The 288,358-nt window shown below is 31.8% G+C and overlaps 4 protein-coding genes across 10 annotated transcripts; 2 read left to right on the top strand and 2 right to left on the bottom strand.

Annotated features, from left to right (window-relative positions):
- The first annotated feature begins 1,313 nt into the window (after nucleotides 1-1,313).
- Nucleotides 1,314-75,635, top strand: LOC118194910 (endoribonuclease Dicer-like). 6 transcript variants are annotated; one of them, XM_085819401.1, is made up of 14 exons: nucleotides 1,314-1,439; nucleotides 9,710-9,793; nucleotides 16,033-16,195; nucleotides 24,081-25,468; nucleotides 37,246-37,394; nucleotides 38,606-38,750; nucleotides 40,565-40,640; nucleotides 44,077-44,213; nucleotides 45,961-46,140; nucleotides 51,251-51,461; nucleotides 56,936-58,707; nucleotides 64,840-65,011; nucleotides 66,260-66,335; nucleotides 75,237-75,635. In XM_085819401.1, the coding sequence occupies exons 2-13, from the start codon at nucleotides 9,710-9,712 to the stop codon at nucleotides 66,292-66,294; spliced, it is 4,512 nt and encodes a 1,503-aa protein (XP_085675527.1). In that variant the 5' UTR covers nucleotides 1,314-1,439; the 3' UTR covers nucleotides 66,295-66,335; nucleotides 75,237-75,635. The 6 variants fall into 6 exon arrangements, with proteins under 6 accessions (XP_085675527.1, XP_035222012.1, XP_035222013.1 ...); XM_085819400.1 differs by lacking the exon at nucleotides 1,314-1,439 and adding an exon at nucleotides 1,526-1,781; XM_085819402.1 differs by lacking the exon at nucleotides 1,314-1,439 and adding an exon at nucleotides 14,939-15,382.
- Nucleotides 75,636-84,132: 8,497 nt separating this feature from the next.
- LOC118194911 (uncharacterized) lies at nucleotides 84,133-87,166 on the bottom strand. Its single transcript, XM_035366123.2, has one exon. The coding sequence runs from the start codon at nucleotides 87,039-87,041 to the stop codon at nucleotides 85,689-85,691; it is 1,353 nt and encodes a 450-aa protein (XP_035222014.1). The 5' UTR covers nucleotides 87,042-87,166; the 3' UTR covers nucleotides 84,133-85,688.
- Nucleotides 87,167-87,243: 77 nt separating this feature from the next.
- Nucleotides 87,244-184,115, top strand: LOC118194912 (P2X purinoceptor 4-like). 2 transcript variants are annotated; one of them, XR_004759174.2, is made up of 12 exons: nucleotides 87,244-87,687; nucleotides 101,447-101,627; nucleotides 110,466-110,537; nucleotides 127,112-127,184; nucleotides 131,929-132,028; nucleotides 141,190-141,279; nucleotides 157,234-157,366; nucleotides 160,185-160,312; nucleotides 172,003-172,150; nucleotides 175,727-175,825; nucleotides 176,151-176,299; nucleotides 179,319-184,115. XR_004759174.2 is itself a non-coding variant. In XM_035366124.2 (11 exons), the coding sequence occupies exons 1-11, from the start codon at nucleotides 87,554-87,556 to the stop codon at nucleotides 179,409-179,411; spliced, it is 1,251 nt and encodes a 416-aa protein (XP_035222015.1). In that variant the 5' UTR covers nucleotides 87,244-87,553; the 3' UTR covers nucleotides 179,412-184,115. The 2 variants fall into 2 exon arrangements, 1 of the variants encoding a protein (XP_035222015.1); XM_035366124.2 differs by lacking the exon at nucleotides 176,151-176,299.
- Nucleotides 184,116-187,638: 3,523 nt separating this feature from the next.
- Nucleotides 187,639-242,169, bottom strand: LOC118194914 (uncharacterized). Its single transcript, XM_035366126.2, has 4 exons — nucleotides 241,934-242,169; nucleotides 204,503-204,847; nucleotides 194,825-195,219; nucleotides 187,639-189,356 (listed from the first exon to the last, which is right to left on the bottom strand). Exons 1-4 carry the CDS (start codon nucleotides 241,934-241,936, stop codon nucleotides 188,954-188,956), a joined length of 1,146 nt encoding a protein of 381 aa, XP_035222017.1. The 5' UTR covers nucleotides 241,937-242,169; the 3' UTR covers nucleotides 187,639-188,953.
- Between the last annotated feature and the right edge of the window lie 46,189 nt (nucleotides 242,170-288,358).

Below are 288,358 nucleotides of genomic sequence, written 5' to 3' on the forward strand. Positions count from 1 at the left end.
AGATAGGCGGCAATAAAAATCACAAAGATCCTCTATTCATAACTCTTTACGAATTTGGCTATTCCGAATGTACCAGGGGGCATTACATATCATATGCAATACCCCGTTTTGGGCAGCTTGTAACTGCCTTCTCAAACTTTTGCACGAGTATGCCCAGACGGGGCATGCATAACTAAGAATTGAACGCAACATGGTTTTGTAAATGAGCAACTTATTATCAATAGATAGAACACTGTTTCGAGCAATTAAGGGGAAGAGAAGGTTGGGAGTGGGAAAGTTTCAGTTCAGAGTTTTGGTTTACAATTAATTTGATTGGACAAGAGGTATCTGCATTAACACGTTACGTAAGATAGAAAAATCTGGAACCTGTGAAAAGAGATAAATTTAGGAGCAGATCATCAAATTTAGAATGTTAATTTTGAGGTCGCCAATTATTTTTTGAAACAGCTATCATATTTTGTTATATATAAATATGATAGCTGTTTCATATATATATATATATATATATATATATAGGCTATGTTCAGAGGAGCCTTAATAACAACTGGTTAATTAACATGAGATACTTCGGAAATCTATGTGCAAAGTGAATACGAGAAACTACCAACCTAATTTATGCGCTGTTTCAAAATTAAAGAGACTAGAAACTCACTGAAACATACTGGAATGATTAGAACTCAGGACTTAACAAATCGCAACTTGACCTTTAAAAATGTTGTTTATTCTAAATTCTATGTTTAGATAAAAATATATTTTGCTTTGGGAAAAAAAAGGGGGTCTTTGATGAAAATTAGAAGGCCTTTCACGCCTAAACAACAGTTTATTTAAGAAAAGGATTATGCAGTAAAAGCCACGAAACATCTTTGTACATAAAACATCTTCAAAATCACTTTTTATCTGTTACCTTTGCTACATGCAAAAAACAAAAACAACAACAACAAAAGATAATAATCTATTATTTGTTGTAGTGCTGGAAGCGGCTATGTGCATGTTGTTAACCTAGATACAGCTATGAGATGAACGCTTGCATTTTATAAAACAGTACTTTATTTACTAATAAGTAATATTTTCAGAAGAGCGCGTTTTCTGTTACAAAGGCAAATAACCTTTTTCAATGAATCCAATAAAATTTAGAGACACTAGCCAGAATTCAAATGAGGCAAACATGAGCAACTCAGATAAGCAGTTAAGCATATAGAAATTATTAAATAAAACCTCTGATAACGATTTATTGTAAAACTTAAATCTGCGGCTTAGCCTTTACATATCTACATGTTGACTGAATTTGAGACTTGATATTGGCAATAACTCAAAGCAGCACCTGATTTAAAGGTTTCGGTTTGGTAATAAGAACTGAAACTGTAGTTATCTAAACCTTGAGTGTTTATAAATCTTCATGTTCAAAGTGTACTTAACTGATTCATTGTATTTGGTGAGAAGTAAGTAATATTTCATCTGTGTTAAGATGTAATACCATCTTTTTCAGTCTAATTTCCATTCGTTGTATCACGTTACTTTTGTAGGTTGTCTTTAAGATTTTTTTATTTTAAAATTTATATCGTAATAAAATATTTGTAAAAAAAAAAAAGAATTTTTTTAAAAATATTTATCAGTCACATGCTCATCAGGACTAAAGTTCCTTTTATTTTCTTTTAACTTGACCGAATTCACAGACCGGCCGATTTGATCGTAACAATTGAAAAATAGAGCTAATTCTTATGGAATCATTAGTAAAAAAATATCCGATTTCTGATGTTATTTTGGGTAATCTTTGAAATATGGTAAGTTATTTTATTTGAAAATTATTAAAGCGTATACTTTTACCCAGTAATTTATTCTCTAAAAATTGTTTTTAATGAATTATTATTATTTCAAGAGAATCTGATGTAAAGAATAGGAATAATGTAATCATGTTTAATCTTTGCAATTTCATAATCTGAAAAATAATAAAAAAAGCATAATCTGAAATATGTTATCATGTTTATGTTGTATTTTAAAGTTATTATGTTTATATTGTATTATATCATGTTTATATTGTATTTTAAAGTTGCCAACATAACAATTTTTATAATACTTAAGTGTGGCTTTATTTTTCATTATATCTAGCTGTCAAGAATTTTTTGCTTCAAGTGTCTTTTGTAATTAAACAGAGTAATGAAAGATTTTCAATTTATGTTTAAATTTAATTTAAAATTAAGTGTGTCATAATTGTATTATTTATCTGTTATTAAGAATGAGGGCTGGGGAATCTTTAGTTTCATACATAAAAAAGTAATGACAATTTACAAAAAAATTTTCTAAAATATATTTTTCTTTCTATGATCTCAGAATAAAATAAAACAAAATATATTTTTAGGTATCAGCTTCATATTCTTTTACTGAATATGTTCCATATTTATTTCAAGTTTTTTTCCAAGATATAGATTGTTTGAGAATACAAGATGCACAGTATAAAAATGAAATCAACTATTTTTCTATTCTAACATTTTTTTCGAATTAAAACATTCTAATTTGATTAATGAGTAGTTATACAATATGTGTTTCTTCTGCATATCAGAATGTAGTGTATGTACCGCATACTCTTTATAAGCAGTTTTTCCTATCATAGACATTTCAATGTAGAATTGCTCTGATTCTAGACTTTTAAATATTTACATAAAATAATTACTTTGTGTACAGGAGTTTGATTTAATTTCATAAAGTATTCACAAAAGTGTCAGTTATCTATGAGTAATAAGAATCTTTACCTAAATGGTCTGCCCAGTTCCATATATCTATATTAAATAGAACAAAATATTTATGTTATGTAAAGCATAATAAATATATGTTAAGCATATAAAAACATTGCAGTAAACAGTTTTACAAAAACAGCATTGAAGTTGTGCTTTTTTCCACTTCTAAATTCTGCTCCTGGTGTAACTGCATTGATTGCATTGGCTCTGGCATCCACTATGTAAAAAAACTTAGAAGGGGCAAATATATTAATTCCTTTAATTACCTGTATTATATGTTAACATATTAAACATAAAATCATAATCAATGTTTTGATTGATTATGATTTGTTTTGATTGATGAACAATTCAATCAAAAAAATTGAATCATTATGTAGTATCAGTATATTATTTAACTGTACTGTGTACATAAAAAGGTGGAGTCAGGCCATTTCATAAAATATCATTTTAAAATCTATACTTCTAATTACAGAGTTTCTCAAAATAAGATACATAACTTCATGAAAGTCTTGTACTGGAAACTGAATTTTTATATACTGGTAACCGAGTCATTTTTATAAGCAGAATATTGGAGTTGTTGAAAGTTGTGCTTTTTTCCACTTCTAAATTCTGCTCCTGGTGTAACTGCATTGATTTCATTGGCTCTGGCATCCACCATGTAAAAAAACTTACAAGGGGCAAATATATTAATTCCTTTAATTACCTGTATTATATGTTAACATATTAAACATAAAAACATAATCAATGTTTTGATTGATTATGATTTGTTTTGATTGATGAACAATTCAATAAAAAAAATTGAATCATTATGTAGTATCAGTATATTATTTAACTGTACTGTGTACATAAAAAGGTGCAGTCAGGCCATTTCATAAAATATCATTTTTAGATCTATACTTCCAATTACAGAGTTTCTCAAAATAAGATACATAACTTCATGAAAGTCTTATACTGGAAACTGAAGAATTTTTATATACTGGGAACCGAGGCATTTTTATAAGCAGAATATTGGAACTTTTTATACAGTCCCTCTGAGCAGGAACTAAAATGTCCATTATTGGCTAAAACAGCATTATTAAATAAGAGCTGAGCCCAAGAAACTGTCAATAACAAATATTTTGTATGTAAATATGTGGAATCTTTTGTATTTGTGAAAGAATAATGAAAATTTTACTAATTATGCAATTTTGCTCATTTTATTTAAGAAAGTTATTTTAATTATTCTCAGTATTTCAGTGATTTTAATCAGCAGATTGGGAGGCGGGTATATTATGCCCAAAGGGGCATTTTTTCTAACATTTTGTGTGTTACCTTTATTTATTAAATATCATGTTCTTTGCACTTAAACCATAAAAATTCAATTCAACAGCAATATGGCAAAATAATTTAAAAAGCACATATCTTTAGAATTTCTGATGCACATTCTCGAGTACTGGAGATAAAAGTGGTTATTTTTTTTTGTACAGTATTGCCATTTCTTGCTTTGAAATCATTCAGTTTCTTAATCAAAAACTCATAATTGCTTGACAAATTATGAACTAGATAATAAAACAAATTCTGGATTTGAGCTTCCAGATGCCCATAATCGGTGGAGACGTACGTTATTCAAAATTTGATGGCTGTAAATACAGTTTTATCACAATACGAGAAACATACATACATTTATGCAGATTCTTCATTATTTAATTTCTGTAAATATGAAACAGGGCTCTAATATTTGGAGGCATAAATTTAAAAAGTGATTCGCCATTTATAGTGAACCAGTGCAAAATGCCAAAACGAAATTAATAGTCCTTCTAGCCAAATTGCCCCTTTGGACTAAAAATTCAGTAATTAAAATCTGATATTCTCTCATTTTTTTTTTTAAATTTACGGAAATGTGTTAAATGGAACTCTGATATACACCCTAATTTCATCAACTGTGGCGATATGTCTTCTGCGCTGGTTTTTGGCGCGATTGCGTGTTGTATGGCAAACCTGTTGGCGTTGAAAAAATCTTTTGCTGGAGCTCTTTGGTTTGTGAAGATAGGGGGAAGAGATAAAATGGTGGAAGTTGTTGAATTGAAGTTCGGCAAAAGAAAATATCATTGTGGTCATCCTGTTGAGGGGCAATGGGTATTTGGAGGTGTGGAAAGAGGGTCTGGGAGATTATTTTTAGTGGCTGTGCATGATAGAAGTAGGGATTTGTGATTTTATTTATTAGTGAACCATAGTATGAATTTTCTGGTTAGTGTGCCAGGCTGTCATATAAATACGATAGTGATTACGTGGCATGTTTTTTTAAGTTAAAACATATGTACATGGATTCTTGTCCAGTATTTTTGGTTAGAAACTTTATGTTTTTGCTATCTAAATTTTTTGTTTTCGTTTCGGATTTTTAGTTTAAATTGTATGTTCAAAATGTGGTTTTTGCATGTGCAAAAACCACGTTTTTGGAGACATATTAGGCTTAAAGTTCGAAATATAAACAAAAATTTAGATAGTGATATGGCAGCATGGAGTTTCTCCCCAAAAATGTTTGGCGAGAAATTTGGCGACTTGAGAGCGTATATTAAAGTAGTTCCAGGTAGTCTAATGTTTTAAAAGAGATTTGGATCTCTGAATACAAAAATAAAAACTTTTTAAAGAAGCAAAACTTTGCAACCACTCGGAGTGATATGCTGCAATAACACTTTTCCACATAGAAGTCTCTCTTTTGTGATGATTCGTTGGTAATCCAAAGCCCAGGCCATCATTTTCTTCACCTAAGTCTTTGCATGTCCAAATTTTGGGTTATAAAGAAGATGTAATTTGTTCGATGGACAAGTGTGGTTCAAAATCTTACCCCGTGATTCTCAACTTATTTTGTCCTAAGAACCTTAAAAATCCTACAGCAAAAAATATGGTACTCTTCTATTATGAGGACCAGATTCAGAAATGTATATATGTAAGTATGTGCTTGTCTGTGTATACACGCACATACATATGCACATATATACATGCATGCATGAGCACACATCCATACATACATTTCTGAATTCAATCCCAATAATAAAAGAGTACCGAAAATGTTAAGTACCAAAACTTAAGTATAATTTTTTTATATTCATAAACTGAAACTAAATACTTAAGCTAAATAAAAGGCTGGCCATTACATCACATCTAATAAATTAATTAAATTATTTAAAGCTAGATTTGATCATAGTATATTGTTCTTGATGTTAAATTTATAGAAAACATAAATTATTCTTTTTTTATGAAAGTACCTAAACATTTGATAGCTTCTAGAGACTGTTGGGCTATTTTTCAGAGTAGGATCTTGCTCTACATCTGGTAGGTTTTTTGGATCAACCATGACCTCTCCAGGATTTGGAACACAGGTCTTTCAATTGCTATCTGATTGTGCTACTCATTTATGCATGGCAGCATGCACACAGGATTCTGATAATTCTGTATATTTTTTCCTACTTAAAGGGTGACTGGAAAGAGGCAGAAGACCCTTCACTGACAAAAACTATGTCGTTACAAGTTGTTATACATCACACTTTTAGTTCAAACATCCCCATACAACAGCTGGTAGGTTTTTTTGGGCAAGGAACTAAAAGAATTAGCTGCAGCCTCACCAAGATTCGGACCTTGGATCTTGCAGTTAACAAACTGTATGTGCTACACCATCATGCACTAAAGAAATGCAATAATTCCATGCAAACTTATTTAAAAATAATTTTCCTTTCTTGAATCCTAGTTTCTGTTCAATATCTGCAGTTCTGTGTCACTTCTTTTAGTCTTCCCAGAGGAGTGTGTATGCATTTAAAATAAAGAAAATTCACTAAATTTATTTTTCAAATTAGTGTTTTATTCTTGACTCAGATGGGAAACTTACATTATTGTATCAGTAATGTTCATCATTTCTTCTTTCAGTTTCACTTTATTTAAGGTAATACCGGTCAACATTTATAAATGAGTAAGGGGAGGAAGCCAGACGGAATTGCTTGTGTCTAAAAAAGTATTCTGTTGCATTATGTATTGTTTTCAAATTTATGCATCATAGGAACATACTTTCCTGAATATACAGCAGAAGAAATAAGAGTTATTTATTTATATTTAATTATATACAATTTTGGTAAAAATATATTTATGAGTGCTCCTTGGTGAAAATTTGTGATTTTTGGTGGTACATGGACACAGAGTTTGTGCAATTCTGTGACTTGTTATGCTGGCTTTCTTAAGTGGCACTTTTTGGTATAAAAATCTCTGCTATACAAAGCCAAAATAACAAGTCAAAGAACTGCACATACTCGGTATCCATGTGCTCATCAACCTATCTTCACTTAACCTTCCAGCAAGCGCGTATGCGCAAAATTTACGACAAATTCGATTTTCAATGCACGTTTTTCGCATATTGAAGCTGAGACGTTTGAAGGTCATTTCTATTCCTCCTTTTTAACCTTCCCCACATCATGGAATGTGCCAACAGGAAGTCATTTGACTTTTTTTTTTTTAACTGGGCTTTTGTACTAAGTGGCAGCTTTTTCATAACAGTTATGACACACGCATGGTCATGTTTTAAAATTCAGAAAATATTTTTTTGACAAATATTTTGCATTTTTGTGTTATTAATTGCCATGTATTATTTTAATTTGAATACATTTGGCTCTGTAAGTTTTATATCGGTTTTCGTGGCAAAAAAAATATGTGCAACCAGTTGATTTTGCTTGGATTCTTCAAGAATTATCTGATGAAGAAAAGGAAGACAAGGAAACCTTTTGATGGGAGAACAATAGCAATTTCCATTCCTTATTTTATTTTATTTCTATTTTTTAAAAATAAATAAAAACATTAAAGTTAGTTTAAAGTGCATTTTTTGTAATCAGTAAGAAATAAATTTCCTAGCAGAAGTAAGTAATGCTAAACTTACTTTTTTCCTACCAAGGTGTTTTCCTTTTTTATTGCCTATACTTGTCTTTGATGAATATTAAAATTAGCTTTGATTTTAAAATATAATTATTAAATAATAAATTTAAAATTTTCTTTAATGAAATACATCATTGCATTTCCATCTCACTAACATAAGAACTTCAAAATAATTTACTTATATTTGAATGTGATATCATTTGTATTTTGCAATAATAAGATTAATATTTTATTTCTTAACAAATTTATTATCAATATTCATTCATTTCTGTCATTTTTTGTGCCCCAAATGGTAAAATAATGAATGTTGTAAAAAATACGATGCGCGTATGCTCATGTAAAATTGCCATACACGAGTGCTGGAAGGTTAAAAAAAAATCAGAGAATTGTGCAAACTTGGCATTTTGTACTCTCTTGACTTTGTCCATGTACACATCGATCTATTTTCACTTAAAAAGTCAAAGGATCAGTCAGTTCTATACTAGACCCAAACAAAAAATGTATAATCTCAATAAACTACATTTTAAATCAAACAGTGAAATAACATGCATCCAAGCACTACACAAAGGAAATACTCACTTACCTTATTTGAAAATTTCCATGTTCTTCAGTTTGGCACACAGAATGTCTTAACAGCATCCAAAAACTTCCTAAAATTATCTGAACTAGAATCTGTATGCTGGCGTTGCCACATAAATTCACAAAAATAAGAGTAAAAAATATCTTCTGTAGTGCCAGACTATCAGTGACATTTCTTTCATGAACCTGTCTTGTGACAAACCCATTAAAGGCCATCTGAACGATCTTTACATTCAACCATACACATTTCCTTCATACAAACAGGACACTTATAATGGCTACTAAGTAAACCTTCATTTACACACCAGTCAGTTAATGCTTTTTTTTCCTTTCGTTCCAAATCGTACAGAAACTTCAAATTAATCTTACCACACTCATTCATTTTACCATGTAGACCACAAAATAAGTAATATACTTCCTGACCAACATCCAACACACAAGCAAGCTCTTACAAATCTTTTCTCATCAGTCTTCACCACATTCACACAACCAATTAGTCTTAATAGGGTTTCCATAACATTCAACTACTCAGGCTACCATAAATGAAACAACTTGGTGATAAATGAAACAACAACTTGGCCTGTAATCCAAGGGGCACCCTTAGATATAGGCTTATTAAAATTTTTAAAATTTTCATTAATTTACTTCAGGCTCCTCATTCAAAACAAACTTGTTCAACTAGATTTAAAATAGTGTAAATACAGGCTTTCGACTATTAGAAAATTTAACTGTGCCTATTGAACTTTCTTGAATTCTAACATTTAGCTCCTCCTGTCATTAATCATGAAGTTCGTCAAAATATTTAGATATTCAAAATAACCTGTTTACCCAAGCCATATTTAATGAAACAATAGAACTGTTTTAAATAGATAATTGTAAATATGTTGGAATTCCCTTAAATGCTGTATAAAAACTGGGCAATCTTCATCCAAATAGTGGAAAAGAATTATGACATAATAAACAAGAATATTCAGCCAAAAGTTTTTAATTTGGCATTCAGATGAAATGTAAACCTCTTACTTTGTTTGAAGCCAATTTCCTTGTTTAGGTAAAATCCAGGAGAATAATTGTAGTAATTGTTGAAGTTTGAAAAGATTTTGAAAACCTTATAAAGCATGCATGAAAATATTTAAAACATGATATAAACAAGCAGTACCATCACAACATTTTTTAGTGTATATTTTAACATTCAAATATAAAGCCTTACTTCTTGTGAATGAAAAGGAATAAATATTAGAATTAGCCCCTTCCCCTCAAAAATTGTGCAGATGCATTTTTCACCATTACATTAAAATTCAAAAATAATTAAAAATTTATTTTTGAATTATTAATTCGATAAATAATTAAATTATATTATTCTTGCTCCACCTTGAAGTTGAACTAATAGAGCCAGCGGGTCACTTTTGACTGGTGGGAATTAATAGATCTTAGTGCATAGGAGTGCATGCAAATTGTTTAATGCATGAATGTTAAAATTCATCTAAACATATATTCTGTACTTTTAGATGGCTACTGAACAGTCCACTGAAGAAGTCAAAAGATACAGATATCATGATATTCATAAGACATTTACTCCACGAAGCTACCAGGTCTGATGTTTCATTCTTTCTTAAATTTAATTTTGTAATGCTTGTTACATAAATTGTGTGATTTATTAAAGTGTTTACATATTAGACATCAACCTTGGAAGTTGACCTGCTACATTTTCTCTCTTTGTAAAATGGCTTTCATGAATTTTTATTATTTGGTTAGGCAGTTGTACTGCAAATTCTGTTTACAATGCAAGTAATTGTTCCAGCCTATTACTGTTTTTTGCCTATGTTCAGCTGATGGTATCATGTCCATTAATATACACTTTTTTATGCTAGGATATCATAACTTTGAAAATAATCCCTTGCTTTCTATTTTGCTGAAAGCAGTCCAAAATTTTAATAATTTTTTTTGAATTGCAAGGGAAAAAATACAGCAATAACATTTAATTTTTATTCTTGTTGAGTTTTTCATCACCAGCTTATAACTGCATGCGTTTAAACACATAATTGACTAAAATATATTATCTCTCTCTCTATATATATATATATGGGTACTTTGGTATTGTCCCAAGCAGCTTGATGATTTTTTACCGATAAGAAGGCAAAAGTTACTTATCATGTGTAAGTTGATGATTTTTCATGCCTTTTTTTAAGAAAGATTCCCAAACTATTTATATTGATCATATGATGATAAGCATTATTAACATGTGGAAAGAAAACGTACTTCAGGAGTTTAAAATACAAATTTGATATATTAAATAAGTTTTACATAATACATTAAAAAAATAAAACACATTCATCTTCAAAATCTTTCTGTATTTTTTTGCCTCATTCTTCTTCCATAGAACACAGTGATCTGTTTTTGTTAAAAAAAAAAAAAAAAAAAGTCATAGAATTGCTGTAACTCAGCCTCATGCAACATTCAGCAACAGTGGCTATCTAAGAAATGCATTTCCTTATTGTTCCCTGTAGAAAATTTTCAGCAAGTTCTGTATCCCTGCAAAAATTTTACTACAATTTTTCCGTTGCTGGCAAATTCCCCTAGCTTATATGTTAAAACTAAGTTTAAGGCAAACAAAATATGATGATTCATTTCCAAAAAACCATTTGAACTTGGAATACAGCGAAAAAGAATGCAGACAAAAATGGTGGCATTGCTTGATTGAAGGGCTGTAAGAGCATTATTGCTGGAAGAATGGTTAAATGCATGGTTCCCAGAGTTTGGCACATTCTGAAAATTTGGTGACTTCTAAGGTGGTTATGATAATACCAAAGTACCTGTATATGTGTGCAAGACAAAAACAAACAAACAAGTAAAAAAAAAAGACATAATAAAAACTTATTATCATTATTTATAATAGCCATTTAATTCTTTTTAATTTGAGTATTTCCTTTTTTTTTATTTGATTTAATAAAAGCGGTTCCTTTTTTCATCCTAAAAATAGTACCACTTTTATTAAATCACTAAATTGCTTCCTTTCAAAATTAATCTTTCTTGTGTGATTCTTTCATAATAGCAATGAGCAGATACTCGAATAATGCTTTAGCCAGTTATAATTTCATATTTGTAAATTGGCCAATAAGAAGCCAATAAGAAAAATGTAGAATTTTACTGAACTTTCATTTGTTAACTAAGCATTGCTTTCTCTGCTTCTGATTTATGCAAGCTTACTGCTTGTTTCTGCATTTGCTTTCTTCAAGTATTAAAATCATAAAAATTTGTAGTACTACTCGGTTTAGAGGGCTGTAAAAATCCCCAAACTATTGTTGATGGCAACTCTAATAATTGCGGCAAGAAAGGAAGTAAATAGTAAATAACTATCTAAGATTGATGTTTTGATTTAGATGAAAGGTTAATTTCATATAATACTTTTTTATTATTATAATTTATATGAAAAAGGCTAAATATGACTGAATGGAAGCATAAGAGTAAATAACTATTTCAGATCATTATTATAATTTATATAAAAATTGCTAAACATAACTGAATGGATGCCTGCATCGCTATTTCGCTATTGACTTATCGCTAAAACATAATTTTATCTCGTTGGTTGTTCAAACATAATTTTCTATAATGAATGATACCTTTTCTTTGAAAATATTCTCGGTAAAGTGCAGAATCGCTCACTTATTTGTTTTCCGCTTTTTACAAGGGTAAAGATAATTGAATTTTTGTCAATTTTCTTGTGAAAATAGGTCGATGTGTACATAGATAAAGTCAAGAATGTGCGCAGTGCCATTTTTGTGCAATTCTAGCTTTTTTTTTTAAAGTGAAAATAGGTCGATGTGCACATGTATACAGAGTATGTGCAATTCTTAAAAATGCGTCAAGCAATGGGTGATTCTGCGTTTTACCCAAAATTCTATTTTCGTCATGTTCAATTACCAAATTGTTAAATCCGTAGGATATAAAAAAGGATTAAAAAATTAAATTAATATGTCAATGGCGTTTTAAGAAATATAGGACTATATAAAAACTAACGCAATCTGAAATGTAATCGTACGCTAGATTTGGCGTTCTGTTAAATGGATGCGTTTGCTAGATTTGGCGCTTGTGCACATACATTTTTGCTGCAATTTTTTTTACGGCCCTCAATACCGAGTAGTACTGAATTTGTTTAAGAATGAGTGCACTTTATCTGTGTCTTCGTCTAAGATAAAAGCATTGTTTTGTTAAGAAATAAAAGAGTCTCAATGACTGCTTTTATGTTTACAAAAGAAGCACCAGCCTTAATGACTATTATTATCTTTATGTTTGAAAAAGAGAATAAATTTTTTCAAAGTGTTGTTAATAGTCTGTGTAATGATTCCTTAGATAACCTAAATATCAAAGCATTTGAGCAGTTTCCTTATTTCGAATGGATAGAACTTAAAAACTTCGCATGCACAGAAACTGAATCATCCATTGCAAAAACAAAAGGAAAGCTACTGTAGTAGACATTGATGGTAGTTTAATAAAGAAGCTAAGTTAACATTATTTAATAATGCACATCAAATCTTCAAAAATTGTCAAGTATTATTCGGAGATTCTGAAAATTACTTTGTTCTTCTTTGTCATTCCTTTTCATAATGTAACTGTAAAAAGAACATACTACAGAGGCTGTTCGCACATTTTTTAGACAATTTTGCTTTGCTATGGAAAAAAAAGAAAAATCGTCTGCTTGGAATTTTTTTTTTTAAATGCAACTATATTTTTTAAAGCATAAATTATTGTCTGCTTGCTCGACAGATTTGTTTTTATGCAAAATGTCACTTTTAAAGAAGCAGTAGATGGAAGACTATCTTCTTTCTGCAGAAAATTATTAGTATCTAGTTATTAAAAGACATTATAAAAGGCGTGGTTATAAAATATCTAAAGCTATGATAGTTGTCAAAAACAAAGGGAAAAAACATCAAAGTTTAGCGTCAAGTGGAAAAATTGCTTCAGATACGAATCCAAGGTAAAAACAGAATGTTTCGAATGTTTAATGTTAAAAGAAAAATCTGCCAATTCAAAGACAGTTGCAAAATCATTAAAATGCTCAGTGTCAGCAGTAAACAAAGTGGTTAATGCTGATATGAAACTTAAAAAGGCAAAAAAACATAATGTGCATCATCTTTCTCCAGGATATATCACCGAATGCAGAACCTGTTGCAGAATTCCCTATGAGAAACATTTATCTGGATAAAAATGGAAAAATGTTAGCACAATAGATGAATCTTGGATGTACTTAAATGTCTGCAATAAAAAGAGATCCATTTATTATCACCAAAGAGGATAAAAAAATCTAAAAGTTTTTCTAAGGGATTTATGATTGTTGCTGGTTTTTTATATAACAGCAAATTAAAAATAAAGAGAGTGAAGAAAAATGTTGTAATCAAAAACAGATTTTATACTCAGTTTTCAAATATGAAATACCTTCTCTTTTCACACAGTGTGATCAATCAGTAGAACTGCATCAAGACAAAGCAAGCAACGACATGTCAAAGTCTACTATTAATTTCCTGGGAAAAAATGAAACAAGAAAAGGTATCAACCCTTTAGTCATATCCTTACTAAATCTCCTGATCTATCACCTATTATTTTTGCACTTTTAAAGCGTGGGTTGTCCAAGCGTTGACCTACACCTCCTTGGATTTTGGAAAGCTGTTCAAGGGGAATGGTATAAAATATTTCTTTGTATACTACAAAAGGCTTAGAAAGATAGTAAAGAATAAGGGTTGTCAATTATAATATTTAAAACAAAAAATTTTATTTAAAATATTTCTGTAATTACAATGAAAATCATCTTAAAAATGTGTAAACAGCCTCTGTAATTAAAAGGTAGTGTTCTAAAAAGAGTAATTGCTTTTCTGTGAAAAGATCAGTGTATTGAGCAGATTAGTTAAAGATTAGTTATAGTAAGCTATAAATTTTTATCATTTCAGATGCTAAGTATTTTGTACATATTTATTGTGACACTGATGTTTTAAAGTATCTCAGATCAATACAAAAGTATTAATAGGCTGTTTAAATGAAGTCACGCTCTCTCAAAACATAAGTGATTAAATAGTGGAGTTCATTGATGCAGTTTTTATGTGCTTATGAAGCATAGACACATTATAATATTTTAGAAAATAGTTATCGAAATATGCAGCATCTTAAACAGATTTCATTTTAATTGTTTGAAACCAAATGGTTATCTTTCCCTGCATGAAATTTTTTTGTATTTTATTTAAGATTTGGAGAATCTAATTGGTATGTCCTTAATTTTATGTTTCAACACTATACTGATATTCTTATTTTAATGTTTCAAGATACGGTAATCCTAATTTTGTGTTATAAACAGTAATAAATTATTACTGCTGGAATTACCAAATTTTTAATGGGTAGTATGCAAAAGCAGTTAACAGATAGTTTTTTTTTGTAATAGTGATGTTTTTATTTTTATTTATTTTTTCATTGCACAGGAGTGAAAAAGCAATCATTTATCATAATAACTGTATAAATGTGAAAGTGTGTTAGTTCATGATGTATAAATAATGGCATAAAAACAAGCATTTATTACTGAAATTTATAATTGTAGAAGTGTATAATTTCATATGAAGTTATCTCATAGGTAATGTCATATATTGAACTAGGTTTGAAAAAATAAGAGAAACTAAGGTACTAGTTTAATCAATTATATATTCCCCATCTGAATCAATAACACTCTTCTAATGCTATAATACATTTTCTTGCAGAAGTCAACTTATTTATTGGAGAAAAAGTCTTGAAGATCTATTTTAAGTGTATAAAAGAAAATTACATTCTTTTTATCAATGGAATTTTGCAAGCTTCAAATCATTAGTAAATGGATGCTTAAAAAAGGAGGATTTTTTTAAAGAGCAGTACAGTGCTAGAGTATAATAAAGCATAATGAAGAGCAGTGCGTGAGTTCCCCGATACTGTTTGATTAGCATCTTTAAGTTCATGTAGAACCTGCTTTCCAAACTTAGAATGCAATTTTTATTTGCTCAAAATGGTAATGGACTGTTAATAATTATGAATTAACATCTTCTGCCAACTTTTCAACATCTGCATATGGATATCTTTCAGTTGCAGCTTTCAAAACATTATTATCAAACAAGATAGGGTGCCTACAGTGGTTTAAGGTTGCATTATTGAAATTTACAGAATTTACACTTGTGAGTATTCAAAATGCCTTTAGCACACACTTCTTCGAGTTATTTTAACAGCATTTGTTGCACTAATTCCTTTGTATTTATAAAGCATGATGTGTCTGATGTATTTGTTTGTGACTACCATTTTCATGTTGCTATTAAAGCAACAAATTCATTCAAACATGCTCCCATAATTTATTTGAACGAAGCTGTCTTTGTTTAATAATATTTAAACACCAGGAAAATGTTTTTGTTTAAATGTGTTAGATTATGTTTTAACATATCTTGTCAAAAAATAATGCTAGTTATAGGATGACCTGACATGTATAGATATAGTGATATTAATTTTGCAGGAAGTAATGCATGTCCTAAAAAGTAATGGCTGAAAGGGCAGACTGAAACTTTAAAATTTGAATTAAGTATAATAAATGAGTAAATAACGCTTGTGTACTGTATTTTTTGTTAATATTGGTAAGCAATAATGTGTGTAAGACACCCCACTATGAAACAAGTAAGTGTTTTATTCTAACTTTTTATTTTTGTTTTTGACATTTTTGTATAAATTGTGACTATGAAATAAACTGATATTGGGAAAATAACAAAACAATTTATAATTTACATATTTATGAATCTGTTATACTAATTAGCTAAGGATGGATACATTTTCCTTTCAGATTGAAATTTTGGAAGCTGCAAAAAAAGGGAATGTTATTGCTTGTATGGGTACTGGAACCGGGAAAACATTTATAGCAGTTTTGCTTATTCAAGAAAATGCTGATGAAGTTCGTCTGCCCTTTTCCAAAGGAGGGAAAAGAATATTTTTTCTAGTACCAACAGGTTGATTTTTCATGTATTATACTTTTCGGTACTTTTCCGTTTTGCCGCCGCAACCAATAAAGTCACCAGTAATGACACAACCGATGCCAACGAAACACAACGAAATATTCTCGCTGGTAACCTTTTACTTTAACTTTTACATTTTCAAAACAAGTCGCAGCCATTTCTTATCAGATTGATTGTTTCTTTGAATCCTGGCATTTATAGAATTACATAGAATTTTTACCAGATAGTTCAATTTTATGCCCTAATGTCTTTCACAGGTGGTAATTAAGTCAATTAGGATGCAATCACACCCCTCACCTGATGGGGAAAATATAGAAAAGGCAAAGTCAAAGGTTAAATTCATCAATTCTAATGAGAATGCACTAGAGAAGTAAAGCACTGCGGTTTTAATATCTGAGTAAGCTATTCGTACGAATTGAAATAATGCTTGCATTTAAACCTTGTATTCCAAATTAAGATTTAACTTAAAATTAATGTAGATAATTACTGCAAGAATTAGATTTTTATAGCGTAATTTTCGTGAGATGAGATCACTCGGGGTGATGTGATACGAACTGGTGAATCAGGATGTTGTACGATGAAAGCATAGTGAATTCTTAAATTAATGTCTTTTAACAAATTTATTGTCTTTATTTATTGGCTTTTTTACAAAATTTTCAACAACATTAAAATGCTTATACCTTCAAAATAAAAATTTCTTGGAACTAACATTTGTCAATACTTTTTACGTGTATACTGTGTGTTTTTGCCAATAAAGTCTACTTGGCGAGATTTGCGCCGGCGAAACTGAAAAGTACCTACTTTTCTTATTAAAATGTTCTTTGTGTACATGCATGTGCATAGAGATTAATGCTAATATAATTACATATTTCTAAAATGGTATGAATTTAGAAATACTGGTAGATAAATTTAAAAAAAAAAAAAAAAAAAAAAACTTTGTATTATATAAGATTATTATATTGAAAATTGTTTTTGAAGAACATTTTAGTTTATTATAAGTTTTTTTTTATCTTGTATACTAATCTTTGTGTTACACTTAGAGACCTGTTAGTAAATAGAAGATTATCAGCTTTGTTAGAAGTACACTCACACCTTTTTTTTTTTTTTTTTTTTTTTTTTTTGTGGATACGGACTGCACAAAATTGCACAACAGTTCATGAGTAGCTGTAAAAAATAGTTTTTGCAACACAATTAAAAAGTAACTTTTTTATGTGGTGAATAGGGACTGTATAAAAAAGTCTCATGTAGAAAATAACTCAAAACCTTATGAAATAACTAGGAATAACTCTTTTAAATGAAATCAAGATGAGGCTTGGCAGCTACTTGGAATCTCGTCAAACCTTTTAGAATCTGATTTAGAAAATACACATGTAAACATTTTAAAATATTTTATTTGCATATGTACTTAACAAACTGTTAACAAACCACATATGTACTTAACAATATGTACTTATACAAAACTTTTTAAAATGTATAACCATTATCCTTCGTAGTTTGACAATACGCGAACTTTCTTGTGGTAAACTGGTTCAAAATCACTTTTGCACTTGAAGATGCTACCTCACACTCGTTTAGCGTTGACTTTTTTTCAGTTACCATGTAGTCAGTGATCAGTTTTTGTGATGACTGTTGTTTCACTAGATGCTTGTATATATCTATATATCTGGGTACCCAGATGTACAAGATTGTAGCTCTTTTTGGAATTTTGAAGTTCTTTCATAATTGGCCTCGATTGCAAGAAAATGACATTCTAATTTATGGAAAAGTTTAAGTCCTGCGTAGTTTTTATCTTCTGTCATATAATCATACAATTATGTTCCAATTTGATTGAAATTTTGATATACAGCACAAAGAAAATTGCGCAAAACAAACTTGTAGAAATAAAAAATTGCACGAAAAAAGACCACTCAAAAACAGGTTTGACTGTAGTTAATTTCATAATGTTGGACTAGAAAAAGCTATTTCGTGCATTTCAGAGAATAAACATGCAGATTCTCTTATTGTCAGGAATAAGAAAAGCGCATAATTTGCCTCTGAAGTAGCATTTTATATTAGCAGTTGAAATTTATTGTAAAATTTAAATATTAGATTGCTTATATATATATATATATAATCTTGGTATGGAGTTATTATACTCATTATTTACAATATATGCTATTTAATTACATCACATTAGATAAAAATAATAATAACAATCATGAGATGATTTTTTGTACTATTCGAATTCGAGGGCCATAAAAAATCGCCAAACTATTGTTGATGCCAATGCTGCCAAGAATAGTTACGGCAACCCTAATAATTGTGGCAAGAAAGGAAGTATTATAGTAAATAACTATGTAAGATTGATGTTTTAATTTAGAAAGGTTAATTTCATATAATACTTTTTTATTATTATAATTTATATGAAAAAGGCTAGACTGAATGGAAGCATAAGAGTAAATAACTATTTCAGATCATTATTATAATTTATATAAAAATTGCTAAACATAACTGAATGGATGCTTGCATAGCTATTTTGCTACCGACTTATCGCTAAAGCATAATTTCATCTCGTTGGTTGTTCAAACGTAATTTTCTATAATGAATGATGCCTTTTCTTTGAAAATATTCTCGGTAAAGTGCAGAATTGCTGACTTATTTGTTTTCCCGCTTTTTACAAGGGTAAAGACAATAGAATTTTTGTCAATTTTTTTTTTACTTTTTAAGTGAAAATAGGTCGATGTGTACATAGATAAAGTTAAGGGTGTGTGCAGTGCCATTTTTGTGCAATTCTAGGACTTTTTTAAAGTAAAAATATATTGTGTGCACATGGATACCGAGTATGTGCAATTCTTAAAAACGCGTCAAGCAGTGGGTGATTCTGCACTTTACCCAAAATTCTATTGCCGACTTTTCATCATGGGCAATTCCAATTGTTAAATCCATAGGATTTTAAAATTAAACTAGTATTTCAATGGCGTCTTAAGAAATATAGAATTATATAAACTTACACAATCTGAAATCAGTGCGTACACTAGATTTGGTGCACTGTTTACATGGGCGCGTTTGCTAGATTTGGCGCTTTTACGGTCCTCAAAGCGGAATAGTACCGATTTTTTTTTTTTATGATAAAACATTGATACTTAAATATTAGTTGCTAGCAGGAATTTCATCTTGTGATAACTTGGCAATGAATGACTATTTACTTACTCCAACCATGCCTTCAGTCTTTACTTAATGTTTCTAGCCACATGCTTTGCTATTGCTTGTAATGTTAGCTTCAATATAATCTGTGCTTTGATATGTTTTGAAATTATTATATTTTTGGTACTTCTTTGTTATAGTGGCCTCCAATCGTATTTGGTGATTTTAGATTTGTGCCAAGATCTCAGCTATAATTTTTCCAAGCTCCTGAAGCACAAATATAAAAATAAACAACACTATATATAATAACAACAATAATACTCGAATATCATTTTCTAAGAATATTTTTTTGAATCCTTATCGTTATCTTTACAGTATTTTATCCTATGTAATTGTTCCAGTCAACTGCAGCACTTGCACACATATGTTAAGTTGTTTGGTATATAATTTCATAGATATGAAATCATCTGGCCAAGAATGTAATAGCAGTGACAAACATATGTACATCTAATAGCAGTGACAAACAATATTCTGGAACCGCTGAATCAATTTCCAACATGGAAGCTCTTCTTCATTTTGTAATTTTTAAAATTGCACCTCTAAATGGTTTTGTCGTTACATAAAGTTTCATGTTGTGGTCACTTTTGCATACTCGTTTGTGAGGTAAAAGTCCTCTTTCTTGAAAAAATTATATGACATCCACCTCATTTCTTGGTAAATTAAAGATTATTAATGTCATATTCTCTCTCACACACACACAAAACCACAAAACCCTACAATGAATATATTTTGAAATAAACATTCCGAATTTCAAACCCTCATAAAATGAATAATATAAGAACATACAGTGAGAGCAAAAATGCAACACTGTGCTAATATACGATTATGTCGTGAGATATAAGAACACATAACTGGTGCTAATGTATGATCACTTGGTGATGTATAAGAACACACAAACAGATTTTGGCGAGATATCTCGGTTGATTGGTGATTCAATCTCAGGGGCTGCTGTAACAAAGAAGTACTTTTTTTAATGGGTTATTGGAACTTACCAATTAATGAAGCAGAAGTTATTCACTTTTTTCGGAACAACTGACTAATCAAAATGTTCTAATTCTTTTACTATGAAGTTATGCTGTATAAAATTACACATCATCTATGGAAATATGTTCGGGAAATAGAATATTGAAGCTATTTTTCAAATTTAGTTATGTGCAGTCCAACAAAAATAATGAAATAAATTATCTAGGCCATCACAAATATTAGTTTAGTGTGAATTAAAGCATCCAGTGCTCAGTTTGCTGCCAGAATCATCACAGTACTTGAAGTTTTTGGTAGTGGGATATATTCTTATATAATTATTCTGATGACTATCAGCTATTTTTGTATTGCTATTAAATCATTAATCCTTATAAATGTATGAGCATCAATACATTATTGCTAGCAGTTTTGCCATGTATCCCAGCTTGCTTATAAGTTGTGAACACACATTCAAGGCAGCTTTCATATTTTTTAACAATTTCAAAATTGTATCTTTGGAAAATTTTCTCTTTGGTTTAATTCCAAAGGATTTGAGCAAGGGAAACAAAAAGAAATCAGAAGTGGTTATATCTAGACTATAGGAAGGTTGGGAAATTATTGCCAGAATTTGTTTCGTCGCAAAATGTCTAGCTAGTAGTGATGCATGGGTTAATGCATTGATGTGCTGAAAATCTCAGTGTTGGTGATTTCTGAGCAGATGTATGCTGTTCTCTTCTTGAACGTTTTAAAGTATTTCCATGTAAACTGCAGTGTTGCTGTTTGTTTAAGGAATATGAATTCTTTACGAACAGAACCTTTAGAGTGAAAAACGAGAATAAATATTGATTTCATCTTTGAATCTTCTATGGTTTACAAGACTCAATGCTGTGCCACTTAAAGGTCTGTCTTTTCATTTCTGTACTATAACTCAAGGACTTAAATTTCATCATTGATTATCATTTTTTGGAAAAATAAAAGAAGCAGTTCACTCCTCACATAATTGAAAATCTAATGAAAAATAGACACATTTTTTTTCCTGTTCAACTAATTTGGGACATAACTGTAGTTCTTTCATGATGATTTTATGTGCAGTGGTTTGCAGTGGATTTTGGAAATGCAACTTCCTCTGGTATGAATCAAAGGCTTAGACATTGGTCAGAATACTAAACTGTTTTCAGCTTGTCCACATTCTTTGAAGTGTGAGATATAAACAAGTATTCTGTGCATTATTAATCCTTGTCTTTCTGCTCTGAACATTTTGTTCCACTGGAACACTTACATTTCAATAATTTTTCAGTAAAGCATAATTCTTTTGGATTTCCTGTATCGTAAGTATGTGATTGTTATGCAACACTCAAACAGGACTCTATTTCACAAGTGATCCACACTCAATAAGAGTTCAGAGCCAGCTGATGAGAAATCGACTGCTTACCTAATATTTCAGATCAAATGTCACACCCAGATACTCTGCCTTCTGGCCCTTCTGATTGGCCTATGAAAATCAATTTTGTTGCTTCATTGCTAAACTTTATAAATCAAGAAACTTTATAGGAGCTAAAAGGTCATGAGAATTTGTTTGTTTAGTCTCTTGCCAAAAAAATCTATTTTTGTAAGTACATGATATGTATTAAGTCATCTAATTCATTATGACTGAAGACTGTATCGTAGAAGCTGCAAAATTATTTGGTCAGAGATTAGTCTGAAATTGAGCAGCTTTAGTAACAATCACATTGAAAATTGCTAGATTTTTTTTTTTGTATTGATCATTAAATTATGACTTTTGTAATTTCAAATAGAGACATTACTGGATAAGTTATTATTACATGCGTATTAATCTGAGTATGTTATCTCTCGCATATTTAATTGCTCAAATATATAGAACTGTTTAGATTGAAACTTAGTAAAAATTTATAAAGATTATTATCTTAATATGAATCACTCTGTCTGCATCCCTTTAAAAATGGCATAACTTATGTAATTTTATGCTCTTGATTTCCAAGTTAAAAAATTAATAAAAGAAGGGGTATGCATGTATAACTATTATGTCTATAAAGAATGTTAAAAAAGTAGCAGCAGATTTTATTTTCTTAAATTTAGAATTTCTTATATTTATTTATAAAAATCGTAGCTTTTGGCACTTGAGCTAGTAGCCATCTTTTTTCCAGTACTTTTGGTATTGAGTGCAGAGCAGGTGTTTTAATGTTCTTTGTCCATAGATTATCCAGAGTTGCAAAGAGAAAACATTGTAGAATTTCTGAGTAAAGAGATAAAGCAGATAAGTATTGAGAAATCAAGAGGTAAAGATAAGCATTGAGGCACTCGTGTGCAGTTAAAAGAAAAAATGGTGCCATTGCTGAAGTCCAAGGAGAATCAAAGATATTGTATCTCATGTCCTGGAGATATTGCCAAGTCTTTCCATGAGCTTTTATGCACAAATTTGAATCACAAATCTTGCTAAATTCCATATTTATCAATCTTCTTAAATTTAGTTGTATATTTTCAGTTAAACAGTTTCTTAAAATATAAGGTGCTGAATTAGCTAAAAGCAGAAAATTCGTACCTTTATGTACAAAATATATCCAGTAAAAACTTTCACTAAAAAGAAAAAGGGCAGTTAACACATTTAAAGATACTTGTTAGACCAAAATGAAACTTTTAATTACTGAAATGCACTCCTTTTGTTTTCTAGTTGCTACTTAAATTTTATCTCAGAAGTTTTGAATGTAAAGTAGTAATAAACATGGAAAAATTACAGAAGTATTAGACAGTTAGCGAAGGTAGTAAATTTCTTTCTCAAATATCTGTGTGGGTTTTGCTTATAAAAAATATGGAACCTTCTTTAGAGTATTTTTCTAACTGAAATTTCTGAGAACATTTGAAAAGAGTTAGATTTTATTTTTACAGAATCTTGCTACAGTGTTGACATAGTTTACATAAAATATTTTGTATTATAACTGAAGTACATGTGTAGGTCAATATTTAGAGAAATAAAAACTATAGCATACTTTTGTGAACATGTATGTATCATAATGCTGAAACTGTCGTAATGGGTGTTTAAAAATAAAACAAAACTTCTAAACTTTAATTATAATATGTTCCTGTAAAATGTTTAATTTTACTTACTCAAAGCATAGAAAAGTTAATAAGGTCCTGCTAGAGGATATTGCAGTATTGGAAAAAAATAAGAAATCAGTGGAAACTGAGTTATATTAGTTTCATATTTTTATTATATTTCCTGATAAATGATTACATACTCAATCCTAATAAAAAAAAAAAAAAAAAAAAAAAAAAAAAAACCTTAAAATACAAAATAAATGTTGATGGAATTTAGCTGGTTCACACACATTTGAAAAATCCACTTTCTAAAAATTATTTAGATTGAGAAACTGGTTATTAAAATTGAATGTGTATATGCGACAATAATATTACAGTATGTGTATATATGTTTGCTATCATAATGTATTTATAAAATTTAGGCATGTATCTTAATGTTATACTTTATCAATGTTCTTTCGTAAAAACATATGCACTTACATTGTGAATACAAGTATGTGAGTGTATGCATATATATTTCAGTTAAATCGATTTTACTTCTCAAGAGGCTATACCAAAGCAATATTTAATCTAAATGTAGGGTTTTTATGAGAAACATTATTTTTAGTCGTATTTTAGCATGAACTTACTGAAAGGTTTTCTACTTGACATAAATTAATTTATACTTTTTCTCTTTTCTGAGTTCCCTTGGTGCTGCAACAAAAGAAGGCCATACAGAATCATACAGACCTGAAAGTTAAAGGCTACCACAGTGAAGTACGTGTAAATTCATGGGAGAAAGAATTAAAAAGTACTGAAGTACTAGTAATGACTGCAGAGATATTTCGGATGATAATTGATCATGCTTTTATTCCATTAAATAAAATTAAATTACTAATTATTGATGAATGTCACCTGGCACAAAAGGAACATCCATATAAGCAAATAATGGAACGCTTTATGAATATAAAGTCTTCTGAAATGCCAAAAATTTTTGGTTTAAGTGCATCACTGTTGAAAGGAAAAGTTAAACCTGTGCAGTTAGAGACAAGTATGCAGGAATTGGAAAAAGTTCTTAGAAGTATTATTATTACTGCTAGAGATATAAACGACTTTAAGGTGTATGGAACAGATCCAAAAGAAATATCTGTGTATTATCAGGTGTTAGAATTTACAAGTTCAGATCTCAGAACTGAAATTCTGAATTTTTCAAGCCAGCTTAAACTTGAAAAATCAGAATTTGATAGAAATGATGAATTTTTTTCAAAAAATGAGATATTTTTTGATAAACCGTTACGTTGTTTGAAGTCTTTACTTGCCATATTAGAAAATTTAGGTCTTTGGGGTGCACATACTGCAGCCAAGATTTACTTGAAAGATGTTATCTTTATGCGTGATCATCCATTTTCAGATAAGTGTCAGAATATTCTTAAAAAGGTGCAGAAATTTCTTATAAAATTGATTAAAAAATGCCAAATTTTATTACGGGAAAATGGAAGTCATGTAACACATAAACTAAAAACATTACAGGCAATATTTTTGTCCATAAAACAAAGAAATCTTAACGAGACATCTTCTATTTCTGATACTACATTTGAATGTGATATTGAAAAATATTTCCCCAATATCGAACAACTACGTGAATATTTAAGCGTTTCAGACATAAATATGTGTTCTATTGTTTTTGTAGAACAAAAAATAACTGCTTATGTTTTATATAAATGGTTGATTGATATGAAGAAAAAAATTCCTTCTCTTGCATTTTTAAAGCCTGAATTCATTGTTGGTCATGGTAGGACTGATTTAAGTGAAACCACAATGTCACTGAGGAAGCAGAAAAAAATTCTCTCTCGGTTTCGCCAAAAGAAATGCAATTTACTGATTGCAACTAGCATTTTGGAAGAAGGAGTGGACATTCAGCAGTGCAATTTAGTAATTCGTTTTGATTTGCCTTTAGATTTTCGTTCATATATTCAGTCAAAAGGAAGAGCCAGAGCTAAAAATTCCATGTATATTTTGATGGTACCTAAACATCCTGCTACTGTTTCAGAATTTTTACAGAATATGTCTGATTTTAAAACTATAGAAAAGGTGAGATTTCTTTCTTGTTTATACAGTCAAAAGTCGTCAATCTGGACTCTTCGGGACATCGGCGATTCTGGATTATCGATTTTTCCGGATTATAGATCATCAGTTTAAATCTGGTAAGATGGCATGCTGAAATTATAAAATTAAAAATATGAAACCGTAATTTATGAAATAAAGAACAATTATGATCTAAAGGGTATAAAAATTTACAAAAAAAAAAAAAAAAAGCTTAATATTTATTTGTTTACTTTAGTAAACATTTATTTCAATGTAAGATGTTTAAGTTGCTTCGTTTTTTATGTGATAATACATTCTCTTTAATTCTATAAACAGACATAATTTCTTGTTCAGTTACAAAGTTCCGCTGTTCAAGTCCTATAATTGCTGTGTCAAGAATACCGACTAATTTGTCAATCGAAATTTTTTCATTTTCAATAGCCTCTGTGTCACTTTCTTCACTATCGGAAGCGAATTATAATGACGAGGAATTTGATTTAAATCATGTCAAAGATGGAGTACATTGAGATGAAATACTACATTTAGTAAGAAATTGTAAGCCAAATAAAATAAAAACATCTTCCCTGAAGATAAGGATAGTGCTGACAGATCAACTTCCAAATCATTGCGCGCTGCGGCATGAAATTGATAAACAGATTTTGGAATGGTTATAGAAAGGAAGGGTATGCCTTTATCCATTTTTTGCAGCAATTCCACTTTTTGTTTAATGGACTTCGAAACATACTTTCGCTTTGTAGATCCTTTACATATTAGTAAATATATATCAGAAATTCTATGTGACATAATCAAAAGTTCAAGCTTACTTTTATAAAATTGCTCTAAGAGTCTGCAAAAAATAATAAGCCGGATCCAATTCGAAGATTAAGGAAAAACGCAATCTGCAACATTAACTGAATTAGATAATTTTAGCTTAGCTTATATCATCCATTATACATTAAACGCGCATGCATAAATGCATTATGTGCATGCGCACACACATATTCGCAGCCGTAAATGTCTTACGCACATGCGTCAACACGACGCATGCGCAGAAAATTTGTAGCTTTGAGGTCCGGATTATAGATCAGTCCGGATTATGGGTGTCCAAATTAACGACTTTTGTCTGTATTGATTTAAAAATTGCTTTTAAATCTGTCTTCAGTTTCAGGATAATGTATCTCTTAATGTTTTGTAAATATGTAATTAAAAAATTTTTATTATATAATAACATTTCTTCTTAGACTTTTTATATTGTAACAACAGCGAGTGTTTGTTATATAATACTTTTGATTTAGTAAATGAATCAAAAGTATTAAGCAAATCAAATAACTGTTAACACTGCATTTTATTAAAGCTGAAAGCTGAAATTAAAATTTATCAGGATTACAACAAATTTTCTCCTTTTTTAAATTTGTTTATTCACAATTATAAAATCGGTTATTGCATGAAATAGCAAAAAGTGTTATTCAGTTTTATAATTTTCTTTAAAAATTTTTTTAGTTTGGGATGTATTTAATTAAGATTAAAAATTTAAAGGGCTATTGCCAATTTAGTTAGAAAATTTGTTCCAATTAAATTTGATTTGCTAATAATTTTTTTTTTGTGTTTTATATCTTACATATTTATACACGTACATACATGTACATTGCGTGGGGGGGAGAGAAACAGTTCTATATCTTTCGTTCTACTGGACCGATTCACGAAATTCGTATTGCGTTTTTTCATGTCTCCAAAGTGCGACTTAGTATATACATTAGATATGTAGAGAGAGAGCATTGTTCTAATACAGGTATTTTGACACAAAATCAGTTTTTCTAAAATGACATACCAATTTTTTTCCATATTTCAATTTTACGGTTCAAATTATGCCTAAATATTAAATTTTGAAAAATTTGATGCGAAATTTACAGAAAAGTTCAAAAATTTATCTTGAGGTATTTTTTTCAATTTGTGCCAAGAATCATATGTTTATATATTACAATATATTGGCATTGGTATGTAAGGAAATTCACTTGACGAACCTTTTAATTTACAGCAACCTATTTTCCTTTCCATTTTTTTCATTGCAGACAAGCAGAAAAAAGTCATCATTCATACTTTCAAATAATTTTAACAAAGTGCAAAAATCACATTTGGTGTTGTTATTGCTTATAACAAATATGCCAAATTTCGAACCGCACCAATATATAAATTCATGTATATCTTGAATATATTATATATAGTATATTTTGAATAAAAATCTTGTAATTTTTTGCAGGTGTACCTAGAAATATATCTACTTTAAGATGATGTAAAAACCTGTATAGGTTATAAATTCAAAATTTTTTCGAAAAATTTATAAAAATTATTTATAAATAAAAATTAAAAAAAAAATAAATCATAAAAATGGTCAAATTTTATTTGGAATGAACCTAAATTTTGAAATATGAAAAGAAGAATCAAATAAGTTTAATAAAAAAAGAGTGATTAATAAATACATACCAAATTCAATTAACATTGGGGAGCTAAAGTTTTGAAAGTTAATTTTTTAAAAACTTCTCATGTGATTTTTACAAAACTTGGCAGTTTGGCATAATTTGAGATGTAAAATGGAAAACAATTGGCATTTCATTTCAGAAAAAGTCGGATTTATTTAAAGCATTGTTCTAATATAGGTTAAAATACCTATATTAGAACAATTCTATATATAAATCTAATACATATCCTAAGTCGTGCTTTCGAGACATGGAAAATGCAATTTGAATTTCGTCAGTTGGACCAGTAGAACAGGAGATGTAGAACTGTCACCCCCTTTTTTTTGCGCAGTGTACATACATGGTGTGTATGTATTTTTTGTTAAAAAAAGATATTATTATAGGTTTACAAATGAGACTATTTAAATTGCATAGAAAAATAAGATATTTAAATTGTAATATAATAGTACTACATATGAATTAAATATAAATATTGTTGTTGCGATGCATGCGTTTGCTACCTTTACAAGTAACTCAGAATTAATGAAAATTAGACTGTAATATTACTATTTTATTTTTCACTTCTTATCATATGCGAGCCATCTTTCCAAGCAATGACTTACTCAATCAACACCCACCCCCCAAAAAAGAACCCACTAAATGAGCATTACAAGGTTGCTGCAAAGATAATGCGTGGCATGCAAGGTGCCGAACTAATTTTAGAGCTAAACTGTCCTAAAGACACGACATAGCCCCTGGCATTGAAGGGTTACTTCAATAATTTTGTGCAATAATGTTCATAGTAACAAAAATTTTACTATTATGATGTTATACAATGTAACAATACAATAATCAATTTTCAATACAGAATTTTACACTCAATACGGCAAGTTTTATAATCATGAGCTAACATAATTAACTAAGTGAGGAAGCTTCTGCCTGGGGTAATATTGCAATTTTTGTAATTGTGCGCTTAATGATGCCTCTTGCTGTTTGAATTTCTGTTGCTCTAATCTTCTTCAACTCCAGGAAAGTCTTGTAATGCGCCCTAACACCCATCTATTTACAGAAAACTCATCTTCCTTAACTAGTACTAGCATCTCAATTTTAGTAGTCATTCATTCTGCTTTCCGTTTTGAATGCTGTTGTAATGTCATTAATTAGTCCCTATGTCAATGGTTCCATATCATTTGGACTAATCTGGTAGTTGGTTTCCATCTTGAGAGTCTGCTTTAATGTATATGAATTAATTCTGGTTCTACAGTAGCATTCAAGAGTCTTCCAATGAGAAAATGTCCTGGTGTTAAGGCTTCTAGATCATCTACATCGGCAGATAATGGAGTAATCAGATGAGAGTTTAAAAGTGACTCTATTTGAGTCACTACAGTCAATAATTTCTCGAAAGTTAGCCTTACATTACCTACAGTTTGGTTTAAGTGATATTTCACTGATTCAATTCTGGATTCACATAGCCCACCAAAATTAGGGCCTGGGGGGGAGGAAATAAATTCCCAAATAATTTCTCCTTCAGCTGAATAATCTGCTAATTTTTCATCAGAAAATCTAATTAAATTGTTAAATATTTGCAATTCGGCATTTGCCCTGAACAGCACTATCTGAGGAAATGACTGAGCATTTTCTGCATTGAGCAATAAATCTTAAGGTGGTAATAAAGGCATCCATGGTAAGGCTAGTTTGAGATGCACTGCCTTTGTTATAAAGCAAATAAAAAGTGCTAAATATACCTTATGGAAAGGTTCTTTCCTCGATTCCTTGTACCTAAAAAAAATGGGTCGCAAAAATCGGTGCTTATGTGGTTAAAAGGTGCATTGGGATTTGCATACTCTATGGGTAATGAACCCATTATTTGTTTGATAGTGACAATTTTTACTACAAGTTATATATTCATGAGTAATTTTTTAAGTTAAATTCCTGCATTGTAATGGCCAACATTTCCACCTCATAAAACACAATAATGCTTGCGAACCCACGTGTAAATATTTCTAATGATAATGTTCGCTGATCACTTTAGACATTGAGCAGGCAGAATTAATGTTTTTACAAAAATTTTAGAATGGCCCCTTAAAAAAAGGAGGCAAAGAAAGCAAATGGCTTTTATTGTTAACCCATTAGCCGCTGGTGTTGCGTTGACACAACGGTCAAAATAAATGCGTATATAAATATAACTACGTAAGATATTTTATACCAGCAGATGATTTTGTGTAGGGAATATTATGAAGATTATTTCTGTAAAAAATATTTGCCTTCAACAATCATTTTGTTTATAATAATTAATCTCGTACTTTAAGCAAAATTTTCGACCGGGTATTTTTGCTGAAAATATTTAACGAATGAATCGCCATCTTTATGAGTGATCTATTTCTAGTCAAGGTTACCATTTATCAGAATATTACATCAGTCAGATGTTTATATTTGTGATGGGAAGGAAAAGAAAACAGGTGTTGCGCTGATGCAACGTCAGCAGGAAACGGGTAGTCAATCTCCTTTTTCACTCACTCCTTTCGATGTTCTGGTTATTTAAAATTGTCTAGAACGAGGTATTTTACATTAGAAGAAGCCCTTCAAAGATTTTTTGATGATGATAATGTTAATAATGACCAGAATGAAACTGATATTGTTGTTGTTCCCCCAGAAATTGCAGAAGCTAGTGACAAAGAAGCAAAGGAATGGCAATGTTTTAAATAATGATATTTTACCAAATGATGCTGCTGGGGAAGTTGAAATTCACGTAAGAAGTACGTTTCAGCCTTCTAAAAGCAGTTATAGTCACACTAAAAAGTTTAAAAAGCAGAAGACTGAAATCTTGAAGTGGTTAAAAAAGGAACTGTTAGTTATGTCTCAGGAAGAACATGAAGAAAGAGATAGAAGAGAAATTATAAAAGAAAAAAATAGTGCTTTCGATTTTCTTTTTGGTTTAGCCATTTAGTCTCTTCTCGTTGAACAGACAAATATATACGCTCAAAATAATAATAATAATAATAATGCCCAGAATTTATTACATCTGAAGCCTATATGAGAAGATTTATTGGAATATTATTGCTTACAGGATATCATTCTTTACTTCAAGAAAAACTGTATTATTCTTTTGATAAGGACATTTCTGTTCCTGTTGTACGATAATAGATATCACGTTTGCAGTACAGGAATATAAAGCAGAATTTGCATTTGACAATAGTCAAATTGACAATACTGATAAATTATATGTGGTGAGACCGTATCTAAACTTACTAAATATCACCACTTTTTACTACTGGAAATATAAAGTCTCTTTTAGATTTCAGATGCGAGAATGCATTATTCCTTTTGCAAACTCCTATTGAGAGTGTAGAAATAGCCAGAAATAGATCAGCAACAGGAAGACCTAGTAAATTCAGCATTCAAAAACCATTGCATGGAGATGGTAGTCATTTTATCGTAAAGTCCGTTGATAACAAAAGACTTTGTTGTAAAGAGTATCATAGCCAGACTGTTTACAGATGCAAAGTATGTAATGTAGCTTTACATCATGATTGTAATCAAGCTTTTCATGCTTGAATCTTTCAGTTGAAATAATCTGTATTTTTAAAAGAAATACAATGTATATTTTAATATTAAATTAATTACAAGTAAAGTGATTTGTATATTTATAAAACGTTATACAGCTAAAAAGTAATCCTGCGCTCCACTCAAAAGATACATCACACGAGTACAATCCTACTCACTAAACATCTGTAGTCTTATTCCACTGACGTTGCGTAAACGCAACACTCGCTTTTTCCACAAGTAAGAGCATTTTTTTAAATTTTCAATGTAAATTTATGTTATAAATGCTTAATTTAATATTTGCTATTGTTTTCATGAGAAAAGAAACATTCCTTGTAGTTTTGGCGGTTAATGGGTTAATGCATTTACCTTGTGTTAGGAAGTTGTAATCTAAGTAAAAATTACATTCTTGAACCCCTCTTACTAATAAAAGTTCTGCCTCATTTAGTACTTCATTTAATTCTTTTGAACTCACCCATCCCATTCGTTTCTATGTTCCTTTCTGTTATGTATGTCTAGAGTTCTAAAGGAACGTAAAAATATAACTAATACTACACATAATAATTGTGAGTAATTGTTAGTGAGATTTAGAACATAATCAATAAATTGTGAAGGCGAAGTGCATAAATAAGCAATGTCAATTCTTTTTCTCAGTTCACTGGAAACCTTCTTCCTGACTCTTCATGTTTTTTTGCTTCGTGAATCCATTCAGTTTCCCAAAATCTTCTCAGATTGTTTTTTGCTTCATGAACCCATTCAGTTTCCCAAAATCTTCTCAGATTGTCAGATAAATAACCCACAGTTTAAATAGCCTCACAGTAGTTATCAATATTGCCTTGTTGTGGCACACATATTGTAAAAAGAGAAAACATGAAGTAATTTTAGAGCTAAACTGGCTTAAAAACACAAGATATAATAATAAGTTAAAAAAATTAGTTCCTTCCATTTGTTCCACTTTTTCTGGCCATAATTCCTGTGTTTAAAAAATGTGTCAGTATGCCTGAAGCAACTAATGGAGTTGCTTGTTTTATAATATCTATAATTAAAAAGAGTTGAGGAAAGATTCTGGAAACGCCATTTTATGACTTTTCGAAGCAAACTTGAAACTTGAGTAAAAAGAGCTAAATATAATTTGTAAAAGGTATATTATTCAGAATTTAATAATATTCAAAATGTGCATTAATTACTTAATGCAGTGTATTAAATTTTGAAATCTGAATTTATATGCAGATACATTTTCACCTTCTAAGTCTAACATTACATTCAAACTGATGAATCAATTCTTGGTTTTCTTTAAAATCTTATTCATGAGATATCTTGGAAAACTCTATTTTCTGCTATCTGTTTGTTCTAAATGTTAACTCGGTACTTTTCCATTTTGCTGGAGCAAGAGATAAAGTCACCAAAAAATGGTGCAATTGAAGCCACTTTTTCCTCCTGGTATCTTTTAATGCCTCATTATAAAAAAAGTCGCATTTTATTTCGTGTCAGATTGATTGTTTCTTTCAATACTGGCATACAATTACATAGAAGTTTTACCAGATAGTTCAATTTTATGCCCTAAGGCCATTCTCGGTAACCAAGTCAATTAGGATGCATTCACACCACTCACCCAAAGGCGAAAATATAGAAAAGGCAAAGTCAAGGGTTAAATTCATCAATTCTAATGAAAATGCATTAGCGAAGTAGAGCACTACGGTTTCACATAATTTCTGAGTAAGCTGTTTGTACGAATTGAAATAATTCTTGCATTTAAACTTGTATTCCAAATTAAGATTTAACTTGAAATTAATGTAGATAATTACTGAGAGAATTAGATTTTTGTGGCATAGTTTATGCGAGAGGAGATCACAAGCAGACTTTATTGGACTCGTCAGGACTTTGTCGATTCCGGATTAGGGTTTTTTCTGGATTATAGATCATTAATTTAAATCTGGTAAGATGGCATGCAGAAATTATAAAATTAAAAATATGAAACCATAATTTATGAAATAAAGAGCAATTATGATCTAAAGGGTATCAAAATTTACAAAAAAAAAGCTTAATATTTATTTGTTTACTTTATTAAACATTTCTTTCAATGTAAGTTGTTTAAGTTGCTTCATTTTTTGTGCTAATACTTTCTCTTTAATTCGATAAACAGACATAATTTCTTGTTCAGTTACAAAGTTCCACTGTTCAAGTCCTGTAATTGCTGTGTCGAGAATAGCGACTAACTTGTGAATCGAAATTTTTTCGTTTTCGTTTTGTCTCTGTCACTTTTTTCACTATTAGAAATGTGCATGCGTAGTGGATGCGTGCATTAAACACGCATGCGTAAGTTTGTGTCTTTGAGGCCCGGATTATAGATCATTCTGGATAATGGATGTCTGGATTACAGACTTTGTACTGTAGTTTCAATTGAACAAATCATGCCTAGCATATTGTTACTAAAATCAAAATTACTATATATTTATTAAGTTTGGGTTGCAGAATTTTAAAACACATAATAACAATAACCTCTAAATGCTATATTTTGCAGTACAGCATAACTTTTTTGCCTTTTCTAGATTTTAAAATGTATCATACTGCAAGTCTATGCTTTAAAATATGTTATCTGATTTCTTGTAAGATTCTTTTGACCAATAAAATTTGCCTTTTGCTTCACAGTTGTGCTACACTAACATACAATTGCATAATTTTTGCTTTCCTTTTCTGATCTTTTTCTTCTTTGGTAAATTTTTTCTGAATAACTCATTTAAGGCTTCTTAATTTTTTTTTTTAAACAGCAGACATATTAATTAATTTCTCTGTGCACAGTTTATCTTTCTGAAGCTAATAAAGAAAGACTACATTTTCCTTCACTCACTGAAGATTGAGAGCTTTAGTTTTGGAATGCTGCCTCTGTACAAATTGCAGGCACTGGCATGCATAAATAGCTTTCTTCTGAATTCCTTTCATCATTATTTTGTAGAACTATTTTATAGTTGGCATATCTCTAAGAGCAAGATTGTGCAGTTTTTATTACCATTTAATTAATTAAGACAGCACAGGGTGTGAATATTGCATTTCTTTTTTTAATAAATAATAATAAAAAATAATAAATTAATAATAAAAAGACCTACTTCCAAGTGATAATAAAAAACTATTGTGTTTACATGTTATATAATTTCCAGATTTATCTTCTTTCAGGTGATTTGCTTCCATTAACTCCATATTTTTTATTAATATAATTAGCACTTTTTACTGTATATAAATTTTATCCTTGTTATGTCACATAAGACATATTTGTATACACTTTTCATTTTATTTTATTCAATCTCTGATTTATTATTTGAATTGTAAAAGTATCAAAATAGAGCAAACCCTTTCTAAGATGATCATTGATGTTTTCTAATGATCTGGTCTTCTCTGGAGGTGATTAGTTTAAAAAAAAATTATGCTTAGCACTAATATTTTATTTATGTTCTCAGAAAGGTTGTTCATTTTTAGATGTGCCATCTCAAAAAGGTTAGTATACTAGAAAGTTGACTGCAATAAAATCAAGTTATTTTTTATTTTACTGTTCCTCCAATTTTTCTCTCTGTGATAGAAATTTTCTAGCACCCGATACTGATTATTCAAAATGCTTTAAGTACATGGAACATTTCTTTAAGACATACAGAAAAGGTATTTTCTTTCTGCCTTAACAAAGGTCTAAAAATCTACAGGAATTCTCTTAATTTATAAATGTAGACCCCCTAAAACAGTTCTTTCTTATTTACGTATACGATGTATATGGTTGTGAGATTATTCATACTTAAAAGGAAGGAAAGAAGCATTAAGAATAAATGCCAACCTTTGTATTTTCTTGTGGGAAGTCAAATTATAATTTAACAGTCATAATTGAATAGTTTTCGAATAATAGCAATATGCAGTATCCTGAATTTTTAGCCTTGAAAGACAGTTTCATTTCGCCATCTGAAATCTCTTTGAAGCAGTGGTAAGTACTAAAAACAGTATCTCTATTTTTTTCCTCCTTTAAGAAATGACAGCCTCATCATCATAACTATCCATTAGGCTTTCCTTCAATATTTTAGAATTCTAAACTATTGCTTATAATATCTTTCTAGTATATATGATCTCAAATAAATTAAGTATTGAAAGAAGTTTTATTTTTTTGGTTTTAATTATTTTTCTTAATTTATTCCTTGGAGTTGAAAAATAACTGAACTATTATTTTCATTGCATGCCACAGAAGTTGAGGTTGCATCTAATATTTTTTTCTTTCAATGTTCACAATCACACCTTAGAAATGTCTTTGTTCTCTGACCTTGTATTATGTTTACTAGACATTCTGCCCATTAAAAGAGAGTTGTACTATCTTTTGTTACTATCTGAAGTAAAAAAATGGGAGAACCGTTTCATTTCTCAAAAGAGAGATGTAAACCAGAAATATAGCCATATGAAATTCTGTTTTGATGTTTTATTATATTTTGATGAATGATTAATGATTGAGCAAAATTTCTAAGTTAAAAAGATCTTAACAATTTAAAGCAAAAAGTTAAATTTTTCAATGGCAAATTCACCCATTTTCCTAATATTTTAGCATAACAGGGCATCTTTAAAATGTGTGGCTTCAAATATAGATGTTGCAGGATTCTTAACCACTTTGTTCCTAGCACAAGGAGAGTGAACTTTCCATGGGCCCGTAATCTAGGAGTGCTGAAGAACTCTTTTATTAATTTTTTAAACTTAAAATACAGTGTTCTATTTTATCATATTAAATAGACACAGGGTGGGCCAAATAAGACCTACTAATGTTAAACACGGATAACTCTTGTATTAATAATTTATTTTGATTAATTTTTTATACATTAAATATATTTTATGGAAATTATGTATGAAATATATCAGACAATTGTCCACCATTTTTCTCAATACAGAGATTCACTCTTTTTAACACGTTTTCCATTACACCATGTAATGTTTCTGTTTGAAAGCTCAGTATTTCATCTTGAATATTCTGCTTCAGCTGTCTAATAATCTCTGGTTTATTAACATACACTTTGTCTTTTAAATATCTCCATAAAAAAAAAGGATTCTGCTCCGCCATTGGCCACAAAAAGTTTTCAATCATTGTTATGTAAGAAGCTCTGGAAATCGTTTCCAGCGTTCTATCCTCATTCTCGAAGAAATAATGGGCCGATTACTCTATTAGCCATAACAGTGCACCAAGCAGTACACTTGAATTAAAATATTGCCAATATTTATGCTGTGTCATAACAATTGATTGTTGACAAAAATAGAAAAGCTAGATAATTGTAATGCATTGTTTTGTACTGTATTGTTCCATAATAAATTTCCAAGAATTCAATTATAACTTACAAAAAGAAAAATATAATTATATCGAAAAATAAAAAAGTTATTTGTGTTTTACACTGGTAGGTCTTATTTGGCCCAACTTATATAAAATGAACATTAGTTATTCTTCTCTTGTGTATCACATTTGATATGGTGGACCTGTGGTAGGAAATGGAAGTATGTCATACATCATATGCTGAGTGAAAAGCCATTCAGGTTTGTATATAGAGGAAAAATGACTACCTGCATAATTTCTGTTGGCATTTTAGAACACAATTTCCTTTAATCTATGTATGTAATGAATTAAATAAAGATGATTAAATATAGTGTGTATTTATAATTGTTTAGTATTTTATAAATTTCATATTTTCCCATTTTGTAAATCATATTTATCATTTAGTTATAGCTGAAAGTTATGTTTTAAGTTATAAATTATATAAAGAATTTTTGCTTTTCTTTATAAAGATGCTGCTAGAAAGATGTCACAATCGTATAATGCCAAGTGAAGAAGAAATTTCAGATCATATGGCTGATGGTTTGATTTCTGCTTATATGCCTTATGGTCCTCAAGGTCCACGTGTCACAATGTCTTCTTCCATATCTTTAATAAATAGGTACTACATTTTTGTCATTTAAAATGCAATTTATGCAATTTAGAGCTGAGCTTGTTCAATATTAAACTGTTGTGTATTTGATAAAAATATCGTACTTCTAGTACAAAGTACTTTAGAATTAGCAATACTATCTCAGAAAGAAGCCAAAATATTTTACTATAATTTGTATATTATTATATATGTGTATATTAACAATTTTTTAACATTGCAGATCTTCAAAATTTCATTTAGTGAATTTTCCCTTTGATGAACAGACACAGTTTAGCTATATTTTTGTGGTTTGGCATTAAAATCTTCTGAGGTAGTGTTGCTAATGCGAAACTTCATATATCTCTACCATTAAATTCTTAGTTATAATGTTACAGAAAATTTTGTGCAGAATAATTTTTTTTAGTGTTGGTTTTCTTTCTTTTTAATTCTGAAGGTAAAGTTTTTTCATTGCATTAAATTTATTTTATTTAAAACAAATTTTAGAAAAAAAATAAAATCTAATTTTTTTATGAGAAGAAAATTTATTAAGATAGTTATATTTTTTTAAATTTAGGAGTATGAATTTATTTATTAATAAAAAATACGTTTTGACTAAGATGTTTTATTGTAGAAGTTAATAGATTAATTAAAGTAAGTAATTTTTTATTTTATTTCATTAAAGCAAATTATTTTGCAGAAAAATAAAAAATCAAAATAATGTACTTTTGATACAAATAACAATGTGTTATGGACTTGTGCATGATAATTATTATATTAATTTTATCATAATATTATTTATGTATCATAATTATAGCATATATAAATTACAAAATTGGATATCTTTTATTTTCAAACTGGAAGAGAATCAGGCCGATATAACCTTTAAAAGTAGACAAAAAAAAAAAAAAAAAAAAAAAAAAAACAGCTTTAGTTTGGCATATATTTGTGAATAAAAACTCTTGATTTGGAACAAAAACTATTTTGCTTTTGAAGAAGGCAAAGTGTTTTTGCTCATGAAGAAGAAGGACGTGTGCATGATCTCTCTCAAAACTAATTCGAGTTTTATTCAAAATCTATGCCCAACTGAAGTTGCTTCTTTGCATGCTTTTAATTTTTTTATTTTGTAGAAAAAACGTTTATAACTTAGAGTATGAGTTGTGTGTTATTTCATGTCAATGCTGTAGTATGTTATTTCATACAAGTATTGCATTGTTTTATATTTTGTATTTACATATTTGCAGATATTGTGCAAATTTACCATCAGACATTGCTACCAAGTCAGAACCACATTGGGATATAAAAGTTGTGGATCCTGATTCTAATGAGATTCAATATGTGTGCATGTTACATCTGCAAATAAATTCATCTTTAAAACAAACCATTATTGTAAGTTATATTGTGTATAGGTGTATTTTGTCTTATGATTATTTAAGATGATTTGATTTACTTCAAATGTTTTACAGCGCATCTTAATAATAAATATGTAATGAATATGCAAGTTTATGAATTAAAGTTTTAATTTTATCTGAACTGGTGCTTGACTTTTTACTTGTGGGATTTATCTCTTCCTGGTGTTTTGAAGTGTCCTGTGGTTATATTTAAATGAAAAGTGTTTGTGGCTGTCTCTAGAGTTATACTGAAATGTGTTTTTAGGAAGGAGAGCTGATATAGTTTTATTTTAGAATGAGATAGCATTTATAGAATTAGAAAGTGAATCACATTTTTGTAATTCATTGAAAAATAATCTTTTGAATTTACCAAAACACCAGGGAGGATATTATCTTTTCAGTATTGACTTAAAGAGTATAAGATTTGAAATGATAAACTTTATTTTACTCTGTTGATGATTTATGTAATTTAGTCTAACTTAAAGTCTTAGTTTTACATTCCAGTCACTTAAAGAGTTCATATATTTTTATGAGAATTTAGTGGTTATTTTACTTTTTTTTTTTTTTTTTTTTTTTTTGTCTGGCACCAGAAAGACAAGTTAAGGAGTCAGTCAGATAGTTTTAAAATAAAATAATATTAACAAACTTTAAATGTAACACCAGCATGGACAGGACATTTAGCCAACAATACATTTAATCAATAGGACATTTATCTGACAACATGTTTAACTAATTGCGTGTTTAGCCAACACCATGTTTAGCTGACAGCATGTGCATGTTTACAAAAAACATGTGACAGCGTTTCAGTAAATTTGTCCATATTTATCTGACAAAAGACTGTTTTCAGAGTACACATTGAGAAGGTTAATGGACAAGTACTACAGTTTTAACTTTATTTAATGTTAAAGCAGACTATAAAAACTAAACAGAAAAGCAACCTTATTTTGGCCATCTACTAAATATGTTGTTTGTTAAATGTACTGGCAGCTAAATGTCTTGGCTAAATGTCCTTGTTGGCTAAGTGTCCTGTCAGCTAAATGTTTGCATCTGTGTCAGCTAAGTATCAAGCCAGTTGACCAAATCAAACCAGTTGTCTTAATTGCCTTAATGTTAGGGCATTGTTATTATAAATTGCAGTGGTTAGTTTCTCACATAATCTCTGATAAGCATTTACAGTTTATTGCTTTGTGGTAGACTGTATTTATAATATTAGGCAATATTTAGTTTTTTCTTCCGTATGTAATAATAGAAATATATAATTGAATAAAAATGAAAATTAGAAGCAGTAGAGAAAATATTTTCATTTTGAACTTCTCTTAGCTCATCCCACTGATTATAGAACTGTGGTAACTGTTATTTATATGTAGCAGTGCTATCGCCATAATTATATAACTTAAAAATAAATTCATATAATGTTTGATACAAAATAAAGGTACTTTTTTATTTCAATTTCATCGTATTTGTTTAATGAGAATTATGAAATAAAATATACATGGTCTAATATACATTGTCTAATGGCTTTTTTGGTCAAATTTTTCATTGGAAAATTGTACTTAGATTAAAAAAGTATTTCCTCCTTTCATCTTTCTTTTTCTTCCTTTCAAATAAAGTTTAATTTTTATTAAATATTACTAAAAATCATTAAATCAAAAAAGGCTGGTCATTATATTGTTGAATCTTGTCTTTTGTACCACAAGTAATTACAAAAATTTGCTAACAGATTAATTTGTATTGAATGATTTAATAATTTATAAATTTTATCATTTTTGTAGAGCTTCTAAATTAAAATGTTTGTTTTCTTTTTAACTTAAGGGTGAAAATATGAAACAAAAGAGGTTAGCAAAGATGTCTGCAGCTTTGAAAGCATGCAAGTTGTTGCATGAGATTGGTGAGTATATTTTATCATTCAAATACTGTGTGCCAAAAGTTATTTCTATAATTATTAATTCACTCTTTATAAATAGCTATGATTTTCCATTTTGCTGTGTGTGTCACATTTATGAAATTTTAAAACAACCAAACATAGCATTTATTTTCGTTATAAATTTAGATTGATTTTATGCATTTGAAACTGGCAGACATTTTAAATGCTGTATGGTTAACTTTACAATATGTACTTTAAATGAAGTTATGATGTATTGAATGAGAGATGTTGGAATGCATCTATTTTTTTCCTATGCTGTTAGCAAATTTTTTTAATGAAAGTTTCATTTGGCTGCATAGATTTTCAAGAAGCTATAAATTTGATTGGACTCCATATGAAAGCAGTACCTCATTAATAACAAATGAAAATAAAAAGGTCTTTCTTTATTTGTTTAAATGTCTTTAGTTAGTAATATATATAAAAAAATTTCATTAAGAATGTGCATGTTATTGCCAACATTGCCTATCATTACTGAAAATTTTTGGCTGTTACAACTAACAGTGTGTATGTAGAGAGTTATAAATCTTGGTTTTAAGATTCATAAATTATATAATATTGAGCTTTAAATCTATGATGTTAGTTCATTTGTTTTGCTTATCATCTTGCGTTCATATCTTTTTTTTTAGTTTTCCTTTTCTTCCTTTCTTAAAAAAAAAAAAAAAAAAAAAAAAAAACTTGAAGAAAACCTCTAAGATTTACATTGCTTTCAATTCATTGATTTTGCATCTTGAAAAATTTTGAATTTTGCATCCTGTAAAAATTTTGAAAAGGATTACATTTTCAAAAGATTGGTATTAAATTATTATTATTGAGGTGTGCATTATTTCCATTAAGTAGATAGAATATCCTAACAAAATGAAAAGTATTATTACTTACATTTGTTGCAATTCTCATGTACTAGCAATTCAGTGTCACATCTCCTGGGTATTAAATAAGTACTCAAGTCTGTATATGGCATTAACAGTGAAATAACATTAGAGCAAAAATACTTCCCTTCGTTTGGCTCTGCCTTTTTGAATAGCTCAGTTTAAATATAAGATTTTATATTTTGTATTTTTGATTTCTGGGAGACTAATTCCTAAACAATACATGTATCATAATTGCTTAGCTAAAAATTTATTTTGGGTATTAATCCACAATCTACACACTAAAATCAGATTTTAGTTTCTTTTTAATCTTATAATTTAAAATTTTTTTACCTTCCCTTCAGCAGTATTTTGAAATTGTAATCTTAAACTCTTTGAAGTATTAATATAAAAACTGTGATTAAATTATAAAAACTGTGATTTGTAGTTTTCAAATTGTAATTTTTTTTTAAATAAGCATTTCAAGAATCATAGACTTATATATCATACCTATAGATTTCAGCTTTCCATAGGAAATTCCATTTAAGAATTTCCAGAGCACTAAGAGCACATTCTTTTTACTAAAGGCTGCTCCTCAGATGTAGTCATTTGGCTAATGGATACATTGCATTGTATATAAAAAGTGTCATTTCCTAGCATTTTGATTATTTATCTTTTTCACACATTACTGTTTAATTCAAAATGATTGTACTTCTTAAACTGAAATTTTGTGTAAGTAGTAAAAATGTGCAGAATCAAACTCATGATTATTTTTAATTTTTAATTTTTTTTTTTTTTTTAATGTTAGAAATACCAATACAGTCAAAAGTCTTTAATACGGACTCGTCGGGACTTCAGCGATTCCAGATTATCTATTTTTCCGGATTATAGATCATCAGTTTAAATCTGGTAAGATGGCATGCAGAAATTATAAAATTAAAAATATGAAACCATAATTTATGAAATAAAGAACAATTATGATCTAAAGGGTATCAAAATTTACAAAAAAAAAAAAGCTTAATATTTATTTGTTTGCTTTATTAAACATTTCTTTCAATGCGTGCATGCATAAAGCATACATTACGCATAGTCGAAATTAGAAAATTGCAACCAGAAAACTATTTGATATGTATTCGTGATATTTATAATGAATTTGATTTAAATGATATCAAAGACAGGGTACATCGAGATGAAATACTACATTTAGTAATGAATTATAAGCCGAATAAAATAAAAGCATCTGCTTTGAAGATAAGGATAGTGCTGACAGATCAATTTCCAGTTCATGGTGCGCCGCGACGTTCCCCTTCCCCGCAGAGCAGCTTGAAATTGATAAACGGATTTCAAAATGGCTAGAGGAACAAAGGATATGCCTTTATCCATTTTTTGCAGCAATTCCACTTTTTGTTTGATGGACATCGAAACATGCTTTCGCTTTGTAGATCCTTTGGTAGCTCCAGCATCGAAAATTCTATTTGACATAATCGAAAGTTCAAGCTTACTTTTATAAAATTGCTCTAACAGTCTGCAAAAAATAATAAGCCGGATCCAATTCGAAGATTAAGGAACAATGCAATCTGCAACATTAAGTGAAATAAATAATTAAATAATTTTAGCTTAGCTTATACCATCCATTATACATTAAAAGCACATGCGTGCACGTTTATGCGCATGCCTAAACGCATATGCATATGCGTGAATGCATTAGGTGTTGACGCATGCGCAGAAAGTTTGTAGCTTTGAGGTCCGGATTAGAGATCATTCCGGATTATGGGCGTCCTGATTAATGACTTTTGACTGTATATAAATTAACAATATAATTCCATGATATGAAAAACAAAACAAAATATTGCTTTGCAATGCTTGTCTTATTAACTAACATGGGACATTTTTCATAATATGTAAGACAGAGATGAAATAGGATAAAAATTAGCAGTTTTTGTTCTTGGGACTTTCTTACGGCTTTAAAAATTATCAACATTGAATTGTATTTCAGTTTCAACCAATTTGAAGATACCATCTTTCAAAAAATTTATATACCTATGCAAAGGAGAGAATTATAGTTAAATTACTGCAGCAGTTTGAAAGGCAGGATTTATAACTGAAAATGAACTGTTAGGCTTTTCTATGAAGTTGATATGGGTTTGATTATGTATGTCTGAAATAAGTTATGGATCTTCTTATATTCTAGAAGCATGAAATATGTAACAAACTGTGATATTGTTGCAAAATCTTTTGAATACGCTTTGGAAAAAATTGCTTCTCATAGTAATAATTGAAAGTTTAAACTATATTTCTCTTATTAGATTATTTATTAGGTATATATAGATTTTTTTGAAATTATATTGCGGCCTATTATTCTTACTAAAATTACATAAGTGTTTTTCTAATCATTTTTTTTAAAAATTATATTGTGGCCTATTAATCATTTTTTTAAAATTATATTGTGGCCTATTATTCTTACTAAAATTACATAAGTGTTTTTTTAATCATTTTATAACAGGGAATGGTATTTTTTACATCTCATATTATATGTTTTATTTTGGTTTTATTAGGTGAATTAGATGAACATTTAATGCCTGTAAGTTGTTCAGTAGACAAAGCATTAGTTGAAGAATTAGGTCTCATTAAAAAAAATATTGATGAAATTCTACCTGAAAAAAACAGGAGGAGACAACCACATGACAAACACGTAAGCAACTCATATAACTTTTAAATAATATATTGATTTATGTAAAGAAATTCTACAAATTGATCTGTATGTGTACTATATTCAGTTAGAATGTATAATAATGGTTGTAGATAGATTCAGATGGTTCAAATGTTCATGCTTCTATGAAAGCATGTAAGCAAGATAATTAAAATGTTAATGAAAATTATTTACAATTTGACTTCATTTTTTGAAGAGTTATTTTAATTATTAAAAAAGTACTTAACCAAGCAAGCAGTCAATTTACACTACATTCACATGCAATAAATGCTCTAGTGTCTTTAATAAATTTATTTATAATATTAATTTTGCACTGAAGCTTGTCTTCAAAGTGCATAGAGCTTAATTTATGTCATTATATACATAATTATATTGTTATATGTAAACTGATGTGCCAAAACATTAGATACAACATTAAATTTCTCTTTTCTTTCCCTTCTTGGAAATGTTTATGTGACGTGACATTTAGAAGTGTTGTTTTATCACAGTTACTGAATAAAGATTTTACATGATTTATCACTATTGGCTACTGAAAATTACTGAAAATAGAAGGATTAGCTGGTGTCTGTCTGCAATATGGCAACTGCTCTTGAATTGCATGAACATGTGTAGGAAGAATATAACCTTGAATATGTGAGTTCTTAAAAAACATCAGGTGCACTTGAAAAGAATGGGCATCTACAGGTTTTGATGATAAGATGGTTTGCATTTCAGAATATAATTGCCCAAAGAAAGAGATGATTCAGCCAAATCATATTCTGTTTCAACACTCATAATTCTGAAGCCCTTTCTTTTAATGTCAAACAATCAACAAACAAATTGAAATTAATATGATTAATTGAATTATTAATTAATTGAATGTCAATTAATCAGCAAACATGGATATATTTCTTGTACCCCTAGCATCAGGTAATGATTCTCTCTCTCTCTCTCACACACACACGCGCCCCCCCCCACCGCACACGCACAGAGTTTTAACAGCTGTGGGGGGAGTCAGATATAAAAATATCTTAGAATTTTTTTATATTCCATTAATAATTTTAATTTTTTGAAAATTCTGTTTAGCTTATAAAAGATGTCAGTTTTTTTTCCAGATTTTGTTTACGAGCAAGATTATAGTACAGGATGATTCCATCCATAAGAAAATGTTATGAGATGATTTTGCCATGCTGTTGTTCATGTTTCATTTATGCCTGGTAATGAAATGAACTGCAAACATGGCATTTGCTGTAATTATTACTATTACCAGTGGTTGAAGTAATTTTCTCTGTCCAGTTACCCACTTTTGTCAAGAATAGGATTGAAGTTGTAGCTGCTTAATAAACTGTGTGTCAGATCTAATCATTGATTAACAATATGTGAAATTTCTAAGTCTTATTAACAGCAAAGCATTATGCAGATAATCCTTCACTCGTATACATTAGCAAGCTTATACATTTAAATAAATAATGTTTGTAATTAAAGAAATCACATTATAACTAAAATGCTATAAATAGAAGAGTAGCTGGAATGTTTTTAGACTTAGTATTATTTTTTAATAACCTTTTGGAAGATAAAGTGAAAATTTCTCAAATTGTCATTTCCCCCCTGCATTTAAGGGTTAACTAATTTTCTTTTTCTTTTGTGTAAAACTGGGAATTGTATTCTAGAATAAGTTTAAATTTATGTAGTTGTTTATATCTCTGTTAGTACCTTATAATTATTTCTTTTGTTTATTGATATTTTATAGGTGCCAATATTTCTGAAAAATGCAAGACCAGCGTCAGGGATTCCTTGCTATTTGCACGTTTTTGAGATGGATCTTATTGAGCCTTTGCCAAAGTGTCTAAACCCTCAAAACAGGCCACTGTTTAATCCAATGACTATATCGAAAAGTGTTGCTTTGTTAATATCCAAGATTTTGCCTCCTGTAAAAATTTTGAAAAAGTATTCTTTTTCTGATAAATTATTCAGTTCCTTTTCCAGTATCAGTATTTTAACGTTGGGAAAAAAAAAGTAGGGGAGTTACTACTGCTGTTTGTTTCTGTTGCAGTTGAGATGTTGTTAAAACTTAGCTAACAGACCTTAAGGCATTAGGTAATTTAGAAAATGCATGTAATTAATATCCTCCACTCTATGAATATTTGCTTTATGCCATTTTGGTTTTATAAAAGGTTTAATTTAGCACCATTTTTGATTAACGAAAGAAATTTGAAGAATATTTTCATGTTTACAAAGAAGGGGAAAAAAAGCAAGAATATTCTTCAATATTCATTTTATACAGTGATTGAAGAAAAGGTTTAATTAATTATAAAATAACATACAGGTTTAAGGTAGTTTTGCAAGATATTTTTAGTGTTCTGTAAGGAATTGCATGGCAAGAAAAAAATGTATGGGCCTTAGTAGTCAAATATGCCTTCGTACTTTCAAACCTTTTAGAAAGGTCAGAGCAAATGACAAATCAAGATTTTAAGTTTAGAAGCTCAAGCAGGCTGAAAGTTGATAAATGGATGATCCCCCTTCTGCATAGTGGGCCTTACCTGTCCCACTGCTGAACCTCCAGTGGCTCACTGAACTATTGTTGCTTACCATCCTTATGGTAACTTAAAATTACAGTGCACTTTTGTTATCAAATATTGTATATTTGTGGTGCTGCCCAGTTGGGATTGTGGTTTGTGACATTGATTGCCATATCGAACAGCATGTGTTCAAATCCCGAAAAAGGCGTGGTTATTTGTAAGTGTCTATGCAGAAAGGGGCACTCAAAATACACGGCAAACCAAAATCCTTTCCCGAGATTGGTAATAGGAGATTCTCGGAACACACCCCTGGGTGTTCTTCCTTGAAATTCCATCCAGGGTAGAAACTTCACAGTTAGCAAGGCTTGAAAGTACCTAAAATTCCTACTTGGATATAAGTGCTGCCCTTTATTCAACTTATAACTATATTTCTATAGTAAATCCCCCTCCTTTTCTCATTATCTACGCACAGCAGTACATTACAAAAGTATTTTGATTGATTGCTGATGGCTATTAATTATATTGCATGAAAACATCTTATTATTTAATGCACGAGAAATTAAAATTTAGTGCAATAGCTTCAGTTTATTATATTTGTTGATTTTACTGGTGACCACCGATTAATTGCGAAGTTTGGCAAATTTTATTGCCAAACTATATACCGAAATCAAGTAACAAGTGTGAAACAATTATAGTTTTTTCTAAAGTGGGAATTTGTATTTTTGGAAATTATGCAAATAATTCCTGTTTTTTTCTTTCCTTCTTTTTAATTGGAATTTCATTATGCAAATAATGCCTGTTTTTTTTTTTTTTTTTTTTTTTTTTCTTTCCCTTTTTTTATTGGAATTTCATTATTTAAAAGCTATTTTGGGGAGGAGCAGTGGAGTCTAAAGTGCATAAACTCGGTGAAATTTTTCCCTTCACACTTTGGTCACAGGTCAAACCGACCAAACCTCACTTTAACAGTTTAAGTAGCTTATTTTATTTTCTGTTTAAGAAATGAGTGGCATGAAATGTAATAACCAGTTATAAACAATTATATATGAAATGATGCTTATGCAATATAAATGTTATGAGAACTATATAACCATTTATGGCAAGACTAATTTAATTATTTTCAAGCAACACTTTTTCTACTTAGTGAAATTTGAATTCACACATGCTTTTATTTCTGTTCTATTAGTATTAAGTATTTAATCTAAATTTTTCTTATTTATTTTTTAGTTATCATTAGACATATTATTCTGTAGTAAAACTTCTTTTTCTTTCTGTGTAAACAATGAAATTTGATAAAAATGAAGTTGCTGGAAAAGCATTTTAGAAAGTTACCAATGATTGTTAATTTTATTGCATTAAAGCATCCATTTTTCAATATTTTATGCTTAAAATGAAATATTGGTAATATACAGGACATAATACACTTTGGTTTTGGTTACTGGAGCAAGTGCATAAAGTATTATTTGCACATAAGCTCTAGAGAGTGATTTGGCCTGTCAGATGAAAAATCTGATGTGTACCACACGACTTCCTTGTACGGAATATTAAATCATACACATTTTTTCTTGCATTTCATTTAAACTTATTGGATTGAATTAAATCTACTTCGCCGACAGTGCATAAACCACAATAGAATAAATGCATTCTTTAGAATTCACTCTAGTACAGTCAAAAGTCTTTAATCCGGACTCGTTGGGACTTCGGCGATTCCGGATTATCAATTTTTCCTGATTATAGATCATCAGTTTAAATCTGGTAAGATGGCATGCAGAAATTATAAAATTAAAAATATGAAACTGTAATTTATGAAACAAAGAACAATTATGATATAAAGGGTATCAAAATTTACAAAAAAAAAAAAAAAAAGCTTAATATTTATTTGTTTACTTTATTAAACATTTCTGTCAACGTGCGCATGCGTAAAGCATACATTACGCATATTCGAAATTAGAAAATTGCAACCAGAAAACTGATGTGTATTCGTGATATTTATAATGAATTTGATTTAAGTGATATTTATAATGAATTTGATTTAAATGATATCAAAGACAGAGTACATCGAGATGAAATACTACATTTAGTAATGAACTATAAGCTGAATAGAATACAAACATCTGCCCTGAAGATAAGGATAGTGCTGACAGATCAACTTCCAGTTCATTGCGCGCCGTGACGTTCCCCTCCCTCGCAGAGCAGCGTGAAATTGATAAACAGATTTTGGAATGGTTAGAGAAACAAAGGATATGCCTTTATCCATTTTTTGCAGCAATTCCACTTTTTGTTCGATGGACATTGAAATATGCTTTTGCTTTGTAGATCCTTTGACAGTATCTAGCATCGGAAATTCTATTTGAAATAATCGAAAGTTCAAACTTACTTTTATAAAATTGCTCAACAGTCTGCAAAAAATAATAAGCCAGATCCAATGCGAAGATTAAGGAACAACGCAATCTGCAACATTAACTGAAATAGATAATTAGATAATTTTAGCTTAGCTTATACCATCCGTTATACATTAAAAGCGCATGCATAAACGCATATGCGCATGCGTGAACACATTATGCGTTGACGCATGCTCAGAAAGTTTGTAACTTTGAGGTCCGGATTATAGATCATTCCGGATTATGGGCGTCCGGATTAACGACTTTTGACTGTATTTGTTTACCATAGCGACACTCTGGTGCTAGATTCACTTAACAGTATTATATTTCGTTCATATTATAACTCATAATGCACAAAATTTATATCATTTAAAGAATAGAATTATCTAATCGTTGCCACATGTTCTATTCAAATACTATAATAAAGCTAGAATGATGTATAAAGGAAATTAAGTGAATAAAATAAAAAAGAAACAGTTTTTCACAGACGATTGAGTATTTCTCATTCAATTAATTCAGTTCTCACTTCGCGAGAAGGCAAAAATACATAAAAACTCAAAATATCTATATTAAAAATGACGAAGTAAATCTTCAACACTTATTTCCTCGAAAACATTCCAGAAAGGATTAAGCATGATTTAATTGGCAATAATAAATGAAGGCGTTATCTTTGTTGTTGCGAAGCTAAGTTTCTCTAGATTGGCAACAAATCCACTAGTCTGCTGTTTCAAATGTAAACAATCAATGGTTGCCATTAAAAAAAGGCTTAGTGGCACTTAAACAACTTTAAAATTTTTGATAATTCTAAAAATATTGCATGCAGATTTACTAAAGGCATAAAAACCTTAACCGGAAGATAAAAGCAACGTAATTCAATCATTTTTAAAGCAAAAAATTGTACAATTTACAAACATATAAGAGTAAAGAAACTGAGATCACTGAGACAGGTAACAGAGTGGATATATATATAAATATATTTATATACGTTTGGTGCGGCCGATTGCAACCAAAATACAACGTGCACATCTACATGTTATAGCAGTCCTATATACAAAATTTCGACGTTCTGAGGCTATTCGTTTTTGAGTTATGCAAGATACTTACGTACGTTCATACAGACGCCATGAAAATTTCTCTTCAGAATTAATTTTATAATTTTTTTGGAGGAAACGAGTCTTTTATTCTGTCCTTACATACAGATATCACACAAAAACATCGTTAAACTGCATTCGATAGCGGTCAAAATGGATATTTTCGTTGAAATATGCTGCCTGAAACTTTTTGCGATTACAATACTTCCTTTTTACTTCATACAAGGAAGTAAAAATGAAAGGACTTTCGGCTCACCACATATTTAGAGTGCCACCATGCCGTGCCGACACTAGACATTTATAAACATCCATCCCTTCTCCGGATTTTGAACTAGGGCCCTTCGGCTTAGCAGTCAGCTACTCTAACCACTATACCTGTGGCGGCTGAAATGATTGTATTCGATTTTAGTGAATTTTAATAATTAACATTAAATTATTATTTGCAAAATTACACTTTCAACAAAACTTATTTACTTTTCTAATACTGCTATACCACTATACTAATTTACTTTATACCAGTTGTCAAATTTTCATAAACATTGATAAATTAACAATTCTACAGCATTTTTCAGAATTTTCATGTATGAAAGTACAATTTCCTGATGGTTGTTTTGATGCACAATTGGAAAACCAGCATAAAAAATAAGTTTTCTTTTTTTACTTCATACAGAATCCTTTTCAGATGTAAAAAAATTCCTGTCATGAACAAGGTAATATGATAAAAAGATGGTGAAATGGAAGTTGATATATTGTAAAAAATTTTAATATTATTTACAACTGCATAATATTTAAAAGTTACTTTTTAATTTCATACTTGAAGCATTACTGAATGTAATTCTTTATTATTAATACATGTAATATAACTCTTTATTATTTATAATTCTTTATTATTAATACAAACAATTGGATTTTAAAGATAAAAATAAATTAGAAAAAAATTAATAATGCAATTTAAATCGTAATATGTAGTCGTAATTTGTGTATTTATTAGGTAGAAATTATTTTTACCGTATTTCAAATTTAACTTAAAAATTATTTCATTTTATTTGCAGGTTAACCCATTTCCCATTTTTACAAAGTCTGGAAAGATCTTGGTTAAAGTAAATGCGCTCAAAAATACAGTTATCTTAAGTGCTGAAGACCTGAAAAAAGTAGAAGAATTTCATAAATTTGTTTTCTCTGATACTTTATGGCTAAATAAAAATAAGAATTTTTCTCCTGCCTGCTCTGAGTTTTCAGCCTACATTGTTCCTGTTAATAAAGGTATGTTTTCTGGACTGTGTCTTATTTTTGTCTATATTTATTTGTCGGAAAAGTAATTATTTTAAGTCATAAATAATAAAATATATATTTAATTATGTTTATAGCATTGTAATATGCATAATTGTGTAGCTGTTATTAATAAATTGTCCAATTGTAGTGCTATAAAATGGATTGTAAAAAAACTTTTGTCCTTTTAAACACCTAAGTAAAAAAAACTTAAAGAATGTTATTTGAAACACCTCGTAGTGTTTGTGTGTATTTTGTAATTAAATTGTTTAAAAGTTTTGTGTAACTATTTGATTAAATAAATGTTCTGGAATTCATTGTTATATATTTCATAAAAGCTTAGATAAGAATTATCGTATGTAAAAAATATGAATACAGAATTTATTACTTTTGTTTAAAAAAGTTTTCATTGAATAAATTTTAGATTTATTGCATATTAGCAACAAATTAATCTTCAGTTTCAAGATTTAATAATCATTAAACAAGAGAATTAGAAAGCAGTTCAAAATAATGGTAGTGTTAAAGATGATCTGTTGATGGATCATAACTCAAGGGATTTTATTTTTTTTGACATGAAAGTATTTGACTAACAGTTATGAGGCCTACTGATAGGAAATGGGAATATATATCACTTTTGTAGATGTCACTTTTTGTGAGGTTGACAAATAGTTGTGAAACCTTCTGATAGGAAATGGGAACGTATATTATTTAAATAGACTTTTATGTAGTAATTTTTAAAATTCTTTTATTACCTTACTTATTAATAGTCAAGCCTAGTTCCTATGTGTAGTGCTATTCCTATGCATTCTATATAGTCCAATTGATGTTTTAACTGTCATTCAGAATACTGTTTGGAAATATTAACATAGTTGTGAAATATTCCATTCTTTTCATATTTAACAAGATTATATTTGTTCCTTTCTAAATTATTTTGTTGTAGCCTTTTACTAAAACAAATTCTGTAGTCTACATGTTCTGAGGGCCACATAAATATAGCTTTGAAAATACTGAATATTGGCAACTCAATTAAAAGTATGCATTCATAACACACGATTCATTTTTGTCTGAATTATCAAAAGCATATTGGAAGGCCAAAAACTCTTAAGTGTTAAATAGTGGTTAAGAATTCCAATGCTATTTAAAATTATCATGCCAAAAATATTGCTGGTACTAACAAAATTTGGCATTTTTCCTCTATGCACCTGCCATGCTTTTCGATGCTTATGAAAGAGAAGCCAAACACACACCGAAATGTTCATATCCAAGGATAGCATGCTACCTGGGGATCAAAGCATTTATGGATTCACACACACATACACACAAATGCCTGGCTGGTGCATAATGTAAAAATACTAAAAATTCTGTTATATCGCGCTCTCATTTTTATTATATACATAATTTGTTTGCTAAAATTTTTAATATATATTAATACGTACTTTTATCCTAGTGACAATTAAAATGTAATGATATCTTCAAACATGTTGTTTAATCAGATGAATTGTATTTCTAAGCTCTCACTGGTAGTAAAAATTTCTAAATGGTTTTGTGAAATACACTGATGAGCAAAACATTATGACCATCCCCACATTTTCGATGGACTCATCTAGATCATGTGGAAAGCATGTAACTAAGTGTAAATGGTATTTAACTGCTGTTGGAGAAGGTAAGGAATCAATCTTGCACTTACTTTTGTGAATGATGGGAAATGCTGCTGATCTAATTGAGTTTGATAGAGAGCAGTTTGTAATGGCCCAAAGACTCGGAACGAGTATCTCTGAAATTGCAGGACTGGTAGGCTGTTCATGATCTGCCATTGTTAGTATTTATACAAAGAGGATAAATGATGGTAAAACTAGCAATAGACAGCAAGCTGTTTGTACCTTTGTTAACCAAGCCTCGTTGTCAACTATGCCTACAGTGAGCCCGGGAACATCGAGACTGGACCATGGATAGGCGGAAGACAGTTGCCCGGTCAGATGAACCACGATTTCTCATTCATCACATTGTTCGTCATGTCAGAGTACACCATCTTGCGCGTGAACAGTTGCTCCACCTGTGTATAGCAGGTCATACACAGGTTGGTGTTGGTGATGTTCTCATGGGTGGTTCTGGGTCCTTTATTTGTGGTAAAACAGACCATGAAAGCTGCGAACTATCTGAACATAATTGTGGTGCACCCTTACATAGTGTTTGTCTCCCCAATTGGAAATTGAATTTCCCAACAGGACAACACCTTATGTCACATGCCTCGAATTGTGTTGGTGTGGTTCTTGGAGCATAAGGGATGAATTTCATGTAATGTCCTGGCCACCTTACTCGCTGGATCTTAACCCAATAGAACACATTTGGGATGCCATGGAACAACAGCTCAGAGCTCAATCACAACTATTTCGGAATATCTTGATTTTGCATGATCGCTGCTTAGACATTTGGTATAACCTGTATCCAGTCATCTACCAAGAATTTGTGGCATCCATGCCAAGATAAGGTGCAGCTGTTTTGCAGGCCAAAGGTAGTGCAACGCTTTTGAGTATGTGGTCATAATGTTTTGGCTCATCAGTGTATGATAGTAACTACTGTATCTACCTTTTGCAGGTAGTCACATGCGAATTCGACTTGATTTGATTTAAGTTGTATAATTGCTGTTATCAAATCTTGGAAATTTCTGCCTTATTATAATGTATGTGGCATGGTTCAGTTGGATTTATATAATGATAAGTTATTCTTTTTAATAACTATGTTAATTTTTACTTGAGAAACATAGTTATAAACATTATTATGGAAGAAAAGCCATTACTGAAATCTACTGCTTTCTGTAATATCAGCTCACACTGACTGTTATTTCTTTAGATGATTTTCATTATGTAATTTGTCGCATGTCTGTGCATTTTAATGAACTTTGTCTCCTGAACTTCTCAGTTTATCAGTTTCTGAGTGTGCGCTGACCAGTATCAAATTTTGAGATTACAGAAATTTTTCATAGATTGCAAATCAGTATCTTTTTTCCTATGTCTCTACTGAACTTCTCTCAAAAATTCAGAAAAGCAGACTTTGATAGATCTCTTTTCTTATTAGATGGTGCACTTGTGAGTTTTTTTACATTTTCAAAATCGTCAAGCTTTTCAACCAATTCTAAGGGTAAAATGATATTGATATATATTTGTCAAAGTAATATTGTCTGAAATCTGGTGGAGCTCATTTTCATATTTCATTGATAACAATTAAATCTTTTAATTGATCAAACACTGTTATTTTTAATCCCGACTTCCATCCTTCAAAGTACACAAACTATTCGTGATTGAAATCATGCCTGGTGTCTTTTGGTGTGAGGTGAATAGTTCTCAGAATTTCTTGGAGGTTAATTTAAACATTTTCAACTGCAGTTCTTAAGAATATTCATGCTATCTGAACTTATCATGAGGTTCCCAAGTTATTAGTTGATTTATTTCATAGGAAAAGAAGTTCCAAAAGATATGTGAACCTATTCTTGCTTTTGTAAGGAGATGGGACAGATTTACCTTTCAAAAAGAACTAAACCCAAATTTATATCTGCATTCATGTCAAATTTCTGAACTAAATTTGTAAATTATATGCTAGGTTTGTAGCATCTTCTATTCAAATCTTCCCATTTTTCTTACATTCAGCTTCAGTTTTCAATTTTTCAAGCTCCAGTTGCATTTCACCTTTTCCTCTCTACTGTACGATGTGATTGATTCTTTTCATCTGTTCTCTTTGACTGTTTCTTTTCTTACATTTATTATTGTGTTTAACCATTCTTTGCAAAACTCTTTATCGTAATCTTCACTACTAAGCATTCTTGAAATCTATAATTTTGAAACGTGGTTGCATTTCTAAATCTGAATTATCAGCAATAAACTAGTTTAAGTTTTCAAATTTTGACATTTCATTAAGTGCGGCATTTTGGACTAAAGTTAGTTTAATTTTAAAAAATTAACTTTCAAGCCAAATCCAAAATCTAAATTAACTTGCTATTACTGAAGAATATTTTACAAAACTCAAAACATGTAAATAGTTTAATATCATTTCGTATTTTATCTTCGGCTGAACGCACAAAAACACATGTAGTATGGTCTGGTTAGAGGTGTTTTACATAGTGATAAGTCATCTTCTTAATAACTACATTTATTTTTACTCAAACACATTTATAACAGAAACACTTACTCTTGCAGAAGTAAAACCCTTACCGAAGCCTGTTGCTTTTTATAATATTTTAGGTATTTTTATAATGTTATAGGTAATAGGGACAAATTATGAAGGGATAAAATTTCTGCTCTATTAGAATAGTTATGTTGTATATTTGGGAAATAAAAGTGTAAAAATGATTTAATTTGTATTTTTTTAACATTTCTGTTAAAAAAATAAGCAAAAAGCAATTTTGTAATCTTTGAAAATTTCAAAATTTTATAACGTGCATTTTTGGATATTGAAGTTTTAAAGTAACAAAAGTATCATCATTTGAAAAAAATTAGTATCAGTTAAATAACATTTGGAATAATTAAATTGGAACAAATAATTTAAACATTTGGAATAAACTTTATTTAAATGTTCCCCTATCCCTGGTTTATCTAAGGGTGCTCTCAATGAACAAAGGAATTCTGGGATAATTAGTTCCCTAATTGAATGAAGATTCATACAATTAAAAAAAACTGAAAGATTCAGATTTTAAAGGTCACCCAAAAGGGTTTGTTAAGGTTTTTTTGTGCTGTCCCTCAGCTTGCAGTCTATCAGTCTGCTCTTGTAATATTCTTAAGAACTGTGTTTATTACTTTTACATTGCTTAGTTTATTATTCAGTAGCCTTCCAGATTAAATTTGGAAGTATCTTAGGATTTAATAAATGGCAATATGCTGGCACACGGAAAATTAAAGTTCTTTATGGACAGCCAATGGCAACATATGGCTTTCATAAATCTAAGTTTGTTAATTAAAATCTAAAGTTTTATTTCGAACAGGGTTAATTTCTCTTGCTTTCAAATTGCTGAATTTATTAATCAAATACAAATAAAATACAATTAAAAGTACTACAGGACAGTAATATTTGGAGAATCTGAAAAGTGAATCAGCCATCTGAAGTGAACCGACATTTATAGTTATAAGTCAGAAAATTCCGTTTTGAGATTAATAGCTCCTTTTGGGCTCATAAAAAAAAAAAATAAAAAAATCAATTAAATAGTAAACTGAAAAAATATAAATCGAATTAAAAAAAAGAAGATGTATACATTTATCATTATGTACCACCTAGCCATCTCTGTGCTGTGTAAGACATACTCTGGCTGTGTAAGACATACTCTGCTGTGTAAGACATACTCTGACAAACTAGGTTTTTTTTTTTAATACATTGTGTTAAAAGTAACATAATTTCAGGTAATAAGGTTTTCAACTTTTAAAAAATATATTATGATTTTTAATTATTTTAGTTTTATAGATTATAATTTTTTTTCCTTGCAGTTGAGACAGCTAATTATGACATTGATTGGTCTTTCATTGATGCCACTAAAGCTCATCCATATAATGATCAGAAGTACAAGACTTTGGCTGTAAAAAGAACTCATTTTGATGAGGAATTATTTAAGGATTCTGTTTTGATTCCTATTTATAAGATTTCTGAGTGGGAAAATGCTTGCCCAAGTTTTCATCATGTTATAAATATTGTATACAATATGTCACCTGAAAGCAAGCTGGATGAATCAACTGTTATCACGTTTAAAGACTATTATAAAGCTAAATATAATATTCAAATATTAAATGATAAGCAGCCATTAGTAGAAACAGTACAAAGTGGTGTTGGTAATTTTTGGAAGCCACTCTATGTTTCTTTGAAAGATACTTACGAAGATGTACCAAAAGTGAGAAGTAAACAAAACCATAAGTGTCACAATGAATATCTAGTTCCTGAGCTATGTATAATACATCCATTTCCTTCTTCATTCTTTAATAAAGTTATTTATTTACCAACTATGTTATTTAGACTACAGTGTCTTTTACAAGCAGAGGAAATCAGGCAGAATGTTGCTAGTGAAGCAAGTGTTGGATCATTACACTTAAAACATATCTGGCCAGATTTCAATTTAGAAAAAAGTGATAAAGTACTGAAAGAAAAATTATTTAAAAAAGGCCATATTAAAGTATATGCTGATAGAAATGACTTTGTACCTAGCGATGTAATCAAAATGCATGAAAAAATTATGAGTTTTGAAGCAAAAGTTGAATTGTTAGATCATCCTGGGCCCAGTCCTAGTTTAATCCTCCAAGCATTAACATCAAAAAGTGCTGCAGATGAGTTTGATTCAGAATGCCTAAAAATGATAGGTAACTCATTTCTCAAATATGTTATGTCTGTCAAAACATATCATAAATATCCTAATTTTGATGCTGGAAAGCTGTATACCTTAAGAAGTGGCCTAACTAAAACACGTAGCTTATGTCATGCAGCTAAGGAGAAAAATTTAGGTGAATATTTGATATGTACTTGTTTTAACTATAATACTACATGGTTGCCACCCTGCTATATTGTTAATGAAGTGATGAGTCAGAAATCGTTAAGTAAAAAAGCTAGAAAGAAGAAAAGCAGTGATAAAAATACAATTGTAGTTCATCACTATTTTACTAAACAGTTAATTTCAGATGATTGCATAGCAGATAGTGTTAAAGCTTTGATTGGTGTGTATTTATTGTCTTGTGGCCAGCAGGGTGCTCTTCGCTTTATGAATTGGTTAGGGTTAAACACGCTATCAAAAAATACAGACATTTGTAACAAAGATTTCATATCATGGCTACCTGCTGCTCCTAATCCACTCATAACTAGTGAAATGAGCAATGAATTCCTTCAGCAACGTCTGTCTCATCTCACAAGTGGGTTTGACAGATTCGAAGATATTATTAAATACAAATTCAATAATATAGCTTATCTTTTGCAAGCTTTCACTCATTGTTCATATTCATATAATAAAATAACTGATTGCTACCAAAAGCTAAAATTCTTAGGTAATGCTGTCTTGGACTATATCATAACTCGACAGCTTTTTGAAGATTACAATGATCATTCATCTGAAATTTTAAGTGATCATCGTTCAACTCTTATTAGTAATGCATTTTTTGCTTCACTGGCAGTAAGATACAAATATCATGAATTTTTAAAGGTGTTATCTCCATGGTATTTTAAATTGTTAAATTGCTATTTAGAAGTTTTGCAAAAGAGTGATGCTTTCAAGTTCTTTGAGGTATGCATTGCATTTTTTCACAATAACTTATTGTGAAATGTTATGAATATTTTTATGAATGAAAGGTCTGCAGTATATTTCAACATCAATTTGGCATGCTTTTCTTATATTTATTATTTTATTAAGGCTGTATTGTAAGCCTAAACTGGTTACACATACCTTAAAATTGAATGCAGTTCCGTTTTGTAGGTGAGAAGATTGGTTTGAATGGGAAGAATATTGTTTTAAGTAATTTAGGGAAAATATTTAATCATAGAAGCTTATAATTTTTAGACAACAGTTGTAATATTTCATTCATGAGTTCAGATGTCAAAATGTTCATTTCTGCACTTTTTAAAGAGTATACAATTGGTTTATTATTTTAATCTAAAGCATATGCAACTAAATGTGCATATGCTTTAGATCAGTGCTCCGCAACCTTTTCTCACCTGCGACGCACGAAAAATCTTTCTGGAATTTCGTGGCACACCAAAGAGTTCCGAGTCATCAAGGAAGTGCCGAAAAAATTCAAATGCTGACACACTTACAATCCCACACAACAGTGAAATATATAAAAACATTTAAAATAGACATTATTAAGGAAAAAAATTGTCATTGTGTATTAAATACATGATAAAAAATTGAAAATGTTAAATACATGTATTTGATTGCGGCACACCTATATCCTACTCATGGCACACCAGTGTGCCGAGGCACACCGGTTGCGGAGCACTGCTTTAGATTGATGACAAGAAATTGTGTGGGAAAACTGGAAATTCACATGTAAATATGTTATTACATAATCTGTATATGCTACTAAAACAGCAGAAAGAATCTTTGAAATATTATCATAAATATTACCTTGAATGAATAGAGATTGTATAATGTGCTAGCTTGACTAAAATAGTCAACAGAAAGTATTTTGTAAAGATAAGAATTTCCCTCATAGTTAGGAATTAATGTTTCTCTCATTTGCTTCGAAATCCAAAATTGTGAAATGGCATATGAGTGTATGTTCATTGTATGTAAATGGTACATGTTGAAAATGCTTATAATTAACATAAATATTATGTCTTATGTAAATAATACTGCATACATTTGTATGCGGTTTAAAAATATGAAATCAGCAATATGTGATTATTGTCAGAAAATGATACTTTTTCTAATTTTCCTTTTTTACATTTAAATGAGAATTAATTGGGGCCTTTTCTCTGTGCTTAACTGATGAAATACTTGACATGTTATTAATCCAAAATCTGTATTCCAGTGTATATCCAGATAATTTAAAATGAATAGTTTTCTTTAAGTTTTTCTCAGTATTGTTTTAAGACTTTCACAGCAGAACAGCATCCATTTATATTATTCTCTTACATCAAGCCAGATTGCGTAGACGATAGAAATGGTTCATTTTATTTCAAAATTTTTCTTTTAAACTGCTTTTATTAATCACATAAAGGAAACCTTATGATATCCTTTATTTAATTTAAATTACTTCGAATATTTTAATTTGCATATTAATCACAATTATCCATTTAACTCTTTCACATCGAAGGTGCCCAAAATGCCCAACCATTCAGACATTGGCAGGTCGCCTGAATGCATGAATTATTTTCTACCTGGTGCTTTTCCCCATCACGTTAGAGCATGGCTCATTGCTTTTGGGAGTTCTTGAATGACACGCCAGTCATTCTTTTCAAATGACTAAAAGTAATTCTGTTATTTTGTTTAGTGTCAATGTTTAGCTATTGATGCCCGAAGTTGCAATCCTGTCCTAAGAGAAAGCTACACACAGTGGTGAAAGCATATGAAGATCCAAAGGGAGTAGTTGTCGCTTCACTTAAGTAGGGTGTTAGTGCTGTTAAGCATTCTACTTGGCATGGGGGAAAAAAATTCATTCCAGCAAAAATAAATATGTATAGGCGTCTCAGTTGTTTGAGTGAAATAGATTTTATCCTCTTCCAGATAAATATAATTTTGAGAAGGGGAAAAAATCATAAAATTTTAAATAAAACATTTTTGACCAATGAATGTAAAATTTACTGTTCCAATTTTGGAACTACTCTTATATGTGCCTTCAGGTCGCCAAATGTGGCGACAAATTTCTCACCAAACGCTGCCATATTACTATCTAAAATGTTGTCTACATTTCTAACTTTAAGCCTGAAATGTCTCCAAAAACATGGTTTTCACACATGCAAAAACCACATTTTGAACACACAATTTAAGCTAAAAATTCGAAATGAAAACAAAAAATTTAGATAGCAAAAATGTAAAGTTTCTAACCAAAAATATTGGACAAGAATCCATGTATACAGCGATATGTTTTAACTTAAAAAAAATCTATGAATTGCACAATTTAGGCAACGAACGAATCTACGAACTATGCATACCTCGCCTTAATAAATTAACACAACAACAATAAATTTCAAAGAATACCATGTACATAGCATCCTGTTTAAACTTAAAAAAACATCTACAAATTGCACAATCTAGGCATTGCACACAAATCAACAAAATCAACTAAAATAACTAAAATTACAAACAGATCAAAAAACAACAATAACAACAGAAATTCAAAGTAAAAAAACAATGATCATAACATTCTACAAAATAAAAACAGTAAAATAAAATGCACTTACCATAATTTAATAAAATTTTGCCAGTCACACAATGTCTATGAAAAAAAGTGCCACAATTTTGCTATATCACATGTCTTTTTGCGACTGAAAATTTCGAAAGTAATGATAGAAACTTCCTCCAAAGTTAACTTAGTACACGAAACTCATGGTCCAAACTTAAACTCCACTGACAGCCACATACTTTACCAGCAAGCATTTGACTGCAAATCCACACAAGAACTATCAAAAACGCCCTTCTTCGTCCGAGTTCTAATAGCAGCTCCGCATTTCGGACTCCGTTTTAAAAGTCCCACAAAAATTCCAAAAATACACTTCGATCCTCATAAACACACCCATGAACAAAAGACTCATTAACAACTCCAACATCGTACCTTTTAATACTAAATTTACTTTCCACACAATCTAAAATACATGACTGAAATCTTGCCACCACGTCTATCATTGCAATATAGACTATTTTAAAACACGCACGACACAAACCAATGAGCAATTAAACCACTGCAGCAAAAGAGTTAAGTTTCAATGTCAAAAGCGTTGCCATACAAACAGCATCGTCCCTAAAACCACGACACAGGACCGAAATCACACCAAAAACCAGCGCAGAACATATATCGCCACATTTGGTGATCTGATTAGGGATCTGATCATTTGATTAGGGCTAATATAAGAGTAGAGCCGAAATCTTTAGTCCAGTTTTAAAGTTTACAAGTTAATGTTTTCTTTAAAAATATTATAAATAAATCTGAAGTCCTAATTCTTGAAGAAATAATTGTAAAAATTCAGTTCTTGAAAATCTTGCTTGAATGTCATAATGTAAGTTTACAGTCCTTGTCTTGAAAGTCTTTTTTTATAGAAACTGTTGTATTTATTACAAAACCAAAGCATCTAATTGTAAAGAAATGTAAAATGAACTTTAAATTAATATGTAGAAAAATACATAGAAATTAATAACTTAGAAAACTAATGAAATAACTTTGATAAAAAAATAGGCAGGTCCTCGAGGAGCGAATTGTTGTAACTACTTGCTGATGGCTGTAGCATGCTTAAATGCAATAGCACTTGAAAACCTCTGTTCCTTACACAAGTTAACTGGCTTTTAGCACTGTATAAATATATCAAAGTTACTAATTATGAAGTATGGCCATACAATTCTTCAAATTACCTAATTGAAATAAAAACAAATATACAAAAATTCAAATTAAGATGAGTTAACCTCAAGTTAGTTCCTACAAATTTAGTGAATAAAAAGAAATTTTACATTACCCTACAATAATAATTTAAAAAAAAATAGATAGAAAAGAATGCAGATTGACAGAAAATCAAATTTGAGAATAATTTATCACAATTTGGTTTAGGATCTTAATAATTTTATTTGTTGAGGATAGACTATCTAAAACTTCACAAATATAAAAATTTTACAACACAATATTACAAATATAAAAATTTTATGCACTCAATACGTATTTTGGATAATCACAACAAATTTCAAAATTTTATAGCATAATTAATTTTCATTATTATAACTTTCATTTTAAAATTATTTGAAATAGTGCTATTGAAATTATGCTTTTTCTTAAGACATTTTTAATTTTCTTATTTTACACAAAACTGGAAAACCCCACAGCTTTCTCCAATTATAAACATATCTATGTGTTTAAGCAAATTACATTAACTAAAACTTGATCTAACATAGTGTTTCTATTAAAATTGATATAATAAGTATTTTCAAAGATTAAGGATATGTTCCATATCATTTTAACTGCACATTCCCAATGCTTTTGAAGGTTGTTAATCTCTATTTAAAGAATGTGCTTCAAGTTTGTGTGCAATAAATTTCTTTTATCTTCCTATTTTTATTAGTATTATGTTCATCAATCAAAAATCTCAAAATTACTATCTCCTATAGAAGTTTATACATAATAGAACTACATAATTACCTTCTTTCAATCATAATGTGTTAAATTACAGTCACTGCAGTGAAACAAAACTGAAATAGTGCTATGGATTTTAAAATTTTATGTTAAACATTTTATGTAAAAAGTAAGGTTCTAATTAGCGTAGCTAGAATTATATTATCATGATATCAAAAAATGCTAGCAAGTAGTGCCATTTAAAAATTTATGTTGTTTTGTTATTGTACTGAATTAAAAAAAATTAACATTATTTTGTGAAAATGATTAAAATTTTATGGTATCAAAAAATTTAATTTTTCACAATTACGTTTAATGATTATATCTGTTTAATAATTATATATTTGCATTTTTTTTCATAGAATTCATAATATTAAAGCTGAAAAAATTACTCCATTTACTAAATATAACACTATATTTGTTTGAAAATTTACTATTTTAGCAGCAAATTTTTAAAAATGCCATGCATACTGAAGAAGATATATTAATTGGGAACATGGTTCTGTTTGGGTGTAGTTGAAGAGGCTGCACTTCCTGCTGCCAGAAACTGAAATTTTAGTTTATAAATTGGATACAGTTGTAAAAACATTGGTTTTAAATAAAAGATACAGTAACAAATTTTAAAGATTTGTAATTATTTTATTTAAGGAAGGTTATTAAAAATTGCTATATTAATAATTATATTTTTAAATTATTGTTTAAAAAAAAACCTTTGAATTATTTTAAGAAAAAGCAAAATGTAAAAAATAGGTAATTTTGAAAAACTGGTACAGAAAATAAATATAAAATTTTGCTTTGAAATAATGTAGGAAATATGAAATGTTTTTATATTAAATATTGTTATGAATTTTGTGCATATGTAAATAATTTTAGTTAAATTTTATGTGAAATTGTGTATTTTTCTGTATCATGTAATATGAAAATCCAAAGAGCCGATGCTTTGCCAAAAAAGTAAGAATACAGGGGCAAGTCTATTTAACATTGAATAAATGGCTGTACTCGTTCCGAGTTCATTACAGTCTCGCCTGCCTTCTTTCAAATTAACTTAGATCAGTAGCCTTTCCCATCACTTGCAAAAGTGTAAAAATGATTCCTTACCTTCTCCCAAGCAGCAGTTAATACCATTCTTACTTATTGTCCCTCCATGTCATCCACCCGAGTTTGTAATGCACTGTACAAATTATATTTTTTCAGAGCTTGAGTTCATTGTGTTTCATTATGAGGCTACTTTTACATAGCAGATTGCTTCTCAAATACTACCAAAAATAAATTCGGTTATTTTTTTGTGTGTGTGCAATTAAATACATGTTTAAAAAATAGGGTTTTTTTTTCTTTTCTGAAAACAGAGTTTTAAGTTTCAAATATTTAAGAACATTATAATGCTGTCGTTGTTGTTTACATTTTAATAAAATAATTTATTTCTTATGTTAGTTTTTATTAGTTATGTATTATAACAATGCATATTATTTTGTCTTACTCTCTCTCTTTTTTTTAAGTTGTAAGAATAAATGTTGCCTAGTACTTCTGTTATTTTTAATTAAAGGAAAATTTTACATATCTTTTATTAGCTTATTTTATCAAAACTTCTTCATCTTTTATTCCAGAAATATGGATATTATCATGAAGAAGTTAACTTTTCAGAGTTAGAAAGGGATGAAGTTCCCCAAGTTTTAATTGATGTTTTTGAATCAGTAGCTGGTGCTATTTATCTTGATAGTGGGTCATCTCTTGATACTGTTTGGAAAGTCTATTATCCAATGATTGGATCAGCTATGAGTGAGTATATTTAAATCATTTCAAAGAGAAAAGTAATTTTCATTCATTTCATAGTCTTTAAATATAACCCAATGATAGAATAAGCTAATTAGTGAAAAAATAAATAAAAAATTAGAAATAATTTTTTTTCCAATTTAGATTTTATACAAAAATTCACAAAAATTCTTTAATTTTACTTTTTAATTGAAGAATTGTTTAATTCTGTAATTATGATAAAAAATGATTTAGCGATTTTTACGAGATTAGCAAAAATATTTAAAATGGAGGTATTATTAGATCAAGTATGCATCTTGATTCAGTTTTAAGTTTGGTACTAAGGGCATAAGACAGTTTTGCTTCACATTTTGTAGTTTTTCAAAATATTTTCCACCACACAATGTAGACTTCTTCATCCATCAAAAACTGTCTTTGAAGAAACCTTCCTTGTTCCCCAGAGATCTGATGACAGTCTTCATCTTAGGCTGTTAGGAGACCATACTCACTCTCCAGATGCCTCCTTTTCAATTTGTTCTTCAATTGGGGGAACAGCCTAAAGTAAAACATGCGATCAGTAATTAAGGGAGGATATTGTAAAAGTTTTGTTCTAGTTCTGAAAAAAAAAAAAAAAACTAAAATTTCATAGCATCATTTTTGTACCCCTTGGATGCTATGCCTGGGAACAGATGCTCCTCTTTTCCCCCTCCTAGCTGCGCCACTGTTCACCAAGAATTATCATTTTATTAGGGGTAAACCTTACATGTATGAGACATTCATTCTGGAATAAAGGGGGGGGATGCATGAACTTTCCTTTGGAACCTATACTTTAATTTGCTTTTGCATTTATAAGCATTGCATTTATTTATGTAGTATTAGTGTACTTTTTATTAATTATATTTCAACATATCCCCAGTAGGCCTTAAAATGTATTATCCGTAGATACGGGAGCAGTTCTATATTTAATGTTTTATAGCTTTCATTATTTAAAGGTGCTTATTATAATAGTTGCAGAGCATTTTATAAACTGTGATGGTGGACATTAGTTTTTAAACCTTTATTTGAAATAGTCATTGTGTTGATATGTGGTTTACATCAGATTTATGCAGGATGATTCTATAAGTAGATCAGAAATCTGCTTATTTTTAAAAAATCTGCGATTGCATTGAATATGGTGTTAAAATTTAAATGAAAGCTTCTTTTGTGGATAAAAGTTGCTGTGATTTCGTGTTTGAGAGTTATTCTGTAATAAAAGCTTTATTTATTTTAAAACAGATTTTTTAAGAGAGCATATTCAAAGTTACACATAAGAAAAAACTGTCTGAAGATTTTTAAAGTAAAATATCGTTAGGTAAGTCTTTTAATATAAATTAATTTTCTATCACATTTGAAGAGATGATTTATTTAATTAACAAAATTTCTGTTTTTATTGCTTTTATGCATTTAGTTCTGTTCAGTAAAGAATGTTGAGGGAAAAAGGGAATATTTTATATGTTATCTTGGTTATATTTTTATTAAGATTAATATTTAACAAAATAACATCTTAGTAAAAATAAGCAGAATTAAACTTTTTTAAGCAAGTTTGTTTAAAATTTGTTATTAAAACCGTTAATTAATTAATTTTTTTCCCAGTATCTAAAATATGGTAAATTTGTGTGATATTATTAAAATCTTGAGATATGCATTATAAAGATGTAAATGATTTATCTATGATGTAGTTACTGTTTTCATTTTATTCAAGTTATTTATGGAATTTTAATATAGTTTGAGAGACCTTCAGTTGTCTATTGCATCTCTCCTTTCCTAAAAAGTAATTAAGAAACTTAGAAAGAATTCAAAATGAGGTTGTAATGTACCTTTTAAAAATATGTACTCTTTTAATTATTAATTTCATAACTTATACATGCATAACTTTTATAAAAGTTTTTCCAATATATTGATGAAAGAAAGAATTAATAGACGTTAGTTTTAGATGGGATTGTTGTGTATTAAGTATAGAACAATATAACATAATTCATTTCACATTGGTGCAATATGTCAACATCACTGTGTAAGTAATATTATAGAATAATTAGTGTATTTCTGTTCAATATTGAATTTGGTAAATAGCACAATATACATTTGAACATTCTTCAAGGAGTATTTCAGGTTAGTGAAAAATGCAAGAACGAGGTGTGCACAAACAATATAACAATTCTGAAACTTTTAAATACTTATAACAATTATTGCATTGTGTAAGCGAAACTAAACCCAGTAAATTAGAATATATGGTCCAGTGTCATAAATTAATTAAAATTAAAAACAATATAAATAAGTAAGAAAAATCAATCTAACATTTATTTTGTGACAACAAATGTTTAAAGTTACATTTTGTGACAACAAATGTTTAAAGTTTTAAAATTGGAGGTGGCGGTCATCAAAGTTAACATTAGTAGCTTGTTGCAACTTATGATCTTTTTTCTTATTCTTATTATTTACATTTAACAATATTGATAAGTGAATTTTTGCTTACCTTTCGTGATGTCTATCCACAGGAATGCTTGGAATTCCTTTTCATTTTTATCACACAGAAGCTTTATTTACAGCTATGTACAACAATTGTCTGCTTACATTAGAACATTCATCATGTTTTTTTGGTTGCCACTACATCTATCTCAAAAATCCGCAATGCGGTAAGAAAAATAAAACAAGCTAAAAGTAAAAAATGCTGCGCCCTCTCGTGGCCAGGTACATAAACTGTAACATCCTTCCCCTCGATTAACTCTTGGTTCATCAAAGGATTGGATTCTGAAGTTATCTTAAACACTAAATGTTTTTTCATGTTCTACAAGTTTAAATGTTCATAGGTGCAGTGTTCGCAATTTAAGTTCATTGTATTCAGTTCAAAGAGTTCAAATCATTTCTAATGGGTACAATAACTGCACAGGACAACAAAGATGAGTTCCAGATGCACTGCTCTGGTTACAGCGCATGTATACAGAGCAATATAAGCTTTCCCAGTTTCATCCTTTGTACTCATAGGACCAGCAAAATCAAGTCCTACAACTTCGAAGGGATTTGCCTCTGTTATTCTTTCGATTGGTAAAGGAGCGATATCCTGACTTAGTGGCTTAGCTTTAAATCTGTAGCAAATCACACACTTGTTAATATTACTCTTTACACGCTGTCGACCCTTAAGTATCCAAAATTTTTCCCTAATTTGAATTAAAGTTTCAGCTACACCAGCATGTGCTTGCGTTTCGTGACAATCTTTAGTGATATGATCTGTGAAATGAGACTTCTCAGGTAGTATTGCTGGGTATGTTTGATTATAGCTTAACCCAGCATTTTGAAGCCTTCCTCCTACTCTGAGTATTCCATTTGAGTCTACAAATGGATTTAATGTAAATATTTTCGAACTATGTATGCTTTGTTTCATCTTTGATTTCCTTATTTCTTCTCAGAATTTGTTATTTTATCATCTTCATTAAAATTTCTCGAAGATCTGGGCCAAACGTTGTTATCTTTGACAAGCCAAGGTGGGCCATACCACCACAGTTCATTTTTTGAAAGGGTTTCTACCTTCTGCCCTCTCGTCAAAAAGTCCAAAGGATTCTGATGGCTGAGACAATAATTCCACCAATCTGGATCAGTTTTCTCTTGGATTTCTAGACACCTATTTCGTACAAATTGTTTCCATTTTGTCGGATCAGCCTTGACACAATGTAATACAATTTCTGAATCTGTCCACATATAAATCTTCATTTCTATTTTTTCAACGAATGTCGGATGTATGTAATAATTCGAGCTCCTATGACTGCTCCTAAAAGCTCCAGTCGAGGTAACGTAACCCTTTTTATGGGAGCAACTCTTGCTTTGTACATAATAAATGATGTTTTTGTTAACTCATTTTCATTATATCTCAAATATACAACGGCACCATATCCCTTTTAGCTACTATCTGTAAAACAGTACAATTGAATGTTTGACAGATTACCTTTTGACAGATTGTTGAAATAATGTCTTGGAATTTCAACATTTTTTAATTTAGGAATTTCATTATACCAGGTTTTAAATCGGTTCTGCAATTCTTGATCAAGTGGTGCATCCTATTGGTATCCTCTTTGGCAACATTCTTGCATCATCATTTTAGCTGCAACAACAAAGGGAGATATGAAACGGATAGGATCGTATAGTTCGCCCGCAACTTGAAGAATCTTCCGTTTTGTTATTTCCTCAGCCGTATCCTTGAGTTATTCATCTTTGATTCGAAATTTTCAGTTTATCTGCTTGATGATTCCAAATATATCCTAACAAAGTGCTATTCATTCCGTCTCCATTAAACTTCGTATTTTCAGCTGCATTCCAAATCGCATGTAATTGGGTGTTATTGCTCCTCCACTTTCTCATATTGAAACTAGCAAGCATCATAATCCTTTTCACATCTTCATGAATTTCTGCAGCTTCTTCTTCATCATCTGTACCATGAATCAAATCATCCACGTAAAAGTTTTCTTCAAGAAGCTGACAAATCTTCGAATATTGTGCTTTCAACTTTCTTGCGTGATGCTTTATAGTTGCTGCTAGTAAAAAGGGGCTACAGGTTGCTCTGAATATTACACGTGTCATTCTTAAAATCATCGGTTGCTCCTTTTCCTTTGAAGTCCAAAGAAATCTTACTGAATTTCTGTCTTACTGCATTTCTGTCAACATAATTTGTAGAAAAGCAGCTTCGATATCTGCAGCAAATGCTATTTTGTGTTGACGAAATTTAATTAGCAAATCTAATAATTCAGGGTTTAAATTTGGTCTTGAATGTAAGCAATCATTTAAAGATAGACTGTCATGAGTATGCGAGGAAACATCAAATACGACCCTTAATTTCGTAGAATCGTGATCTTCTCTGATTACACAGTGGTGTGGCAAATAATATTGTTTTCTTCAGAATTCTTCGGAGCCTTTTTAGCTATTCCTTTATTTAGATAATCTTCAATTACCCTTGAATACTTGTCATAAATTTCAGAATTTTTCTTAAACCTTCTACGTAAACTGCTCCATCTGTTTAAGGCGATGTTATAATTACTACCCATTTTGTTCATATTGTCCTTCCTTCCAAGGTAATGAAACTTCATAACGTTTGGCTTTATATTCAATAGCTTCTTCAAATCTATGCATAACTTCAGTGTCATTTTCATTTGTTGAATAGTCATGTATTCTAATTGCATCTAAATCCCATAGCCTTTTTAGAGCTGCACTAATTTCCAAATCATGTGCATGTGAAGTATTCTCAACAACATTCATTACCGTAATTCTGGAACGAAGTGTAGAAACATTACTTAATGCTTCAGTTCCACTTATAGTGTAACCAAATAAGGTTTCAGAGGCAACAAGACCCTTTGATAATCTTTTAACTTTCCCCGTGACTATTTTCCAGTAATAATCATTACCAATTAATACTGATATTTGAGAGTTATGGACACCTATATCTGTAGCATCAGCAAGTCTTATCGAATTTTCCTTACAATAATTAAGTATTTCCTTTCCTGGCATACCAATAACAGCTTGAATAATTTCTGGAGTTTCAAGAGCTTCAATTATTATTTTCCCAGGTCCACATATATCTTTAAGAATTACATTAACCTTTTTTAGCCTTTTAACTGTAGGCTTAGTAGAGCCGAAGGTGTAAATCTGAAGTTCTTCTTCCCCCCACAACACTTAATTTTAATTGTTTTGATACTTCTGTCAGGATGAAAGATTTATGAGAGGCAGAATCGAAAATGAGTCTTACATTTTTTCTTCTATTCTGACCTAAAGCTATTGCATTTGCAGTTTGTAAATAAACCCTATTTTTGTTATCTCTTTCCGAAATTGACGCCACCACTGTGTCTGTTTTAAGCTCACCTTTATTTTCCTGTTTATTTTCAAATTTATTATCATGTAAAATAGTATTATGCCTTAATGAACATAAATCACAGTGTATATCCGAGCTGCAACGGGCAGATGTATGAGACTTGCAAAAGCATAAATAGCATCTGTTAGCCATTTTTAATTTTTTTCTTTTTTCCTCAATTGGAATTGCGCAATTTGAAGTAGAATGTTTCAAAGATTCATTTTCTATCTTCCCACAAAATATACAATCGGCTGTTGATGTATTCTTATTCAACGACGCAACTGCTGGAACAAAGGCAGTATGATATTTCTCATTTTTAATCAGGTCTCGCGATTGATGTTTATGTTGTTCAGTTCTGATGTTAAACTCGGAACAGTTTGGTGATGTTTGGAAAAATGTACGCTCTCTGCTCTCAACTTCCTTCTTCAGAAATTCCAAAATGTTAGTCACTGTGGTTTCTGTGTCAGGGGTTAAAGATCGATTAAACTCTAAAACTAATTCGCTAGGAAGTATCCTCATTAACAGTGGGCATAACAAATAGCTGTAAGAATTCGAAGTAATGTTAAGGGAATCAAGGCTTCTAATTTCAATTTCTAAGCTATCATATAAGTTAAAAGCAGCTTCGATATCTAATATCTTCGATTCTATATATAATATCTTCCATTTTTTTTACTGACTTTAAATTCAGCAGATGATTCATATGTGCATTTATTAAAATGTCCTTTTTACAAAACCTTTCTTTCAGAATATTTATTGCCTTAGCATAATTTTCGGCAACTAACAATAATCCCTTTATTGACATTAAAGCTGTGTCCATTAGTAAAGATGTGAGGTAATTAAATTTGTCTACATCCTTTAAAGCAGGGTTATTATGTATAGCAGATTTGTATTGAGCCCAAAAACTTTGAAATTCACATATTTCGCCTTTATTTATGGTTAGTTTCGGAAGTTTAGCGCCATTTGTATTTGTGTTATCTACCGTATCTATAGTAGCAGAATTAGATGGCATCTCATTTAATTTAACACATTTTCTATTTCTAAATATTCTACTGATCTTCGATTTACACAAGGTAATTTTATTTTTATATTCCAAGCTATCCTGTGTTTCAGTTTCGAACTCTTTTTCATCTGTTAGGATATATTCGATTTCAGTGTTCAATATTAGTATATCATTTTCATTTTCATTTAAGATGGATAAATCAAATTTAATATTATCCGATTCTATTTCCCTTTCCATTTTAGCTATCAGTCTTGTTACTGATGCTCTTAGCATTCCTCACTTCTTTTTTAGTACTTTTAACATATCCATCTTAATCAATATTCAATCACTAATCGAACAATAATAAATACTTAAATCACAATATATCTAAAGGTCCCTGGTTCGATCCTGGGTTTCGGCACCATGTTGCAACTTATGATCTTTTTTCTTATTCTTATTATTTACATTTAACAATATTGATAAGTGAATTTTTGCTTACCTTTCATGATGTCTATCCACAGGAACGCTTGGAATTCCTTTTCATTTTTATCACACAGAAGCTTTATTTACAGCTATGTCTGCTTACATTAGAACATTCATCATGTTTTTTTGGTTGCCACTACATCTGTCTCAAAAATCCGCAATGTGGTAAGAAAAATATAACAAGCTAAAAGTAAAAAACGCTGCGCCCTCTCATGGCCAGCTACATAAATTGTAACATAGCTGGCACGACAATATAAACAGGCACATACCTTTATAATTGATTAACATTCTAAAATTAGTGGAAGGGGCCCTCTTCTAAAAATTTTAGCAGACTGGAGTTCTTTCCAATCATACTCTGCATAGTGCAGGTTGTCGGATACAACACAGGTGAGATATCTGTAAAGACAAAAGAAAAGTAAGTGAAAGTTATTTAAATGTTGGCCATTGGGGCAGTGGCCTGGAACTCTGCCGTTTCCTTCCTGCAGACTCCCAGGCTCCTGGTTCCAACAAGTCATTCTTATTTCGGTGAAAAAGACAGCCTTCAGCTTAGCAGAGGTTTTCCAATGTTTGTATATTGTGTTTTAGCCTCCAAGGTTTGGCTCTCTTCTCTCACTGAGCAGCCATGCCATCTTTCTCATCTCAGGAATTACCCTGTCTTCTCAGTAGGTTCTGTCATGATCACGCTGCGAAGCTCTTTTTTGTCGCTCTCTGTCTCTGTACCAACTACACAGCAACTCTTTTTGTTCATTGGCGAGATAACGAGAAATAAAAAAACGCCGAGCCCAACGGCCTCATACGAAAAACTGAGAAATCTTCAAGGGAAGAACTTCCCAGACTACCAGAAGTTGGCACAGCTCACTGTCAAGCAGTTCAGCCCTCCAAAACCACTGCACGAGGTCAAATACTCCATCCCAGAAGGAATGGGGGGGGGGAACTAGCCTCTCTCGGGGTCTCGATCTACTATAGCAAGCAACCTAACGGACAAGCCTTCACCCCCCGAAAGCTATCCCCCAGCAGAACATTTCTCTGCAAGTAATGCTTGAGCAAAAGGGTGCAGAATGCGCAAATTTTACAGATGGTGGACTACTTAGCAAAACAATTCGGGGTGCAGCAATCCCCAGATAAGGAATTCTGAGAAGCGAGTTCCAAGCCAACAGTATTGGGACGGGAAAAATTACTGAACTCGTGAATAGAATATTCAACACAATTAATAAATTTAGCACTGTAAATATACAATTATTTGACAGTTAAGTTCATTTAAATGTAATACACTCAAAATAAAATTGTTTCTTCGGAAGAAATCAGTATACATATTTATTTTCAGGATTGAGTTCCTTTTACAATTCATTGACCTTACCACCAGTCAGAAAATATGAATTTGAGAAACTGTTATAGAACGAGTGGTAAAATTTAAGCTACCTTAATAAAATTAAAATTAAAACCAAAAGTGCAGTTAACAAAACTTCAAAATAATTAAAGTTAAAAGTTACATAACCTTAAGGGTCAAAATAAACTTTACAAAACCAAAGTAAAACTTTTAAGTTCCTAAACAAAAATTAAATAACTTCACTTAAAGAAAACTTATAAAGCTTCCAACTTAAATTTAAAGTTTACCAAAAGCTTACAGCTTAAAACTTACAACCAGCTTTAAACAAACTAAAGAAAAAAAAATAATAATAATAACCTCAATTACTGATCAACTGAATAAGAAGCACATTAACTTAAAGCTTGAAATTAATAGCAATTAATACATAACAGGATGTATAATTTTTACTTTTTACAGTAATGTATTTATAGATATGTGTATTTTGATATTCAAATTAAAAGAACATTTTAAGAATCAGTTTAAAATTCTATTAGAGGATTGAAGAATATGTACCTAAACATTAAAAAAAAAAAAAAAAAAAAAGACTTGGGCGAATGCATTATAAAAATGGATTCCTAAACAGTTGTGCTATCCTAGAGTAATTGGTGTTGAGTCTATTTTCTATTGTGTGTGTAAGATTGGTAATTAGAGCAAACCTGTATGGATATCAGTTGATTTTAAACATGATAGCAGTGCCTTAAATGGTGGCAATAGCATGCCCAAAGCATTTCTGAGGAAATGGAATGCAGAAAATGTTCATTCATGTGAAAAAAAAAAAGATATTCATTATCTTGTTTAAAATTGAATAATGTTGTATATTATTGTTTCTATTTTAAAATTACATGCAAAATTTCATAAATAAAGGAATAAATAAATCAGAAAATTTTATCTGTTTTTGAAGATATGGTTCAGGTTTGCAAATGAGTATCAGCTATACAAGGTTAAAAAAAATCTAAATCAAAATTCTAAATTGCTGTAGGTAATTAACTCTTCATTTTAACTTAGTTTTCCCCCTTTTTATCTGTCCTAGAAACAATAATTCCTTATAATTAATTTTTCTAAATCACATCATTTCAAAATTAATGTTGCTCACACAGTTCTTTCATAATGTTTATGGCACAGATAAATGCATAATGCTTCAACTAATACTAATTTCAAATTTGCAAATTAAAACTTAAAATTAACCAGTTAAAATAAAACTTGCACAAAACTAAATAACTTCATTTTGAACCAGAATTTCATTCTTTGAACATGTTGCATTCTTTCTCTTACTTTTCTACTGCTTCCTCTATTTTCAGATATATTTAAGAAACCAAAAGGTACTGATGTAGGTATTCAATAACAGGCATGTTTACTGCAACAGCTCATTAGTGATGTATCAGTACTGTTCATCTGCAATAAAAGCATTGTTTTGTTTAAAAAAAATGCATTCAATCAGCCATTAATATTGCATTATGTTTCATGCCATTAACTTCTAAATCATCACATATATGTGTATCTGTATGGAGAAAGAATGTAGAATTTATTTTATAAATGAATATTTCTCCATTTCCAGCGAACCTGTATAGGAAAGTAATAAAATGCAGATCAGAGTTGAGCTGAGGTGCTACAGAAATTTTTTAGCTTTGGACATAAGAAAAAGTTACCAGTACATCAGGTGTTAAAAGGACATTTGTATATTTAAATCTGAGAGAATGAATTGTTTCTTTTTATAACAAAATATATGTTTTATGTTATAATATTTGTGTTTATTGAAAATGCTGGATGGTTGTAAGAATTGATTACTTAAGGAGGGTTTTAATGCATTCTTCCTGCATTGGTATCTTTGTACAACTTTCAGGTGTTCATTTGTTTTCATTAAGAGGATTTTCTGTCATTAAAAAATAAAAATATAATCAAGACTTGTGAGAAACATATAGTACAAGATATTAAGTAAAATAAACACATAAATGTCTCTTGAGTAACTTTATTATAAAATGCACAAGTCTCTGTGTGGCATTGATACAATAAAATAAAATTATAGGCAAACATTTGGTTGTTTAAGTATAAGATTATATGTTTTAATATTAGAATAATATCTGGGAGTTTAATCCTTAAACTTATTACTGTGTTTATTCGTGTAATAGATGCACCCCCCCCCCCCCCGTTTTGAAGCAGAAAAAAATCGAAAAAATTGCAGATTTCCTGGTATAATAGTCTCACCTACACTTTCACAATGAAAAACTGGCAAAAAAAGTGCAACTATTATGCGAGTAAATACATTATAATCAATAGTGAGCTATAAGGAAGTTATATGAGCCCCTTTTATTTCTTGTTTACTTAAATAAATTAATTTTATGTTAAAGAAGTTTAAAAGATTGAGAGCACAAATTGGAGAAAAATCGCTGACTTACCTAGGGATGTCCTTACAAAATATATTATAACCATAAAGTAATTAAAAAAATTAAATAGTGAAGAGCTCAATGAAGAAAAATTGATGATAATTTTTAAAGTTTGTTATCCAGAGATGTGGTATATGGAAGAAGAAAAATGCCCATATTCAGAAGGAGATAAAAAGATACAAGCAATTTAATTTCATATCAGAACATGAATTAAAAGTAAATGATTTTCAGGATTTGTTGAGTTTGCTTTCTGTAATACTGCTTAAAGAATTCCTTACAGTATATAGAAAGCTAATTCAAAGTTAATCCTAAACAACTTAAATAACAATTTTTGAAAAATCACCACAAAGCTTTAGATTTTACTTTATCAACTACTGTACTACTACAGTTAAAAGAAGGAAGTAATGTATGGCAACTTATGGGATACATTATGTTGCATAGTTAAAAAACTACTCTTTATTTTATGTGATATTTTCTTAGATTTTTTTTTCATGCACAGTTCTTTGTATTTTCTATTTTTGTAAAAAGTAAAGCATTAAAATGAGAATTTCATATCTTGTTTTTTTACAAGATAGAGTAAGCTACTGAGTATAACTGCTTAGCTAAAAATTTGTTTCACGTCTTAAACTGAAATGTACATGCTAAGATCAGATAGTAGTTTCTTTTCTAATTTATTTAATTTTCAGAGTTTTAACAAGATGAACAAGATATTATTTATTACATTTGTATATAATTATTTATTAGAATGAAGTTACTCACGAGGTTACCATTTATTAGATTTACTTTCATGTACATGAAACCTTGAAAGAAAACATCTACACTCTCATTATTTTTATTTAATGTATAATATTGTACTTCAAGACAAGAATATATGTTTGCCTTATTAATAAAAAAGTATTGTGAATGTTTATATATTACATTCACAATACAATTTTTTAAATTGTATTTCTTTGATACAAGAATTTTATTGCTTAGTAAGCACATGGCCAGCACTAAACTTTCTGCTGATGCCTTTCCTGAATTTTGTCATTTCGTGTGGCACAGCCCCGAGTAATATTTAGAATTTTTGCATTTTAATTCTAACCAAATTTTTTTTTTTAAAGTTTTTACTTAATGAAAAAGAATTATTAATATTTATTGTATATTATAAATGCAGAATATTTTTGATTAAAAATTAAATACTTGTTTATTAAGGTAGATAATGAAAAGTAATATTTGTGAATGTTTTTTGTAATCAAGACATAATCTTGAAGAATATATGTATAACTACTCTATATTTCAAGTGATAATTTAAAATATTTATAATATTGAGGAATAAAAGCTTATTTGTGTTAGTAATTTCTCAACTGAGAGAAAACTCATTTGTCTTTTGATCAAATCTTGTCAAATATTAAATTTAAATTTCATTTTGAAATTGAATGATTTTCTGATTTCAAATCTCCAACATATTGATGAAATCAATACAATCAGTGAAAAGCTGCAAAGTAGATTTATTCTTTTTTAATGTTTGCATTTAAAAATGATTCCTTAACACTTGAAATTTATTTAATATATATTCCATTAGGAAATAGATTAAGGAATCTCTTTTTAAGGTAAAAAAAAAAAACATCCAATTTTGTGATTTGCCATGAATGGGAGATACTACAGTGGTATATTATATACAGTTAAGTTAAAAAATTTTTTTAAATGGCATGTTCATCAAAAGTATAGAGATGTGCAACATCAGCATCTAGGACTGCCTGTATGAATGTTCAGACTGAATTACAGGCACTTCCTGGTAGGAAAAACATCACTTTTCAGATTGGTGTACTGATCTTTTCAATGTAATATTAGCACTGTGAAAACAGCTTGCTGAAATTACTTTTTTGGCATATTTTTATACCCTTTTAAGCTTGCCTTCCCATACAAGTTGCCTCTAAATTTGGCACTCAGGTATATAATACTAAATTTTTAAATTGTACTTTTATTTAGAATTAGAACTTAGCTGCGTAGATTGCGGACTAAAATAATGAAACATTAAAATAATAATAATAATAATAACTAGGACAACTTCACTTTAATACATTTTTGCATGAGATATGCAGCAAAGGAATTTTGAAGAGATTCAGTTCTTCAGTATGCTATCTGGGTATTTCACATTCTCAAAAATGATTGTGTTCAATAATGTGAATAATATGTACTATGCCTTCACAATGTATGCAGTTTCAAACATGAACAAGTTATGCAGACATTAAAAAGGGTTTGAAATATAATGAACTTAAAAAAAATATTAAATTATGAATGTACTATTAATTCAACTCGGCAAAGATTACATGGAACCTCGAAAAATATTTTATAAAACAATAAACTGCATAATGCTAGATTTTAAAATAATAATGTATCACTCATGAAGAATGTTTGATTATGACGAAGGTAATTTTTAAAAATTAACTGGAAATTGTCACTAAATTTGATTTTATAGTTGCAGAATGTTTGCTTCATGTCCTGACACCATAGAAAAAAAAAATTTTTATTTAGATGACAAGCTACAAAATTAAATTATTCATGATCTTTCTGAAGGTGTTTTAAAAGAAAGGGAGAAAAGATTAATTAATCCAAATACCGTTAATTCAAAGAAAGATGGAAATGTTTTTTCCCTTAATACTATCTTTTGTGAACTGGGGCACAATGCCATGTATGTTGATGGATAAATAGCCCTAACTATGTAAAGATCAGTTTATTTTAAATTTAACACACGTTTTGTAAGACATTTTCAGCCAAGTGTTCCGGAGTTCAAATCCCAGCAAGGGTATTGCTGATTTCTCATGTTTTCCAACTACCAAAAATTCTGTCTACAACTTCACTAGATAATGGATAATATCTTTACATAAGAACAGAAAGAGTTGTTAGAACTCTACTGATAGTTCAATAGAATTTTAAAACAACAAAAGTCAGATGTTACAACTTCCAAAAAGTTAATTATACAGGAAAAATATAAACTAGTAGATATTTTGAAGTAAATGTAAAACTATTTCAGACTTAAGCCACATAGAATTGTGAAATCATACTATTGTTGTTAGCTTTATATATCATAAGATACCAAAACAGTGGAAATTCATGAGCATGTGAAATTTCAGTCTGTGCGTGATGTTATTTGTCAGGGATATTTCAATGTGTTATAAATTATTTCAGTTACAGAATATCAATATTTTGCATTCATAAAGGCAAGCATATAACAGTTAAAATTTGAGAGACAAACTAATGAATTCCTCCTAAAAGAATCTCTGAATTATTCATGTTTTTTCCTTCTTAATCACATGTGTTGCTCACTCATTATAGTTGTCATTAGTGATTGAGCTAAATTTTCATTTAAAATAATTATTTGGAGAACATGCATATAAGGCACAGGTGTTATATAGCTATTTTTCAGGCAGAAAAGTAGTTTGAAAAATTGCTAGAAAATATCATCAAGGAAATTTATGATGCTCCATCAGAAATTACATTATATAATAAATATATCAGTTCCAGAGTTTAAAGTAACAATAAAATTAAAAAGAATCAGGTTTGTAATTGATTCAATGTGCACAGAACTGATAATAGTTTGATAAAATTAATTTTTTCCCCCAAAAAATATTACAGTTCTGGAACTTTTCACAAAAGTATTCGGCAGCCCTTCTCAGTTTAATAGAGCACAGTCAGTAGTTACACTTGTAACTACTAAGAATGTTAAAGCCTCAATGCATAAGCTTGCACAGTTATCTCTTGGTGCCTATCGTATTTTATTATGAAAAATAGTGAGTAACAGTTACATATGGCATACAAAGTGACAGTTATATATGGCTGGATATTGTTACAATTAAATAGTGATGGGACCAGTTTAGTTATACCAACTGGCCGAAACAAAATATCATCACGTTTAGTGATAAAAATTAGTTGCCAAAAGCATCTGCAGCTTAGAGCTACCTCACTAATTTGGCAACATAGCTATTTACTTCAATCTATGGACTTGCCCCTGTATGTATTTTACTGGCAAAGATTCACTCTTTTGATGCCTTTCTTGTTACATTACACAAGATTCTACAATTTTACAAATAATTGGTCTTGGTATACTATTTACATTATATACACTATGAGGACTGTGTACTATGGCCTTAATAAGGGGCTAGTCTGTCGTATTGAACAATGTTCAATAGAATCTTAGAATCTGATGACTTGGAACTGAACTACGATGTTGTTCAGCCTGTTTAGAACCGTCCCAGGGTGACTGGACTTTAGGAGAAAGTCTCATGTCATATTGCATCATTTTCTGTCGCCGAGCTGACTAACTGTTGTGCAAAATTTTGTATCACTTCAAACCATGCTTGGAGATTTTGAATGAACTTCTCAGGCTATGAAGGTGCATCTGGAAGGCAACCACATAACAGATCATCAGGCAGACAAGGATCAGGACTGAAGAGTATTTGCGATGGGGAATAGCCAGTAGTTTCATGAACAGCACTGCAAAAGGCCAGTAAGAACAGAGGCAACATCTGGTCCCAGTCCTGTTGGTTTCCAGAAACCATCAGCTGAGGTTATTAAGAATGATTCAATTAAAACTCTCTACCATGCTGTGTGACTGGATGTAAAGGCATTTGAGTTTGTTGCTGAGTAGTTTACATAATTTTATAATTACACTCGCAATAACATTCCTCCCTGGATCAGAATGTAACTGAAGAGGTACTCCAAACCTGTATCATTACCTCTGCTACCGTGAGAGCTTTTTGATTAGAAAAAGTATATGCTTCAGGCCACTTGGTTAAGTATGAGAGTCACTCTGAAATTTTTGACATATACATAAGTTTTTAAAGTTATGAAATTTTAGGAGTGTTCAAACTAGTCTCCTCCAGTATCAGAGTGCTTCTGTAGGCAAATTTTCCAAAGATTAAATGCCTCAAGCCATTCATTTCTTGGAATCAATGACGAAAATTCTTTTATAACATCGTCTCATCTGCAGAATGAAAACGATGCCCACAAAAGTTCTTTTTAGATTAAAATATAGACAAATGTTGTTACATATAGATAGATCAGGTGAAAAGGGTGGCTTTTCTATCCCTTTGATGGTTTTTGTTCAAGAAATTCAATTATAAATCTTGCTAAATAAGAGCATTGCCATGGTGGAACATAAGTCCTCTAACATTCACTTCTTGAAGAATTCCTGGAAGACACTTAATGGTGTATTAGTTAGCTGTGACTGCCCTTCCAGCTTGATGGCTTTCATCAGTCATACTTCTGAAGAAAACTGCATACATTACTCTTTTCATCATTGGTGGGTATGGGATTATCTTCAAAGAACCAAACTTTACTTTACTAACCAAACTCGATGCATTAGAACATCAAAAATTGATATGTACGTTTCATCACCAGCTACAATTTTAGAAATAATGTGGTAGCTACTATCTTTAAGTAACTTATGGGGAACCCAACGGCAAACTAGTTTTTTCTTATGCAACTCTTCATAAATAATTTTGTATAAGGAGGCAGATCCAGCATTAAGTTCTTTCTGTATCATTTGGTAGGTGCAGTGATTGCCATCAATTAACATTTTCCTTATGGCAGACACATTATCCGGCATTACTGATGACAACGGCCTTCTTGTGTGTTCTTCATCCTGAGGAAAGTTGCGACCTTTATGAAATTCTGCAAACCATCTGAATACAGTAGCACGAGATGGATATTCATTTCCAAATGCTAATTGTAGATGTTGAATGCATTCTTCTTGATTTAATCCCACTTTAAAATCATAGCACAATAACGTTCTTGGAGGATACTCAGATAACCGGCACTTGGTGAGGTTCCCGAAATTGCATTTACCAACTTGGGCGATAGGCGCTAAACAGTGGAAAGATTGTTTAGGTTGCTAGCTCAGATAGGGAAACGAAAAGGGATATTTTCTTTCTATATGTAGATGCTTTGCAGATAAATCTTTGTGATGATGAAAACATGACTTTATCAGTAGTCGTTTTGAATTCACTGTTTAATTATTTTCTAAATAAATAAATTACACCTGTAATTAGAGTAAGATAATTTTTATAAAAGAAAATTACAAAATATGCTCCTTTTCTGTACTTATGGCTCACAATATCCCACATGTAATTAATTTTAAAATTTTGCATTATAGACTTAAAGCAGTTTTTTAACCCTTCATAATCAAATTTATTTTCAAATATAATTATTAAAAATGCAATAAAATGATAATCAGACTTTGGAATGCTAATAAATTAGTAGTGCTATATTAAACAAACATTATTCTGCTATTTTTTCTGCATCAAGCATATTTCACTGATTTCTTTATATAGAGGATTTTGTGGATTAAAAGTTAGTTATATCTGTAAAAAATCTAAACCATTAGCCAAGTTTATTTTTTCACAAAATAATAATAATAATAATAATAATAATAAAAGTTCATTAAATTGTATCTTCAGATCTTTGAACAAGATTTATATTTATAGATTTTTTTCAAAATTTAAAGAATTGCACGTCGTGAAAAGCCACAGAAGTGCTTGTTACGAATCTTGTTTCCCTGCAGGTATGCAATTCAGGATTACATTTCTTTGTTTACCTACATGAAAACCATTTCCACACTTAAACAAGAATAAAAATAACCTCTCTTGACCTTATTAAGCAAAATTATGTGCATAAAAAAATCTGGAATGTCCAATATAAACCGGACTGGATAATAGATTGAATAACCTGGAATGCATTTTGAGGATGTAATATTGTGGAAATACATGCATATTTTATTTATTAAACCTTCTATCTTTAACTATGTGCTATGTATTGCATTTTCATGATCATTACTGCATTTATATAAAGAACATGTTTTCAAACATGTATAACCATTATTACAGATAATTGCTCAAATTAACAGTAAGAATTAAAAAAAGAGAAGCATAAAAGTTAATAATGCTGAAGTTATATACATTATAATCTAAAATACTAAGATGGAAAAAATATGTAGATTTACTTAATTACAATAACTATCATTTACAATTTGTTCTATGTGTATGGTTTACTTTCTCAACGTCCTTATGCGATTTTCTCCCGATATTGGGCCGAAGAGTGAATTTTTGGCACATCAAGTGCCTTTTGATGCTACTTCCCTCTTGGCATCAAAAAATTCCTCACGATGATATGGTGATTTGGTAAAATCCTAGTATACGGTGCAGCCTTGGCACGATTTTGAAAATTATCGCCAACACCCCAAAAAACATATATGTATATATAGTGATAGTATACTATACACCATGTACTATCACTATATACATAGTATATACTACGTATAACTATATATATTCTTTGAATACCCGTTTGCTACTCATTGTATATGTTCCGTTTTTACTGCTCATCATAAAAGTCGCCAAAAGTAGCCAAATCCCGTGTGCACTGAATACTAGGATTAAACCGGTGATTTTTTGTAATTCAACACAGTGGAAAAAATTGCGCCAAGTGCCGCTTACCTGAAATTTCCCTGTTCTTGCATTAACTCCATTTTTCCTTCTGCCTAAAATTTATTCTACACTAAACTACTTGCAACCGGCAAATAAAAAATTGCCGATTTAGGCTAAAATAGTTCATATTTTCAAATCTAACCGTTAATTTCTTCTGTCACTTATTGTTTGCAGGTATCTATAAAATTTCAGAGTGAGCCCAGTATTACTTTTTAAAATACATTAATACTTTCACTTAAGTACTCGAAGTATCCAGAACTGTTTTTCCTCAATAGTCCTCAGGTAATTTAAACTTGCTGCTGGAAAAGATGAAAATGGAAGTATTAGAAAAATACGGAATTACAACTTTGATCATATAGAAATTCTATTTTGTTCTTTTTTCAGTTATTAATTTTCATTTAAGATAAAACACGATGGACAAAAAATAAAATTCTCCCAAATGCATTACAGTAAGTATATATATATATATGATCTAAAGAATTGCTCAAGACAGCTGAATATCCAAATTAACTTGTAAAAGTGGAATTTGAATTTTATATTGAAATATTTAAAGTTATAATCCCAAAATGCAATGACGCATATAAGCATTATTAAAGACAACTGATGACTTTTTTAATCTAAGTATTTTTATATGTTTGATATTTGTCTTAAGGATTTTCAGTAGGCACAGAAAATAAATATGTCAAATGAAACATCAAATATGAAATTTGCACACTTAAAAAACAACATTAATATATTACGGTTTATCGAACTTTTATGGCAATTTGTCTTGCCACCTGAAATATAGTTAAGATGGATAGGAAATCTGAATAATTAATATAACACGTTTAGTGTATAAATTTCATCTTCAATATCTCATTCTGACACTAAGAGTTCAAAACATTTTGTAGGAAATAAGTAATATGATTTGTCATTAATAAACTTTATGTCATTATGGCTTAATTTGCAAAAATTCTCAATGAACCATCAGCTGAAGATTAATCCAAGCTTTGCATAAAATTTTATACAATACTACACTCATTTAAAAACTATGTCCAATGTTAACATGACAAATAAGGCAATCAACTTTTATACATGAGAAAGCAATTTTCCTTAATATCTAACACATGGCTAAAATTTAAGAAAGATGCAGCATCCACTTTTAGGAACAGGAATACATTATTTAAGAAACTTATTGCTGAACCTTATAATCTCAAGATAATTTTTAGTAAAATCAATAGCATTTAAGTAATGTTTTGGAATAAAAAAAAAAAAATAACCAGAAAGACATTTTGCCTTCGCGAAAATAATTCACATGCTGCCAAGTGGGATTGGTCAATAAATATATATTTTACCTTGCATGATTTTTTTTTTAGTAATAGCTTATTTTATTAAATTTTCCTTCTTTTAACTTAGACATGGAAAATCTTTAACAAGCATTTTACATCATTAATATTTCTGCATAAATTCCATAGAATTAACTAAACTAAATTTATACCAATAAAAACATACATCAATATGTCCAGAAACTTTTTCTATTCGAATACAAAACATACTTTCTAAAAATATTTACATATTTTGTAAATAGAATTGAAACTCCTCAGGCCCAGATTATTAAGCAGTCACAACTAAGATTTAGTAGATATTATGACTATAAATATATCTATTGATATTAGACAACATGCAAACGATACATACATTTAAACTGCACCATGACTTCAAGCATTCAAAAATACTTTATAAATTATGATTTCAATGTTTTCATTCACACAGATTGTGAATGAAGCTCACCTTGAGAACAGCAAAAATAGAGAAGCAAGCACTCTTTTCTTTTTTTGTCTGTTATTATCTTCAGATAATTTTCTATAACAATATTAGAAAAGATAACCAATTATGCTGAATAGTTAAATTCCCATTTTATGGAAACCAAATCTACTAAATGAAATCTAGCACAATTTCTTAAGCCAATTTTACATAAACTTTATAGTTTACATGTAAGCATAAACAAAGCTCACTTGAATCTGATTATGCAATCAGATTGATCAAATGAGTGTTAACTTTCTTGCCAAAGTATATTTGTTAACTATTATGCCAGTATCTATATGAAATTAGGTAAATAAGTTTTCTCACAGTACGTCATCTATAAAAAGCAAAATTACAACAAAAGTCAGGTATAGTTAGTTATAAGGCATTCTCCACTAGAGTGCTTACACTACCATGACTCAAGAAATGTTGTGCAGCTAATTCTTTTTCTACAGCAAGACAACACTGATAGTGATCTTGATAGGAATCATGGTCAGTGAAAACTTTGTTACAATTATCACACGCATAAGGCTTGTTATCACTTGTATCGTTTGCGTGAGTTGCAGAATGTCTTCGAAGTAAAGTTTTTGTAGTAAAAGTCTTTGGACACAGATTACATGCAAAAGGTTTCTGACCTGTATGTGTTGCATAATGTTGCTTTAAATGACCATCTTGCACAAAACCTTTTTTACAGATATCACATGTAAAGGGTCTTTCCCCACTGTGAGTCAGATAATGCCGCTGGAGTGTTGCATTATTAGAAAAACCTTTATCACATATATCACAAATATGTGGAATTTCAGCATTATGAGAGATATAGTGCTCTCTCAAGTGACTTTCTTGAATGAAACCCTTTCCACATATTTCACAAACATGTGGTTTTTCTCCAGTGTGCAAGAGAGAATGGCGACGAAGAGCACTCTTGTATGTAAATCCACGCTGACAAACATCACATTTATGAGGTTTGACACCAGAATGGGTAAAATAATGTTCTTTTAAATGATGCTCTTGAATAAATCCTTTACTACAATATTCGCATATATATGGTTTTTCTCCTGTATGAATTAAATAATGACGATCAAGTGTTGACTTATTTGTAAAACCTCGATTACAGACACCACAAACATGAGGCTTTTCTCCAGTATGTATCAAATAATGACGAGAAAGCAACGTTTTATTCTTAAAAGATCTATGGCATATGTCGCATTCATGAGGTTTTCCTCCTGTATGCGTCAAGTAATGTCCTTGAAACAGAACTTCATCAGCAAATTCTTTACCGCACTTAGGGCAATTATACGGTTTTTCACCAGTGTGCTTCATCATATGCTTCTTATAATCGCTCTCTATCATAAAACCTTCTCCACAGACATCACAAACATGAGGCTCTTCTCCAGTATGAACTAAGAAATGCTCTAGCAGATATTTTTTCCGAGTAAATCCTTTCTTGCAAACAGTACAAACATGCGGTCTTTCTCCTGTATGACTTAAAAAATGCTGTTGAAGATTAAACTTTTTAGAGAAAACTTTGTTGCATATTTCACAAACAAACGTTTTTGGAGGATTGTGAGTTGTTTTGTGCTTCCGTAACTCACTTTTATTTTCGAAAGATTCTCCGCAGATATCGCAAGAAAAATAACCACCATGCGTAAACATGGGAATGATATCGGAAACCATTTCAACTTGTATTTCTTCACCATATGAAGTCATCAATGCTTCTTCAGCAGACATCATGTATATTATTTATGAGAAAACGAAAAAGACTAAAGAATAATTATCACTGGGACCACTTTTCTGTTGTTTTGAATACAACATCAAACATGGCGGTTGAAGAGGAGTTGAGAGAACGGTTATACGCGTTGCCAGTTTAATGATTCTGCAGTTATCAGCGTGAAGACAACTCAGCGTGAACTATCAGCGCCATTCTTGTTGTAGTTGTATACGGAAAAATATTTGTTTCATTAAATTAACTTTAAAATTTACCAAAAAATATTTTTATGTATATTTTTTTCCAAAATTTTTAATTAATAGGAATTAACATGCATACAATTTTTTTCTTTCTTTTTTTAAATTATGATATCTGTTCTAAAAGCACTTATCACATGGAGGGACGCATGTTTGGAGATAACGAACACGTATAAAAATTGATATTTGTGAGAAAGGTATTCTTTCTCATACGATTTTACATTTGTAAATAATTAAGTAATTATTATAATTTTACATTTTCATTTCTATACCACGTAATAATGTCAAAAAAAGTGAAGTTATTTTTTCTTAATTTATTTGAATATTACACTCCAAAAATAGTTCTAATACGAAATATTAAAGTTGGTGTTTTGTACAGAATTGTTCAGTTAGCTATCATTTCTTATATTATTGGGTAAGTGTAAAATAATATTACAACCATAAAAAAATAATTCTGTGTGAAAAACTACTGACATGAATTATTAGTTGTCACAATTCACGTGCAGAAAATTAAATGTTCAGAGTTTTAGAGCAGTTTTACAGACTTCCAGTTTGTTGAATATATCAGTATTTGTTAAATTCCGTTTCATTTTATTATTTCATTTATCTCTGTAATATTTGGTAAATTGCATTATTTTCAGTAAAAGTAACTTTTTTTTTGGAATTTTTTCAGTTACGTAATATGTAATGTATTTTACTTTTATTTGTTTAAGCAATAAAATCTCAATATTTTGTTGTATTGGACAGAGTACCATTTGAAATTTAAGCATTTACAGGCACTAAATATATAAAGTGGTCAAAATAATTTAGTAGAGAGGTAATAGATTAAATAAGTTTGTTTTATTTTTTTTTTTTTTAATTTTATGTAATGCTAAGAATTGTGTACATTTTAAAAGCAAAGAATTAGCTGCTGCTTTTTAAATTGCCCAGTGCAGGCTAAACTTCATATTCTTTCCTGGCCTCCATATATAAGAAAAGTTGTTAATTCAAAGGGAAGTACAAAGTCTATCATATTCTGTTGGTAAAATCTACAATTTTACTTTGAATTAAATTATTTTTTCCCATTTTGAATCTAGTAGTTTCAGATAAGTATTTTTCATAAATTCATTGCTATTTCCTTGTCATCACATGCTATCCCAGTTTATCTGTACGAAGAAGAAAAAATGGTGAATCTTCGGATTATTGTAATTTGGCAACCAACACTGCTACAGCAACCTGCTAGTTTTTTTTTTTTTTTTTTTTTTTTTTTGCACGCCATTTTGTTTTTACGAAGTAAAGGCAAGTTTTTTTGTTTTTTTTCCTTTTTTTTTTAACTCAAAATTTTTTGCAACAATCTGCTAGCCGAATTACGCTTATGCTAGAACTTTTATGGAACAAACGTGCTTAATCATGATGAAGATTAGGTGCGAAATTGGGAGAAAGTGCAGAATCGCCCACTGCTTGCAGTGCTTTTAAGAATTGCACATACACGGTATCCATGTACACGTCGACCTATTTTCACTTAAAAAAAACGACGCCGACGTTGGAAGCGATCACTTTTCTTAGTGAATTATGTATTGCGTGAGCGTCATTCAGTCAGCTGGCATAGAGCCAATTTTCATAGCATCAGTTAGATTGTCTTTTAAAACAGCAAAGCAAGTTTTAACAACTTGCAACCTCAAGAATTGAGAGACTCGCATGGACACGTGCAGTGCATGTTGAACTAAAGAAAATACATATTCTCGTATAAAACAAAATCAGTTTAATCCTAGTATAATAAACTATGGAGGTTAGAATAGCCTCCATGATACCTATTCTAATCTTCATGTACTTTACACGCAGGATTTTGCAACATTATGATGAGCAGTAAACTGGCCATTTTGGTGTTGGTGGCAATTTTCAAAATCGTCCCAAGGCTGTAGCGTATACTAAGATTTTATCGCAAAATCTTTTAAACCTTTTCTTTTTAATAAATGCCGTAGTTTTCATTTTGCAGTAAAATAAAAAAATAGTAATCAGTCACCTAGACTAACCATTTAATATAATTGCCAAAATATCATTGATTATTCTAATTCAATTTTTAGGTCATTATCTTTATTTTAATGTTATTCATATCATTTAATGTTACCTCTTCTCTCTAAATCAATTTATCATTAGTAAATAATACTTTCAAATTTCAAGAAATTTTCTCTGGCATGATCCTAAAACTAATTCTAGCAGTATAACATACCATCACGAAATTTAATGCATATATTTTTTGCTTATGTATTCTGCTAAATAAATATAAAATATCTGACTTTATTTAAAAATATCATTAAATAGATTTCTTTCTTTCGTTTAGCTGAAAAATGTCTGTAAAAAAAGACATTTTAAAATACAGATTGGGCAGATTCTAATCTCAATCTTCAGTGGAGAAAACAACTCCTATTATAGTTATAATAGTAATGCTTTGGGGATTATGTATATATATATATATAAGTTAAATGTAATTGGCAATTTTTTTTATTTTCAAGGGATATCGTAATTAATTTACCTTTTAGTGTAAATTTGCCAACGTGCATTCCGTGGATAAAATGGAATTTTCTTAAAACACTCCCGGAAAACCTGAAAAGTCAGGGAATTTCATTCTCCTGTTTGAGTGGCAAACCTGATACAAGCATAAAATATTACACCTATTTAGTCCAAACTGGAAGATAACATAATTTCAAAATGATTGATGTCATAGAAACTAAGAAGTAATATGTTTTTCTGACCTTGTGCTATTTTTTTGTGACATCGATCAAATTAAAGGAAATATTTATTTTGGTATGATCACTTCCCCTCTTTATCCATTTTTTATAAGTTTATCAGAGTGTATCAATCATTGTTGTACTCATTAATCTGCAAATTTAAATACCAAGGCAAATTATGCATTAGCCTGGGAATTTAAAATACGGTAAAGAGTTATGATTAAGTTGGCAGCAAACTGATTTTTAAAAGTTTTGATTCTCATGGCTGCAATTTCAGCTTTGGTACCTTTTACTTTAAAAATTAAGCTCTATTTTGTAACAATAGCAAATGCAGAAAGGTTGTGCATCATTTTAAGAAACTGATTATATTGTTCATTTTGATGTACAATTTTACTATTTCTCCCAGATATACATGTAATAAAAATAAACTTAGAAGTAATGACCAGCAGAATTTTGATGGCGCAGAAGTGTTGATTCATACTGAATAGGAAATTGGAGACGAAGGCAGATTAAATCTTCATTTTTTATTTAAACAAACACGTTGTGGCCACAATCAAGTTGGCACATTAAATGTGCGTATCCCATTACATTTTAGGTAAATTTGCAGTAAGAAAGAAGGAGCAGACAGGCAGCAGTCCGGCTAAGCGTAGGAAGCAAGTGCATAATTTTCAAAATGAAATCTTTATTCCGACTGAGTTAGTTTTGGTTCTCAATACATTTTGACTGGATACTTAAATATTGCTATAAAATTACTATTGGTTGTTGAGTTTTAGTTCCATTTACATCACCAGAATTATTTAAGAGTCATGTGACATGGATTAGTCTAGAAATGACGCAGTGCAGAGAGGGGTTACTACTTTTAGAATAGAGAAGGGAAATTAATTTATGCTGCTAATTTGATCATTTACATATTCTTTATTTTTCTTACATACATATCTTGTAAAGGAAAAATATAGATATGTACTAGTGATTGATTTCTTTAGCTTCTTAGATTTTCTTTACTATTAATTTTTTTAGCTTTAAAGAATAAAAAATACCTAAGAGGTGGGAAAATAAGTACAGTCAAAAGTCTTTAATCCAGACTCGTAGGGACTTCAGTGATTCCGGATTATCGGTTTTTCTGGATTATAGATCATCAATTTAAATCCTTTGGCAGCTCCAGAATCGGAAATTCTATTTGACATAATCAAAACTTCAAGCTTACTTTTATAAAATTGCTCTAACAGTCTGCAAAAAATTATAAGCCGAATCCAATTCGAAGATTAAGGAACAACGCAATCTGCAACTTTAACTGAAATAGATAATTAGATAATTTTAGCTTGGCTTATACTGTCCGTTATACATTAAATGCACATGCATAAACGTATTATGTGCTAGCATAAAGGTAATGTGTAAACGCATTATGCATTTACGCATGCGCAGAAAGTTTGTAGCTTTGAGGTCCGGATTATAGACCATTCCGGATTAAAGACTTTTGACTGTATGAGTTAGTAGAATTAAGGTGGTTGAAATGTGGTAAATGGTTAAAATTGGGCAAAAATTTGCAATATTATCTGATTATCCATACACCCACCAAAAACAAGCAAAAAAGGTATTGAAGCAATGCACTGTGTATCAAAATATACGTGTACGTGTACTATCCTCCGTAAGGGTTCTTCATATATGTGGACAATTTTGCCAGTGAGAGTGCATCTTTCCTACGGAAATTTCAGTGCTTTAACATAGTGTTGGACTGCATACTGCTATTTTCATCATTTTCGACAAAATCTTGGACTTAGTTTTCTGCATGCATAGAGTGGTATAAAAGATATGCCTCTTTTTTTTTTTTTTTTTTTCCCCTTCTCATTTTAGGATTTTAATTCTGAGGATGCTGAGTTTGTGGAATTCTGATTTTTTTAGTGGAAACCAATACATGGGAAGAACAGTGCAGATGAGGAAAAAAAAAAAAAAACAAGAATGTAAAAAAGCCCACAGGAATAATGCTCACAGGTATAAATGCTCACAGGAAAAAGCCCACACAGAAAAAAGCTCACATGGAAAAATGCTCACTTAGAAATATGCTCACATAGATATGTGCTCACATGGAAATAAGCCACTGATAAATAAAGTACGTAGAAATATCCTTACATTAATCAATCAATAATTAATCTGAACATCGTACATGTTCTTAATTTTTAAAATAAAAATTATTTAATTGTTTGAAAAAATTATTGGACAAATGCTCACATTAACCTTTCCAGGGGCGGTATATAAAACAATGCAAACTATAGTAAAATTTTGCATGTACTACAATATTTTATATAGTAGTGCCCCTGTACGACATTTTTATTCTTGTAACATGCCAATAGTTGTTGTAATGCCAATAGCCTTGTAACCTGCCAATGGTTAATTTTTTTTTTTTTAACTCTATTTTTGCATACTTTTGATGTGTGTCTACAGGAATTGATGTTTAAATGTAGTTATTTAAGTTTGGAGCCAAAAAAGAAGACCACAGTTTCCAATCAAAGTGTGGAAGCATTATGAAGCAGCCTTCGAAAAATCTCCTAAAACCACAAATTGTTACGAAAGCCTTCCTTAGGTACTAAATTCATTATTTAATTGTAGCCATCCCAGTATCTGGTTTTAATTTGATGGACTGAAAAAAGATTTAGCCTGTCAACGTTTATTATTAGCTATTATAAATACAGAGTGTGCTGAAGTTAAAGAAAAATGAAAATACAAAAACATACATTTGGTAATCGCGAATCATGCAAGAAACTATGATGAAATCTATGATAAAATTAGATATTTACATATACAGTCAAAAGTCGTTAATTCGGACACCCATAATCCGGAATAATCTATAATCCGCACCTCAAAGCTAAAAACTTTCTGCGCATGCGCCACGTAGACACATGCGCATAGGCGTTTACGCGTGTGCGCAAGACCTTTTACCACTGCGCATATGCATGTGCGCAAGCGCAGAATACGTTTTTGCGTGCGCGTTTTATGTATAACGGACGGAATAATCTAAAATTATCTAATTATCTATTTCAGTTACTGTTGATGATTGCGTTGTTCCTTAATCTTCGAAATGGATCTGGCTTATTATTTTTTGCAGACTGTAAGAGCAATACTATAAAAGTAAACTTGAACTTTCGATTATGTCAAATAGAATTTCCCGATTCTGGAGCTTCCAAAGGATCGTACGAAACGAAAGTATGTCTCGATGTCCATCAAACAAAAAGTGGAATTGCTGCAAAAAATGGATAAAGACATGAAGAATGTGACAGAGAGGTTAGTGAAAACGAAAAAATTTCGATTGACAAGTTAGTCGGTATTCTCGGCACAACAATTAATGGGACTTTGTAACTGAACAAGAAATTGTGTCTGTTTATAGAATTAGAGAAAGTATTATCACATAAAACGAAGCAACTTAAAATAACTTACATTGAAAGAAATGTTTAATAAAGTAAACAAATAAATATTAAGCTTTTTTTTGTAAATTTTGATACCCTTTAGATTATAACTGTTCTTTTTTTCATAAATTAAGGTTTCATATTTTTAATTTTAGAATTTCTGCATGCCATCTTACGAGATTTAAACTGATGATCTATAATCCGTAAAAATCCGGAATCGCCGAAGTCCCGACAAGTCCGGATTAACGACTTTTGACTGTATTAGCTAATATCCAGTAATTTTATGTATTTATAACTTTTTGAAATGTATATTTATGATTTATATATAACAAGGTATTTTACGTAATTTAAATGAAATAATTATTTATACTTGCTTATCCTTTTAAATGTTTATACAGTCAAAAGTGGTCAATCCGGACTCGTCGAGACTTCGACGATTCTGGATTATAGATCATCAGTTTAAATCTGGTAAGATAGCATGCAGAAATTATAAAATTAAAAATATGAAACTGTAATTTATGAAATAAAGAACGATTATGATCTAAAGGGTATCAAAATTTACAAAAAAAAGCTTAATATTTATTTGTTTACTTTATTAAACATTTCTTTCAATGTAAGTTGTTTCATTTTATGTGATAATACTTTCTCTAATTCTATAAACAGACATAATTTCTTGTTCAGTTACAAAGTTCCGCTGTTCAAGTCCTATAATTGCTGTGTCGAGAATACCGACTAATTTGTCAATCGAAATTTTTTCGTTTCCAATAACCTCTCTGTCATTTTCTTCACTATCGGAAGCGAATTATAACGACAAGGAATTTGATTTAAATCATATCAAAGACGGAGTAACATCGAGATGAAATACTACATTTAGTAAGGAATTATAAGCCAAATAAAATAAAAACATCTGCCCTGAAGATAAGGATAGTGCTGATAGATCAACTTCCAATTCATCGCCCCCCTTCCCGGGCAGAGCAGCGTGAAATTGCTAAACAGATTTTGGAATGGTTAGAGAAACGGAGGATTATCCATTTTTTGTAGCAATTCCACTTTTTGTTTAATGGACTTCGAAACATACTTTCGCTTTGTAGAAGATCCTTTACGTATTACTAAATATATATCAGAAATTCTATTTGATATAATCGAAAGTTCAAGCTTACTTTTATAAAATTGCTCTAACAGTCTGCAAAAAATAATAAGCCAGATCCAATTCGAAGATTAAGGAACAACTCAATCTGCAACATTAACTGAATTAGATAATTTTAGCTTAGCTTATACTGTCCATTATACATTAAATGCACATGCACACACGCATATTTGCAGCTGTAAAGGTCTTACACGCATGTGTCAACGCGACGCGTGAGCAGAAAGTTTGTAGCTTTGAGGTCCGGATTATAGATCATTCCGGATTATGGGTGTCCGAATTAACAACTTTTGACTGTATTATAAAATGTGTAACTAATATTTACTATAATTTTTTTAATTCAAATTGTAATAATTTTTCACTATATTCTTTTTCATTTTTCTTCCTTCCTAATCTCCTTTTCATAATTCAAAAATGTCCATTTGCTTATCTTATATAGCAACTGAATCTACACATAAGCTATACAGTTTTTGATATACTATATACCATAGATGGTTTGGTAATTTAGATAATTTTTCTTTGAAAAATTTGATTAGGTGTACGATGTTCAAATCAATTAATTATTGGTTGATTAATGTAAGGATATTTCTACATATTTTGCTTATTATTGGGGCTTATTTCTATGTGAGCTTTTTTCCGTGTGAGCATATTTCTAAGTGAGCATTTTTCTTATGTGAGCTTTTTGCTGTGTGAGCATATTTCTGTATGGGCTTTTTTACTGTGAGCATTTTTACCTGTGAGCATTATTCTGTGATCATTTTTTCTGTGGGCATTTTTCTGGTGACATGTAAAAAAATATAATAAAATAAGTTACGTAGGATGCATTTTTGAAATAGATGTAAAATACTCAATGTTTTTCTTCAAAACTGGAGCTTTTTTGATTGAACTGGAGATGAGATTGTAACTTTTTGGTGGGTTGTGCAGATAATCAAAAAGTACCTATTTAACTTTATTATGCTGTTAATTGTAGGCAAATGCCATTTGCATTTTGAGAGAATTTGACAATGATTTGAGTAGCTCTCAAAGTAAGCAAAGTTATTTGCCTATTTTTGCTGAAATGTATTGCTTAAATAAGTAACAACAAATTTATAAGTATATCAGAACCATGCTATTCAGAAAAGATAAAAAGGAGGGAAAAGAAGAAAGTAAAGCTTTGAAAGTTAGGATTGAGACTAAAAACATTTCCATAGGCATGATAGGTTTTGATAAATTTGAAAAACTGCAAGAAACTATTATTCATCATTTACAGATTACTTTGCATAATTTCATGAGGCAAAAAATTAAAAGAAAGTTCAAAGGACCAACAGTGATTAATGTTGGGAAATTTATTTACTTCTTTTATAACATATGATTCATGTTCATAATGCAAAATTTCAAAGCTTTCATGGTGTAACTACTGAATGAAGGAATTAAAAAATTTAATCCGGGTTTTGTTAACTTTAATGAGTGTATCTTAGATAGAGGAAGTAATCAAAGAAAAATTAAGTATATTATCAATTTTTTAGTGGTAGGAGGCAAAAATTGTATGAAACTGAATTACTTGTTTTTCTAAACTTCATCTTTTTGTCATTTGAATATTGCTGAAAGCTCAGTGTATCTTAGAATTGCAGTTTTTTTAGTAACTAATTGTTCTAAAATAATTAATCTAGATCAGTAATTTAAATTGATATAGTCTTTTTCATAAATCAAAGTCAGTTATTAGGAAAGAAACTTAATGTATGTATTTTAATGTTCCTCCCCATTTCTTTTATCTTTTAAAGCTCTACTTTCCCTTTATTAGCAGAACTGAAATTTAAAGGTGACATCTTTGACCAGTTTCTTTTTAGAATTTAGAAAATATAGTAATGGTAATAAGTAAAAGAAGAGAAAATGCAGCTTATAATATTAAGATGGGTATTTACGTAAAGTTTTATCTAAAAAAAAAAAAAGAAAGAAAGAAAGAAAAAGCTTTGTAACAGCAATTGAGTGCTTCAGTTCCTGTCTAAGGAGTAGATCTGGAAGGATAAACATTAAGGTCATGGAATTTTATGTTAATCTTTCATAATGTGTGCTGTTATAAAAATATAGCAATAACACTTTTTTTTTCCACTATTTAAACTGAATTTTAGTTTTCAAGTGCTGCAATTATCAAGTATTTTTCTTATCTCTTCTTTTCAGGCTTTGTTTAGAATTCATGTAAATAAATTGGCATTTTGGTGTATTCACTTAGTTGCAAATTGTGACATAAAATGATAATTAATATTGTACTATACTGTTACAAAATGTCCAGGCGTGGTAAGACAGCTTTTCCCCAAAGCAGGTTCAGGGTTGCCATAAAATGGCAGGGGAAGGCAGGGTTGCCACATTTGGCAAGAAATCACCCATTTGGCAACAAAATTGGCGATATACCATAGACGGATGGAGAGCCTTCTGGAACAAATTTTTTCGGCCAGAATGTTCTCGAACACAAGCCGAAAGCTATGTAAACCCTGCTGGTACGTGGAGAGTCAATCAGTTAGTGAGAGTCCATCGAGTTGATAGACAATCAGTGAGTGCCAAGTTGGCCGTCGAGTGCAATGAAAGGGTCTCTTTGTGTAACACAGTTAGTGCATCATCGAAAGAGTGTGTTGAGCTCTGGGAACAACTGAACCGAGGAGTCGAGAGCTGTAGTGTATTGTCGAGTGCATCGCAAGTTGTAGTGTGGAGAGTCTTGAGAGTACGGGGAGTTCCAAGAACGACCGAGCAGAGTCAGGAGCTATACTCTGGTGCTTTGCAGTGAAACTGTCTTCATTGTTATAGCCTGATAACCAGAAGGCTGTGTCGCTGATTATTCCAGGATGTTTGTAGTAGATCTTTGACAACTGTAAACGTGATTTTGGAGCTGTCTTGGATAATACTGGCCAATAAAGTGCGCTTCGATACTTCATTGAGTGTTGTCATCGTTATTCACTCCAAATCCGCATGAACCCGTACTTACGAACATGAAAAGAAAAAAAAAATATTATGTAACAATACTTTTCATTTCATATGAATGTATGGGTTTGGGAGGGAGTGGAGAGGAGAGAGATGCTTTAATTTTAAACAGTGGCTCACAGTATTGTATATTCAAATGATGATGAAACAAGATTTACTTAGAAATCCGTCAAATGAAGCTGCTATGTTGTTGTTGCTAGAAATGATTTAAGACTTGAATGAAAGACATGTGCTTAATAATTACACTGATGACTGAAATAATCTTATTTGATTAGGAGTTATTTAGTGTTAATAATGAAAATAATTTCTACTTTTATAAAAACATTGCAACAACTTTAAAAAAGAGTATTCTAAATTGTTTAGGACCTCATCCCACTGGCATAAGCATTTGGGAGGAAAAAAATGAATTCACTTAAATAATTGATCATTTCATGAAATAGTTAAATGCAATTAATCCTCTGAGCAGCACGGGTTTTTGGATCTGTCATGAAGACCTGTATTCAAAGACACTTTATTAGCTAAATTTGTATATTTACTTACTTTAGACTCTATTTTCATAAACTTACATTTATTAAGATGATATTTATATTATTAAAAAAAGTAAGAAAGCAAAATATCATAAATTATAAGATAATGTATAACAAATGACAAAAAATCTCATGACTGGATAAAGCCGGCCATAATGCTCAGAGGGTTAACAAATACGTAGGTTATTTATATCTGAGTTACTGCGCAATGCATTTTTATGTGGACATGGTTTTTTGTTCTTTTGTTATAAATAATTAGCTTATACTGTATATTATTATTAGATATTGTATATTCCTCACATTGTGGAAAAACAACAGTGCCTATAGCCATCAAATTTTGAATACATATTACCTGAAAATGTGTTGCTTTGAGCTGAAGTAAAATACTTTTAACTTCCATATGCCAGTATGTTTCCATTCAGTAAAGCATAAGATGTTTAACTTTTAAGTTGAGTTACAAACTAAGTTATTTAAAAACAATAAACCTAGTTCTTTAGAAAAAATTTTCTACTTTTCAATTTGATTGATTTAAATAAAAGTGCATTTAAATCATGAATTGTCTAATAAATTTCACTAGTCTTTAAAATCAGTAATTTTTTTCCTTTTTTTTATGATAAATGTTTTATGCGGCTGGCCGTGCAAGTGGCTTTTATTTTATATAGAGAGATGATAGATGACTAAAAGTTAAGTCTATTAAATTTTTAAATAAAGAAATAAAAATGTCTGACATTAAGAAAAAAAACATCATTGGCTATATTTTTGGAGTGTATGGTATCTTTACAGTATAGGGGCACATAAAACATTGTTGAGTGAAAATCTTTTTGAAAAGTAGAGGAAAGTAATTAAGACACAATAACACGCCGAACAAACACCAATTCAGAAGTCAAACAACAAAAATCAGCGTTAATTTACAAAATTTTCACAGGACAAGTTTCGATGGTTTTACCGAACCATCATCTTCAGCTGCAAAACCGCAAAATCAAATCTTTTTGCGGTTTTGCAGCTGAAGATGATGGTTCGGTAAAACCATCGAAACTTGTCCTGTGAAAATTTTGTAAATTAACGCTGATTTTTGTTGTTTGACTTCTGAATTAGAGGAAAGTAGTTACAGAGCCTTGATCCATAACCCTGGGGCATTCTTATTGAAAACTGAGATGGAACTGGACAAATTCATTCTGTCACATATAAGATGCCTTAGCCAATGAGAGACACAACCCATGCATCTTGGCCACAGTAAAATCTGTGTATTTGATCTAATGTTACTGTCAGATATAATGAAAAGTCACAATAACAACAGAAGCAATTAATTTAAAATTATGTTGTGTAGTGAAGAGCTCTGTAAAGGGTTTATAAAAACATATTGCACATAAGACAAAATTGAATAACATCATGGAAAATCAAAGAACACGAACTTGTATCACAAAATGAAATTATAAATAAAATTTGTGATATTAATCATCCCCAACTGCTTGATCATTCTTACAAATCTTTTTTTTTTCCCCCTTAATAAAATTATTTTACTTTTTTCTTTTCTTTTTTGTATTCCTATTTTTGAAATGGATTCCTTTTAAGACATTTATCATATTCTATCATATCATATTTATCTAAAAACCTGTGCTTTGAAACAAATTTTAAACTTTATGTTTATCTTGATTAATTTTATTTTGGTTATAATAGATAGCTTTGTTTTAAAGTTTTATTTTACATAAGTTACATATATTTTACATAAGTTACACATGTCTTAAGCAAAGTTTGGGAATTTTTCGTACTTAAGATTTGTTTACATACAACTTGTTTTTTAACATGTTATCTTTTATCATATTATTTATTCTGTTAATATACTAAACATCGGGCTAATTTCAAAAGCTCCATTAGTTAATGAATTTTACATTTCTGCTAATGTTTTATATGAAACTAAAATTTCTTTTGTATCTTTATCATAAGTCCAGAGAGGCTTTGTCCCTGAAGGATTATTGTTTTCGTTTTGCGAGTTTGCATTGAAAACTTTAAGAGGCTGTATCACTTTTCAAATCCTTGCTACCAAATACTATCGCCCTGTATTATATTTTAAGAAATTAAATAATGAAGAATCTGCATAAATGTGTGTATGTTTTTTGCATTGTGATAAAACAATGGTACCTAGAGCCATCCAATTTTGAATGACGTAATCCTACTGCGAATATGGGCATCTGAAAGCCCAAATTTGAAATTTGTTTTATTATCAATTTTATATTTTGTAAAACTTTAACAAATTTTTAATTAACAAACTCTATGATTTAAAAGCGAGCAATGGCAACACTCTACGGGGTAGGGGGAAACGTTTTTATCTCCAGTGCATGGAACTATGTATTGAATATTCTAAAGATATGCTTATTTTAAAATTATTTTGCGACATTGCTTTTGAACTGAATTTTATAATTTAAGTGCAAAGAACATGGTATTTAATAAATAAAGGTAACACACAAAATAATAAGAAAACGCTCCTTTTGATGTAATTTAAATATGAAAACTTTCAGATTTTTAAAAACAATTTTCTAAAGTTTTATTTCTTTTCATATTTGTCTATAATTATATCATACGCACATGTAATAAAAAATAAATAGATGCTGCTTTCATAAGTAGCATATACCCTAGTCGTCTGCTGAATTTTGCAGTAACTTTTTATAATACATGTACTCTGTAGCAGTGGTCTGCATACAACTGGTGGTCTGTGAGAATTTTTTTAGGGTCTGCAGAAAAATTGGGACATTATTTATGTTTTTATGAAGATTCAGTTTAAAAAAATGAGGAGTAACAAAACCTATTTTGGAATATGTATTATACTTTTTTTTTTTTTTTTTTTTTAATTTTAGCTACTACTTTTAGCGAATTCCTTCTGAATTTAGCTACTTTTGCAGGTGTATCTAGCGACATTTGAAAGTGAGAGTTGGTATCCATAGATATGTTGCTGTTATCAATAATAGCGAGGACTTTAATTCTCTTTCCTTTTGAATTACAAACTTATGCTATTGTGGTCGTTAATAATACAGCTTTTCTCCGTGCCAATAGGCAACTTGATGGATTTTTATGAGAACCATCTGCATTCTTATTTATAATTGCATCACTGGAAGTTTCGGTTTTCGTTTTGTCTAACTGTTGATCGATGGTGCCATTGCTGAGTAAGCGGTGATTATTATGTTTAAGATTATTAAAAATTGGCAGCATAACACTTTCAGTTTATTGATATTACTTTGCTTTTGCCGGTTTGTTCTTTTAAATTCATATTAGTGGTCCGCCAAATATAAAATTTTATATGTAGTGGTCCATGAAGTTCTAAAGGTTGACGATCACTGCTCTTAAGCAGTTGAGGATCACTGCTCTTAAGCATTTCATTCATCAGTTTGAAATTAACATTTTGAGTAACTTTTTTTTTTTTTTTTTTTTTTTTTTTTTTTTTTTTTTTTAGGTATGCTATAATTTGGAATAAAGGTTATCAGGAATTTAGCACAATTGAAAGTTCTGTTACAACAAAAGTAAAAGGAGTAGTACTTACCAATTTCTCTCAAAGGGAATTCAATCCACAAATACAGAATATTGATGTATATCGCAGAATATGGGATACAGCTGACTATGTTGTTCCACCATCAGTAAGTTATGCTTTATTTAGTTCTTACAGTTTATTAATTCAGGAAATTGTGCATGTAATGTATGTTTATAAAAACTGAATATAGCATTGATTTTTAAATTCAAGGAGAAAATTAAACATTCATCTTTCGTAAGAGGCATGCTTGGTTGATCTTTACATTATGGTAACTTGGCGAAAATTTGGCGACCAACTCTCTTACAGCAACCCTCTATTTTTTTTTCCCGCCGCCATTTTGTCTTCACGAAGTAAAGACATGTTTCTTTTCTTTTTACCTACTGAACACTTCTTCCAACAATCTACTAGCCGAATTACACTTATCCTAGAAATTTTATCTAACAAAACTGCTTAATCATGACAGATATTCACTGCAAAATTGGGAAAAAGTGCACAATACCATACTCCTTACGCGTTTTTCAAAATAACACATACACATAAACCACGTACACGCCGACTTATTTTTACTTAAAAAAACATCCCAGAATTGCACAAAAATGGCATTGCGCACACTCTTCACTATATCCATGTACACTGCTTTTTTCTCATAAATTAGAAAAATTTCACGAAAATACATGACAATTTTCTCAATCTTTAAACCCGGTAAAAAGAACACATATGAAATTACCTGATCGCGAAAAAGTATTTACCCTTTCCAAATATAAACATTTCCACATATAAAATGAATAAAATATCCAAAAACTTTTACCTCTAAATCATCTATTACATTATACACGTCACCAACGAATTCATACCGCAAGCATTACAAATACTTAGTATCAAATATTTAAATTATTTCCATGCACATTTACTTCAACTTAAACGTGTACCAAATTCCTACAAACATAAAATTCACAAAATAACTATCATTTAATTAAAATATTACTAAACCATGTACGCGTCGACTTATTTTTACTTAAAAAAAATCCCAGAATTGCACAAAAATGGCATTGCGCACACTCTTCACTATATCCATGTACACTGCTTTTTTCTCATAAATTAGAAAAATTTCACGAAAATACATGACAATTTTCTCAATCTTTAAACCCGGTAAAAAGAACATATATGAAATTTCCTTATTGCGAAAAAGTATTTACCCTTTCCAAATATGAACATTTCTACATATAAAATAAATAAAATATCCAAAAACTTTTACCTCTAAATCATCTATTACATTATACACGTCGCCAACGAATTCATACCTCAAGCATTACAAATACTTAGTATCAAATATTTAAATTATTTCCATGCACGTTTACTTCAACTGAAACATATACCAAATTCCTACAAACATAAAATTCACAAAATAACTATCATTTAATTAAAATATCACTAAACCATGTACACGCCGACTTATTTTTACTTAAAAAAACATCCCAGAATTGCACAAAAATGGCATTGCGCACACTCTTCACTATATCCATGTACACTGCTTTTTGCTCATAAATTAGAAAAATTTCACGAAAATACATGACAATTTTCTCAATCTTTAAACCCGGTAAAAAGAACATATATGTCAGATATTTATATTATTTCCATGTACGTTTACTTCAACTAAAACGTATACCAAATTCCTACAAACATAAAATTCACAAAATAACTATCATTTAATTAAAAATATAATTAAATTCAAAAACACTACTTAAAATATAAATGAGCACATACATTAAATTAATACATACATAAATACCCATTTCGAATTCACTTTAATTACGGCCATGGGATCCAAAAATTCACGAACACTGTTTCACACAACACAGAATAAAGCCAAATACAAAATTTCCAGATTTTTCCCGATTTCCCCCCTTTTCCGATTAAAGAACCGTAATTCGTCCATTAATATCACATGACATATCCCATGATCTCTCATTTCCCTCACACAAAATAATGCGTAATCGGAACTGAGTACTGCTCACATTATTACCAAAGTGCCAGGTAGTAACCTTTATCGCCTCCAAAATGTCGCCAAACTACCAGTTACCATATTGTAAAGATCAACCTTATGCTTTTATTTAATTTATCTTTTCATATGCATTATTTTGAATTATCTGTACATTTTGTGATTTTTGAATCTGCAGTTTAATTTCTTACTAATTGAATTGATTATTTATTCCTAATTTTGTTATATTTTCCGCATGCTTAAAAAAAACTTACTTGACTGTTGTAACCAGGGCCAGATTTAGACTCGATAAGGCCCTAAGCTATTTGAGATTATGGGGGACTTTATAAGTCTCTTGTACTATATTTTAATACTACATTTATACTAATTTTTTGGGGGAGAGGATGTCAGAAAATGTGGGAAGCTCTAAGTCCTAAGCTTATGTAGCTTATACGTAAATCCTGCACTGGTTGTAACTAACCTGTAACCTCTTCACTCCCAGCATTTCATATAGTACAAAGTCCAAGATCCGGACGCCCGATATCTGGAATGATCTAAAATTTGTACCTCAAAGGCCACTACCAACTATTTTTTAAAAATTTTATTATATTTTTTTGTAAGCTAATGCAAGCACATTTGATTCCCTTCCCCAGAATAAAATGACCATTACCCAAAACAAAGCCGAAAACAATCATCAGTATACAAAAAAAAGTATTTATTTTTATGATTATACAAGAATTATATTAATTGCATTATTCGATTCTTCCAAAATATGCAAATGTCCTTGAGAATTTCCTTAAATTTATCCTTTACTCCTCTTCTGCACATAAATTCGGTGAGGTACGAATGCATGTGCTGACAGGGAGTGGCCCAGTGTTTTTTATTTCTTTATTTGGCATTGTCCCAAACTCATTAGATTTTTTGCGTACTTACATCAGTGTTGAGGTCGACAAAATTATACCTGTGGTTGACTTAGAAATGCTGTAGACCTGCTTCTTCGATTTTAGTGGTGCAGTAACCCTTCCAGGAATTGGAATAAACAGTAGATCTTTCTTCGATATGGTCTTTTATCATGTCTAAGAGTACTGGTAGAAAACAGTTTGGAACCTTAACTAAGAAGCATTCATCGGTTTGGTGGGAAATACCACCCAATATCCATTATTCCAGAAGAATTCTACCAGCTTGGGTTTTTTGTTTGGTAAACAAGCTTTCATGATTTCAACGATAATTTCAGGACCACTGATTTGTTTTTGCTCATGTTCCACTAATATTTCTACCCAAACTTCTCTCAGATAGTTGTTCCAATCTACAGTTGCTGAGTGATTTGTCCTCAGTTGTTTTTCACACCATTTGATGTCACTTCTTTGTTCCGAGTGTAAATAAATCTTAAATATGTTAGAAAACTTAATCTGGACTTTTCGAACTATGTGTTTTTACGAATACTCTTCTTGCTGCAACAGGTAGAAACATTGCAATGCCATCTAACTCCATCAGAAAAATAAAGTTTCATTTCACAATTTTGATTACATGTTGAATTTGTTGCCATGAAGTACCAAATTTTCAGCATTTTTGAATACCAAATTTAGGTAATATTAAAAATACATGTTACCTGTTTTAAATGACTTCTGGAAATGACAGCGAAGGATTCCTGTCAGGCTTATATGCAAGTTGGTACAGGTTTGAATTATTTGATAACTTTCTGTCCTCTTGTGCCCGACTAACCAAAAGTATAAATTTTTGCATAACATTTTGATGCAAATAACTTGCCTCTAGCCAACAATAATTTTAGAGAGTTATTTATTAATTAGTCAAATGATATCGAAATTGAAACTAACTCATTCTGATTAAGGTTTGGTTTCAAAGACATCACACTTGCTTCTGCTTCTCTTGCTAATTAACCATCTCAGCATTGCAGATGGGAATTTCCATATAGAAGGGTGGCTTTCATAATCTTTACAAATGAACATGAAAATTTCTGCCGGGTTTTAATGTATCCGATTTCAGGTTGGATATATATTTGAAGAAAAGAAATAAAAGTGAAGAACCATTTTTAAATTAGAATCAAGAAAATACTATTTATTTATGACATTTTGAAGAACTTTGAAATTTCAGGGCTAAACCATAAGGTTCAGAAGGTTAAATGTGCTTGTTTTGTAGAGGTTCTGGCTTCAGAGTCAAATCTATGTATGTGTTTCCTTGACAGGAAAGTCAGGAAGTAAGAGTATATGTGGCAAGATGTAGCTGCCAGTAAATGTTAAACAATTAGATTGTGAATAAAGGATCCCTTTCACTTTCTGTATCTGTTGCAGAGCAAGACTTCTGACAAAGAATTATCGGAATGCTTAGGAAAGGGAGCTTAATATTATTTCATTGTAGGAGGTAACAGGTGCTGAAGCTTTGTAAAAAAAAAATGTTTTGACTTGGAGCATGGTGGCATTACTTGTTTAAATGGTTCTTGGACTGTAAACAACACTTTATGAAAGGTTAGACAAACTTGTATTGCACTTGAGAGATAATTTATCAGGGTGTTATAATGGTCAGTGAGCGATCTCCTCTGGTGAACGAGATGAGGGAAAAAAATCCCCTACTCACCTACTTTTGATGCAATAGGGTTATTGTGTTTCTGTTTATGAAGTATTATAAGGAATCTGTTTTGCACTGATACTTAGATAACGATTTAGAATATTTGTTTCTGACTTGGCGGGTCTTTCTGTCTATGATGTGTAATAGACTGTTTTGAACTAATATTTAACATGATGAAGAGGATATCTTCCCTCTACAAACAATAACAAAGACTGTTAATGATTGTGCTAAGGATAGATTACAGTAATTGATTTGCAGGCTGACCCTCCATGTTATCCTTCAGCATTGCACAAGCTTGTTTTAGATTCTGGATTCCTGAAGTCTGCTCATGTAAATATTCTTCAACTCCTCTTAGTTTGTAGACTTAATTATATTTATTTTACAAATGTCAAACATTAGCACCTAAGCGGCAGTTTTAGCATTCATAGGCTTTACAGCACTTTTTTAACAATTCCTCATACTGTGAAAGCGCAATCCAGTTATTTAAATGTTAAAAATCATAGCCTGATTAGAGTCACGCAAAACACAGTTTGGGGAATCCACCACTCTAATTCTGTAGATGTGGTCTTGCAAACAGTCATGCATAGTCAGATGTCTAAATAGAGCCACCACTGTCTTTTTCTAAACTGGGAATGGTTTTCTCTTATCCATAGCAAGTTAAATCATATCCTGTTTAAGAATTTGTGGTACAATTCGGTTTCGTGGGCCGAATCTGTTTGCACTGATACTTAGATAATACTTACTTACTCTTGATACTTAGATCAATCTGTTTTGCACTGATACTTAGATAACGATTTAGAATATTTGTTTCTGACTTGGCGGGTCTTTCTGTCTATGATGTGTAATAGACTGTTTTGAACTAATATTTAACATGATGAAGAGGATATCTTCCCTCTACAAACAATAACAAAGACTGTTAATGATTGTGCTAAGGATAGATTACAGTAATTGATTTGCAGGCTGACCCTCCATGTTATCCTTCAGCATTGCACAAGCTTGTTTTAGATTCTGGATTCCTGAAGTCTACTCATGTAAATATTCTTCAACTCCTCTTAGTTTGTAGACTTAATTATATTTATTTTACAAATGTCAAACATTAGCACCTAAGCAGCAGTTTTAGCATTCATAGGCTTTACAGCACTTTTTTAACAATTCCTCATACTGTGAAAGCGCAATCCAGTTATTTAAATGTTAAAAATCATAGCCTGATTAGAGTCACGCAAAACACAGTTTGGGGAATCCAGCACTCTAATTCTGTAGATGTGGTCTTGCAAACAGTCATGCATAGTCAGATGTCTAAATAGAGCCACCACTGTCTTTTTCTAAACTGGGAATGGTTTTCTCTTATCCATAGCAAGTTAAATCATATCCTGTTTAAGAATTTGTGGTACAATTCGGTTTCGTGGGCCGAATCTGTTTGCACTGATACTTAGATAATACTTACTTACTCTTGATACTTAGATCAATCTGTTTTGCACTGATACTTAGATAACGATTTAGAATATTTGTTTCTGACTTGGCGGGTCTTTCTGTCTATGATGTGTAATAGACTGTTTTGAACTAATATTTAACATGATGAAGAGGATATCTTCCCTCTACAAACAATAACAAAGACTGTTAATGATTGTGCTAAGGATAGATTACAGTAATTGATTTGCAGGCTGACCCTCCATGGGCCGTAAAAAATTGCAGCGAAAATGCATGCGCAAAAGTGCCAAATCTAGCAAACTCGCCCATTAAACAGCACAGCAAATCTCACAAGCTTGCTGATTTCAAATTGCGTAAGTTTTAGATAGTTCTGTATTTGTAAGTCGCCATTGAAATACTAGTTTAATTTTTTTAATTCTCTTTTTGATAAAGCTATGGATTTGACAATTTGGGAATTACCGAGTGAAGAAAAGTGCAGTAGAATTTTTTCAAAAAAAAAAAGGCGTCATTCATGATAGAAAATTATGTTTGAACAATCGAGATGAAATTATGCTTTATCGATAACTCGGTAGCAAAATGGTGGTTCAGGAAAGAAACCTGTAATGAGAAGAAAGGATTGAGAACTCAAAATTGGTTTGAAGGATCGAAAATCCCCTTCCTTACAGCCGTTAGGTTCATCTATTTTTGGTGTCAGGAAATGACATCTGTTGAATGTTGTGAACTCCAGCTCAAGATGAACCACAGTACAGTTGTAGACTGGAACAGTTACATGCATGAGGTGTGTGCCTCAGATTTAATTGCTCGGCCTAAGTCTAAAATTGGCGGATGTGGCAAAATTATTGAAGTAGACGAAAACCTTTTCAGTAAAAGGAAGAACAATGTTGGACATGTTCTTCTACCACAGTGGGTTTTCGGCGGATTATGCAGAGAATCAAATGAATGTTTTTTTGGTCACTGTTCCAGATCGATCGGCGAAAACCTTATTGAACATCATAAAGGATTATATCGCAGAAGGAAGCGTTATTTATACTGACTGCTGGAAATCATACAAGTCAGATGAACTGCAAGATGCCGGTTTTGAATACTTTACTGTCAACCACAACTACAATTTTGTGGACTCGGAAAGTGGGTGTCATACACAAACAGTAGAATGGCTGTGGGGCAGTGCTAAAGGGCATAATAAATGCCATCGGGGCACTGCTCGACAGCATTTTGATTTGTTGTACATACGTTTGCCCAAAAAACTTGAAATTTCTTCTGCTATATTGGAAGACCTAAAAAATTTTATGCCACCCGTTTAATTGCAAGTATATTTAGCCTTTTTTTCATAAAGTAATACAAAATTGTATTATATGAAATTAACATCTCATCTAAATTAAAATAAAAATCTGAAATAGGTATTTACTATTATGTTTCCATTCAGTTATTTTAACCTTTTTTTATATAAATAATAATAATAATAATAAATTGTATGATGTAAAATTAACCTTTTATCTAAATTAAAATAATAATCTGAAACACTTATTTACTCTTATGCTTCCATTCAGTTATGTCAGGGGCGTAGCTAGAGGGGGCAAGTGGGGGCATCTGTCCCCGTTCGCTGAATCCAAGGGGCGCCAAACTGATGTTACGACATTTTAGAATTAAATGTTTTCCATCTTTGTCAAGCAGTAGGGGGCACGAAATCTTCAGTTGTGCCTGGGCGCTGAAAACTCTAACTATGACTGAGTTATGTTTACCCTTTTTTATATAAATTATAATAATAAAAAAGTACTATATGAAAGTAACTTTTCATCTAAATTAAAACATCAATCTTAAATAGTTATTTACTATTATATTTCCTTTCTTGCGTTAAGGTTGCCGCAATTATTAAGAGTCCAGTTAACGAACAATTTAGTCAATTAATGTATTGCTTTATCGAAGTTCCTTTCTTAGCCAATGTATCAGCTTTTTCATTGCCCATAATTCTACAGTGGGCTGGAATCTTTTGGAAAGAAATTCTGTGTGCCAGTGTCTTAAGACATCAGTAGTAAAAAGGCTTGTTAATAAGTAGAACCTAAAAAGCTCGCTATGGATACCTGCTCCAGCACTGTGCACTCTTTCTAACATAGAGCTGCTTGTGTAGACACACATCCACTCATTTTGAGGATAGCAAACTTCAGTAGTCTTCATTGCAGTAGATCATATTTTTTCTTTTTTCGTAATGTATCAATTGCCAAATCATGGTTAGGTCTATGAATTTATATATGTTAAGGGAAAATTATATGCATCCTTAGAACTATTGATTTTTTTTTAATAGCAGAAAAACAGAAATACTTCTTTAAATTTTGTTATTTCAATTAGATCCTGTTTTCAAAATGTATACCATATTTTCTCTCTTTAAAAGCTTTAATGAGTACATTTTTGTGACTTACAGAATCATTTTTAGATATTCTGTGCAAACCCATGCATTAATTTCACAGGAATAATTAGGACTTCAGTGTAAAAGTATTATAACTGATAAATTATTGAAATTTTAGTTTTAATGTTGCTTTTCAACATCCTCCTTATGAAGATATTATTTTAATGCACTTTGATGATGATAAGTAGAATTTTCAAAAGTCTCATTGAAGCAACTTATTCTTCAGTATTGCCAATTTTAGCATAGTACTTTCTTATTAGCAACAGCATCTCAGGAAGGCTTTAATATGAAATTGCAAAAAATTGTTAAATGAAATTATGAGTTGAAAAGAAAAGTTGTCAAATGCAGGTTTGAAGATTTTCAGTGTTAAATAATGTTTACCAAACAAACCATTTTGCAGAACATTTTGATAACTTTCTGACATGATTTTGCTAATGGGAAAAATACCTTTTATTCTTTTTATTTAATATAACCAGATTCAACATTCTGTTATGTGCTTTGGAGTAGTTATCTTTGCATTTATCAGTGTGATTTAACAGCTTGTTTTATTTTAGGAAAATAATGCATTTTTTGTCATAACAAACATAGTGATCACCTCAAATCAGACCCAGGGCAAATGTCCAGAGGTAAATTTTATTTAGTTTTCAAATCATATACCTTCCCATCCTTTTTAGTTTAACAGTGTCTATTAATGTGTTTAATTCTAATAATTTTGCTGCAATTAGTGATTGATTATCAAATGCTTGCATTTACTATAGAGCTACCTTTTACTTTATCAATATTTGTTTTTCATCATTTTTTTTATACTAGGCCTGCATTAGTTCTGCAGTAGTGCCTCTTTTCCAGTGGCGTAGCGAGCATAACTGGCGCCCGGGGCAAAATACCTTTTGGGCGCCCCCCCCCCCTCCCGAAAAAACACAGTAATATGATGAAAATCTTGTTTGGAGATCATTTGGCACCCCTTCTGCGAGCGGCGCCCGGGGCATCATACACCCCCTTGCCCCCCTCGCTACGCCACTGCTCTTTTCATTAATGAAAGAAATTTGGTAAAAACTCTAGGTTAAGATTCGTAAAGTGAAAGTATGATTAAATATTAGTTTTGTTTTGTAATTGCATAAATCAGTGATTTTAGTTATGAAAGAATATGCTAGTTTAGAGAAGTTTGGGCCTGCTGATTAAAACCGGTTTGGCAAAAATTAGTTTCTGGCCTAAAAGTGGTAGAAATTTATAAAATAACGAAAAGCAGATCAAAGGACTGTAAGTAGTGCAAGGGAGTGTATTTTAAAATAAAGCAGAATTTTAATGATATATATTCAAAAAAGTTTTTATTATATTTTATTCAAAGTTTACATAACAGTAATTACAAGTTACGTATCACTATTCAGGTTTAGCTTGACTTTTTCCATGAAGTAGTATATAAGAAAAGACAGTTACTGTTTCACAACAAAAAGAATTTCTCACTTTATTGTGAATAAGTAAAACGCCGTAGAACATTCCATCAAACCTAGCAGCAATTTCTGACAATAATACCACTGTGCAAACAAAAATTAGAAAATCTCCATTTGTAGTTGTTTTTCTTTAAACTAGATTATTATATAAAAATTGAAACATTTAGTAAGATTCAATGGAGAAATATACAGAGAGAAAAGAAGTTGATTTTGCTTGAAATGATTCTGTATCAGGCATAAAATGTGTGTTTATGTCATGAAATAGTACCCTAATATTTTTTGTTGCTCACTTGGCAATTTAGATGCCATATACTTTGAATGAAGCTTATAAGCTAGCATATGATACTGAATAATCGCCTGATTGAGTCTGTAGAATTTTATGCTTATTAACCCATTATCCAATTATTTTTATCTTTGTTACTTCTTTTGATGGTGGAGATATGAAAAATGAGCAATGCCCTCGCTGGGACTTGAACTTGGACCTCTTGAATTCGCACCGAGTTTGCTACCGTTACATCACTAAGGCATGCTGGAAGGAGGGAGAAAATACTTTATATATTTCCCATGTTAAAGGGCAACTAGGAATTTGGGAACTGAATCACTAAATCCTGGTGGTTACGAATTATTGCCTACCACCTTTTAGTTTGGGTGCTACTATAGAGACATTAGATTGAAACTGCTGTTAATAGTACATCGGGGGGGGGGGTGTAATGGATGGCTGCTTTAGAAATAGAAATAAAGCAAATCATCAAGTGTTGTATTTACCAATATTTATGAAAAATGGTGTAAATGACAGATAAGTAAAACAGATTGACATAAATAGAAGACTGCATATTCCAGAAAATGGTTTGGCTATTTGAATATATCAAAGCACAGAAGAAGTTAGCTGTCTAAAGTGAGGGTTGTCTTCATAGAGGGCTTTCTAAGGGAAACTCGTTTGTATTCCCATTATACACTGAGATAACCACAAAAACAACTATACATCCACCCCATTAATCTGAGATGACTTACCAGTATTCAGCAGTCTTTAACCACTTAGTTACTAGTGCGGCTGAAGTCATATGAAATTAAAACAATGAATTAAAAATATATTTTTATTGATATTGTGTTAAAATAATGTACATAATTTTCACTCAATTTCTACATTTTTCTTATGTAAAAATTCTGATATATGCTAAATGATCTTAAATTGCAGGAAAATGGCTGTTAGAATAGTATAGATGTAAATATATAGTGTTATATAATGTGGACTTGCGAAATGCTAATTTGAGTTAATGCATTTTCTTAATTGTCTTTATTTAATTTGTCTTGTGCGAGAAGTTCATTTAAGCATGGTACATTGCAGAGCATTCAGCATATGGCACTACTGACTCATTAGTTTGCTCAAAAGCAATTCTTTCTTTTGTGTTTTCATTTTGGCCATTTCTATAAGTGAGCTCAGTCATAGAAAAAAGCATAATCTTATTTGTCTGCTGACCTTCTCCTTTACAAGAGAACATCCATGTACACAAATGGCAATATTGCTTGGCTTTGCCTGCTAGGTGAATGATCCAGGCTGAGTTGCTATCATTGCACTCTCATTATCAGAGCTGTTAATCATATATTTATACATGTTTATCTTCTTCTTCTTTTGCCTTTCCATGTCTTTTAATTTAAAAGTTCAATATGACATCTAAAAGGAGGAATAAAGTAGCAAAAAAAGTGCAAAGTTTTAATTTATCTCAGAAAATTAAAATTTTAGATAACCTGAAGAATAGTACATGTATTTTATTGTCTGCAAAGGAAAGAATCAAGAACAATATGGGAGAATGAAGAAAATACTCGGTCTATTGTCAAAGCTTCAGGTGATACTTCGGCAAAGGTTGCTCAAGTTTCAAGAATTCCCCAATTGGAAAAGATGGAAAAATTGTTAATAGCTTGATTGGAAATCAACTAAATGAAAACGGTTCAGTTGTGGATGGTGCTGCTATTTAGAACCTTTAAATTGGTTTTAAATAAAGACAATGATTCTTCAAAGAAAATTAATTGACTTTCAGGCAAGTGAAGGTTGGCTTGAAAACTTTAAGCTTCATTTCAGTTTGCACAACGTAAAGCTTCAGGGAGAAGCTAGGTGTGCAAATAAAGAAGCAACAAATAAATTCAGACCCCAATTTTTGAAATTAATTGAAGCTAATTTTTACATTCAATTACAAGTTTCCATTGTGGATGAGACAACCTTATTTTATAAGTGCATGGAGCTACGGACCTTCATCACAAAGGCACAAAAGTTTGCACCAATTTTTAAAACTTTTAAACTCACTTTGCTTGTTTGTGGCAATGCAGCAGATGACTTCAAGTGCAAGCTTCCACTCATTTATCGATCTAAAAGGCCTCTTGTATTGTAGGAAAAAAATTCTGAGCCATTGTCAGTTATGTAGAAATGTAAAGAGCTTAAGTAACAGAAGCCCTCTTTAATGACTGGTTTGAAAGTTCAAGCATTAAAGAAGTCAAATATTCTTCGAACAGCAAATCCTGAACTTTAAAGTTCTTCTAATTGTCGATAATGCTCTAGAACACAGGGCTGAAGCCGTCATAACATTGCATCCAAATGTAGGAGTTTTATTCCTTCCACTCTACACCACTTCTGCAATCCAACCTATGGATTAAAAAAATATAAAAACATTAAAAGTTTATTATTTCAAGCATGTTTACATCTCTGTAAATAAAATACCAGAAAAAGAAAAACACAACACACTTATGACATTTTGGAAGAAATTCAGCATAAGGCACTACATAGAAATGATTAAACTTGCATGGGAACAAGTAAATTCATCAACAAATAATGCTTCTTAGGCCTCAACTCTGGCCAGAAGTTCTTAACAATTAAAAAAGTTTTTGAAGGTTTGAAAATGGAACCAAGGAAATTGTACAACTTGCAAAAGCAGTAGAGGGCAAAGTATTTTCAGGCTTGGAAAAAGGAGAAGTCAAACATTTAACCTTTTGAAGCCGGGGCTTTGGTAGCAGTAAAAGCTACCAAAGGACAGGGAATCTTTAACTGAATGCTTTCCCCCCTTTAAAAAATCACCTATTTGCAACAAAGATTCTTGTGTGAAGTTTAATTGATTCTCAGAGGGGTGCATCTATGTTGCAAAAGGAAGACCTTTGAAAGAGATAAGTGGTTAAAACCCCAGGGACGTCAAATTTGACATTTCACCTCACTTTTCAGCCTGGAAAATGGGGGAAAAAGACATGGCCACTAAAGTGGACAACCCCATCTTTTCAGAGAGAGGACTCTATGGCCACTATAATGGCCATCCCGTCTTCAATAGGTTAATCCAGAATAACCCCTTTTACCCTTAGGTTAATCCGTTAAGGTAACCTTGGTGTGTACCCTTTGGTTAACCTAGAGTTTGCTGTAATTGCAAAATTTTTACCACCAAATGTTTCAAAATGTCGCAAAAGGAAGACCTTTGAAAGAGATAAGTGGTTAAAACCCCAGGGACGTCAAATTTGACATTTCACCTCACTTTTCAGCCTGGAAAATGGGGGAAAAGACATGGCCACTAAAGTGGACAACCCCATCTTTTCAGAGAGAGGACTCTATGGCCACTATAATGGCCATCCCGTCTTCAAAATGTTAATCCAGAATAACCCCTTTTACCCTTAGGTTAATCCGTTAAGGTAACCTTGGTGTGTATCCTTTGGTTAACCTAGAGTTTACTGTAATTGCAAAATTTTTACCACCAAATGTTTCAAAACCTGTATATCTTAATGGTAAACTCTGAATGTTTTGATAAACAATGGAGGAGGGGTGTCTTACTTTGCCAAGGCAATGAGTGGGAAACACCAGTAAGAGACTTCTCGTATCTTTCCTTCCTCAGTCTCACAGTTGCAGTTTGCTTGTGGTCTGGCAATATCTGTAGTTTGCTCAATCTCTCAAAAGAAAACTCTGAAATTTGCATTTAATGTAACAACAAAATTGCATTTTAAAATGATGTTAAAATAATAATCACTTAAGACGCTAATACATAGGACATTAAAATTGCAAATATAAATAAATCAAATAAATAGATAATTTGTAACTGTATACCACCTTCTTCCCCCCTCCTCAGAATTATTGCTGCTTAATTACCAATGCAGGCTGACAGTTTTTTCCACAATATTAAAATCTGTCCAGAAAAAGAGGCAAACTTACTTCAGATTTATTTATATTATTACACTTACATTTTATTCATGAAATTATATGCACTGCTTTTCTCCATGTCACAGAATCTAAGGCAGTGGTTTCCAAACTTTATTCTATCACGGCTCCCTTAAAAATATTTGATCATATTGCACCTCCCTTCCATTTTATAAAATACTACAAACACAAAAATTTTTAGTACTAGAAATTTATTAAGATACACTCTTATACACAAGAAAAAATGAATAACAATGTTTTATTATTATCTCTTAATGAGATGGATGTGCTTGCCTATTAGTGCAAAGTTTATCAAATCTCGGTGTCATTGATGAGATAGCTACATGAAACTCCTTTTTCACAACCAAACAAGCACGATATTTAGATTTTATTGCAGCTAACGCAGAAAATCCTGTTTCGCATAAAAAAGATGTTTCGAACGGCAGCAATACCTTTAAAGCTTTATTTGACAAAATATTATATTCACTCTTAATATCTAGCCAGAATTGAATCAGAGATACATTCTGAAATTTTTGTTTTAAAGAAGTATCACAAGATAGTTCAATCAAGTTTTCTTTCTCAATACTTGTTAATTCAAATTCGTCATCTCCTTCGTCAATAAATGGATTCTGTATCCACGCATATTTTGTAAAATCAAGATCATCAAAATAATTTGAAAAATGAACTAACAAACCATCCAAGTGTTCAACAAATAGATTTTTGTTTGCTTTAATATTAACTTGGGCGCATAAATTTAAAAGTGGAAACATGTCGAACCTATTTTTTTCCAAATTTGTCTTCCATATCTCCATTTTTTTTAATGAATGCTTTCACTTTATCTTTTTGAATAAATAAATGCATTTGTGACCCTTGCATCAATTTATTCAAAACATCCAATTTTCCAAAAATTTCCCCCAAATAGGTAAATTTAATAATAAAATTATCATCCCTAAACATATTTGCATCCTCATTATGATTTTCAAGAAAAGTTGCGATTTCTTTGAGTTCAAGTACTTTCTGAATCACTTTTGCACGAGATGGCCAGCGCACTTCACAATAATACAAAAGTGAGGTGTAAGCAGCTTCCATATCTTCACACAGCTTTGCAAATAACCTAACTTTTAATGGACTGTTTTTTATGTAGTTTACAACTTTCGTTACTTTTGTAAAAAAGTAGTTAAGTTCCTCAATCATATTTTTTTATATGAGAGCTGCTCTGTGGAGCATGCAGTGCATCCAGAGAACATCGGGTGTTTCCTTTTAATTAGTGCTTGAAGGCCAGTTTTGTGTCCTGACTTTGACTGTGCACTGTCTAGTGATGGGCAACTTCGGTACATTCTTGTACCCAGTACAAAATACCCGTTACTCAAGTAACCGTTACTTTGAAAAGTACCGAAAACCGATTTCAAGTACCGAGTACCCAAGTAACGATTTAGAGTACCGAAGTAACGAAATACCGGAGTAACGGTTTGCTGTACCGGAGTACCCTAGTAACGGCTTACTGTACCGGAGTACCCTAATAACGATTTGGAGTACCGAAGCACCCTGGTAACGATTTGGAGTACCAAAGTACCCTAGTAACAATTTGGAGTACCGAAATACGCAGCTAACGATTTTGCGCACTGAAGGAACTCTGCCACGTCACCACGTGTTTGATTTTATCTGTACGGAGTAAGATTTTGAATATCAGAAAACATGTCAACTACGGAAGTGTCTGAGGAGCAGACCATTCATTTACACAAGGAGCGCATATCACCATTTCGCAAATACAACCAGATACTACTGTCCTCGTACCAAAACCGAAGTGAGCTGAACCCTCATCGATCCTCCAGTAACGAATACCGAGAAGAGACGAATATTTTCGTTACAAAGTAACGAATACCGAAAAGCACCCGTTTCGGTACAGAAATAACGAATACCGAAAAGTACCCATTTCGGTACAGAAGTAACGAATACCGAAAAGTACCTGTTTCGGTACAGAAGTAACGAATACCGAAAAGTACCGATTTCGGTACTGAAGTAAAGGGTACTTGGATGTACCGATTTTCAGTACCCGTTACAACGAAGTACCCGTTACAAAATACCCGGTTCAGTAGTACCGACTCATCACTAGCACTGTCTGTACAAAGCCCAATGCAATTATTCCACAATATGCCGTTCTCATAAAAAAAATTTTTGATTATATTAAAAATTTCATTGGATGTGGCATGATCGATTCTTCTGCCAACAGTGTTATCAGCAAGCGGTATTTGTCGCAACTGTTTTGCATATGATTCGTCAAACATTGTTTTTGACCATATCAATAGCTGCTGGCAAAACTAATGTTTCTCCTATTGTGTGTGGTTTTTTACACTTTGCGATTTTGTAAGATACTAAGTACGATGCTAGAAACACATTTGATGGAGTGTGAACTCTTTTTTTTTTTTTTTTTTTTTTTTTTGTACGTTTGCTTTTGTTTAGTGAACTTGTGCAATTTTCTTTAAAAAAAATTCTTGGGACTTGCCAACGTATTGAGAATGCATAGTTTCAATGTGGCGTTTTAATTGTCCGCGTCTTATACTATCACCAGCCAAATCTTTCGAACAAAACAAACACATTGGTTTTTCCACATTATCAGTAATAACATGTAAATTCGAACGATAAATAAGACAAATCATATTTTCTTGTCTTGGAAGTTCTTCCTTCCTGATTCCTACTACTTGTGCCAACACCAGATTCTTCATTATTAGAGGATTTTCTCTTATAACCAGTCAAGAACTTATCCATTTCTCTAAAAATATTAGGATAATTAATTTATTCTTCTTAAAAAATTAAACTTAATTAAATTATTTACTATTGTGATCAGTGAGTAATTAGGTATGTCAAAATAAAATAATAAACACAATCTAACACTGCTGAGCTAAACTGAAGTTGATAATGTCTCGACTTTTAGAGAATTAGTGGTCGGCCGAGCAGCATAGTAGTTAATATGTACACTGCTCAAAAAAAAAAAAAAATGGGACAGTGCTATATCTCCCATTCTACTGGGCCGATTGACAAAATTCAAACTGCGTTTTTCATGCCTCGAAAGCGCGACTTAGGATATATATTAGATTTATATATAGCACTATTCTAACATAGGTATTTTGACACAAAATCGGACTTTTTCTGAAATAACATACCAATTTTTTTCCATATTTCGATTCTACGACTCAAATTATGGCAGAATACCAAGTTTTGTAAAAATCGTACGACTAGTTTTTAAAATATTAGCTCTCAAAATTTTAGCTCCTCAATGTTAATTGAATTTGGCAAATATCTATTAATATCTCTTTTTTTATTAAACTTTTTTGATTTTTTTCTCTCACATTTCGAAATTTAGGTTCATTCCAAATGAAATTTACCCATTTTTTGTGTTTTATTTTTTAAATTTCTATTTTTAAATAATTTTTATAAATTTTTCAAAAAAAATTTTGAATTATAACCTATAAAATTTTTACCATCATCATAAAGTAGGTGTATTTTTAAGCATATCTGCAAAAAATTAGACTTTTTTATTCATAATTTTCTAAGATATACACGAATTTACATATTTTCGCGTTTTGAAATTTGGCATCTTTTTTTTTGAGCGATAATAACGCCAAATGTGGTCTATGGATTTTTGTTACACTGAATTGCCACAGCTATTTTTAACCTTAAATTTCAAGTAAAATTTTACGGAGAATTAATTATATGAATTTTTTCCCCTCAATAAGGCGTAATAAATATTTATTAATATTATATGAAAAGCTATTTTTTTTTAATTATAGATGGTATTATTAAAATTTTTTAAATTTTTTTTAAATTTCTCTCTTTTTTCCTTTTTTTAAAAAAATAAGAGTACATTTTTCTAAGAGTAAATTTTTACCTTCGGAGTTTTATCGTCTGCTACTTTAATTCGTTTAAATCCAATTGTCTAAAACTGAGAATTTTCGTTTAATGTTTATTTGAATTTTATGACATTAACTGCATAATTTATTTCTAAACAAACTGTTGCTTTTGAAGTGGCTGAAAGAGCGGCAGATACTACCATCCATATTTTTAAAGCACAGTATATTTTTATAGAAACATAAGATTTAGAATAATCATTTATATAAGTCAAATTATGATATAAACATACAACCCTCTAGAGACTGAATTAGTGGAAGTTCAATGGTTATGTAGAAATGATCTGCAGCTATATAATGGCTGGATAAGTCAGCAGCTTCTGTGGACAAGTAAGAATAATTATATAAACGACACACAACATTCTGGATTCAATTAACAACGAGGATACGATGTTTATTAAATTAATTTAAGAAGTTTTAACACATAAAAAAACCAACTCATTTTTTATCCTAAAATGTATTTTTGTTCGCAGCGTATTTTCATTATATCCTTAAAATTCAAATTTAGAATGTAATTGTCAAGAACTGAATCTTAATCATCAGTAATATAATAATTATTACGGTTATTAATAAATCCTTCTTATAAAGTAATTGCAAATATTTCAAAAAACTTTCTCTCTGAATGCAAATATTTTTCTATGCAAAATTTTAAATTTTATATTAATCAAGATTGCACACGATATTATTTATTTGCACTTCAATTTTTACCGTCAGCTCTAGTAGAAGTTACAAATCAATTATATTTAATTAAGGATTGGATTGGATTATTTAATGATGGCAAAGCACACGAGGGCTATAAGCCTAAAGGGAGGGATGCCTTCGTGGAAGACTTTCTAAGGTAAACTGGCTCGTATACACGTTACACATGGGGAAAACCACGAAAACGCCCAAGCAGCCAGCCCGTTCGCGGGATTCGAACTTCAGACCGAACTACCAGTGCTCAGCGGCTTTACCGCTCGGCCGCTGGTGGGCTATTTAATTAAGGAACGACCATCTAAATTTAGAAACAGCGTACCGTAACAGCAAGTCAAGTACTGGCGCCGCATCTTTCATGTTACTTCCGATTGGCAAGCTACATGATTTTTAATGAGTATTCGGGTTTTGCTAGTAACTTCATTTGGAAATCGCGCTTAAACCAGGTTAGTTGGTTATTTGAACATAGAAAGAACATGGGAGCTATTTGGTTAAGATGCTTTCATAGAGAACCTTTGTAAAGAGAGCCTAGAAAACTACGAAACCAACCATGCAGCCTGGGTTAGACTTCGCAACAAACAATTAGTATTTAACAATCTTCAAATGCTAGGCAACTGGTGAGGCTCCAATTAAATCTCCAATTTAATATTTCCTTTGTAAATATTTAAAATATTGTTGTATACTTAGACACAAAAAGCAGAATTTAAGTTTTGTTAACTCGTTAATAAACTACCAAGCCGTAGTGCAAATGAATATTCAATTTCTTTTGCAATAATTGTATTCACTTAATATTCTTGGAATATGAGCTAAAGAAGGAACGTTCTCGGAAGATTAAAGAAGTGTTTAAATCCAGTGATATAAGGTTTGTCTTAGAAGCTCAGGATCAAAACGATTCTGCAATTGCCCCAGTAGTTGACTTGTAAATGGTTGTGAATTAAGCGGATGACTTTTAATCTTACGTTTTCAGTCAGACAACGTATTCCAAATGTTTTGTATTGCATGACAATGCGTCTTTTCATTATTCAATAACCAGTCGGAGAACCGCTTGTGTTCCGAAAATAAGTATGTGTACTCAATCGTCCTGCATGTTTTTCAAATTTGTCTTCTTGTGATTTTTTTTCTTTCCCAAAAACTAAAGTTGCCTCTCAAAGGAAAGTTTTTTGATATTGAAGAGACAAAAGGAGTATGACATCTACTTTTAGAGGCATGTCAAAAACAAATCTCTACAAGCCTTCTCTTCCATTACATGTTGTGCAGTCAGACAAAATGTTGCATCAGCGTAAATTCTATAATCTATTTTATTACACTCTGATTACTTTACTAACATACAGTGAATATATACTAAATCTTTTACTTCAGCTTAAGTAATTCGGAATTTTTGACGGAATTCTTGTCGGAACTAGGACTTAGAAGATAAGTCAAATTAAATATTTCGATAGCCCAATAAATTCAAGGTCGAATTTCAAAATTTTATTTTCGAAGGAAGGAGAAATTTTTTCAGTTTTGGTCCATTATCCTAAGTATATTTGCTTTGATTCTTTATTTTTCCATAAAAGCGAAAAATTTACGTATGGTATACATATAACGCATAGCTTCAAATGAAAATTTAATAATATACGGAGTGGTTATAATTAAAGTGTTACATTGAAACGGTCAGAAAACGAAAATTACTGGATCAAATGTTATCAAGCTTGGTAATCGTGTAAAGGAGGTCATAGGAATTTATTTTCCGGGAAAAAAAGGAAGTTCGAAACCTCACCACCAGGGGGAAAATGGCGCTGTATGCAATATTGTTAATAGAAATATGGGTCGGAATCTAACTTAACCTTTTGTTACACGGGTTTAATATGACCCTTAAGAAACTTTGAAGTAAGCAAATTACCATTTAAAGGCGTTAAATTCGATAAACGTTGAGTGCGCCATCCGTGTAAGTGAGAAATTCGTCCGTGAAAACCACGAATTAGATTAGAAAATGTGAGATCGCAAATCACTCGCACAAGTCCGTACAATCTGGAAATCATTTTCTTACAGATCGCTAATTTGTAATTTTTGAAGCCTGAATTTGGCCCTAAAACATAAAGATACTGATTCAAAACGCTTTTAATCGATTTGGGCCAAAGAAATCCCTCATGTTATATATCTAGTTCCATTGCATTCTCCTACTGCATTCGATTGCATAGCAGTCATTCCACACTGTTTAGTGTTGAATGACAGCTACTGTTATAACCGCCAACACTTCCCCTCTTCCCACCAGTCCTCAACCTCTGTGGCTTTTAGCTATGGGGTTTTCTCAAAAGCACTGTTTATGGTGATAATCTAAATAATTTGGCAGAAATGAAAAATGTGATACACTGACATATCCGTAACATTCCTCCTGATATGCTAAGAGCTGCTGTTGAGAATGCAGTAACAGGATTTAACTTGCTTTCGGAAAATGCTGGACGCTACATTGAACATGCTTTGTAACACGTTTCGGAAAATATTAAACATATTTTAAACAGATGTTTTTGTGTCTTATTTCATTTATCAATCTTGTATACAGCGCCATTTTCCCCCTGGTGGTGAGTTTTTGAACTCTTTATTTTCCGCGGAAAATAAATTCTCGTAACCTCCTTTACACAATTCCCAAGTTTGATAACATTTGGTACGGTAATTTTCCTTTTATGGCCATTTCAAATTGGAACTTTAATTATAACCACCATGTAAATTAAACTTTAAAAATTTGACAGTTTGGTTCAAGTCCCAGCTTTAAAAATATATATATAAATATAATCTTTTATATTAATCCTCTTAGAAAGAATGTTTTTTTTAAGAAGCTAATTTTTCTCTCGCGTTATAGATTGTATAAAAACACATGATCTTTAATATGATTTAGATTGTTTCAGCTGATATAAGAATCGGGTTACTCGGTGGTACAGAATAAACCCTGCTGGACTGTTTTATTTCTTTGTCATTTAGCAAAAATCTTTTAATTAAAATATTTATCCTTTGGACTTCGCTTTAAACTTTATTTATAGTTAAAATGACTAGAAAATGAAAAGCTGTCTTCAACTGAAACGCAATTCATGTAATTGATATTTTTAAAAATTGACAAGAATGCAAAATTTATGGAAGTCTAGCAATCGAAAAATCTTAATTTTCTTGTGTGTGCACTGAAAATAACTGTAGAAGGAAAGAAAAAAATTAGGGAGAAAAGTAAGCAAAAATTTGCAGGGAAATTTGGCTGTCAGACATACCAAGATGTTTCAAAAAGTTGGACGCTTTTGAATATACTTTCAGGATATTTCAAAGAATTTAGGTGTTTAAAGAAAAAACACTTGAACATGTACACCAGCAAATACCATCAATTGAGCTTGTGGTTAACAGAAAAGACAAAAACGATATCATTGCAGATTAAAGTGAAGAGCGACTGGTTTTAGACTATATGGTTGTATAAATTTAAATTACGTTATAGAACATCTTATCGTATCATAAATTGAGAGTCCCATGATTTTCTCATTCGAATTATTTGAATATTCAGGAGTTTATCCAGTGATGTATGTGGATGTCACCTAAAGACGTTTTTTTTTTTTTTTTCCCCTCCTGATGAAACAGCGGCCGAGCGGTAAAGTCGCTGAACGCTGGTAGTTCAGTCCGAGGTCCGAATCGCGTGAACAGGCAGGCTGCATGGGCATTTTCGTGGTTTTCCCCATGTGTAACGTGTATGTGAGCCAGTTTACTTTAGAAAGTCCTCCACGAAGGCATTCCTCCCCTTAGGCAGATAGCCCTAGTGTGCTTTGTCATAATTAAATAAACCAAAACCTCTTTATGAAACCAGTCTTTCCTTTCATCTCATACCTTCAAAATGTTTAGCCTCTAAAGACTGATAAAGGCTCTGACCAAATATTGATGAAATGGATTGAATTGAATTATTAAGTTACATCAAAGTAGGGCTATCTGCCTAAAAGGAAGGATGCCGTTGTGAAGAACTTTCTAAGGGAAATCAGCTGGCATACACGGTACACATGAGAAAATACACGAAAACGCCCATGCAACCAGCCCGTTTACCGGGATTCGAACCCCGGAGTGAACTACCAGTGTTCAGCGACTTTACCGCTCGGCCGTGTGTGGGCCTTTATGAAATGGAAGGCGATAACTTTATTTAAAATGATTGTAAAAATATCAAGATATTCCGAAAATTTGGATGCTTTTTAATATAGTTGCGGAATGCCTAAAGAAAAAGAGCAAGAATAAAGTAGAATGCCTGAAGAAAAAGAGAAGAAAAAATAAATTTTTGGGTAAAATTTAGTATTTGTATTTTTTTTAATTTAAAACTTTTTAATCTTATGATATTTGATTCTTACGATTTCAAAAATAAAATATTTGACTAAAATATGAATAATATTTAAGAAGCCAAATGTAGGATAAAATTGTGTAAAGCAATGGGCACAATGATAAAACTGTTTAAAGCAGTGTATGCAATTCATCCTAAGTTAAAATGTCGGTTATACATCTCTCTTATTTATATATATCTTTTCTGAACGGAACATTGAAAGACGTGTTAATTGTGCTTTACTGTATTTTCTCTTTTAATATATGCGGTTTTCAAACGCATCGTAGTCCGGGTTACAAAGTATTCCTCCGAAAGAAACGCAATTCAAATAAATAAAATCAAATTCTGGAAAATTTATAATAATAAATATATTAAAAATGCTCAATTCGAAGGAATAAATAGAAAATTTTAAAACAATTATCTGAAGAGACAATGCAACACAACCAATTAAAATAAAAGTATAAAAATTTAAAAATTACCTAAAATAATAACTATGACGAAAAAATATATAAAGAAAACTATTTGAAAAAGAATAAACGTTGCACCTTTATTTACGCAGTTCCAATAGGTAAATAGAAATTTTTAAAACAGTTATTCGAAAAAAAAAAAAAGTGCAACTTAAACAATTAAAATGAAATTCGAAAAAGAAAAAATTACTTAATAAGTTATAATTAAAAATATAATATAAAGAACATTATTTGGAAAAAAGGAACGATGGTGACTTTTTTTCCTTTCACGGGAAAGGAAACTAGGTTGCCATATATTAAGAAGTTCGCCAAGTGAACTATTCTTGGCGCAAACTGACAAAAAAGTGCCAACATAAATTTGTGAATTTCTCCGTAAATTTTGCTCCAAAATTTACAAAATTTCATATTTAGGCGTAATTTGAGTCGTAGAATTGAAATATGTAAAAAAATTGGTATGTTATTTCAGAAAAAGTCCGATTTTGTGTCAAAATACCTATGTTAGAATAGTGCTATATATAAATCTAATATATATCCTAAGTCACGCTTTCGAGACATGAAGAACACAGTTTGAATTTTGTCAATCGGCCCAGTAGATCAGGAGATATAGGACTGTCCCATTTTTTTTTTTGAGCAGTGTACCTATATGTTACGTATTATATTAGCTGCACCTGCACCAATTCTGGCTAATATTCGTGCTTCCCCTTAGACTAATCCACGCCTCCCAGTTTGGAAAACACTGATCTAAGGTGTTGCAAAAGGCATCAGTAAAGTAAGGTTTTTAGGAAATAGTGAACTCTTTTTTTTTTTTTTTTTTAATGAAAAGTAATAAATAGGTCATTGTTTTGAGTAATTTTTCTGTTACTTGCTTGTTGTTCAGGAATTAATCTCTCCCTTTAATCATAAATGAATAAATAAATAATAAATCTACCACACCTTTTATTGGATTTTTTATGAAAAAAATATTTAATTACCTTGCATCTCATTGCAGAAATAATAAAACATTTATTTTTAAATGAAGTTAAGCTGTTGATAGATTTATTCTCTTTAGCAGCCCTAGGAATGCATCATTGGTAATTCTACCTCCTTACCCACTTATTTCTACTCTCCTGACTACAGTAGATGAAACCCAACCATGTTACTAATTAAATAAATTTGGTGTGGTGACCAAATGGCTTCCTTGTACAGCATATTAAATTATACGCATATTTTTGCTGCACTTCATTTAAACTTTCCTCAGATTATTTTAACTTAATTAAATCACTCAAGGAAAGTTGAAAAGGACATCAAAAACAGCAAATTTTATTAATAATTAAATATCCTGCCAATTTATGGGAGTAAACTTCTTAAAATTTTATTTTTTCATTACTCTCCCAAATATGGAACTGGGAGATTGCATTAAAAGTTAGATTTCACTATTTGTTGAAGATTAATTTAAAAAAAAAATTGGCAGTGCTGAAATATGAATATTTTCGTCATTTGAAACACTTTTGTAATTGTATATGACTACAACCTTCAGTTGAAAAAATAAAGGCCAGTAAGGACTTTTAAACTTGTTAAGTGGGTGGATATATATGTTTGGTACTACCGATTTCAATAAAAAAGGGAGGGGCACAACTAGATGTAGCAGTCTCATACACAAAACTTCAACATTCCATGGAAAATAAATTTTGATTTATGCGAGGTACATATACACATAGGTACGTTTAGATATCATAAACAAATCCCTTTTTGAGTCCATTATAATCTATTTTACAATCCGTTTTGGAAAAAAGCAATACTTCTTTTTCTTCTTACAAGTAGGTAAACAGAATGCTATAAAAGTTAGGTAAGAAACAATAGATTTGTAAGCAAACAAATCAAGCATTAAGGCATTATGTTGTTTGCTTGTAGTGCGGAAAATTTTAATGTCTATTTTTTTAAAAAAAATTTAGCTTTTTTATCCTTAGTTTTCACTTTAAAAATACATATGTGGACTGACAAACTCAAATATCAATCAGCCTATTTCTTGTGATCACAAAAAAGTATTATATGTTAAAAAAAATAACCGTATTTTGTAATGTGTTTATGAATTTGTATTTCAGTCAAGGACTTAAAGCCATGCAGTTAAACATTTAAAATAGGTTAAAACCAATTTTTTAAGCGTAAGTGAGACACACATGCATTGAAAGCTGCTGTTGAGTGTTACTCATGTTAATAAATGTGTACTCTCTTTTAAGGATCCAGAGGTAGGCACTTTGTGTCAGTCTGATTCAGACTGCCGTCAAGGCTTGTCTTTCATCACAGGAAATGGTATGTTGGGTAAATTTCTTCAGCTTTATTTATTTGTGCTTTACTTTTTGTAGGGAAAATGTTACAGTTCATTTGCATAGATGAATTATTCATAGTTCAAATTTATATGTGGGAGCATAAATAAAGTCATTTAATGCTCATTTTCCCAAGTCTTTGCAGATGATGATTAGCAAAGAGGAATGTACCATATTTTTCAGCACAAAAATTGGCATGGTGTTCGAGTCAATTCTAGGATTTTATCCAAATAACCGGTAAATTTAGGTATATTTGGCATTTAGGTCTTACTGTCATGCCGTGCCTATGAAGGGAGAACTAATCCAAGAAAGAAAAAAAAACAAAAAAACATGTATTTGAAAGTATGCTGAATTAATCTTAAATCGGTTAAATGCCCGAACAAGGCAGGATTTGAAGACGGTATGGTGAAATGGATTTTAAGAAATTCAAGGAAATGAGTACATCATCATATACATGCTTTTAAATAGACCGAGTGCAGTCTAAACATTAAAAGATTTTAAGAGTACTGTTTGTTGGCATAATTGATATATGGGAAAGTAATATAAAGTGGAGTAGTAGCTAGAACAAAAGATAAAAAATGAAGTAAATAAAGGTTTTAATTTCAGATGAAGATGAGGACTGTGGATATGCAAGTCGGTAAGAAATAGTTAAATTGCATAATTTTTTAAATTAAAAACATTTCTTGGAGTACAGAGAACTGCCTTTCTCCTTTTCTTTGGGGGGGGGGTTTGTAAGGGTTTGTAAGTTTTTGTAGGGGGGCATTTATAAAAATTTTAATCAATAAAAATAATCTTCTTTTAATTAATGTTTTAAACTAGGGTAAGACTAGTCACTTTTATTCAGTATAATTATTAACTTTATTAGTAAATGTCAACTGAAGTTGATACTGTATTTTATAACCCATTGTATTAATGAATTAGAGTTTTTAAAGCATACTTTTTTTGGACCTGAACCTTGATTTATATGCTAGAAATATATTAATTAGAATAGTACTTATTTGTTTACTTTTCAAGTATGTTAAATCAGTTTTATGTACTTATTATATAGTAATAAATATTTCCTTAAAAATTTTTTAACATTACTTCCACGAGTCTTGTTAATTCACAATGTACGGCTATTCTTATGATTTCTTTGCTACAAGGTACTGTGTTACTTCAAAGACTTAAATGTCTGAAACACTATATTGTAAACTATTTTAGGTTTTTGAAGCATTTTAAATTCAGTAATTTTTGAGCGGATGACTCTTATATTCTGTCGTAGGTACAGCAAGATAATATATTGATTAAATTTTCATGATTCACTTTCAAATGTATGTTAAGCAGCTTGTTTTCCTAAAAAGAGCTTTTATTTAAAAATACAAATTTACTAAATAAACCGATACAAAGTTATGAATAAATCCACTGTTCATTATTTTATTATAAGAAACATATAAGTTACTGAGCATTGTGATCTGTATTCTTTAATTTTGTTTTCTGTGTAATAATCTTGATATAGTACAAATTCCGTAATCCGGACTCGTCGGGACTTCAGCGATTCCAGATTAGGGGTTTTTCTGGATTATAGATCATCAATTTAAATCTGTTAAGATGGCATGCAGAAATTATACAATTAAAAATATGAAACCGTAATTTATGAAATAAAGAGCAATTATGATCTAAAGGGTATCAAAATTTACAAAAAAAAAAAAAAAAGCTTAATATTTATTTGTTTACTTTATTAAACATTTCTTTCAATGTAAGTTGTTTAAGTTGCTTCGTTTTATGTGATAATACTTTCTCTTTAATTCTATAAACAGACGTAACTTCTTGTTCAGTTACAAAGTTCCGCTGTTCAAGTCCCATAATTGCTGTGCCAAGAATACCGACTAACTTGTCAATTGAAATTTTTTCGTTTTCAATAACCTCTCTGTCACTTTCTTCACTATCGGAAGTGCATATGTGTAAACGCTTTACTCCCTATACGCGCATGCGTAAGTTTGTGGCTTTGAGGTCCGGATAATGGACGTCCGGATTACGCACTTTGTACTGTATTATGATTTGTTGGGCATAAGTAGATATAAATATCTGGAAGGGGAGCATTTAAAATATAGCTTGTTATCGGAATTACATGGAGGTCACTCTGAAATGTTTTAGATACATGCAGACGTTAATTGTAGCAGAAAAAACTAATGATTAAATTTGAAAATATGAACTATTTTAGCCCAGCAGAGGATTTTTTTTATTGGCCAACTGCAGAGAATAAATTTTAGGCTGAAGGAAAAAAGGAGTTGACATGAGAACATTATCCCACTATGATCTTAAAGTGTAAAAAGAAGAATGCTTTCAATGTCTGTAATTAGCATTTGGAAATAAAGATCCATCTGGTGCTGATCTGTTCAGATGGTTTACAGAATTTCACAGAGTTTGCAATGTTGAACTTTCACAGAGTGTTTCACTGTCAAGTTCGCAGTTTTCACAGAGTTCACAAAGAAGAACACATGGGAAGAGCATTGTTAGCAGTAATCCTGGATAATGTGTCTGCCATACGGAAAATGTTAATCGATGATAGTCGCTGCACCTACCAAATGATACAGAAGGAACTTAAGATTGGATAACATTTCAGAAATTCTTCAAGAAGTAAATGTTGAAGGATTCATGCTCAGCTATGACAATGCATCTTCTTATTCAGCAAGATTGATAGCTGAGTTTCTTGAACAGAAACGCTTCAAAGTGATAGAATATCCACCCTATATTCACCTAATCTAGCTATGTGTGACTTTTTGCTATTTTTGAACTTGTGTGGATGTCATTTCTTTTTGATGATGAGATTTATGAGGTTATAAATGCATCTTTTTCATCGATTCCAAGAAATGAATGGCTTGAGGCATTTAATCTTTGGAAAATTTGCTTACAGAAGTGCATTGATGCTGGAGGAGACTACTTTGAACACTCCTAAAATTTTGTAACTTTAAAAAGTTATGTGTATCTCAAAAATTTCAGATTGACTCTTTTAGTAATATGTGAACAAATAGTTTTCATTTATAGGGAGCATAAAATAAGATTAAAAAATGCCGGAGTAATGCATTTTTAAATTATCTTTTCTTCTTCCCCCCCCCCCTACTGTAGATTTTTTTTTGCTTCATATACATTCTGTTGCAAAAACATATATGCACCCATAAAGAATTTTTCCAGAACTATGAAACTGGATAGTAGTATAGTTTTCGATTAGATAACCAAATGATCAAAAACTGGAGTGAAAAAGCATATTATTTATGAGTATCAATGCAAAGAATTTGAAAATTAATAACTGTTAAAGTAAAACCTGGCAGCTGCGCAAGCCGATACTCTGTTGGGTATGGAGTTTGTTGAGTTACTAATGTCTCTCTGTGATAGATTGTGCCACAAATGGAGTACCTGGTTAGCGAGTTGGGATATATTTGTGCACAGCTGAATTTGCCTGCCCAACATATTCCAAACATGTTCAATAGGTGACAGATCTGATGACTGGCAGGCCAGTGGTAGGCATTAACACATCGGAGACATTGTTGGTAAGTCACGTTGTATGTGCTTAAGCATTGTCCTGCTGTAAAACAGAACCTGAATGACCTGCTAGTATAGGCAGTATGATCAACTGCAAAATGTTGCCAATATACCTGTGAGCAGTCAGAGTACTTTGCAGCACAACTAATAGAGAACAGCTGTTCCAGTTGATCAGACTGTCACACCCTGTGTTCTGGCTGTGTGCCACTCTATAAAAAGTGATACACTGGACCATTTCCATCTTCAGACACGTATATTGCAGTCATCAGAACTGAAAGAAACACTTGATTCATCTATGAAAATTGCATTTCTTCAATTGGACATTGTTCAGCTTGAGCGAGACTGGCACAGTGCAAGATGGCACTGCTTATGGTGGAGTGTCAATGGCAAGCATTTTAATAAATGTCAAGATCTAAGCCCAGTGTAACCTAGACTTCTGTGAATCATATCCCTGAATATCCCTGTGAGTTGGCAGATGGCATTGAATCGATGATAGCTGGTGCAATGTGGCAGCTCTTCTAATTGCACGATCATATTGCACATTGGTGGCCTAGTTTGACTATGCCTTCTCTGAGCCACTGGTTTCAACAACCATATTACTTCAACCAATAAACTGGCTGATCCACATGTTCGATCAAGCGGCCTCTTTTTTTGTCCTATGATGCAATTCTTCTCAAAGTCTGACAGCTATCTGCAATGCTGTTGAGTACATTTTAAAGGCATCTTTCATTACAAGCTGTCAGCATGGTTGTAAATGTTCATCGCTTGCCACACCTATCCTTTTACATTCTAGGAGCTGTGCACTTCAGAGGCACATTGTATTGCTCCACTATGCTGATTGGTGTGGCAGGTTTAATCAAATATACTGAACTTGCCAAATCACATTTGTATTCCATGTTTTATAATTGTGGGCTCAATTTTTTCAGCGTGCATATATTGTTTTCTAAACAGTGTTATTTAAGCACAGTGTTCAGTTCCTGATGTTAAATAACATTAATAATTTTCCGTGTTAAATTTATTTTATGCATTTTAAAGAAGGTGACAAAAAAAGGTATATTGAAATTTTTATTGATTTTTGTGATGGAAGCATAAAATATTTATTTTTGTCCTTTTCTAAGAAAAGTTAAAATGTTTGCATAATGTTTTAAATATTTTTTCTTTTTTGCTGTAGTTATTTATTTGATAATTAATTTGAAGTACAATTTATGCAGGTGTCCAGACTGGAAAATGTGTAAAATCAGATATAAATAAAACTTTAAATGTATGTGAAATATTTGCTTGGTGTCCTGTTGAAAGAGATATCAATCCACTGTAAGTAAATTGAGCTTCATGATCATGGTTATCCTTAGTTTATTTTATATATATATATGCTTTTGAGTTTGGAAAATTTGAAACATTATGTTCCATAATATTTCTTGCTTTTGACGCCTTTCAGTTTTAAAGAAATTCTAAACTTTTTTTTTAACCTCTTCTCTTTGTTCTGCCTGTGTGTAGTATTAGAATTTTTTTTAATGCATGGTTGATACTGCATTAAAAATTTGTCTGATTTTAATTTTTTGTATCTAGCATATATCTAGAATAAAAATAAGGAATTATAATTCTTTATGACTGTAAAAGTAATCAGTGAAGCATTTTGGTATATACAGTGCTCATAAAAATTAAAGAATACTGCCAGAAATAAAACTTATACTATTAAACATATATTTAGAAGTAAAAAAAATAAATAAATAAATAAATAAATAAATAAAAATAAGGAATTAAAATTCTTTATGACTGGAAATGTAATGAATTAAGCATTTTGGTAAATACAGTGTTTATACAAATTAAAGAATGCTAAAAGAAATAAAACTTAAACTGTTATTTATTGAAATATGATTAAAAACAGTTTATCTAAAAGTATTATTTAACATAAATTATCTTAGTTATCACAATTAAAAACAGTTTATCCAAAAATGTTATTTAACATAAATTATCATATTTTTCAGTGATTAACCCATTAACCGCCAAACTACAATGATTCTTTTCTCATGAAAATAATAACAAATATTAAATTAAGCATTTATAACATAAATTTACATTTAAAATTTAAAAAATGCTCTTACCTGTGGCAAAAGCGAGTGTTGCGTTTGCACAACGTCAGCGGAATAAGACTACGGATGTTTAGTGAGTAGGATTTTACTCATGCGATGCTTCTTTTGAGTGGGGCACTGGATTACTTTTTAGCTGTATAACGTTTTCTAAATCTACAAATCACTTTACTTGTAATTAATTTAATATTAATATATACATTATATTTCTTTTCCAAATACAGATTATTTCAATTGAAAGATTCAAGCATGAAAAGCTTCACTACATTCATGATATAAAGCTGCTTTGCATCTATAAACAGTATGGCTATGGAACTCTTTACAACAAAGTCTTTTGTTATTATCGGACTTTACGATTAAATGTCTAAAATCTCCATGCGTTGGTTTTTGAATGCTGAATTTACTAGATCTTCCTGTTGCTGATCTATTTCTGGCTAATTCTACACTCTCATTAGGAGTTTGCAAAAGGAATAATGCAATCTCACATCTGAAATCTGAAAAAAGACTTTTTATTTCCAGTAGTAGAAAGTCGAGATATTTTCCATGCATTTATCAAGGCTACATCAATGTAATTAGTAAAGCCACCACCATTTTTTGCCACAAACTCTTATTCTGTAATTGGCTATTAAATTGTCACATAAATCGATTCCACCCATTTTGGCATTGTATTGTTTAATAAGATGAGGCTGAGATATAAAAACCTTTTTGCTTCGCGTTTTTGAATAACGGGAAATATTTTTTATGGGCTGAATGTTTCCAAATGTTGAACCAACAGTTACAACCAAATTTTCGTTCCATCGGGCAAAAGTTATTTTGTTTTTTCTCTTCATACTGGAAATCATAATAACCCCTATCTTTCTTACGGACACATTTCACAGTTTCTAGTGGGCACATTTGTATGCGGTTTTCCTGGATTGTTCCTGTAGCTCTGAAACCTTTAATTTTTAGGTGACAGAAAAGTTGAAATGATGTAAAAAAATGTATCAAAATAAATAGCACGATTGGCAGGAGTTTCAACAACACTGCGCAAATTTATCACCACACTTCCTGCCAGCCCATATTTTTCATGTTCTGGTAATTTTGGAGCTGTCGACTTAACCTGAATAAATATCAAAATGAAACGCATATCTATCAGATGATGCCAGAGTCCATGCTTTGTTATATATTTGTCTGTTCAACGAGAAGAGAGTAGCATAACATAACAATAGGGACGCTTCCTTCTTATGAAAAGAAGGAAAAGAGTTAAGGCAAAATTGCCCATTACTCTTCTGCCATTTGATCATTTAAATCAAGGGATTTAAATGGTAACTCCCGTAAAAGGTAAGTAATAAATAGATAAGATCTCAAACTGACACCAAATCTATAGTATCAGCAAAAGATCCCATCTCTAAGTTCAAGGTGTCGGCTGGATCGTGAAAACTTCCCTATTGGATGGAAAACCGATTCAATCCCTCCCAAACCACCAAACGCAAATTCTTGACCAAACAAGAGTGTGATGGAGAGTCAAATAAATAAATAAATAAATAAGGAGGGCAGAGGTGCATTCTCAAGCCAAATGGCCAGGTAGTGTATAAAGATTTGGTATCATTATATTCCAAAACACAGCTATGAGAGGGAAATCCCTGCATAGTTTCTTTTCAAAAAAAAAAAAATAAATAAAATAAAAAAAAAATAAAAAAAAGAACTCATAGGGCGTCTCAATGCTTGTTTCTTGTGGTTCCATATTCACCTTACCTGTAGGTGTTTAGTATACATCAGAAACCCTATTATGCCAGAGAGCCCTTTGTATAAAAGGGCTTGATCAAAGGTAATATAGGGAAACCCAAGGAATTTGTTTCTAGGGACAGAGAACACCGGACATCGTCCCAGAAAGTGAAAAGGTGTTTCCTCTTCTTCTCCACAAGCTGGGCAGAGAGGAGATTCGACAAGACCACATTTGTGGAGATGCTTAGCTAGATAAGCATGTCCAGTAACAATTTGAATTACCTGCGTAAGTTAGTTCTACTGAGGTGTATGAGTTTACCTGAAAAGTTAAGTGTACTGAGCACCAATTTAGAATGAGCACAGTCTGGAAGTTTAGACCATATATCATCATGTTTGTTCTTTATCCAGCTTCTTACTTCTTTTTTAACCGTTTGATATGAAACTGGGTAAAATGGTTCTGGACCAGACATGGGTAGTTGCGAAGCATCTTTAGCTACTTTATCAGCTAGTTCATTTCCAGCAAAATCACAATGACCTGGGACCCAGACTAAACTAATGGTATTATGGGCCTGAGCCAGAGAATTGAGATCTTGAGTACAGTTTAAAACACAGTTTTGTAACTTGACACGATTTGCCAGGGCAAGGATGGCTGATTGGCTGTCAGAGAGAATCTATATATGCTTATCAACTGTATTTTTAGCTAAGAGCTCCCTGGCGACCATATTGATCGCCAGAACCTCGGCTTGGAAAACAGTTGTAAATTTACCAAGGTATAGATGAAATCTAATGAAATCTTCTTCAGATCCCTTGGTCCTAATAATAGCTCCAGCTCCAGTAAAGTTGGATTTTGATCCATCTGTGTAACATTCAATTGATCCTGTTGGAATTAGGTCAATTAGAGATTCTATCTCATTCCTTTTTGGGATATGAGTTGAGAATAGTTTATCTGGAACTATTGTTTTAGTAATTGCATCTTTGGGCATATAGATTATAGGGATCTCATTGCCCAAGTCCAGACATATGTCAATGTGGCTTTTCAGGTGGCTTTTATGACCAAAACCCGTTCTTTGGCACCATGTGCCGTTTTTATTCAATCTATACATGGCTTTAATTGCTTCTCCGCTCAAGAATAATTTCAAGGGTGGAATTTGCAGTAAAAATTCTAATGCAGCAGTAGGGGTACTATTTAAAGCCCCACTAATGCTTAGGCAAGCAAGTCTTTGCACCTTTTGTAAAATGTTTAAATACGTGCTTTTGTTAATTACATTAATCCAGACCACGCATCCATAAGAAAGCATTGGCCAGACAATGGCAGTATAAATCCATAGAGTAGATTTTGGGTTAAGGCCCCATTGTTTACCAACGATTCGCCTACAAAGTACTAGAACATTTGTGGCCGTTTGTGCCTTTTCTTTTATATGGGTGATCCATGTAAGTTTACTATCCAGGTAACATCCTAGGTATTTAACGCATTCCTTACGCCTAATAATCTGGTAACCCAGATATAAATCCGCCAGTTTCCATTTCCTTCTCCACGTGAAAACTATGACCTCAGATTTTTCAGCAGAGAAAGAAAGGCCATTTGTATCACCCCAGTGTGAAACTTTATTTAAGATCTGCTGAGCTTGATTATGTAGGGTTCCGATATCGAAACCCTGTAATAACACAATAAGGTCATCTGCATAAGCCTGTGACATGCCAGGTTCCTTCCGTAGAAGTACTAAGAGTGAGTCGAAAACCAGGTTCCACAGGAACGGAGAAAGAATACCACCCTGCGGACACCCTTTAATAATATCTCTCTTTACTTCATAGTCAGCAAGTCTAACACAGATATTCCTGTTTTTAATCATGAAGGTGAATATGACTTCCAGTAAGGGCCTTATGTATTTTCTCGAAACCGATGTTATCAAAGGCTCCTACAATATCCAGTAGAATCCCAATGGCAAAGTGTCCGTCTATAATTGTTTTTTCTATTCTCCACACGAGTTGGTGTAAGGCTGACTCAGTAGAGAAGCCAGGCCTAAAACCGTGTTGGTCTAAGCCAAAGGTATGTTTCAGATTATTATCTGACTGGAGGTGCCAGAAAATCAATCGCTCCAACAGCTTAAGCTGGAAGGATGTTAGCGGGATCATTCTAAAAGAGTTTGGTTTCTCATATGTATCTTTTCCTGGTTTAGGAAGAAACACACCTCGTGAAGTTCTCCAAACCTTAGGAACATATCCTAAAATCAAACTGGACCTGAATATGTCCACGAGAATGTGACCAAAAATATCCCAGCCTTTCTGAAGCAGAATTGGGTAAATGCCATCGTTCCCTGGAGATTTAAAGGGAAGAAATACATCAAGGGCCGCTTTAGCCTTTTCAAAATTCACAATTGTCTTAGCAAAATCCAGATCTAATGGATTATGAAGTAGTTCCAATGGATTTTCCTGGGGGTCAGAGGTGACACTTTTGTCCCCCAGATGAAAATTCAACATGGTCAAAAGTGTATCCAAAGGGTTTATAGTATAACTGCCATCAGGTCGCATAACTGATGAGAGTTGAGACTCCTGAGATCTTTTAAGAATCCTATATACTCTGGCAGTTTCATGGCAGGACAGAATATCTGTGCAGAACGATCTCCATGAGTTGTATTTAGTTTTCCTGATTTCACTTTTAAATTTCCTTTGTAGAATTTTGAAGTTAGACCAGTTAACTTCAGATTTATTTCTGACTGCTTTCCTGTGAGCTCTCCGAACCTCTAGGCGGAGGCTTTCAAGCTTCTTGGTCCACCAAACTCTCTTGCTAGGAGAGTACTTCCTTCGTTTGAGAGGGCATGATGCATGATAAGATTCAATAATGATATTTGTCAAATTGTTTGCTTGAGTATCAAGCTCCTCGACTGTACAATTATTGTCTAAAACCTGAAGGTTAATGACATTAGAAACCAGGAAATCCTTATAAAGGTCCCAATTTGTGTTTTTAATGTTTCTGAAATATTCAGCTGGAATTTCATCTCTAATACAAAATTGTATAAGGCGATGGTCAGAAAGTGAGGGATTGTCACTTACATGCCAATTCTCAATAAAGTTATAAATATCAGAAGAAGTTAATGTGAGGTCAATGACTTCTTCTCTTCTTCTGTTAACAAAGGTGGGGCGATTTCCCCTATTTACCCAAGTTAGGTTGGTATTCATTATAAGTTCCATGAGTTTTTCTCCTCTAGGATTAGTATCAGAACTGCCCCATGACAGGTGGTGAGCGTTAACATCACCCCCAATAACCATAGGAATATTGTTTATTTCACAGAAACTCACAAGATCTATAAATTCTTGCGGAATGTTAAGGTCATAAGCCATGTAAACCGAGCAAAAACAAATGTTTCCTCTCAGTGAATTGTTCATGTCCTTAATTAAAATAGCAGTTAAGTCCTCTGATGTAAATTGGGATAATTTCATAGCCTTTATATTTTTAGAAATGTAAATGCTAGTTCTAGGTCTTTTATCAGGTCCCTCTGTCGAAAAGAAGTGCGCGTTCATGGGCCTACCAAGGATTTTACCCTTGTACACCCAAGGTTCTTGAATTAAGGCAACAAAAGTGCCTTGCTTACCTAATTGAGCAGCTAAATTGTATGAAGCTGCTCTGCTATGTTGCAGGTTTAACTGACTAACCTTAACCATTAAAACATGTTAAATGAAAGAAAAGAACTTACCCTTAAGGATTTTAGGAGAGACTTAGTTAAAAGCCGCATCCTTAGCATACTACTTCAAAGGAAGTAGTGACAAGGGAGACCTATTCATATGTCTTCTCCAGAGCCTCCAAAGAAAGCTCTGGTTCCGACTCCTTTTCGGTTTCCCTTTCTTCCGTCAACTATTTCTTTGGAGGATCCTTGGGCGAAGGAATTGATTTCTCCTGTTGCCTTGGTTCCTTCAACTGTACACAGCCACGGGCACCACAAAAAAGTTTGAAATTCTGGGCCTCCAGATAATCCATAAGTTCATGTTCTACTCCCAGCACCAAGGTATTACCTCCGTCTCCAGGGATAACTGCCTTGATGGCGATCTTCTTAACATCAAGGCCCTTGTTACAGGCATCAAGGAGCTTGATGTTATCTTTTGGTGACCTGTTACCAGGAAACCAAGCGAAAAACCTCTTCATGGGGGGTCTGTCTCCAGGAGCCATGGCATGATAACCTGGATGGTTTTCTTCAGGGCCGGGTAGATCATTAATTAAAGTCTTTAGGACGTCCACAGTCTCCTGGTCCTCACATGCAATGTTGAGGCCATTCGGCTGCAGGACTGTCTTGTGGACCCTGCAGGTGGTGATAGAACCATCGATAATTCGGTCATCAATTATTGAGGTGATAGAGAAGAGAGTAAATGTCTGAACCAAAAAGAAAATCGAAAATCTCTTCTCTGGTTTTACCTTGTATTTTGTCTTTTATAGTTTCTCTTCTATCTCTTTCTTCATTTTCTTCCTGAGACATAACTGACGGTTCCTTTTTTTATCCATTTCAAGTTTTCAGTTTTCTGCTTTTTAAACTTTTTTGTATGACTGCCATTGCTTTTAGAAGGCTGAAACTTACTTCTTATGTGAATTTCAACTTCCCCAGTAGTATCATTTGGTAAACTATCATTATCATTATTTAAAATATTCTTATTTCTTTCTTCATCACTAGCTTCTGCGATTTCTGGGGGGAACAACAATATCAGTTTCATTCTGGTCATTATTAACATTATCATCATCTGTTCCTTCATCAAAATATCTTTGAAGGGCTTCTTCTAATATAAGATACCTCGTTCTAGGCATTTTTAAAGCAGCCAGTACATGAACCAGAACATGGAAAGGAATGAGTAAAAAAAGAGATTATCTGTTTCCTGTTGATGTTGCGTCAGCACAACACCTGCTTTCCCTTCCTTCCCAACACAAATATAAACATCTGATTAATGTAATGTTCTGATAAACAGTGATCCTTACTAAAAATAGATCTTGTTTAAAGTATGAGATTAATTATTACAAACAGAATGATTGTTGACGGCAAATATTTTTTACAGAAATAATCTTCATAATATTTCCTACACAAAATCATCTGCTGGTATAAAATATCTTAGGTAGTTATATTTATATATGCATTTATTTCGACCTTTGCATCGCAGCTAATGGGTTCATATCAAAATATTGAATTTTTATGGTCAAATATATAAAAATTCTTAATTAATGAGAAAATAGCCTCCTCTTTTCTTTTCTTTTTTCTTTTTTTTTTCTTTTTTTTTTTTTTTTTAGTCCAAAGGGGCAATTTGCTCAGAAGGACTATTAATTAATCTCATTTTGGCATTTTGCATTGTTTCACTTTTCAAATTGTTGCCACCAAATATTATTGCCCTGTATTATGTTTAAAGAAATTAAATAATGAAGAAAATGCATAAATGTATGTATGTTTCTTGCACTGTGATAAAACAACAGTACCTAGAGCCATTAAATTTTGAGTAACATAATCTTTCACTGAATATGGAGCATCTGGCAGCCGTAATTTGGAATTTGTGTTATTATTGATTTCATATTTTGTAGAACTTAAACGAATTTTTGTTTAAGAATTTCAAAGCGAGCAATGGCAATGTTGTATATAATAAATAAAGGTAACATACAAAACATTAAAAAAAAAAAAAAAAAAAAAGCGCCTTTGGACGTAATTTAAAGTCTGAAACCTTTTCATATACTTTTTTTCCCTTTTCTTTTCTGCCCCCAAATTTCTCTTTAATATTGTTGCATTTTATAGGTTCATGGATTTGGAATGATTGATGACAGCACTTGATGAAGAATCAAAACACAGTCGCTCTCATTTGCTCTTGTCACTGGCATTCAATACCACTTCTCACACCAAAATTTGTTGCATTTTTATGGGTTCATAATAGATTGAATGCACAGAGCTCCGATAATAGGCTGATAAAATTTATTTTATTGAAATAATCACTTTAGAGTTCTGGAACTTTCCACAAAAATAGTTGTATAACTCTTCACAGTATTACAGAGTACAATCAGCAGTTACACTTCAAGCTTCTAAGAATATTAAACACAAATGCAAAGTGCATCTAAAGGACGAAGCTAGCCCTCTCCAGTCTTATTTAGTTTTCACCTGGCTGCCAAGATGTTTCTGCTTCTCGAAATTACTGGAAAAGCATATGAGGGACGATTTGGCGATTTCTTGCAAAATTTGGCAACAAACATTAGGCTTCAAAACAAATGCCACCTTGGCGATATGTCACCAATTTAGTGAGATAGCCATTTACTCAATGTTAAATGAGTTAAATAGATTTGTCCCTGTATTCTTACTTTTCCAGCAAGCTTCGCTTCTCTAGATTTTCATGTTAAAGTATACAGAAAAATACGACAATTTCAAATATAATTGTACTAAAATCATCTGTCTATGTACAAAATTCACAGCAATATGATAGCTTAACTTTCAAAATCCTTAATTTCTTGAGCTTTCAATCTATGCTCATATGTTTCAGTTTTAAATGTACTCTCAAATCATGTATCTTCAAATCTTACTATTGTACTGTGAATGTCCAAACTATTTTTTATTTTATGCTTCTTGCGTATGTGAGCATGTAATGCATTTTTTTGGGAGGAGAGCTAGTTAATTTTATTATTATTTTTTAATTTGATTTTTAAACTATAAATTATATGCTTAATTTTTTTAGGAAAGGGAAGCGAGCTTTATTAGCAGCTTCAAAGAAATTTACTGTGCTCATTAAAAATTTTGTTGATTTTCCCAAGTTTAAAATTAAAAGGTAAGCATATTTTTACTTAGAAATAGTTCTTTTAGTTCTTGTGTTTCCATAATTAGAAAAAAACTCTCATTTAATTGCAGCTTAAGAGTAAGGAGACTGTGTAAACATAAACTAAAAGAAATATATGCTAAAAGAAAAATACTGAATGGATTTTTCAATTTTACATCAACATATTCTGCTTTTGCAAATATGGCCATTTTGAATCTTGTAAATTATAACAGTTGTTAGTTTTAACAATGTAAATCTGTCACTTTAAATGCATAAAATTAATAATCATGTCTAATATATACTTTCTTAATATTTAATATAAATCTCTTTTAATTTATTCTCTTAATATTATTGTAGCTAATCATTAAAGTAAAAATTATTTTACAATATAGTATCACATAATGGTTATTTTTCTTGAAAGTCATAGATTTTCTGTGACATAAAAGAATACAGATCAAAAGTGAATGGGGATATTGATTTTGTAAAAGATAAAGAAATTAACAGGTTTTTAATTATATTACATTACTTTTTTGTTATCACAAAGTGTTAGAAATTTATGCATATTCTGGTGTGCTGTGAAAATAATCAGTTCTAACCATATATCAGTTTGAAATTTTAAGTGCAGTAGTAAATCTTTATAAAATGAATGCTAACTGATGTTTGGGTATAAGATTAAATGTTTGCCCTTTAAAACCCAATTAGCATCAATTTGTTTGTTAAATAACGTTGAGGATATTTTGAAAATGATAAATGTATCTAAGATGAGGAATATTCTGAATCACTTGTACATTAACTGTTAAAAGAATTTACGTAAAGACTAATGAATTATTCTAATGAAATGATTGATTACATATTGTTAGAATGATTGTAGACATGATCCACATTTATAAGCAGATTATTATGAAAAACATTTGATAAAATAAATTTAATATTGCTTTCTGCAAAAAAAAAGTAATTTTATTTCTCAGTGTAGTATCAATGTCTCAGTAACCACGGAGTTTCCAATTTTTTATAATGTCTGTGGAGTTTCCAATTTTTTATCTTGACAGAAAAGTAACTTTTACAAAGGTGCAAAAATGTGTATTCATGGTATCAATGGCATTCTTATTCAATTAAAATTTCATCCTACTTAACCAAAGTTTCAAGTTTTAGAGCAAAAAGGAATTGTTCAAAACCGATCTAGAAACTAAAGTCAGTGAAGAATCATTTCAACGGATAATTCTTGCAATTTTTTCAGTACAGTAGTTGATTTGCGGGTTGGTTCATAATCTTGGTGAATGAGCACTTTTTTATGTTAAAATCTTGGATATTTTTTTAGCTGTGCTATAAAATGCTCCATTAATAAACTAAAGCTATTGTTTTTATCTTTTCCAAATAGTCGCTATGATAACTGCATGAGAGTTTTAAAAAAAAGGCTGTTACTTTTTTTAACAGTCTCTATCTTATGCATAGTTTCACCATTTGCTGCCCTCTATTTTGGCAGTTGCTTTGATTCATTTTTATTCATGTTTCATCCATAGTCATGAAACTGTTTAAAATATTCTGCATATTACAGTTAAACATCAAACTTGATGTGAAATCTCCTTTTATGTTCATTTTTGGTTAACAAATTGGTGTCCACTGTGTTTACAACCTTTTCATCTGTAATTTTGTGTGCGAGACTTTGAGCGCTTATTCATTCAAGATGCCTACACTCTTAGAGTTTCACATACCTTCATTTGCTGACCTTCCATAATAATACCATGGCTTTTTTCTATGATATCTGTTATGCTGGCTTTAATAGAGTGTCCAGAGTGAGTTTCATCCTTAGTGAAAATTTGATCACATTTAAACCCATTTACCCAAAAATAAAGTCTTTAGTGTTGGTGCAAAGTCCTCGTGAACTTTTCTTTGATCTAATGTATCTACATTAGTGGCCATTCATTTCTTTAAATACAAATGTTTTAATACTGCACAGAACTATCCTTATTTTTATTTTAACAGTATTTGTTTCAAAAGCTGCAGAACTTGAACAACATACTGCTAGTGGCTGAAATTAACTCCAAGTTAAATTAAAAAGTGATCATACCAGCTGTCCTTGATGCCATCAAATGAATTGCAGTACTATCTATTACAAATTTACCAAACCTAACAAAAGATCATCATAAGGCAGTGTTATGTGATGTAATTTTTTGGACTAAATTACATTGATTACATTACATAATTTAATCAAATTAGTTTAGATATTATCTTGCACTGCTGCTTTTTGTAGCCATTGATTTAAATTAAATAGATTGGAAAATAATAAATGTGAGAAAAGCCAAGTAAAGTTCAAGCTAGTCGAACCTTGAAATTAGCCAAAATTGTTTTGTTTAACTTGGTTTGATTCCCATATGAAAAAGATTCTGTTTAAGAAAAAATATTATAACACAAGGAATCAAAATATGATAACTTATGGCAAGGGAAAATTTAGTTCTTGAAGAGATCTACCAAACATTTAACTTTTTAGAATATATCAATGTTGAAGTGCATTAAGTAATAGTTAGATAATTTTATTCCATTATAGACTTAGGGTGGTGGTTCATTAAATAAGTATTGAAGAATAAAGATAGCAAAATCAGCTTACCTTTTGTGCACTCAGTAGCAGCAGTTGAGTCTCCGAAACTATTGTTGATGATGAGAGGGATTTATCCATAAATAATACGATGCAGATTTAAACACTAACAACATATTTACTGAACTGCAACTAAAATAATATAAGCGGTAAATACATTAATGTTAACACAAGCACATACAGAAGCTTAATAATATCTAAAGAACAAGAGGATGATGGGATATATTAATATCACGTGATTAACATAGTTGACGTGTTTGACGCCCATGTATCTTGGCATTTTTAGGGTTGCCAGAAGTGAGTTAGAAAACATTCTATTTATTTATTCTCAAATGCTTGATTAATTTACAACAATCCCCCCTTTAATCATGCATATGGGAAATATTGGAAATAAGATTTAGCTTACTTCTTAATTTCAGAAATTTTGGTTTGGGCAATGGCTTAGTAAAAATATCTGCAATCATAGAATTTGTATTGCAGTAAGTTATCTCGATTATTTTATTTTCTTCCATTTTCCTTAAAAAGAAATATTTAACATTAATATGCTTTAACCTAGTATTCATTTTCCCCTGTTTTATAAGAGCTATTGTGGACTTATTGTCCTCAAATATCTTAATGGGTAGTTTTTGAGTTATTCCAAAATCTTTAAGGAGATCTAATATCCATTTGAGCTCTTGAGCAGCAGTGGCTGCAGAAATAAGCTTGGATTCGGTAGATGATAGGGAAACACAATTTTGTCTCTTTGTGGACCAAAATATTGGGTTATTTCCTAAAAAAAATAAATTTCCACCTGTTGATCGTCTGGTGGTTAAATCAGATGCATAGTCAGCTTCTGTATAACAGGAAAGTGTTGGTGTGTTATCAGAGTCAATTTTCAGGCAAATGTCCTTCGTAGAATTGAGGTATTCAATCACCCTTAGAACTGCTTTCCAGTCCTTCTCATTTGGAGATTCATTTTTCCTGCTTAATAGATTCACTGCAAGGGTAATGTCCGGTCTGGTTACAGTGGCTATGTCTAATAAGGCTCCAATGGCTTGCCTGTACTTGGTATTGTCCACTGGTGGAGGTGGAGAGATGTCCTCTTCCTTTGGATAAGAAGTATCCATCAGTGTATAAGATGGTTTGTGGATATCTGGACAAAATATCTTCTTCAATTTTTCTATTTTTGATTTTTGACTCAACAGAAACTTGTTTTCATCTCTTTTGATGTTGATTCCTAAGTAGTTTCTAATTTCTCCTAAATCTTTTGCTTCGAAGAATTCATTGAGAAATTTGATTAGCCTTTTGATTTTTCCTTTGCTTTTGCATGCTATAAGGATATCATCGACATAGACAATAATCATTATCGTATCATTTCCATCTTTCTTTAGAAATAAGCATGGGTCTGCCGTACTTTGCGAGAAGTTACTATTGTTTAATACCTCTTCAACTTTTTTATTCCATGCTCTAGCAGCTTGCTTTAATCCATAAATAGCTTTTTTAAGTTTGCAAACCTTCTCTTCTTGTCCAGGTTGAAGTGCCTTCTGACTGTTCCATGTATATTTTTTCTTCTAAATTTCCTTGTAAAAATGCTGTAGTAACGTCTACATGCCTCACATGAATTTTACCATATGCTGCGACAGCAAGAAAAGTTCTGATAGTTGTATGTCGAACTACTGGTGCAAAGGTATGATCATAATCAGTTCCAAATTTTTGACCATAACCTTTAGCAACTAGTCACGCCTTGTAACGAATGACTGTTCCATCTTCATTTTCTTTCAGATTGAAAATCCATCGACAGCCAATAGGTTTCTTTCCCACAGGAAGATCAACCAGTTCCCAAGTTTTGTTTTGGGAATAAGGAATTGATTTCTTCGTCAACTGCGAGTAACCATTTTTCTTTTTCTTCAGAATTCAATTTATCTAAGTCTTTAAAATTCTCAGGTATGGTTTTGATTGTGTTTGTTAGAAATCCTAGACGTTCTGGTGGTATTCCCTTTGTTTTCCTTTCTGATCGTCTAAGCTCTTCTTTGGATACAATTTTGTGTTTTTCTTCAGTTTCTTCATCATTTTCAACATCTTCAACCTTTGAAGAGAAATTCCAACATTTTCATTCGCTGATAATTCTTCGACAAACTTTACACTTCTACTGATGATTATATGGTTTTCACCTGTGTAGATTCTGTACCCCTTTGATCGTTTATCGTAACTGACAAAAATCGCTTTCTGGTCTAATTTCCTACGGTTTTCCTTATGTACATATGCATAGGCTGTACAACCAAATTGTTTCATATGAGCTAAATTAGGTTTTCTTCTGCTCCACAATTCATAGGGAGTCTTATCACAAGCTCTGGTTGGAAGGCGATTCTGGATGTAATTAGCTGTGTTGACGGCTTCACCCCAGAATTTGTCTGAAAGTCGGCCTTGGGACAGCAGGCACTTGGTCATCTCAGTAAGACTTCTATTTTTTCTTTCACTTACACCGTTCTGAGGAGGCGAAAAGGGAACAGTTAGTTGATGCTTGATGCCGTTATCCGATAGAAATTCCTCCATTTCCTTGCTGGTATATTCACCACCGTTATTGGTTCAAAGAGTCTGTATGGTTCTCCCAAATTTATTTCTTGTTATACCGACAAAGTCTTTTAACTTACTAAGAACTTCACTCTTTTTATTGAGTAAATAGATGACAGTGTATCTAGTAAAGTCATCAATAAAGGTTACGAAATAAAGTTTTCCACCAATACTTGGAGTAGGCATAGGCCCGCAAATGTCACTATGTATAAGTTCTAATGGTTTCCTTGCTCGAACGCTAGCAGCTTTTGGATAAGGAAGTTGCTGCATTTTATTCTTTATGCATTCTGAACAGCTTTCATTATGACTGCAATTATCTAATTTTATTCCTTCTGCAAGATTTTCTCTTACTAATTGTCTGATTGCATCATAACTTCGATGACCTAACCTAGAATGCCATATCTGTATGCAGTTTTTATTTTTACATTCAACTGCAAAATTAGCATTTTCTGAATTTTTTATTAAAACAATTTTATATAAACTATTATCATCAGAATACGCACGCATAATTATTTGGCTATCCTTCTTTACGTAACACTTTTCTTTTTCGAAAGTAACAGAATATCCCTTACTAGCAGTTTGCTTAACGGAAATTAAATTGCTCTTTAAATCAGGAACGTAATAAACATCAATCAACCGAATTTTCTGTAATCCACATTCATCTTCTAAATCAAGGCCAACAATTCCTCTGCCCTGCGAATATAAAATTTTTCCATCCGCTAAAATGATTTTTGCTTGAGAATCATCATATCTCAGTTCTGCAAACAAACTTTTATCTCCTATTAGATGACTGCTCGCGCCCGACGTACAAAATTTTTTTATTTATATTTTGTTCTGAGCAATATCGTAGAATAATTATTAAACCCTTTTTATAAACAGAGTTTCTGACAGACGACAGTTGACATCTGGATTTATAGCTTTTTTCAACTGAAATGTCTGCGCTCATGCAATGCCGGTTCGATTTTCCGACATGTTTGGTCACGCGATTTTCGGATTTTGAGTTGTCAGGACAAGAATTGTTATTTTTGTTTTTCAATTTATAACAACACTCATGAGTATGACCACTGCATTTACAAAAAGTACAAAATTTCTTTTGTTTATTATTATCATAATTTCTTGCATTTATTGTAGATTTAAACGCGGTTGAAGAATTAGAATTTCGATCTGCTTGTTGTTCTAATCTTCTGTTGTACTCGTCAGTGAGTTTCATTTTTACAAGATCTATAGTTATAAGAATTTCCTCTCTAGCTTCAATGGCGGTTATAAGATTATTGTACGATTCGGGAATCGAAACTAACAAAAATGCGGCTACATGCTGATCTGGAATGTTCTCACCGATAGCTTTCAGTCTTTCGACCAAGTCCATCATATGAGTGATGTGTGCGATCATATCACCGTGTTCTGCCATTTTTATTGAATATAATTTTCTCGGAAGATATAATTTGCTACTCAAATTTGAGCGCTCGTGAACTGACTTTAATTTCTGCCATGTACCGGCGGTAGTCGTTTCAGCTCTAATGTGAATAATCTGAGAGTCATCAATGCATAGATTTATTATAGCTCATGCTTGTTTATCCCTCTTTAAAAATTCATCATCAGGTTTAGAAGGTGGAGGAGAATAAAGAAGATCATCTAACCCATCACGCTTTAAAAGCATTTGAATCTTGAATTTCCAATTAGCATAATTTTCGGAATTCAGTTTAGTTATTTGCATACAATCTTTAAGACTTGCCTGTGCCATTATTAATTCTTACTTAGCACTTTCAGAAAGTTTATATGCACAGTTTAAATTTCAGTTTCAGGATTTACAACGATATCAGTCTCATAATCAATGAAGAATAAAGATAGCAAAATCAGCTTGCCTTTTGTGCACTCAGTAGCAGCAGTTGAGTCTCCGAAACTATTGTTGATGATGAGAGGGATTTATCCATAAATAATATGATGCAAATTTAAACACTAATAACATATTTATTGAACTGCAACTAAAATAATATAAACAGTAAATACATTAATGTTAACACAAGCACATACAGAAGCTTAATAATATCTAAAGAACAAGAGGATGATGGGATATATTAATATCACGTGATTAACATAGTTGACGTGTTTGACACCGGTGTGTCTTGGCATTTTTAGGGTTGCCAGAAGTGAGTTAGAAAACATTTTATTTATTTATTCTCAAATGCTTGATTAATTTACAACAAGTATTACTAGTGTTTCTTTGTGCACATTTCATGTCTGTTCTGATTTGGCTCATGAATGTTAAAATTTATCAATTATTAAGCAAAAGGAAATAATATATATTTTGAATTCTCTACTTAAATATTATTTGCAACTGTAGGATAATTTATCATATTGCTGAAAATGCAGGCTTAGGCATTACGAAGTAGATGACTTAAAATTTAAACATTAATGTAAATTAAAAAATTTGCATTAAAATTACTAACCAAGAATCAATAGTAATATATTTTAGAAAAATAATGAAAAACTGATAATTTAATGAAAGAATAGTTTGAACAAAACTTCCATTAGTATAATAACAAAATGAATATGACTTCAAATTACTGGTACTGTGTGTTTAGTGGTGAAAATGTATATGAAAATATTTGGAAATATCTTGAAATACTGTCAAGCTATTAATAAAGAATATGGTAAATTACCCAAAATTTATATCTTAAGTAAAATGTAAATTTCACAAAATATGTGTACCCATTCTTTCCATTAAATTGAGGTTAATCCAAGCTAGCATAATTATTCTTATGGCTATATAAGGATAAACCACCACCATTTGAAACTGGTCCAAGTTTATAATTTTGTTTGAAATATGTGGAAACCTTCAAATTCGTGGTTATCATAATGAAGCTTAGCTAGCGTCTGCTATACACTGTTGGTGATGTATTATGAGATTGGCAACTAAAGGCATGTTTTCCCCCTGAATTTTTTCCCTGCTTCTATTACACATTAATGAAATAAAGCATGAGTTATGTTAGTTTATTATTTATTATACCTATGACTACTCCCGCACATGCTTATTGCTTACAGTCCTAAATATATAAATTCCCACATACAATGAAGGCTCATCCTGAGCCGACACTAGACATTTTGCAGCCTGGTGCAGTCTGTGTGGGTCCAAAATGCTGCTGCCAAGTGTCTCTCTAAATTCTAAAGATATTGACATCATTAATTGTGTTGTTCTGTGTTTCACTAAATTAAAAAAAATTTGCCTTTCCTGGTGCCGGTCCTGGACTTAAGTGAATAATAAATCAGTTATTCTCAATTCAAACAGCCCTAAATGTAATCTTTTGACCTATGAATATCATTTACAAAAATCCTCTCTTTCTCCTTTTTTTTTGGGGGGGGGATACATTGAAAGACATTTCTCCTTGTGAGCAAACAACACACTGAGCACTTCGAGTGGAGTTCACTGAAATCTGTAATCATGGCCAAATGTACTGTCAACATAAATAGTTATTATACCATTTGGTATTAAATTACTAATATTAAATTTTTTTTTAAAATTTATTATTATCACTGTATGAGTCATTTCTCAAACTGCAGTGTATTGATAGTCATACTGGGATGAAAGCAAAAAATAATAAATAATGATTTGCCAGTTTGGGTTTGTTGGCGAAGGGAAATTAAGGACCATGTTTTATTATGAAAAAATATCTAATGTGCAAATGCATTTTGAAAAAGAAAAAAAAAATCCCCCCCCCCCAAAAAAAAAAGGTTGCATGGGATTTCGTGGTCTGGATTTTAGATCATTCCAGATGTTAGACATGTGTTGCAAATGCAACAAATAATAATTCTGAAGATTTTTTTGCTCAATGATATTCTGTTACATTAATTGCAAATTATACACTCTGTCACAGAAAATATATATGCACCTAGAAGAAATTGAGCCACAATCATGAAATTTGGCAGGAAGACATGCAAATGATTTAAATTTCAAAGCCAGTGAGACAAGGGTAAGCGTCTATGCACATAGGATGTGCTCAGCTGGGAGAGTTTAAAAGCATGATTGCTCATGCCATAGGGCTATTCAAACAAATCTGTCAATTTGTCAGGCTTTGAGAAGGGGCGTAAAGTATGCCTCAGAGAAGCAGGCTGATCAAACAGGCCTATCAGCCATCACCTTGGTCAGAGCTATTGGGTAGTTTCTCTGTGTTGGTGACATTGGATCATGGAAGTGGTTAGTCTACTGTCATGGAGGGTCATGGCATCTCAGGATCACAAATGAGCATGAGAAACGTTGCTAGCATCGATTTGACACCATTTACCACCTTCTAGGCATCCTGTGGTGTCAAGGGAAACTCTCTGCAGATGAATGGCCAATGCTGGTATAAGCTGCCAGTATCCATTAAGATGCCTACCACTGACCTCATATCGTAGGTAGTGTGAATTGCATTTTTATCGAAATTGGGCAAGGTGGAGTTTTATTGACTGGAGCATATGCTCTTCAGCAATGAATCATGTTTCATTCTCTTTGCTGATGTTCAATGCAGACACATGTGGTGTCAGCCAGATCAGCAATCCAATGCAGCATTTATTGTCAAGCGGCATACAGCGATTACTGAAGGTGTGATAGTGTAGGAAACAATTTGTTGGAACACCTGCAGGGCCGTTCCTAGAGGGGGTGCAGCATGTCAAAGTACGCAGCCGGTGAAAATCAGTGGAATCTCGCGATACTGCACCTAAATATTTTAAATTCATTGTAAGTACTTGTGATATGTAAGTACTTAATACAAATGAAACAAAATGAATAAAAAATGAAGTAAAAATAATAAAATAAAATAAAAATGTAATTAATCATTGAGCTTTTTTGGGGGGCAGCAATCTTAGGAAAGTATGCGGCCAGTCAATGGTCTAGGAATTGTCTAGGCACATGATCACCTCTAGTCATCTTTCAAGACACTATGACTGCTCATAGTTACGTGGACTTATGTGCCTCTCTTGATTAAGCTTCATTGTCAACTATGCCTACAGTGGGCCCCAGATCATTGAGACTGAAACATGGATAAGTGGAAGACAGTTGCCTGGCCAGATGAATCATGATTCTTCATTCATCATTTTATGGCCATGTCAGGGTACGCTGTCTTCCAGGGGAACAGTTGCTTTCCCCCATACAGCAGGTTATACCCAGGCTAGTGATGGCAGTATTATGCTTTGGGGGGACATTCTAATGGGGGAGCTCTGAGATCCTTTGTTACGGTAGCCCATAAAAGCTGTGGACTGTCTCAATATAACTGCGGATAAGTTGCACCTTTATGTGGCATCTGTTTTCCCAACTGGAAATGTAATCTTTCAGCAGGACAGTGCCCCACATCACAAGGCTCGAATTGCGTTGGAATTGTTCAAGGAGCATAAGGATGAATTTCAATTAATGTCCTGGCCTCCTAACTCACCCAAATCTTAATCCAGTAGAGCACATTTGGGATGTCATGGAGTGGCAGCTTAGAGCTTGAACATCACTGTGTCGGTATATCTCGACTTTGTGTGACCACTGCCTAGACGTTTAGTACAACCTGTCTTCAGTCATCTACCAAGAACTTGTAGCATCCATGTCAAGGCAAGTTACAACTGTTTTGCAGGCCATAAATTATAGCAACTTATACTCATATCCATAAATTAAGGATAATTCAGAGTCACACGGAAATCGAACTCTGAAATAAATATATCACCTGTAAAATCACTGCACACATCTTAAAGAATCATATGCAAATTTCAGGAAGCAACCAGATGACACCGATGGTACGTCACACTGACGAGAGTGTAAGAGAGTGATATATAAGGAATACAGGAAAGAAGTAAAATTGTTCACAGACGTTTTATAGGCATTTCAGTGCAATAACGGAATAGTTATGACACAAAGGACGCATTTGGATGATTTTTTACATGGTAGAATTATCGGCCGTCTGGAATGTGGGCGTACCCAACTGGAAGTATCAGACAAACTTGGAATTGCCCAGAATGTCATCTCCAGGCTTTGGCAATGATTCCAAGATGATGGTAATGTGAGTATTCGTTACAGCACACGTCACCCCAGAGTTACAACACCGAATGAGGACCGGTATTTGGCAGTTACTGCCGAAAGAAACAGGCAGAGCACAGCCTCAGACCTGTCTCGTCAGCTCTCTTCAGCCACTGGTAGGACAATTTCAAGGCAGACCGTGTACAGACGCTTAGGGCAGATTGGTCTATATGCTCGTAGACCTGTCAGATGCGTTCCACTTACTGCAACTCACTGTCACCTGCGGTTAGCCTGGAGTAGAGAGCATGCATTGTGGACACCGCAACAGTGGGCTTGTGTGATGTTTTCCGACGAGTCCAGGTTTAGCTTGCAGTCTGATTCTCGCCGGACTTTCATATGGAGAGCCCCAGGTACCCGTTACCATCAAGAAAACATCATTGAACGACACCGTTACGGTGGTGCAGGAGTGCTCGTTTGGGGTGGAATTATTCTGGGTTCCAGAACTGACCTGCATGTTCAAATTGGAACCATGACAAGGCAAATCTGTTGGGACGTCATTCTGGAAGAACATGTATGTTTGCTTCGGGGTGCCATGGGCGCACAATTTGTGTTTATGGATGACAACGCCCGTCCTCATCGTTAAAACATCATAAGCGAATGCCTTCAGTCGGAAGATATCGCCCGTATGGACTGACCAGCATTCTCATCGGACTTTAATCCAGTAGAGCACGTGTGGGACATGCTTGGCCGACGAGCTGCAGCCCATCAACCTTCTCGTACATGTCTACTGGAACTTCGGAGAACATTGCTTTTTGAGTCGTGTAATATCCCCCAAGATCAGATCGATAATTTGATACTCAGCATGCTTAGGCGTTGTACAGACTGTATTGCATCGTCTGGGAGACATACAATGTATTAACAATCATACCAACCATTTAATATTGGTTTTTTTGTAAATAGGTGTTTTTTTTTTTTTTTTTTTTTTTTTGTAATTTGCTCCAGGGAAAAAAAATCACTAATTTTTTTAATAATATTAAACATATAGCATCTTTTTTTTGCTCTTTACCTTTTGTTTAATAAATAAGCTTTACAAATAAGTCAAATTTGTTTTGCTTCTAACTCTTCCTTTGCCTGATTTTGCATTATCCTTAATTTATGGACATGAGTGTACATCAAACAGTGAATAAAGTAGAGCACTTCGGCACACATTTGCTATCAATGGACAAAGTGGAGAAAATAAGGATTGTGCACTTATTTGTAGTAGTATTTACAATAAAAATTTATTTAATATGATTGGGTGAGATTACATTGCATTACAGCCATTGTTACATGACTGGATTAATTTTGAAGGACATAATGCACTGCTCAAAACAGTTAGGGAATATTCTGAGTTCAGTATGAAATAACCATATAATTGACAACTTTTTTTTTAACAAAAAGGAAATACAAGAGGTTAAAAAGGAAAATTATAACAATTACAAAATTGCGAAAATGCAGATTTTGTCTGAAACATTGAAAACTACACATTTTAGATGAGGAGTGAAAAGTGACCTTTAGCAGTCCTTCTGTAGGAGGAGATTAAAAACAACTGACACATGTTGAAGGTTTTATAACAGTGTATACTATGTCTCAGCAAGATAACCTGGCTGAATCAATACCTGGAGGACCATCGGCTGTTTGGAAGCGGGTCAAGCATAATCCATTGTAGTGGAAGTGTTAGGAGTTTCTCAAAGTATTATTTCCAGAATTGTTTTTTAGATATTGGAAATGTTCACTCAAGGTTGTATGCCTGTAACAACACAAAATGAGGATCGGCAGCAACGGCTAGAAGAAACAGCACTATGAATGCCACTTCTTTACAACAGCACTTTCAGAGGGCTAGCAATACTAGAGTTTTGACTCGACTTTCCCATGTGGGCTTGTATACTGGCGAGACCTGTAATTTGTGTTTCATTGACATTGTGATTCAGCATGCTGGATGCAGAATGTAGGCATAGGAGCATCTCAAATGGAGACAAGAGGAGTGGAGCAATGTGCTCTTCATGGATGTATCCACTTTAGTATACAACTTGACAATAAACAGATTCGTATGTGGAGAGAACTTTGTACAAGGACCTGCATTTGTGCTTGAAAGTGTCCGATTTGATGGGAGCAAAGTGATGGTCTGGGCTGGTATTTTTATGAATTACCGCACCGATCTGCACATTATCTGGAATGGAGCACTAATGGCTCAGTGATATAGGAATGAGATCCTCAGACCTTTTGTTGTCCTTTACATTGCAGCAACTGGGGATGAATTAATTCTCATGGATGATGATGCCAGGTCACTGTGCTCAGCTAGTAGATAAATTCCTTTTCAATGAAAAAATCCAGCAAATGGATTAGCCAGCATGTTTCCCGGATATGAACCCAACAGAACATGTTTAAGACATTTTAGGGAGAACGATTGCTAGTTGCTTATCACCCCCAGAAGCAGTTCAGCAGTTTGAAAGCTGTCTTTTGCAGGAATGGGAGAGAATACCCCAATCCCTCATGGATAACCTGATTGATTCCATGCCTTGTAGATGTGCAAAATTGCTTTCAATAAAGGAAAACCATATCCCTTATTGAAACTCATTTTGTATCCAAAAAATTACACCATTGTGTGTTTGTATAATATACTTTTTGTTTGTTTGTTTGTTATTTATCAAAAAATACAATCAATAGCATTTATTCTATTTTTTGTTCAATTCTTCTTTTTCTTTTCTCATGTTTTACAACACATATACTTCTTATAACAGTCACCAAAACATTTCCTCATCTGCAGTTTATATCTAAAATCATAATATTCCCTAACTGTTTTGAGCAGTGTGTTTTAGAAAAAAAAAAAAAAGTTTTACTGTTTTAAAATTAGATAGGGAAAGAAACCAAACTAGAAAAAAGAAGACCTGAATTCCAACATGTGGAATCTCTTATTTTATAAAAACACTAAAAATGCATTGCAGATATATAAATTAACTACATTGCATTTCACTATAGTACTATATTATGATTAATATTTGATATCACTCACAGTTTTTTTATAACTGTTGGTCTTGGACATCCATATATAGCAAACAGGACAGTTGGGTAATCATGTAGTATGTAATCTTCCACTTTCAGTTATTTATTTATTTTTTAGGTGCTGGCACCAAAATTGCTTATGGTTTTAAATAATTTATTTTCTTGCCACTTTTATCTCATTGTTCGGGTTAAAATTAGTTTTTTACTTACTCTATTCTAAGAAATAATAACTTACTAAAAGCAGTAGATTGTGTATTACATGATTGCCAACAGTTGTATACTCCTTTGTACCTTTAATTGCTTTATATTTTGCTAAATTTTGCATATGATATCAAAAATCGTATTTTTTTAAAGCTGTATTTCAGAGTAAATAGAGGTAACAAAAAAAAAAAATTTCAGTGTTAAATTTCATATAATATTAAAATATTTCTTCCTCTCAGGAAAAAAAGAGTCTTGAGTAATACCTGCTTCTTTATCACAGCTGTTAAATTTTGATCGTTCAAATTTCATAAGTCGAACTGAATGCCAAATCATAAAGTTAGAAATTAATACTAACTTTTCTTTAAAATAATGTCAGATTTAAGCTGCGTTCACACTGGTCTGTTGGGGCGTCAAGCATCAAAGCGTAAAAAAACGCTTTCCGGGTTACGTGAGTTTACATCATCGCGGCAACTTTCACTTTAAAAGTTGTCATATGCTCGCAGTAGACGGCGCTTCATATCGGAAACTTGGGGGGGAGGAATGTGAAATTTTTGTGTGGTATTTTGACTTTTTACGATTACATTTTAAAAATTAAAATGGATTTAATTTCTGCTTGATTAAAACTTATTTTACTTCTTGCTTTGTGTAAGAGAAGCAGAATGCAGTGGTTTATATTAATATGTGAGAGATGACTGCAGTAAGGAGATGCAAATAATTTAATTGAAGAAATGCGCTTGAACGAAATAAAATTTCTTTTAATTACTTTCGCATGACACCTCATCAATTCAATGAATTTCTAGCACTCATTGAAGTATTTATTCAAAAGCAGAACACTAATTTTTGTCAGAATATCCCAGAAAAGAATCATTTGGACTATAGGAATAGTATATCCCATAAAAGAATCGTTGCATATACTAAATGTTGTATATATCTAATTTAATTTATTTATGAATTTTGTTGAATGATAATTAAAGAATCCTAATTGCATGATTATTTTTTTAGAGTAAATTTTTCATGTGGTAGAATGCCGTAAATGTATTCTCATGATGTATGAACTTCCCTGAAATGCTTCATTAAATAAACTTCCCTTAATTGGTTTAAATAATGCAATAAAAAATATCAAACCATATATCATTTATGGTGGATTATTAAGGTTTATTACTACTAATAAACTTGAGAATTTTCCTCTAAATAATTTATAAAGCTATTTATTCTATTAGCGTATGCATTTTTTAAATTTAATCTGAAATTTTTATTAAGATTAGTCCATTTGAATTTTTCAAAGTGCAATCATTTAAAAACCATGGTATAAAGACGTTTGAAACAATAGGCCTGAAACTGACGCATCAAGCGTCAAAAAGTTGAAGTTGAATCAACTCGGCTTCAACTTTGAGTCAACGTGGCCATCCGGCAAATGCCGCCTCTGAACTCGCTTCTGATTGGTTAACGCTTTATGTGCGAACGGGTGACCGCATTTGTGTGAACGCAGCTTTAGAGTATTTAAAAAAGTCAATTCTTTTTTGTTCAATTTTGGCTTATGAAAATTTAACTGTACAATACTTTTGATGTGCAAATTATTATTATTATTATTATTTTTTAATCTTTACAGGAGAAATATTCCTGATTTTAAAGATGTGGATACCTTGAAACGCTGCATTTATGATCCAGTAAAAAACCCACTCTGTCCAATTTTTGTGCTAGAGGATATTGTTCCAGGAGATTATAATGACATGGCTGTTAAAGTAAATTTTATGTATTTTAAACTTTTGTTTCAGTCATGAAGTTGCTAATTACTTTTATTATTGGGGGGTTTTTTTAGCTTTATGTTCTTTAACTTTTATTCAGAAATAGTATGATACTCATGTTTGGTTAGTTATTGATATAAGGTAACCAAAAAAGTTCTTGCTGTTTTGCACAGTCGGAAAGAAAAAGTCATAAAACAAATAATAATCACCGCTAATCCTCAAAGTAATCACCATTGGCATCCAGTGCCTTTTGCCAACAAGTGGCTAGCTGTGCGATGCCATCACAATAAAACTCAGGAGTCTTGGACGCAAAGAAGTCCGTGAGGGCCTTTTTGAGGTCTGGCTGGATGTTGAAGGATTTCCCATAAAGATGCATGTCCAGGGATTGGAAAAGGTGGTAGTCTGTTGGCATGAGATCTGGGGAGTATGATGGATGGGTTAGTGTCTTCTAGCCCAGTTGCTGGATGGTGTCCCTTGCCTCCTGAGCCACATGCGGCCTCACATTTACATGGAGGAGGAGTGCACCCTTATGATTGACCATTGCATCTTTATGCGTCAGTGCCTCATGCACAAGTTCCAACTGCTGAGAAGGCAGTTGGTTCAGGCCTGCTGTGATGGTTTGGCCCACTGGCAGGAGCTCATAGTGCTCATGCACCACTTAGCGACTAGGCCACCAGATACAGAGAATGATCTTGCATGGGTGGAGAGAAGGTCCTGCAGTGGGAAGTCTAGGGTCTCATGGTGACAACCAATGTCTTTAACACCTGGGTTTGTCATACTGGATCCTTGTTTCATGGCTGGTGAGTACTCAATCAAATATGGATTTATTGTGGTGCCAAGTAAGCAATGACAAACAGGCAGCGATACACTGTTGCTTGTTTGCATCGGGCAGTGAGCGGGGGCACCCTCTTGCTCAGCTTGTATGCCTTTCCTATGCAGTACAAATGGAGTCTGATAATTTCATTAGCTACCTGGAAGTGTGCAGCAGGTTCACCACATGTTTGGCTACTGTCACTCTCTATGGCTGCTCTCAGGTCCTCATTGTCCAGCACTTGTGGCAGACTGCTGCGTGGTGCATCACGAAGAGACATATCTCCTGACCTGAACTTCTGGAACCATTGCCTAGCAGTTCATTCATTAACAACATCATCCCAAAGACCTGGCAAATTTCATCATTTGATTCTGCTGCTGACAAAGCCCACTTTAAAATCATACACCAAACAACTCTAAACGCGCGCCATTGACACGTCCATTTCAATCGGTCACTGTGAAAATTATGTTTAAAGTTGCTCATCGCTTTGCTCGCACTTGGCTTCAATTACATAAGAGTTATTACCAAAAGTTCAGAGTTGCCAATGGCCAATCATGGTAGTAAATAAAATAAGAGATATACTTTAGGTATGTCTGTCACCTGGAGGCATAAAAACTTTCAGAACTTGAGTTTGCATAGAAGTTTGTCAGTAAGAGTAGCATTCTAGGTTTGAGAGCATTAAATAGTCACGAGTAGAGAAACAAGCTGAGTTTTCAATCCAATACGATTATGTTTGAAGTACCAATACAATGCGCTTTTATATTCTTGGTCAGTATCCGGACTCCCATCCTAACCACTTCATCACCAGGTCTGGCGATTGTTTTTATGTTACGTTGAGGTTCATTTTTCCAATGTCATATCAGAAGCAGCAAAAACCTTTTTGGTTACCTTGTACATATGAATTAAGATTTTGTTGATTTTATTTTCAGATGGTATTAAACTTGTTTCTTTGAAGAAAATTAAAGCTTTGATTTAATTTTATGAAACGTATGTAAATTTGTATATGAGTTTGTTTTCATATAAACCTAAGTACAAGGAATGAATATTTACTTTTCTTTTCACCCTCTTCAAATTTATAGAAGTGGAAAACTATATTTTATTATCTTATCTATCAAATCTAAATTTATCTTACAATGAAATTTTGCCAGAGTTGAAACTGAGCTATTTTTCATGTGATTTGTGATGTACTCAATTGATTTTCTTTCTGTTTTAGAAATTTCCAGCTATGGATTATTATGGGCTTAAAAATTAAGTTATCACTTAATATAAAAATGCATTATTCACACTAGTGCCATAAAATAGTGCAGTTTTTCCAAATTGGCTATTGATTGCTGATCGGGTGAAAACAAGTCTTTATGTTATACAAGTGTGATCATAATTTGTAAAATGATGCAAGTAACCATTATAACAGATTCAAAAACTAGTATAGTTTTTTTTTGGAAACTGTATGTAAACTAGCAAAATTTAATTCCAAAAGAAAGGCTTTGTGCAGATTAACTTTCATTTGAACACACTACCAGGTTAAAACTACTTTGTGCATTTTGAAAGATTTCTGAAGTTTATTTATGTATATCTTGCAAATGTTGCTCAGATTTATTTTAGGCTTGTTCCTTGTGATTAGACATTTTCCATTATGATCAGAAGGAAAAAAAGTAACTTTTTTATTATAAAAAAATATTAATTATGTAAAATTGTCATTATCTATTTGAATATAAGTAAATTCACATGGAAGTCATTTTTAAATTATAATTTTTCTTTTTCCATTAATATAATTTCTTTTTCTTACTGTGAGAAAATAAATGAGAAAGATACCATATTATATACCAAAATTATCTGAGCTCTTAGATGTAAGTACGATTAATTGATAATAAACATTTTCATTATTTTTATAAATATATTTATTTGAACTGGTGTCCTGTATATAAAATACTGTAAGTGTTGTGTGCACTATATGTATTCTAGAAGATGTAAAATGATATAAATAACAGATCTGTTTAATTTTAGGGGGCAGCAATTGCTATAATTATCAAATGGGACTGTAATTTTGACTTTGACGCTTCCAAATGTTTTCCAACATACATATTTAGAAGGTTAGATGAGAAATTTGATATTGCTCCAGGTTTGAATTTTAGGTAAGTAAATTATTTTGCTAAATATTTTCATATGTACACTGCTCAAAAAAAAAAAAAGAAAAGAAAAGAAAAGAAAAAAAAAAAATGGGACAGTCCTATATCTCCCGATCTACTGGGTCGATTGACAAAATTCAAATTGCGTTCTTCATGTCTCGAAAGCGCGACTTAGGATATATATTAGTTTTATATATAGCACTATTCTAACATAGGTATTTTGACACAAAATCGGACTTTTTCTGAAATAACATACCAATTTTTTTACATATTTCGATTCTACGACTCAAATTACGCCTAAATATGAAATTTTGTAAAATTTGGAGCGAAATTTACGGAGAAATTCATAAATTTATGTTGGCACTTTTTTGTCAGTTTGCGCCAAGAATAGTTCACTTGGCGAACTTCTTAATATATGGCAACCTAGTTTCCTTTCCCGTGAGCGGAAAAAAAGTCACCATCGTTCCTTTTTTCCAAATAATATTCTTTATATTATATTTTTAATTATAACTTATTATTTTAAGTAATTTTTTCTTTTTCGAATTTCATTTTAATTGTTTAAGTTGCATGGTTTTTTTTTTTTTTCGAATAACTATTTAAAAATTTCTACTTACCTATTCGAACTGCGTAAATGAAGGTGCAGCATTTATTTTTTTTCAAATAGTTTTCTTTATATATATTTTTTGTCATAGTTATTATTTTAGGTAATTTTTAAATTCTTAACTTTTATTTTAATTGTTTGTGTTGCATTGTCTCTTCAGATAATTGTTTTAAAATTCGAATTGAGCATTTTAAATATATTTATTAATATAAATTTTCCAGAATTTGATTTTATTTATTTGAATTGCGTTTCTTTCGGAGGAATACTTTGTAACCCAGACTACGATGCGTTTGAAAACTGCATATATTAAAAGAGAAAATACAGTAAAGCACAGTTAACACGCCTTTCAATGTTCCGTTCAGAAAAGATATATATAAATAAGAGACACATTTAACTTATGATTGCGACATTTTAACTTAGGATGACTTGCATACACTGCTTTAAACAGTTTTATCATTGTGCCCATTGCTTTACACAATTTTATCCTACATTTGGCTTCTTAAATGTTATTCATATTTTAGTCAAATATTTTATTTTTGAAATCGCAAAAATCAAATATCATAAGATTAAAAAGTTTTAAAATTTAAAAAAATACAAATACTAAATTTTACCATAAAATATATTTTTCTTCTCTTTTTCTTCAGGCATTCTACTTTATTCTTCCTCTTTTTCTTCATTCTACTTTATTCTTGCTCTTTTTCTTTAGGCATTCCGCAAGTATATTAAAAAATATCCAATTTTCGAAATATCTTGATATTTCTGACAATCATTTTAAATAAAGTTATCGCCTTCCATTTCATAAAGGCCCACAAACGGCCGAGCGGTAAAGTCGCTGAACACTGATAGTTCACTCCGGGGGTTCGAATCCCGGTAAACAGGCTGGTTGCATGGGCGTTTTCGTGGATTTTCTCATGTGTACCGTGTATGCCAGCTGATTTCCCTTAGAAAGTTCTTCACAACGGCATCCTTCCTTTTAGGCAGATAGCCCTACTTTGATGTAACTTAATAATTCAATTCAACCCATTTCATCAATATTTGGTCAGAGCCTTTATGTCTTTAGAGGCTAAACATTTTGAAGGTATGAGATGAAAGGAAAGACTGGTTTCATCAAGAGGTTTTGGTTTATTTAATTATGACAAAGCACACTAGGGCTATCTGCCTAGGGGGAGGGATGCCTTCGTGGAGGACTTTCTAAGGGGAACTGGCTGGCATACACGTTGCACATGGGGAAAACCACGAAAATGCCCAAGCAGCCAGCCCGTTCGCGGGATTCGGACCTCGGACAGAACTACCAGCGTTCAGTGACTTTATCGCTCGGCCGCTGTTTCATCAGGAGGAAAAAAAAACATCTTTAGGTGACATCCACATACATCACTGGATAAACTCCTGAATCTTCAAATAATTCGAATGAGAAAATCATGGGATTCTCCATTTATGATACGATATGATGTTCTATAACGCAATTTAAATTTATACAACCATATAGTCTAAACCATATTGTCTTTTCTGTTAACCACAAGCTCAATTAATGGTATTTGCTGGTGTACACGTCCAAGTGTTTTTTCTTTGAACACCTAAATTCATTGAAGTATCCTGAAAGTATCTTCAAAAGCGTCCAATTTTTTGAAACATCTTGGTATGTCTGACAGCCAAATTTCCCTGCAAATTTTTGCTTACCTAATTTTCTTCTTTCCTTCTACAGTTATTTTCAGTGCACACACAAGAAAATTAAGATTTTTCGATTGCTAGACTTCCATAAATTTTGCTTTCTTGTCAATTTTTTAAAATATCAATTACATGAATTGCGTTTCAGCTGAAGACAGGTTTTCATTTTCTAGTCATTTTAACTATAAATAAAAAAAAGCGAAGTCCAAAGGATAAATATTTTAATTAAAAGATTTTTGCTAAATGACAAAGAAATAAAACAGTCCAGCAGGGTTAATTCTGTACCACCGAGTAACCCGATTCTTATATCGGCTTAAACAATCTAAATCATATTAAAGATCATGTTTTTTTATACAATCTATTAACGCGAGAGAAAAATTAGCTTCTTAAAACATTCTTTCTAAGAGGATTAATATAAAAGATTATATTTATATATATATTTTTAAAGCTGGGACTTTTGGGAATCGTGTAAAGGAGGTTATGAGAATTTATTTTCAGCGAGGAAAAAAATAGTTAAAAAAACTTATCACCAGGGGGAAAATGACGCTGTATACAAGATTCTTAAATGAAATAAGGTACGAAAACATCTGTTTAAAATGTGTTTAATATTTTCCGAAACGTGTTACAAAGCATGTTCAAAGTAGCGTCTAGCATTTTCCGAAAGCAAGTTAAATCCTGTTACAGCATTCTCAACAGCAGCTCTTAGCATATCGGGAGGAATGTTACGGACATGTCAGTGTTTAACATTTTTCATTTCTGCCAAATTGTTTAGATTATCACCATAAACAGTGCTTTTGAGAAAACCCCATAGCTAAAAGTCACAGAGGTTGAGGTCTGGTGGGAAGAGGGGAAGTGTTGGCGTATAAGACGTTCATTCGTGAAATGTTGCCTAAGTAACTGTGCGACACACGTGAGGTGGGGCCCAGCCGTGCATAAAAATCGTAGTATCTAAAATGTCACATTACTGCAGTTCATGTATCATGAAACATTTTAACATTGACTCTAAATGAGCTGCAATCACAGTAGTCCAGCTGTCGACTGTTCTTCAGAGAAAAATGGTTCAATTATAAAACTAGCTGTCATTCCACACGAAACGGTGTGGAATGACTGCTGTGCAATCGAATGCAGTAGGAGAATGCAATGGAACTAGATAGATAACATGAGGGATTTTTTTGGCCCAAATCGATTAAAAGCATTTTGAATCAGTATCTTCATGTTTTAGGGCCGAATTCAGGCTTCAAAAATTACAAATTAGCGATCTGTAAGAAAACGATTTCCAGATTGTACGCACTTGTGCGAGTGATTTGCGATCTCACATTTTCTAATCGCTAATTCGTGGTTTTCACGGACGAATTTCTCACTTACACGGATGGCGCACTCGACGTTTATCGAATTTAACGCCTTTAAATGGTAATTTTCTTACTTCAAAATTTCTTAAGGGTATGCAACATATTAAACCAAACAAAAGGTTAAGTTAGATTCCGACCCATATTTCGTTTAAAAATATTGCATACAGCGCCATTTTCCCCCTGGTGGTGAGGTTTGGAACTTCCCTTTTTTCATGGAAAATAAATTCCTATGATTTCTTTTACACGATTACCAGGTTTGATAACATTTGATCCAGTAGTTTTTGTTTTATGACCGTTTCAATGTGGAACTTTAATTATAAACACCCTGTATATTATTAAATTTTAATTGAAGCTATGCATTATATGTATACCATGTGTAAGATTTCCGCTTTTATAGAAAAAATAAAGAATTGAAGCAAATATTCTTAGGATAATGGAACAAAACTGAAAAAAATTCCCCTCCCTCCGAAAATAAAATATTGAAACTTCGGCCTTCAATTTATTGGATTATCGAAATATTCAATATGACCTATCTTCTAAGTCCTAGTTCTGACAACAATTCCGTCAAAAATTCCGAATTACTTAAGCTGATGTAAAAGATTTAGTATATATTCACTGTATGTTAGTAAAGTAATCAGAGTGTAATAAATATAGATTATAGAATTTACGCTGATGCAACTTTTTGTCTGACTGCACAACATGTAATGGAAGAGAAGGTTTGTAGAGATCTATTTTTGACATGCCTCTAAAAGTAGATGTCATATTAATTTTGTCTCTTCAGTGTCAAAAAACTTTCCTTTGAGAGGCAACTTTAGTTTTGGGGAAAGAAAAGAAATCACAAGAAGGCAAATTTGAAAAACATGCAGGACGATTGAGTACACATACTTATTTTCGGAACACAAGCGTTTCTCCGACTGGTTATTGAATAATGAAAAGATGCATTATCATGCAATACAAAACATTTGGAATACGTTGTCTGACTGAAAACGTAAGATTAAAAGTCATCTGCTTAATTCACAACCATTTACAAGTCAACTAATGGGGCAATTGCAGAATCGTTTTAATCCTGAGCTTCTAAGACAAACCTTATATCACTGGATTTAAACACTTCTTTAATCTTCCGAGAACGTTCCATCTTTAGCTCATATTCCAAGAATATTAAGTGAATACAATTATTGCAAAAGAAAATGAATATTCATTTGCACTACGGCTTGGTAGTTCTGCTTTTTGTGTCTAAGTATATAACAATATTTTAAATATTTACAAATAAAATATTAAATTGGAAATTTAATTGGAGCCTCACCAGTTGCCTAGCATTTGAAGATTGTTAAATACTAACTGTTTGTTGCGAAGTCTAACCCAGGGTTTTGCATGGTTGGTTTTCGTATTTTCTAGGTTCTCTTTACAAAGGTTCTCTATGAAAGCATCTTAACCAAATAGCTCCCACATTCTTTCTATGTTCAAATAACCAACTAACCTAGTTTAAGTGCGATTTCCAAATGATGTTACTAGCAAAACCCGAATACTCATTAAAAATCATGTAGCTTGCCAATCAGGAGTAACATGAAAGATACGGCGCCAATAATTGAATTGCTGTTACGGTACGCTGTTTCTAAATTTAGATGGTCATTCCTTAATTAAATAGCCCACTAGCGGCCAAGCGGTAAAGACGCTGAGCACTGGTAGTTCGGTCGGAAGTTCAAATCCCGCGAACGGGCTGGTTGCATGGGCGTTTTAGTGGTTTTCCCCATGTGTAATGTGTATACGAGCCAGTTTACCTTAGAAAGTCCTCCACGAAGGCATCCCTCCCTTTAGGCAGATAGCCCTCGTGTGCTTTGCCATAATTAAATAATCCAATCCAATCCTTAATTAAATATAATTGATTTTTAACTTCTACTAGAGCTGACGGTAAAAATTGAAGTGCAAATAAATAATATCGTGTGCAATCTTGATTAATATAAATTAAAAATTTTGCATAGAAAAATATTTGCATTCAGACAGAAAGTTTTTTGAAATATTTGCAATTACTTTATAAGAAGGATTTATTAATAACCGTAATAATTATTATATTACTGATGATTAGGATTCAGTTCTTGACAATTACATTCTAAATTAGAATTTTAAGGATATAATGAAAATAAGCTATGCACAAAAATACATTTTTACAGATTAAATTGACATTAAATACAAAAATACAGAATGTTGGGTGTCGTTTATATAATTATTCTTGCTTGTGCACAGAATCTGCTGACTTATCCAGCCATTAAGTAGCTGCAGATCATTTCTACATAATCATTGAACTTCCATTAATTCAGTCTCTACAGGGTTGTATGTTTATATCATAATTTGACTTTTATAAAAATGATTATTCAAAATCTTATATTTCTATAAAAATATACTATGCTTTAAAAATATGGATGATAGTATCTGCCGCTCTTTCAGCCACTTCAAAAGCAACAGTTTGTTTAGAAATAAATTATGCAGTTAATGTCATAAAATATTTTCATTAAATTCAAATAAACATTAAACGAAAATTCTCAGTTTTAGACAATTCTATTTAAACGAAGTAAAGTAGCAGACGATAAAACGCCGAAGGTAAAAATTTACTCTTAGAAAAACGTACTCTTATTTTTTTAAAAAAAGGAAGAAAGAGAGAAATTTTAAAAAATTGTTAAAAATTTGAATAATATCATCTATAATTTAAAAAATAGATTTTCATATAGTATTAATAAATATTTATTACGTCTTATTGTGGGAAAAAATTTCATATAATTAATTCTCCGTAAAATTTTACTTGAAATTTAAGGTTAAAAATAGCTGTGTCAATTCAGTGTAACAAAAATCCATAGACCACATTTGGCGATATTATCGCTCAAAAAAAAGATGCCAAATTTCAAAACGCGAAAATATGTAAATTCGTGTATATCTTGGAAAATTTTGAATAAAAAAGTCTAATTTTTTGCAGATATGCTTAAAAATACACCTACTTTATGATGATGGTAAAAATTTTATAGGTTATAATTCAAAATTTTTTTCGAAAAATATTTAAAAATTATTTAAAAATAGAAATTTAAAAAATAAAACACAAAAAATTGGTAAATTTTATTTGGAATGAACCTAAATTTCGAAATGTGAGAGAAAAAATAAAAAAAGTTTAGTAAAAAAAGAGATATTAATAAATATTTGCCAAATTCAATTAACATTGAGGAGCTAAAATTTTGAGAGCTAATATTTTAAAAACTGCTTGTACGATTTTTACAAAACTTGGTATTGTGGCATAATTTGAGCCGTAGAATCGAAATATGGAAAAAAATTGGTATGTTATTTCAGAAAAAGTCCGATTTTGTGTCAAAATACCTATGTTAGAATAGTGCTATATATAAATCTAATATATATCCTAAGTCATGCTTTCGAGACATGAAAAACGCAGTTTGAATTTTGTCAATCGGCCCAGTAGAACGGGAGATATAGCACTGTCCCTTTTTTTTTTTTTTTTTTTTTTTTTTTTGGAGCAGTGTACCATTTATTTACGCACATATTCATCAAAATTTGGATAAATTTGATCTGAATATGAAAACTACTAGAAAATATTTAAAATAATTACATATCTAGAATTTTCAGTGTAAGGTAGTGCATGGCAGTTATGATCTGAAAGTAATATACTCCATGCCATTTATGAGAGACATGATTTTGAGCATAAGTACATGTGTGCCATTAACACAGTGTAATTTACAAAACTGAATGGAAAATATTGATCTGCATGAGAGGATAATCCTGGTGAAGAATAACTGAAGCTCCTAGGCTATTATTAGTAGTTTTCAAAAAGTATGTGTAAGAAAACATTGTAGCATGTGTTTTGTTTTGTATCACTTTGAAATTAATTGCCAGTGTAAATTTTTTTTTATTTTTAATTAATCCATTGATGTGTTTATATTTTAGTTTATATATTTATATAATCAAAAATCATACAAACTAATCATTATGGGTTAACTTAAAAACTACTACAAACTTTGGAAATGACTTTTCTCATTTCCTATTCAATTACTGAAATCACATCTCAAGCTGCAGAGATTTGAATTAGATTATCTGATTATACTCAGATGAAGCACACTCAGATGATTTGCATAAAGGAGCAATACTTACTTGGAGGACATTTTAAAGGACACTGGCTTATTATACATAGGGAAAATCACATTCTTTCATTGCAATCAACCTAGGTCAAATTATCAATGTTCAATAATCTTACCTACTTGACTACTAGTGGGTTCAAACTATATTATAAAACTTCCTAAAAGTAATCATCCATTGTCCCCACACAATGTTTTTCTTCTATGGCCTTTGAGAATATGGTTATCAGTGATGTCCAATACAGTTATTTATTTATCTTCTTAGAAATATTGGTATCTTTTAGAAGTAGTAACCGTCAAAAGATTTTTTACTCATTTCCACGAACATTTGCAAATTTACTTTCTGTACAGGATTTTATCTCTTTGGTTAATAGAAAACTATTGGATAAAGGAAGTATGTAACTTAATGTTCTTGAGTTAAAGAAGGTGCTTTTAAACACTGCTTTATGAACAGAAATATTTAAATAATGTTTGAATTTGAAGAATTCCTAAATTTCAGAATGATATATATAAGACATCTCTAAGCACGTTTTCCCTAATATTATAGCCTAGGATTCCTTGCCAGTGTGGTTTAATTTACATTGGCCAAACTAAGAGAGCCTTAAAATTTCGCGTCAAAGAACATGAGGCATATGTTAGAAAAAAGGAAACACAGAGGTCTTCTGTTGCTCAACATTGTTGGTCCGAAAATCACACTTTCAATTTTTCTGCTGCCAAAATTATTCAAAAAACATCTTCCATTGGAGAACTGGATTTTCTAGAGGCATTTCACATTCATAAAAATCTTTCTGTTCTAGTTAACGATCCTAATTCCAATCCAAATTTGCCTTCGGCTTTTAGAGAAATTATGTTTTAGTTCTGGTTTCGCCAACAGATGGCGCCACTTGCTTATTCTTGTCCAGGCTTTCTTATCTTATCTAATCATTATTTCCTATCTTGTTCATTTGCGGTTTTGCAGCTGAAGATGATGGTTCGGTAAAACCATCGAAACTAGTCCTGTGAAAATTTTGTAGGTATAACGCTGATTTTTGTTGTTTGACTTCTGAATTAGTATTATAGCCTAAACAAATATGTTTTTGTTATACTAAAGCTAGTGAACTTAATATAGGGTCAACTTCAAATAAAGCATAGGTGAGTTAATTAGGTCTTGTCTAAAAAAGAGTTAAGTTTATTTATTGCAGAATGATATAAGAATTACTATCACTAACCATCAAAGTAAAAATAAAATTTGTATTACTAATTAATCTTGTATTACTAAACTTAGGGTTGATCTTTGGATTATGGTAACTTGGCGATTTTTTGGCTAAAATTTGGCATCCAACTCTGCTACAGCAACCTTCTACTTAGTAAAGACATGTTTCTTTTCTTTTTATTTACTGAACACTTTTTCCAACAATCTGCTAGCCAAATTACACTTATGCTAGAAATTTTATGGAACAAAACTGCTTAATCATGACAAATATTAACTGCAAAATTGGGAAAAAGTGCAGAATTGCAAACTCCTTGCCGCGTTTTTCAGAATCGCACATACATACTAACCATGTACACATCAACTTATTTTTACTAAAAGAAATCCCAGAATTGTACAAAAACGGCATTGCGCACACTCTTAACTTTATCCATGTACACTGCTTTTTTCTCATAAATTAGAAAAATTTGCACGGAAATGCAGGAAAATTTTGTGAATCTTTAAACTCGGTAAAAAGCACATATATGAAATTACCTGATCACAAAAAAGTATATACCATTTCAAAGGATGAACATTTGCACGTATAAAATAAATTAAATATCCAAAAACTTTTTGCTCTAAATTATCTATTAATAAACGTCACCTGCAAATTTAAAATGCAAACATTAAAAATGGTTCCAAATACTTAGTGTCAAATATTTAAATTCTTTCCATGCACATTTACTTCTACTCAAACATATTCCAAAATACTACAAACATATAACTCACAAAATCATGATTATTAAATTAAAATATAATTAAATTAAAAAACACTACTTAAAATATAAATAAGCACATACATTAATAAAAATTAGCTTACAATCCTAATTACTTTAAACTAATTCATTGCTAATAACAATTTCCCAATAATACCATATTAATTTATTTATTCCTTACATGCATAAAAATAATATCCTCAAATGATTAAAAATACTAACTTACCTAATCTTCTTCACAATCTTGATTGCATGGCGGATAAACTTTTCTTATAGATTCAATAATCCAGTAGTCAACTGGCAGTCTATTCATCCACTAATAAGAAATTAATAAAATTTCACCCATACTCAAATGACTTTCAGCAAACCACGTACCCTTCCTTACACTCCGTTTCACAAAATGTCCATTTTCACCAGATTTCTTGCACCGCCATTCAAACTTATCTGTAATATCCTTCCTTTCACACAATCTCATTTCATTCCCACATGTTGGACATTCATACTTATTCGCAATTAATCCTACACTCATACACCATTCAAGCAATTCTTTTGGATTACACATAAACGCAATAAAAATTTCGGATTTACTTTACATAGGGCCATGGGATCTAAATATTAAGCAACGCTGTTTCACAGAACATAGAATGTGAAGCTAATGCTATAAAAAGTACGGCAGATATTTTTACAAATTTACCCCCTTTTCCGATTAAAGAACTGTGATTCGTCCATAAATGTCACATGACATATCTGATGATCTCTCATTTCCCTCACACAAAATAATGCGTAATCGGAACTGAGCACTTCTCACATTATTCGCAAAGTCCTAGGTAAGTAACCTTTATCCCCTACCAAAATGTCGCCAAACTACCTGTTACCATATTCCAAAGATTAGCCAAACTTAGTATGGTGTAATGTATTATGCAATGTAAGTACTTGTTAGAATGCAGTTAGGAAATTTGCTAGTCACAGGTTAAAAATATAGATTTATGCAAACAGATTCTATGTGGTTATGCAGTTTTTTCCATAAAGAAGGCACTGTATTGACAAAAATTGTTTATCATTTGATGGTTATGTATGTTGCAGATGGATCTCAAAGCTAATAATTTTTGAAAGATGTAACAAGTGGAATAAAATAAATTTAAATGTTTTATGCAATCTATATTATAGCTTAGACAGTACATGGGCTGTAGTATTACAGCATTATGATTCTCTCAGTACAGTTAGGTACTTCTGTAGCAAACCTTATATCATTTTATGACATTATATTTGGGGATATCTTTGTAATGTCTAATTATCATTGATAAGCAGATTGATTTATTTTGCAAATTGTCGTTGTCTATGACGTTTTGCGTCATTGTTTCAATTTTTTTTAGTCAGAAATAATTACAAAATAAAAATACTCTTGATTACCTCAGCCAAACAAAGGAGTATTATCGGTATCTGGTGGGAAACTCATGCTCATTACATTTTTTTGATAAAAAAATCATTTGCTGCTATACTAGATGGAACTATGTAATGGTCAGTAAATTTCCTGACCTTTCTTGAACTACTGGCGTTTAGTGGAAATTTGATATTGCAGTATTTTTAAACTTGATATTGCATGACAACAATAGTTACTATGATCTTAGATCTTTTTCTTTCTTTTTTTCTCTTGCTTGTCTTTTTTTCTCATGTGTATGCATGTATGATTGTCATGTGTTTAAATAAATATCGTCCAAAATAAAGCATTTTTGTGCATATGTGAAAAGTATCCATGTCAGTGACACATTTCCATAAAAAAATATTAGCTATCAAGCCATTTCTATTATATATATTTTGTGCCTCTTGTACAGTCACTGATATTATTAATTATGCATCATGTCTCTCAGTCTACTTGAAAAGTGTCATTTTTGCATTAACATATTTATAAATACATAGGTCAAAAAGTTAGTTGTGAATTTTAGGTGCATTTTACTATCATGTCGGATTTTAGTATTGTATATTTGGTATATAATTATTCTTTTAAATTAGGTTTGCTCATTATTATGGAGATTCTGAAAGAACTCTTTATAAAGCATATGGTATTAAATTCCTTATCATGGCTCAAGGGCGAGGAGGAAAATTCAGCATTGTTCCATTGCTCCTAAATATTGGATCTGGTCTTGGACTTTTAGCAGTGGTATTTATTTAAAAATACATACTTATTTTATACAAATGTTAATTGTGATGTATGTAATGGTATTAAAATAGTCTTTATTTAATTATAAATTTATTTTTATTTTATTTGAACTCTGTATTAAATATTTGTCTGACTATGATTCTAATAAATTATGACTTTATGCATGATATATTTTATTTTTGGAGTAATTATTTAATTTTAATAAATATAGGGCCTGCCAGTGAATCTAGTAACTTTTAAATGTTAGTGAAATTGCAAAAATATTACATGCTGTGCTATACTTACTTTTATTACAAAGTATGTTTATTCTCATAGCATTTTCTGAACATAATATGAAACATCATTCTGATGATAATTGTTAATATTTCAAAATCACATCTTCAACATGACCACAAGTCTGGACCATGTATTCTGCCAACTGACTGGGAAAACTTTTCATAGTCTAATGTAATATATCGACTGGAATTCCTGAAATATGTTCCTATGCCCATAATATCAGTTTTTCAGTTTTGAGAGATGTTGGTGGGCAATACATGATTCTTTTCAGATGACCCCACAAGAAAAAATTGATTACATTCAAATAATCTGGTGTTTCTGCTAACCTTTCAGTATCAACATGTCAGGAAGTGAATCATCTAGAAAAAATTACCATCGTGGTTCTTGCAGTGGGACCTCATCCTATTGAAACTGTTGTTTTTACTAGAACACAGTGGAAGTAAAGAATGGTGAAGTCTTAGAGCATGTGTACATAATTATCATTCTTCAAACTGCATTGTCCATGCTCATTCTCAAAATGGTAAAAATTAGTTATAGCAATATTTGTAATAGTTCACAACATCATTATTATGGAACTCTGTTAAAGTGGTTTCTGTGCAAGTTTTTACGAGTTTCAATCAGACCAGTATACATAATTTTGTTTACTTACTGGTTTTAAGCTGTAACAGTACACAGCAGCACCATTACTGTGCAACTCTGAAGTGGTTTCTATGCAAAAACTTGTGGTTTCAATCAGACAAATGAAGTATGTTTTATTGCTTATGATTAGAATGTTCAAAACTTCTTTGTTCTTGTTCATTAAATTTAACATTTGTTAATAAAAGCATAGCCTATTATTTAGATCATCCCTGTGAAGTTCTTAATATTATTTAGATTTGAAATGATGGAAATAAATATCCAAGTCTAAAATAGGACTAATATTGGTTTTGGATATGATGTAATGTCAGCCATTACGGAGTTTGTTCCCATTGACAACTGTACAGCATCAGTATTCTTATGAGTTTCAAAATCATTACACACATACAGAAAATCACACTCTTAATGGTTGATACAATCTCTTCCAAGGTCTTCACCCATGTTTGGAATGCATGGTTAAATAGTACTGTACTGTTCAGATTAATGTGATATATCAATAATAATTTCACATTTAACTGTAGTATGACTATCATTATTCACTAAAAAGCTTTCACAGCAAATGAACGTTGTTCATTAGTCTGGGTTGCAACACCTGGTTGTAACACTCTCCTTCGATACTCATGCTAAAAGTAGATCACATCGTTATGAAATTGGAAATTGCTCGATTCACTAGTAAACTCTGTATTAAATATTTGTAGCAGCTATGACATTTTTTAATTTGTAAAAGAATTATATGTATACATTTATAATTTCTAGATTACATTTTGACACTCTCAATTTTTTTAATTAGTTGGGTTTTTTTTTTTTTTTTTTTTTTTTTTTGGAGGAGGGTTCTTTCTGTATTATAATACACTGAAACTTTAATATAAGTTAGCGGTTAATGAAATAGAGCATCATTCAAATACAGAGAAAAAAATAATGTTGAATCACCCTTCCCTTTTTTTTGTGGTAAATGCTTATTTTAAAATGAAAACAAGTGATCTCTAGATGTGTAAAAATAATGAACCATGGAATCTTTTGTCCATGTAATAAATGCTTATTAAGTGGTGACCTAAGATAGCTGTTTACATGTGTTACAAAAGCAAACATTTGATAGTGAATTTTTAGTGGATGAACATAAATTAAGTTCCCCATAACATGTTTTTGCAATGCTGTTTCTCTGTTTACACGTGTGTGACAATATGTTTTGTCCATGAAAACTCTCATATGAAACTTCTCAGAATTTCTATTTTCCATATCCAAGCAGTCTTATAGAGTTGATTAGATTTCGTATAAAATTGGGCAATGAGAAGTGTTACTTTATGTGAAGCTTGTAACGGTCTTGAATGGGCAGTTGGATGTGGTACTTTATTTGAAGCCCATAACAATTTTTAATGACAAATCATATTAGAATATAATCCAAGACTTTTTAATTTTAGTATTTAAGACTTTTATATCAATGGTAACAACATATTAAATTTTGACTAAAATTGATAAACCGAAAGTGATACTTTATTTGAAGCTCTGAATAGTCTTTCATAAAAAATATGTTATGAAATAATCTTACACTTTTAAGATTTTGTATCTAAAACAGGTATGTGTCTGAGAACAATATATTACATTTATAAGCATTAAATATATTTTTGGACTTATGTTAAATGCTACAAGAAGCTCATTTTGAAGACGAGCTTTCGTGACGAATTAAATGTAATGCCCTCCATCTTCAGTTTTTTATTCACTTCATTTTTGTTTCAAATAATTTTTTAAATATTTTATTTAAAAAGTGGCAAAAAATGTTATCACTATGTATTATTTTTAAAGAAATGAAATAATATAGAAAAAGTTTATGGCAGCAATTAATGCTCTGTTGGGAATTCTAAAGGTATGCTGATTTTAAAGATTTTGTGATTTTGTTATTGAATTTTATGTTGCATAAGTTGAAAGCGATATTTAATAAATAAAGCTAAAGTGGCAAATAAAAAAGTTGGTCATATTATTAAGAAAACTGAACATTGATGCCATAAACAGAAAAAACTGAAAAAGAAATGTATGGCAACGCTTAACATTCTATCAGTAATTCTAAAGATATGTTGCTTTTAAAATTTTTTAAAAATTCATTGGTTTGCAAAACCGAAATACTATATTTTCAGAGGATATGCTATGACTGATACAGCATTTTCAAATTAAAGCATGAGAACAGATGTGTATATGAGCACATGTAGTTATCACTGTCCACTTTATTGGAGGATAGAAAAATAAAAATGAGTAGTAAAAATAAAAATGAGTAGTATTTGACCCATACTTGTATAAACAAATTTGAAGAGAAAATAGTGCTCTACTTTATGTTTTTCAGATTAGATTAAAAAAAAAAAAGTCTACAACCTTAGTTTTGACTAGATTTTGAATTAAACTTTATCAGTTTTGTGAACCATGCAATAGGTCCATCTTCTTCAGAAGTGGCGAAGATTTCTTTTCTTTCTCTCTCTCTCTCTTTTTCCCCCTCCTGAAGAAGAAGGATCTGTGTTTTATGAATCTTGAAATTGATAGTGTTATTCAAAGTCTATGCCAAATTAAAAGTCCCAGTTTAAAATTTTACAGTGACATGTTTCTCTTTCAGTTTGATTTTACTACATGTATTGTAAATAAGAAATAAAACTAATTCTGTTTTTGTGTTTTTCTTTTCAGGCTACAATATTATGTGATATTGTTGTACTTTATGTGTTGAAAAAAAAAGAAGTTTATAAAGCAATAAAATTTGAGAGTGTGGTCGAAAATAATATCAATGTAAGTTTTTAAGTGTAATTTTATTGAAAGCATATGTCCATTTCTATAGTTGGATGTGATTGCTTTAGGTAAGAATAAGGAAAAAAGGAAGAACTATTATGAGTACAAATTTGACTCGATATAGCATGTTCATATAATTTTATTGTATGTTTCACTGGCAAACGTATCATTTATTTTGCAAAGTTTTTTTCCTTTTCTTTTTTTTCTTGAAGAGGAAGGCTATCAAGTGGTGCAGGGGCAAATCATTAATTTCATTACATGTACAGAAAGGACAAAAATAGAAGCACATAGGAAATGCAAATTATTAATTAATTAACCCTTTCAGGACGAAAAGTGCAAATGTGCATATATCGTTGAGGCTGGGAAGTTCTTTTGCAAGTCTCTGTCGAGGGTTTTTCACTGCTAAGCCAAAATTGATGAAATTACAGAAAGATGAATGTGTTGTTTAATAAAGTTCTGTAGAATGTATGTGTGGTATGTGCTATATATATATACTATATTTTTTTTTACATACTTCATATAGTTATATAGGTTTTTCATATATTCATATAGGTTTTTTTTTTTTTTTTTTTTTTTTTTAAATATTTTTATTTTGCATAGTCTTTTTCAGTATTTACTTCTGTATTAGTGACTTTTGAAATTATACAATTGACAAACACATTTTACATATAATTCATTTTTAATGTGCTGGTTTTCAAGGCAAAGATTTACACTAGTCCTATGTTGCAATCCTTGCTAAAATTCATAATAACACATTTGCCGTTTTGGAAGATGTTTGCGGGAGTGTGAAGAAATGAAGCATAGCACTTTCTTAGAAGTTTCATTTTAACAAAGTGCAGGGTGGTCAAAGCAAAACCAATCTGGAAAAATATTTGGATTCCTGGTACAGAATTTCCCTTTATAGAAAATGCTTGAAATGGTCACTGGGGATGTCAATGTAACTATTGTTTGCTATCGTATGTCTGCACATGCTCATCTCTCACATGCTGTGTACCTCAATTGCCTGATCTCTCGCTCTGTGATTTTTACCTGTGGGGTTAACTGAAGAGCCAGATGTACTCAAAATCCTCAGACACTGGAAAAGCTATAGTAGAACATCAAAAACCTATTGCTGCTATCCCTCAGACAGAGCTGCTACATGTCTCACAGTTTGATAAATTGAGCACGGAGCTCCATGGACATCAACGGTGAAGTGTCTGAAGAGGTTGAAAGTATTCTTGCTGTATTTCTCCTGTTTCCAGCTACAGATTCTTCAGACAAATCATTTATTCTCATATCCATGCTATCTATTATTTATATAAGAAAAATTTAAAAAAGAAAGAATGCTAACAGTATCTGTACTGGAAGAACTGTGTGGTCAGGATGAGAAAAATGCATGAGTTACACACCTTGCAATGTAAGTGCGCACTTTGTTATTTGGTGAACAGTTGCCCATACAGTGTCTGAATCAGTGATAATACTGCACTGCCAAATGAAGCAAAGCATGAATTTGAGTGCCATCCCACAGCCAAAAACATGACTATTGGGGCTGGTAAATGTGTTGATAGTTAAAAGATATGAAATCAAATGAATATTTCTGGTAGAAAATAACATTATCCAGTTCAAAAGTGCTGATCAGTGAAGCAACCATACAGGGTGATTGCCATTTCAAGATGCTAGAATTTCAAAACTACAGTTCAGAATGACTTGATATTTTATGAGCAATTATGAAACAATGGTTTTTTTTGGGGGGGGGAATAGTTTCAAAATGTGCTGATAGATGTGCTAATATTGTCATTGTAATGTTAGAAGAAAGGCCTAAAAGGATTTATTAAACACAGAAATGTCATTAGTCAAAAGGAAGCAGTAGAAAACCTCAGAACAGTAAAGACTAATAAATTAGCAAAAAGGCAAGAATACATGTTTACAGCAAAAACAGCGAAAGTGACCAGAGAAAAAGAGAAGCTTTATGAAACAGACTTCTTATGGATGATTAATGCATAAGTTCTTCAATATGCCCTCTGCCTCATTCTGCTACTAGTTGGAAGCACAATTATGTTCCGCAACAGATTGCAGGGTATTTGTGCTAATGCTATGAATGAGGTACAGGATGCTTACCTTCAGGTCGGCCAAATTTGCAATCCGTCCGCTGTACACAATGTTCTTCAAGCATCCTCAAAGCCAAAATTTACATGTGTTTAGGTCGGGGGAACATGGCTGAAAAACCATTCTGTCGGAAAAAGGCAGCCTATGATTCTATCATTTCCAAAATAAGCAATCAGCAGCTACTTCACACGAGTAGCAATGTACGGAGGAGTGCCATCTTGCATGAATATTATGCAATCCACACACTGATGCTGCTGAAGTGCCGGAAGGACGTGGTTATGCAAAAGTGCTTTATATGCCTTGCCAGTAATGATGCAGGTAACGGGACCTCCAGGTGTGATCTCCATGATGAAGAATGGACCGAGGACAAATGCTGTTGTTATTCCTCACAGTGACATTTTCAGACTGAAAAGATAAGGCTGTAGTGGGAGTGGATTCTCGGTCACCCATATCCTGCAATTTTTACATATTTACAGAATCTTGTGAATGGAAATGGGCTTTATCAGACCCCAGAGTGGCTATTCATTGTCCACTTCCATCTGGGCAAGAAATCGTAGTGCAAACAATTCACATGTTTCCAGGTCAGCAGGTTGCAACTGCTGCACATGATTATCTCATATGCATAACAGCACAAGATGTTCTGTAGGACTTTACACATTATGCTGATAAGCATATCAAACATTCGGCCAGTTCCCTTTGCATTGCTGATTTCTGCATCACTTTTTATCTGTTCTTGTAATGCTGTGGCCACATCTTCCACTGCTATGGCCAAATTTGTTTTTTGTCTTCTACCTCATTTCACATCTAATGAACCTGTGTCTTCGAATTGATCATTTTCCACGAGTCATATTTTGTCATCAGGCCGGATTTTATGCCTTTTAATGTTTGGAACTTTCTGATAGCTGTTAATGCACATTAACCATTCGGATAGAAAAGCTTCACAGACAGAACATGATCCTTCTTTGTCAGAGTAATGATGAAGCACTCAGACAAAGCATTATATGTTCCGCTGATGCTCTGAATTTTTATCACAGCTATGTCTGTGGTGCACATGTCATGCCTTAGTAATTTGCATACTCCACTACAGCGATGTGAACCCTGATAACGTCATCTATCACCATATTTTGGAACTTTTTTTTTTCCCCTTTCATCAAACAAAATTCCATTACCTCACAATTTTTCTGGTAAAATGTCAAGTCATTCTGGCTGGTAGTTTTAAAGTTAGAGCGTTTTGAAATCACAACTTTAATTGCCCTATATATTCATGAAAAGGAAGTTTTTTAAATGTGTATATGTATAAACATATGCTGTATATATAGTAGTTTTTTTTTTTTTTTCATTCCTTTTACAATTCATTTTTTCTTGTAATGGAAAAACTGTAATTTTTTTCCCTCTTTTTTGTTTTTAGAATAACCTGTCTTCACTTAAGAAAAAAGGAGATGATTTTGAACGTACTGAAGAAAGTGTTCACTTCAAAAGTGATACTTTTGATAATGATTAAAATATATTTATTATAATAAGATGAGAATGACATTTTTACCATATCAGTCTTTGATATAAAATGTATCAAGAATGCAAACTGTCATGTTTAATTTAAAAAACGGTGTAAACTTTTATAAATTTTATTTTTAACTATTTTTTTATGAAAGTAGTAAAGGTCTGCATTTTTAATGCAAGTAATTATTGTTAATATTAAAGTATTAATTATCTTTTTATCATTTTAAAATTGTGAAATTTAATTTAGTGTTAGCATTTTAAGGTATGTTTAGTATTGAAAGCAGTAACTATTTATCATAATTTCATTTAAGTAACATTAATTCAGGAACATATTTTTCTACAATGTTCAATTTTAATTCATAGGGAAATTTTATATTCTCAGTTATGCAATTTTTATATCTTTCAAGCAGTTTGTCCTAATAGAAATAAAAGTTCAAATTGTCAACAAAATTATCAACAATTAGAAGTGTTACCCTTCTAACTGCTAGTGATTATGAATTTACAAGACATATCCTCTTTTCTCATTATTCCGTGTTACTATCTTTTACTTGTTAATTTTATATGAATGTTATTTGTTACTTTTGTATACAGATTTGGTAACATCCATTTTTTGTTATTATATTGAAACAGTGTAATTCTCTATGGATATCTTCTTTTCCTATTTTAAAATATCTTTTAAATGTATGATTGTTTCTAATGCTAGGGATTTATCAAATCATGTGCATGTCTAAATGTACATTATCTGTAATAACAGAAATACACTGTAAACTGTGCATAAACTAACCTTACCTATAAGGTTTTACAACATTGTAGATCATGTTTCTAGTACTCAATATAGCTGCCATCTTTTATGACATATTTTCTGTGTGCTGGTTTTCAATTCTTTGAGAGCATTCCTAAATTGCTATTCTGCTTTTTATGCTACTGAAATTTGAATGAAACATTTTGAGGCATATTTATTTCCAACAATTTTGCTTAGTTCGGTTATGTAACTAGGTTCCCTAATGTATTGGTAATTAGGTCCTCTATTTCATAACATATATGCAATGAAGCACTGAAAACAATTTCCCTGTTAATGTAAAACATCACAGGTAGGAAACAGCTGTGCCAGCTCCAGGCATAGATTATGTAGCAGCTGCTTAGGGCACTGATTTTTCAGAGCATGTCAGCTAAATTATTTTTATGGCAGCAAGAAAGTAAAGGTACATTTAACTTTGAATTATTAATATATTTAATTTACAGAGGTTTGATAAACTGTACTGATGACCTATGATGTTAAATATGCTGAAGCTAGATTAGACATGCTGTTCAAACTGGCCTGGAAGGACATAATTCTAGAAAATATTGCCTATTATATTTCACATTTGTAAGTGTAATTTGCATATGAGAATGCACTTTGATGAGTGGGCAACTATTCTGACATGATCAAATCAGGTGAATTTAGTAGTCTTTAGCCCTTCTGAACAGCTCTTTTAAAAGTTATCTTGTTGAAAATATTGTGGCTTCAAACAATTGCCTGAAAAATGTATAAGTCTAGCATTTATATGAAGATTATTAATAGCATGTATACAACTAAAATTGACATTTAAATTTGCTCAAGGACTTTAGAAAACCATTCTCAATTTTAATTATTGGGATTTATACTGGTCAGATGTATATGATATATTTGTTTAGTATACTTAAGGGGAAAAAAAATCTGTGATAAATTTTTTACGTCTTTTCTTAGTACCTGAAAAATTGTAATCGTATTTTAAATACCAGTGATATTTCTTTTTATATTAATAAATTACTATTATCTGTTCTAGTTAACGTGTTAAACTGTACTAAAAGTTCCTTTTAATACTGAATGTTATACTTAATGAGAGAAAGAAACTAAAGTGACTTTGGAATTATGCAAAATGACTTGTATATACATTTTCCTATGTGCCTTAACAAAATATTATTGTGGAATAACTTTGTGATACTTTTTGATAATTTGTTTTCATATTGTATTAGATATTAACTTTATCTGTGCATGTGTATTTGTATGGTCATTTGTATATATATATAATAATTGAAAGCTATGAGACATATTTTTAGAATGAACTGTTAATTCTAGTCTACTCTAGTCAGTCAGTATAAATATATATTCTGTTTAATTATCCTGTGGCCGTAACAAATGAAAATTGCTGTCTTGTATTGCCGTGTAATAATTTATTTTTGGTGCAGAAATAGCAGAAACATCTTAAAATCAGATTAAATTTTTAAATTGTATTAATTAAAAAATGAGCAAGCACTGTATTAATTAAAAAATGAGCAAGCGTTTTGGGAGCGGGATAGAGAACAATTTGGAAATTTTTCTTGTTTCTCAGAGTAAATTGTTGTTTTTAATAACACATTAAATATTTTCTGTTGTAATTGAAATATTTTCTGTTGTTTGTAATTGAAAGGTCACTTATAAGAACTGTGTTGTCCATTAGAAACTAAACTACTGCTTTTTTTGTCTGAGAACAGTGTATTGTCTAATATATCAGATGGTTTCATGTATAATATGATCATTCATTTTTGAATACAGAAGAAATAGGACAGCCTGACATCTAGAAGCTTAATATTTTGAACTAAATTTATATATATGGTCATACATCTTTAAGAAAGATCGTTAACTTATCTGACTACTATACTATGTGATAACACCAAATAAATATATTTTCTGGTAGTGTATAGTTAAATTTCAGGGATTCCCAACGGGGTCAATGAAATTGTTAAAAGGGTCAGTGATGATCAAGGAGTGATTGGGTGTGATGATAGTTGAATACAGACAGGAAATCGGTTGTCATAATCAAGATCCCATCGATTACAAAAAATTGGTAGTTAATTATTTATTGATATAAAGCTATACCGTACCAATAAGTGAAGTCTTATTCAAAATGCATAGATATGCTAAGCATTGGAATTGAAAAATCCTCCAGTAAAAAGATCCCCAAATGAAAGTCATTACCAGACTTTTCCTTCTTATTACCTGTAGTCTATAATTTTAAAATATCAAATTTATTCTCTGCTGCACAGTTCGACTGATAATCATGGGATCAATAACCGCAGAAAAAAATGTCAAGTTGCTTTATTTTTTCCCGCACTTCATTTTCGTTCTATGTGGTTCACTTCATGAAAAGTAAGTGAAAGGAGTTGAACTTCAACTTCAAGCGACAATAAGAAAATAATTTCCATTCGGTGATGATGACGTGAGTTACGATTGCAAATGGAGAGGCTGGTAACGATTTTGAAGTGCCTGTTTTAAAGTATAAGACTAAAGTAGGCAGGCTTCAGTGAAGTCAATAATTTACTGGAAAAAATCAGAAACAGTTGAATATTTTTGAACAAGCTAGTTGAAAAATTAAGTTAAGCAATTTTATGTCAAATATTAAAAAAGAAAAAAAAAGCATCAATACATCAAGCACAGTCATCACATAAATTATAATCAAACTTTTGTGCAGTGAGAATGTATGTTTTGTTTCTGAAAACTCGCTTGTGTTTGTAAAATTGAAAATAATGTTACAAAATATGATAAAACATGAATCTGATAAACCATTCTTTTTACGGTGTTCATTTTTATTCTTTGTTTAGTTGTTATTTTAAAGTTATTTATATTCTGATTACGTTGTATGTTACATATTATCAATAAAAATGTAAGAGGCTTAACTCTTTCGCATCGAAGTCGCCCGTTCATTCAGGCAACGGCAAACCGCCCCAACGCCTCGTTTATTTTCTACCTAGTTCTTTCCCCTCCACGTTAGTGTATGGCTCATTGGTTTCGCGAGTTGTTAAAAAACATGTCAATCATTCTTTTGAAGCAAATAAAGGAGAAATACGGAAAGCTATTGACGTTCGTAGGTGCAATCCGGCCCGAAGGTGAAACTGCACACAATGAAAGAAACCGCAGAAAAACCTCCAAGAGCAGCAAGGGGGAAAGGAAAACTATTCCAAGACAAATTCGTAAACACAGGCGTTTTCGATGTTTGTTGAAAACAGATTTGGTTGTCTCTCGATGCGAAAGAGTTAATGAAGAAAACCATTCTTTTAAAAGCGAAACGAAAGTATTCTAGATCAAATTCGAATCACTCATAATCCAAAACAAGATGCATGGCCTGGAGGGTTTTTCATAAATTTTAATTAAACTTAATATTTACATATATACAATGTAGGCTAAAATGCCTGAATCGAATATTAAAGCTCAAAAAGCAAGAACTGAATAGTTTCATCTAAGAATCTAAATCGAATTCTATTGCATAGTGCATCGAAATCTACCTTCAAGAAGAAGAATATTTTTCCAAGTCACGTGTTCAGAAGGGGAAGGGTTAAGTAAGCCAATAGATGGACTCCAAACGCCATCTCTTGGCAATATCAAAGAATATTCCTAAACAAAAGAGGTGATGGAAGACAAAGTTTGGGAATCCCTGAGTTAAAAGAATGAATGTGAAATTAGCTTAAGAAAGTTCCTAAATGTTAACTGATAAGACAGGTATATAGATTTCACAAAGGCACTTTAAGGCAAAAAGTATTATCTTATATTCACATGTCAATATAATAAAATTTGTTTTGTTTTGCTATTGAATATTTTTAAAAATAAAAATGTGTGCAATTTTTTCTTTTTTTATTTCTTTGTTTGCTAAGGTGCATTAAGTTTTATTAAATGCTGTTTTTGAACAAAATAATAAAAGATTTTTCAATAATATTTTTTAGTCTTTCCTTGATAATGTGTACACTGACTCCTCCCCCCCCCAGTTCTCTGTTCTACGCAGCTGATTGATGTACATTAGATTTGTATATAGCATTGTTCTAGTATTAATGGTCGTGCCTACACTGTAAGCATTGTGCTGTGAATATAGGCACATAAAAAATATCTCTCTGATTGCAGATTCATGTCCAGAAATGTCAGACCTATCTCTGAGACTGAAATTACCAGTAATGTCAGCCATAATAACCTTCTTGTTACGACAAAGTAGCAAATGTAGCACTTTTTCTTTCTGAAAGCTAACATTGTTTTTTTATTTTATTTATTTATTTATTTATTTATTTATTTTTATGATTTTCTAAATTACCCAAAGGTCAAAAATTAAAATAATGGCAAAATAAGGGAAATGTTATGTCCTTTCATCAGAAGATATTTCAAAAATAGAATCCTGAATCCAAGAATTACTTACCAACACAGTTTATAAAACTAATGCAGCCTTTATGGCTTCTCACTGCTTCATAGGAATCAATCAATTTTATTAGCCTTTTCTGCAAATTAATGCAACTAAGGTGACCAAAACCCAGCTAAAGAGCCTCCGTATTAGACAGAAGGTGGGCAAGCCAGCCAAAATCACTTCAAGGAGAAGGTATGACAAATTTCTTCAACCTGTGAACCTGGGGCATCAATCCCAGAAACAGACTTATGCAAAATAGACCTCTCTGAATGACCCCCATTGTTGAACTTGTCCACTGGGCACTTGTCTCTCTACACAAGGGTAGGTAAGAGTGACTGTGATATCATGTTCCTGGCCGCCACAGTAACTTCTAAGATGGCTGAAGCCACTAAGACAGCCCTTTCTGGCATTAGGAACTGGATTCGTGCTTGTATACCTCCAATGACAAGATTGCCAGAGTGCAGATCTTTGCCAGTATACTAGATTACCCTCAGGGGAGGGGGAGTACATTATAGGAAGAAAAGCAAGCTTTATTTTTGTGCCAAATAAACTTTTTACTGATGCTCATTCGGCCAATCCTTACAATTTTGATATTTGCACGGGCAGTTGCTCCAAAAAGGTATCGAAAGAAAATCGATGTTCTAAAGGAAAATGTTTTCTCAGTTATTTAATGCATCATGATTTATTCACACACATTTTCATTATCCATTGTCATTTCGAAGCACAGAACATTCATGATTTATTCTCATAACTTCTTTAATCAATTTTGTAAAGTTACCTTCATATCTTAATATTGCTATTAAAATCCCCCCTCCAATGACTGTCTGTTAAGTTTCTACACATGATTCATCATGATACTTGCTGATAATTTTCTCTCTCCCTTGTTTTTTTCCTATACTCCGTTTCGTATGCTTTTTAAAATTCTACTGCAGCTCAAGTATCTTGGATTATGTGCTCTCAAGTTTATAATTTTTTTCTGTATTTAAAAAATGTAGACTTTAATTTGTGGTTAAGTCAACCAAATGATAACTTATGCTCAAAGAACTAGATTTTTTGTACTTTTTAATAAAGTAAACACCGAAAAGAAATGTGCATGAAATTTATATGTATCGAAAACTGTATTATTTTCCATGACTTTCAATTCTTCAAAACGTCTGGTAATTTTCTTATTTATTCCTCACATTTTTGTTTTTCAACCCACAAACTTTATTTTAATAAAAGACTTTGTACTATATATCCAAATTTATATTTATATTTTCTTTATCACAGCTTCATTTTTTTTTTTTTTTTTTTAATGTAAGGACTCAGTTTCTCAAGTCAAATATTAAACCAACCAGCACATTTTATTTCTTAATTTTTCAGTTATAATTTTGTAGGGATAAACACATAAAGCATCTTAAAAATCAAGCAAAATTCATAGCCTTATGAAGTAATACAAGTCCTCTTTTATATGTATCGGAAAGATTACCTCAAATATTTATTATTTTATTTATCTTGTATGCATCGGAAGATTACCTGAAATTTTTATTATTTTATTTATCTTGACATATTACAACGGCTGTGGAATGATCATTTGCATGCCGCCTAGTTATAAGTTGCCTTTTACTTCCTTGTACGAAGTAAAGGAAGTATTGTAATCTCGAAAATTTTCACGTGTCATATTTCAGCAAAAGGAAGTATTGTAATCTCGAAAATTTTCGCGTGTCATATTTCAGCAAAATATCTATTTTGACTGCTCTATTGAATGCAATTTAATGATGTTTTTGCGTGTCATCTGCCCATAAGGACAGAGCAAAGCACTTTTTTTACCAAAACGAGTTGCAAAAAGAATTTAAAGTGAATTCGGAAAAGACGTTTTCGTGACCTCTGTACTATGTGTGCCCGTGTATGTATGTTTAGGTTTCGCATAACTCAAAAAAGAGTAGCCTCAGAACCTTGAAATTTTGTATATAGGACTGCTATAACATTTAGTTGTACACTAAGCTCGGTATTTTTTATTCTTATATGTTGGTAAATTGTGCAATTTTTGCTTTAAAAATGATTGAATTATGTTGTTCTTATCTTGAAGTTTCTACATCTTTAGTTAATCTGCATGCAATAGTTATAGAATTATGAACAATTTAAAAGTTGTTTAGGTGCTGCGGTAAAGTCGCTGAACACTGGTAGTTCAGTCCAAGGTTCAAATCCCATGAACGGGCTGGCTGCATGGGTATTTTCGTGGTTTTCCTCATGTGTAACGTGTATACGAGCCACTATCCCTTAGAAAGTCCTCCACAAAGGCATCCCTCCCCTTAGGCAGATAGCCCTTGAGGCTTTGCTGTAATTGAATAATCTAACCATTTTTGTTTACATTTGAGACTTAGCAGAATAGTCAATTAAGTCTTTCTGCAGGTTTCTTTTTTGCCGAGTGGAACCAAAAGGAAACTGTGGGTTTTGTGCACCGAAAAAATAAAATCTGCCTTCTTGCCTGCTGGCCGAATGGCTTGTTTTTGCGTAAAAACTGTAATTTTAATTGTACAAAAATTTTTTTTTTATCTGTATTTTGTGCATTATGTTTTGTTATATCTTTCAACTTTTTCTTTTCAAAATTGTATTACTCCAAATATATGAAGATATTTTGCGTTTTTATGTATTTTTGCCTTGCTGCGAAGTGAGAACTGAATCAGTTGAATGAGAAATATATCTCTAATGAAATTCAAGGAAATAATTTTAAATGAAATGCAGCTAAAAATGCATATGATTTAATATTCCGTTATAAGGAAATCGTAATGTACACATCAGATTTTTTAAATTGCGTTACCTAGTACTTTTCGTATAATAACAATGTTTTTAGATTATTGCTTTAATGTTGTTCAAAAAAAAAAAAAAAAATTCAGTGTTTTTATATGCAACCAGAATTTTGTCTATATAAGAGTTTTATTTTGTGAATGTTTCCATTAAATAGATGATTTTCTCTAATTCCTGGAATTTATAACTTATTTTACATCACTTATGTGAAAAATTTGTTTTCATGCAAAAACATGAAATGTTTCATGCTTCCAAACTGATTTTTAAAAATGACTCCAGACAATAAGTTAAAAAAAGTTTATATAACAAATAAATGCATATAACAATATAAGAACGTTTAACAGAAAAATAAGATTGTAAACATATGTTCCGTTATCACATTCCAACAGCTAGAAATACACTATCAAATAAAATGTTTAAAAAATTAATGTGAGAAGCCCATATATAAGATTTTTTATAAAGGTTTTCTAATATAAAAAATAAATTCATCTGAACTCATTCTTTCAACAATTCTTGTAAAGGTGGTTTTTTTTTTTTTTTTTTTTTTTTTTTTAAGGTGGCACTACATCATTGTTTTATTACATTTGAACTGAAAGATTACATTTTTTCCAATATATTATTATTAATATTATCATGTTATCAGAATTATTTTTGCTGCAGTTAAAATGTTATTTAATTTTGCATTTAAAAATAATTGTATTTTTGCTATTCTGATAAGGAATGGAATGATCCTGCATGTCTAAAGCTGGGTACCGTAGAACTATTATTCGGATCGTTTTCATTTTTCCCTCCTGAAGACAATTTATTGTCCATTTATTCACGTTCTTTGTTCATTAAAATACTAAAAAAGTAATATATAGTTCGTATTTTTAAGATGCTGTTAACTTAATATGTATGGCATGTAGATTGGCATACTATGTTCAACAGTTATGTAGTTTATAAATATTAACGGAAAACCAATTATGTACCTACATGGGGCTAATGTTTTTTATTTACTTCTTGAATCATTGCTTATCCATAAGTCCTTCTTTCTGAAAATAGATAAAAGAAACACACTGTTGTGAGTTTCTGTATACTTTAGCCTTTGAATATACAATGTTAACTACAGTCATGTGATTTTTTGTTCTTGAGAATAAAAAGTTATTTTTTTATTTGAGTATGACATGTAATGTTTTGATTTATTTGAGCATAACATATAACATGCTTCCTTTTTCTGGATAGCTGAGTAATTAGTTATCTCCAAAAGGAAGCATGCTTGTGAAATTAATGTATTCATTGTTTTATTCTAATTAAAATATAAATAGAAGGTAAAAAATAATTTCATTGTTTAATTTTGTCGAAAAAGTGTTTCATAGTTTAAGGATTTAAAAGTTAATTTTAAAAATATTGTATTAAATGAGTGGCAGAAATAATTAAAATTATTTTGCATGCATAATATTTAGTTTATATTAAAAATGTAATCCAATTACCCAGGTTTTTATGAATATACCTGGTTTTTATGAATACAGAGGGGACTGTGGTGAAAATTTGGAGCTCTATTGTATTTGATGCATGTAATACTGAAATACTATCTACTGTTTGAAATGTTCAAAACTCTTTATAATGTCCTAGATTTTTTAACTATCATTATTTTAGATTCAACATATGGAAAGTTTCTGTATGAACTTCTGTACTCTGGGCCTCCATATGCATAATAGTCATTTCCTATGCTTCCATATTTATTTTTATTTCGTGCAACTTCTCGAAGGTAGTCCGGTTCTCCTTCGTACAAATCCGAAGCTCCCGCATAATCCAGTAGTCTTTTCCTTATGTCTCCCATGATGGGTTTGTTACTTTCGATGGCATAATCCTCTTCATAGCCATAATGTTCTCCATTTGATGGATATTTAGAGGTTGGCCCTACGTAGCTATCTCCTGCATAACCACCATGTATATGGTCACTATGATAATTGTCAGGATCATCATATTTTCCTGCACCATAACTTGGTATTATCCGACCACTGAAATAAAAGATTTCATTGCATATTTTTAAATTGATGCACTTATAAAGATCTGTATTTCTAATCATTATTATACAAAGGTGGATTAAAAAAATGTTACAGGCATCAGCATTTGAAAAGTAATTATTATGGAGGGAATCCTTTATCCCCAGGGTGTAGGCAGATGGCACTAGTTGTCTAGCAGTAATTGTGTGGGTAGGTAGAGTAAGTTTAAAGAGCTATCAGAGCGATTGAAATGGCAACATGTTCAGAAAAGTGGTCTCGTTTATAGGTACAAGCCGTGATTCGTTGTCCTTATCAAATATTTGGAGGGTGGACACCATTACTGCTGATCGTTATTATGCCACTTAGACAAGGTTACGTGAAGCCATCTGATGCAAACGCCTTGACATGTTGAGTGATGGTGTCATCATTCTGCATCCTCCTCAAGTGGGAAATCTAGAGTCACCCCCCATATAACCCAGGTTTAGCACCCAATGTATTTTCTTTTTCTGAAATTGAAGGAGCATTTATTTGGAATGTTCTCTTTAGACAGTGATGTGAAAATAGTGACTGAGAACTGGCTCAATGGGCAGGCACATGATTTCTACCAAGCCGGATTAAACAAGTTGGTCTTGCTTTCAGGTAAATGCCTAAATTGATTTGGTGATTATGTGGAAGAATGACATGGCAGGTATACCAGTAAATTCCCTTTTGTATTTTCTATCTGTTTTTTTAATAAATCATTTTTATTTTCGTTGTAACCTTTTTTTTTTTTTTTTGGATCCACCCTCATATTATTATTAACCATTTTTAAATATTACTTTATTCATGATGATTTATTAATCAAATTCCAAACTTAAAAAGCAATTTTAAATTTCATTCTGTTGATTTACTGAACTGCTAGCTATATTCAAATACGATTTGTATATAGCAAGAACATTAGTTCAAAAAATAAGACTTGCATGCATTACAGTATTTTTTTTCCGTATGGAAGAAGGGAAAACTCTTATGCAATTTTTGGTAATGTTTGATAATTTGATTTTAATAAAATTTCACTTTTTAAACAGTTTCCTTATTATTCAGTGTTACAAAATTCTCTGTAAGCTAACAGAGTACTTAATTATCTTTAAATAAGCCCAATGTATTGGATTAAACATTATAACTAAATTCAAACTTTTAACTGGGCGATAGTTTCATGTCAACGACTGAAGATACTTAGTTAAATTCAATAATAAAATTAGTTCTGCAGGTTCAGCATTTACTGTAAACTGTATCTGCTCATACCACTTTAGAAGTTAAGTATAACTGGTTTTTAATATCATATATTTCAGATAAGAAAATGGACTTGTGTTTTATCCCCCAATACATGTAAGAAACAAATTTCTAGGTACTAGTGAGGTACTTAACTAGGTACTTAAACAATTTAACTAACTAGAGTCAACTTTTACTAAATATAACTTTTGCTCCAGCCTTTCCATTTCAACTTTGTTCAAAAGTATGCAAACTGACGTATTTACAAAAAAGTAGAAGTTATCGAGGAATACAAGTAGAACAGGATTCCAATGACCCGTTTGTCTTTGTATGAAATTCACATATTCTGTCATGGATTGAGTAAGCTGAGTTTACACTTTAATCTAAAAAATAGAACGTCTTACTGCTGTACTACAAAATTTGACCGAGATTAGAGGTTTGAGAATTTTAGAGATTTTAAAGTGCCAGAAAAATCAAACTTATTGCCCTCTTTTTTTTTTTTTTTTTTTACTTTTCCCATTCGATGTAATTCAGTGATGTTCCTTTGAGAATTGCTACCGTATAACATTCTTTAATTTAAAATTCTACTACATTTGATATGCTGGAAGCATTTTTACATCCGCATTTTACGTCTTCAAATGTTAAAAATACATTCATGGTATTTAAATACAGTTTGATTAATCAGTAAGATCATAATCTAATTAGTCATTAACAGAAGCAAAAACAAAAAGGGAAAAAAGTCGCTGGACTAGAAATATTTTTCATTTATATAAATAACTGACTGTGTGCCAATACTTGAAATCTGCCATTATTTTCTATAACACAAATTCTATGAGTTTGTAAACAAGATCTTTTTTTTAAACAATTGCATGATCAAAACTTTTAACGACAGTCTGTATACGAATGCTCAATACTTGTCTCAATCTGTGAACATCAGAAGCTTTATATTAAAACAATAGTTTTATACTGTACTGAATTGATACTTCATTTTTAGTTGCATGTGGGTTTATATACTTTGTTCTTTAATTTGAGTATGATCCCTGAATTTAGGAAAGAATGATCTGAAATTTTAAGATATCACGGCCAGTTTATTTTCTAAGAGAGTCAACTTTTACTAAATATAACTATAGGGACCGTTAAAAAAATCAGATTTCATCATTTTTACAATACAGTCAAAAGTCGTTAATCCGGACTCGTCGGGACTTCGGCGATTCCGGATTATCGATTTTTCCGGATTATAGATCATCAGTTTAAATCTCGTAAGATGGCATGCAGAAATTCCAAAATTAAAAATATGAAACCGTAATTTATGAAATAAAGAACAATTATGATCTAAAGGGTATCAAAATTTGCAAAAAGAAAAAGTTTAATATTTATTTGTTTACTTTATTAAACATTTCTTTCAATGTAAGTTGTTAAGTTTTGCTTCGTTTCATGTGATAATACTTTCTCTTTAATTCTATTAAACAGACATAATTTCTTGTTCAGTTACAAAGTTCCGCCGTTCAAGTCCTATAATTGCTGTGTCAAGAACACCGACTAATTTGTCAATCGAAATTTTTTTGTTTTCAATAACCTCTGTCACTTTTCTTCGCTATCGGAAGCGAATTATAATGACGAGGAACTTGTTTTAAATCATATCAAAGACGGAGCATATCGAGATGAAATACTACATTTGGTAAGGAATTATAAGCCAAATAAAATAAAAACATCTGCGCTGAAGATAAGGATAGTGCTGACAAACCAACTTCCAATTCATTACGCGCCCGCCGCCGAGCAGCGTGAAAATGATAAACAGATTTCGGATTTCAAAACATACTTTCGCTTTAGATCCTTTACATATTAACAAATATATATCGGAAATTCTATTTGATATAATCGAAAGTTTAAGCTTACTTTTATAAAATTTCTCTTACAGTCTGCAAAAAATAATAAGCCGGATGCAATTCGAAAATTAAGGAACAACGCAATCATCAACATTAACTGAAATAGATAATTATTTAGCTTATACGTCCATTATACATAAAATGCGCACGCGAAAACGTATTCTGCACTTGCGCACACTCATATGCGCAGTCGTAAAAGGTCTTACGCGCACGCGTGAACGCCTCTGCGCATGTGTCAACGCGGCGCATGCGCAGAAAGTTTTTAGTTTTGATGTCCGGATTATAGATCATTCCGAATTATGGGTGTCCGAATTAACGACTTTTGACTGTATTGATTTTCTTAATATAAAAATGTCAGAACATAAATATTTGTGTCATTTAAAACATTTTCGTAACTGGAAATGCATGTCTGCAACCAAAGTTTAGCAGAAAGAAAGGCTGTATATGGTGTACATACGTATCTATATATATCAGGGCTGTTCAGAACGTATCGAGACAATTTATTCCGGAAAACCCCTAGCGGTGGGACTGTGCGCATCATACACGCGCATGTTTTACCTCGTTTCACAAAAAACCGGCAGGTGTGTACAGCGCGCTGTTCAGTCACACTGACTTCTTTCATGTGGAGTGTTTGCGTGCATTCGTCGAAAACAGAAAATGTCTGAAAACACGAAGCAGCGAATCTATATCAATTTTCGCTTTGAGCTCGGTAAAACGGGCAACGAAACCTACGAGATAATGAAAACAGCATTTGGAGATGAGTCGTGCTCAGGTTTTCGAGTGGTTCCGTCGATTCAAGGAGGGTCGGAAATCAGTGGACAGTGATCCGCGTTCTGAATGCCCGTCCACCTCTATCATTGAGGACATGATTGCACAAGTGCAGGCTGTGGTGCGCTCTGATCGTCGTTTAACATTCCGAGAAATCGCACAGGAGTGTGGCGTTTCCATAGGATCATGTTATGAAATTTTGAGATAGGACTTGAACATGCGCCGAGTGTCTGCAAAGCTTGTGCCGCGTGTGCTCACTGAGGATCAGCAATTCCAACGACTGGCAATCTCATCTGATTTGTTTCAAAGTGCAAGCGACGATCCGAAGTTCATGAAGCTCATCATCACTGGGGATGAGTCGTGGATTTACGGATACGATCCCGAAACAAAGCAGCAGTCGTCACAATGGAAAAGCCCAGGGTCTCATCGGCCAAAGAAAGCAAGGCAGGTGCCAGATCAAAGTCATGTTGCTTGTTTTTTTTTTTTCGATGCAGATGGAATTGTTCATCATAAGTACGCTCCCCAGGGCCAGACAGTGAACAAGGAATTCTACTACATCATGAGGAGATTAAGAGAGGTTGTTCGCAGAAAACGACCGTTGTGGGCGTCCTCTCGCTGGATGCTTCATCATGAAGGTGCCCCAGCGCACACCAGCAATTCTTGGCAAAACACGGAACAATCCAAGTAGCACATCCTCCCTACTCGCCAGACATGTCACCTCCAAATTTCTTTCTCGTTCCCAAGATCAAGAACACCTTAAAAGGACACCGGTTTCAGGACATCGAGACCATAAAACAGAATTCGAAGCAGCAGCTTCAGGCCATCCCAAAGTCGGAGTTCCAGAAATGTTTCGAGGACTGGAAACACAGTGGCCAAGTGTGTTACTGCCAATGGAGCATATTTCGAAGGAGATTGATTCAAAAACTGTTTTGCACAATAAATTCAGTCTCGATACTTTCTGAACAGCCCTCGTATACAGTGAAGTTTTTTAAGACAACCATCCATGCTTTTAGATAATTTTTGGTCTCTTGAGAAAAGGTTGCCTTAAGAAAGATGATTTGTTATACCAATGCTTATTTATGTTCTAGGGGAGATGGTCACTTCCAGATGTGAAACTGCGTTTTTTCACCTCTAAAAGTGACCAGTATTTTTATAAATTATTGCTGGTATTTCAGCCTCTTTTGAAGAATAAAGCCCCTTAGTGCAAACACCTCCTTCTATAATTTAAATGTCTCAAGGTGGAGGTAGTCACGTTGAAAATATTGCATTAAATGAAAGAAATCAGCCAAACGATTTGTTTGTGATGAAGGAAACCCCATGCTGCTATCTCAGGAAATGTACTCAGACTGCTACATCAAAATTTACCCCCAATGAAGGTTTAATTGTGAAAAAACTTTACACAGAGACAACGAAAATACAATTCAAAATAGGGTTGAAAAAAAAAAAATTTTTTTTTTTTTAAACTTGTTCTATTGAAGTGCTTAGAAAAAGTTTGATTTACTTAGCTTTAAAAAAAGTACTAAATTAGTTTTGATGAGTAATAAGTTTTGATGAGAAGTAAATTTCGTGAAAAATGCTTACCTTTGCCTGTACGTCGACGAATAGCTCTTCACTTTGGGAATTGGGTAAAAGGAGTCCGTAGGTTCATCCGTAGGTGACAAGTAGGGGTCTCTGGGTGATACTAAAGGAGTACTGGAGTCTCTTGGTGAGTAATCATACTGCGAATAACGACCACCAATATCCATTCTCCTTGGCATGAACATGCTCTCTAACTCATCAAAGTTTCTGTATTTAGGTTCTCGATAGCTCCGGTATCCTTTCGCAGCAGAACTTTCTGCTTCTTCATCGTAACTTTGACGGCGAGTTGCACCGTAAGTGTAAGGAATCTTATGTTTCTTGTGACTGCTTTTCTTGCGGGGAACATCATCATCCTCATCATCATCTGAAGAACTAAGTCTGCTTCCATATGGTTTAGCCTAAGAGCAGAACATACATATTTTTATTGCAAATAATTTACTAATTTTTGAGTTATGAGAAAGAACTGAATTTTGAATTTAAATTGTTACCACTAAATATTGTTGCCCTGTATTATATTCAAAGAAATTAAGCATGCTTACACAAATACATCTCCGAACCATTTTTACGTACTGGTAATCTTGCCATCACTTCAAATTTTTTTCCTATGGGATTCTCAAAAAGAAAGCGCAGAGGAATTTTTAAAAGACCTGAAGGCCATTCTAACATAGTCATAACTTTATCTGCTTCTAGATATGTATGAAAGTCATTGAATAAAAAACAGGCTGCGGCTATTGTGAAATAAGAAACTATGCTGCACAAGCCTAATAAAATCTCAAGTGGAGCTAAAGAACTAAATGTTGCATCACGTGATCGAAAAGCGAGCTAAGTTTTGCATATGTCATGCAAGCAGTATTTGCATAATTGAACTATCAAGTGAAGTCATCCAAAGGAGAACAACGATCTACAGCAGAAACATCCTTGCCAATCTTGTGTGAATTTCACAGCTTCATGCTCCTTTCACTAGCATAAAATGCATGACAGCAGAAGCAGCATGAGACAACAGAAGTGATCCACTGAACAATGATTAAGATTATTGGGTACCTACGTATTAACGCCACCGCAGCTGCAGATTTGGAGGTTTTTAAGTGCCGCCAATCTACACCTAAAATTTTTGCGACAAATCATAAATTAAAACACTTTATTTAAAATCAAAACACTTTCAAAAATCAAAGTAGTCAAACCGATTTTGGTGGAAAATGGGCCGATATAGAGACAAAGTAGTTAATCCGATTTTGGTGGAAAATGGGCCGATATAGATTCAAAAAACAATGTCTATTTTCTTTGACCTGATGCTGCCGCCATATGAACTCTGCTAAATAACATTCTAAATGATGCTCTTGTTCCTCCATTTAGCACTACCCCATATTCTCTCTATTGTTTCTGTATGAACTCCTCTATCAGGATCAATAAAATTGTATTGATGGTTAACTTTAGCATGTAGGAGTCCTTCTTTTTCTATTCTATTTGCCTGGTAACCTTTCCAACTGTCAGAATAAATTGTGCTACCATCTGCAATGTTTTCAATAATTTTATTAAGAAAAATGGAGCCAGTTCTATTCGGAACAGTGACAACAAACGGATCTTTTGTTTATACACCACCAAACACCCACTGTTCGGGTAATACTCGACCACAATTATTTTTACGCTTAGTAAACAAACTTTCATCAATTTCCACAATGGAATCTGGTCCACCTACCTTCTTGTTTGGTTTATTCTCCATATCCATGACACATAATTCACGCATGTAATTGTTCCAATCTATAACAGTTTTATCCGATAAATCAAGTTGCTTTTCACAAAATTAATCAGCGTCAACTCCTCGCACCAGCAGTATATGAATCTCAAAGCTGAACAAAATGGAATTCTGCTTCCATCAAACCAGTTGTATTTTCTAAATCCCACTTGCAGATCACACTGTCTTAAATTACATTTCCAAAACGTACGTTTACCAAAATAAAGTTTCATATCATGCGAATTGGTACATTTTCGTTTTTTGGTAAAATATTTAGCTCCTGAAAAAATAGAATTGCATCTTCTTCTGTGTTTGGCATATCCCAAAGACGCATTTTCGTAGCACTAAAAAATGGTGTTCAAAAATCACCAAACAACAAAGCAAAAAGGAACCCAAAAGATAACTGCGTGCGAACAGCAGGACTGCTCTTTATTGGTGCATCAGCACAACTTCTGCTGCGGTGGCGTTAATACGTAAGTACCGATTATTGTTTGATAAATACCACATTACAGCTTGGTTTTTCTTCTTCGATGGCTCTATTACTTGATTGTAAATTGTAATGTAATAGTAATTGAATGTAAATTCAATTTTTTATTCTATTCTATAACTCATTTTTTATTGACTAAATCTTATAGCCGTGATTACGCAGAATAATTTAATTTCCAGTATGGAAGCCACTCTCCACAAGAATTTATGATTGATTTTTTAACTGTACATTTTTATATTGGATGCTTTCCAGATCTTTCGAATCGCTGTACTCTCTCACATTTAAATAGCCTACTAAAAATATTCCAGGAGCCGCCCAGACGGTATAATGGTTAGGAGAGCTTACTGCCATACCGAAGGGCCAGGTTCGAATCCCGGAAAAGGCATGAATGTTTGTAAATGTATAGTGTCTGTGCGGCACGGGAGCACTCTAAATATGCGGCAAGCCGAAAGTTCTCTCAACAGGTTGGTGGTAGGGAAAGAGGGGTGGGAGACTCCCAGATTCATCCTCCCGGGCTGCTGTCCTTTAAAATTGGGGGGAGGGACTGAGCGAAGTCACCTGTATGGTGCTCAAGGCTGTTGCCAACGGCAAGCGCTCTCTTTGCCACGATGAATTTCGTGGACTTGTTTGATGTTACTTAAGACACGTGAGATAAATCACAACACAAGTATTCCAGGAAAAGGGGGGGACCAGATACACGAAAAAAAGAATTGGGAGATCCGAGTGTCTTTTTCAAATGATACAATCGTATTCGACTTCTTCATTCAATCAATTTTCGTTACCTCCAAATATGCGAATAATTAAATTTCAAAATTACAATATGACTGTATCCTGTATAATAAATTTATTTCTTCTGAGAAAGATGAAAAAAGTGGCAACAAGTATTATGGCGTTAATGCGATCTGGTTATAAGTTACAAGGGTGAAAAAGAGAAAATTCTGCAGAATATCTAAGTTGGGCAAATATTGTTTCTAAACTTACTTGTGCGCTAAATGTTTGCCAATTCTGGATAAAGTATCCAACTAATTAAAAATTTGTATTAATCTCGTAGTTCGGGAAATTTTGTGGGCGATATGTACAGACAATGTTAAAACATTTTTGGCTTCAAAATATGTAATTTCTAGATGAGGCTTTTTTATTTTGTTCCAGTTTTAAGATGGAATACGCTAATATTTCTCTTACTTTTTTCCCCTGTGCATTTGCTCACTGTTTATCCTTCTGCTTTTGATAATTAAAAAATAATTCAAACTTTTACAATTTGTTTGTTTTAGGTTCTTTAGTATTTTATTAATATTTATAAATAACACTTTGAGATCATCTGTCCTTTTAAAGATATAACTTTTACCCCGGGATGGATCAAGACGTAAAATTTTTTGGGAAAATTTTTGATTGTTACAGCATATTCATTAGTGATGCGCATGAAAGTTTAATATAGTAAACGCTATTTCAGAAGATCAAAAAATGCAAACATGAATCATTTCGACATACTAGCAGTTAACAAACGTGCTCTGAACAGATTAAAACTTGAAGGTATTATGAAGGGTACACGGCAAAAAATACCAGATTTTGCTCCAAATTAATTCTTTCGTATAGAATGGTTCACAGCTTCATTTAAAAATAAATTGCATTATGGGAAAATGTGTGCATGTGTTCATCAGTGCAATATTCAATAGACTAGCATTTCATTGGAGGAATTTTCCAAGTTAATAGTATAATAATAATAGCATAACAGAAGCATAGCAGGATAATAGCATAGCAGAATGAATATTTTACTAACAATAATTTTTGCTCTAAAGTTCTATTATTATAAAACTTTTGCTACATATAATTCTAATTTTATATTTATAAGCCTTTCTATTCCGCAAAGTTGGAGTTGTTTTCATAAAATTGTCTATTTGAGAAAACTTCTGATTGGATGACGATGCGTATGTAACATACATGTTACCTTATAACTTTTTTTGTATTGCAAATAACTGTTACCTTTGTATAAGCATAAGGTATTTCTCCCCCTTTCTTAGCATGCCTTCGTAGTGTAGTGGTCAGCACGCTTGACGCGTATTGGAGAGGTCCGTGGCTCGAGTCCCGGTGAGGGCATTGCAACGCCCCGACAATGAGACGCAGTCGGCCAGTGCTCCAATAATAGATAAGACACAGAAACAGAGCAGTACACGACAGCTAGACGTTGATATAACTTTGGTAGATGCCAGTACAGAGTATCAAGAGGCTTCAGAGTGCTATACTAATCTAATTGGATATTTAAATAGAGACGACATTTCCACAAAAGCAAACAAAAAGATACGAGGTTTCTTTGACCATATGTTAAGAATAGTCTCGAGGCAGAGTTACAAAATTGCCAATTTGGAAGGACAAATTGAACAAACTAAGAATATAGAGACATGCATCCAAGGAATAGTCGCCACTCAAAAGCTGTCTTTTGCAGAAGTTGCAAGATCTCGACGGCCATCCAGAAGTAGTTCTAGATCTAGACGATCACAATCAAGATCACGGCAAGAGACAGAGCATGTATTACTAGTCTATCCTAAGACTGAGGGTAGTACATCCGACGAGGTAAAGGAGAAGCTGGTGAAGTACATAGATCCAGGAAAACTCAAAGTAGGCGTCAAGAATATAAAGAGAGTCAACAAAGGAGGGCTCCTAGTAGAAGTTACGAAAAAGGAAGAACTGGCAATGGTTGAAGAGGCCATAAATGAAAATCGGAAGCTGAAGGACGTAGTGGAGACGAAACATCCACAAAAAAGAAACCCCAGAATAATAGTCTACAATGTCAACGAGAACATTAATAAAGACGAGATAGTAAACTTCATTAAAATACAGAACACCGACCTAGCAGAAAGTGAAATAGAGATTCTGTTCGCCATGAAGGCCCGCTTTGGACAGCACTGGGTTCTATCTATAGACTCAGTAGCTTTCAAGATCCTTATGAAAACGAAGAAGTTGAACATACAATGGTCAAGATATAACGTAAGGGAGTTTATAAAGGTTTCGCAATGTGTCAAATGCCTTGGGTATAACCACCCAGCGAAATATTGCAAGGAAGATAAGGTCTGTGCCGGATGCGGCTCCACACACCCCGAGAAGACCAATTGTGACCAAAAAACAGTCAGCTGTGTCAACTGCACAAAGGTGAATAAACGATATAATACAGGCCTCGATGCCCAACATGATAGCCGAGATAAGAAATGCCCATGCTACCTAAAAGAGCTCGAAAGATTAAAACAACGAACAAATTATGGATAGTATCCAAATAATCCAGATTAATCTTAAGCACTCCAGGAGTGCAACAGAAAACTTAAAGATAAATTTTGAACAAAACGACAAACTCAAAGTAGCATGTATCCAGGAACCGTACACAGTACAGAACAAACTGTACGGATTCCCCACAAAATATAGGAAGTTCTACTCTCGAACAGACGCAATAACTGCAGTGATTATAGCGGACTCAAATCTCCCAGTTCTGGAACTTTTCAGCTCTCCGGAGATTATAGCGCTTGCAATAGGCAGTGACTCAAGATTTATACTAATCACGGTATACTGTCCTCCATCGCGAGATATTGCACCAATCCTGACAACCCTAGAAAGGTTTATGCAGGACAATAACAACATGACTACAATAATTACCGGAGATTTCAATGCCAAAAGTCCCCTATGGGGCTCACATAATACGGACACACGAGGCCTCAAAGTATGCGAATTCATTGCCAGCACTGGACTATCGATAGTCAATGAAATAGGGGATACGCCAACCTTCGCAGGAGTAAGTGGTAACAGCTGGATTGACCTCACACTTATCATAAGTAGAGACAGAATCCGGATCGATAATTGGAAGGTAACGGACGAAGCAAACAATAGCGATCATAATAATATCTATTTTGACGTCTCCAGCATTCATTACCCAACATGGAGAAGATCGAAAATCAATGTACGACATACCGACTGGCTAAGTTTCAAAAGGTATGTCTCAAAATCTTTAGCAGACCCTAGAAATCTGACAACTATCGAAGAAATCGATAAATATGTAAGAGAAGTTACCACTAGTCTTCACGAGATCTATCAAAGAACAGTTCTCTCACATAACTCGAAACCAAGATCGCGCACCTGTCCATGGTGGACAAAAGATCTCACTATTCTCAGGAAAAAGGTCAGAGCAACAAGGAAAAGATTCCAAAAAACAAATGGAGAGGAAAGGACCCATAACAGGCTGCTTTACCAGAGGGTACGTGCACAGTACCGGCAAAAGATGTATAAAGAAAAGAAAAAAGCATGGGACATGACATGGAACAAAATCACTGTTAGCTCTCCGTTCGGAACATACTTCGATCTAGCTAAAGGGAAGAGCATGGATCCATTACAGATAGGTTCAGTTCAAAAAGAAGATGGCACAATGACGAGCACAATTGAGGATACAATTAGAGAAATCATGAGGTTCCATTTTCCAGAAGACGACCCCAACGAGGACTCTACATACCATGCAGATATTCGTTCCCAATCAACCGAGATTCCAAACTCGGAAGACGATCAGCCGTTCACACTCGAAGAAATGCAACGTACGATAAACTCAACACGCCGAGGTAAAGCTCCTGGGCTGGATGGCCTCACGATTGAAACCATTGAAGAGCTTAGGCTCGCGGACGACAAACAAATTCTAGCACACTTTAACAAGTGCCTTGAATTAGGTTATTTTCCAGAGGAATGGAAAAACGCAGAGCTAGTATTGTTCCAGAAAGAGGGAAAACCAAAGTCCATGCCCAGTTCTTACAGACCTATCTGCTTACTCTCAGCGTGGGGCAAGGTCCTTGACAAGATGCTTACGCAGAGATTAACGTATTACCTGGTCAAAAACAAACTACTAAACCCCGCCCAATTCGGGTTTACTAAAGGGCGGAGCACCACCGACGCCCTCAACCGTGTTCAAGACATCATCTTAAATAACAGACAAAATAACCTCCATACGTGTATAATATCGCTTGACGTAGCTTCCGCATTCAATAAACTATGGTGGCCAGCGCTCAAAACAAAACTAAAAGACCTGCGATGTCCAAAGAATCTTTACCAACTGATCGCAAGCTACCTCACAGAACGTCAAGTGACCTACAAAAGAGACGGCTTAAATATCACGATGAATTACCACAAAGGAGCCCCACAGGGGTCTAATATCGGACCCATCTTGTGGAACATAATTGCAGACTTAGCGCTGAACGTCAACTTTGGAGACAATGCCAAGATACAAGCTTACGCCGACGATATTATACTCATAATAGACGGAGGCAATAGGACAACAATAGAGCGTAAAGCAGACGCAGCACTCAAATTGCTTGCAAAATGGAGTCAAGACAACAAACTGTGTTTCAGTATTGAAAAGACACAGATGATAGTCTTTCCAAAAAGTTCAAAAATAGACGCGAATCCACCACGCATAAAGTGGGAAGGGCATCCACTGCGACGCCAGAATACCATTAAATACCTCGGATTCACGCTTGATAAGAAGCTCACGTGGGTATCACATCTTACGGAAGTCCGAGATAAGACGCATCGAATCATCAATAAACTAAACAGGATAATCACAGACAAGTGGAGCCAAAAGGGGCGCCTGTTAAAACATCTGTACCTTAATGCAATTGAACGCATGATCCTCTACGGCTGCCCACTCTGGATGAATGGCACAGCAAGAATATGTCAAAAACTACATCAAATACAGCGAGTAATCCCGTTAAAAATCACCAGTGCGTATAGCACCACATCAACCGCAGCACTTCAGGTCTTAGCTGGCACGCTCCCACTCGACCTAAAAGCAGAATTAGAAAGATCAATCTATCGACTTCTACATTACAAAGAGGACCTTCACACTAAAAAAGATTTACATCTATCATATGCCAGCATAGAAAGCTTCCAAGATTCCCCTAACTTACACCCAGGAGATCTACCCATCCTTTCCTGGTGCAAATCGCCACCCTCAAGACAACAAAGAGAGATTTTTTCTGACGGTTCAAAAATTTCAGGACGAGTAGGGGCAGCGTTCACGGTCTTTTCGAACAATGAAGAAATTTATCAAGCACAATTCCGTCTAAGCGATCATGCTTCAGTCTTCCAAGCCGAGTCCCTAGCACTCAAAGAAGCAGCACTATGGTTAGGTACACAACCAGCAGCTCACACTTCATTCTTCACAGATAGCATGAGCGTTCTGAATGCGCTGAATTCCTTTCCTCCAAAACATCCGCACACGGCAGCACTTAGAGAGATCTTCTTGACGTTAGGCTCTTCCATACCTTTAAAGATCAACTGGATAAAAGGACATACCGGGCAGAAAGGCAACGAACGAGCGGATGAACTAGCTAAGACTGCAGCTCTCAAACCAGAAATTGACAAGGAAGTTCCGCTTTCCGCAGAAGTTGCAAAAAGGCTCCTCAAGACAGCATTTCAAGAGACATGGTCATCACGATGGCAGGAAGAAGAGACAGGAAGATTTACTTACAACATCTTCCCAATACCTTCTCTCAAGAGGCTGAAATGCAACCGACTCTTCCTCCAAGCCTGTACCAACCACGGAAAATTCCCAGCGTATTACAGACGTTTCCTCAGACGGGACGTCAACTGTTCTTGCGGTTTTCGCGGGGAAGACGCGGACGCACTTCATTACCTGCTCTCCTGCCCTCTGACAGAGCACCTTCGACAGCAGTTCTTTCCTTCCGACTACATCACATATCCTGTGAATAGACTGTTCACGGACTATTACTGCAACAATTGCATCTTAGAGATAATGAAGCAAGTGAATGAAAATAATTATATCCAAGAAACTACAGATTAAAGTAAAATGTAGAAAGGCGGCCTAACCGTCAGATTGCTAGCAATGAATAGGATAACTTCCTAACCCTGTAGTGCCATTAACTCAGTTTGGCGGAACAGGTTAAGTAAAGTGACCATAATCCATCTCTCCTGTTTCAAAAATTCCTAATGTCTCTACAGTGGTGCCCGAAATAAAAGGGTGGTGGATGATAATTCTCCACCCCCCAGGATTTTGCGACTGAGTCCCCTAATCCCCAGTCGCCCTAAGGTATTTCTCCCTCCTTCTTGGCATGCCTTCGTAGTGTAGTGGTCAGCACGCTGGGCGCGTATTGCAGAGGTCTGTGGTTCGATTCCCGTCAATGGCGTTGCTCATTTTTCATGACTTCTGCTTCCAAAATACACCTAATGTCTCTACAAAGTAAAATTCATAACAAGTTTACTAGAACATCGTTTTTTTATATATGTGTACATGCGCAAAATACCAAAAGACTCCCATAGATTGCATGTTCACGCTTAGAATACAAAACTAATTTTTACGCTCTGAATAACGCGCGGAGTTTTTTTTTTTTTTCTGATTATTACAATTGCTCATATGTACCTGAAAGGTGAATAAAAACAGCAAATCGCAATCTACATGGAAAATGAAAGGAAAAATTCTTACTGGTGATCTGGATCTATCAGATGCAGCGGTTGGTACATGGTCTGCTTCATTCTCATAGTCATCTGATCTCTTCAGGAAGGGTGGCAATGTGGGTGCTATAAGATAAGGATATCCATACCTCCGACCGGCTGGAGGAGCTGAAGATCTAGATGCTACAGATTGGGTCTTATAATTCGCAACTGCTATGCTCGGGGCTGCAATCATATCTGTCTCTGATTCGTGGTCCTTCAGAGTCTTCCCAGTCTGACTAGCATCCTTCTTTTGTAAGTTCAAGGACTGGATGGTGCCCATTAAACAGGTTAAAATAAAGAAGTAAGTTTGAAGACTGGTCTTCATTGGGAACATCTGGAAAAAAAAAAAAAAAATTCGAAAGGAAAATTAATAAAGCAAATAGTTAAAATATCACGTTCATGATTTTATGAATATTACACTTCACCAAAGCTTGAACGCTTCTAAATAAAATTAGCCGTAAAGTACTTGAAAACGAGATTTCAAAATCTGCTTTTATTTCTCATTTGATATATATTTGCATCTTACTGAAAAAGCAAAAAATCAATATCTCGTAGAATCTGTCAGTGGCCAAGTAGATAAGAACTCGTAGTTCGTCTGGAAATTATTGTTAATAGATTATAGTTTCAACATCTCTAAGGTAAAAATTTGAATTATGCAATGAAATTTTGTATTTCATTTAATTAACCAATTTATTAATTTACTTATTTATTTAATTTATGTTTTCAGTATAACCCTACTTAGAGTTAACTTACTTAACGTTTATATGAAACTTAGTTATCTCTTTCGTAGTTACTTATTTTATTAATTAGAAAAACTAATTCTTTTCATTTAAACACTGAACGTGAAATTTATTACAGTCGCTAAGATTCTACAGCAGAAATTTTTGAGATATATAAGAAATAGACTAACTTCTAGGAGCCTTTATATTTTTGTGCTTTTAAGAAAGCTAAAAGTATTAGATTTTACAGGATTACCTTCTTTTTATTCCTTTTTGGCAAAGCACTTTTTTGAAATTATACTTGGATAGAATTCATTTTTTATTTTAAATTATAATACTAATTAAATTTTAAAGAACTATAAACTTAGCATAAATTTAATTTAAGCTTACAAAGAAACAAAACAAAGAAACAAAATCATTACATAACACACAAGCAAACTACTCCAAAAATACAATAATTCCTGACGTAACAGAGGAAACGGTAGATGACTTTCTTAAATAACCATCGGTTGGGAGGGAGGGTAATTTTTTAGGGAAGTGAAATGTGTATAACAAGAGACTTCGAGATGCTTCACAGATTTCTTCTTATAACCGATTTTACATCCTAAACTGATAAATGATGTATAAAATTTCATTCAGCTGCAGTGCAAATTTTATTCATATTTTGATGATTATATGGAGTTAAAAGGAAATTTGTGAATAATTTAACTCGTTTTGATGTTTTAGAAACACATAGCAAATTAATACAGCTAACGGAAGTATGTATGTTTTTGTAACAGCTAACAATTTGTGAATTTTCTTCTTAACTCATCTTTATTATATACATATATACACATTAAAACCCCCTTGAAATCCCCCTAAAAACTTGAGTACGGGAAAAATCAGAAATGATATGATAAAGGTGTCTGCTAATGGCAAACATTTTACTAGGTGTCCGCCGAAAACATCGCGGACGAAAACGTTGCGGAGGAAACAACGCAAGGCGAAAACGTAGTGGAACACAACATCGTCGGAGAAAATAAAGCAAAGAGAAAATATAGCAGTTCTAAAACATCGTGGTACAAAATATAGTTGTCGAAAATAAAGCGGTTCAAAAACTTCGCAGTTTAAAAACATCGTCGTCGCAAATATCGTGGTAAAAAATAAAGTACCTACAAATCATCGCATGCCGATTACATCGCAGACGTGCGTTTTTCAGGCTTTAATAATTGTAAAAGGATACTCGCATAATGATTTGTGAGCGCAATATGGAAAGAAGGATAATTTTTACTTTCGTATTTTTTTATTAACTAATTAATATTTGTTGAAAATATAAAATGGAAACTTAAATATAGAAAATCAATGCAACTTTTAGCACTTATCAGAATTTTAAACTGACATAGTTAGCTAACATAGGCCATTAATAAATGATTTTTTTAATAAAATTTTACTGGTAATTTTTCATGAAAAAAAATAATCTAAAAAAAAATAAAAAAAGAAGATAAAAAACTGCATGACTTTATAAAAAAATTGCTAATTCTGAGATATTATTTTCTTCACTTTTGTTAATCTGACACTCTTATAATGAAAATTATTTCTTGTTTTGTTAAAATTTCTTGTTCTTTTTTTTTTTTTTTTTTTAAATTTATTAGTTAATAGAAAATACGAAAGTAAAAAATTCTTCTTCTTTTCATCTTGCGCTTAAACATCATTATGCGAATATCCATTTACAATTATTAAAACCTGAAAAACGCATATCTGCGATGTTATCGTCAAGTACTTCATTTTTTACTACGATATTTTCGATGATGATGTTTTCAAACTGCGAAGTTTTTGAACCGCTTTATTTTCGACGGCTATATTTTGTACCACGACGTTTTAGAACTGCGTGTGTACGTGTGTATTTAATTATGGCAAAGCACACTAGGGCTATCTGCCTAAGGGGAGGGATGCCTTCGTGGAGGACTTTATAAGGGAAACTGGCTCGTATACACGTTACACATGGGGAAAACCACGAAAACACCCATGCAGCCAGCCCGTTCGCGGGATTCGAACCTCGGACCGAACTACCAGTGTTCAGCGACTTTACCGCTCGGCCGCTGGTGGGCCGTTTTAGAACTGCGATGTTTTCTCTTTGCTTTATTTTCTCCACTATGTTTAGTTCCACGACGTTTTCGCCTTGCTTTATTTTATCCGCGATGTTTTTGCTGCGATATTTACGGTTGTAACTATTTTAAAGTCAAATTTTCTCTTGTCCGGCTTCTTCACAGTCGAAAGTCGAAGTTTATCTTTTATATTTGATAAACGAAATATTGAAGCATGAAATTATGGTCGACTACTTATCTGGTAATCTGGGTGTTATGTTTCCTATAACAATAGACATTCAAAACATATCTCAAACTTGCGCTTTAAAAATTATGTACTTCTCTCTAATCGCTATATATTTAAAGCAAATAATTTAAACAAATTCTCTGTAATCACTTTCGTCAGTTTCTGGTAAAAAGAAAATTCTCTTCGGATTTCTTTCGTTAGTGTGTTTTATTAGTGTTAGTGTTTTACTTTCACCATGTCCATAAAAGTAGTTGCCAGGCCTTTATTTTCGTACAGACATATACTTCCAGTTATAAAAATATGTTAGACGACGCAAAGATTAATGTCTTTGTAATCTTAAACTAAAATATATATATATGAAATATGAAATCTAACATATTACACGTTCTTCCGATTCGTATACTTACGAGGAAAATTTTGTACTCGTTATATATATATATTAAAAAAAAAAGTTTTAGGAGCAATTAGAAATCAATCATTATAAAAATCTGAAAGCTTTATGATTTTACATAACGCCCAAAGTGCTATTTTTTAACGTTTTTTGTGTTATCTTTATTTATTAAATATCATGTTCTTCGCACTTAAACCATAAAATTCAATTCAACAGCAATATCGCAAAATAATTTTATAATGAGCACATCTTTAGAATTCCCGATACACAGTCTCGCGCGCTGGAGATAAAAAATGCTTTTTTTTTTCAGTACAATGTACCATTCCTCGCTTCGAAATCGCTGAGTTTGTTAATCAAAAATCTTTAAAGTCTAACAAGATATTAAATAGATAATAAAAAAAATTCCAAATTAGGTAAAAAAAATATTCCAAATTAAAAAAAAAAAAAAATTCAAAAAAAATTCTAGATTCCCATATTTGGTGAAGGATTACGTTATTCAAAATTTGATGGCTTTAGGTACCGTTGTTTTATCAGAATGCGAGAAACATACATACATTTATATAGATTCTTTATTATTTAATTTCTTTAAATATAATACAGGGCTGTAATTTGTTGGCAACAGTTTGAAAAGTGAATGAACGCATTCAATTCAACCCTAAAGCAATTTTAAACTAAACAGCTATGATTACTTCTATTAGCTTTCGAAAGAGTAATTATAACTTTCTCAGTCTGCCAGAAAGGCGCGTTGCAGACGTTCTCAGTCACAGACACCGTCACTTTCCCATAAGCAGATTCTGCTTCAGAGTTTTTTAGGGCTCAGGGACAACTGAAGATTTCCCCCCTCCAGCTTCTGTTCGCCAAGAATGGAAACCATTTTATTCTAAAAATTTGTAACATCAATTTGACTCCTCCTAAATGATGCGCCCGGGAACAAATGCCTCCCCTTGTCTCCCTGTAGCTATGCCACTCTTCTGTTTCTGAAGTTTTAGAACATTTCAATGGAAAGAAACGTGTAAAAATTTTGGTGGGATTCTTATATATATATCGTTATCTATATTCCGTTTATAGAAAATTTCCTGTGTGTTGGCCTGAATTACTGTAAAATGTTGTGTATTTTAACGCAAAGCTCTATTTAGATATTGGATCTAGACCTTTATGGGATTAGTTGAAAGAGGGTACAATACACTGATGTGAAATTAAAAAGCAGTAAATGGGTGAAACATTTATATACGAACTTCAGCATTATCTTTGTTTTATTTCCAACACATAAAGGGCTTTTATTTCAAGTGATATGTTGCCCATTATTTGCGGAGAGAAAACAAAACAAACAAACGAAAAATAGCTTCGTTAATATTCTAAAGAGCGATTCTTATTTAATCACTCCTAAGGAAGCTATTTTATAATACTTCAGAACGTGCTTGAAAGCTTTTATAAAAATGGTTAGCATAATGCACTTAAACAATAAAGTAATAGTATCGTTAATATGCCAATTGTTACAAATAAGATGTCGTAAGTGGGGAAGACGGTACACTTTCTCACATCTTAGGGAGAAGACGAATACCATACAGCAGTCGGCACAATAGCCAAAGAAAAGAATGGATTTTTACATCATAATGCAACCACTGATAAGGGATACGAGGGGCTAAACTGGAAGACAAATGGGCCACTTTCAACTCGTGAAACCACTGAGCAAATGCTGTTGGGCAAGAATGTGATGAAACAACGAACAGAAGTAGGTCACAGGGGTCAGATGGATGTGGGATGAGCACGGAGAGAAGATACTTGAAAAGAACACTGGAATTCATAAATGCAGATCCACTCAAATCTCATGTCCCACATTTTGCTCAACACATGACTTGTAAAGGTGGAGGTTCACTTGCCTCCAGGTCCCTTCTATTCATTTGTTGTTTAAGAAAGTATTCAGAAGCACTTACCAATTAACTAATTGATTATAGATGTTAAGCTATACGCCCTTCGGATTCTTTGGGAAGAAATTCAGAAAAGTAAAGGAAAACGCTTGATTTATTAAATCGGACTTCTTCATTATAAATATGGACATCATTTTCTAACATTGGCTCTTTTTAAAAGCTATAGCAAAACCCATATTACATTTTAAATCCCATATGCACTGCTTTACTCGCAACTTGATGATTCAGCACAACTGGAATAAGAGAATGATATAAGCTTTTCGTATTAAATTCTCCATTTTTAACACGAATGTGCATTTTATTTTGCTCTCGTTTTTAGCTTGTTTGTCAAATATTGCTCTTGTTATAAATTACAACAAAATTTTCAAATCGACATTTTTCGTACCAAAGTAAATCTATTGTACAAGAAATGTAGTAGACTGTAGAAAAACAAATAGTGGAGACATATCCCCATATATATGTGAATGTATTGAGTAAATTTTTGAATAAATAAAATGCCCCAAAAATGCTCAAAACCTAAACATATTACGCACTGATAGCATAAGCAAATGTTAGTAATAATGCAAAATAACATGAAATAAAAAATTCGTTTAAAATTCACCCTACGTTCAATTCAGAATAAACCACATCCAAAAACCAAAAAACGAATGCACATTAAACTACAAAAAATGCGGGGGGGGGACAAAATCTGCCAAAACCAAAAATGGAAATGAAATTTACATCTTTCGATCATCGAATTTACATCTATTGTCAGCAAGGGGCTAGTGCAACGAAAGAAGAAAATTATTAATAAGAATAATAATAAATGAAAAAAAATCTGAAAGCTTTCAGTTTTTATAATATAACCAAAAAGCGTTTTTTTAATTTACACACACACATACACGTTTGAAGAGCAGTTTCGAAAACATTTGGGAGAACATATTTTAAAACAGCATATCTTTAGAATTTCCGACAGACAGTTTCCCACGATGGAGATATAATATGTTATTCCCTTTTACGTTGCCACTACTTGATTTGAAATTGTTGAGATTTTTAATGAAAATTTCGTTAAATATTGCAAAATAAAATAGACAATAAAACAAATTCCAAATTCGGCCTTCCCAGGTGCCCATGTTTGGATGGTTGACTATGTTATTCTGATTTTGATTGCTCTAAGTACACTTGTTTTTTTTTTTTACAGTACGAGAAACGCATACATTGATGCAGATTCTTCATTATTTAATTTCATTAAATATAATAAGGGCGATAATATTTGGTGGCAACAATTTGAAAAGTTATTCAACGCTTTTAATGATTTGACGCAAAATGCCATTTCGCGACTAATAGCCATTCTGGGCTCACGTCCTTTCGGCATAAAGGGACTGATAGAAAAACAGATTACTTCGATTGCTTTTCTAGATTATTTTTAAATTTTAAACTTTAATTCATGCATTTGTCGGTTTTAAAACAGGCTGTTTTATTTACTTCTTTTCACCAAGCTCTCAATGACGATGCAGCGAGGGATATAAATTTCATTTACCTTTTTGATTTTGCATATTCCCCCAAATGGTCGTTAAGTTTGGTGAGTTTAGGCAATTTATCGCCAAATTTGGCGACACAACGTAGTCGCAGTAACTATCGGCGGCTCGGCTCTAACTGGCGAGATAACCATTTACCTCAATGTTAAGTGGACATTCCCCTGTAACCCTGTTTTTCTGGCGATGCTCCGCACTTAATACGTGAGCTCCTCTCATGCATGGACCTTTATAGGCAGGAATCTCTTATAAGGTCCATGCTTTCATGTTGCATTACACAAGAGATACTACAATTTAAAGTTTCACTAAAACTATTTTCATAGACACAAAATTCGTAACAATATGTTGGCCACATAGTTTCTATCATTGTTGCTTTTCGTTTCCAGTTTCGTTATCTTCTTTTCATTCTGTCATATGTTGAATTAAGATTTTATTTTTTTTCTTCATTGATAGATTGATGTTCATTCTATTTTCTTCGCGTAGTGCTTAAAAAAGTTCTTTTCACTTTTATTTCTTTGTTGCTGTTCGTATTCTTTCTTTCTTTCTTTTTTTCCTTTTTCAGTTCTTTCTTATATTATAAAATAGACCCAGATCTTCACTTTTTTCTCTTCGTTTATTAATGATATCCTGCTACCTAAGTACTAAAAAATTGCATCTGTTTGTTTTAACTTTTCCTCCTCTTTTTTCCTGCTTTTCTTTTTTCCTTTACAGTTCTGTATTATGGTGATAGATTATATTTGGCCCTTCGCGGAATTTTGATAAATAATCAAATCAGTCATCAAATAAATGTTGACAAATATTTATGCTATTTATTGCAATAGCAGCTGTAGTTGGGAACGGATGAACTGTGAACATACATGCACAATATGTGTATTTGGAGCTATCACATATACGAAGCTCACACACACACTACGCCAGTACATTATGCACCGACGAATAACATTTTACCTTTTATCAGTTTTTATGAGTATATATATTTTTATTATATTTAAAAATTATAACATAAACATTCTATATTGCTAAAGATTTATTACGTTGATTCAGTCCGCTGTAAATGCGTTGTTTCGCCTTTCATTCGAGAATGTTCTTTTCCGTAAAATGTTAGGCATTTTTCTTTAAATTTAATCTGCCTGTTATTCATTGACAAATAAACTGTTTAAAAAGATGGAGTTCCTAAGAATATTATTTTTTAGCCCGAAGGGAACAACTTGCCCAGAAGGACTATTAATTTTGTTTTGGCATTTTGCGTTGATTCACCACATGAATTGTTTCACTTTTAAAATTGTCGCCACCAAATATTAAAGCCCTGCATTACATTTAAAGAAATTAAGTAACAAAGAATCTGCTTGATTATATGTATGTTTCTTGCACTGTGAAAAAACAACTGTACCTAGAGACATCAAATTTTGAATAACGCAGTCATCCATTCGAATATGGGCATCTGGAAAACCAAATGGAATTTGGAATTTGTTTTATTATCTATTTCATATTTTGTCAAACATTATGTTATGTTATGTAGAAAGGAATTTTTGATTAACAAACTCAACGATTTCAAAGCGAGCAGTGGAACACTGTACAGGGGGGAAAAAACATTTTTAGCTCCAGGCGTGCGAGACTGTGTATCGGAAATTCTCTTTTTTAATATTTTATGATATTGCTGTTGAATTGGATTTTATGGTTTAAGTGTGAAGTACATGATATTTAATAAGTAAAGGTAACACACAAAACTTCAAAAAACGCACCTTTAAGCGTCATATAAAATCTGAAACCTTTCAAATTTTTATTTTTGTTTTTTACTTTTTAATCTGATTAATTTATATAAAATTGCATTTATAATTCATCATATATCTCATTAAAAGCATTAAATGTTTTTATAGAATAACGTTATATATTTTTTAAATATACAGAAATTATATAACGTTCCGATGTTAGTCTAAATCAGGGCTGCTTAAGCGTTTTTCAGTCGCGACCTCTTTTTTATCACTGAGATTTTTTTCGCAACCCCAGGACCCCATAATATTTACGAAAATTTTGTGGGACTTTATAAGCATTGCGCAAATCCAACACACGCGTGAACGAAGCTATCGATTTTTTCACTTGTATTGCAATATACTTTTGCAGTTTTAGGTCATTAACTTATATTTGTAAGTTGAGGACATAGAACAATATGAAAAGTTTAAATAAGTAACTTACGAAATGAAAACGTCACATGCAAAGCAAGTAAAATTAACGTTTATATTATAAAAAGAATGCGTTGAAACGTTTTCGTTCTTTCTTTGTCTGTATTATCTTTATCTATTTTCAGATAAATTGTGTAAAAATATTGGGTAATTGTAAAATTATTATAATAAGTTAAAGAAATATCAAAACTGCTATAATTTTTGGTGAACCCTGCTGCAGGTCCCCCGACCCCCATGGGGGTCACGACCCACAGTCTAAAAAAACTCTGGTCTAAATGTATGTTCATCTAGTATCCTGCAAAAAGTTTCGCTATTCCATCTGGACCATCTATATCGATAATCTCTATTGATAGATCATATAAAATTTTAAAGAGCCCTTTTGGACGACCGTTAAAATCTGCACTTTTCAGATTTTTTATTTTGTTTACTTTTCCTTCAACTGAAGCCAGGCCCGCATGAATTATGAGTTCTAGGCGTTTGTTTTATTTGCCTGTTTGTTAATTCGGCGTACTAGTTTCATATCCATTTAAGATCCCAGGATGAAAGGAAACAGGTTTATTCGACAATGGCGAATCTTCATTATTCTTCGTAAAGACTGTAGAAACCGAAGTTGACAAGCTTATAACTAATTTAGAATGGATGAAAAGAATATAATAAACAAACGTTGATCACACAGCCTTGAAACACAGACTAAACCATAAAAGAAAAGAGGTTTCGTTTTGGTTGAAATCATCTCCTATTAGTCGTTACAGCAACGATGCAGTTGTCCTTCAAATGATTGTTATTAGCGGTTGGACAAGGTGAATCTGATGTTCAAGGGTCGCTGGAAAATCCTCATCATCTCTTTGGAACTTTCTGTTCGTTCAGAACATGTTTTCATTCAGATGGGTGGCTTATTGCAAATCAACAAAATTCCAGAAAATTCCCTAGGATTTACTGTCTTTATTCGAAATGATGTTTCGGTCACGAACTGACAGTCATACATTTTTTTATCCTTTTTTTTTTTTTTTTTTAACGTTCAAGGAAAATGTTAAAATGAAACAGAACTGGATTTTCCTTTTCTTCGTCAAATGAACAATGACGAAAAACATCAAATAATCAAAATAAAGAGGGTTTAAACTCAATAATTTACCATTTCAAATGCAATAACAGAAGCTTTCTGAGGGAAAGGAGAATTGAAGAACTTATTTCGCATAGTTTTGAATTTTTTTTAAAAAGTCCATTACTCTTAACGAAGTATTCTCTGATAAGAATATTAACGGATTTCACTTTTTCATCTACACTAATGCAAAATCTCCAAAGATCAGTTAAAAACAAACCCTTCCTTCAGGCATTGTGACACAATTCACTTTTTCGGTCTCATGCTTTGAGTACACTTAAATGTTGTAACAGAGCATAACATTTGTATTGCCATCTTCTCTTCTCTTCCCACTTTGTCTACTTATGATCATCATCTTTGTTTTAGATCATACGCATATCCAAGTTTGGAGGTAGCAAGCGGAAAGAAATGCGAATGCACCAGATTTGAAAGAGAGAGTGTTCTCATTACGTTGATTTTAAGAAAAATCTCTCTTGCGTGACCCTTTTCAATGCTCCTCAATGAGTAATAGTGAAGTGAGAAAGGGGGATGCCCAGTAATTCAGGTGTCACGCAGCATGAGCTGAAGAGCCTAGTTATACTGGAGGTGACTAGTGAATTTTAAACAACGTTTCATCAGCTCAAGTTATGGCAAAATTTATGTTGGAAAAATATAAAGAATATTTTCATTGCAGCGTAGTGAAATCTCTTATTAATTACGCTACTTTGATTCTTAGCTTAATTTTTTTTTTACTCTGGCAACCTGTTCCATCTTGAACAGTTTATGTCAACATTTAAGTTGGAAAAATACTATGGAGCCGCCCAACCGGTATACTAGTTAGCGTCGCTGACTGCTGTTCCAAAGGGCCCGGGTTCGAATCCCCCCAAAGGCTGTTTGTAAATGTATAGTGTCCGTACCGCATGGAGGAACTCTAAATATGTGGCGAGCCGAAAGTCCTCTCGAGAGGTTGGTGGTGGGGAAAGAGGGGTTGGAGACCCTCGGACCCGTCCCCCAGGGTGATCTTCATCAAAATTGGGGGCGGAAGTGAGCTAAATCGCGCTGTTACCTGTAAGGTGCTCAAGGCTGTTGCCAACGCCAGGCGTATCTTGCGCTCCTTGCCATGAGGAATTCGTGGGCTTGGGCTGACTATACGTCAGACAAGCGAGCATCAGCAACAACATCAAATACTATAGATGTATAGAACTTGTTTATTACACCGAATTGAAATTTCTCCCAGATGTAATACCTTGATGGGCACATATTTTCATACAGATTTAATATATTGATTCGTATTGTTTTAAAAAATGTCTCGCATTTTAAGAGTGCTTGCGCAGTCCAAGAGGAAGAATTTGCGTTTTTGTATAGCTTTCAAATTTATAAGAGATGTTATTGAAAATCCTCAAATACAGACAGATAATATGTAGCTTCATAAGGTATTTTTTCGAAGTAGAAGACGTGAAAATGTGCAGTGCCCACGCCGGGACTCGAACTTCTCGAATACGCGTCCAGTATGCTTTCAGTCACACAGGAAGGCACGCGGAAAGGAGGGAGTAAATATCTTATCAACAAAGATAAGTATTTTAATATCACGAAGTTCAGATGTCGACTCTAATTTGGTACAACTTGACGGGGAGCATAATTCACAAGTGCACATCAGTATGGCCACTGAGGAAGGGGTTCCGAAAGCGGGTATTGCTCTTTTGATGCTGTATCTTTAAAATTGTGCATATAAGCGCATGCTGTTGTTTACACTTTATTTTGAATTCGTTTTGCAGTTATAAATGCATAGCGTATAAATGCTGCTTTCATTTTAGTAGAAAATCTCGTAGTGCTTTTATTTTATAAGTTTGTTTAATCTTCAACATTTCACGTTCGCGAAACTTATCATACACTGATGTTTGTAGTATTTTAATGTTCACGGCATATTAGCGCTCTTCGTATCAAGAAAATGAGTCAACCTATAATTACTCCTGAATATTATGCATTTACTAACACCTGTGGATTAAGAGAATTCAAGTGTCTGTTTATTTCTTGTGCGAGCAATACATTTAAGAGTGCACAGTTATTAATGTGTAATTCAATACACTAAATGTATAGCAATGCAGACTGGGAAAGTTCTTTCGAATAAAACTGTGCACTGGCTATTATTATAGAACATCTTTTTCATGTAGACTGCAATAAAAAGTGCTAGGAATTCCACTGTTTACATATATAATTACGCTTATTTTTAAACTGACGTCAGGCCGAAAATTTTCACAAAAAATCTACGATATTTTAATTATTTTGTACAGGAAATTGCGTGGTAAAACATTTTCAACCATCTTGCTTAAAGCACGTCAAAGGTCAAGTGAAATGGCAGAAATATTACTGGAAACCCATTGGTCCATTCTAGAAACCACTCCCTCGGTGGCGATACAGATGTGCACTTAACGAAATATGCTGACGGTGATGGTTATCTTTGCATGAGGGCAAGCATTTCATTATTCTGTCTCATTAAAGCTAGTTTAGTTAATAGAAAATAGCAGATTTAAAAATGTATCTGTTACCGCTCGCATTATTCAGACAGATCACAACAGACATTTTCGATTTTATTCTAAACTTCAGATTTCAAGTCAGTGCAGATAATTTGTGCTGTGTGTTAGTAATAAACACGTAAAGAAAATCATTGAAGAAAGAGGTATTTTACAAGCATATATCATTTCGTTATCCTTCGCAGATATTACGTTTTTCCATAAATCAAAATTTTGGAGCAATCCAGTATCCAGAAAGGTGGTATCTGGCCCGATTTTTTTTTTCAGAGGCAATATTGTATCACATGCATAGAACAATCGTATACCTCGGAATTTAATGAAACATCCTGCTTCCACTAAAACTTACGGACTGTATAAATACTGAATTTTGCTAGCACCATTTCATAGAAATATGGCGATATTTTTAAGCAGCCAGAACGGAAATAAGTTCAAATAGAGTAATCTTTAGTGCTATAAAATTTTTAAGGAACTTCTACCGTTCATAAATAGAATGATTCTGTGGGGTTGCGATGCGTTTAGTGCTTGGAAAATGGACCATGCAATTCAGCCAATTACTGAATTTTAAACTGATCGCATTGAAGAGTGTAGCAAAAGGGAGTGGCATGGAAGAAAAATTAACTTTTCAATGGCAATATTTTGACAAAGGAGAGCTATTTGATAAGATATTTCAGTGGTATTCAAGTATTTAAAACTAAGGGTCTCAACCCCAGATGGGGGCGCGAAAATTTATAATGTGGTCTCAAGGTGGATAAAAATCCTAAAAATTCCGAATCGACGGTAGATTCACAAGCGGCAGAGCGGTAAAGGCGCTGAAAACCGGAATTTCGGTCCGGAATTCAATCCCGGCGAACGGGCTGGCTGCTTTCGTGGTTTTCCTCATGTATAACGTGTATACGAGGCAGTTCCTCTCAGAAACTCCTCCACGAAGGCATCCCTAAAATAAACCAAACCAAAGCAAATCGGAGTTATGGTATATAACTAAGAGTAGACACTCTGATTGAGGTCAACAAATTGTTTTTTGGGCTCTGCTCCGTATTTTATCGTTTGGCCGACGTAAAATCTGGCAACATGATAATAATATAAAAAACTAACTTTTCATAACTGGCATATTCCACGACTCAAAGAATTCTTTATAAAATGTATTTGCTGTAATAACTGTTTCTTTTCTTTTAAAGAATAATTCAACGCTATCACTAATAAAACGCATCTCTCGTTTCTTATCACGCTATCTACACATAGTCTCGTTTGCATTTTTATGTGGTTGCACTGCCATAAAGTTTGAATACCACTAAGATAGCGTATTTTGAAACATCTGTAGCAACTAAAAATTTAATAGAATTCGGAAATCAAATTGAAACTAAATGAGCCTGGACATTTCTGATTTATAGAGAATTCATATTTTTTTCCAAATCTGTAATATTAATAACTAAATTGCAAGTGCTCACCGGAAGACACTGAAAGGGGTAGAGGCAGAATCTGTATTTTCAGTTGCAAATACGTGGAGTCATAAAACACCCAGCTGTAGATGTTGGCACTTTGAAGGTTATAATATGCAACTTAATTCTCTAAATTGCGCGAAAAGTTCCAGTCAGTAGATTTAAAAAATAAACTTAAAAAACAATGATCAAGAAAATATATGAAGTGAATAAGTTACGCCTTAAATCGTTTAGAACATAATGCTTCTTGAGCAGTTAAGTAAATTATTTTCCTAATGTTCACTGAATAAAGATTGCCAAGTTAACTACTCGAAATAAAAGGTATTATTCGTACAAAATTAAAGTTTTATTTAAAGTTCTTTTTTTCAGGACAGAATTTGGGAAGTCTGATCACCTCACACTGTAATAATCATCATAATTGCTATATCTTTGAATAGCAGACGGTCTTCAATATGCAGATAGAAACGTGAACTTGAATACCTTTTCTAGAGCGTGAAGTGGTGTATTGCAAGAGGGAAATACGCTCGACCGGCTTCATTACGGACTTATAATGAGAGAAGTGTCAATGATATCGGTTGGTTTGGGCAAGAATTCTACGATTCGTTGATTATAACTGTAACCGAACGACCGACATCTCATGGAAAGAAAATATACTAAACCATCGTAGCGGAGAGAAATTTAGGAAAAAAACATTGAATTTGTGAAGTTCTTCATCTTAGATTGTTTGTAAGTCTAAAATTCTCTTAAGAATAGAATTTATCGCGACAGAGATTACTTCTATAAATATCATCTCAGTCGCGGCTGAAAAATTTTAAAAATAAAGAAAAAAATATGAAAGGTCTCAGATTTTAACGATCGGCCAAAAGGATTTGCTAGGGTTTTTTAAGCTCGCAGTTCACCAGTTTGCTGTTGCACTCATTTCTGCTAACGCATTTCTTTTTGCCATTTTAGCTTTATTATTAAGCATTTATTGTCTTCCCACTTACGTCATATAAAATTCAACAAAAAAACTACAAAAATTTTAAAAGCAACATAGCAGCATATGCTTAGAATTAACGATGCTGTGTTAAATGTTGCCATGCGATTTTCTATTTTTTTCAGTCGTTTTCTCAGCTTATCATATTAGTGTTCAGTTTCCTTAGCAAGATGACTCTCAAAACAAATTTTTAGGGCCAAAAAATGGGCGTTATGCCAGAAGGGCTATTAGTCTCAAAACGGAATTTTGCGTTGAATCACAAAAAGCACTGACTCACTTTTCAAATAGTTGCCACAAAATTTTATCACTCTGTATTATATTTAAAGAAACTTAATAATGAAGAATCTACATGAATGTATGTATGTTTCTCCGGTTGTGAAAAAACAACGGTACCTAGAGTCATCAAATTTTAAATAATAATAACCCTCCACCTGAACCATGGACAACCGGAAGTCTGAATTTGGAATTTGTTTTATTGTCTACTTCATATTTTGTAAAACTTTAACGAATTTTTGATTAAGAAATTCAACAATTTTCAAAGCGAGCAGTGGCAACACTGTAGGGAATAAAACATTTTTATCTCCAGCGCGTGAGGCTGTCTATCGGAAATTTTAAAGACATGCTGTTTTTAAATGCTTTAGCACAATGTGGCGTTAGCCCAAATGCTCTCAAAATGTGTATGTATCGGCAAATGAGAAAAACGCCCGTTTGGGAGTTAAAAGATTAAAAAAAAAAAAAAACATTTGAAAGCTTTCAGATTTCATCATTTTTGTGCATGTTGTTATTATTACCGTTTTGTCTGTTGACTTTATTTATTAAATATGTTTTACGCACTTACGTTACATAAAATTCAGTTCTACTGCAAAATCACAAAATATGTAAAAGCTACATATCTTTAAAATTTTCAATAGACAGTCTCGAGCGCTGGAGATAAAATTGTTTTATTCCATATAGTGTTGCTCTCTTTCAGATCGTTGAGTTTGTTAATCAAAAATTCATTCAAGTTCACAAAATATGAAACATAAAATGCAAAATTAAAAATTCGACTTTCAGGTGCACATGTTCGGGTGGAGGACTACGTTATTCAAACTTTTATGGCTCTAGGCGCCATCTCTAGGCACTCTCTATCACCACTTTCTAGGCACCATTGTTTTTCCACAATGCGAGAAACATACATGCATGCAAACTCCTCATTATTTTAATTTCTTAAAAAAAAGTACAAAGAATATTTAGTTGCAACAGTTCGAAAAGTGATTGGCCATTTATAGTGGACGACGCGAAATCCCCTTTCGAGACTACTGGCCCATTCCGACTAATGTCCTTTTGAGGAAATAAAATCAGTCGAACATGAAATGTTTTAATTACAAAATTTGCATAAATTTTAGACCTTTTTAAGTTTTAAACCTGAGGCAAGCCTTTACGTCAGTTTAGAGAAGTACATCTAGGGAGAAATATGGAAGCAGAAATGTAAATTCACCCACAAGCAGATCATGAATTCTTTTAACAAATATGCATTTTGGTTATTCTCCTGTCAAGCTTGACGCACATAAATAATATGCTCTGAAAATAATAAACACAAGCCCACAGTTCTAGCAACGGCAATGGGAGCATTCTTAATGGTTTTAAAAACTGTAACAGTCATGCACAACATTTTTGCAACTGAAAACAAAATTAAGATGTCTTGTAAGATTCCAAACCTTTGACAACTAAGTTACAACTAAGAATGAGGAACCTTAAGAAATGGTAAGCGAATAATTGCTTAGTTCAGGGAACAGAGAGCAGAACGCAAGAATGGTTAAATATCCTTTATTATTCAAAATTTATTACCAGACGGCTCATTCTTGGAGTTTACATTAAACCCTCCACTTGGGCTTGAACTCAGCAATACTAAGAAGCAAAACTTAACTAAACTTAACTAAAAAGATACAGCCGAAGCTATGAAGATTCTATCAGAGTTGGCCCTTTAATGCGAACTAACGGCGAAGCTATCAATGGCTTAAAGGACGGCCGAGCGTAATAATAGCTTAAGAGAGAGAAAAGTCGAAAGCGCGCGGCTCAGAATCTTTGGCTCTCTAACGAAGTCAGTAGAATTTCAAAGTTAAGTACTCCTTCTCCTTATTTGCATTTGACTGCGATTCTGAAAATACGTTCTGGTCGGAAGTCGTAAGCTGAAATTAAGAATGGACAGGAAAGTTACACTAACTAAAAATTAACTGTTAGATAACGTAGGATAAACCTTACGAGTCTTTATAATTACTTTCATCTCTTCTGCTTTTCATTCATTGATAACCCACTTTCTCCACAACGTAATAAATACGCAACATAAAACGTATATTTCCGTGTAATATAAAAATGTTGTATCTCACTTCACTAGGCGTTAGCTTGCATTTTCCTTGCAAAAACTTGCGCGGTGGTAATTTGCGCAGTTGCTCAAAATTCAGCGAAATTAAATGGAATTTTGTCTGAATGGTTTTAAATTCATATTGCAATACTTCACTTATTTAGAATGAAATTAATAGTAATAATATTTGCAAATTAAATGACTTCAACTTTCCTTAGAAACATAAAAGGAAACAAAAGTTTTACATGAATAGCATAAAATGTGAAGGATTTTTTACTAAATCATAAAAGGTATGCGTTTTTGTGTTTTAAATCAACAATCATCATTATTGCAATGGCAACATCTTGATTTATTTAAATTCGTACGAAGAGGGAAAAAAGCTGAGTCGCTTTTCTGGAATGTAAAATTTGAGCAATATACATTTGTTCTACGTTGGAACAGAATTAAATTCGATTATTTCATTTTCTCACAATTATTTCATTTTTCTCACAATTTTTCATTTTTCTCATCTCTCTTGTTTGAATACGAGGCTATATAAAATCTCAGTTTTACCAATATTAATATCCCCGTTTAATCTTGAGCTCTTCAACATTAAAAGCGTAAAAGTATGTATTATTCCACGCTACCTTTTTTCCCGAAGAAAGGCTACGTGATGTGGTATCGGTTTCTCTTTCAAGCAATAAATAACTTTTATACCACCTTTGGCAGCTGCCATTTTTTTATTCCATTAACATTTCCTGACAAATTTCTTCAATACCCGATGACATTCATCGACTGAAAACTCTCAAATCCACACGTGCCGACCAATCTGTCCTCGGATAGAAAAATTAAGGCAAGCATAAAATTGAGAACGAGATTTGGGGGGGGGATATCCCGATATGCAAAAACATATCAATAAACAATTTTTAACAAGGTTGTATTTTTTTCACATTCAGACATGATCTAACTTTAAATTCGGCAGCGGACGAAATTTTATTTTAATTAATCGAATTCAAGGACGCTCTGCTCAAGCGAAGATGACCTCGATGGATGCGAGGGATGGTCAAGATGGACTCGCCCTTCCAGGAACATCGTACTGAGCCGTGCCTGGCCTCGGCCCCATCCCTGCCTATGCCCCACCCTGTGTCCACCTGAAGAAAAACACTAGATACATCAAAAATTAGGCCAAACGGCCTTGTTCTTGTTTTTCTTTTAAGATGCATCGCCTTTCCCGTCAAATTGTTATTCAAGCTGGTTTTTATCAGGCTGTTTTTTCTTTTGGTGATGCTTTCTGAATATTAAAAGTTTATAATGAAAACTGAAGGAAAGAAAGTAGGAGTAAAAGTAGGCAAGTCTAGGGTCTAGATTAGGGGCATAAAATGAATGGATTAGAAATCCTTTGTTTTATACGAAGACCTTGTAGGGACTGCAAACATGCATGACAATAAAAACATTTTTAAGAGAATAGGTGGGAAGGAGGCATCTCATTAATCTTCCTTGCCCAAACTTTCTTACAAAAATCTCATTAAGAACTTGATGATGAACTCTTAGAAGACAATGAAAAATTATACAGAGTTATTGTGAGAACACCTTGATAAACCGCAAATTTCTATTAAGCAGGAAAAACCAGTTCAGACTCTGACTACAACTAAAATTTATGTTTTAAAGTAAAAACAATGTATTAGTTGCTAGACATTTCAAACTAAAAATGAAACAAATTTAAAAAAATTCTGAAGGTTTTTCAGATTTTGTATTACGCCTAAAAGGGCCTTTTTTTTTAAAGTTTTTGCGTATTACCTTTATTTATTAAATATTATGTTCTTCGCACTTAAAACATAAAATTTAATTCAACAGCAACATCACTAAATAATTAAAAAAGAGTATATATTTGCATTTATATGTACAATCTCACGCTGAAGATAATTTTTTTTCCCGTACAGTGTTGCCATTGCTCTCTTTGAAATCGTTGAGTTTCTTAATTGAAAACTCATAAATGCTTTACCAAATATGAAGTAGATAACAAAACAAATTCCAAATTCTAAATTTGGGCTTCCAGATGCCCATATTCGGGTGGAGACGTACGTTATTCAAAATTTGATGGCTCTAGGTACCGTTATTTTATCACAATGTGGGAAACATGCATACATGTATGTAAATTCTTCATTATTTAATTTCTTAAAATATAACACAGGGCGATTATACTTGGTGGCAACAATTTGAAAAGTTTATAGTGAAACGCCGCAAAATCCCAAAACGAAATTAATAGCCCTTCTGGGCTAACGCCGTATGGGCTAAAAATAATGTTAAAAAAGAAATTGGTTTTTTAGTAAAATTAAAGTACCGTTTTGAAATAAAATACCGTATTGAAGTAAAATTAAAGTACCATTAAGTTGGAAAATAAGGAAATTCTCAATTTTGACTGGTGCTTGTTAAGAAGAATAGTTTGCAGGATGGTCTCATATCCATTAGAATCCCTTTTTAATTGGCGGAAATGAGGCTGCGCAGTTTCCGGATAACAGTTTTTTTCCGGATAATTGAATATATATTTCTAGAACTTACTTGATCATGTTTTGTGATGCCATCTGAAGAAATTACAGCATACGTAGTCCGCCGTTAGTGTTTTTTAAATCTATCCGCGAAAATTAAACATATAATACTGAAAATCGTACAGATAATTTAAAATTAAAACACGTAACAAAATTTTATATTTCAGAAAAATAATATTAAACATCATTTTAAGATTACAACATTTACTATCGCATGCAAATTACGAATATCTTATTATGACGACATATAACTTAGCAGGTCTGCTTGCTTATAAGATTGTCATCGTAGTTTTAAAAATTCTCTGGGTAGACAATGAAGCTTCGCACATATACGGACAAAGATCAGCATTGCTCGAAAAATCTTATGAAAGTCTGCAATTCTTCATCAGCTTACTTTCACGCAACTTTCTTGCTCTGCTTGCTGTCTTCATCCTCCTCCTCATCATTATCGTCCTCCTTTCTCAGTACATGTCTGATAAATTCACCTTCATCCTAATAAAATGCCACAGGAACAGAATTGTCTACATTCATTCAAGCCTTCACCTCCTCTTAACAAGCACTAATATTCTCCGAATATCTAAGTAAACTCAAGATATCTGACGCGAGCGCCAGACGTATTTTAAAACCAAGAGAGTCCCTGTTACTCGATTCGTCATCTACGAGTAAGATCATAGACCACAATTTACACTAAAAGGGACTTATAGTAATGTTCTTTATACCTTTCCAGGAAAGAGACAAAATAAATATGGCGTCTTTCAGTGTGAATAATTTCTGAAAATCGTGAACACATCTTTCAAAGCTTACACATGGAAAAGAGATCGGTGGTTCATCTTTGTATTCTGGATAATTCCTTAATTGACTGGTGGAATGAGGCTTGAAATGTTAGGCGCCAGAATCATAACATAAATGTTTTCAAAATTTAAGTCTTAAGATTGTTAGCCTATTACAGACTTATCTATCTTATTACTCTAAATTTCAAATTTAAATCTAAACTCAGATGCCGTTGTTTTGATGTTGCCAATTAATTGGGTGCCTGTCGTGATGGATTTGAGTGTATATGAAATTAATGTATTGTAGATGCTATAGAAAAATGATAGTTTAAGTATCCAGACATCATATTTCAAGATAAAATAAATACGTATGCATCTTAAAGTAAAATTAAAAAGAAAAGAGTAAACAATAAGTTGTAATAGATTTTTATATGTTATGGTACGTATATAAACCGGTTACGGTTTTTAGAGTGGCACAAGGGATGTTTTTTATATTTGAGCCAATAAGATAAAGTTAGTGTTTCTTTAGAAATATTTTTCACCCCTTTCCACCTTGTGAATGGTTATTTATCTTTCTCTGTAACTAAAAGTACAACGAGTTTTACATTAAGGATCATTTAGTACAAAAACAAAGCTAGGAATGTTATTGTATAGTAATGATTGCTTTCTTTAAAAGTTAGAATTTTTTTTAATAGAAAAAAAAAGGATCTTAAATAGTATTCATTTAAACAAACAGTAAAACACAAACTAATAGTTAAAAAGTAACTATACATGTATACGTCCTGTTTGCTCGCAGAAACTTTTGCTCGGTATACTGTTTGGAATATGATTGGAGTTTCGATGACCTCTTTCGAAAGAATGATACGACTGCCCCCATGTTCAGCAGTATGCCTGTTGCTACCATTCAGTAAACAACCCGCGCTGTAAACTATGATGTTTTAAGCAATTTTGTATTTTTTAGCTTAAAGGGTTTGTAAATACACTAACAATGTGTTTTAGGGAAGTTAATGAAAAGAGTCAAGCAACGAAGAAAGTTGTCGGATAGGAAATAATGTCACCAAAGAGATGACAAGAGATTGTTAAAAAATACGAAGAATGGCATGCATATCCGGGACTTAGCTATTAAATACCGTATGCCAAAAACCACGGTATCTATTGGATTGTTCGGAAATTAATTTCGATTTTTCTCGACTGTATTTTTTACAGTCAACTTCACACTTAACACTTAAGCCGCATAATCATTATACATTTTGATAGCTGATATAGCAAGACTTGCTTGTAAAAAAGTTTGATTGATTCTAAGCAATAGTTTTTGTTTGCTGGCTTTTCAAATATGGAAAGTGAAAAGCAGCATTTTCCGCATATTTTACTTTTTTACTATCGGAAAGGTAAAAATGCTGTTCAAACTAGAAAAAAATTATCCGATGTGCTTGGAGAAAATTGTCTTGACCGAAAGCCAGTGCCAAAACTGGTTTGCAAAATTTCGATCTGGCAGTTTCGACCTTGAAGATGCACCACGTTCTGGAAGGCCAGTTAAAGCTGACGAAGACACAATAAAGGCATTAATTGATGGAAACTGGCGAATAACAACACGTGAGATCGCTGATAGACTAAATTTATCGAATTCGACCATTCATTATCATTTGAAATGCCTATGTTTAATCGCATTGGCGTTTGTAATTTGCTTCTGTAACATCAAGCAAATGATCTATTTTTGAAGCGTATCATCACTGGAGACGAAAAATGGGTTGTCTACAACAATGTTAAACACAAGAGCTGTCATTAGCTGGACAAATTTGAATGATTCACTTAAACATAAAAGACCAGAACTGATCAATAGAACAGGTGTAGTGTTCCACCAAGATAATGCTAGGCAAGTTTGGTAATTCGCTAAAACCTTCTACAGCTTGGATGGAATGTACTGCCATACCCACTATATTCCTTTTAGGTACAAGAATTTTCAGTTTATAATAAAAAGAAGAGCTCGATGAACCAAAAGTGTAAATATCAGGGACTTTTCTGAAACGTTTGCATTACAATAGCCCAAATTCAGCTTATCTGGGAGGAGTTAAAAATGAATTTTAAAACAAATATTCCTGTGTCGTACCCAGTCATCCCAGATAAATTGAATTTTTACTTTAAGTATTTTTACATTTTTTAAGTATAGCAAGTATTTGTCACTTAGCAGCTGTAAAAATGTTTTTTATTACAGTTATTCACTAATAGATTAGGTAAATTATTCCTTACAGTTTTCACAACTAGTAACAGGCTGCACAGACCGTATAATGGTTAGGAGAACCTACTGCGGTACCGAAGAGGCCGGGTTCGAATCCAGGAAAAGGGAGGGTGTAACTGTCCGTCCCTTCATAGGAGACAACGGTAGCCGCCTATTAGGTGCCTCCACAATAAAATGGCTATGACTTTTGGTCTTAGGAATGGTCATTGCTGAACAAGCAAATGCCCACCATTGAATTTTAAAAAATAAGAAGGGGAAAAGATAACCCCCGCCCTTCATTCTGTACTTAATAGACATAATTCAAAGTACTTTTAATTTAACATATTAGATCCTTTTGTCACTTAAAATGACCACACGCAATTAATTTCATATCCACTCCCAGAAAGAGTGAATTTCTAACGTACATCAGGATTTACCTTTAGCAGTGTTCGGCGCAAGTTAAAATTTATGAATTACCGTAGGTAAGATAGTGCCTTAAAGCCAGTTATCAAAAATAAATTCTTAATAAGCTCTCAATACATAGGATAGCTGCCTTTTCAGAACAATAAAGTAAAACGTGCAAATCTCGTCAAAGTTAGACCTTGGAGGAAAGGGAAAGTTTTAAGTAGAGTGATGACATATACCAAGAATACCATGCAAGCGCTACATACCTGATTGTATTCCGTCAACTTACAATTTCAAGAATTTAAATATGCTATGGATTGTTTCTCGTGGAAAAGACAGAGACTTTTAATTTCTGCCGAGCAAGTTACGAATTCTCAGGAATTACTTAAATATTTTTGATAAATTCTATGGTGCATATTTCAAAAGAAGAGTCCGTTATGAGTTGATATATTGATAAACATGACGAACTCTTCTTTTTATACCAAAGCCTACAATTGTATGCTTCAATGAGATGGCCATAAAAGAACATTATAAATCTTCTAGGCATTATGAATCTACCTTCTACCTCATTCTCCCAAAATCAGCGGTTGAGAAATCAGCTGCTCTAAAGCACAAATGGTGCCACATTTTGACTGTAATGTTGCAAAGATTCATGGAAAGTCTTCCCCGACAAAACAAATTGTGACAGAACGTGACCGATATACTATCATTAGCTGGATAGTGACCATTATAAGGCTACCAAATTCTCCCAGAACCAGTGCCTGCAGCAAGAATGAGCCTAATCCCAGCTATAATATTTCAAAAAGTTCTGCTAAGAAGACGGGAGAAATGCCTTATACAGAATTTTGATTAAATATTTACCTTATCATGTGTCATAATGCTTTTGAAAAGCTACATACACTTTTCTTATATCTTCTACCCCTATGTGTCTGCTTTACGTTTTCAATTATATATATACCTTTTATGCTTATATTACAATAAAGTTTTAAGAGTTTTTAATCGTTGCAGAATTCACTACTTTCAAAAAGTGATGCAAAGAATAAAATTTGAAGCCATTTTTTTTAATAAATTTAAATAAATGCTATACTCTGGAATGCAATAAATTTATCCTTGCTTTGGATAATTAAAATTACCAACAAACAAACCGATATGTAAAGTTGAACAGTAAGAAACTGTTAAAGCTTAAAAGCAGCATCCTCAGATCTAAATACAAAGAACGTTGCAAGATTACTCTGTAAAGTGTACGTAAGAATAATGAGAATAGTAGAACATCTCTACTGTTAAAATTAACACAGTAGTTTTGCTTCGTGAATAAATTCTATAGCAACTAACTCACTCTTTGAAGTTCTGAAGAAAGGCTAGCAGTCATTTCAGTGAAGTATCTTAAAAAGCAAGTCTGACATTGATGTTCATTACCGCAAATGTTCTATTCAAGAAAATAATTACTCCTTTTCGAGAATATAAAGTGTCATAGTCAGTTCCGTCCAGTTAAATGGTAAATGAAATGCTTTGAAAACCACTTGACACAGATCATAAAACTGCTTTTAATGACACGTCTTTTGTTACGAACACCACAACACAACTTGAAGATTCAGGTATTAAAACATTATGAATTTGGAAGTTAGTAGTACTGCAGTGTATTTTTACAATTATGTTCTTTAATTATACAAATAATCAGAAATGCATTTCTAAGCTAAAAGTGGAAAACCTTCTTACGAGCATCTATTTATAGACTTCTTAAATTTTCAATTTACTGTAATTTAAACTGTAAAATAAAGTTTGTTTTTATAAAATTAGCACAAATTAAATATTTTATTTCACTGGCCTACAAAAATACATTTTTAAGTAATTGCATGATGACATTTAATTTAGTACAATTATAAGGTATTTCTCTCGTCTCCTTAGAACGCCTTCGTGGTGTAATGGCCAGCACACTCGGCGCATATTCGAGAGGTCCGTGGTTCGAGTCCCGGTGAGAGCATTGCTCATGTCTCCTTCTTCGAAATAACCTAATGTTTTTATATTGGTAAGCGAACTAAAAAAAGGTGTAAGTTGATAATTTTTCACCACCAGGATCAGGAGATTATGCCCCCTTATTCCCAGTCGTTCTTTAAAAAGAAGAAGTATATAAAGTATTTATCACACTTCTTAGCATGCCTTCGCTGTGTAATGGTCAGCACGCTCGGCGCGTATTCGAGAGGTCCGAGGTTCGAGTCACAGCAAGGGCATTGCTCATTTTTCATGTCTCCTGATTAAAATAACCTAATGTCTCTACACAATTAGCTTGTTTATATATTTTAAGTAGCAAACCATATTTCAAATTGCTTTCCAGACGTAATAGTAGTTAGTGACGCTGACTGCCGTACTGAAGGGTCCGGGCTCGAATCCCGGAGAAGGAGAGGATCTTTGTAAACATATAGTATCTGTGCGGCAAGGGAGCACTCAAAACACATGGCAAGCTAATGCCATCTCGAGATGTTGTAGTAGAGGAAGAGGTGTATAAGACCTTCGGACAACCTCCCTATACAATTCTGAGGGTACGGGGAGGAATTTAAAGGTCAGCAAATCTCAGCGATACTTAATATGCCTATTCGGATGTACAGGTGCCGGCCGTGCTTCAACCTGCACCTATATTTTTGATTTTTAACTCCATATGAAGGAAATTAGGTGGTTAAAAAAAGATGTACCTAAACAAAACTAAGAAAGAGAGTGGACGATAATTCGTCATCACCAGGATTTGAAGATTAGGTCCCCTAATACCCAGTCACCCTTTAGAAGAAGTATATAAGGTATTTTATACTTTCTTTCGCCTTTTTTCGCGGTGAAATTGGAAGTATACTCGATGCGTAATCGAGAGCTCCAGGGTTCGAGGCTCGGCAGTGGCATTGCATATTTTCACGTCTCCTGCTTCAAAATACAGTTAAAAGTCTTTAATCCGGACGTCCATAATCCGGAATGATCTATAATCCGGACCTCAAAGCTACAAACTTTCTGTGCATGCGTAAACGCATAATGTGTTTACGCATGCGCATAAAACGTTTACGCATGCGCTTTTAATGTATAACGGACGGTATAAGCCAAGCTAAAATTATCTAATTATCTATTTTAGTTAATGTTGCAGATTGCGTTGTTCCTTAATCTTCGAATTGGATCCGGCTTATTATTTTTTGCAGACTGTTAGAGCAATTTTGTTAAAGTAAGCTTGAACTTTCGATTATGTCAAAAAGAATTTCCGAGGCTGGAGCTGCCAAAGGATCTACAAAGCAAAAGCATGTTCGGATGTCCATCGAACAAAAGTGGAATTTCTGGAAAAAATGGATAAAGGCATATCCTTTGTTTCTCTAACCATTCCGAAATCTGTTTATCAATTTCACGCTGCTCTGCGGGGGGGGGACGTCGCGGCGCGCAATGAACTGGAAGTTGATCTATCAGCACAATTTTTATCTTCAGGGCAGATGTTTTTATTTTATTCGGCTTATAATTCCTTACTAAATGTAATATTTCATCTCGATGTACTTTGTCTTTGATATGATTTAAATCAAATTCCTCGTCATTATAAATATCACGAATACACATTAAATAGTTTTCTGGTTGCAATTTTCTAATTTCGACTATGCGTAATGTATGCTTTACGCATGTGCGCGTTGAAAAAAATGTTTAATAAAGTAAACAAATAAATATTAAGCCTTTTTTTTTTTTTTTTTGTAAATTTTGATACCCTTTAGATAATAATTGCTCTTTATTTCATATTACGGTTTCATACTTTTAATTTTATAATTTCTGCATGAAATCGTACCAGATTTAAATTGATGATCTATAATCCGGAATCGCTGAAGTCCCGACGAGTCCGGATTAAAGACTTTTGACTGTAACCTAATGACTCTACAGTGTAACTCAGGTATGAAATGTCAGGCGAATTCACCCTCTTTTTAATTCTGCAGATGTAAACAGGCCCCTCTCCAGCATTTTCGGCATTCTAGGCGATCGATACAGTTAGCTATCTGCATGACATAAACATTAAACATATAATAATTCAAACCAAAATATACTTTTACTTAGTTGTCGCTTGCGAGAAAAACTTAGATGGAGCGTTCCGAAAATTTTCTCCTTAGGCAGCTGCCTGTATCGCTTATGGCTTCAGCCAGCCCTGGATCTGAACGAAGAAGACTACACTTCAGTGATTTTACTTAACTTAATATTGTTACTGCTCAATGCTCGAGGGTTCGTTTCGAAAGGAGTCTTTTCCTTATTAGCAGCACAACGTGTTGAGTGAACTTAGGATCAGAGGCCTGTCAGCTAAATGGATCAAGGCTGTGAAGATGATAGCTTAAAACTCGAAAGAGCTCACCTAACCTTGTTCTGAATAAAGGAAAAACTGCCACTTATTTTTGAAGATGCATAATTCATCGTGCGACATTCTTCACAGGCACTAAAATAATTATTTTTGTAGCGTTTGTAAGATTTATGACATCAATGGATAATAACCGTTAACCCATTAACACCTATTTTTTTATTTTTTTTATTCAAGAACTTTTACTGAAGTAAAGTTCTTTTCTAAAAAAAAATTGTTAAAAAGAAAACAGTGACCTCTAAACTTGTAATTTCTTCTATCTGAAGTAGTTTCAAAGCTTTAAAGCATTTTTTTTAATAAGTGAGACATAGTTAAATGTCCTTAAAGGATATACTGGTTGCTAATAGATACCTCCGAAACTGGGTGAACTTCATATTTTTTGCTTATTTGAACGTATTTTAATATTTGATATTTTAATACATTTAATAATATACGTATTAACCCTCTGACCAGGGTTTCGTTAAGAAAGCACACATTTCCCAAAACTACTATGAGAAAAAATTATTTTCTTGATTTTAATGTAAAAATTCTCCTGGTATTTTATACCTGGATTATATATGCACGTATATATACGTTCTTACAGATATCACAAAAAATATTTAGAGGTTAGAGGGTTAAAATGTTGATATAATACGTATTATATCGCACATATACGTACGTAATATATAAGTAAATATACGTATTGTATCGACATTTACGTATTATAACGTATATATGTATTGTATCGACGTTTACGTATTATATCGTATATATACGTATTGTATCGCGATTTACGTATTATATCGTATATATATGTATTATTCGATTGTTTAAATATGTATATATATTATCGTATGTAATGTACATTAAAATACGATAATATATATACGTATTCAAATACTTTGATATTAGAAATATTTAAATAGTGGTCTTTACAATATAGTACGCTATACTACTACAGTATTAAACATCCATGCAACCTCAGAAATTACCACTGCATAGACAGTTTTCCATCCCCTGGCCATGAGATCGCTTTAATTTAAAATCAGGCAAAATTCAACTTTAAATTAATGCAGCTTTGATAGGAAGATACTAGATTTCAAAACCTACATGAAAAAAACCTCTATGCATACATTTTATACAGAGAGAAACTCTATGGATTCATAGAAAAACTCTTTGGCTTAATAAAAAAGCAAAACGTATTGATGGAAACAGTAGGAATATTTATTAATTTCAAAACCTCCATGGAAGAAAAAGAAAACCCTCTGTGTAAACTTTATAGAGAGACAGAAACTCTATGAATTGGTAGAAAAACTCTATAGCATAATAACAAAAGGAATACGAATTGAGGGAAACAGTACGAATATTTATGGATGGAAACTTTATTGATAAAACCTCTGGAAAATTCTGAGGCCTCTAGAGATGATAAGTCCGTGTATTTAAGATGTCTTCTCTAAAAACAAAAACTGTTCAGTTCAGAATATTATTTTTGCTCCTTACAGACGAGGAATCTGGATCGTCTTTCGCAAAATGCACACGAGGTTTTTTTTTAACAATATGAATAAACATCTAAGTTTCAATTTCGTATTAGCATATCTCCTTGAATGTAAGATCTTTAATTTCCTTTTGAAATTATAGAAATGTATTGCTTATTAATTTACCAATAACATTTCTTTTACTTCTTAGTACATTTTACTTTTATTTTACTTTTTATTCCTCGAATTAGACAATACATTTAATCAACGTAAAGAGTTATTTAAACACAATATGCTTCAAATCGTATATATGCTATAATCGTATATAAAAATTGCTCATATGGATTGCTTAGTTCAGCAATCTATATGAGCATCAGCAGTTAAATATTTGTAAATGTTTTTCATCGTATTACATCTTGACATCTTATTTACATGTATAAAAGTGAATTAGTTTTACACAATCATGTTAATGTTCGCATGTAAATTTTGGATCAGGTTTACATGACTTTAAATCATACACAAAGCTGGATTCACTGCAGCGTCACCTAATATTATGCATATACGATTATTCATTCAACACTATTTATTTAGAACATCCATTCTTTGTATCAGTTTTCTCATAAAATAATTAATTATATAATTAAAATTTAGAGTATAAACTTGCAATGCAGGCATAAAAATACGCGCTTTTCAAACATTCACCGAATCTTGCACAGTGCGATTTTTTCTACTTCACGGATAAAGAAAGCTCTCAAAAAGCAATTTAGTGAATTAAAAAAAAAATGAGGTTAAGAAAATATTGGCTTGTCTTGAATAACATTCCATGTCAAGAACTCTGGAATTGTTTTCATATTTCTGATGCTGAAGAGGAGACTGAAAAAAAAAAGGGTATGAGAAAGTATATCGATGCTTGTGAAGAACACTTTAAAAGAAACTAAAATATGTAAGTATAAAAAAAGTATAACATAACTGCTTTTAGAACAATTGCAGTTATTTTGGGGTATCGTTCGTAAATTTAAAAATTTACTATTCATTACTCTTACTGCTTGCTTTATTTGACAACGGATTATTCATTACCTATTTTAGGATTTCTTAATATTGTTATCAATTTTGTATACAGTATATAATTTTAGTGAAATAATGTGTAAATTGTACTATCTCTTGTATAACGTAACATAAAATGCCTCAGAATGTATAGCATTGCCGGAACAATAGGGTTATATGGGGTAAGTCCATTTAACATTGAGGTAAATGGCTATCTTGCAAATGCCAAGCTGGTTTTGGCCACGGATTGTTGGACAAAATTTGGCAAAAAATCGCCAAAAATTGTCAAGCTTGACGACTATTTAACGACATTTTGAGTAACTACAACTGGTCCGATTCCTATGTAACTGTACCCGTATGTGGCCCTATGTAACTGTAACTGTGTACACCTACCAGGAATTTCGAGAAATCGAATGTACAATCGAAATAAATTCGAGAAATTTCTCGGCGGGCAGAAGAAAACTATCTAAGATCAGACAGAGCGTCAGCTTGTTAAGTTTAGCTCAAGATTCTAAGTGTGTCTGCAATTTTCATGTACTTTTTACACTCTTTCGTGATTTTTTAAACTTGTATTTTTTTCTTGCATATCCAGCCGAAGCTGAGCCAATCAAAAACCTGCAAATTACTGACTACCCCACCTGTAAGAGTGACTGACCTTTTTGACTTAATAATGCTTCAGTGAATTCGTAAATTAATACCATAACCCAGAACTTATTTTTCTGATCATTTTGATGGGTCACATGTCCTTATTTATCTACATTTCCAATATCTCATATTTATTGAATTAATATCGGAACTTAAGAAATTCGTATGACAGCACAGACAAATTAGTACTGTGTGTGCTAGGAAATGTCTCTAGCATATTAATAATGACTTTGTGGAATTATGCCTGTATTTAGTAAAGCATTGTTGACAATAACCATCGAATTTCTGTTTTGCATTTATTAATATTTTTAAATTTTAAAATGTCTTGTATTGTATTACCTTCAACTTAAGATGGACTTGGAATTTCTCATCAAGGCAGATGACCTGCTGATGCGCAAGAAACAACTGGTCCGTCTTATTCCTTAGCACTTGCAATTCTCACCCGATTCGGGACCGCGTGACAGAAATTCAAGCTTTCACTGCTACTTTAGATCTACTAACTTTAGATCTACTAAATTCAGAGAGCGGAAAACATCGTGCAGGTAGCACGATATTGTTGTCTTGTCCGCGTATTTCATGGAAGAATGTTTGCCAGAGCCTCAAGAAGGTTCCACTTCTACTTTCACCCCAATTTTGAGGAAGAACAACCGGGGGGGGGGATCCGAGGGTCTCCCATCCTTCTCCCATATCACCTAACCACACGAATGGACTTCCGACTCGCCATGTATTTAGAGTATTTCCATGCCGCTAAGATACTATACAAACATCCATGCCTTTCCCGGGATTTGAACCCGGGCCCTTTGGAACCGTAGTAAGTTCCGTTAACCACTGTACCGTCTGGACGGCTGGTAGCACGATAATGGCGGCATAAAAACGGAGTTCGGAACGTTTTCAGCTGACCTCAGAGTATTGAGAGATGACTATGCGAGTTTACGGACATTTGAGGCTTTTTGCATTTCCTTGTGTTTAAAGTTCTTAGTAGTTTGAAGAGATAACTATTATTGTGCTCTGTTATACCCAGAGGAGATGTACGAGTACGTTCATGAGAATAGTTCCAGAACTGTATAAAGTGTTTTTGAAAAAATAAATTTCATCAAGCTTTCATTGGTTTTGTGTGCATTCAATACATTCTGAACCTGTATGCACGTAACAATACAATTTTGAAATCTGCTTTTATAAGGGATTTCTACTGCATTTTTAGCGAGCCTTCGTGGTGTAGTGGTCTGCACGCTCAGCGCGTAAATGAGAGGTCTGCGGTTCGATTCCCGGCGAAGGCGTTGCTAATTTTTCATCCTGCCTGCTTCCAAAAACTAACCTAATGTCTCTACAATTTAAGCTGGAGATTCTCTGGAATTAATTTTGGAAGTTTCACATTAAACAGTTAAATAACAGAAAGAATCGATAATTTAATTAGTCACGCGCATTAGAATTGTTTCTATCTCACTTCCTTTATCGTAATTTTACACCAGAAATTTTTTATCAAGTCTTCATCCATCATAGTTCGCAACGCGTTTCCTGGAACTTGAGTTAGCTCAAGTCACTGCTCAACTCCGAAATCGTAACTCATTCACACTGTTACGCACTGTTTGATATTTCACAGTTCTTTACACTTCATATTTAGTGCTGAAATCTAATTTGAGTTTGAAAGGAAAAGAACTGCATTTACGAGTTACGCTGCTATAAGCTGATTCATGGTCAAAACTCGTAAAATTTTAAAGAAACCAGCAGATAAATATTTTGAATACTCGTTGCAAGGATATTTACCGAAATGCGAAAGACTGCACCTGTTTTTAGTGCAGCAATTTTAAATTTCCAAAACACATTGTATCAAAAGGTATCCTGCTTCCATGATTCAATACTCCAAATTTTCTTCAATAACGTTATAAATGAATGGTAAGGAAACGTGCATGAACAAAACAAGAAAGTAAAAATACAAAAGTCTCTATGAAGTTTTTTTATTTGCTCTAGCATTTATGTTGCGGAAAAAAAGCTACAGTTGTGTATGATCATTGAACGTCACGGCGCATCCTCATCGTGAAATCACAACTGGCTTTAATGCCTTCGGAGGGAAGAATACTTTTCTCTCATATTAAAAGCACTATCTGACATTGGCTATACAGATAATATTAATGTAAAACCTGTGACTGAAGTAGATTCAGTTTTCGGTTAAACATGGAGCTTAAGTGGGCTACGAACTAACCAGGTCCTGTCTAGAAAAAAAGCTTAAGTTTGTTTACTGTGGAACGAAGGAAAAACTAACATCACAAGCCAAAAGTGTAAAACAAAACTGTTTAAGAAAAATGTGTGCAACAATAGCGTTAACAACAGATTATATTATAATTATCATAGTATCTAACAATTATCACAATTGTAATTTAGTATTGTATGTAATCCAGAATATAAAAGCATTACTAAATTATTTTAAAAAACCCTACCGATATTTAAAAATATAAAATAAATAAAAATTTAAAACAATCGCATCAAAATAGTACCAGTTTATAAGCTAAAGACGTGCAATATAGTCCAGAAGACTTTTAAACAGAAATAAAAGATCTGAAAGCTTTAACATTTTATATTACGCCCAAAGGGGCCTTTTGCTTCATTTACATACACATACACATTTCGAGAGCATTTCGCTAAAAATATTTTAAAACAGCCTATCTTTAGAATTTCCAATACACAGTTTCGAGGGCTGGAGATAAATAGGTTTTTCCGTACAGTGTTGCGATAGCATGCTCTGAAATCATTGAGTTTGCTAATAAAAAATTCATTAAAGTTTTACGAAATATGAAACACACAATAAACAAAATTCGAAATTTAAAATTCGGGATTCCAGGTGTCCATGTTCGGGTGGGAGACTACGTTATTCAAAATTCGATGGCTCTAGGTACCGTTGTTTTTTCACTATGTGAAAAAAATGCATACATTCATGCAAATTCTTCATTATTTAATTTCTTTAAATATAATACAATACGATAATAATTGGTGGAAACAATCTGAAAAGTGATTCGACGCAAAAGGCCGTTTCGAGAAGAAGTGCTCTTCTGGGCCAACGCCCCTTTGGGCTAAAAAATTAAATTAAAAAATAAGTCTGAAAAGATCTAGATTTTTAACAGTCGCTCAGAAGGGCTCATTTAAAGTTTAATATGGTTTATCAATAGAGATTATCAATAGACATTGCCAAAGTGCTACAGCGAAATATTTTACAGAATATTAGATGAACATGCATTTAGACTAACATTGAACCGTACATATCATCTGTATATTTGAAAACGGAAAAAATATGTAACATAATTCTGTAACAATATTTAATGTTTTTAACTTTGATATATCATGAATTAATAACATTTTAATTTAAATCAAACATATTAAACTGTAAAAAAAATCATAAGAACTGTATCGATTGCTTTTGAATAGCTTAGTTAGTTTATTAGTAAAGACAAACGAAATTTGAATAGTAACTATATTGCTTTTTTCTGAATGGCAACAGACTCGAATAAAAAGTAATATGACGCATTATAGTAGAACACGCAAAATCGTGTTTCGTTTAGTAGAGAAGTGGAGAAGAAAAAAAGAAAATTTGCGCACAACCAAAACATTCTAACCGAACATTTTTCATATGTTTGAATTCAACGGCACTGACCAAGTTCATTTATAAACACACATCTTGAATGCAATTTGAAATTTATGGCCCGAGTTCATCAGCGGCCAAGTGGTGAACGCTGGTAGTTCGGTCTGTGTCTCGAAATCCGTCGAACGACTGCCGAAAACGACATGGGAGTTTTCGTGATTCTTTCTATGTGTAACGTGCATACGAGCCAGTTTCCAGGCCCTCCATAAAAGCATCCTCCTCCTTAGGCAGATAGCTCTCGAGAGCTTGGCCAGAATCAAATAAACGAAACTAAATCATAACTTAGTGCTCAGGTGAATTTCACCACAATGTAGCTGTATGAGTAACTACATCAACTCCTTAGATACTAGGGGTTTGTTGAATATTATTAAATCGTGAATATGAGAATCAAGAGATTTTTAGCTTGTAAATATAATTTGTTGACTATTAAACGTAAATAAGAGATTATATTTCATTTTTTGAGAACTAAATGTACTTTTTTTGCTCATAAGTAAGTGTGGAGCAAATAAGGAGGATAAGCAAAACTAGCTTTTAAACTTTCAAAACTTGATGAACCATGTAGAATAAGCATATGATGTACTGAATCATGGAGTCAGAGACAAATGAAAAACGATTAAATGCTAATATCTGCCCTTATAGTATTCTGTTTGTTTTAAAGTAAATTTTTAGCAAAACGGTGAGGCTATTAATTTCAAATCGGCATTTGGATCGATTCACTTTTTAAACTGTTGCCACCAAATATTATCGCCCTGTGTTATATTTAAAGAAACTAAACAATGAAGAATCTGCATGAATGTTTCTCGCATTGTGAAGAAACAACGATACCTATAGCCATCCAAATTTGAATAACGTGATTCTCCAACCGAACATGAGGCTCTTGGAAGACTGAGTTTTGAATTTGCTTTCGAATTTGTTCTATTTCAATTTTTTAAACTTTAACGAATTTTTGATTAACATACTCAACGATTTCAAAAGCGAGCAATGGCAATACTGTACGGAAAAAAATGTTTTTATTTCCAGCACGCAAGACTGTGCATCGGAAATTCTAAAGATATGCTGTTTTGAAATATTTTATGATATTGCTGTTAAATTGAATTTTACGGTTTAAATGCGAAGAACATGATATTTAATAAATAAAGGTAACACACGAAACGTTACAAAAACTTCCTTTTGGGAGTAATATAAAACCTGTAATCTTTCAGATTTTCTTTCTTTCTTTTGTTAGCATTTTTTAAAGGAATTTTCTCTGCCGCTTTCTTTACCCCGTATATGAATCTGATCAAGTAAAAGAAGACATAAAATAAAATCTTAAATTTTTAAAAATTAACAAATCAGGAAAATCTTTCAAAAAGGAGGATATACACCAAAATGACAGGAAATAAAATTGCAGAAAGGGAAAGTAAAGTGAAGAAAATGATGTAGATCCATCTTTTCTTGAGCGGCATAATGTATTTATAACGAAATCAGCACTATCTAGCAACACTTTTCAGTTCTGAAGAATCTAGCACATTTGAAAAACTTCATGTTCCTCCTCATCTCCATATCACGACTTCAGGGTTCTCTAAAAATGTCTTCATAAGCACAAATCCACACAATGTAGACACGTATGTCATCTATAAAGAAGATTAAATTAAATGTGAAATGAATCCATTGGTCTATGTCCAGCTGAGGTTTACGGCGTAACGGAATGGTAACAAACAATTGTCCGTGAACGGAATTCAAATCTCGAGATTTATTATATTTCTAAGTTATGACTAATTCAGTTATTGCAACTAATCTGTTCGCTATAAATATCATAATACTAAAATCCTAAATTTACATTCTTAAAGCCGTGTTTTATTATTATTATTTATACTGGTAGTAAAAAGTATTTAGACTATATCTTTATTAGATAACCATTGTGCTGTCTCAAGAAGCAGAATTATGTCTCAAGAAGCAGAATTATGAAGCTATTGTAACTCCAAAACTTAGAACTAAAGTTACAGACGTCCTTAGCGAAGTCTTTCCAAAACGTTTGGAAACACTGCAATACAATACACTACTCTGTAATGTGTTGCAGCCTTGCCATCTTTGCAAGTGTTGCCATTGCTTGAAACATAAGGTGTTTAACTCATTTTTTATGTACTTTGTGGATAGCCAATTCTCAGAGTTTTCATTCGGTAAAATGTTAAAGAATTTTTTTTATCATCTTAATTTCATCAATCTGTAAATCCTTAACAATCTGCACGATTTAAAATGGAATTCCCAATTTATCTCCAGGTCGCGAGACTCTAAAGACAGGCTGTTTTTAAATATTTAAAAAAAAAGTGACGTTCGCTTAAACACTCTCGAAAAGTGTACGTATTTGTAAATGGAGGGGGGGAAGCCCGTTTGGGCGTGAGGTAGGGTATGAATACACCCGGGCGTAATATAAAATCTGAAAGCTTTTCAGTTTCTTTTTAACTTTTATTTTTCTATTTTATTTGCTGCACATGCAGAATTAAATTTAAAGGGATAAATACTGGATTTCACTTTTTTTTTCTACATATCACTAATAGAGTAACTTTATACAGAGCAGGGTTCTCAGCACATTTTTGCACCATACACCCCTTTCACTATGGCTAGAACCTTTTCAAAAGTGCAAAAATAAATATATATGTTTATCTAGATTTAGATGAATTCTTAAATTTTTTTTTATAGATTAAACAACAAAAGCGTAGAATTTGTTGAGATAAATACAAAAAACTTGAATAAAGGCAGTTTTATTATATTCACAAATTAAAACTAAATACTTAACACGTAAGTAAAAAGCTGACCGCATTTCCTCCGAAATTCCTCCCCCCCCCCCCCGGGATGAGTTCCCACCCGTTTGAGAATCACTTATATAGAGTTTCTTTGACTTTAAAAGGAAATTAATTAACAGTTTATAATAATATTAGAGCATCTGCATAATTATACTTCCAGGTAAAACAATTTTTTAAGAACAAACAAACTCACCATATTTGATCAGCTGATAGATGGATTCCAGTCGGTAGATTTCTTAACTTCCGCGATATTATTACACTGTAAAAACAATTGAGCGTTTTCAAAAATAACTCTATAAACAAAAGGTGAAGTTTTGTACAATGCTAAATTCCCACATCAGCACCTATAGCATATCCGCTTCCACTCCAGCTATCCAAAGAGAAGAGATTCATGCGTCTTCTGTCGTTCGAGGAGTCACAGTATTTAAAACTGCCACTTTAACTTTCTCGTTAGGGTTGCTCGTATATGTTGTCTGTACAAAATCGCCAAATCAGAAAATCAACGTCGCCAAACCAACCAACCTGCTTCCGCGTCGTCATACTCTAAGCGAACTCAGATATTGCTTGGCGTGATTGAATTACGTGAACAGACTGGCAAAATTTATATTTAGAGCTAGTTATTTTTATTTAATGATTTAATATGTGATTCAATTACAAGACATGCAGACAGGTAATAAATATTTCAAGGATTAACCTTTTTTATAACCAAAAAATCACGTTTCATTATTTTACTCAAGAAGAATTAACTTTCAGAAGATCTATTTATTATTCTCTTACCGCACATCTTGTCAATTTAAAAGTGTATGAATGCATCTCGTAAAGCTTTTGAGATAAGATGCAATAAACAAAATTATTTTGTATAATGTCATGCCGAAAATACGTAATACATGACATTAGGAAATTATTTTTATTAGTTATAGTAATAAAATAAAATGCAAAAATAATAAATCTGAAAGGTTTCAGAATTTAAAATATGTTCAAAGGAGCTTTTGTCTTAAACATTTTGTGTGTTACTTATATTTATTAAATATCATATTCTTCGCACTTAAACACTAAATTCAGTACAACAGCAGTATCGCAAAATAATTTTAATATAAGCATATGTTTAGAATTTCCGATACAGAGTCTCACGCGTTGGAGATAAAAATGTTTTTTCCCCCGTACAGTGTTGCCATTGCTCGCTTTGAAATCGTTTAGTTTGTAAATCAAAAATTCGTTGAAGTGTTACAAAATGTGAAATCGATAATAAAACAAATTTCAAATTCAAATTGGGCTTCCTCATGCCCATATTCTATGGAAGATTACATTATACAAGTTTTGATGGCTTTAGGTACCGTTGTTTTATCACAGTGGGAGAAACATACATACATTCATGCAGATTTTTCATTATTTAATTTCTTTAAATATAATTAAGGGCAATAATGTTTGGTGGCAACGATTTAAAAAGTGAAACAACGCTTATCGTGAATGAAGCAAAATGCCAAAACGAAATTAATAGTCCTTCTGGGCAAATTGCCCCTTTGAACTAAAAACGTTAATGATATTATTTAGAAATGCGTATATTGCTTAATATTTTATAAACAATGCTGTCTTATTTATGTATAAATAAAAATCTGATGTGGACACCACATCACTTCCTTGTCCGGCCGTAAGATCGTAATATTTTACACCGTAAGCTCAATATTAATATTTGTAATCAGTGTACAGGAGTTTGCTACAGAACACAGCTGAATTATTATTAGCTTACATAGATATATTACATGCGTAATGTGCAATTCAGGTTATTTGAGAGAATTCCGCATTACAATGATAAATTTAAAGAATGTTCTTTTTAGAACAACAATAAACTGATATATTAAATATCGTTATTTACAATTTAAATATTATTAGACTAACTTTTTTTTACATATACGATTATCATCGAACTATTACTGCAGCTCATGCTACCGAACTGAATAGAAAAGTAAATAGAGCTATTTTGTAAAATAAAGCTATTGCATTTAATTTTCAATCCCAAATCTTCATATAGTAAAATAACTTTATGGAAAGTAATTATTAGTCATAAATACCTAAAGAAAATAGTTTTTCTAATGGTGTTTTTCTTTCGTCAGGTTTCGCTACGTAAATAATAAGAAAAAGAGAGTTTTACTACAGAAGTAGGATATTGTGGTGTTTTTACATCGGGTTAGGCTAGTCTGTCTATCTTAAAACAGTTTACATTTTTGTCTTCTGAGGCCTCTTTAAACAAAATAAATTTGAATTTATAATAGGTTATGACTTTTATTAGCCCAAAGGGGCAATTTTCCCAGAAGGACTATTAATTTCGTTTTGGCATTTTGCGTCAGTTCATTATAAACGTCGGTTCACTTTTCAACTTGTTGCCACGAAATATTAGAGCCCTGTATTATGTACTATTTAAAGAAATTAAATAATGAGGAATCTGAATGAATCTATGTATGCTTCTCCCATTGTAATAAAAACGACAGTACCTAGAGCTATCAAATTTTGCATAACGTAATCCTCCACCCGAACAACTGGAAGCCCGAATTTTGAATTTCGAATTTTTTTTGTGTATTTCATATTTCGTAAAACGTTAACGAATTTTTTATTAACAAACTCAATGATTTCAAAGTGAGCTATGGCAGCACTGTACGGGAAGAAACCTTTATATATCCAAGTGTGCGAAACTATCTGTCTATCGGAAATTCTAAAGATATGCTGTTTTTAAATATTTTGTGATATTGCTGTTAAATTGAATTTTATGTGATATAAGTGCGAAGAACATGATATTTAATAAATAAAAGTAACACACTAAACGTTAAAAAAGCGCACCTTTGGGCGTAATATAAAATCCGAAACCTTTCATATTTTTTTTTATATTCAAATTATTTCTCTTTTATTTCGATGGATAATTATTACTGCTAAGCCTAATGATATGTTACATGCGACATCAAATTCTTTTCTATTTAAAATAAAATTTAATCATCCTCAAATGCTGTATTTACGAATTAGTACATTCAACGTGAATCATTTATTGAGGGTGAACATGTTGCAAGTGCAAGAATAAAAAATTCAGCTCTTTGAGTCACGAGTAATAAGTTCGTGACTGGGTATTAAGCGTGAAATGATGAATACCACCCTCGACAATTACTGTTTTTAGTTTTCGTAACATGACTCACCGCTTTCATCCTTCCCATCTACTGTTAAGTTGGTCACCAATGATGAAAAGAGTGTTTAACCTCTTCTAAGGACGTCTTTCCAGAGTTAATTAAGATTAATCGTGTAAGCTTTAGCTAAGAATGCAGACATCTCTGATCGATCATGTGTTTTTTTTTTTCTGTTATATGTATGTATTGAGAATGAAACCAAAGATGAAAGTTTGATTCACGTATTACTTATACGGAACTAATTCATCAGAAATTTAAGATAGGAATGTATCTGCATACCTGTTGATCTTTAAATTTAGCTTATACATCCGAGTACTACCCATCCGAGAAAATAACATGAAGAACGTTTAATTTCCGTCAAGAAAGTTCATTTATTGTAGACACTACGTGCAGTCAATACGTGGGATAATTTAATAAATTAAATGACAATACTAAAATGGATTAGGCATGGATCATTATTTGGCGTGTTATTTTAACCTGGATTAGGCATATTTTAATTTACAATAACAAAGAAAACGTTTAGAATTACAAATATCAAAGCAAAAACGTTTTATCTTATACCCTCTTGTTGCCATTCTAGAGAAACTAAACTTCGCAACAGCAAAAATAATTTTATACTAAGAAAGAGCATCTATTTCATTTCTGAGAAGTGATATACATTCGGAATTCGCTATACCTCTTCCGCAACACCATTTTCTGCCATTCCATGTTCCAAATAATGTTATTTAATTCTGCAGCTATTGCTCTCCGAACTATCGTTTTACCGCATTAATCGTTTATAAATCACGCAGAATTTCTCTCATGGACGGTTTCAGGAAGAAAATTGCAGCGAAGCACCTATTTATTTGTTATGTGACCTTCTCTTTGGAACATAAATGCAATAATGTTGTAGCGTATTTCACGCGGCTTTTAGTACTGTGTCGACGTTATTAACGTCATTTCCGAAATGTTATTTTATTACAAATATAAGTGAGTTTATTTCTGTTAATTTTCATTCGTTTATTTTAATTGGTTTTCAAAGGCTTCAAGGTTAGTTTTTGATTTGATTTTGCAAGAAGTACGAAGGATAAAATGTATAAGATAAAAATGAACGAAAGATGTGGCCAGGCTTCGCCGAGATCAAGGAAGCTTTACAAAAATGTTAAAACCATTCTTCCATAGTAAAGTGGATGAGATGCAGACCGTGAAAACATTTTAAGTCCATTAAAGTTATATTTTCAATTTTCATCTAGGAAGCAAAGGACAATTAATGAATATTTTGGAAAATATATAGTTTCTTAACATAGCATACAGGAAATAATAGATATTATTTATTTAAAATAAGCTACATTTTTACAACGTGTATAATTTTGAGGCCTAATCGTTTTCTCGTCCCCTTCTCTGTTTCAAAAATTACAAATTGCGGTCTGACTGTATAAAATAAAGAGAACTGAAATGGAGCAAGACCTATAATACACTGATTTTACTCGGAATGTCATTTTTTATGGAAAAAAAGAAAGTTTTTTTTATATTATTAACTATTACCATACTAATATAAATATATTTGCTTGCTGTATATTCGAGCAATACTTAAACAGAGCTTACACATAGTTACAGCACTTTATCTTGGAAGTATAGAATTTTCTTCTGTAAACTAAGATCCACGAAGCTGGGTATAATGTGTTATTGATAATATCACACAGAATTACGGTATTATTTTATTGATAATTGCCAACTTAGAGCGAAGATACATCCAAAGAGTGAAGAAAGCTTGATGAAATTTATTTGGTACCTTTCGTATTAAAGTAACTACCTTGGCGCCAATTGACGATTTTTTACAGATGAAAAGGTAGAAGTTTCTTTTCGCGTGTAAACTGTTGGTTTTTCTGGCTTTTTTCTAGAAAGATTTCCAAACTATTGACGTTTATCATAATGAGGCAATATCAACATTACCTCATTATGATAAACATACGAAAAAAATATAGATTAGCAATTTAAAATGCAAACTTTAATTATTAAATAAGGATTACATGATATAATTAAAATAAAACATTTACGTTCTTCAGTTAACGTTACGTTCTTTCTGTAATTGTTTTGCACTATTCTTCTCTGGAGGTACACAGTTATCTGTTTTTGCTTAAAAAAACATCGGAGAATTGCAGAACTCAGCTGCTGTTACCGTGTGAAAACCACGATAACAGCAGCTATCAAGGAAACACATTTCTTCGTTGTCCCTTTAAGAAAATTTTCAGCAAACTTCTGCATTCTTGCAGAAATTCTACCGCAATTTTTTCCATTGCTGGCAAATCCCGCAGGCTCATATTTTAAAAACAAAGGCAGAAGATATCATGATTTGCTTATAAAAATCTTTGGAACTTGGAATACAACAAAAAAGATCACATACGAAATGGCGGCGTTGCTTGAGTGATGGATTGTTATGAGCATGGTTGCCGGAAGAATGGTTGCTTCCAGAGCTTAGCACATTCTGAAAATTGAACGACTTCTGCTAAGGTGGTTGCGTTAATACGTAAGTAACGTTTATTTTTCCGAAAAGCCCTACAGTTCTGGTATTTTTCATATAAAAGTACTCGTACAACTTTTCTCAGTATGACAGAGCACAATCAGAAGTTACCAATTCAAAATACTAAGAACGTTGAACACAAGGCAATGCAAAGAGCCTCAAATGCATAAGCTCGCATGGTGGTTTCTCAATACTCTGAACTCACAGTTCTCTGAGGCTAAAGTGAAAACTGATACTCTCTCCTCTTTTATAGAATTTCTTCCTGCTTACCTTCGATTCCACCTTCCATTTCTCGAAATTGCTGGAAGGTACGCATAGTCACAGGTACACAGGACTGTATACAGTTACAGTTGGATATCATTCGGACCAATTTCAGTTACACAAGGCTCAGATGAAAATGTCCTGGGATGATCGCCAAGTCTGGCGAATTATTTTTGTTTCAGAAACGGATTATTCACAAACAGATGGGTTTTTGACAAAAATAAGGTCTTGCTTTTGTTTATTGTATAATCCGACTGGTTGCCTACTTTGTCAACTATATATTCGTTAAGAATATTTTCAATTTTAACTAGTGGAAAATAGCTGCAGTCTGCATCCAGAAGAAATGCAATTATCACTCTGTAAGGTATTTCCTAATATTATAACAGTTATTTTAAGTTTATACGACTTTCCTATCTCTTCTAGCGTCATAATTCCTGATTTTTTAGAATAGTGTTAAGTGCAAAAGAGAAGGAGTCAAAGTTCCACTGACTTCGGGAGAGAGAATAAGGATTCCTGAATAGCGCGCGTTTGCCTTTGAACTACGTCTCTCTAAGCTGCTACTACGCTCGGCCGTATTACGTGCCCTTGATAGCGTCGCTAGCTAATTTAATATTACAGGGAAACTAGTTTAAAATTTGTGTTAGCTTCGGCTAAATCTCTTTAGTTAGTCATTAGTTAGTTCTTATTTCTTATTATTTTGATTTCAAGCTCAAGTAAAGGCTTTTCTGTACGCCCTGAGATTGGGGCCGATTGTGTATCTTTCTTTTGAACAATAAAGGGTAATTAATCCTTCTTGAGCGTTACGATTCTGTTACTGAACTGAAGCGATTATTCGCTTAGCTGTTCACTAGGTTCCTCCACATTTAGTTAGTGAGGAACATTGCAACTCAAATGAAATTGTTTAAAAGAAAATAGTTCTTCGATTCTTTTAGAGGCATATAAGGATGAAAGCCTGATCTCCCAAAATTAAACTACTTTTAGTACGGAATAATAGAAAATGCAGTTACTCATTCGATTACCATTGGGATCCTGAAAGATCTAAATCGAAAATAAATAACAGAGTTTTAAAAATAAGGCTTTACGTATTATCAGATTTAAAAGTAAGCATTTTACGTATTTCCTTATTTAATAAGGACAAACAAACCTAAAAAACCTAATTTTGTTCTCATTACTGCAAATGTGTTATTTATGTGAAATAAATAAATAACTTTATTTTAGTTAAAATAGGTTTGCTTTTTCTTTTTAGTCACAAGGAGATCTAAATTTGTTTTTATATGTTGATATATAAATTATTTGACAAACATAATAATTGCATTTATTTTAACTAAAATAGCTTCTGTCTTTTATTTCTGGTTAGTGTAAAAATGCAGTATACAGGCGAAGTGTCAGAAAATCTAGAAATAATTTTCCTCCTTTCCCAATGTGAAAACTTGAAGCTCGTATTTGAAAATTATAAAATAAACAAATTAATAAATTATCTCATTATCTAGGCTACTTAGTCTATGGTTCAAGGCCTATAAAATTCTAAATTTTGACATTTGTTGCTTCAAACGTTTGCAGTCGCTATGACCCGGTCAAATAACCTGCGGTTACAAGAAAAATTAGATCAGCTCTTGATGGAGACAGCATTGCACAAACTAACAAATAAAAAACAGGCGCATTTTAATTATAATAATACATCTGTGTAACAGGCGGACATTTTGTCCTCAAAATATAGAAAAAGGAATAACACAGTTTCGCAGACATTCCATCGCGATCAAGAAATATACGTTTGATAATATATTTTTCATGGAGTTTGTGTTCAGCGAAGGTGAAATTTGCGTGTTTAAAAAGTGCAATAAAACGTCGCGTGAAGGAATTCGAAAATGAAATTAAATTTCATTTACATAACTGAAGCTGAAATCTTCTAATGTTCTAATAAATTAAACTGAATAATTTTTTTAATAGTTTGATGATCGTGACGACACTACGCCGTTGATGGTTACGCTACGCTTTGATAACCATGACTATGGACATTTACTTATAGACTTCATTTTGCAATTTGTTTCACTAAAAGTCTCAATGAAGGAAAAACTTCAGTTTTATTGCGCTGCTCTAAAGAAAAAAATTAAAAAGTTAGAGCTTCAGTTAGGGGCAATATCAAAATAAAATATAGATTAATAACTGTCTAAAACTGGCCAGATGATCTATACTTTCTATACTATTAAAGTCTGTACGCGTCTGTTTGTTTGTTTGTGGCATCACCTCTTCCAGAACGGCGGGGAGCTGAGTTTCGAAAGATGTACTCCCCCGAATATAAAAATTCACGAGAAGCCGTTTCGACCATTCTCATCTTCTCACGACTTTAATCAGCTGAGATACTAAGTAAAAACTCTGAAAACACTAATTTTATTTTTCCGAGAGGCGACAATCTCGTGAGTGGCTGGAAATAAAAATGCTTTATTTCGGAAAATGTTGCCACTGCTGGCTTTCAAATAGAAGAGTTTGTTAATAAAAAAATTGTAAGTTTTACAAAATATGAAATAAAAATAGCCAAACATTAAATATGTTATTATTATATTATGTCATGGTCTGATGTTGAAAAAAGCACGCGATTGTATTTGATGTCAAAAATGTTTCGTTAATGTCAGCATTTGAAATAAATAGCGGTTGTTGGCAACTTGTTTGTTTCTGGTTAGAATAATTGACAGGGTATGTTATTGCTACATTAACACTTCTATTGATATTGAGAAAAAGTTGCTATATCGCATTAAATTTAAATCATGATGTCAGGCGTATATTAACCTGGAGTATCAAATGTTTTTGTTTCTAGCTTTGGCAACAAAAAATATATACAAATTGGTTATTGCTTGGAAAGAATGAACTGATTTCATTCGTATTGAAATGTTTTTATGCATTTTCTTTTCAGGTGTACATAGAACTTCTAAATTCTGCTTTAGCCGCAGCTAGCAACTAAGTACAGAACATTAAATTAATAGTTCATTTTATTTTCAGATCTTCAGCACGCAGAACTTATAAACATTGCTTTGGCTGCAGCCCACCCATTTGGTGGGCTTGCCCGCTAGTAAGAAATTATTTTCTGATTATGTTAAAATTTTAAATTAGATCAAATTCACCTTTACTCTGAGACTTTTTACAGACATGAAGTATGTTTTTATAGTATAACATCACTGTTAACCTAATATTGAATATTGCCTAATATAGTCGGTATGTCTTCTTACATATATTATATTATGATTACAAAAGCATCCTTTTCTGTTATCGATATAGTAACGTTGTAATAATTCATAAATATCAAACTTTCAATGAATCTTATAATAGCCTTTTAGAAGCATAATATATCCTTTTTATTTGTAGCTTATTCTACGGCAAAACAATTCCTCAAAGTAATTACATGTAAAAGCTACCCATCTACAAGAATGCGCAGTATTACAACGCAGAACGGGTCTTAGACGTTGCATGAATGGCCTTGAGAATTAATCTGCTCATTAGCAGTTTTTTCTTCAATCATTCATTATGTAAGTGGAGTTAAAATATACGCTTAGTTACAAAAATAAGATGACTTATAATTGACCGAATTTCCTTCTACTAACAATCGTTTACTTCAGCCAGACTTGATTGAGTATTAGAAGCAGACAATCAGTACTGATGGACGAGCATCTTGTTCTATGAAGACGTTTTCTCTCCAGCTTGTTAAAATCAAAAACAGAAAATTTTCAGTCTACTTTAGTTCATTACCTAAATGTAGAATACAGCTGTTTCGGGGCTGACTCATTGTAAAAGGATGTCTTTGCGGAAGATTTTATGAGGGGAATTGGCGCGTATTTACATTACTTGCAGAGGAATGGCACAAAGAATTCAATTGAAGGAGTCAAATCAATAGACTACCAGTGTTTCGTTACTTGACCACATGGATCATTTTTATTCAACATATCTTCGGTTTTATTTTTACATTTATCTTCATTTCATCTTGAATAAACAATGCCTTATGTTTAGTTTTATACAAGAGACTTAAAAACTGCTTCTTATATTTTCTCAATACCATCGTAATTTTATGAATAGCATAGCGCTGGTACCTGCAAGGTAAAAAAGTATTGTACCCATTCAGTGAAGGTGTTATTCAATAAAAGCAGTCCAGAATTATATAATTCAAAATGCTGACATTTTAAGCTTCGTTGGGTAAATACTAATTCAGTTTTTGGTTGTCCACAAATATTTTGAATTGTGGTACATTCGTAAACGATAATTGAAAACAGCACTAATTATTTAATATTATCTCCCTTTCATTTCCTTTCGCATTCATCTTTTTTTTTTTTTTTTTTTTTTTTTAAAGATAACTATTCGATTAGAACGAGTTCATGAAACATCCGGAAAATTATCTTTTGATTATTTCTTTTATTTCTTCATCTTATTTTTTTTCCGAGATTTCGTGTTTTATTAGTTCTTTTTTTTTATAATAACGCTGCAAACTGATTTTCATCTGGAGCCCTGATTTCACCCTCTTCCTCCAATAGCGAAACTTGTAGCGTCGTAAGACTAATGAGCGTATCGTATGCGCCAGTTCGTTGCACATCTGTTGGGTCAGAAAATTATTCAATTCTTTGGATGAATTTGTTTACCTGGAATCTTTTCATCATTAACTGTAAAAGTTCTACATTTCCGAAAGGAACTCGGAAGAAAATTTTTGAAACTTCCTTTATTGTTTAAAGAAATAGTTATTTCCTTATTTTTTTAAGTATGAGTAATGAAAAAATGTGCAATGAAGTAGCCGTATGCGATATATTTTGCATTATAGGACTATAAATAACGTAAGCAATAGCCTAGTATAAGTTTTATGAAATACAGAATATATTCTGTGAAGCGAGTATGTTTCGTATGATTATATAGTCTTGTAATATTAGGTATACGGCTTTCCTCCTGAAAAGGGGAAATTTGACCTCCGAAACACAGGAATGGAGATCTGTAATTTTTTATCTCATTATCAGCAAAGGTTTCGGTTTATTTGATTACGGCAAAGCACTCAGAGATATCTGCCTTGAGGGAGAAATAGCATTCGTGGAGAACTTTCTAAGGGAAACTGGCTCGTATACACGTTAAACATGGGGAAAACCACAAAAACGCCCATGCAACCAGAAATTTAAAAATTTATATAGGCGAATTTTTTCAGTTTGTGCCAAGAACAAGTAACTTGGCGGAATTCTTAATTTATAGTAACCTATTTACTTTCCTTTTTTACTTCCTTATATGACGCAAAATATGAGGTGCACATCTACATGTTATAGCAGTCCTATATAGAAATTTTCAACGTTCTGAGGCTAGTCGTTTTTGAGGTATGCAAGATACATACGTACGTATAGATACCACGAAAAATTCTCTTCAGAATTCATTTTAAAGCAATTTCATAATTTTTTGGAGGAAAAGAGTCTTTTATTCTGTCCTTATGTACACACTGTAAAAAAAATCTGTAAAGTTACTAAGAAAAGTCGTGGAAACTGGGATGCCATGGATTATTTGAGTAATCAAAACAGGAATTTTCTTAGTAACTTTACAGAGATTATACCTGTAATGGTTACAGATGTTTGACATGTAATGTTACAGGAAGTTATTCTGTAGGCATAACAAAGTTTTTGTATGTTGATTACCGAAGCATATGCCTGTAAAGGTTACAGATCTTTGATCTGTAATGTTACAGGAAATTATCGTGTAAGTATAACATGTTTTTCATATGTGATTTACCAATGTAAACATCTGTAAAGATTACAGGAAATAATAGTGTAAGTAGATCGTAATTTTTGAATGTGAATTACTAAAGGGAATATTTGTAGATTACTAGTGTTCTGCTTGTAAGGTTATTGCAAGTGATTATGTAAGAACATGTATTTTCATGTGAAATTTTAAAGGATATATATGTAAAAGTTGCAGATAATTTACTTAAAAGTTCTTCCAAATAATTATGCATATAGAACATATTTGTCTTATACAAAATACAAAAATGATGTATTCCTAAATATTAAATATTTTGATTGTAATATTACTATAAATAATTACACATGTAGAACATATGTTTTATGTGAAATGTCTACAGCTACTGCTTGTAACAAAATATGCTGCATTTATTTATTTGGGGGGAAAGGGAAGTTATGTAACTTTAAATATTAAGTTTTTTTTTTTAAGGAAAAATACCTTAGATTTTCTAAAAGATATACAACATTTTCTTTCAAAATATTTCCAATGTTAAAAAGAAGCTCAAATTTTATGTTTTTCTTACATCTGCATTACTTTCCTTTATTGAATTTTAAGACATCTCAAAGTTACATATGCATCACGAAATAGCTGGAAAAAAAACTTGTGTATTAGACTTAATGGTTTTTTGGCAATAAATTAGTAATGTTCTAGAATTCCCCCGCTGAACACTGGTAGTTCGGTCCTAGGTTCAAATCCCGCGAATGGGCTGGTTGTATGGGTATTTTCATGGTTTTCTCCATGTGTAACATGTATATAAGTCAGTTTCCCTTCGAAAGTCCTCCACAAAGGCATTTCTCCACTTAGGCAGATAGTCCTAGTGTGCTTTGCCATACTTAAGTAAACTAAACCAAATCATTCTCCTTATACCCAACAGTGTAATCTAAAGAGACTGCAATTGGATATGATTACAGTAAAAAATATTTTAATGAAATTGTTTCAATAAACAATTCTAAATATTTTTTCAAATTCTAAAAAAAATTACTTATGTAACTCAACAATGAACTTAAATTCAGTTATCACAAGTTATCCAAAATTATTTTCATGCTTAATTGCATTATTCATTTTAATTACAACATATAATTCTTTTAGGCATAAATGCTTTTTAATCTCTTCTGCTACTGAACATTAATTGAAATAATAGATTAATTAATCGGACAGTTGTACAGGTATTTTCCCAGATTTAAAACTTTATTAATAAATTACATTCTTCTCATTGAATACAAAATTGAAGAATTAGTTAGTCCTAAATTTAATTTTTCAAGTATTCCTTCTACTAAAACATTTATTGCCTACAGGCAGCCAGACAGTAAGCTGAACACTAGCATTTGGCTCTAGATTTAAATCCTAGAGAATGGGCTGCCTGTGTAAACGTTTGTGTAACATGAAGTTTTCCTTAAAATATTCCTTTCCTTGGACAGATGGCCCTCTCTTGCTTTGTCATATTTCAAATAATCAATTCAAGCATTTAATGTAGGTATGACTTCACAACTTCGTCCCAAATTCTAACTGAAAAATTGAACAGAATCCCCTGATACTGTGTCTATAATACATGATGAATATAGAATGATCTTAAAAATTTAAGGAAGAAAATATAATGTATTTGGAAATGCCTTGATCCTATAATTATATTTTTCTCTGCTATGCCTAGAAAATTAAGAAAAGAATGTAAAAACTGAAGATAAAGAATTCAGCATTAATAATTGATATGATAGTAGTAATAAACTAAAAATTTTTTAATGAAAAATTGATAATGCATAATGGCTTCTTAAAATTTTAATTTTCTATCCTACTATTAATGGAACTAATTTATCACTATAATCAAAATGACTCAGATTTTCTTTCTTTAACTGATGTCAAAAATACGATGATTATTTCAAAATTCCTGTGGATGATTTAATTGTTCTCAAAATTTTCTATTCATTTATTAAATGGTTCAGATTAATGTTTTTGTTATCATTATTTCAAACGACTTTTTAAATCTTCGGGAAAAACGTTTAAATCTTCATTCAACAAAATTATATTTTTAGATAGATTTTTATGGAATAAAAAATTCTGTAAGATAATATTCATTCACACAAGATATTAACTTAGTATTTGCTCATTACTTTACAAGTATTCGATGAAGCCTTTTAGTGTAACATACAGGTTACATAAGGAACCATTTCATTTTAACGTAATATTCCATAATCATATATTTTATTTAAAAAAATATCATATTTTGAAAATATTGGATATTGCAATGGATTTCGAATCTTTATTCCAATACACAGAATATAGAAACAAAAATAGGTTTATTTTTATTTGAAAACTATCCAAAAGGAAAATAAAATAAAAAATAGGTAAAATTTATATTATTGTTATTTTTAATTAACTAGTTGTGAAGGTGCAGTCCTCTTCTTCTTAGGATTAAAAGCATGGCTCCTAAATAAAGAAAAAATCACATTCGTTAGAAGTACATAACATATTCTAAATTTGTTATGTGGCATTTTAATTTAGAATCTCTTCATAATAATTGCATGCACTTGCACATATTCCAAATGATTTAAATCTTTTTTTAAATTAAATAATTAAATTGCAAACAAGATTCCTTTTGGTCCTTTCATGAAATCATAAATTGCATGTATCATCCATTTTTGAAGCAAAAACAGTACAAATTTAAATAATTCAGAAATATTGCAGAAAATAATTTGAGGTTTATTAGATATTTACTATATTTATTTGTAATATAAAATAAATCTGTAAAGTAGTTTTAATAATGATCAGATTTTTTTTAAGATTAATTTCTCTAGAAATTGAAATGTATTAAGGTAGCACTTCTCAATCTGTGGATCATACAGCTTGCCCTCATGGTCCTCCGAAGTTTCCAAAGGAGACAAAAAAATTTAGTTGAAAAATCTCAGAGTTTAAAAAGTTACATATGACAATCATCTATCACCTTTTCTCGTAAGATAGACATTTTATGAAATTTATTATTGGTTACCCTACTTACAGACTTCCCACTCAGTCTTAGCAGTAAAAGATGGATTTAAAGCACTATAACTGTGGTACTTACCACCATATATCCAAATATACTATCATATATCCACTAAGACTGTGGTCTTACCATCATATATCCAAATATAGAAGAGCCATGCAAGAATTACAAATCATCCTTCTCATTAATAATCTTGAAATATTAGAAATATAACTTTTCTTCAATGGACTTAATTATGAAATATAACGGATTTTAATTATATATTAAAATATAAGTGTACTAGTAGTAATATATGCTAAAAAATTGCTTTCGAAGGGAACAGCAGCAAGGTGATTCACAAATTTAGATAATTCACATAATCTCTATTCGAAAAAAGTTTGAGAAACGCTGAAACAGGAGAATAATTAAATTATGGTTAATACTGGTAATTTCAGCCATATGCTTTAAGCTTGATGATCAACATTAAAAAATTCTCAGAAAGTGTTAGATCAAAAACTACTTTTCCACATAATATGAACTTATACGTAACAGCATTTAATACTTAGCTCACTGGCAAAATATACAAAATTTTGAAATGCAAGTATATATATATAAGGCCAATAATATAGTTATCAACAATTAATGCATGAACTTCAATACTTACACAATTAACAAACACATGAACAATGATGTTACATGCATTCATCCTCTGAATTAACTAGTCAGTTTGGGTATTTTCTATCTTAGATGTCGCAAAAATTGATCGTGGATTTAATATTTTAAATGTTCCTCTCATAGACATTTTAATACTTGCAGTTTTTACATAGAGTGTCATCTTTAGTTTTACAGATATTCATTTGTTCACTTATTACGATTAAGTTTTACAGGCAGAACAGATGATACCTGATTACATTAAGTGGTATTTAAGACAAACTTACTTACTGGTACTTAACACAGTTGCTAGAAAAATATTACATAGTGAAAGACAGGGTACAAAGTCAGAATCTGAAAACTTATTGACTTACACTAAGCTATTTAATGCTTGAAATATTTATGATTAGATAATATCTTTTACATCATCAGTATCTAACAGTGATATGATATACTTTAAGTATACAGTAAAACCACTCTATAACTTTTCCATAATTTTGTACAATTTTGATATTTAATGGATTTGGTTACTTCACAAAGCATGATTCTCAGTGATAATTAATATCAATGTTTGTATCACCAGAATACTTGACATAATCACTTAAAGAGGTATAGTTGCTAAGGAAGGTTTTTCTATACTTCAAACAATGGTTTACATATTTTAAAAAGTATATTTTTCTGACACTGTTATTTAAAAAGTGTATAACTCCTTCTACTCTTAAGCATAAAGATTTGAAATTTTTATGCTTAAGAGTCATTCATTTAGTTGTAACTTACAGGAAGATATCTTAAATGCCTAAAATATTTTAATTTATGAAAAACAGCAGTTAGAGTATATTGAAGGGTGCTCCCTGTATTATCAAGGGAGCGCAAGTTTGTGCAATTCTCTGATGTTTTCTTAAGTGAAAATAGGTCGATGTGTACATGGATAAAGTCAAGGGAGTGCGCGATGCCAAGTTTGTACAATTCACAGATTTTTTTTAAGTGAAAATAGGTCGATGTGTACATGGATACCGAGTATGTGCAATCTGTCTTCGTGTAGCGGCGGTTTTTGGCACACAAATCGTCGCTACACAAGCCAAAATAACATGGTCAAAGAATTGCACAAACTCGGTATCCATGTACTGCCAAAAATCGCCAAATTTTGCCAAGGGGCACCCATAAATATGCTTTTACCAAAACAAGCTTTAAGGCATACTGTCAATTACATTTTAAATTCCAGTGATTTTTCAACACTAGTTCAAATACTCTAAGCATATGTTTGCATAAGTTACATAACTTTTGCATCAGCAAAATTTATAACTTAGCAAATATGAACTATGAAAAAAAATATTTGAGCTTACCTTGACCCTTGGATTTACTAAATCTATGACACTTTTAACGCCAAAGAAATTCGATGACCGAAAATACGCGATGATTTATTTAATCTGGTTTTAAAATGGGTCATTTTAAGTTTGGCTATATCAACAACATATTACTCAGTATTGTTGGATAGTGAATTTGTAATTCTTTTTCATTCTTGAAATATATACACATGACAGAATTGGAATAAAAATTTTAATTTTTTCAGATGAACTCATAGATTGAACTAATTTGTTGAATTTTATCAAGTAGTTCTTAAAAATACAACCAACGATTAATTAAAACCAACTGCAATTCAAATGGATACTCTTTGTCAAAAAGGAGCAGTAGAACTTATTTTAAACATTCAGCAATAAATAGTTTTCTGAATATATTTTTTAGCGTAACGGCAGTTTCAAACATAATAAAGAGAACAACATTCATTCTAATGAGGATAATTTTGAAAATAATTCACATTAAAATATATCTGAAAGAGATTTTTAAATGAAAAGATGACACAAAATAATTATTTTCAAAAAATACATGTTATCTCAGATATAGAAGAAATTTGGCATTGAGCTGAGTATTGAAATTAATATATGCAACTGACGTATCATTACTAATATTTCCATGATTTTATATTGAATGCTATAACTATTAAATATTAGCAAATGCATTTTATAATGAACTTTGCACCAAAATTTATAGTAAATTTATATGTAAATTTACATTGTAAGTACTAGAATGAATGTTGTACCATTTTATTAATATTTTACTTTTCAACAAGCATAAAGGAAAAAATAGAATTTTTTTTCTTTAATGTTCCTAGTATGTTACATCATAGTTAAAAATATGTCAAAGTCACGGCATTTCGATTGCCTTTTGTAAATGTTGGTTATAATGTAACTTAATAGATGCTTTATAAGTTGGTAAAGACTGTCCTGGATTAAAACTATCTTTAACACAAAAAATAATATACATTGAATACTTTTACAAATATGTAATTGCTATCCGACTATATAATCATTTAAGGCGAACTTATCGCATGTATTAATGAAATGATATTCCATTTTTAATGTATGTTAAGTTATTTTGTCGAATTTTTTAAATATATTACATTTATTTTTTCTTTTTCGTTGAGATTAATAATAACATACATAGTGTAATAATGCTCTGAAAAATATTCTAAAGCAGTTCACGCTGGGATTAATGATAACATGTATGGAATAATAATGTTACATCTGTCAACAAAATGAAAAATATGAATATTCTAACGCGATATGTTTTAAAAGATACATAAATATTTAACATGAGAATTATTAGACTATAGATAGAACATTAATATTAAGCTTATTTGTTTTTAAACTAACATATTAACAAATTTGTTTCTGTTTATAAATATGAGCAGTTTAACTGCAGACACCTGCAGATGTAACGAATAAAAGTTGTTATTTTACTAAATGGAACACAAGCTCTGTGATTTGAACTCTAACAATAATTCAACACAGGTTTATTTAGGAGCATTAGAATTATAAGCTAAACATTAAAAGAATTTAATTATAGATAGTGTAAAGAACATAACAAATACATTACATAAAATTAGTAAAATACACGTCAAACACTATTTCGAACTTACCTCGACCATAGCAAAAATAATGGCTAACATGGCGACTATCGTTGAACTCTCCCGCTAAGACGCTGTTTTTCCACCTCCTTCCTGATTGGTTCTTCTCTCTCAGCCGTTTTAAGCCACGTGATCACACGCTACGGACAAAATCCAAGCAAAACTTCTTGAAAAACTCCTGTAGAGTTTACAGTTTCGTTTGGTTCTGTGTTCGTTACAGGTATTTCCTTCGTAATTGTTCGCATTTCTGTAACTATACAACACTTTTGTCTGTAAACTTCGAGGTTTTTTTTTACAGTGCAGATGTCACGCAAAAACATAGTTAAATTGCATTCAATAGTGGTCAAAATGGATATTTTCGTTGAAATATGATGCCTGAAAAATTTCGCGATTAAAATACTTCCTTTTTACTTCGTACATGGGTGTAAAAAGGTCCATCGTTCATTCTTTCCAATAATTTTAACAAAGTGCATAAACCATATTTTCGTTATTATCGCTTATATTAAACACGCCAAATTTCAAAACGCGCCAAGATATAAATTCACGTATATCTTAGGAAATTTGAATAAAAATTCTTAATCTTTTGCAGATATGCTTAGAAACACATTTACTTTAATATAATGTTAAAAAGTTTATAGGTTATGATACAAAAATGTTTTCGAAAACTTTATAAAAAATATTTAAAAGTATAAATTTTTAAAATAAACACTAAAAAGAGGTGCGAATTATATTTGAATTAAGCCTAAATTTCGAATTCTGGAAGAAGGAATCAAATAAATTTAATAAAAAAAGAGATACTAATAAATATATATCAAATTCAATTAACATTGAAGAGCTAAAATTTTGAGAACTAATTTTTAAAATCTACTCATGCGATTTTTACAAAACTTGCCAGTTTCGCTAGTTTGAGTCGGAAAATTGAAATATAGAAAAAAATTGGCATGTCATTTCAGAAAAAGTCCGATTTTGTGTCCAAATGCCTATATTAGAACAATGCTATATATAAATCTAATGCATATCCCAAGTCGCGCTTTCGAGACATGAAAAACGCAAGTTGAATTTCGTCAATCGGCCCAGTAGAATGAGAGACAAAGAACTGTCTCCTCCCTCCCCGCAGTGTAGATATCTACAATAAAAGGGAAAAGTGTAACATGTATTAAATTGAAAAAAAAAAAAGAAAAAAAAAAAAAAAAAAAGCCTATAGCAGAATTGTAGAGTAATCCTTCATATTAGAAAATTCTTTCGAACTTAATTATTTTAAAGATGGTAAATAAAAGTGATTGATTCCAAGAACTATAAAAATAGCAAGTGCGGATTCTAAATTATGCGTCTTCAATTAGTTCTGTCACAAATATGTGAAAATTGTTTAGAAAACAGGTTTACTAATGTATTTATTGCTAAAAAAATTGTGTAACATTGTCGGTATCGGTAGCAAGTTTAAACAGGAGTTTTTGAAAATCAAAGCTTATAAAAAGAGATAGACACTACTTATAAAATAGTTCAGGAAAGATTCACTTATCTTTGTTAGTTAGTTTATGAAATATTTTAAACATCCATAATGATAGTTTATTTATAAATATTCACATGGGTAGCTGTATGTCTTTTCTTGGATGATAGAAAATATATAAAGGCAAGGTTTCTTTGTCTAGAGTGGTAGATACTCTTGTTACAGGTCCGGCACTTATTACAGAATATGCTTCTGAAGGATGTTAATATTTCAGTCAGTTTAAAATGGATGTACAAATATAAAACCTTCATTGTTCTTGAGAGTTATATTCTTCGAAGAAATGTCACTGATTATTTTTCTTGAGAAATGTCGAAGATTCTGCAGTTAGTGAACAGAAATTAAATGCAGGAGGTTCAAAATTCTTACTTCGTAAGATGGAAGTGTGTTATAAAATTTAAGTGGTTTAAGGCACTCATCATCAAGTTTCAAAAGTCCTACCAATTTAATCGAATATTTTTATTTAAATATAATGTTCTTTAATTACTTAAAATTTTTCTCCTAATTAATATTTTTAAATATTTCAATGCACAATGCTTAAAAATTATAATTAAAGTTCATGACGTCCTGCTGCTAAATGATTGTTTCTCTTTACAAAAAAACACAAGCTTTCATTTTGTTGCATTACTTCTTGATAGTAAACTTTATGCATATTCTTTTATTCTAAAATGTATTATAAGAGTACAACTTTTTAAATAAATTCCATTTCACAGACTGTCACATCATCTACCCTGTACTACAAAGATTAGATTTGCCTCATTAGTTTTTCAATTAGATTTCTTTCCCATTAGCTTAACAGATCTTTAATTGCGATTTTACAGGAAGATAATGAAAATGTATACTTCTGTTAAAGATATCCGAAGAAGGAAAGTGGCTTTTGTTTTTTTGAACTACAACAAAAGTAACTGGAACATTCAAACTCGATTTCTTTACTTAATTTGAATAAAATGAAAGCAGTTTCTTCAAAAGAAAATTAAAATGGTAGCTTTGTTAGATTCTTGAGAACAGACGAACAAAACGTAAACGACTTAAACCTTTGACTCTAACCGTAACGTTTTCCTATTTCTCTCTCAGTAGGATACCTATTGTTGAAAGTTGTCAGCTCTTTTTAACGCATATTGTTTCCATATGAGTCTGTGCAGAGTTATGTGACCCGTCAAAAGTCCTTTAATGCGATAAAGATCTTGACATTGTTTTTTTATTTATTTATTTTTTAATCTAGAAGGGTTTCTTTACAGCTTTGAATTAGAATTCTATTGTGTTGTCTTTATTTTGTTCACAATTACTTCATCTTCTGAGACATCGCATTTCTTAGAGTTCCTGATTTTTGACCCGGAATTTTGAAACTAAGTATCTTCCTGGAAAAATCGTGAACAATAATAATTCAAAATAATACGTAAATACTAAACTCTTTTTACTAAAATTTAAAATAATTCTAGAATACGTAATTAATGTAATTATTTTTTGAACTTAAAAGCTGCATGAATAAGACGCGAAAGGGAGCAGCCCGAATTGTATTCAATTAGTTTAAAAAAAAAAAAAACAGCATAGTGACTTTTTTGTTCATGTGATTGAGAGTAAAACCTCGACCATTTGGCAGATACGATATTATTTCGACTATAATTAAGCAAGAAACTAAGCTAAAGATTTATTTTCAATTGAATATGACAGAACATGATATATATTGAAGGAATAAGAAAATTTTAGTCGGTTCCTTTTAGCTTTGTTGGTGGTTATGCTCGGTTACCTTGCTTTGTTCAAGCACCGCCGTTAGTAGAAGGTTAAGCAGGTTACGGATCTTGTTAAATTACCTGAACAACATGGCAAGATACACGAGGGGTATCTTAGGAAGAATGCCTTCATGAAGGGATATCCAAGTAAAATGGCTGTTATTTACGTTACGCTAAGAAAAAATTATGAGAAACCCTCATGCGGCCAACACGTTCACATGAGTTGAATCACTTATACCTTACAATGGATTAGTTAAACAGAATGCTTCTAGGACTGTCCTGAGGATTTCCTTAATGTGTATGAAGTCATGAGCTTGGCCTAGTTGCATTTTGAACAACACGTTATGGAATAAAAAAATAGCAACGGCAGCATGAAGATGAACTATAAGCAATTCTAAAGGACAATTTAAAATGGTCTTATAAAAATAATAAACGTAGTTTAGGATTACGTTACACACACACATATATATATTTATAGGCTAAAAATTTGCATTAAAAATTAGAATAAAATTTTTTTTAAACACGTCCTGTGCTATAGCTGCAGGATTGAAGTAGAATAAACTAAAAGAATCTAAATTAATTAGTAAATTGAAATAAAAGCAAGGTAATCCCTATATAATATAATAATTGCAACCGTCTTTAAGAGGTTTAACGCAATATCAAAACTAATCAATTTAAAGAGAGCATTCATTGTAGAACAATCTCGAGAATTAAAAATGCGAAAGGGAAAATATACATAATTATACAAATAAAAAGTATTCTCCTTTCTATTGAAACTCCAATTCAGAACTCATCAGGAGAAAATGAATTAAAGCCTCACAAGTCGATTAATATGTTTCGAAAATATGTTAGGTTTCCAGTTTTTAGTTGTTTAAAGCTCAGATTTAACGTTCTATTTTATAGAAAAATTCTCACAGTTTTTCGTTTTCTTGAAATTAAAAGTTTAGTTTAACATAATCGGGGACCTCCCAATATTTTAGTTTGTTTAAATAGCTATTAGTTTTGCTCTTTATTTATACTTGATTTTGAATTTCGGAATAACATATATTGGTTTTAAACCAATTTGTTTTTAAATTTTAATGTAGGGAAAATTCTGGTACATTTGAGATTCGAGTTTTCGGTTTTATTTGAATTTTAAAGTCTTTAATAAAAATTTTATGAAATCTTTTTATGGTTTTTGATCTCAAATGGAGCAGGAGAACGAAACATATTAAACTAATGTAGTATATTTTCGAAACATATTAATCGACTTTTATGAAGCTTTAATTCATTTTCCGCAGATGAGTTTTGAATTGGAGTTTCAATAAAAAGGAGAATAATTTTTTTTTTTTTTTTTTTTTTTTTTGTATAATTTTGTATATTTTCCCTTTTGCATTTTTATTTTTTGCGATTGTTCTACTATGAATTCTGTCTTTTAACTCGATTAGTTCTGATATTGTGTTAAACTTCTTACACACGGTTGAAATTATTATATTATATAGGAATTGCCTTGCTTTTATTCCAATTTAATAATTAATTTAAATGCTTTAAGTTTGTATATAGAAATATATAAAATATATGTAGCTTGTTTTTGCTTAGAAACTCTAATTTTAATTGTAAAAACAAATTTTTAATTGTTTTAACTGTATTTGGTGCTTTATGTATTTCTATACTTTTCAGTTTTTAATGAAGATATTTTGAGGTTTTATGTATTTTTATCTTGCCACAAAGTGAGAACCGAATCAATCGAATGAGAAACATATCTCTAATGAAATTCGAGGAAATATGTTTAAATGAAATGTAGCATAAAATGTGTATAATTTAATAGGCCGCTCAAGGAAGTCATGTGGTGTACACATCAGATTTTTTTTCTAAACATTTCACTGATACTTAAATAAAAGCATTTAAAAAGGGTTAAATAAAAGAATATATTATCTAAAAGCTTTTAGTTAAACTCGCGGTGCTTGCCAACAAAGCGATAAATAAATATTTTATGGTAACCTGTCCATCGCTAGGAAGAGGCTTCATTCGCGATGCACTCAACCGTAAACGTCACTACGGCGAATTGAGCGGATTTCATGAATAAGCAACGATATAAAACAAAAGCAGAACAAAGATTAAAAAAAAAAAAAAATTAAAACTATAAATTCATTTGAAGTAAATTCTGACTTTCCTGTCGTCGAACTCATGTATGCATGATGAACAAGAGCGATAATACCGAAAGAAAAAGTGATTCGAACACAAGTACAACGTTTCTCTTGTGATTATAAATATATTTGTTAAATTGAGAAAAGGATTTAATGCCTGTAAGATACTTTCAAAATAATTTCCGCTAGCACTTAATCGCCGAACAAGGAAATAAAGGCACTGCGGTGTGCTCAATTAAAAATTATTAAGTATGGTATGGTACACATTGACACCTTATTGGTCCTATAAATGGCGAAAATTGAATGAAACGTTGTTGGAAACCGAATGAAGAAAATTGGTTTAAATAAATCTTAGTTTACAAATCGAGTATAATTTCTAAACAATAAAAAAGGCTTTAATGTTGAGGAAAAATAACTGTATTATAGAATTTATCCATTTTCCAGGGATATAAAAATTACATATTTGGAAATCAGTTTCAGGTAAGGAAATCTAAGTATGCACCTTATTCTAAGCACTTGTATGGAGAACACTGCAAGGAATGTAGTCTGTATTATACTAATTCACACAATGGAAAAACCATCAAAGCACTAGGCCAGTTAGTTTGGACTGGAAACGCTATATGACAAACAAATAATATCCGAAAATAAAATAACTAAATTTTATTAATTATTTTTTTAGTCTGTTGAACAGCAATGTAATAGTTAAAATTGTTTCCTAGCTTTCAAGTTTTCAAGATACAGGAAGTGTACGTAATCAAATATAGATGATATAAATATGGATTCAAAAGAATTTGATCCTATTATATAAATAATAATTTTATTACAGTTTCTCTTGAAAATAACACAAATATATTACACATATTATTTATTTTTATATATTGTTCAATTTTACCAGAAACGTTTCCCAGAATGCCAAAAATTTGTTAGAATCAAATGTTTTGCTTAATAATTCGACGATACTTGACAGTTTAGTAGCCCACCAGCCGGCTAGCGATATAAATCGTTGGATACTGGTAGTTTGAACTTGTTCCAAATCTCAGCAATAAGGCTGCTTGCATGGGAGCCTTCATTATTTTCCCTCTATATAACGCAAATACAAGTTAGTTTCCATCAAAAATACTCTAGGAAGAAACCCTTATCCTTACAAAGCTAGCCCTGGTGTGCTTTGCCATGCTACAAATAAACCTAATTCTTGACAGACTGGCGGAAAAAATGGCACCAATATTAAGATATTTTAGTTTCAATGAATGTTTTGGAAACTAATTTTCAATAAATTTAATTACTGCAGTTATAGTTCTTTCCTTTTTTATATTTTAATTTAATTTTCATTTAAATATTAAATATCTACAGAGAAATGTACAATGAACACTCTGCGATAGCCATCCGCTATTACAAAAAATTTTAACCCTGTGTTAAATTTATTGTTTCAGACATCTATTATTTGTATATTCTTTTAAGAACACTGATCGCTATTAAAGGTGGGTAGTCTTTGGAAAATGATCCCCTCGTGAGAGTTCACTGTATTTATCATCAATACTACAGGAAAAATGCAAATTATTGTTGAGGGAAATAAATGTTAGAATTTCACCCGTTTCCATCAATTACCTTGTAAATAAAGATACTTAAACTTTCATCCTTTTTACAATTAATATACATTTCATTTTACATACCCTGTGTTTAATGTAACATAGCTTATCTCTTCTGCATTTTCTAATTATTTTCAGTACCACTTAAAGAACAAGAAAATAGATATATAAATGAAATTGCCCATTTCATATAGTGTATGAAAAATCATAGATAAAATATTAATTCTCTCAACAAGTGAATTAAGGAAGCATCTTCAACAGTCGTTCAAAAAGCAGAATTATGTCAGTGAACTAATAAGGAGATAGCCTCTTATGCAGGACAAGAAATGCTTGATCTAATTCAACATGAGGCCCCCTGGGTTGAGTCATTAAAGCCACGAAATACTGATAGCTCTCCAAGAGTTCTACTCACGACCAATGAAAGAACTAGATATATTATTATGGTTTCGTGTTTCGGTATGGTTTTTCTCACGTACTATGTTACATAAATACAGACCAGTTTTGGTTTAGAAAATTGTTCATTCTTTCATTGGCTGATAATCCTAATGTGCTTTGCCATAATTTAAAAATTCCTGTTATTTTGACATGCAACAAGGTCAATATATTGACTTCGTGGAATCGATGAAATTTTAAAGCGAGGGCAATGATGATCAAAGAAGTCGATTGGGGGTCGATAGACGGATATGCACGCGTTGATAACCAAAAACGATTAACTAATAAAATTAGTAATTAATTCTTTATTGATATAAAACTCTATCGCGTAGTAAGGAAGAAATCACATAAAGTAAATATAAGGGGAAAATACACAAAAATTATTTAATTTATTTTTAAAATGAAGAAAATCTGAAACCTTTCAGATTTTAAATTACGTCCAAATGGGCGTTTATTTAGCGTTTTGTGTGTTACCTTTATTTATTAAATATCCTGTTCTTCGCACTTAAACAATAAAATTCAGTTCAAGACCAGTATCACAAAATAATTTTAAATTCAGCATATCTTTAGAATTTCCGATAGACAGTCTCGAGCGCTGGAGATAATTTTTTTTTTTTCTGGACAACGTTGCCATTGCTCGCTTTGAAATCCTTGTGTTTGTTAATCAAAAAGTCGTTAAAGTTTTACAAAATATGAAATCGATAATAAAACAAATTCCAAATTTCAAATTTGGGCTTCCAGATGCCCATATTCGCGGTAGGATTACGTCATTCAAAATTGGATGGCTCTAGGTACAGTTGTTTTATCAAAATACGAGAAAAATACATACATTTATGCAGATTCTTTATTATTTAATTTCAAATATAATACAGGGCGATAATAATTGGTGGCAACAGTTTGAAAAGTGAAACGGACATCAGAGCGATTCGACCCAAAATCGAAAAACGAAAACAATAGTTCCTCAGGGACAAAGCCCCTTTGGACTAACAATTTTTTAATATTTAAATTTGTTTTGAATAAAGTGCCATAAAAAAAGTAAAATAGAAAAACACAAGAAAGAAAAAAAAAAATTTTTTTTTTACTAATTGGGCAAAATTTTCTTTGAAAATGTATTGTTATATACAAGCCACTTACAAAATTTAACAACATTTTAATTAAAAATATATTGGATTTTGATATTAGGATGTAAAGGGAGTTCATTGCATTGAAGGACTGTTTTGATTGATGAAACCTGTTATATCTTGCAACTTCTTGCAAAACTATCATTACTATGCTAATGTATGAAAATAATATTTAGCTATAACATTTTCAGATGATTAATATGTAAAAAAGCTGTTACGCAAATTTTATTTCGGCCTTTTAAATTATGCAATGAGTATCTTCAAGAAGCTGTTGTGTGCCAATACTGAAAATTCATTGGGAGCTGTGTGAAATACTGTGTGAAATTCATTGGGAGCGATGGCTTTGCATGGTTTTAGAAAGTTTGGATAAATTTGGCTTATAACTGATTGTTTTAAGTTTCAAACACGACTCTAAATTTTTATTTGTTAGTTGGCTTCTTACTGTACTTTTCATTATATTCATGCAAGAGAACGCTTGCTCGCACGAATATGTCGATCCGAAGATAGTCAGGACTCCTAATGCCAACTTATTCACCTCACTGTAGCAATTTGGAAGACTATTCCATGCGTCGAATATAAGTTCCTCAACTCGCGGCATTTCTTTTAAAGCTGTTCACTTTTGTTGCGTTACGTACATTTATTTTTGGACCTCCAACTCTTCCAACTTGATTTTCCAACTCTGTAAATTTTCCACTCCACAAAGCTTTACTTTTTAAATCGATCAATTGCATTTCTAGAGATTCAGTTTCAATTCCAAATGGCTCAATGTGGATTTCAAAAAAAAATATTATTACTATTGTAATAATATTTTTTGTTACTATTTGTGTTGAGAGGATTTACTATGAATGCTAGAGTGTATTTGTTGGTTTTTAATTGCTAAAATCTGTCAGCAAATTCATTTAATTTTTTTTTTTTTGGTAACTGTGCTGAAGTAATTATGTCAACAGTTGCACTGGTTTTATCGCGATATTGATTTAGAATTTGAAAATGAAGTAATTTACCGCTCTGAATATGTTCTGCAAAAAGAATTAATTTTTCTTCAAAACAAACCAATTCTTCTTCCAAAACATAGGCTGGGTTTCCTTTTCCTTGCAGTTTTAGATTCAGCTCATTTAATTTTGCTGTGACATCCACCATAAAGTAAAATTTTTGCAATCATTTGCCGTTCTCTAATTCAGGGTGATTAATGCCTTTTTCATTTAGGAATGTATTTATTTCATTCAATCACAAAGTAGAACGTTTCAACATTTTTGCTTTGGAAAGCCATCGCAGTTTATTGTGAAGAAAGACGTCGGAATACTGAGTCTCCATTTCGTTTAAGAATTCTTTAAACTAACGATGGTAGAGTGCTTTTGACAAGATTCTCTTAACAATCTTGATTACCAAATTCATGGCCTCAACTATTTCGGCCGGAAATGTTTAGGCACAAAGATCTTCTTTGGTGTATTATGCAGTGAAACGTAAGAATTTCGTGGTTTATTTTGCTCTGAAGAATCGTTGTTGCCCCCTTTTTTTTCCCGTCATACTTCTGGCTCCATCAGTTGCTATTGAAACAATTTTATTTAAATCGATCTTATTGTCTTCAAGGCATTCTTGCACGGCAATCGCTATATTTTCCCCTCTATTTTGTCCCGAGAGCGGTAGCAATCCTATAAGTTCTTCTTTTGGATCTTGGGAAGACACATACCTGACAAAAAGGGCAACATGTGCCGTGTCTTACGTATGTTGAAAATCTTGTTGGAAAAGTTGAATATCTTCCACCTACAAATACGTTACACTTGAAGAAATTTTAGCTATTCTATCTTGTACTGTTTTAGCTGATAGTGGCAATCATTGATTTTTTTCAAGGACATCTGGTTTGTTAATGAAATCACAAAACAGTTCTTCAGATGCACGTGTGCAGCAATCTCACCATCTGTGAATGGTTTGCCTTTTTTTACAATTTCTAATGATCCCACGAAGCTTGCCAGATTAACATTACTTGTAGATTGTGTCCAGTTACTTAACATGGAACTTGATTGCTGTTTTTGTTTTTGGAGCTCGTCGACAGCTTTTTTTCGTTCTTCGCCGGCTGAATATATACTAGCAAATTGAGTATGATTTTAGTGCTCTTATTGTGTGCGAGTTTTTCGTGGCAAATGAGATAAGTCGAAATACCATCTGAGTTGCATATGAAAGCGAACGCCTGCGTCCAATCCCGATTGAATTCTTGATGCTCTTCTTCAGTTCTCTTTTTTTTTTGGGGGGGGCATAAAATAAGTAATATTTGTGTATGGAACTAAAGAGCCGCAGCTCCACTTCCAAAGATCCGCATGTGTCTCGCGAGCCGCAAGTTGCTAACCCCTGTACTAGATTAACAAACAAACTCATCTTCAATCGGCCCACCAGCGGCCGAGCGGTAAAGTCGCTGAACACTGATAGTTCGGTCCGAGGTTCGAATCCCGCGAACGGGCTGGCTGCATGGGCGTTTTCGTGGTTTTCCCCATGTGTAACGTGTATACGAGCCAGTTTCCCTTAGAAAGTCCTCCACGAAAGTCATCCCTCCCCTTAGGCAGATAGCCCTAGTGTGCTTTGCCATAACTAAATACACCACACCACCATCTTCAATCGTCTGAAATAAGCTCTTTTGTTATACTTGATAAAGACTAAATGCTGTGGCAGAATGCCAACAGAGGTCCTTTTATCCATAATCACACGTTAATGTGTTTTTATAGATCAACGTCGCTTTTAAATAATTACAGTGAATATGATATTCAAATAAATAAAAATAAAAATTCCTTAGACATTCGTATGCTATAAATAAAAAAATGATTAATTAACGTAAAAGGTAGAGATTTCTATAAACAGGATCATTCGCTAATACGCATCTTTCTTTAGTATAAAATACAGAAAGAGCATCGTTGACAAAACAAAAAAAATCTCTCATTTATTCTCAAAAATATTACTCATTCTATTATTTCAGTTCTCCCTTCGGGGCAAGGCTAAAATAAATAAAAACCCAAAATATCTTGTACAGACATTAGGTTGATTTGAAAGCAGGCAAGATGAAAAATGAGCAAACGCCTTCGCCGGGAATCGAACCACGGACCTTTGGAATACCGGCCCAGCGTGCAGGACCACTACACCACGAAGGCATGCTAGGAAAGCGGGATAAATACCTTATAATCTTTTTTAAAAATTGAAAAATTTAGAAAAACATAAAACACCAAATACAGTTAAAACAATTAAAAAACCAATTTTTACAAATAAAATTACAATTTCTATGCAAAAACAAGCAATTCGGCCAGCAGGCAAGAATGCGGTTTTTTCGGTGCTAAAGTTTCGCTTTGGTCTCACTCGGCAAAAAAACACTAAAGGTGCAGAAAGACGTAATTCGCTATTCTGCTAAGTTTCAAATGTAAACAAATATAACTGCTATAGTAAAAAAAAAAAAAAAAAAAAAAAAAAAATTATATATATATATATATATTAGCCTTACCCGCATTTAAAACAGCTTTTAAATTGTTGATAATTCTAGAACTATCGCATACAGATTAACTAAAGGCATAGAAACCTTAACCGGAATATAAGGACAACATAATTTAATTATTTTTTAAGCAAAAAATGTACAATTTACCAACATATAAGAACAAAAAAAAAAAAAAAAAAAAACTGAGCTCTCGGAGCCGAGTAACAGAATGGGTATATAAATATATATATTTATACACTTTTAATGCGGCCGATCGCAACCAAAATAGGCGATGCACAACTACTTGGTTTAGCCGTCATATATAAAAAAATTCAACGTTCTGAGTCTGCTTGTTTTTGAGTTATTCGCCACGAAAAGCATCTTCTGTATCCATTTTAAATCAGTTTTATAATTCGTTTGGAGAAAAAGAGTCCTCTATTCTGTCCTTACGTACAGATGTCGGGCAAAAACATCGTTAAACTGCATTCGATAGTGGTCAAAATGGATATTTCAGTTGAAATTATGATGATACCCGGAATTTTTCCTGATTAAAAAGATTAAATAAGTAAGTAAAATAAAACAAAAAATAAAAAGAAAGATATGTATGTTATGCGTATTAACTTTTATAGTAACAATAGGAAACTTTACAATTTTTGCTTTCTTTCAAATAGGAACATGCTTCAGTTTTAATTACAATATTTTATAATTCCTGAAATGTTAAATTCATGCTAGTTTATCAAATGCATTATTTTCTAATTTACGTTACTTAAAATTATTTTTTAAACAATTATTTGAGAAAAAAAATGCCACAAATTAAAACACTAAAATCAATTTATCTGGTAAATTTTGACATTAAGATATTTAATCAGAACATTTACATTGTTAAAATAGCAAACTTTTTACGCTTTTCTTTACAAAGGAAAATTGCTGCAATGTTAACAAATTAATAATGTAATTACATAAACATTGAGAAATTAAAAAATAAAATATCTCGCTTTTATTTTCTTCATAAACCTCTTGTTTGAATTCAGAATGAAAACAAAGGAAGGTTTTCCAACTGCATTAATTTTAATCACGGTGATATACTTTAATAAAACCGTGGGAAATTAAAATTTTTATATGAATTTTTGATTAAAAGTAAATGAAGTAGTAATTTGTTTTTTATCTTATTATCTGACATGTGTTTGATAGGTATTCTAATACGTATCACGTGACTAATGTTACGATTATCGGGAGGCCTGTTGCTCGGGATTCCGGTGTCAAGCTTGAACCAAGAATATAAACAATCATTCTTCAAACACTCTGATTTACTTTTCTATATATTATTAAGTACTACATTATTATTTACTACTACGGTACTATCAGCTGCGTTGCCAGATGCCGATCAGGTAACCACGGTAGCGTAAAATGTTTTATAATATTTGTTATCATTCGTTGATCACTAAATTTTTAAGTATTCTTTCCGAAATTTTCCGAAATTCCATATATTCTTTCCGAAATTCCATTTCCAAATTTCTAGAATAAATTAAAATATGTATTTTATATTTTATTGATTGTAAAATGTTTTTATTTAGGTACTATTCATTTTTATTTGCCGATATTTCACACGAGTCTAGCTTCGCATAAGAAGAACATACGCCATAATTAAAAAATTATTAATGTTTTAAGAAACATTGTTTACATCGTTTTCCGATCATTCCTCAGAAGCAAGAATTGTAATTCAAGATACTAAGTAGCCTGTTGTCAACTTACGTGAAAATTTTCAAATCCATTTGTCATATGGTTTTTGCGCGACTAACAACATAATGACAAGCTTTTATAATCATACATTATTAAGATTATTTAATTTTTTTGTATTCTAAATATGTATTTATATAATTTAATACATATTTAGAATTACTTAGAACTATTTATGAGTTATTCTGATATGAAAGCAACGTTGATCAGGTAGTTCTGGAAGATTTTTCAGTACAAAAGGGCGGCCCGAGTTTCAAATATTTGGCCCCTTAATAGGCCAAGTAAAATTAACTTGACAAATAAAACTTTTATTTATTTACTTATTCATGTTTATTTTTATCCCCACCAACTGTATACCATTTAAGTTATTATTACTATGAACAAACACCCTTAGAAACTGAAAAACTTCTTATGAAAAGTCATCAAAACGCTGGAAATTCTGCTGGGGAAAAATATCCCGCTTGAAGAAAGTGTTTATATTTTAACAAAAAGAAAACAAGATAGGAAAAAATGAAGGAAAAACTAGATTCATTTTCTTTCACCCCCTCCTTCAATGAATAATTCTAGAGATATTTTCCTATATTTTATATCAGACTTTTCTTAATATTAACTGAGCTAAAATAAGAATATAAGGTTTTTTTTTATATTTTTTTATTTTGGAACTTAAGAAATCTTTATGAAAATAACTTCATTGGCTCAAAAGATGCATAGTACGTCGCTTAGAATTCTTATTATAAACATTTGTTCAAAGATTCTTTACGCGAGTAAGCCTTAGTTGTGAAACGAATTTTTCCAAGTTCTTGGTCTAATATATGCTAAATATGCTCTCAAAATCCGTAAAGTTCTACGGTTTTTGATGATAAATACAAATGGAGCAGTACAAAAACATAAAACATATGCTCCGAAGCACCATTTTATTCTATAGCGTGTTTCCATTTTTTTTTCAATATCTGGAAAATTCCTTTACTAAAAAAAATCTGATGCGGACACTACATGACTTCCTTGTACGGCCTATTAAATTATAAGCATTTTTTTCTGACGTCATATAAACTTATTTCTTAGAATTTCATTAGAGATATTAATTTAATTAGTTAAGTTCTCGCTTCGCGACAAGACAAAAATTCATAAAACCTCAAAATATCTTCATTAAAAATTGAAAGATATAAAAAAAATAAAACACCAAATACAGTTAAAAAAACAATTTTTACAATTAAAATTAGAGTTTCTACGCAAAAAACAAGCAATTCGGCCAGCGGCAAAGAAAGCAGATTTTTCGATGCACAGAACTGAAAGTGTATACTTTTGGTCCCACTCAGCAAAAAGACATTGAAGGTGCAGAAACTGACTTAATTCATTATTCTGCTAAGTTTCAAATGCAAACAAATATGGCTGTTAAGTTAAGTTTAGAAGCACTTAAAGAACTTTTAAATTGTTGATAATTCTAGAACTATTGTATGCAGATTAATTAAAAGCAGAAAAACCTTAACCGAAACATAAGAATAACATAATTCAATCACTTCTAAAGCAAAAAATGCACAATCTACCGACATATAAGAGTAAAAAAAAACTAAACTCACCGAGCCGGGTAACAGAGTGGGTATATATTATATATATATATATACGGTACGGCCTTTTGGTACGGCCGATTGCAACCAAACAGGGAGGTACACAACTATAAATTATATTATTCTCATATACAAAACTTCAACGTTTCGAGGCTACTCGTTTTTGAGTTATGCGAGATATATACGTATGTACGTAAGTACAAATGACCCGAAGAAATATCTTCTGAATACATTTTTCAATCCGTTTTGAGAAAAAGGGTCCTTTATCTTGTCCGTACGTAGAGATGCCACGCAGAAATTTGGTTCAAATGAATTGAGAGCGGTCCAAAAGGATATTTTCGTTGAAATATGATACCAAAAATTTTTTACGATTACAATACTTCCTTTACTTCGTACAAAGAAGTAAAAATCATTAGATTTATTCATGAAAAGGTTACTGAGGTGCTATTTGACAGTCTCCAAAGAAATGAATTCTAGACCAATCGAAGGAATTTGAAGTAACCTGAACAGATTGAAATCGAAGAGGGGGGGAAGATCAGTTAAATATGGAGGTGACAGAAAGCAAAGCATTCCAGCCATATTCAATAAATCGTTGTCTGACATTCATCGAAATGTGGGTCAAGAATTGTCATCTCGAAACCTAAAAAATTAAGCAGTTTTGGGCCCTTTGTTTCCATTTCTGCTTTTAAAACTGCATTCGGGAATAGCATTTTCCCGAATTTATAGTTTGATTTATAGACAAATCATAGTATACAACTCCTTTGTAGTCTGATCATACAAATGCTCTCTCTCAGTTTTACTAAAGTGGTTCTTCTGGCAATATTATTACATAGTATCCATTTCTCATCTTCTGTACTAATCCGTTTTCAAAAAGCAGCTTTTTTTTTTCAACAAATGATCCTATGCCGAAACTCGAGAAAGCACATTCTGCTCTTTTAAAATATGAGGAACCCATACACTGAAGCAGCTTACATGCTAAGCTTTCTTATAACGGTCATGTACAGTATGTTTTTAAATATTAGTCTGTTATTATAGCATTATTTCCTCAACTTGTAGAGACATTAGGTTATTTGGAAGCAGGAGAGATGAAAAATTAGCAAACGCCTTCGCCGGGAATCGAACCACGGATCTCTGAAATACCGGCTCAGCGTGCAGACCACTACACCACGAAAGCTCTCCAAGAAGGTGGGAGAAATACCTTATGTACTGTATGGGGTGTATTTTCAGCGATAACTTCTTTTAATATGTCCTTATTTACATAAGACGGTCGTTCATAAGAGCTTCATTTTCAAGGCTGAAATTTCAAAGCTTCTCAAACCACCTTCGAACTGTGTCATCAGAAGCAGCACTTTTTCATACTTATCAAAAGTTTACAAGCAGGCTGACCAGCAATGTTTGTTTTCTTTCATTTTTCTTTTAAATAAAATAGTTTAATATGACGAAAAAAAATAAAAATATTGAAAATTTATAAATAAGTGATTTGTTGTCAACTCGGTCAATCCAGTTTGATTCAATGTTATAGTCTCCCAAAGTTGTCAGGTGTTGTAAACACTAACTCTCATACATACCGTATAATTAGAAAGTTATTGTCGAGCATGTGTTTTTGTTTATATTTCAGTACGTTAAGTGAATTTAGAAGAATCCATAAATAAACATTTTAGCATATTTGTATAGTAAAATTTCCATAATTTCTTTTATCATAAATATTACATTAGCCTTTACATGCAGGTTTAAATACCAATTGCGCCTTTACGAAACAGCTAAATCAGTACTTTTTTCGAGTAAAAAAAAAAAAAAAAAAAATTCGAAAGAGAACTTTCTCTTTTAGAAAGATCTAAATTAGTACCTCTTTCAATATAAAGGGTGTTTCTTCCGCTTTCTTGGCATGCCTTCGTGGTGTGGTAGTCTGGACGCTGGTCGCGTATTCCAGAGGTCCACGAGTCGATTCCCGGCGAAGGCGTTGCATATTTTTCATCTTTCCTGCTTTCAAAAAATCCTAATGTCGCTGCAAATTTAACAAAATACGCGGGACACACGAAGAGGAACTTTTGCTTTTACCAAAGCCTTAAATTAGCACCTTTTCGAATCGCGAAAGAGACCTGAAGAGGAATTTCACTTCTAAGGAAAAATATAAAAAATACTAAAGTTTAATTCAACTCTTACTTTGTGCATTTTACTTGTAGAAAAATTCGATTAGTTATGATATACCGTACGACTTTAAGGCAGTTATTGCAAGTTGTTTCGATTGCTTGCTTAAAATCATTAAAAGTGTGGGAAAAAAAGAATACCGCAGTATTAGCAATCGAGAGCATTTGCCTTACATCAAGGTATTCACATTACCTAAGGCAATAAATATCGACTTCCGATATCCTGCCAACAGATATAAAAAGCCAACAGGTATATAAGCACATTAATCGAATAATATATAAATGATGATTAGATATTAAGTAGATGATTTTTATCCTCTCTTTGTCTGACATCTTTAAGCCTGTTGTCCCACTACCGAATCAGTACATAGTGCGACGGAGCAATACCTGAGTGAGCCATATGCAAAGTTCTGGTGCTCCGTCCACTTTTCCTGTTCCTGTCCCACTACGGAATCTCTGACGATTCGTTAAATAAATTCGTTAAATAGCAAACTAAAACTATCAACAAAGGTATTGATAACTTAAATAGCGTTATAATGAAGTACACCGTATGTAACAGAGCATTTTCTTTCTCGAACACAAATTCTGGCGTTATATTAGCTTCATACTTAAGCAAAAATATAGTAATAAAAAGCATTGTATACATTAACTATATTGTTACGGTTTTTGTATTTATTTATCTATTTTAGTAGACTTTTTAATTAAAATTGTTTTATATCCTCGTGCAATGTAGCACGAAACTTATTTGAAAAGAAAGCTACGCTAAAAATTAAAAATACAGCAGCACGCGCATTTAGTCAATAGATATTTCGGAATTGCTTTTGCTATCCAGAAATCTGATTCATTTTGATTTAATTATAATTTCTTGATTATATTTGGAATTTCATCCATTCATAATGCTTAACAAATCGTAAGATTTAAAGCAACATATGCACTTCTTAATTGTTTAGTTCTTTTTTTTTTACTTTTTAAATAATATATCCAATTGATATGCGTTAAAATTGCGTGCAGATTCATTGTAATGACTAAAAGATGTTTCTAAGGTAATTTAAGCTCTTGCTACATAATAATTATTTTTTCTCTTAGTATATACATAATTTTAAAATATCACTCCAGGTTCATTATTTCGAAGAAATTACAAGATTATCTTGCATTTAATGGCCCGAAGAATTATTCTATAAATCTCCTCTTTTTTTCCTTCTATTTGTACAGAAAGTATATTAAATTTCTTGAAGATTTGTCAAAAGACCTGCGCTCTCGAATTTCATCATCTCTTATAGAAAACGTGGAACAGAATAATTCCTGTGGGAACCGAAATTGCATTACCAATCGTATTCGTGTAATAACGACCTTCTTTCCTCCTATTTTTTCATGAGGAAATTGTATATTTTCCTCTGTATCAACGTTTCCATCGCTGTGTGCCGGTTGTCGCCTAACAACTTTGATACTTCCCGAAAGATTTCCTCACACTCATTGATAACATTTTGTTCTTACTTCATTTTCATCATTTAGATAATTCGGTCATTTCTTAGTACGAACTTTACACAGAAGCTGTTCGCGCACTTTTTAGACGATTTTCACTGCATTTACAGAAACACTTCACCTAAAACTCTTGTATTTTAAATGTTTTATTTTATAACCCTTATTCTTCACTGTCTTTCTACTCCGTAATTTCCTAGACAATAAAGCCTTTTGTAGTATCCGAAGACGTATTTTATCCCATTGCTTTAGAACAGCTTTCCAAAGTCTAAGGAGGTTGTAGGACGACGTTTGGACAACCTCCTGTTTAAAAGTCTAAAAGCCACAAATACATTGGGTGTGGATCAGGAGATTTATTAGGGACATGAGTGAACTGTATGGCATTGATATCCGCTTCTTGTTCTATTTTGTTCAGGAAATTAACAGTGGTAACACAAACGGTATAATGGTTAGGCGAGCCTACTGCGGTACCGAAGGGTCCGGGTTCAAATCTTAGACAAGGTATGGATGCTTGTAAATGTATAGTGTCCGTACGGCACGGGGAGTATTGGGAAGTGCTTTTTTTCAAAGTTGGGATGGAAAAAGTCCAATCTCTACTTAGCGTAGGCTCTAGCAACCGTTCTTCCATGTAATATAAACACGACAAACAACAACAAATTAACAGTGCTGCTTGATGTGTCTTGATGCAGTTCTTCTGATTGACTGTGGGTAAAGAGAAGGTATTTCATATTTGCAAATTGGGCGTAGAAAATATTTATGATGATATGTGGAGTTGATCTTAACATTTTCACCACTCTTTGTAATTTTAATTTGCCGTTATGTGAAAAACCAGCAACAGTCGTAAATCCCGCTGGAAAAGTTTCTTTAGATTCTTGGAATCATATTTTAAAATTTTTTCTAGTTTTCTGGCGATAATAAATGGGTTTCTTTTCATTGCAGTCATTTAAATGCACCCAAGATTCGTGTATTATGATAACATTTCTCTATTTTTGCCCGGATAAATATTTCACATAAAGAATCCTGCAGTGGGTTTCTGCGTTACGCGATATGTCATGGGCAAAGATGACGCACATTATGTTTTTTCGCCTTTTTAACATTCATATCAGGATAATTTCCTTTATTTAGTGTTGACTCTGGCCTTTTTAACGATTTTACAGCTGTCCTTTGACTTGGCGGAATTTTTGTAATATTAAAGATCTTACTTTTCAACATTCGAAACATTTCTTGTTTTCGTTGCATATGTATTTGGAGCTATTTTTCCACTTTAAGTAGCTTTAAGATATTGGAAAACCACGGCTATGACAGCAATTTTTAATAACTAGATAGGAATAAATTTATTTTGAAAGAACACAGAAGTAGGCTTCGCTACCATCGCTTCTTTGCTGCATTTTTCATGAAAACCAAACTGTCAGGTAGCAGATGATAATTTATATTTTCAAAAATGTAGCTGCAGATAAACTTTTTTTCCAAGCAGCTGATTCTTTTATAGGAAAGGAAATTCGTCTAAAAACATGTGCAAACAGCCTGTGTGTCAAAATCGTATTAAGAAATATTGGATAATTTTCTGTATGTTTCTAAAGCAAGAGAATCTGGTAAAAAGTATGATAAAAATTTTATTTGTGCGGAAGAAAGACTCTAGTTGCTTAAGACGTATTATTTTCTTAGTATTTTAGAATAAATACATTAATAATTATACAATAATAAAAATTTAGTAGGAAGAGAAAAAATCCGAATTCATAGATTATTAACAATCTAATTCAAGGTACCATAAAAGTGAACAGCCTCATATGTAGGTTAAGTATAGATTTAAAACCATCTTTTTTTCTTTAGAAACATATATTAAAGTAAACTTTCTCCAAGAAACCGAATACTAAGCAAACCGCTACACATGACTGAAAGAGCATTTGCATTTATTCTCACTATAATGTGCTGGAATTTTTCCTCACTTTAACGACTGTAGTAAAGTTCATGGCAGTTTTTTAACTTTTCCGAAATGCACAGATAAAGCTTTCAAATTTTTATTTATTATTCTGATGATGTTGAAAAATAAATGTCCTTGAAAGAATTTCATATGCTTTTCATTCAAAATTACTGCGCTCATTCCGCACGAACGATTATCTTATGTTAAAGTTGAAAAGTATCTTCAGTTGTACTAGAAACAGAATTGTTTTGTTTCAATAGTGTAGTTTATCAACACAATTAATAATTTGGGACGAAGAAATGTTGTAAACGCCTGTTTGGGACGGCAAATTTCAGGGAATTCAGTTTGGGCGGAATTGGTAAAATACACTTTTTCTGGGGAAACAATTTGTATAAAAATATTTTACAAAATAAAAATCTTTATATCTGACAAGCCTGGAACATAAATATTTTATATTATTTTTTACAGGATTAAATTGAAGTGCCAACCAGAATAAGTAAAATTTATAACATAAGATTTAAAAATTTTTTTTTTTAGAAAGACTGCGATGCGTAGCGATTTGTAGTCACAAGTATATGGAAGGGTAAAGGAACATAGGTAGGTAAGCATGTTTTGACAGGAATTTTCAATGCCCTATTATAAAAGGAAAAACGGTGATTTTATTGTTTTACTTATGCTGTTAGTATGCATTAAGGGGCAGAAGTGCGTACAAAACTGAGTATTTCCTTTAGGCAGTTCGTGGTACTAAGAATAATAGTCAGTGTTGTGAAATTTTTGAAATAAGCATGATAAATATTTATTTTACGTATATATTTTATTTTACGTATATATTTTATTTTATGTATTATTTAAATATTTATACACTGATTTAAGAAAACGTCCGCGTCCTATAAGAAATTGCTTCATAAACTGACCATTAGACAATTTTTGTTGTTGTTAGTTTTTCCTTGAAATAATGTAAAAAATAACATACAGTAGAACAGTTTAATGGCTTAAATTACTGGATAAAAAAATGTTTTCTTCCGAAAATGATCAAAAATGGCCTTTGAATTCAATATATCGAAAATGTTTTTTAAAGGAAGTTTTTTTATTTTGATTGCCTATATGCAAATTTTCTCCTCTATAGGAACAGTTTAATTTTTCTCATAAATTTTGCTATTTTGTCAATGAGCAAGTTCGTGCCGTTCTTCATTCGTTTGAGAACACTGCATTGTGAAACCTCCGTTTATCGTTACTTAATTGTTTCTTTTCAGTTTGGAGTTTGATTGTTGTGAACGGGGCCTTGTACTGTATGTTGTTAACAGCTCGTTTTGTTAATTTTCAAGGCTAATCAGTATGGAGTGCCATGTACAGAAAAATGAACACTTCAGACACATTTATCGCTCCTTCTGAGTACCATCATTTACGGGCTTTCTAACGACATTCAGGGACAAGAGCTTCCTAATGAAGCTTTTCTTAACAACTGGCTATCAGATTTCCTCAACTCGAAATCATAACACTTTTACAAGGGAGGCATTGAACTTTTATTACCTGAAGGTTGATAAGCTGTCACTGAAAGTGATGATGATTACATCACTGAGCGAATGAGGGATTATTGATTTATGCCGTAGCGTATCAATGTCTTGTTATTGTGTATTTTATTGTTTGTAGTGTATTGTAATGTACTTTACAGTAATAAAATCATGGGTAAAAATGGTAACCCAATAAAGAACGGTACAGACTTATGCACCGACCCAATATTTTGAATCACTGCCACTGCTAATAAATGTAACTTTAACCGTTGTAAAACTATTTAAGCTAATTACTTATTTTAAATGTATTTTCTTCATTGAATTTGTAAGGTATATTTAAATTTTATAACAGTTAGTTTAAGGTAATGCATCTTTACTATCTTACCTAGCTTCAGCTTACAACTCCCTACCAGAATAAGTTTTTAGAATGCAAATGAGGTAGAGAATAGTATTTAAGATTCACTGACTTCGACAGAGAGAGTGAGAATTCCTGAGCAGCGCGCTTTTACCTTTGGGCTACGTCTCTCTAAGCTGTTGTTACGTTCCGCCTATATTACGTGCCTTTTAATAGTTCGCTGGCTAATTTAATATTCCGGGTCAACTACTTGAGAATTGTGTTAGCTTATGCTGAATCTCTTAGTCGTTACTTAGTTCTTATTTCTTGCATTTTGAGTTTAAGCCTAAGTGGAGACTTTGTTGTACGCCTTAAGAAAGGGGCCGACTGTATATCTTTAGTTTGAGCAACAAAGGGAACCCTTCTTGAGTTTACGTTTCTGTTCTTGAACTTAAACGATTATTCGTTTAGCTTCGTTAGTTTTCACTACCGTCCTCGACACTTAATTTGACAGAATAAAACTGAGGAATTTTATACATTCAAAAATAGTTTTATTCGAAAAAAAGATTAAATGTAGTAAAAAACTGGTACGATGACGCGAAGTTTATTTATTTTATTTTAGCCTTTGAATCTAAAGAATTGTACTTTACCTTTTCTTAAGTGGCTAAAGAGATATGATAGCAATAGAAGAATATTGCGATCAACGTAAATAATGTACATTTAAATATTAAATACTAATACACGTATTCTGAATAGCTTCATTAAAAGTTCACATGCAGATTATTTAAGGCAACTGCTATATTCTTGCATTGCTTTTGTATTACTCTCTTTATCCACTTATTGTAATATTTGTTAGAAATGAGATGCTCTTTTTGTCAATAGGTGGCACGCATGATCAAGGGAGAATCACCCAGAAGTTAAAGACAGAATTAATAATGTAACGTAATTGCCATGTAACGGCGTAGAGTGAAACTTGTCATATTGTACAGAGTATGGTATTTATTGCATATGTTATTAGTTTTCTGTAGTACAATATTAAAATAAGCGTGATCACAAGCCAGCTGCTTATGGATAAAGTAGTCAAGTCTTCAGAATTAGAAGATTAGATACAATCTCCATTCATTTTTGTTATGTTATTTCCGTTTTCGACGAGCCTGACCAATTAATAGAGTCGGTATAAGTTTGTTTAACTGTATTTAAGAAAATGTAAATATCACTTCTAAGTTTAACGTTGATAGATATAGAGTGTTTCAGAGAAGGCAAAACAGGGACTTTCTCTTTTTTGTTTTAAGTTTACTGTACAATTTTAGAAATTTTCAAATATATCAATTTTTAATACAAAAAGAACACTTTTTGGCGACTTCAAATTTTTGTAGTGAAGTAATTTTCTTACTTTATTTAAATAATAATTTTTAAAAAAATTTTTAGAATACTCGAGGGAGGGCTTACTGTATTCTTAGTGACATCCCAATGGTATGCTTATTTTTTCAACAGATTATGCTTCATAAGAAAACATTCTACTTATTTGCTCATCTGTAATATGCCTAAGGAAAATAAAAGATCAAAAAAGTAAAAAAATGCATTGTCCTACTATGGATTGAGGGATAACTTTGTATTAGAATTACTATCAGTTGAAATCTCTAAATACTTTTACCATGAAAGCTAGTCGCTAGTTTAAAATGTACAGAAGGAATATAACTATATTCTCCTTAGAGAATTCAGAGTTCAAGAGTTTCAGCTTTCCTCTCCTTCAAGTTGAGGAAAATATTTCTAAAAGAAAGAAGGAAGGATTTTGCGGATAAGGTATAAGATTACTTTTACTGGTTATGGTTCATGAGCCGTAGCAAGTGATGTGTCGTTCTGAACCTAGTTTTGTCATGAGACATGATTTATTGCAAAATATGCTTTTTGGAAGAGTGTTTGAGTGATAATTATCTATATCTATTATCCTATTTGCATATAAGTTATTCACAAGATGAAGGTCAACTTTTATTTTGAGAATACGATTTCTTTGTGAGTAAGTGTTTCGTGTTTGTGATATGTCGTGCATTTAACACAGTTAAGGCGTTTGAGTACACCATCCTCTACTTACCACAGCTTTACTAAAGAATCATAAGTTAGAATTGCTACAAAATCTTTATTAACAAGATAATAGAGAGTTTTCTTAGCTCAAATATCACACAAATAAAATAAAAATCAAAGTTAACAGTTTTTACAACCATTTAAATCGAGGTTTTGAAATATAGAACTTAACAAGAGATTCATATATAGGATTAAATATCATCAGGCGTATCTATTAGGCAATATTATCAGAAGTGTATTCCTTAAAAGAAGGTAACACGCTGAAACGAATGACGCACAAATACAACGTTAGCACAAAATCTTTTCTAACTTTCTGCATCTGGAGGAAAAAATAGAATCCTAGCCAATATATATTGTTTGGCGCTCGTTTTTTAGCCCAGAAGGGTTATGAATTTCGTTTTGTCATTTTACGTTCATTCACTTTTCAAACTGTTGCCACCAAACATTACAGCCCTGTATTACATTTAAAGAAATTTTTTAAAAAATCTGAAAGCTTTTAGATTTTACATTACGACCAAAGGGGTGTTTTCTTAACGTTTTGTGTTACCTTTATTTATTAAATATCATGTTCTTCACACTTAAACCATAAAATTCAATTTAACAGCATTATCGCAAAATAAAATGAGCATAATGCATCGCAAAATAAAATGAGCAAATTAAAATGAGCATATCTTTGGAATTTACGATACACAGTCTCATTGTGCTGCAGATAAAAGTTGTCTTTCCTTTTTACTTCATTGTACGAAGTAAAAAGGAAGTATTGTAATCGCGAAAAGTTTCAGGCATCATATTGCAACGCAAATATCCATTTTCACCGCTATCGAATGCAATTTAACGATGTTTTTGCGTGATATCTGTACGTAAATACAGAACAAAATACTCTTTTACTTCAAAAAAATTATAAAACTGCTTTAAAATTAATTCTGAAGAGAATTTTTCGTGGCGTCTGTACGAACGTATGTACGTGCGTACGTACATATCGTAACTCAAGAACGAGTAGCCTCAGAACGTTGAAATTTTGTATATAGGACTGCTATAACATGTAGATGTGCACCTCGTATTTTGGTTGCAATCGGCAGCACCAAAAGTATATAAATATATGTATATGTATATATATATATATATCTGTTACTCGGCTCAGTGATCTCAGTTTCTTTATTCTTATGTGTTTGTAAATTGTGCATTTTTTGCTTTAAAAATGATTGAATTATGTTGTTCTTATCTTTTTATGAAGGTTTTTATGCCTTTAACGAATCTGTATGCAATATTTTTAGAATTTTAGAATTATCAACAATTTAAAAGTTGTTTGAGTGCCGCTAAGCCTAATAATTGTTTCCATGGCGGCCATTCCTTGTTTACATTTGAAACCGCAGAATAGTAGATTTCTTGCCAATCTAGATTAAGTAAGCTTCGAAATAACAAAGATAACGCCTTCTTTGATTATTGCGAATCAAATAATGCTTAATCCATTCTGGAATCTATTCGAGGAAATAAATGTTTAAGATTTACTTCATAATGTTCAATACAGACATCTTGAGTTTTAATGTATTTTTGTCTTGTCTCGAAGTGAGAATTGAATTAATTGAATGAGAAGTACTGAATCGTTTGTGAAAAAAACTGTTTCTCTCTCTCTCTCTTTTTTTTTTTTTTTAATTTTTTTAAATTAAGCAAAGATGCTTAATTTCTTTTTACATCGTTTTAGATTTATTATAGTATTTGAATAGAACATGTGGCAACGATTAGATAATTCTTAAGATGATATAAATTTTGTGCATTTTGAGTTAAAAAATGAATGAAATGTAGCGCTGTTAAATAAACTTAGGGCCAGAGTGTCGCTATGGTAAACAAATATAGTGAATTTTAAAGAGTACATTTATTCTATTGTAGTTTATGCGCTATCTCCGAAGTAGATTTAATTCAGTCCAATAAGTTTAAATGAAATGCAAGAAAAAAATGGGTATAATGTAATATTCCGTACAAGGAAGTCATGTGGTGCACATTTCTGATTTTTTTTCCATACAGTGTTGGCATTTTTCGCTTTGAAATCGATGAGTTTCTTAATCAAAAACTCATAAATGCTTTAGAAAATATAAAATAGATAATACAATAAATTCCAAATTTGGGCTTCCAAAAATGACATATATAATGCTGTAAAGCCACATATAGGAGAAACGAATTTTTTTAAAGAGTTGTTATATGGTATTCAAATAGATGACATTCCTTCTTTTCTGGCTGACAAAAGGAATTTATGCAGAAAATGAAATGAATTTATTTTTGATGTTCTATTTATAAAACAAACAATAATCTCTCTAAGCATTCAATGGCCAAAGCAGAACCTACTTGATGTTGAGTTAATAATAGCCCTCGTACAGTTTTAAACTATGAGTACAGTACTATATTCTTTTTTTATAATTTTCTAAAAAATGAAGATCTATTTCTATCATGCGAAAGAAAAGCTGAAAAACATATTTTTGACGTTTTCACTATCAACATTTGCAGGAATGAAGAAAAGCTTAAAGTGGCGCCTCGTTTATTGCCATTTTGATAAATCCTGAAGTGGGAAAGGTTGAAATGGGGCATCAAGGATTCATTCATGCGAAGAATTTCGAAAGTCGGGAAAAAAATTAAAATGCATTAATAATTCTTTTTAACTCTTGCGATTGACGCTCATGGATTTTTTCAGCCCTTTTTTAACCTTCTGACTTTTGTTAGATTTTTTCAAATTCTATTGTGAAATCAGACAATAGCCTGTTCCCGCCTATCAGAAGAATTTCATAAAAACGATCTCATCGCGAGAACTTTTGTGTTGTTTGCTTTGCCTTGATTTTTGTGAAGGTCGAGGTAAACGTTCAAGGACATTCAAAGCACTTCTGTTTTCCGAACTTTAACTCACTAACGGCTTATTCAGGATTTTAATTAATTTAAAATATACATCAATTAAAAAACTTATGCTTTCAGTAGAATAATAAACAGCAGATAAACCTATTGCCATTTAGATTAGACAAAAAAAAAGTAGAAGTTACAGATAAATTACAAATAAACACACAGATTTTGAATGTTATGTTGATAATGTTTAATTTTAAAATTATTTCTCTAAATATATATATATGGCTATTTTTCAGTTTTCTTTATGATTTTTATAAATATAACATTCATAATCGAAGCTCTGCTGCAAAACAAAGTATGTCAAAACTTTCCCACGTTTATTATTGCTTACATTTTCTTAATAATAGCTACATCAAGACTAAATTTCATCAATGACCAATATCTTCAGTTGTAAGACGCGGATAATTCATAAGCGTATCGTGTAACCGTAAGAATATCGATGTTCAAAAATTGCAGCTGTTACGCCGTTCAGTAACCGTGACGATTTTTTTTCCTTGTATTACTCCGAGCTCAACTAATCGCTTTGGAAACTAAGCATGGGCAATGTTGATTGATAATCAACGCTTTTTTCCTATCATTCTTTCTCAATATTGTAATTATAAAAATATGTTTTCCTGTCTGAGATTACTTAGTGTCTACTTTTTAAATATATTTTTCCTTTATGTGAAACAAATTGGATTACTTTCGAATGGGGTATTATTGCATCAAAAAAAAGGGGGGAAGCAGTTATATGTCTCTTTTCCGCACGTAATCTATCAAGAAATTTT

Source organism: Stegodyphus dumicola, chromosome 6, assembly GCF_044657685.1.
Source record: "Stegodyphus dumicola isolate Sdum_Otavi_A_Nest chromosome 6, ASM4465768v1".
NCBI lineage: Eukaryota > Metazoa > Arthropoda > Arachnida > Araneae > Eresidae > Stegodyphus > Stegodyphus dumicola.

Bases quoted from the DNA above. Each gene is read 5' to 3' on its own strand.
- LOC118194910 (XM_085819400.1), top strand. The intron at 16,196-24,080 runs GTTGATTTTTCA...CTCTTTTCTGAG, and splicing joins ATTTTTTCTAGTACCAACAG to TTCCCTTGGTGCTGCAACAA. The intron at 44,214-45,960 runs GTAAGCAACTCA...GATATTTTATAG, and splicing joins GACAACCACATGACAAACAC to GTGCCAATATTTCTGAAAAA.
- LOC118194911 (XM_035366123.2), bottom strand. From the start codon at position 87,041: ATGATGTCTGCTGAAGAAGCATTGATGACTTCATATGGTGAAGAAATA.
- LOC118194912 (XM_035366124.2), top strand. From the start codon at position 87,554: ATGTCAAAAAAAGTGAAGTTATTTTTTCTTAATTTATTTGAATATTAC. The intron at 132,029-141,189 runs GTAAGTAAATTG...TAATTTTTTTAG, and splicing joins GAAAGAGATATCAATCCACT to GAAAGGGAAGCGAGCTTTAT. The intron at 157,367-160,184 runs GTAAATTTTATG...GTTTAATTTTAG, and splicing joins ATAATGACATGGCTGTTAAA to GGGGCAGCAATTGCTATAAT.
- LOC118194914 (XM_035366126.2), bottom strand. The intron at 195,220-204,502 runs GTAAGAATTTTT...TTCTGCTCTTAG, and splicing joins CTGATAGATCCAGATCACCA to GCTAAACCATATGGAAGCAG. The intron at 189,357-194,824 runs GTAAGCATTTTT...CTTTTATTTCAG, and splicing joins TCGTCGACGTACAGGCAAAG to TGGTCGGATAATACCAAGTT.